General features: G+C 48.7%; 3 protein-coding genes across 6 annotated transcripts; 2 read left to right on the top strand and 1 right to left on the bottom strand.

The window, feature by feature from the left end:
- The first annotated feature begins 19539 nt into the window (after positions 1–19539).
- On the top strand, positions 19540–20755 carry LOC144941039 (uncharacterized). Its single transcript, XM_078867463.1, has 3 exons — positions 19540–19772; positions 20242–20439; positions 20678–20755. The coding sequence occupies exons 1-3, from the start codon at positions 19608–19610 to the stop codon at positions 20753–20755; spliced, it is 441 nt and encodes a 146-aa protein (XP_078723589.1). The 5' UTR covers positions 19540–19607.
- A 2143-nt stretch (positions 20756–22898) lies between these two features.
- LOC144941056 (dynein light chain Tctex-type 5-A-like) lies at positions 22899–28946 on the top strand (the record flags this gene model as incomplete). The annotated part of the gene is made up of 3 exons (XM_078867481.1): positions 22899–22946; positions 23160–23313; positions 24283–28946. Coding segments are annotated over 3 exons (396 nt in total), but the record flags the coding sequence as incomplete, so codon positions are not given.
- Positions 28947–37421: 8475 nt separating this feature from the next.
- LOC144941175 (single-stranded DNA-binding protein 2-like) lies at positions 37422–192217 on the bottom strand. Of its 4 annotated transcripts, XM_078867734.1 has the most exons (18): positions 192043–192217; positions 176236–176308; positions 168167–168228; positions 164574–164658; positions 61391–61495; positions 60797–60883; positions 54653–54712; positions 53813–53879; positions 51813–51883; positions 50998–51065; positions 49748–49784; positions 48976–49011; positions 48339–48390; positions 47054–47115; positions 45250–45337; positions 44181–44209; positions 43426–43518; positions 37422–42931 (listed from the first exon to the last, which is right to left on the bottom strand). In XM_078867734.1, the coding sequence occupies exons 1-18, from the start codon at positions 192096–192098 to the stop codon at positions 42821–42823; spliced, it is 1242 nt and encodes a 413-aa protein (XP_078723860.1). In that variant the 5' UTR covers positions 192099–192217; the 3' UTR covers positions 37422–42820. The 4 variants fall into 4 exon arrangements, with proteins under 4 accessions (XP_078723860.1, XP_078723861.1, XP_078723862.1 ...); XM_078867735.1 differs by lacking the exon at positions 60797–60883; XM_078867736.1 differs by lacking the exons at positions 60797–60883; positions 61391–61495.
- Between the last annotated feature and the right edge of the window lie 31320 nt (positions 192218–223537).

Here is a 223537-nt window from a genome sequence, read left to right as displayed (position 1 = left end):
TGTACCACTTTGTTGGAGACTTGAATGGATGTGAATGGTCAAGAGGTAGCGGTTTGCCTGTTGACAACGTTGTGGGGATTCTGCGGATGAGGAAGGGAAAGTAAAAAGCCATCATCATCATGATCATGATTATTATTAATAGATGAATAAAGTTGAGCGATGAGTAGATTCAGGAGAGGCAGAGAGACAGTCACTGCTCAGAACAACGAAGTCGATCGTGACGGCCACTGGTGTCAAAAGCAAACAGTTTGGTCCAGAAGAATGATCAGAGCGTGACAGCGAAGACAGGAGGTCACTGTCCCCGCAGACACACGGTGCAGAAGAGGGAAGGGTTGTAAGGTCGAGGAGTGGTGGGTGGTTAAAACATCCTGAATTGGGCCATGCTGGGCCGCGTTGCCACTGCGACCGTGACCCCACCCACCCAGAGCCCTCGTTGCTGGTGCCACAACATCACCGTTGAAGAGTAACGTGAACAAAGTTGCGAGTCACTCGACCCACGAGCAACTTTGTTTCTCGTCACGACAGCCCTCGATAAAAGCAGCGTGATCGTTACAGACGGCAATCGCGCCGGAGTCCTCAATCTCCGCGACCCTTTGACCTGCGACTCCACGGTCCTTGAAAACTCCCATTTTCCGCCTCCCTATTCTTCCAACTATCCACAATCGTTCACGGGGGTTTTTCCCCCATCCCCGCTTTGCGAGTTTTGCAGATAAGAGGAGCGCGTCGGCAAATTCATCCGATACATTCGCAAACAGCAAAAATAAATTCCGGCGGACGGCCGTGTCCGTGACGTTCGTCGTCCCGCATCGCCCGCAGACGAGGCGAGTTTCCCACTCTGCTTGTTTCACGCAACGGGATTATCAGAACGAGCGCTCCGGTCGGAACGCGACAAAACTCAGCGGCGTCGCTCGATCTCTCCCGTGCCGCCCCCCCCCCCACGGCGCGCAGTGAAATGCGGCGGCGTGCTGTCGTCACGCTCGGAGGCCACGTGCGCAGCCCACGCCACCCTGCGCCGTACCCGGCGCTCGCCGACTGCCTCTGGCTGCTGGTGGCCCCGGCGGGAGCGCGCCCTCACGCTCGCGTTCTCCGCCTTCTCGCTGGAGCCGCACCCGGCGTGCGCGTACGACGTGCTCACGCTCTGGGACGGGCAGCCCGGCACGGCGGGCGCGCTGCGGGGCCGCTTCTGCGGGGAACGCGGCCGCAACGGCAGCGAGGAGGCGCCACGGTCACCGGGGGTCATCCCGCCGGCCGTTCTCATCTCGTCCGGCCACGTCGTGGGCCTGCAGTTCCACTCGGACAAACACGTGTCGCGTCCGGGATTCCTCATCGTCTACGACACTGGTGCGTGGGGCTCAGCGGTGGTGGCACTAAGGCCAGTTGTGACCTCTGATCAAGAGATTCGGTTCTCAAGGAATATTCCCCGAGTTCCACAGACCTCACCGGACCCGACAGTGGAGGTTGGGCCCAGAAATATTTCCAGGAAGTCAGCCCTGGAAAGTTCCGGCTGCCATTTAAGCCCTTGATGATAATGTGAGCAAATTGATTAACTCGTTGAGTTTGTGGTCCAAAGTGAAGGCTGTGTGCACAAAACCTACGGAATGGTGATGTCACTTCACGACTCGTATTCCCGGCGCTACCCAGACTAAACTTTGCCACGTTTCCAAGATATGATGAGGTTTCAAACATTCATATTGATTTGGTTGTAGGCAGATTACAAAAGTATATGTAAAATATAAGTTTTAAATACCCTGTATATTCAGCATCAGTAAAGTGATTAGATATCATCTAAAGACTTGGGTCATCGTTCACAATATGCACTGACATTGGAAACTTTCTTCAAGCACATTGTGGTTTGATAAAACTCAAGTTTCCCAAATATTCCATCAGTTTCTTCCTGACCGCGCTATCGGCATCACGGCACGAGACGACCTGTCTATTCCGCCTCTCGTCCAGTAGAAAGGCCCGAGGAAGCGGACACCGTAGAGCTACATCTGAGAGCCATTGAATGCCACAGAGCTGAGGGCAGCACTTTCCCACCAGCCTGGATATGAGCGGAATGTTTGCCGCATGGGCAGCAATTCATTCTCAGTGCTGGAATTTATTCAATTTAACGTGGTACAAACATTTCTCAAACGGGGGGTGGCTGAGATCTCGTATTGTTTACTTTTTATTGCTGAAGACATTTCTAGCCTGTTCCGCCTCTAGAGGACTGCGGGGGGCCTCTCTCGGGACCTTCCGGAGCTTCGCGAGCCCTGCATACCCCAGCCACCTACCCCAACGGCGCCGACTGCGTCTGGGCGCTCGGCCACTCGGCGGCATCCTTCACCGGCGCGACGAACTGGACGGAGATCGGCGCCGCGCGCCCGGAGGTGGCGGCCTTCGCGGCCACGACCACCCTCGCGTTCCGTGACCTGCTGCTGGAGGGGGGCGAGGGCTGTGGCTTCGACTACGTGGCTGTGTACGCAGGCGGCGAGGAAGCCGGCGGTGACGGTAGCGAACGATATTTCAATGTTTGTGGGGGTTTTCGGGGGGGGGGGTGTTACCATTTTTATCTCACAACCGTGCCGTGGGCATCGTGTTGTGATGCCCACAGCACACTTGCGACTCGTGCAACTAGTTCCCCCCTGAAACCTGTTGGGCTCCCCAAACCAACGAATAATTGTATGCAATCCAGCCTAGCTTCTGGGACACGAAGTAACCGAATGGGCTCTTTACTGATCTATTTGGGAATGATTTTCAAAGGAATATCATCCGTGTCAAAATGAGCATCAAAGATCCGGAGTTAATCCGTTTGTTGTATTTTTGGAGGAGACCTCTGGCAGGCCGCCACTGCTCGTCCCACCGAGCTCCTGGGCCGATATTGTGGCGTCCTCAGCGGGACGGATCTCCCGACGTTCGTGTCTCCACCTGGGCGTCGCCTGCTCGTGGTGTTCCACTCCGACTACAACATCGGCGCTCGGGGCTTCTTGGCCGAGTACCCACACAGGTCGGCGAACACGCACTCAGGGGCAGAGCACAATTACAAGCTGACTAAGCAACGGAAACTTTCCAAGAACATTGCTCGAGCAGAGTTTGTATGGAGTCTGTCTGTTACGTTCTGACGCTTGGTCCGCATGTGCTTCCTCCAGGTTCTCCAGTTTCCTCCCGCAGATAAAATAAAGGAGCACAACGCAACCGCTATTGGCCAAACGTCCCAACGCTAAAAAAACATTTCCCGCAAAGTAACCAATCTGGGAATGGACACGGCAGAAACACCGCACGCCCCCAACTGCGAAGACCTGGCAGGACCCTCCTGAAAAAAGAGAGAGACGCGAGACTTCGGGGGCAGGGGGGGGCGGCAGGAGGGGGGGGGAGACTTTTTCTCGTATAAAAAAAATGGTCGTCTTACGCACTAACCCCCGTGACGCGGCCGCGTGCAGACGAGTGCCAGCGCACGCTGACGGCGCTGCAGGGCGCCGTGCACAGTCCGCGCTACCCGGGCCCCTACCCCGGCGGGGCGCGCTGCCGCTGGCTCCTCGCCGTGCCGCCGCCCCTCCGCCTCCGCCTCTCCTTCCGAGACTTCCAGCTCGAGGAGAGCGACGAGCGGGGCCACTGTGGGTGGGTAAGGCCCCGGCAGGATTTGTGGGGTTTTCTCCTGAAGTCACGTGAGGGTTAATCGCCCGTCAACACCTCTCTGTGTCGCGAGTGGTCGGGTGGATTTGTTTATTTTTTTCGTGGTTTTACGAGCACATTCCCAGCTCATTGTGGGGGGGGGGGGTTCCTCCAAGCAAGCACTTTGAGGAAGGAACTTGAATGTTTACTAAAATTCTATCACAATAGCTGAAGGTGGTACTGGATACTACTTCCCTGAACTAAATGCTTCAAATAGTTTTAAAAGCAGACCACTTTCCACAAGTTAACTCATCATTTAGGATCAACGCGACCACAGTGTCCGTAGTTTTGGAAAAGAAGATCGCAACGTGTGGCCCAAAACCCAGGTCTGAGTGATTGGTTTTTTTCTTTAATTTATCAATGAACTGTCGCAGTGCAGTGCAACCATTCGTGTTAGAGAACTGCCCGTGGAAGTGGGTTGCACAGAGTTACCTCCGCGACCCCTTCAGGTGACCTCTGGTGCACACGATTGAGTCAAAACGAAGTGCACAACCCAGTTTATCACGATGTGGGTTTACTTTTTATGCAGTCATTGATGGCATGGCTGGGACCATCAAATCTCTACATTGGAGAACTCGGTTTAATCGCAGCTACCTGCCTGTATAAACAATAAGAACAACAACAACAATGCATAACAGGTGCTCGGAAAGTAAGCAATGCTGTGGGCAAGTGCCCAATTGTTTTAGATGTCATCACCAAGATCCTTGAACACAACTGCCACCTGGCAGACCTATTCCACCGGAACTTTAGAACAGAAATCACGAACGTGCGGTGCACAGTCGAAACGCAGAGATGATGGCAACATGTATTTTGAGCATCTGTGACACGCAACACTACTGCAGAGTGTAGATATATTACTGAGCGACACAACACCAGGGACAACACCAGAGACAACACCAGAGACAACACCAGGGACAACACCAGAGACAACACCAGAGACAACACCAGAGACAACACCAGAGACAACACCAGGGCTCCCTTATCCGTTTGGCTGATGTGCATACCTAGAGACTCGAGTGTTAACAATTCATCCCTGTCAACCCCTTATCAGTGCCCGACCTTATTACAGACCAATCCAGACCTTATTGGTCACCCCGTGCCCCTGATAAAGCTCAACGTTCATCCTACAAAGTCCCATCGCGAGGGAGAAACACAACTACACAAAACATGTTTTGCCCGTATTGAACAACGGCTGTACGCCGTATGGACCTTCAAACTCAATTTCCCTGTACAGGAACACGGAGTGAAGCGTATGGGGTTGACAGCTGTGACATTTCCCAATTGAAGGTTCACATTTATTCATTACCCATTTCACTTGAGCTTTAAACTAATAAAGTCGATCAGAACTGTAAATTCGCAGAACGTTCACCTATAATTTGCACGTCCCTTTGACTCGCTCGAGATATACATTCTTAACTACTGCACAACGTATCGCAGCACAGTACACCCAACCCACTGTGAAGACCAACACCAATATACGTGAGGCATGGTTACAGACGCTTCCAGTGTTGATTAAACGAACTCGGTTAACTCAGTCGCTTTATATTCTAAGCCAGTCCGGTTCAATGCGGCACACACGCACACCGCTCGCTGCAAACTCTCAATGCGTGAAGTTACCATTGAGCACCTGCGTTCAAACTCACCCGCCACGCATTTGGCTAGCAGAAGGTTTTGTTTGTTTGTTTAGAACCTGTGTGGACTTAACTTAGGGAACACAAGTATGATGTCCCTTGCCTGCACAAGTCTAGACCGCCAAGCCCCATCAGTGGGCAGCAGTGGCACGGCACGCACGAGCAGAGCAGTGCCTGCAGTTGCCGCGTGACTGTGGTGCGGGCACCCAACCCACCACCAGCACCACCAGCAACCAGCAGGTCGCGACTCGACACAGCCACCTCCTGGCCAGATGCGATATTGACCGCCCCGTTGTTGAAGCCTCCTTTGCTAATCAGGGACCCAACAACCTCACCCAACTTTGCCTTGTAAACAAATCCAACTTAACAGTATTTGCTCCAAGATAATTAATTGTGGGAGATCGATTTCGAATGTGGCACGCGTGAATCTGAAAATATGTCCTGTCGCGCGTCTTGCGATGGTCACTAAAGTCGCATGTGCATTTTATTATCGCCCAATATTACGCCACTCAAGACAACGCGTTGCATGTACGTATGTTGAACTTCTTTCGCACCGTACGCAGCCAACCGTGCTCATCGGAGGTTAATGCAGTTCTCCCCTCTTCTGCTATTCTGAGTCGAGGTGGCAGCCGTATGCGGTGGACTGACTGTAGTTGAATATTCGTCTGGATTAATCTTCTTGGTTCTTTCGGTAAAGTGACATAGAATGGAAATAATAAAATAATAAAAATAAAACATAATAAAACATTTTTATTTTTAGAATGGAAATAAAAAATAATAAAAATAAAACATAATCAAATATGCTTTCTTTTTATTACTTTATTATTTCCATTCTACGTGACTTTACCGAAAGAACCAAGAAGATGAATCCCTGCAGTCACGAAAGCTTTAAATCGAAATGTATTCGTCTGGAGTCAGCTATGATCAGGTGGCGCTGTTGGTTGAATGTTCGTCTGGAGTCAGCTATGACCAGGTGACGCTGTTGGTTGAATGTTCGTCTGGAGTCAGCTATGACCAGGTGACGCTGTTGGTTGAATGTTCGTCTGGAGTCAGCTATGACCAGGTGGCGCTGTTGGTTGAATGTTCGTCTGGAGTCAGCTATGACCAGGTGACGCTGTTGGTTGAATGTTCGTCTGGAGTCAGCTATGACCAGGTGACGCTGTTGGTTGAATATTCGCCTGGAGTCAGCTATGACCAGGTGACGCTGTTGGTTGAATGTTCGCCTGGAGTCAGCTATGACCAGGTGACGCTGTTGGTTGAATGTTCGCCTGGAGTCAGCTATGACCAGGTGGCGCTGTTCGACGGTGAGACGGAGAACGAGAACTCGTCTCTCGGACGGTTCTGCGGCTCGAGGATGCCCCCGGCGACGACGTCGACCTCCAGCATGCTGCTCGTCACGATGCACACAGACTCCTCCGAGGCTCTGCGAGGGTTTTCACTCTCCTACACGGCTGGTGAGAGCGGCCGCTGGATGTGCACTTTGAGCGTTTTCTGGAAGAAGATTTTTTTTTTACTGCAAATGCCCCCTTCTCAAAGGAGACGGCGCAAAGCAACAGACCCGCAGCAACAGTCATTGTTGTTGATATTCACGCAGGAATTCCCCAACTCTGAAAAATGTGGACCGCGACACTGGCGTCCACCAGATAGGTAGCCACGTGTGGTCTGGGCCTCCCCTAGGTCGACTCAGCCTCAAATGAGTATCTGACGTATTGTGTAAACGGCAGCATGGGGAGACAAAGGCGGCCGGGCGGTGGTGCTGGCCACCCACCCACCCCCCTCGTGTGCCGTGCCGGCCTTCGCAGGTGCCGCTCGCTCACGGCACTTGCCCCAAACGTCTGTTGAGGCTACACGGTGGGGGTGGGGGGGGATCTTTGCCTTTGCCAGTGCTGCCCATGACGGTGGCCTGCGGCGAGAGCGGCTTCACGGCGACGCTGCCCACGGAGCTGCCGGCCGGGGTGCGCCTCCTGTCCGCCCGCCTCAGGGACCCCCGCCTGCTCGTCCGCTCCCTCGGGCGCCACGCTCACGATCGAGGCCAACTACAGCGACTGCCGCACGACGGTGCAGGTTGGTGCGCCCCGGGCCGCGTGGCTCACCCCGCGTTGAATTCGTGACTTGCATCGCTCTGTCGTCGCCTCTCGTCGTCTGTTGTTGCTGTTTGCTCAAAGTGTGAATGCTTACCCCGAGCTCTCAATACTCTGATAGTGCGCTGTCTTTGAGTTGTACGCCTTTGGCGTCATCTGTCCAACACCAATGGAGACTCGGCTCTAAGAAAAGCTGTCTCGGGTGTGGACCAATTCAACTTCAAGGGCAGTGCATATCATTATCATCATCAGAGTTGTTTCTTTTTGTTTGCATTTTGACTGCTTGTGTTGTGGTTATTGCAAACATGATGCCTTGTATAAAGGTGTCAGTTTTTTGTATCCAGTTGAAAGGGTAAAACCCTATCACTATGTTGTTTGTTTGTTGTTGTTGAGAAGTCAACGGTGTGGATAGAGGAGAAAGGTGTCAGCTGTGATGGCTCGTAGGGCTTCATCCAGATTCCTCGCCTCGCCGCTCTTGCGTTCGCTTGCATCCGTGCTCTTGTCTGGCTCGCGTGGTGTTGTTCGGCGCCGTGTCCGACGTTTCGCGCCGCAGTGCTGGGAGCTTCTTTGGGAACCTAAAAACGACATCACAAACTCATACGCAATTATTGTATAGTTTAGTGAAGTGTAAAAAAAAAAACACAATTATTTCACTACTTTAAATACATTGATGTACCGTCTGAATATTTGTGTTAAATTGTATTTGCTTTTGTGTAACAATGCATTCTATTGCTCATCCACTTGAAGTGTATTCCATTGTTCTAGGCTCCCTTTAATGATACCATCTCTATATTCGACCGAAGAACAATGGAGAGAGTGAATGCTTCATAGGCTTGCCGTAGGAACGATAATTATTATCCGAGGCCTTGGGTGCTTGACGCCAAGATCTTAACATCATCCCAGAAGAAGCCACCTTAAGAAACAAGCATTTTATTATCAGACCCATTTTCATTATTTGGTTTAATATTTAGGCTTTCGCGACCGATATTATTTATAATAAAGGTTTGTGGGTTAGATCGCATCAGTATAAATATTTCGGTATTACCTTTGAATCTCTGCCCCTTACCTAAAAACTCTTATAATGAATAATATTGGTCGCGAAAGCCTACTATAAAATTGGAGAAACTCCGGCATCAAGCGTGTAAATTGATGTCGTCACTGGCATTCCTCAAAAGGTGCAGAGATTCAAAGGTGATACCAACACATTTATACTCTAACCCAAAAACCTTCGTTATTAAATTTAATCATTTGAATTATGAGAACGCCATTTACTACTTGCAACATTTCCCCGCTCCGCTTTCGTTCTCGCCACCACCGACTTCCCTTCGCAGCACCCCTCCGTGCCGGCGGACAAACTGGGCGCCCAGCAAGCCGTGCAGCACAGCAACGTGGTGAGAGTGACCCTGAGCCTGGCGGGCTCCCAGCAGGAGCAGTCGCTTCCCGTACGCTGCCTCGCTCGGCTCCGCGCCCCCGTCGAGCAGCCCGAGACGGCGGCTCCCCGCGGGCCCCCAGCGCCCCCGGCCGCCCCCACGCTCGACGGCGTGAGGTCGGACGACACGAGCGGGGTGCTCTTCATCACCATCTGCGTGCTGGCGTGCGTGCTCATGTTCGCCGCTGCCATCGCCTTCTTTATCCTGTAGGCCCGCGGTGCGGCACGCGCTGTCTCAGCACACGCTAATTATAATTAGACAAATTAAGATTGCTGTCTATTAGTTTACAGTCAGTGGTGATGTTCGGGGCTGGTGACATCAGTGGTTGCACAAGGGCGGAAAATAGAGGGGAGGGGATGGGGGTAAAGATGCACTTGAGACGTCTCACCCCACCGCGTGGCTTTTCTGGAGACCGATACCCCGCCACCCTGGTGGGATTCCCAGAGGTTCGCCCTGCAACTGCGTTTGAACGATCAATAGGCCTCTTGGGATGAGACTGAGACGAATCAAAAGATTGGCCCGCTTCGGGTAGTACTGCTGGGAAAACAACAAAAGCACTTGTCTGTGAGACACGCAAAACGTTGGACATCGCGCCGAACTACTCGCGGGTTCGATCCGAAACCAGACAGGAGAGTTGTGCAGCACAGCCGCGAATAACCTCTAGGCCAGTGGTTCTTGACCTGGGAGATGCCCTTTCTGGGGGTGCGAGACGTGGCCAGGTTTTTATTTAGAAGGTAAATCACCAAAACACAAATTAAGCACGAGCACGTAAGTACACAACTACTTTGTTTCATCAAACTCTTATGCATTTACTCTTTGGTTCTTTCGGTAAAGTCACGTAGAAAGAAAAAGAAAATACATAATAGCAAGCGACGTTTCGATTGCAACACCTGATGATGATTGCTGATAAGGCTGCAGTGGAGGTTAAGAACCACTGACCTACCCAGTGCCGTTTTGTCTATTAAGCCCAGAGCCTGATTAGCTACAATATTGTATATTTGAAATAAAAATTACATCAAATTAATGAACATTAACGAAGTCTTAAACTCAATGTCGGTGCGGTTAGTCATAATGCGAAGTTTTTGTGTTGTTGTTCAGTCACCGCTGTGGCGTCTTCAACAAAAAATAAACATCGCCCGGCAGGTGGCAACGTCACGGAATAAAACAAAAGGAGTAGTCCGTGTGAAGTGGAAAAACTTTGTTTTGGTAGGAGAAATTAATAAAATAAAGCCGCAGTGTTTGCGTGCCGTGTGTGAGAAAAACATCGACACGCGGACAATGGAGAGAGAGAGAGAGCCCTGCCCGCTTCGTCACGAGCCGTGAGCTCCACGAGTGGCTGTCGCAAGGGAGATGTTTGTGTTGTCGTCGTTTTATTGATTTTCTTCAAAAGCACCGCATCGCCATGGGGTTCTCTTTCTCGTCGAAACTTGTTACTTCAAATGAGGACAGAAAAAGTGCGAGGGGACGACTTGAACCCCGGGGGTTTGTGTGTGCGGCTACCCGGGCGACCTACTGCGATCTTCTCTCCCATGTGATGTTTGTAATTGCCGGCGAAACGTCAGAGTACTCGAATAGTAAATGTTGTCGTGCCTTGACTCTCACAACACACAGCCGCTGTTCCAGTGACGAATTGGCCACGTTCTGTTCACGTGACAAACCTCACTAATTGGCTGTGTCGGGTGGTGGCGGGTTTTAACGACGCATTTATATTTACACGATCTATCCCAAACACGCCTGCTCTAGTGTGAATAATATTGGTGTGGAAAGGCTCCTGCGACTAATGCGCGTCCGACTGATCGTCGGCCTGTGATTGTGTGTGATGACGGTGGTGCCCCAGCACACACGACGACTACTCAACGTGTTTACTTTAAGGGCAGTGTTGACGAATGTGTTGAGTTTTTTGCGCAAACATTAAGTTACCGCAACTTAGCGGTCTGCCTTGTCAATATAATTGTACAAGGCAAGGTTTAGTAATATGACATAAGACAACTTGTGGTCCTAATCCGTCGATGAGTGTATGGCGTGTTTGGCAACAGCACGTTTAGTGAATATTTAAGAATTCATGGCCGTGCTGCTATTTCGTGGCCACCTTGCTGCCCAAGCCGACAACACCGTGGCACTCCCAGGCCGCCTCGCATCCAAACACGAACCGGCCTCAAGCCTTTTCATCTTTTAACAATAATATTAGTCCGTTTGGTAGTCGCATCATTATTATGATGCGAGGCTATCATGGACGCGCTCTGTTTCACAGACACGGTGCACAGTATTCCTAGTCGTGGGTGATGGTTGCTATGTGTCATTCCAACCGAGAAATTTGAATGTAATTTTTCGAATGTAGCCAATGTTTTACCATCATGCCAGCACAATGGCATATTAATTTCGAATGACTTCGGGGAATATTTTACGTCCACTGTTGGTTCTTCTTCTCCAGCACCTCCGATTAGCACAGTCGGCTACGTACGGTGGCAAAGAAGTTCAACATACATACGTACCGTGAAGCAGACGGCGCGTATTTTACAGTTAATACACTTGCAGTGTAATAACCAGGGCGGCCTGCTGTATTAGAACCGCGATCGTCTGTAACAAACGGCGCACGTGCTACGGGGCAGGGCCACATCGCCGCCCACACCTGACGATCTGATGAGATCGTGCACGACCCCAGGGTGATGTTGATCGTCGGCGATTGAATTATGAATCAACATCGATCGGCTACCGCCACGTGATACGTACTTGCAGCAAGAACTGTTCACGCAAAGGGGTTCTCAACTGCGGCTCCAAACGTGCGGAGTCGCCACCACTCACGACGCGTGGGGCGTGAGCGAGTGATCCGACCTACAACTATCCCTGGGCAGAATGTTTAAGTGGCCAAATGTTTACGGGTCTCCATCACGCTTCTGGAAAAAATCCAACCGCTGTCTCCATCCCGAACGATGTGGCAAGCAGATCGCCACCACTCCATCACGCTTCTGGAAAAAATCCAACCGCTGTCTCCATCCCGAACGATGTGGCAAGCAGATCGCCTACCGAGTGTTGCTGCCTAGGCCCTCGGGAAGACGCAGCTCTCTGATGCGTCTTCCCACCGTACCGTGCGTGGTTCGGCACGTCCGACGTTTCGCGCCAGGTGCTTGGGAGATTCTTTCGGGAAACTGATCGGAACCGAATTAAGCATATGAAGGATGCTGGCCAGTTCATGGAAGTACACGGTACGCAGCTCACAATAGAAGCATTGCAGGTGCACTCAGGCACAGGTCGTTGGGTGCGACTTCTGTGATGGGTAACTGCGTTGTAAGACCAGGATCCAGATGGTGGGAGACTGTAAGAGCAGACCTTGAAGGTCTATGGGATGTCAGAGCAAGAAAGACGCCTTGGCAAAATGTGGGGGCATCAGCGGCATTGACCATGATGACCCCTTGACCTTCGCTGCTGTACCTATGTGTTGAACTTCTTTCGCACGGCACGCAGCTAACCGTGCTAATCCTATTCCTGTTAGGGCCACGCATGATATCTGATGTCGTCGCCCGGCCGTTCTGAGATTCCCTGAAGTCAAGTTGAGTGTTGTCCTCTGTGGTGGTGACTTCAACATTTACTCTCTGCAGTGGGGGGTGGGTGTGTGCCCTCTGTGGAGAGTGTCACGTGCTAGGTGTGTGTGCGTGCCTATATATATCAAGAGAGGGCGGTGCTGGGATGCTGTGATTGTGAAAACGCGCCACATACTCAGCCAACCTGCTAGAGAGACTGTTTCATTTTTGGAAGAAGAAGAATAAGAAGATGCTACGTTGTTTTTAATTTGTCGCAAACTTACCGTTGTTATTGTTTTAACCCGCTAGTTGAGTGCAGAGCTGTTTGTGCGACAGGTAAGGTGAATGCTACCTCCTGACAAGTGGTGGGATAAAGTGTGGGGTTCTTACAGCTTGGGCAAGGAATCTCCTGTTGTAACATTCTACATTATTAAGCTTCATATTTTAATCCAGCACATGTTCACTTGTATCCAAGATAAGCATTTAATAATGTTGTGAACTAGTTTGTAATATATAATTATTCATTAAACTGTCCTTTTCGACTTAAACCGGGGTTCCAATTCACACATTTACTCAAGTAGATGATGTTCTTTGAATAAGTAGTTTGCGATATTTAATAGGAATAATAATAAACATGTACATGTCTTTCGTCTCCTGTTGATAAATGCGTTTTAAGATTGCGTCTGATGACCGCGTTGCGTCAAAGCACGCGACGCCATTGCTGACCGTTACGAAATGTCATTTAATTATAAAAAATGTTTTACTTATTATTATTAATGACAAACAGGGAATCTTTTTATATCCTCATTAATTATATATATTACTGAATTATTTCATTGCAGTGTTAAGACTATTGATTGAATGATAAAGGTTTAGAGCAAACATCCACGTGAAATGTGCTTGGGTCTTTCGGTAAAGTCACGTAGATAGGTTCAAAGAAAATAACAAAAAGCTACGACGTTTCGATCGAAACGTAGTTTTTTGTAATTTTCTAAACGTCGTAGTTTTTCGTTATTTTTTGTTATTTTTTTTGAACCTATCTACGTGACTTTACCGAAAGACCCAATAATATGAATTCCTGCAGTCACGAAAGCTTTAAGTCAAGATCCACGTGACATATGGCATATTGTGTCCTTTAACCAAGTAAGGGCACATTTTCTATTTCGCACGGGAGATATGGAACTGTGGGGTACACGCGGTTATATTTGTATTTGACTACATTTGGTCATTTTAGAAGTGTATTTTGAGCTATGACACTTGACCTACCTGAACGACCTTAGCGGTGCACGGTCTTTAACGTGCACTCTCAAGGCGAATGTTGCACTTTGGAAATGATGGAGAGAAATTATCACAGACATCCGTGGGAATTCATCGACCTACCTTGATACGACTAAAAAGCGTCAGGCTACCCAGAGACGCTGAATGCATTTGAACTCGTACATCGCACAATTTTATCACGGATTTAATAATATTTTTTGAGTATAGGATATTTTTTGTCACTTAAAGTTTTCATTTCGTTCGCTTTTGCTGTTACATCTGCACCTTCCCCTCTGTCAGCTCTTGTGTTTCTGTACGGTTGCGACTGGAACACAAACATGTGGTCTCAACTGGCTCTCACCTGGTGATTAAACACAACACTGTACTTTACAAATAACGCTCACTCTCAAATGTAAGCGGCGTAGCTCTCCCAGGTAATAATCTATAAAGGGGGCAAATTGTCATACAAAGTCACTACCTTCAGATAATCTGAATTGATTGCATTTTAATCAAGTTTTAAAGAGATACGATGAAATTATTCTATAAAATAAACATCAACAGATTCCTCTTGGCACATTTATTTATTGACACGTACTCGTGAAAAACAGTATCTTGGACTGACATTTTATTTAACTAAATAACATTCTCTCGAAGTGTTGTTAATCTGTATGCCGCGTTTATATTGCACGGCTGTAATTGCTGTTTGAACAGCAAGTGCGAATTGGTAAAATAAATACCAATGTGAAACCGATTTTCAGTGATTTCCGTTAACAGACCCATTAGTGTCACATGTACGTCCAACCGAAGCTGAACTGCCCCGCAAATTTCAATGCAGACCAACGCTGCTGCACATTTTACCGTGAAAGAATATGGACAAAGTGAAAGCATTCCTTGTATTAGGTAGTTTTCACAATGAATGGAAAACGCGCGTGGGGTACATGCAGTCAAGAGTCAAAACAATAAAGCATTCATAGATGCTGTCCAGTTACCACACAGTTAGTTTTAGCACGGGGGGGGGGGTACGGGCGATTCCCGATGACACTCAGAATCAGAATATTTAGTTCCGCTGTCAGTACGTAAGGGAGGTGGGATGCACGGGCTTGCGGAACCCGTTCAGATATCACTCGCCACTGATGATAGCCGTGGGCGGAAATTGAATCCAGGTGACGGGGTACGCGGTGCAGCGCTCGAATCGCCGTGCCACCTCAAGCCACCGATCTCCGATGTGTTCGGCTACCAAAACTTGCAATAATCCTTGAGCAGCCGCATCTCTGTTGGGCCCTGCAATTTCCGTCTATTCTTCAGGCAGATCCTCTCCTGGATTCCTCTCGGCAAACATATGATGCCCCCTCTAACTCTCTAAAACTCCCACACATCTCTCTCCCGCTTTGGCTAAGCGTCGCATATAGGAAGCAAAGATTCAGATTTCCAAACATGTCTTTGTGAGCCAGAATATCTCTTTTGGCTCCAACATAGGTGTCTCTAACTCTCTTGTCAACTGGATGTGAACCCAGACACACACGGCACAGACACGCACTGTGGATTTTTGTTTTCCATTTCAGACGTTGCCCGTGTGAGGTGCAGACCAAGCAGCCGCAGGCATTGCCCGTCGCTGGTTTAGTTTACAAAAGATAAAATCGATAACTTGCGACGAGACGCCAGTTTGCGGGTTGCCACGTAACGAGCTGGCAAACACGGGGAGTGTGAGCAGTGTGTGAGTGTGTGTGAGTGTGTGAGCAGTGTGTGTGAGTGTGTGTAAGTGATGTGAGAATGTGTGAGTGAGTGTGTGACTGAGTCTGTGTGTGAGTGAGTGTGTGAGAGTGTGTGAGTGAGTGTGAGTGAGTGTGAGAGTGTGTGAGTGAGTGTGTGAGTGTGAGTGAGTGTGAGTGAGAGTGTGAGTGAGAGTGTGTGTGAGTGAATGTGAGAGTGTGTGAGTGAGTGTGAGTGAGTGTGAGTGAGAGTGTGAGTGAGAGTGTGTGTGAGTGAATGTGTGAGTGAGTGAGTGTGTGAGTGAGAGTGTGAGTGAGAGTGTGTGTGAGTGTGTGTGTGAGTGAGTGTGTGAGTGTGTGTGTGTGAGTGAGTGTGTGAGTGAGTGTGAGAGTGTGTGAGTGAGTGTGAGAGTGTGTGAGTGAGTGTGTGAGTGTGAGTGAGTGTGAGTGAGAGTGTGAGTGAGAGTGTGTGTGAGTGAATGTGTGAGTGAGTGAGTGTGTGAGTGAGAGTGTGAGTGAGAGTGTGTGTGAGTGTGTGTGTGAGTGAGTGTGTGAGTGAGTGTGTGTGAGTGAGAGTGTGAGTGAGTGTGTGAGTGAGAGTGTGTGAGTGAGTGTGTGTGAGAGTGTGTGAGTGAGTGTGTGAGTGAGTGTGTGTGAGTGAGAGTGCGAGTGAGTGTGTGTGAGTGAGAGTGTGAGTGAGTGTGTGAGTGAGAGTGTGTGAGTGAGTGAGTGTGAGTGAGTTTGTGTGAGTGAGAGTGTGAGTGAGTGTGTGTGAGTGAGAGTGTGTGAGTGAGTGTGTGTGAGTGAGAGTGTGAGTGAGTGTGTGAGTGAGAGTGTGTGAGTGAGTGTGTGAGAGTGTGTGAGTGAGTGTGAAAGTGTGTGAGTGAGTGTGTGAGTGTGAGTGAGAGTGTGAGTGTGTGTGAGTGAGTGTGTGAGTGAGTGTGTGAGTGAGTGAGTGTGTGAGTGAGAGTGTGAGTGAGAGTGTGTGTGAGTGAGTGTGTGAGTGAGTGTGTGAGTGAGTGTGTGAGTGAGAGTGTGAGTGAGAGTGTGTGTGAGTGAGTGTGTGAGTGAGAGTGTGAGTGAGTGAGTGAGTGTGAGTGAGTGTGTGTGAGTGAGAGTGTGTGTGAGTGAGTGTGTGAGTGAGAGTGTGAGTGAGTGAGTGAGTGTGAGTGAGTGAGTGTGAGTTGTGTGAGTGTGTGTGAGTGAGTGTGTGAGAGTGTGTGAGTGAGTGTGTGAGAGTGTGTGAGTGAGTGTGAGAGTGTGTGAGTGAGTGTGTGAGTGTGAGTGAGAGTGTGAGTGTGTGTGAGTGTGTGAGTGAGTGAGTGTGTGAGTGAGAGTGTGAGTGAGAGTGTGTGTGAGTGAGTGTGTGAGTGAGTGTGTGAGTGAGTGTGTGAGTGAGAGTGTGAGTGAGAGTGTGTGTGAGTGAGTGTGTGAGTGAGAGTGTGAGTGAGTGTGAGTGAGTGTGTGTGAGTGAGAGTGTGAGTGAGTGTGTGTGCCCACCGGGGAGCGGTAGTGTAGCGGTTAGCGTGCCTCGCTATGAACCCGGCGACCCGAGTTCGACTCCGGCTCCCGACCAACACCAGTAAAGATTTTCTGAACCGGTCCTGGGTCTCCCCTAGTTCGACTCAACCTCAATTGAGTACCTGGTGCTATGTGTAATAACATCGCCACTGGAGAGACAAAGGCGGCCGGGCGTGGTGCTGACCACTCACCCCCTTGTGTGCCGTGCCGGCCTTCATAGGTGCTCACTAACAGCACTTGCCCCGACATTCTACCTCGGCTACACGGGGGATCTTTGTCTTTGTGTGCCCACCGCACAGATGTGTGTCACACTCGACACACAGAGTATAGACACAAGCTGCCACTTTCACGGAACGCGTGGGCAACAAAAGCACACCCGTGCAGTGTACACACATAGAGTATGTAATATATATTGTCTGCGTATTCAAATTGGGTATTCGTTGCATTGGCGACGCAGACATCGTTGTGAGATCATAAACCTCGTCAAAATAGCACGGGCTATATGGTTTAGTGGTTTTAATTATTTAGCTTTCTCCGTGGAGATATTAAATAGTTCCACAGCATTTTTGTAAAATGTTCACAACGCTAACACTGTAGTAACAATCATTATAATTCACAATCCTTTGTAAACCTACTGACGGATGAAATCCTCACCACGCCGTGACACGGATGGGGAGTCGGTCGACCATACTTCACCACGATGGTCGTCGATGCGGCTTGGTCAAGGCGAGGGTGGCCCAAGATTGGTTAAAATATCACTCAGCCACTGACGTTAACAGCCACAGAAAATCTAAGCCGGTTCACCAGCTTCAGCAGGGCCAAGTGGTCTGAGCACTTTACTCGTGACATACGGTCGGCTATCCCTAATAATCATCCTTCGTGAACTGCATCAGTGGGACAGACATTTCGGCAGATATTGGAATAGAGGAGTGAGTCTTCTGCATTTTAAGAATTCGGAATACCAAAGTCGACAACGTACGTGTTGGGAAAGCGTCAAGTGTCCTGACCGGGCGTCAGGGTCGTGACTGGGAGCGGTGTGGGAGAGGCCACGCCGGCTTCCTTCATTCCACGAGCCCCACGCGTTCTCAACAAAAGCAAAGTTTTGACTTGGAGTCGGCAGCTTTATGTGGCAGTGAAAGGGTGTAAACACTCGGCTCAGACCGTCGAATAATCTCGTTGCTTAGCAAACCCAGAGCAGGCGCGTTTAACTCTCCACACCGTAGGGCCATTGACATTGGAGTCAATGGCACCAACTTCCTAGAAGCTTTCCCTGGGATTGCGATTCTCGACGGCATTGGAATGGAATGGGGGGGGGGTACGAGGTGGATGGCTCCGTTCCGAATGAATGTTCTTGAAGCTGTTGTGGGCTTTTTCTTATTCTCATCGTCGCTGCGATGGGGGCGACAGCACACAGCTGGTTGGACATTTGCAGAAAGAGGCCGATGTTCAGCTCCCCCCAAACCCCACGTGATAAAAATCGCTGCAGCGTTAATTAGGCTGCATCACAGGCCCTGTACTTTCCCAAGTAATTGTTTTTGTCTGATTCGCAACATTATCCTGAAGCCATCGCCTGCGCCGTCCTCGTACGGCTCTCCCTGTTGTCTGCTCAGCTCCGAGTTGACGCCTTCTGTTACCCTCACCAATCTACAGATGAGGGAGATCATCCATGAGTAGCAGCGCATTCATCCTCTTATCCACGTTCAAGCTAGCCGTAGGGGTAACACGTCGGGGTAACATGTACGGGTACCACGAGTAGAATTGCCGAGATAAACGCGGATAATAGAGGGGGGGGGGGGTTTGGGTTAGATCGTGTAAATATAAATGTGTCGTTAAACCCGCCACCACCCGACACAGCCAACTAGTAAGGTTTGTCACGCAAACAGAACGTGCCAATTCGTCACTAGTACAGCACACCGGTGTATAGTGTAGTGTATAGTAGTGTAGTGTATAGTAGTGTAGTGTATAGTGTAGTGTATAGTGTAGTGTATAGTAATGTAGTGTATAGTGTAGTATATAGTAGTGTATAGTGTAGTGTATAGTATATAGTAGTGTATAGTGTAGTGTATAGTGTAGTGTATAGTGTAGTATATAGTAGTGTATAGTGTAGTGTATAGTATATAGTAGTGTACAGTGCAGTGTATAGTGTAGTATATAGTAGTGTATAGTGTAGTGTATAGTGTAATGTAGTGTAGTATACTAGTACAGCACACCGGTGTGTTGGAGAGCCAAGCCACAGCATTCACAATCTAAATACGACGTTTCGCCAGTGATTACAACTAGCTTCATCAGGCGACAGCCAGAATTGCGGAGAAGTCCTCCTGTTTCGTTCCTTAAATAGAAGGGGTAGCTGTGATGACATCACTTGTGAACCCAGCACGTGCGAAGTGGAGGGGGATTAATTATTACATCTAAATTACAATGCGTATCCATTGCTGGTTGGGTTATTCATATGGTAGTCAACGTACATTATGCATGCACATTATGCAACACGGATGTTTGGTCGTTAGCTCGTGTGTGCGTGTGTGTGCGTGTTCATGGGGAGCGGTGGTGGAGCGATTAGCCCATCGCGCTACGAACCCGGCGACCCGAGTTCGATTCCCGCTCACGGCTAACACAGGTGACGATTGTCTGAACCTGGAGCGGCGTTTAAATAAACATCGCCACTGGGAGACAAAGGCGGTGGGGCTTGGTGCTGTTCATCGACCCCCTCGTGTGCCGTGCCGGCCTTCGTAGGTGCTCGCTATCAGCACTTGCCCCAGCAGTCTGTCCAGGCTAAACGGGGGATCTTTGTTGTTTGTGTGCGCGGGGCATGCAGGCGGCGGGGAGCGGTGCGTGTGTTCTCATGGTGAAGGACGCTGGGAGCCCGGTTCCTCTTCCCCCGAGGGGGACGGCTCCTGCAGTGCACCCCAGTCCAGTCCCCACCAACAACCACAACCACAAGGCCAGGGAGCATGGCTCGCCCAAGCCTGCCCAGGTAGACGTCGTCGTCGCTCGCCATTCTCCGTTGAATTGGTCCGCGTCATGATCTGGTCAAATGTGTGTCGTTCAGACCCTCCACCACCCAGCGTGGCAAAATAAATGCACTTGTCACGTGGTGTTGAGGTACAGTTCTCACAGACAAATTTAGCAGCAATTGGATTTGTGACGTGTCATTTGAAACTACGTCGAGGATCTTCAGGACAAGATCCTTCTGACTCAACTCCACACATTCTGGCGATCCGCAACGTCGTCGCCCTTAACGCAGCGACGGACCGGGAGAGCGGGTGCCATAAACAACGTCGACCGCGTCGATTCATCCATATTTCGCTGCCACGGTCGAACAACTACTCCACTCGAGACACCGTGGTTGAGACTCCACTTGCAGATTACGCACGGCGCTCGCCCGCCCGCCCGCCCGCCCCCCAGCGCGCGAAGCAACACCTGCCGCCCCCCTCTCCACGCAGGCGTCGCCCGTAGCCGTGCCGGGCAACCGCAGGAAGGCACCGATGCCGCCCGCGCAGCGCGAATCCCCTCCTGGCCACGCCGCCTCCACCGCCGCCGCTGCCGCGATCCCCGGCCACGCCGTGCTCCCTCGCGGCTCCGTGGCGCCTTTCAGCCTGCGCGGCCTCATCACCGCACGCCGCTTCACCAGGAACCTCAAGGTGCTCGCGGATTTTAAACACACGCCATGTACGTGGATACGTCCATGCGTGCGTGCGTGCGTCTGTCAAAATGAAAATACAAAATGTCGTGCTGGACTTGGTTTCGCGTCCGTGAACAGCACGGCCCGCTCGCATTTTTTTCCCATGAAAGAAGTCGATGATAATTGTAGCCGATTAATCGACGTGTATGGCGTGTCGTCCCAACTCTTTATACACACGCACGCGCGCACTCCCTCAGCCGTCTCGCCCCTGCCGCCGTGCGCACCGCGAGCTGCGCATCGTCTGGCCTTCGGTCATTTCATTAAAAGCTGAATGAAGTACAAACATCGTTCGATGATCTCAACGCCGATGAAATGAAAGATCTGGCAATAAATAAATATCAGTTAAGAATTTGAATAATATATTTCACCTGCCCGTAAACAGATGTCTGGAGTGGGCATTCACAATCGCTCTCGAACGCTGCCGTGCAGGACAAATGACGCCACAGTCAATAAACACTCCCGCATTTCGAAAATGGAGATTTTTCTCTCGTGGATTCTTGGTGCGTTGCTCATCGTCGTGCAACGTTTGCTTTTCAAGAAATGAAGCGGAACAACTAAGCTCTTCTTGGTTCTTTCGGTAAAGTCACGTAGAATGGAAATAATAAAATAATAAAAATAAAACATAATAAAATAATTCTCACGACGTTTCGGCCAAAACGCAAGCAGCCGTCCTCAGGTGAAGAACAGGTCTGTCGAGAAGACAGATTCTTCCTGTTCTTCACCTGAGGACGGCTGCTTGCGTTTTAGCCGAAACGTCGTGAGAATTATTGTATTATGTTTTATTTTTATTATTTTATTATTTCCCTTCTACGTGACTTTACCGAAAGAACCAAGAAGATGAATCCCTGCAGTCACGAAAGCTTTAAATCGAAACAAAGCTCTTGCAATGAATCTATAACTCGCGGGGTAATTCCCCCGGCGAGGTATCAGTCGGCACTCACCCTGCACCTCTGGGTCCCCCCGGCAGGCGAAGACGGCGCAGAGGATCGCAGAGAGGAAGCAGATGGAGGGGCGAGCGGGCACGGGCGACCATGGGGCAGAGGTAAACTCCGCGAGGAGGCACGGAAGTGCAGGGTGGCAGTGGGGACGGCATGGGCCCTGGTGCGAGGTGAACGGTGGCCCAGATTGGGCTCAGCCCTGGCCGCGGATCGGACTAACTTTCATGTGAATGTTAGGACATTCAGAGTTGGAAGTTTTACAATGAATAATGCGGTCAATGTAATTTCCCATGTACTGGAAGATCGTGAGGGTTTGGTGGTTGAAAGTCCACCTGCACCCTAGTCCTACTGTTGAACATTATCAAAATATTAATTTACGTACAAATGGACATTATAGACAAGGGGTCGGCAACCTACGGCTCCGGAGCCGCATGCGGCTCTTTACGGGCTGCTTCTTGACGATATGTACGTATGTACAGTATGTACTCAGATGCATTGCGGCTCTTGAAATACTGAATTTTGTACCGAATTGGAAAGAAATGGCTCTTCTTGTTATTTTGGTTGCCGACCCCTGTTATAGACCAATCGACTTTGCAATAATTTTTGTATAAAAAGAAACCCAGAAACAACAACAGATATTTTTCTCTGCATGAGACACTTCGCTTGTTGATGTGTTCAAGGGCATAACCACAGACGTCAATTTGCAGACGTGAAGAACCCCGCGAGCTTAGCGCATTAAATTCTCGGCAAGGGTAATTACGCGCAGCGTAAAGTGTAAGTGGAGCCGAGAGCCCCTCACTCGAGTGGCGCGTGCACTGTTATTGTTTCAACGCTTTTCACGAAACCACCGATTGCAGATTGGGAATTGTGTTCTCTCTGCGGGCTCTCTTGTAATTGAAGCATATTAACTTGAAGGAGCTTGCGCACCTGCGCTGTGAACCTGGAGACTTAAAATGTATTTGAGGCCATGGCTACGAACATCGGTGTGGAGTGATATCAGAACCGGTCATGTGCACTGTTCAGCATGGCATCACGAAACTCCAATCTGGGTCTGAGCGATGCCCTCAGTCAAAATATGTCGTGAAGTTTCTTTTAGGTCAAACCTTAGACATTGTCCTGGTCTCGCGAGTTCTCATCTGGCTAAACGTACGATTCTAATATCCTGGGGGGGAAAAAAAATCTATTTTCTCTCTTTTGTGTGTGTAATTATTCCCATTCTCGCACCCCCGATTAGCACGGTTGCCTATGTACGGTGCGAAAGAAGTTCCACATACACACATATACCCACCGTGAGTCGCGCTAATCGAATTTCGGGGGTTGGGGTCTAGTTGCCTCGGTGTGCGTCGCTCCCATTGGCTGAGCGAACGATGGGGCCGGCTACGCCTCCCGGACCATCTCTCACTCGTAAGCACCATTTAGATATTCAGAGTTCATTTTTTGTTGTAAAATAATTCCCTGGGGCCAAAGAGCGCCATAACTGAATCCGCGTTGTACGGGGGTCGCGCTCAGCGAGGTCTGCCTGTACAAGGTCACTGGTAGTGGCCAAACATCCCAATTCTGAACATGTACCTGCACACTACTCAAATGGGATTATACGCAGCAGCAGCAGCATCGCCTCCTGCTACAAAAACTTAGCAGGACGCTCCCGCAAAGAGCCTTGAGACCGAGTGAGGCTTTCCCGGGGGTAAGCAAGCGTGATAATAAGCAAGTCAAATAATAACCTCCCGTCTCTTTTGTCCAGGGTGGCTCGGCTGGGGCCGGCCACGAGAGCTTTCCCGTGGAGCGCCTGGAGCGCCTGCTGGAGGAGACGCTGACTCGGCACCTGGGGGAGGGGGAGGCTCTCGACGCGGCCGCCTGCGCTCGCCTCGCGCCGCTGCTCAGCGAGGAGATCAAAGGTACAGCGCCCACGGGCGATGGCGAACGTTGCGTGTTATGTGCTGTATGTACGGTATGTGTGTGTGTGTGTTGAACTTCTTTGGCACCGTACGTAGCCAACCGTGCTCGTCGGAGGTGCGGGGGTAGGACAACAGACTGAACACGAAAAGCAGTTCTAGATTACTCTTTGGTTCTTTCGGTAAAGTTACGTAGTTAGAAATAAAATAAAACAAATCACGACGTTTCGATCGCAACACAAGCGGTCGTCGTAATTTGTTTATTTTATTTCTACCCACGTGACTTTACCGAAACAACCAAAGAGTATGGATTCCTGCAGGCACGAAAGCTTCAAATCAAGATTCAGTTCTAGATTATTTAAAAGTTCACAGCTCCAGTGGCTTCTGAATATCGGAAGGAAGAGCGTTCCAGACGGCCACAGAAGCGCATCTGAAAGCGCACGATGAAGTCACCGTCCTTGTTTAATGGCTATCCAAAAGCCGCTGCGAGGGTAACCGGAGTTCGCGTGGTGGTTTACGCTCCTTGACAAGATCAGCAAGGCGTTGTTGTTCATTTGTGGCAAGCGCTCGTGACACATCTTTCACTTTTGCATCCAACTGGTTCGGTGGATCAAAGGGGGACACCGGTGCCACGTCACTGTGTAGATGTGGCATTCAAACAAATTAACTCCAACAATTAACGCTGCCAGATATCCCGGTTGGGCCAAAACAGTCCCAGTTTCTCGAAGGAGGCCCCATTGCCACCCTCAAAAGCGTTTGTGACATTCAGGATCGTGTCGCCGAGTTAAACTTGTCTGGCCCTTGCTCGAGTCAACATACAGGGACAGCTGCCACCGGGGGTACCCTTGGTTGAACTGCAGCAGGGCATTGTGAATGGTCGAGACGAGATGCGCTCTCGCCACGCCGAGGCGTCCAAGCGTTCCAATCGGAGCTCCCCCTCTGCACGCCGCGTCTCCCCCTCCCCCCGCACAGCTCGCGCCAAGGAGCAGACCCCCACGCGCTACAAGCTGATCGTGAGCGTGACGTTGGGCAGCTGGGAGCGCGAGCAGGTGGTGGTGGCCAGCCGCTGCCTCTGGGACCCGGCCGCCGACGCCTTCGCCTCCCACCACTACCGCCGCGGGGCGCGCTTCTGCGTCGCGACCATCTTCGGCGTCTACTACGAGTGATGGCCGCCGGCGCCGTCTCCCTGCCACCCCGGGCTCGAAACGAAATCCCCGTCGCCGCGAACGTCACGTCCGTGGCGTGCGCCGGTGCGTGGGATTTACCGATCGGTGTCCCCCCCCAACCCCTCCCTACTTTGCGCGACATCATCGGCCGTGAATCGCGGTGCCGGCGTGGGAAGGAAGGAGCGCCGGGCGAGCGTCGTCCGGGTCGTTTTGCACGGTGGCAGCGATCGCGCACGGTCGTCCGTGTCTGCGCGTTAATAGGAAGGGTGCGGGGGTTGGCATCGGGGGTGCGCGGTCGAGGCTGACGATGCACTCGTCGCACGTGAGCGATCGGCGGCGTCGCGGACAACGCCGCGCGTGTCAGGGCGGTGAGCCCGCAACATTGTGGAGGGTCTGCGACCGGGTCTCGGGTATCTGTCATCAGACCGAGAGTCTGCTCTGTCATCTTGTTAAAAACACGCACACGCACGTACGTATAAACAAATATGCTCTTTTAGTCTGATCTAACTGCAGGGATAAATAGGAACCTGCAAAATCCAGCACAGGGCGTGAGGGGGTGGAGAGATCAAAATCGGCCACGGTCTCCCCACCGATGATCTCGACACGACGCTCAAGAGGCACTTTTTTAGGGTGGTTCAACTTGCTTAGGCTGAGTTATTAATTTCCGTTGTGAGCGTGGGCGGGAAGGCCAAAGCCTGGCTGCCTCGACTTGTTGGTCATCCCAATAACCACCAGGCCACCGCTCTTCACGCTGTGAAACCAGCACTTGCATCATGATGACAAGATCCATCGATTAAAATCTATCCCTGCGCTTATGTTGCATGGCATAGAAACATTCACAATTCATGAAATTTGCATTTGAATGCAAATGGTAGGTTGAGTTAAGATTGAGGCCAATGACACGAATGAAACAAAACAAACATGACATATCAAGAGAATTGCGTTCTCAAATCGTGACAATTCATCAGATCATGGTGGGGGCTAGGGGCGGGGGAACGGGGGACAGGGTGGAATTATTTACACCCCTGATGCCCACAATGCCAACTCTCCCTGGTGGCTCTGGTCCATTGGTAGCTCTCGGCCAGGGTCTCGTGAGCACTGCCTGACCCCGACTGTGAGCCCATACGGTGATATGCACCGTCCTGGACCCGCTGCTAGATGACGGTTACCTCCTGCACATCTGTGAAAAGAGCTTTATAGCTCATCGGATTCCTTCGGTATAAATGTTCTGATTCTGAAGGTTTTTCAGAGCTCTTGGCACTTGGCCTCTCGGTGGCCGTCAAGAGAATCGAATCGGGCAAAACGAAAGTGGCTTTATTTTCCGTCTGCTCCGCATTGACTTCAAACGTCACCCAACCGGGACATTGCGTGGGACTCCAGAGAGAGGGATGTGTGTTTGTTGAGCTTATTTCGCACCGAACGTAGGCAGCCGTGCTAATCAGAGGTTGGGGGATAGGGCCGAACAACGATGGGCCAAACCCACTCGTGAAAGTTTCCCCACCAGATTTGTGATGTCTACTCCAAAAATAATTCCAATGTACTCGAACCGTATCCAAGTAATTTTTTGTGTAACAAAGCTCAAAAAAATACATGTACCCTAACATGTGAACCCATGGGCTTGCTTTGAACATTTCCAAAAGTGCACAACCAGATCAACGTCACGACGGGCAACTTATACAAAGTGTCAATCAATTATGTTATTATTGAGAAATGTTGGGTTGAGATGGTGGCACAGGGGTTGGCACGCTTTGCCGTGGGTTCGGCTACCCGAGTTTGATTCCTGGTCACAGCTGACATCAGTAGTGGGAGATATTGGAACTGATCCCTGGTTTCCCCTTTCACACATTGGCCAGTGAGGAGAAGACAAACAACCTCCGTGACCGATACAGCATGGGGCGACCTTAGTCCAGCACTGGATTGACATAAGGCTGCGAATTATTCAACTATTCACTACAATTTAGAGCGTTATGACATCGTTTATAAACAGGTGGGACATCTGCCACCAGTGAAGCAGCAGCCAGAACCAACGCACCGCTGCTTAAGAGAGCAGGCTAGATATTCTTCATCATCATCAAAATTTACCGCCCGACACTATTGCGCGAATAACTGAGCTCAGAGGGTCTTGTACTCATCCAGGTATGTTTAAGAGGCTTCCACGAGCTGCACTTACAGGAAACCCACGAGGGTCAAGGCTTCGAGCAGGGGGCATCAAAGGGCGTCACGTGGAGTGTGAGAGTCACTTGAACAATGGGGGCTCTCTCACCCCTCGGCAGTCACCTGGACCCAACGGTCTGCGTCACTCCTGAGAGAGTGTGTAATCTGGTCGCTCAGCTGCCCGTTGCAGGTCGGCCTCACAACTCAACCCGAGCACGCGACGCCTCTTGATCATCTCCAGCGTCTCTCGAGAACAAATATTTTGCTCGCCTCGGACTTTGGCTCTCGGGCAGAGATTTTTTTTGTTCTTCTGAAGTGCCAAACAGGACCTTCAAATACCTTTCGTGGGCCACACATGTACACACACCTCAGACGTGACCGAGCGATTTAAATGAGAAGCAATGTTGTTGCCAGATAGAACATATTCCCCTCTAGTACCCGATTACTGCGCCCAAAGTTATTGCAGTGATGGGTGTCATTTGCAGGCCATTGTAAAGAGGTGCGTCTCATGTGGCTGCGAGCCAAATTCAATGTGCGCACGTTGAAATTATTTTCGCAACATACGCAGCCAACCGTGCTAATCGGAGGTGTGTTGGAAGGACAACAAACTAAACACAAAACGCAGTTCTAAAGAAATTAGTTTTCATTCTAGATTTCAAAGTGCAAAGCTCTAGTGGCTTCCTAATATCGGAAAGAAGAGCGTTCCAGACGGCTGCAAGAGCAGTGCATCTGAAAGGCGTGCGATGCGGTGACCACCGTCTGTGTTTGATGGCTATCTTGGGGCCTAATGTGGACGTGCTCTAAGGTGTGCACTGGCAGGTTTCAGTGCGTCTCGATTGAAGACCTCCGATGTATTTTGAAATATCCTCCACTTAACCCCATCCGACATGAATACAGAAGGTTCAATGTAGATGTCTTATTTATTGGATGTTTAAAGATTTAATGACAGTCGAGCAGTGCTAAGAATATTTTTGGAAATGTGTTCAATCCTCAAAGAGTTGCCACAATAATCATCTGTGGTCAAAGTTACATGAATTCAACCTTCGTCGGGTGCCAGCAATGATCTAGGTGTTCCCAGCAACGGTCTATACAGTTCTCTGTAAAGACGGTTGTTTGTAAGGTTATTCTGTTTTTGATCGAACAGTGCCTTGGGACATTTGTTTTTTTGTGAAAGGCACTGCACAAAATAAAACTAAATCATCGGCATGCAATGATTCACACCACAGAGATTCGACGAATTGCCACAATCCGGGATCATGATTTGATTTAATAATCGAAAATGGTTGTCTTCATTTTTACCATCGTATTTTTTCTTTTAGTATCGTTTGTACAATTTTGGCCACTGGATTCGAATTTTGAATGATTATAATCGCTGGGTGGGTGAATAGTTCCATGCGAGAGTGAACACCGATCACTCGAGTTTCGGCAGTCTTCGGCTAGATTGCGAAACACACAGTGGACTTTCCAACAATAACTCCGGCATTTGCAAGATTGAAAAACTGTCTACCGGTGGACGCTTTGGCTTCATTGAACGGCCTGTCACGTGAGCGCGTTTAAGTTTAACACTCTGGCTTGGCCAGGTAAGTGGCCCCAGTGCCATCACTCATGCGGCAAGCCACAGCTGTCGACCCCATACGGTTTACCCGGTTTCTTGTACAGGGAAATTGAGTTTTCAGGTCCATACGGCGTACAGCCGTTTCAATACGGGCACAAAAATTGTCTGTCTGTTTGTGTTTCTCTCTTGTGATGGGACTTTGTAGGATGAACGTTGAGATATATATGGGGCACGGGGTGACCAATACGGTCTGATGAGGGGTTGACAAGTATGGGCATGTTAACCATGTGTATTGTTTGCCCCATTGTTGTTCAAACATATTTACATGACGATAACTTTATGCAATAGAGTAAAATGCTTAAAATTAAATTATAGTTTCCATTTCGTACCGACACGTGTTTTGCTCGAAGAGGTATTGGAAATGTGTCGGCAGTCATATGCCATCAATGTGAAGACTCCTGTGGATGGTGGCAGTGTTGTAGAGAAATAATAATTTATCCATACTATTTACTAAACAAGTCCAAAAAAATGATTTTGTTTGTATAAAAAAGGATTCGCCTAATGTCAGCGAGTTTGTTTTTTCCCTGTAAAGTTCATATCGTCACGTGCTTTTATAAACTGTATATGTAAGTATATAACCCTGTTTTCACATAATTGTTTGCAATGCAGATAACTACCGTAATTCTGAGCCACACATATAGTCAAACATTACTGACATACATTGATGTATTTTTTAAGAACTTAAACTGGATTGTATATCATATCTGAGTCTTAAAGTATTTTTTCAAGCTCATTCGCAAATACAAATTTAAAAATATTGCATCGACTGTGTTAATCATATTTTAATAAATTCTCAATAATTCTAACTTAATTTTTCTTTTTTTTCTTTTTTACTTGGGTATGCAGCCTCACATTTGTATGAACAATTCTATCCATATTAAATTCGATTTTTTTTTCCTAATTACTAAATTCAACATATTTGATCTCTCACAGCCATATCACCATTTGGTTTGACTGCCGAGTCATGTACAACTCAACACTCGGGCATTAGAGGCGAGATAAGAAGCCATCAATGGGATCCAGAGAAGCGGTTCGTCATGTCAAACGTCCAGAAGCTGTTCCCTTAACACGGGATAATTATGCCTGATGAGATTCCACCCAAAAGGAGCAATCTAAGAGGATAAAGCAAAACAAAACGATGACAATTAGAACCGGAGTTGTGCCACTGAGTGGCGGCTTGCGACAGCCGGGGTGGCAGTGAGGAGGTGTCCAAGGTTGTCTCGTTGCCGCCACGTGTCCTGATGTTGTTGTTGTTGTTGCTGCTGTACCCTGCTGGTGTGGCTGCGTGGCCGTCTTGGGAGTGACGCACGAAGGGACTTGCATGATGCCAGACCGCTGTCTTAAGTAAACTGCCAAGATGCATACCACGGAATGTCGCTCACATTTAAACCGTAGATGTACATGGGGCTTGCTGCAGCGATGTGGGGAGGGGGGTCTTGGGGGGAACACGCGGGGTGGGTAATTACTATAATGTTGACGTGTCCGTTTGGCATTCGGGCAAATAATGCGATTAATTGGAGTTGGCAGAGGTTACAAGAATGGGCAAGTGGAAACTTACGGGAAAAGTCTGATAATAATAGTAATATGTAAATAAATAAGACTGCGAGACCTATAAAGATGATATCATTTTTGTCAAGAGGGCGTGCTCTCTAAGTAGCGGCAATACCAGACAAATTGAAAGAGCATGTGATGGGCAAAAATAAATCAAGGTTAAACGAATGTGAACTCTGCTATGGCTTGTTGACAAGCTCTGAGAAAGTACAAAGCCAGCCAAAGTCGATCGTGCTGCGTCACTGCCCATGTACAATATTGACCTTGAAAACTTGCTGGCTGAAAGCTGGGGTTGTTTTCTCAGGCAACAAATAGCAGCAGTGTTTATAGTGACTGTCACATTTAAAGTAATCATTTAAAGCCCTCGTCGGTCTACTGCTGGATGAAAACCTCCCGACAGCGTGTCGGTCACGGAGGTCGCGAGACCATACTTCACTAAACTGGTCAGTCGTGTGGTGGTATGGTGACCCCAGAACTTTCCACTGATGCTGCCCGTGACGAGGAACTAAACTCAGGTCACGGGGTTTACATCACTCCACCGCCGTAAAGTTTACAACTTAGAGACGTGAAAATATTTATTTTTGGTCCACCAAAAATATAACCAAAGAATGATTGCAACTCGATATGCATACAAAAAAACACACTTTTGCATCGGCCGTGTGCATACGCAGGGCAAATGCGCACGAGGTGAGAAACGAAGGAATCACAGCGACAGGAAACACGACGAGAGCAAACGCGCACACGGTGCGGGGAGCGCTGTTGTCACTCCGCTGCTGGATGAGTCTGCTCGCTGTGCGGGCCGTCTGTGGTTGCTGGAGGCGGCGGAGGGCGCAGATTTTGGATGTTTGCTGCTCTCTCTCTCTCTGCCGCTCTGCACAACAGGAGAGAGAGAATGAGACGAGAGGGCCAGAGAGGGATGCGCGCTGCCGATGTTGGGAATCATCTGAGAAAGGAAAAAACAGAAAAGCACAACAAAGAAACCAGATGGGCCGATTGTGTTTTTGTTTTGGATTCGAGAGGCCGTCAGTGGCACCACGTGCCACCTTCGCCTGTCAAAAGTGACCCCACGTTGCCATCTGGCGACTTCACGTCGATGGCACGAAGACGCGTTCATCGAATTTGGCCGTGTAAAAAAAAAATCTTTAAAAGTGAAGATTCTAAACGTTTTCATCCAAGACTCCCCGCGTCAGCCAATGCTCCAACTCGACCGTTCACTGACCCCCCTTTGTTTTTGTTTAGCAACCGGCACTAAAGACCGTGGCAGCAGCAGCAGCACAAGGAAAGGGAGCAGATTTGAGAACGCGCGCGACCGACCGCCTTATGAACATAGCGAGTCTCGCTTGCGAGAGCTTCGTGTTTGCAATGTCATCAACAGCGGCAGGGGGTTAAATCAACTTTGGCGGCTATAATGTGTTGCCGGGGCTGTGTTGCAAAGCAGCACCTCTCTCTCTCTCTCGAGGAGGAGGAGGTTGCTTGTTTTCGCAAAACTATTTTGTGTGTTTTCGTCGAGGTGTGTGCCAGGATGGGTCAAGGAGCACGATGTACCCAAGGCGCTGATGGCTGTCGAGCACTCAGCCGTCACGAGCGGTATTTTAAGATGGAAGATTCGTGCGTGTCTCAGTCCGCTTGTCCTGGTAAGGGTCGTGGTGGCAGACTCACTCACTACTACACTATACACTACACTATACACTACACTATACACTACTATACACTACACTATACACTACTATACACTATACTACTATACACTACACTATACACTACACTATACTCTACTACGCTACACTATACACTACTATACACTACACTATACACTACGCTATACTCTACACTATACACTACTATACACTATACTACTATACACTACTATACACTACACTATACACTACACTATACTCTACTACGCTACACTATACACTACTATACACTACACTATACACTACGCTATACTCTACACTATACACTACACTATACTCTACTATGCTACACTATACACTACTATACACCACTATACACTACTATACACAGACTGTCGGTCTTCCTAGATAATTCCCAGGCGGCGTTCCCAGGCCAGCCGAGCGACGTCTTCCCGCCAGCAGCAGCAGCAGTATACACTACTATGCACTATACACTACACTATACTCTACACTACACACTATACAGCAGCAGCAGCCCTGGTCCGACCCCACGGGTCTTCTCCCGGTTGTCGTGAACCCACCCACCCACCCCATGTCCGCCCAGCAGCCATGATGATGTTTGTAGAACGAGTTGTAACAGCGTGGGTGTTCGTCGCCTCATTCCGAGACGTCTGATCAGCGTGGAAGAGAAGGCGACGTGTCCTCTACAGCTCCCTCTGGTGCAGGCTCATCTGTCGGCAGTGACCTGAGCAAGGACATGCAGGACTGCACCTTTACTTTGTGTTATGCAGTCGATGCTGAATTCCAATAGGTTTTTTTTATTCAGAGAGTGTTTGTATCAAGAGGTTTATGTTCGTAATAGCTACCACGAGGGAACTGCATTTTTGCAATGTAACTGACATGTATACCAAGAACAAGAATGTTCCCATATTGAAAAAAACCCAAAATCGAATCGTTTGTGTGTGTGCAGTCATTGGTGACCGGGTTGACACGATCCACTCACTCCACTTGAGAACCCGGTCAAATGAGTCGCTTGCCTGGATACGAACTCAGCAACGCAGCGGTGCCAGTTTCAAAGGCCCACACTCTCATCAGCATGTCTGTAGGGTGAACTTCTTTAGCACCGTACGTAGTGTAGCCAACCGTGGCAATGGGAGGTGCGGAATGCACGTGTACGTCATCAATGCTGGCCTTAAGTGGCATTGCGAGTGGTCTCCACGCTGCTGCCGTGTGGTATAAACACGTTAAACGTGGTGTGATCAGTATATGTATACTGCTTTCTAATGGTCGCAATGAAATACTGTTGCACAACGGTGAATCCTACAGGAATCGTAACCATAGCAGCACACAATGTGTTTATTTAACCAGGTCACGTGCTAAAATGAAAATATTTGTAATTTTTTTTGCACTTTGATTTCGCTTTACAATTAATTTATCACATTTAAAACCCATGAATGAAAACAGCAAGGTGTATAACAATGCAAGGTGTATAACAATGCAAGGTGTATAACAATGCAAGGTGTATAACAATGCAAGGTGTATAACAATGCAAGGTGCATAACAATGCAAGGTGTATAACAATGCAAGGTGTGTAACAATGCAAGGGTGTTGGCATGAGCTGTGGTGAACTCGTAAAGGGAAGGAATTAAATACTGCAAACAGAGATGGACAAAAAACGATAACAGGATCGGATATTAGTCTGAAGAAGAGTTGGTGGCATGAATATCTTGCCCATTCCCATTTGGTATGTGCAGGTTTATGCACCAAAATCATACATACACACACATGTACCTACGTCACACACACATGTACCTACTTCACACACACACACACACATGTACCTACATCACCCACACACATGTACCTACATCACACACACACATGTACCTACATCACACACACACGTGTACCTACATCATACACACACATGTACCTACATCACACACACGTGTACCTACATCATACACACATGTACCTACATCATACACACACACACATGTACCTACATCATACACACACACACATGTACCTACATCACACACACATGTACCTACACCACACACACATGTACCTACATCAAACACACACATGTACCTACATCATACACACACACACATGTACCTACATCATACACACACACACATGTACCTACATCACACACACATGTACCTACATCACACACACATGTACCTACATCAAACACACACATGTACCTACATCATACACACACACACATGTACCTACATCTCACACAATCACCCACACACGTACCCACGTACAGAAGCTCTCACAATTACCGCAAATAAAAAGATCAGTGCTGGAGAAGACGTCAGCAAACAGGATTCTCACGCCTGCACTGATTTTATATTTACAAACGATGAATGCTATTTTTCACTTGGTCTTTAAAACAGGGGACATCAGAAGACTTGGACATGGCAAATACATTTTTCTTTTCTCATTCTTTATACCTTATGCTTTATGCTTACCCTTTCTTTATATAAAAACAAGCCACTGAAACTTCGTACTTTTAAAACACAGTCACCATGTTATCACGCGACATTTCCAAACCTTTACACTATAACCCTTCAAATATCGTAGTGTTTTTTTTTCATTTTCGTTTTATCTTAAGAAATGGCTTCATCTTTAGAACATAAAAAAGCATGCTAGGGTTATTAGTTTAATTAATGGCTATTATTTAATTATAATATCAAATGTTCAGTGTCATTAACCGTCTGATACAGTAACTCATGTCTACACATTTATTCAAAATACAGGACGCTTAAAGAATCTTGAAACACCGATGGAAGCTAGACAGCTTGTTTTTCATCAACAGTTCATGGTATTGTTCCACTCCAGAGTAAATAATCCCAGGGTCATCATGGAGAGGCCATTGTGGTGAAGTACAAAGTAGCAATGTCCAGGGTGCTCGACGTACAGACACCCCACTGACGTAGAACGAGCATCACAACTCTCCTCTCGACAAGCGACTGAATGCCGTGAGAGAAGTGACTTTTACAGGAGAGGGTGGGGGGGCGAAAACAGCCGATAATTGTGTTGTTATTGGTGGAATACATTGTCGAGACTTGGAAATTAAAGAGTTGTTCCTTCATGATTTCTCACTTTATTTTTAGTGGGATATCTATAAATGGTATCGCCCAAAATATTCGTGTGGGCTTGATGAAGCGGTGAGAATTTGCAACGGAAGAGCCAATTGAATGACTGTGGTTTAACGTTACGGGGCCGTTCGTTTGATTTTTGTTTTAAACACCGAGCCACGTTCATCACGGACGCGAGGCTTCCATGAAGTTGTCTGCCGAAGCCCACAAGGCTAAGCCCGCGGTTCTACGTTCGAGCAACACTGACCAAAGAACTGTGAATACCAACCGATAGAATCTGTCCACAGTACAAATGTCTCCATTTACAATCATGCCTTTCAAGGAGTGGCACCTGCAGGTGCAGCTTAATGTCTTCATTTGCAATGGTGGGGGAAGGCGAGAAGAGTTTGAATGCATAATAATTGAGACAAATAAAAAGCATTTTAAGAAACAACAGTGACTTGGCTGCAGGTACCACATCGTACACTCATCACCTGCCGTAGGAATGCTTGGGTGTGTTACATCACTACACAAGTTTTTTTTTTGTAAAATTAAATCCTGCATTATACTAGAAACAGTTCAATACAGTGACGACATATCAATCGGCCTTAAAGTTAAATGTCACCATGACCGATGCTGAAACGTGGCCCAAATTCAAGAGCACTGCAATATTGGCAAGCAGATTACGATGAAAGTTACACTGGGGTTGTAGAGCCTCATTTCCATGCGCACACAATTGCGTTATGAAACTCACGATGAATGTGGGCTAAGAGTGCGTGGCATTTTAAAGCATTTACTGTAGTTACCCAACACAAGACGTGTCCTACACATGCCAACAGAAGGAGTCCAGGCAACAGAAAATGTGGACTGTTGCATAAAGCACACGTTAACATTTGTGTAACTCATTGTGTCTTGTTTTGGAGGATAATTATAGATGCCGGTATATATTGACAGAACTTTATTCTGTCTCCACGTTAAAATAAAAGTACATTTTAGTCCACCAGTCTTTTGGCTTCCCAGACCTATATTATCTTGTGGCATTTGCATACCTGTCAACCCCTTATTAGCGCCTATCCTATTACAGACAAATTCAGACTCGATTGGTCACCCCGTGCCCTTATTCATCTATGGACCTGAAAACTCAATTTCCCTGTACAAGAAAACGAGTAAATCGTTTGGGTTGACAGCTTTGCATTTGTACTTGCGTGCCGATGACGAAACCACTACACATCTGGGATGAGAGTCATTCTCTCCACTGTTCACATAGAACCAAAAGCCACTGGCCGATTAGTTCACGAGAACACTGCCCATGCGAGGATGGTAACCTTGGCAAGCCAGCCTCGCCGAGTGCCTGGATCCAGATCCACGGTGGCCACACACAATGGAGAGAAACTAAAAGTTACTCAAGACTCCAACTTCTTTCAGCATTATCACCAACTAAGTTACTCAAGACTCCACCTTCTTTCAGCATTATCACCAACTAAGTTACCCAAGACTCCACCTTCTTTCAGCATTATCACCAACTAAGTTACCCAAGACTCCACCTTCTTTCAGCATTATCACCAACTAAGTTAGCCAAGACTCCACCTTCTTTCAGCATTATCACCAACTAAGTTACCCAAGACTCCACCTTCTTTCAGCATTATCACCAACTAAGTTACCCAAGACTCCACCTTCTTTCAGCATTATCACCAACTAAGTTACCCAAGACTCCACCTTCTTTCAGCATTATCACCAACTAAGTTACCCAAGACTCCACCTTCTTTCAGCATTATCACCAACTAAGTTACCCAAGACTCCACCTTCTTTCAGCATTATCACCAACTAAGTTACCCAAGACTCCACCTTCTTTCAGCATTATCACCAACTAAGTTACCCAAGACTCCACCTTCTTTCAGCATTATCACCAACTAAGTTACCCAAGACTCCACCTTCTTTCAGCATTATCACCAACTATGTTACCCAAGACTCCACCTTCTTTCAGCATTATCACCAACTAAGTTACCCAAGACTCCACCTTCTTTCAGCATTATCACCAACTATGTTACCCAAGACTCCACCTTCTTTCAGCATTATCACCAACTAAGTTACTCAAGACTCCACCTTCTTTCAGCATTATCACCAACTATGTTACCCAAGACTCCACCTTCTTTCAGCATTATCACCAACTATGTTACCCAAGACTCCACCTTCTTTCAGCATTATCACCAACTATGTTACCCAAGACTCCACCTTCTTTCAGCATTATCACCAACTAAGTTACCCAAGACTCCACCTTCTTTCAGCATTATCACCAACTAAGTTACCCAAGACTCCACCTTCTTTCAGCATTATCACCAACTATGTTACCCAAGACTCCACCTTCTTTCAGCATTATCACCAACTATGTTACCCAAGACTCCACCTTCTTTCAGCATTATCACCAACTAAGTTACCCAAGACTCCACCTTCTTTCAGCATTATCACCAACGCGTTTAGGAATTGCGCCTTAGACCGTTGGATGTGCAATGACAGAGGTGGCCTCATCCTGCTCTGAGGGACTTTTAGGAGAATACAACTGAAATAATGTTGTGGTTCTTTGCGATATCTACCCGTGCCTTATCCCCACAGGCATGGACCATGCTGGCAAGAAAGTCATTCTTCGGTATACTCTATTTACCGGATTCCAATGTTCAGATGCTGTAATGAAACGTGATCTTCAGTTTACAAAGGTTTCCATCTGAACATGAGGAAACGGATTTTTTTTCACGATGGTCCAAAGTGCTGTTTAAGAGTTAATTCGGGATCATTGCAATTTATCTTTCAATGTGATGGTGTGTGCGTGGAAATGAGGCTTTTACATTTCCATTTGGGGCAAAAAAAATTGAATAATAAAACGACAGTGCCCAAAAGGGATACTCCGACGGCAAAAACACTTTGTTTATTTTACACTGATCTAACCGGAACCAATAAATAAAACACTCCTTTTGATTAGAATATTAATTTTATATAACATCACATTCACTCCACCCCTTTGTTAAAAAAACCCCACAAATCTTGAGTGCCAATTCAAAACTAATTCTGAAGAGGCTGTGAGACAATTCAATGTAGAGCTGCAACAACGTGCTGAATCACCGTCACATTACAAACACTAGATGTCAGCACTCACGTTGTAGAAAAAAAAACACATCTGGGTTTTCATAGCTCCGTCTCAAATACAACCCAGTTGTAAATCAATGGCCAGGCCACTTTGATTGGATGGCTGCTGCGGCGACGTTATGCGGAGCTCACGACGACGCAATGCGAAACACTGCAGCCCCACGCGGAGGTGCGTGCCGCATGCAGCCATCCGTTAGAATAAAATTGGGAGCCTTTGGCCCATCAAATTTTCGTCACTCACTTTTAAGGTACTCGCCAAAACGTTGACCCAAATCGTGCTCGCCAGAAGAATGATAACCCTCGGGAGCGTTTTTAAATACTGTGCATTAGTACGGTTTGGTGGTGGGGGGGTCCCTATACAAACTTGACGAACGCCTTTCAAAGAGAAGACCCGCAACTCTGACTCCATAGACTCATGTGACAAGCAGATTTGATTGCATTGTCATCATAGGTGGCTCAACCATGAATGTAACACTTTACTCACTTCACTCATTCCAACTGCGCTCGACAAGCCTGTGCTTCTCATGGCCACCAATGACCTTTTGTGAGTTATTAAGTGTTTGGTTTGCAAGATGCGTACTCACACATGACGGAAACACAAAGTGTAAATGTCTCTCCTATGTCGCAGCTCAACATTGCTGTGTTGGGATTCCCACGAACGAATCCACGATTTTGTTTGTCTCCACGTTGCGGTCGAATGCATAGCGCCTCTGGTGGCTGCAGAGGCCACATTAACCCACTGCACAAACCGAATAAAATCTATTCATTACCACGCACAGTGAGAGTGGATCACGGGGATGAGGATCAATTTTCATTGACGAATCTTGCCATCGTTACACCCTCGACTCTGCGGCGAAAGCGCGGTGAGCATACACAAATGAATAAGAAGGCTGTCACCCCCCCATGCACACCAGAGGGCATTGCCCCTCAGCGCTCGTGCCACTGAATGCAATTGCCCTTTGCCCTCCGTGGCTTCTGGGCGCACTGCTGCTGCTGCTGCAGCTGCTGCAGGTCGCCGCCACGAGGTGGCGCTAAGCGCAGTTCGGACAGCCCTGCTCATGTCTTGGTTTCATGCGACGTGTTAAAGACGTGAGCTCGATTAGACAATAACTTAATAAATTACAATTTTGGCAAGCACAATTAAATATAACTACAAACTCAAGTGTGCTGGTGTAATAAAATTATATTAGAAAAATAACGCGTTGTGCTTTTGCCATTGGAGTAAACGACTTTTTCGTAATATTGCTGTGGTTAATCACCATTACCTCATCGATTATTGACAGCGCATAGCAACCAACCTAAAGGCAAGTGGACTGATACCGTTGGTCAGAACAGATGACTGTATTACGAATTATATATTCATAACTGCCATGGAAATTCAATCAGCAAATTAATAAAAATATATATATACCAAGAATTAAACAGACACTAAACAAAACAATTCTAACAATTACAGCATCGTATAACAGCAAATTAATTAATACGTTAAATAACTGAAGTGATTTTATGACTTATCAATGGTAGAAACTATCTTAAATTAGTGATCGTAACTTTAATTTGCATGAAATTCATAGTTTGGTTCGAACCGCTTTCATCGTTTATATTAACCGAGCCGATAATTTATCACCGAAATCAACCGTCAAAAATCTGTCTTTAATACTTTTGAATAAAATGCATATCAGAAATGTTACTATTCCTGAAATCATCATTATCTAGAGTGAGGATATCAGCAAAACGATTCAATGAGAGCGACAAATCAACATCATATGTACACTTTACAAACCACGAACGGACAAAACATTTTGGGGAGAGGATATTGAAGTTGCCGTCGGCGTGACAGCGAGAATTCGACAACCCAGGCTAACGTACTGGCCCGTACAGTGATCGTTGTATAGCGTTCCCATCTTAACTGGGCTTCGATTAACGGCTTGGCATTGTGTTGGTGTGACCTTTTCTTGAAATCTAAGTACCGTAACTGGTTATCGAAACATTTTAACCGCCCCTCACACTCACTTACACAATGCGTGTATACCGTGGAATACCGATGTATGTGTCTACCGTGTAATACCGTGGTATACAGCAGTGCTCCAACTAATCCGTGACCCTATCACACGCGACTACAATTATCCCCGGCAGCTGTAGGGTCCACTAAAACTCTTACTAACCGCGTGTCTATTCATCCTGTTATCCGTGATTTTTTTTTCTCTCCACAAATAAGTGCAGCAAATTCGCGGATAACCTCGCGGATAATAATAGTAGTAGTAGTTGGGGCTTGCGATGTGTGTCTCCCACATCACGGCGGATAAGAGCAGTGCTAATAATGCATTGTTCTAGGGTGGTCAAAACTAGCTATTGTACAATACCGCAAAGAACCGTACAACAGAATATCTGTAATGCTACTCAAGTCACTTCCTACAATACTATGGTAATGTAAAACGTGTGAATCGATGGGGATGGTTAATACCATTCTTTTACAATGTTTTGACAGCTTCAAATATTCAAATATGGTATGCAGTACTGCATATACAGTATACTGCGAATGTCATTAAATTAAAAATAGGCCCTCATAGTTTTCCCTTTGATAAGAGTTGCGGTATCTGAAGTTAGCTCGGCCGCTGTTACAAATATTATTAAAATGCCAGTCGTATACTCGTAAATTCCGGGTGAAATGACCGCGTAATACCACGGCCTGCGTTTCTGGATTTGGTTTGTGGAACCTGCTGTCGGAGAAAAAGTGGCTTCTTCTTAAGTGTGAACAAACTTGCGATATCGACTATTCAATTATCGATCAAAACTATACAACAAAAACATTCAGCAAAGCTCAATTACATAAGTCGACAATGACGCACAATCAACAACTTAGTAACATTTTAAGTGAACTTCCTAAAGCAAGCTATTGCCTATTATCAACAAAAATAAATGATAAGTCCTTCTGCTGTACACAGCTTGGCAGATTTTTGGAACCTTTCACTTGGAACTTAAAACTGTCGCCACATTTCACGGCGCAGCAGCTCAAGGTGCCTACCGACCCACCGCAGAATAACGCAAAGCAGCACCTCGCCCGTGTTTATACCCCCACGTTCCGATGACACTCTCCAGCACTTGCAACAACGTGGACGCAGTATTGCGGTCCACCTTGCCGAAGGTGAACGTACCACAGCAATGTTGTCGTATTTATTTCAAAACCTGGCGTATTGGCCAACCAAAACGTCCTCTCTGCTGCTGGTGAAAATCCCCACCAACTCGAAATTAAATCATGCACACACCGGGACCAGAGTTATTACGGTCGCACCGCTCAACGGCACAAACAACCGGCGACACCTTCTTGGCCAAATTGTGGGCACGAGCAGCACAACACCGGCCTCATCTCGCCAGTGGCCCTACGAGGCGGCCACCTCGGTGGTATGTAAGTCATGGTGGCCGGCCTGGGTGGTGCAGAGGTCAGGGCACTGTGCCTGCACCACCAAGGGCCTGGGTTCGAATCCAAGCCAGATTCTCAACTGTTGTTGCGAGTGGATGGTCTCAGCCCCCTAACTTCAATGACTGCACACAAAATAAACAATATATGAAATGTGTATTTTCACTTGATTTGCCAAAAACAATAAAAATGTCTGGTTGACTATCGTGCAATGAGGGTGGAGGGGGGAGTGCTGCGTCCCTGGTGCTGATCAGAGGTCACTTGACGGGCCCTCTGAAGTCGTTCAGTGATATCACATTCCACGGGACATTCAATGGCTCTGCATGAGTTCCGAACGGACACTAAATCTCATGAAAGGACGCCAAAAGTGAAAATGGAATGAAATAACAAAAACAGATGCCCTATATATATTTATCGCTAAAAATAAATAATATAAACATTATTCTGGATCAAAATCTGCTTGGAAGGTGCGGTCATTTGTCTTGTGGCCAAATTAGGCCGCTGTGCAAGCACATGCCCTCTGCTGCGTGGGGAAATTCCACGTTTACGATGTGCAACCCGATGTACATCTCTTGTCCAGAGTGTGCAGTATTCGATGAGTAACACAACAGAGACTAAGACCTTTAACATCACTGTAGAAATACTGGTCAAATTCAACGTTCGCACTCACACAAAAAAGGCCTCGTGGATTAGACACCATGAGCCATCACGCTCGAGGTAGAGAGGCAATGAAACCTCTCGGAATCAATTGTTGTGATCACAGATTCAGCCCAATGTTCATAAGCACATTTAAAACATGATTAATAAATTAAAAAACTACACAACCCACGTGTTTCGTAATCAAATGCAGGGGTATTTTAAAGGGAAGGGAGCTGCTAATAAAGCTTTGGGATAAACTGCGTGGAAATGGAAACATGTTTTGAGATAGATATAAATTCTTAGCCTCATACATGCACACACACGTATACACACAGAGGTACACGCGCGCACACACACAAATACACACGCACAAATCCACATGTACGTACCAAATGTACACAAAGTACATCTTACGTTCTCCGATACCACAAAGGGAAGAAATTGACGATAACAACATCACACAGTTGTTTACAAACGTTTGGTGAACGTAAAACAACCCGTCGATAGCCGTCCCATCGTTCTTTTTTTTTCCCACGTAAAAAAATGTACAGTGCCAACTACACAGCGTCCCTTGCGCATGAAGGATAACGGAGGACAACAACAGCGCCTGGGTTTGGCTCCCCTCCGTCAAAACCATCTCCGTTACGATTCTGTCCCTTCCCACGTCGGACGATAACGTACACTGCACCCACTTTCTCCCCACGAAAACAACAACAAAAATATATATGTATTTCCTGTTATATACTCCATCGAAGACACGAAGCTGCAAGGCAAATCGTTACTGAAACACTCACGAAAAATAAAAAAACATTTACTCGGATTAAGAACGTTGCGTTAAATGCAGCGAACGAGTTCAGGGTGTTTTTTATTTTGTGTGGTAAAAGTCCCTTCGTTAATCGGGAACGTTTACCCACCTCAAGACTAGAGAGACAAATGCTGCCCACAGAGATGACACGAACACACGCGCTCACTTGAGCGCCTCGCGCACACAGGCCTGTGAACGCCTTGGTCCATAAATTTGTTATCTTCTGCGTGTTGTGTTTTTTTCTCTTTTTCCCGTTTGTGTGTGTATGTATATATATGTAAATCTGTTTTGTTTATTGCATGAAGGTGAAGTCTGCGTGGTCTCCGGGCTCCTTTTCAAATCTCTTCGCCTCCTCCTGCATGCTCTCCTTGATTTTCAAAATAGCAGCCGACTCATTCTGGTCCTGGGCGTTCACAGCAAGGACAGGGGGAGGTGCGGGTCGGCAGAGGGAGCGGACATTTGGACAAAATGTTTTTAATGCCACCGACGAAGTTTGCACCCCGGTATGAACATTCCAATGTTGCCTTTGAAGCGACACGTCAGCCATGATAAGGTACAGGAGGCGTGCGACTCTTCAGCCCCTCATATCTCGATGAATTGTCATGATTCGGGTTTAACATTGTGCTGAATGTAGCACCCCTAGTGGCTGTAGGGTCATGTGACCCCAGAGCATACAACAAAAACACAATTCGAAAAATGATAGATTCTCACACACACACACACGATTCTATGCACGTATCGCGAGCATTAACAAACGATTTTAATCGATGAATCAATGCATTGTCACATAGCTAGCAATTGTTATAGTCGGTGGACTGATTACTGGGACACCGTACGGATTGCCCACGCCCACTGTACCGAGTGTTCGCACGAAGAGGATTACGGTGGGACACTCACTCCGTCGTTCTGAAAGGCGTTGAGGAATCCCGCAGGGATCTCACCCTCTTCCCGTGGCGTCCCGGGCTGGTTGCTGAGGTTGTTTGGCGAGTTCTTTAAAAACAAAGGAAATATGAAAAAAAAACAAGAGATAATTGACAGATGCATCATCTGTTTTCAAGACTAAGATGGCAGAGCCCCACATCGCGCTGTCGAATAACCCGCATGCGTTTAGGTGAAAGGTCAAAGGGGCAGCCCTGCAATTGCTCGCTCATGCCACCGCTGGCAGAAAAGCCTCCGCTACAGTGAACTCTCAAGGGCATTCGTTCTATTCTTTCACATTGACCAAACGTGTTGGAAGAAGTGGGCGTACCCACACTTTACACCATCAAACATGAGCTGCCGATCAGCTAACTGCGGCTTCTTCAGGACCCGGTTCAGGAACTGGGTTCCTGAAGAAGCTCCCAGCACGTGGAGCGAAACGTCGGACATCGTGCCGAACAACGCACGGTAGGACCCATTGGCTCCTGTGTCCAGGTGGTTTGTTTGGCTGTGTCGGGTGGCTGAGGGTGCATTGACGCAACGTGCTGACGTGCTGGTGTAGTGCACGTTCAGTCACTTCAGTCAGGCCTCCCGTCATTACACTGCGCCACGTCGCATGGTTTCGTGTGATTCTTCTGCAGCACCTCCTCCTGCACTTTGAGTGCGTCACACAAGTCCCTACATCACTTTGTGAGAAACCAATAAAAAGAAATGAACGTGTGCACTCGGCCCACCTTGGGAATTCCATCCATTTCACCAGAACCTAACAGCACAAGCAAACAAATAAAATTAGCAGGAACCCTACTGTCAATGTAACAATGCATCGTTTCATCCGTTTATATCGATGTCTCAGGGTCTCTTGATACACACATGTTGTCCTTCCCCCGCACCTCCGATTAGTACGGTTGGCTACGTACGGTGCAGAAGAAGTTCAACATACACACATCGAGCAATGCAGGAACCGATAGAACTGATTTTTTTAAATTGTTTTTCGATTCGTGTTTGTTTGTGACGCACGCAGCCACCAGTGGCTGCTAAATTCTTCACAATAAAAAAACTGTAGATTATTTAAATAAAATCACAGCCCTGAATCGTGACAATTCATCACATCGCTGGCGGGAACAGGGGAAGAATCGTCGTAACCTGAATCGTTAAAATAGCTAAATTATATATATAAAAAGATGTCATCACCAAATACATACAAATTGTACAATACTTGTTTATCTAAAATAGAAAATACGGTACAAGCACATCATGGGGCAGTCAGTACGCACACGTGGTCAGATTTTTCTATTCGTTGTGAGTGTTGACAAGTTTGGCAAAAATAACAATTTATGCTGAATTTACATCCATACTCTTTGGTTCTTTCGGTAAAGTAACGTAGGTATAAAATAAAATAAATTAAATCACGACGTTTCGATCGCAACACAAGCAATCATCATCAGGTGGGAAAACCACAGCAAGAAATGTTTTGCTGAAGTGATGGCTTTTCTTGCTGTGGTTTTCCCACCTGATGATGATTGCTTGTGTTGCGATCGAAACGTCGTGATTTAATTTAATTTATACCCACGTGACTTTACCGAAAGAACCAAAGAGTATGGATCCCTGCAGTCACGAAAACTTCAAATTTAGATTGAATTTACATCACAGCACGCAATTTCCCATCCCCGCCCTCCTATCCCTGCTCTCCTATCCCCAATCTCCCATCGTCCCTCTCCCATCCCCACTCTCCCATCGCCGCTCTCCCATCCCCACTCTCCAATCTCCACCTTTCCAATCCCCAATCTCTTGTGCGCGACCCACCTATGGAGCCGTTCATGTGATGGGGTTCCATGGGGCCCATTCCAGGCATGGAGCCCATCGGCCCCTCCGGGCCGGGACCAATGGGGAACTGTGGGCAGACACGCGGCATGGAGAGACGCGGCGTGGAGACACACGCAGCGACCTGTCAGGTGACGCTAACCCATCCAGACCATACAATGGAGTTCTATTCGGAAGTAAGAAAACAAATACTGATTCCAATCAAAATTACTCTGTTTTTACTCGTAAAGTAACCGACCATTTTCCTAAATATAAAATTATTTCACTTTAAGAGCCACTGGTACCATCATGCTCTCTGAGTAATGCATTCTTGTTCGTGGCATCCTGGTTATAATTTAAAATAATTGGATTTAATTTATCGTCGGTATCTTATATGGAATGAACACTTATTCGCTGTGTCCTAATTGCATTTATTTGACGGGTTTGTATGTAGGGTACGGTTATTGGAAGGACATGTACACTTTTCACCACTCAGTAGGTTTTACAAACGTTCATAATACAGTTTTTTGTTGGGTTAGATCGCATAAATGTATAAATGTGTCGTTAAACCCGCCACCACCCGACACAGCCAACTAGTAAGGGTTGTCACGTAAACAGAACGAGGCCAATTCGTCACTAGTACAGCACTAACCGGTGTGTTGGAGAGCCAAGCCACAACATTTACAATCTGAGTACGACGTTTCGCCAGTAATTACAACTAGCTTCATCAGGCGACAGCCAGATTTGCTTACAAACTATATTTGAACGAACTGGCACTTTTTAAAGTAAAAATGTGAATTGGAAATTCAATCAACAGAAAATTCACATGCGCTTCACGCGTGCTAACAACATATGCCGCACTTCAATTTCTGTGAGTCAGGCCCACGGCATGTCCTGGAAAGAATCATCATTGTACGTTTCTACCTCCAATGCCCCATCCATTCAAAGCCCTTCCCCTCCTGCCTCCCCCAACGCACACTGCACTGGAATTCACCATCTGCGCGGTAGCTATAGTTTTCTCAGTCATTCAAGCTCTTACGAACCGAGACCTAAATAAAACATAGAAGAAATATAATTTTTTACAAATATGGAAAGCTAGCTCCACTCAGATGGCACGATGAAAGGAACTAAATATTGAGTGAGAGGGGAGTCACATAAGGAGATGTGCCTTCACCAGAGTTAATCACACCTGCGGTGACATCTGAATCAGAAACATCGACATTCACGAAGAATACGAAACACAGGCCGGAATATGCACTAAGAAGCAGGGAGAGGTGCCCGTTTGGGGAGACACGGGAGAGGCGGGAAGAGGAACACGTCCATTGCAGAACGTACGCCAGTTGGAGACATGATTTTCACCGCTCGAAAAAGTGAGTGGGCTTGGGCAGGACATGTCGCTGGAAGCGACGATGGTCGCTGGTCGAGACTAACGGCGGAGGGAGTGTCCAAGAGTACGTCCAGCACGGAGACGGAGTGATGAAGTCAGCTCGTATGCTGCAGCTGAATGGATAGTTGTATCACGAGAGTGAGGGACAGCCATGGCTTGGGGAGGCCTTCATCCAGCAGTGGATTGATCATGTCTGATGATGATGATGATGTCAGTTAGCACCTAATTGCTCTCAATCCTTTGTGACTGCCCAGGTGACTGCCCAGGTGACTGCCCAGGTGACTGCCCAGGTGACTGCCCAGGTGACTGCCCAGGTGACTGCCCGGGTGACTGCCCAGGTGACTGCCCAGGTGACTGCCCGGGTGACTGCCCAGGTGACTGCCCAGCTTCCGTTGGAAAGCTCCAAGGCACGAGACTCACGTTTGGCCGGTTCCCTGGCTGCACGGGGTTCATCATGGTGTACATGTCGCTCGAGTTAGAATCTGTGAACAAAAACACACACGTTCATCAACACGCACGCTGAGACGACAAACTGTGTTGCATTGCGTTGTATCAGGAGGTTGGTAAGTAGCTCAGGTGTCTTTCCCTTAGGAAACATGAAATTGCTTTTCGCAAATCGAGATCAAACGTCCTATCTCAGCACATCCACTGGACTGGACTCTCATCGGTTGTGCATGAGACAGATTTGCTCTCTGCCTGCCTGCCTGTCTGCCAGCTTCGCTTATCGAGCTTCTCTTCTTACTCTCTGGCACAGCTGATCGTGAGTGCCCTCTCGGGGTGAAGAAGAGAAACTTTTAAAAATAGAAAACCGACATCAACGCGACAAAGAGCAGGCGGGCCACAGGCATGGGCACGGCACGGGCCCCCTGCACAAACACGAACACCCCCCGCACGGCTGCGGGAACTATTCCACAAGCGATCATCGTGACCCTCTGCTTTCGACTCTCGGGCGCCAACCTCATACGTCGCTCCTCCGCGAGACTCCCGCACGTGCGAAGCGTCACGCCTGGAAAGCTGGGGCTCTGAACGAATACCGTGTGTCGTGGACATCATCACAGCTGGCGAGGTGTTAACTGCCTCTCCGGGTCCTCCGGTGTTTCCCTCCACGTGCATTTAGAGTATTTGGCTGCTTTAAATGTCCACGTGATAAGCCACTTCGTTGAACCATCATTTGTGACCAGGTCGCTCCTGAAAAAGAGCTATAGAGCTCAGTGGGCCTTACCTTGTAAAATAAAAATATTTAAGTTTTTAGTTTTATCTCCGTGGGCTAAGACCGCCGTGCCACTGAAGGTACGGCCCCGCAGCCACACGAGGCCTGCCGCTGTGGAGCGGTCGGCAAAAGCGATTTGTACATTATTGCAAGTATCTCAGCTGGTACGAATTGGGTACTAGAGGGAAATGTTCACATCCAGGTGTTGGTGCGAGGAAAGCGGACGCAAGCACCACATCAGTGAGGTCAAGGTGAGCCCTCATAGTTTTTGACGTTATCACTGAACGACGCTGAGGTTTGTGTCGACGTGTGGGCCCGCCAAAGGTTACGTGCAAGTCTCCTCTTCGCCGATGGGTAAGGAACAGACTCCACACCGCTGAGCTACACCGTTCGCTGCCCTGGACGCGCAGATTTAAAATCTCCGCGTGGCATCGTGCGTCATGATCCACACACGTGCGCGCTCAACTCCGGGGTGACGGACACGCTCGGCCGTACCTCCTGGGCTGGGCATGATGGGAGTTCCTGGTGGGCCGCTGCCAGGGGGACCCTGATGGAAATGCATTCAACGGGAGGGAAGGAAAAAAAACGAGACACCTCGGTGAGTGACAAAGCGGCTACGCGAACACAGAGAGGTAGGCGAGTGGATGACGAAGCGGGTGTACGAAGGCGATGGGCCTTGTAAGGTAAACGCAAACACCTTGTTGATAACACGATGAACCAAACGGCACTGCAAAGATGTGAATTCACACGGCCCTAGCCAATGTGCCACCACACCTCCCTCCCAACCGTGTCAAATAATCGTACAAATAAATACGTGAATACATGACACGATTTAAGCAGCTAAAGAGTGGGGGGTTGAAGGCGGAACCCGATGGTGAAACTCCCCTTGTTCACCCCTGCACTCGGATCGCGTTGTGTATCTGAAGTTGACCCCAATGAACACGACACGGACCCCTTTATAGATGACACACGTAAATAATCTGAGAATGTTGATGAAGAAATTCGTTTACATCTGCAATCAACGGCCAAGATTGATCTGTTAAATGAACGTTCTCTTGATTATACAGTGGTATTTTTCAAATCACGGTTATATATGCATCTGGAAATTATGACATAAAATAAGAACACCTACCCCGTAGTTTCCAGGTGAGGGAACAGAGTAAGGAATCTGCAGATATAGAAACATGTTATGATTCAAATTGCATGACAACGGATCTCATCATGTGTGCGTTTGACAAGCCGTCTCATCAACAAGGTAATTCATCAATAACCACAGACAACACAACTCACAGGAAGTGTGGACTGTTTTGCATAACACCACTCCGAAATAGAATTGACCAAATGGCGCAGATCTTTAGACTCACTGAGGCTCTGTGAAATAGATCATTGGCTTTTTTGTTATTATTATATTATTATAACCCTTTGGTATAATGTGATAGTAGAGAAACCAAACATCTCAGCGTTAATAAGCAGTGGCAGGTTTGTCTGCTTACGCTGTAATATGTAAGAGGTCATACTTTAGATGTTTAACCTTGTGGCTAAGCCAGAATGCTCTGGGGATTTCTCATGATGCTGCATTTCCAAAAAAGTTGTTTTTACCTACGCGCCCATTATTCATCAAAATTAATCTCTCATTATTCCATACAATGTACCGACAAGCACATCAGACTCTTTGATTATTGTGCTGTGGACACCCATCTGCACGCACGCCATCAACCACGCGTTAATTTATTTTAAACAGTGTTTGGCAGGAGAAGTAAATGTCAGTGTCAGGTCATGTGATGAGACAGCTCTGGGGTCTGTGGGGAGGTTCTCGAATGCAAAAGTGATTTGTCCTTTGCCTGGATGCCAATATCACAATCGGGACATGTGGTTAAATGCATCAAGAGTAAAACAGGACTTACTGAGTTTGGGTTGGGCCACGGTCGACCACCTGGGACTCTGCATGGAACAGAATAATTCATGTCACTTCCACGGTGTAAATTCCCTCCCAGCTCCCAATGGGCAGCAGCGTCAACACGTTAGTCCCCGTGCACGAGGAGTGTCATAATTCATCTCGCGGAAGGTCGAGGAATTGTCGCAAATCGTGGGTCACAATTCTATTCAATGATCAATCCTTTCACCTTGTGTGTCCCGTTTGGATTCTCTTCTTATCTCATACGTAGAGTTTGTGCTTGCTCCAGTTGCCTCGCGTGACATTTGCATGTCACTTGCATACAATTTGCACGAAATTAAACAAAAGTTCGATTCTTAAATAGGCCGCCGGACGCATGAATTATGAGCATTGAGCATTGGCATTAACGATGAACTGACTGACGCATCGATTCTCCCGTGCGACGCGGCTCAACGTTACGCAGTGCACTCACGGTGCTCACCTCCATAGGACACCAGCAGAGCCAATGGTGACCACATGGACAATACAATGCCGCTGTGCACTTTTTTGAGAGCATTTTCTTAAACACAGTTTTTGAGCACAGGTCCAAAGGTTCAGCAACAAACAGTATCATCAAAGTTTTAAGAGGGAAGGGTGTAACACGTGTCTTGAATTCAGCAAGGTTATAAGAGCCTGGATCAAAGAGATGATGGCAGAGGAAATCCAAAGTGGAGCAGTGTGCGAGGTAGTAAAGAAGCAGAGAGAGAAGTGTGGTGACCTGCAGTGTGGTGAGTGTGTGGGTGATTTACAGCCATAGTAAGATTGGATATTGAGGGGCATGTCAGAAGTTGCTATAGATTGCGTCATCCCTCCCACTGCAGCAGCCAATCAAAGTCCATACAACATGGCCACCACAAATTCACTCACGCAACATGGCGCCTCTGACATCATCACTGTGCGCGGAAGCCGGTCAGTAGCTGGGGTGATTAATGTTTATTTATGCTATTACGAGTAATAGTGCCAATAATTATATTATTTCACTATTAGTTTACTTTGCTTTTGGACCATCGATGTAAGAATGACGGGTCCTGACCGCCCATTGATTCTCTCCTCACTTTACAAAGCTTAACTCTCTTGACTCGCTTATGGGATCAGGAGTTACGGCAAGCATCAGCTTACGCAATTTTTTTAATTGCTTAATTCGGTCTGTACTCGGGCCCTCTAACCACCTGTCAGGACACGAAACGAAAGGTCTGTTAATTGAAATTGGGTGTTGCTCACAAGGGAAGTCCTGGCATCCCAGGGCCTCCCAAGGAATTGTGAGGAGGCCTCATTCCTGGTCCGTAACCCTGCAAAAAAATACATCATGGTTATTTTTGTATGCAGAGTGTACATTTTGTATCTATATATATATAAAAAAATGAAAGTCTGTCTGTATATTCCAACTACAAATCCACACCTTGAAGCTACCGTCACCATACTTGGCAGCGCTACCTTTTAAAACCACGCAGAAAACCTTAGCTACAGGGCTCGGAGCCCCCCAAACGGCTCCCCACACGCTCCCCGTGACATCACCATCCCTAACTCAGCACACAATAACCTGGCCCTGCACATCTAACAGTTAAATAACGACCCCTCCTCCTCATAAAGTTAATCTAACTATTGCCATTGATTGATCACCAAACAAACACCGTTGGTGATTCCCATTAGTGGTCAGCCACCGTGAGCTTGCCCACCGTCTCTCCGTGCGAGACAATCAAACGGCATTGACGCTTCAAAAAAAATTCGCTATGTAATTTCGTACCCCATTACGGCACGTTACATAACATTTATTACAGGCCCCATGGTACAGCAAAATCTTAACAGTTGCTGTAACGCCATTGACCCCTTCTGAATACAGTGATTGAGCCACTCTACATTCAGAAAAGATAGCCGCAAGTACCCGGGCAACGCCGGGTATTTCCTGCTAGTACATTATACAAACGCTCACTGTGGACCTCAAAATGGGAATGTATTTGTCTCATTGCATGATGCCAAGAGCACAATTACAATGTAATAGGGACACAAAGTCAAACAAAACTTGTCATGTCCCATACCTGAGGCCCCATCGGTCCCATCCCACGTGGCCCTCCAATCCTTTGCAGGGGGCCTCCCATCACAGGGTGACCTGCGGACAGCGGCGGTCCACACGGAGACACACGCAGAGTACAAACACCACCTTTGTGTTCATTTCAATACACTCACCCGCTACCACCAGATATACATTCTAAAGTGCACCCCCCCAGCGGAGTTTGAGGCCAGGTTTAGATACCAAATGTCACGGCGCGCATGCAGGAATAGAACCCAGGTCACTGAGAATATAGGGCCCTGTGTGATAGCTATCTCTTTAGTCCTCTGCCCAACAGCAGGTGCTTGGCTTAAACTCCCTCCATCCTATCTGATCTTCAGCTACCGTCTTCATTCCCATGTACAGCTCCTGCTTCCTTCAAGTTTCCAAGCAGTACATTTCTTTTTCTGCCTCTCATGCCAGAATCCTTCCGTCCAGAACTTCCTTCAAAATTCATTCCACACCGTTTGCCTTTATAATGTCTCTCTACCCAAACCTGCTTTAGAACGTCCCCATTACTTTCCCTTCCCATGATCGTCGTCAGCTACGATCAATCCACTGCTGGATGAATGCCGCCGCCATCTCTCACGATCCTGCGGTGCAACGCTCGACCTGATGCCTCCACCGCGAGCCGATTCCATCGCTCCATCTTCCCGGGTGACGCGCGTCCGAGTGGACACATTCCGTCCCCTTCCACTAACGTACACAAATGCGCGTGCGCTAATTAAATGAGCGCGAGCCGGTGTGTACACACGCCTCTGTGCACATTGGCAGACTCAAAGTGTGCACTCGCACACCGTTGGCAAAACACCCGGCGCCAGTTGCCAAGTTTGTAATTGACGTCAGCATGGCTTTGTGACAAAACAAATAGACGCGCAGACACCTCCCTTTAGCCTTACACATCATAGGGCCTTGTGCTGTTCGTGAACACCTCTTAAAAGACCAGCACAGCACACACGAGGGGTGGTGTGGGCAGCACCATGCCTGGCCACGTTCGTCTCATCAGTCCTGATGTTTGCACGTCGCATCGAGTACTCATTTAATGCCGAGTAGACCTAGGAGAGGCTCACAACTGGTTCACATAATTGCTACTGTTAGCAGTGGCTGGGAATTGCACTCAGTTTGCCAGCTTCGTAGCAGTGTCCTAACCACAGCGTCACCCAAAATACAAAGATCCCTCGTATAGCCTCCATAGACTGTAGGGGCAAGTGCTATTCGTGACCACCTATGAAGGCCGGCACGGCACATGAGAGGGGGTGGGCGACCAGTACCAAGACCAGGCGCCTTTGTCTTCCCAGTGGCAATGTTTACACACTGCACCAAGTACTAATTTGAGGCTGAGTCAACCTAGGGAAGGCCCAGGACCGGTTCAGTCAATCGTCACTGGTGGTGGCCGTGAGTGGATATTGAACCAGGGTCGCCGGGTTCGTAGGGCAGTGCGCTAACCACTACACTACTGCCCACACGTGGCCACACGTGGCCACCAATGGACGAATATCCAGTGAAGAATTGTATTTTCATGGTAAAATGGACTCGTAAACTCAGAATACCACTCCAGAGAGGACACGCAATACCTGCCACGGATGCATCCAATAATACGGCACGGAGTGTCTGTATCTCTCTCCTACAACCTTTCCACCCTCTTCCCTCACCAACTTCTCCCTCTTCCTATAATTTCCTTCCCCTCTGTTCTCAACTTTATCTTCATTGCCCTCCCTGCATGGTTTTCTGTCCAGTGTCCCCTCTCCCCTCCGTCCGTGTACACAGACTTCCCGTCTCTCTCCCCTGCGCAGAGGTCGCAACCGGGTACCCGATACCAGTACCCTACCCGATACCCGGCTACCCGTACCCGGCCAGGTACGGGTACGGGTACCCATTTGCGACCCTGGTGCGGCCGGGTACGGGTACGGGTAAGGAATCAAAACCCGTTTGCGACCTCTGCCCCTGCATTTCCATCTGTCACTCTCTCGTCTGTGCCCAGCCGCTCACCTGGGTTCCTGATGGGGTCCATGTTGTTGGGAAGGAGAGTCTGCGGGCCTGTGACAGCACCTGGAGGCTGTGACAGAAATAAACGTGATGCACTTCTTGTTGGTGACTGCTTTTAACGCAATTCTTGTAAAAAAAAAAATCGCGAATTCTCCAGTAACAACGATGGTGAAATCTGCCAACACTATGTGTTTCAGTCGAGCTATCCACCTGACTTTCCGCTAATCTAAATAAATGTGACCAAAGGCGTGGAGGCAAAGGTGCCGTTGAATTTTTTTGGCCGGATTGATTTGTGCCATGTTTGTCCCTCTGGCCCCCGGTCTCATACGTCCACAAGCCACGGTATCTACAGCTGCAAAACTCAAGATAATTCATCTAACCCACGACGATGAATTGTATAAGGGGATTGTGGCATTCATAATTGCTATGCTGGTACTTGTTTAACCCAGGTCTCCCTTGGTCTAGACATTTTAGTCAATGTGGTCTATAATTATTATCATTATAATACAGATTATTATTTATTATTATACTGAGAAAAAAAACAACTCCTATGGTTATGCACGACCTACAGACGTGTTCACGAATGGCTAGCTGTGGCTCAGACTCAGCTCATGGAAATCCTGTTTGAGCCAGCTCCCTTGAGCCAGAGCCTGGTCTGAGCCGAGCCATGACAAAGAATACGGGCCGCCTAAGACTTGACTAGCACGTCACATGTTGTCGTCGGCTAGACTAATACTACGACTAAATTAATTAAATGTGACACCTCAATTAACACTACTTTCTAGCAGCCTCTAGCCAGGACAAGTCCAGACAGAGCATGTCGTGAGAAGCAGCCTCTCTTACTTGACCAGGCATCCTGTGGTGTGCTCTGGGTCCTCCTGGGTACCGAGGAGACATGAACGGCTGGAACACACGAGAACACACACACACACAGCAGCACGATGAATTATAACAAGAGTACGTATTTTCCCACAAGACTCTCGCCAATGCTTCCTGGAGAGCCTTGAATGAAGGGGTCTTAATGGAGTGCAACGTGAATTCCGCTTTCATCGTTTCTTCACGCAGGAAGAACTCGGAGTGCCAGGAGAAAACCAGCGCACGCAAGATCCACCACCCTCCAATGAAAACAGTTGCTGTAACGCCAATACAGTAAAGATGAATGTTGCAGCCCTGAAATTGCTTGTCCGTGCTACTAGTGGTGGAAAGGCCTCCACTGGAGGGAGCTCGATAAACCCCCTAGAGAGGCTCGAACTGATGCTTGAGGAATCAACTGATCAATCGGTCTAAGAGTGTGCATTGCCACCACAGAGGGAAATACGGAGTCACTTTCAGGCCTTGACCTCAATTTGCCACCACAGAGGGAAATACGGAGTCACTAGTTCAGGTTATGAGATATGTACACAAGGTAAGATTTTGTGTCTTCACACATATTTGCGTATAAATACAAAATAATATAATTTACAGCCCATTGTCAACCCACCGCTGGATGAAGGGCTCCCCACGCGGTGATACGGTGATGGCTTGGGGAGTTTTTCATTCGGCAACGGCGGATTGAACGTGACTGATGATAATGACGATGAAGAGTGGCTTAACATCCAGAAACTCTGAATCAATATTAAACACACAGATCCAGGTGAAACGCTTTCTATCTCTCAGGGTTGCAGGATTCAGAACACCTGGCAACACAATTCACTGAACAACGCATTTCCCTTGAAGCCAGGGAAGCGTTTCCCACTGACCTGTAAAATGTGAAAATGTTGCTGGTGTGCACTTGGCTATCATGGGACCTGAGAACCAGGCGTAGAACGCCCCCTTTGAAATGGATCTCATTTAGAAACATTTGACACGAAAACTAAAGCAACACAAACCCATAATTTGCTTCCTAAAGCGGCTCAAGTTTTTTTTTTGTCTAAAACGGCCATGTTCGTCTAGTGGTTATGACACTTACCAACAAGTAAGCATGGGGTAAGTGATGTGATTCCCGCCTGCGCGTGGCAACGGCGGTTTAGCACCGCATCGCCCTCGTGGAGGTGGTACCTGAGGCGTGGGCACTGGAGTCAAAGAATCGTAGGGGGTGCCAAGAGCGGCGAGAGGGTGGAAGTGGGCGACGTGAGGCGAGGTCGCCACAGCCCAGGCTTCCCCACACCCCAAGCCTCGCGACCCGCCACCGGCACGCTACGTCTCTCCGAGTTCACCAATTTACCACTCCCATTCAAAATAACAAATTCGACGTGGAACAAGTCCGATGGTAAGGCCATGGTTTGAAATCAAACTCGCACACCTCCGGATTCACAGTGCGATGCGCAAGCACCCCCACACGCACATTGATAACATGCATACACAAATGTATATACACACACACCATTTCACCTTGTGGAAAGGTTCAATGCATGAATCATCTTACTTGGAGGAAAGTTGTCAGTGTTAATGTTATATGTTATATCTCCTGTAACTTTTTTGTCAAAACATGAGTCGTTCTCATTCCTTTCATGAGCTTCCCCAGACGTTAATTACGCGAACTGATTATCACTACGTCTGATTAACGCGTCTTTCCTTGTTCATGTGTCACGGTGTGAAGCCTCTTTGCCAGGCCGTGACAGTTTGCCTTGGGCACACAGCTATGAAAAAATGTTTGACACTCGGAGGGGAGAATTAACTATTCGTAGATATAAAAATTCACAATTCTGGGAATTAATTTTGGACTGCCACAGTGGTGTAGTGGGTAGCACACTGGACTTGCAATCCACAGGCCACGAATTCAATGCCGTGGCAGTTAACCCAATTAGTCCATGGGCCAGAGCAGAAATTATCATCAGCATCTTTAGCAGTACCCATATATTTATACGATAAATAAGAGTGAATTACTTGTCAAACCCACTAATTTCAAATAGTTTTCACATACTTCACTGTTATTGGCCACACAAGGAATTTGCAACCACTCGGGTGGCACCGACAAGTGACACGTCTGGCCTGGGCTCACAAACTCAATGCTCAGGTTCATTGAAGCTCCCATGTCCTCTCCAGCATAAATGGGCCAACCAGAGACAGTCGATCTGCAGGCCGGGTGCGGTGGGTAACACGTGTCTATGACCCCACTGCAGAGGTGTGGACTCGAGTCATGTGACTTGGACTCGAGTCAGACTCGAGTCATGAATTTGATGACTTGCGACTCGACTTGGACTTGCATAACAATGACTTTGTCCCACCTCTGCCCCACTGATTCCAAGGCAACCTTGCCGGAGTGGAAGAGCGGGCAAAATCCCCTCCGAGTGGGAGAGGCCTCTTCTGCCAGCAGTAGCGCCAGCGAGCAAATGAAAGGTGGGTGGGTGGTGGGGACTGCACCCTCCACCTTGAATCCAACAGAGGGGGCCACACGCCTACAGCTGGGATTGCTTGGCCATCACCCAGCAAGCGAGGGCTTGCAAGCCAAGTGAAACGTCACTCCCAGAAGCATATGCAGCAACAAAGGCATGCAGTATAGTTAAGGGTCTCGCCATCTGACAGTGATAAAATGTACGTGTTTTAATTGCCTAATCCATACGCAGGAGACGGAATAATATATACTATAATTTATGTGACGTGAATGTTGCTGTTTTAATGCATAGGTCTGCAACAGACCTGCACGTTCTATATATAGAGTACATGAGCATACAGTACGAGCTTACATACTGCATATATTATATAGAGTACATGGCTATACAGTACAAGCTTACATACTGCGTATATTAAGCATGTAACCAAACACATCTCTGTGCTATTGGTCATTGCCTGAAACGTCGCCTAATATATATAAAAAATAATTTTTTAGGGCCACAGTGTTATTGACAAATGTGTTGCGTTTGCGTTGTCTGTCCGAATGAACCGCTACCAAATGCCGTATCGCGAAACATATTTGAAGCACTACAGCCATTTATCAATGAAAGTACAATGTAGTCTTACGCTCCCGATATACGCATAAAAAACGAATATTTACAATGTATGCTGAACGGAACGTGGATGCCAGTGAGAACAGCACAACAGTAGGCCAGCAGGTGCCGCTTGAACTGAACCGTAGTCCTGAATCAGGATCGTTGACCAAACCGCCGAGTGGGTGAAACATTACCACGGCCAACGCCCCAGCGCACGTGGGAGCACTGCCGATCACTGCGCTATCATTGCAGTGACCCGGCACCAGAGTTCAATTCCCGAACCTGGCTTGCGCCTCCCCCCGTATCTGGTGCGATGCATCTGAACCAGCAGCTGGGGGCAATGGAGGCAGCCAGGAGAATGCTGTGGCCATAACGCAAAGTAACGGGATAGAATTTGCATTAAACAGAGCAGCGGCATCGTCGAAATAAACTAAAACGATTTCATTTTTTAAATAGTACAAATATTTTTTTTTTAAACAGGGAGGGCCCACTGAGCTATATATCTCTTTTTCAGAAGCGACCTGGCCACAACTGATAGCTGAACAAAGTGGCTTATCATCATGTGGACATTTATAGCAGTGAAATACTCTCAACGCGGAGGACCTGAAGAAAAATCCACGTGACCACAGGGAGAACACGCAAACTCCAAATATAGAGCAGCAGGTGTCAGGATCGAACCGACGACCTCCTGTATACCAGGTGAGGTAGTTAACATCTCCTAGCCACCGTGGCGGTAGCGAGATGATCCGACCACACCTCAAGGCGCTGTACAGAAACAGTGGCCGTCACATTTCTTCATGGGGCAGGGTGCATTACAAATATTCTCGCTAACAGCGCGTGCGTCAATCGGGTTGTGAGTGGGGTTGGGGGGGTTGCAGTGTTTCCTCTTTAACGATTTCCAACGAAGGTTTAAAGCATTAGCTCTGTTTGTCCGTCCGTATGTGTGGAAGCGGGGGGGGGGGGGACAATAGCTAAAGGTGATGCAAGATGAACGAACCTGCAACGTTGTGTTGCTGTTAGGAACTTAGGTTTTAAAAAAGCCGGCCAAATTGACCAAGTGTTGCCCAAAACTTTGGAGACAAAACTCGGGCAACATTTGACTTCCGTATAAACAAATATGCAAACATGTTTCGGACTGGAACCGGCTGTCTTCCCTATTGCTGATTTTAATCCGCGCACGGACGAACGCGCATTGGGAAGCGTTACGTAATCCACAAGCCACAAAGTCGCGCACTTGTAACAGATACCAGCCAAACGTTCCAACGCTCAAAGCACGGCTTGCAAATGACTCTATTGGGATGATTAAACGCAATAGCAGCAACGTCGACCCCCAATGCAGGCAGCACACCAGCCCACGCGGGCGAGCGCGTACGTTTTGTTTACACGGCAAAGGGGCAGCAGTGAAAACCGCAGCATCAAGCAGCTCAATCGCATCAAGCAGAGCAAGCGGAGGGCTCATTTTGGTACAAACGCACCAGCCAATTTATTAAAAGTTAATGCCCTTTATTTAACCGCTGCGTAGGTCAGAGTTCACGAATTTTCAGGGAGTGGGGGGGTGGGAGGCACTTTCGCGGATAAGACATCATTGGTTTGAGGGCTGCCACACATTTAAAATCCATTGGGGGTTTGACAGCAGCACGACGATGATAATGGGCGGTGTGTTCACTCGTTGTGTACTGTGGGAGGCCGCACCTCAGGGGCCGCACTAAAGGCCGTCAGGGGCCGCCAGTGGCCCGCGGGCCTTGCAATGAGGAACGCTGGCCTAGGTGTTCGCGGTTGTGCTGCACCGCTCTCCGATGCGTGCTCGGGTCGTGCCGCGTGCTGTTCGGCGCGATGTCCAACGTTTCGCTCGACAAGCTCCGTGGGAGCTTCCTCGGGAACTCAATTTATTTTTATTCTGACCAGCTGAGGCCCTGCCGAGATGCAGGTGTGTTTCTGCTTTTACCAAGAACATTTACTGTACACTGTATTTCACCATTCGCCATTGGGTAAGTGTGAAGTTTAGGACGCTATTCAGGATATTACATGGCTTACAATGGGGCACACTTGCGCACTAATGCGCTGGGAAAAACCAGTTGGTGACTGCGGGAAATTAACAACTTGTTTCCAAGCAACGTGAATCAAACGCAAGTTTTTTGATCACTCGAATACCCAGCGGCCTAATTTGAGTTCACCATGTTTTGCTTTACTGTCTACGAGTTTCTGCTTTTAAAAATTAATATCAATTGTATTATTTGTAGTTATTATTATATTTATGCTCGTGTTATAACTTTTTCGAATTAAATATTCATGCAGCTTGAAAGTAATGTCGTGGTGAAACATTTGGCGGTGGCCATGAGGACACTGTGTGGTCGGCTGGTTCAGGGCATCGGAGCAAATGAGATGATCGACGCTGGGTTCACATCTGGAATTCAGCTGCCCACAATCAACCTGGGTTCTGAAGTGTCGTGAATTGATGATCTAAGGTCAGTCACCAATGGCTGCACGAACACATTTAAGCCAAATTGTCTCTCTGCTCAAACAAGCACTGGCACAGCACTCACCACCACCGGGAGCCCGAGCCAGTGGTGGAAATTCCACGTTCCTATGACAGGCGCCAGCCTATACAAAGGACTTTTCCACAAGGTAGTACTCATTTTATCGCCATGAATAAATCCCCTCTGCCTCTGTCCACCCTGCAATCTAAATGGACGCAGCACAGTATTTGATCGGGGGGTCGTGTGTGGTGGGGTAAATTGTGGGTATTCCCACCTGTTCCAAGATGCCTGGCCTGCACGGAAGAGAAGGCCAAAACAGATCTGGAGGCCCTTCTGCCAGTAGTGTCGTAAGCAAGACATTTCCGGGGCTGCACAGTTACCCCCTCTGCCTTCACCATCGTTGTGACAGTGATATGGGAATGCCTGTAGGTGCTGTTGGGTGTGGGATCACTCCCACACGGAGTTGGGATGCGTTGCGATCGACGATGAATTTTTGTTTTAATACCGTGCGACAATGAGCCGCCGCAAGAGCGAGATCAACACGAGCGGTCGGGTCGCGACGTGCGCTAGAGCTGGGTGTGCGGGTTCATTAGGAGCCTCACTTGTCCGTGCGGTCCCATTATGGGGTTGTTTGGAGTGTGGGGAGGAGCCGGGTGCCCGTGTGGAGACATCTGTGAGCCTGGGGGGCCCTGTAAACACACGATTACCATCGGTATTATTATTTCGTAAAAAAAGAAACGCACGCTCGCACGCACGCAAGCCGCAATTTTCACGTCTAAAAAAAGCCTCCATTTTAGTCAAATAAACTAATGGTGCATGCTACTTGCTAGGGCACGACGCACGATGCAGAAACATGGGCGTTGACTTACAAAAGTAAATAAACAAAAACTGAAAAGTGCGCCAAGAAGCCCGCAGAGATGCATGCTTGGAATTACGCTGGGACGGAAAGAGGAACGCGTGGATTTCAGACGTCACAGACCACGTAATCGCACTCCCCCCCACCCCCCCAAATCGAGACCCAACCAAAAAAAACCCCCTTTATTACGGATATTGGTCGCGAAAGCCTACTATGCGTTCAACCAAATTGGGACGTTTAGTAGCTTTCCCACAGGTGGTCACGCCGACACCGCGGCCACCCGAGCAGGCGTAGACCACGCGACCCGCGTCCCCGGGGGTGCCGTGTGTGGGGTGCGTACCGGGAAGAAGCCGGGCGGGAGCGGTCCGCTGGGCATGCCGTCATTTGGGGGAAGATTTCCCAGCACTGGGCTCTGGGCCGCTGCCGCGGCTGCCGCCGCTGCACTCTGTGGTCAGACACAAAACGGAGGTCTCCACGTCAGCTCGGTCCGACTGCGGCGCTGGTTGTTGCGAGCGCTCGCTGCGATTTGGGAGCGCAAGCCGGCGGGAGGAATAAGAGCGCACCGGGCTTGCCTCTATGCTACAAATTTGATAGATTACTTGCAAATTTGATGAATTGGAAAAACCACGAAGCAACTTCGCTCCCCACCGGCAAAAAAATGCCCACTTGTAGGCCGAAGCGCGTTCACTTTGTGCCGTACAGGGAGAGCTGCAACCGAGAGTCGCCTTTGCGAGCCTGCAGCAGGATTATGGCTGAGTGTACCTAGCGGAGGTCCAAAACAGGATCGGACACCGTTTGGCACCGATTATGTTTAGAGCCAGGAACTGAAGTCAGCTTGCCGAGTTCATACTGCAGTGTGCACTGCACCACCGTTCTCACGCACATATACTGTACATGTGCGCACAGAACAAACACAAAGACGAACAGACTGCTGGGGCAAGTGCTCGAGCACCTATAAAGGCCGGGCACCACACACGAGGGGGTGGGTGGCCAGCACCACGCCAGACCGCTCTGTCTCCCCGGTGGAGATGTTTACACACCGCACCAGGTACTCATTTGAGGCTGAATCGACCTAGGGGAGGCCCAGGACCGGTTCAGATAATCGTCACTGGTGGTGGCCGCGAGGGGTAATCGAACTCGGGTCGCCAAGTTCATAGCGCAGCGTAGCGCTAACCGCTACACTACCGTCCCAACAACAACCGCCACTTGCCACCAAGTGGCGGTGACATCACCACGGCGCTTGTGCCAGGCTAAGTGCACGTAAGGCCACGTGAAGTGTCGAACGCCCACTGACAGGAGGTCACGGGGCAAACCCAGGTACCATGGGTCGACTGACTGAGATGACTGTCAGATGCACCACCTGTGCCCTCTACTGTGCCAACTTGCTGTGTTTTAGACACCCGGTGCTCCGCTCATTGTTGTGAGCAACGCTCCTCTGCCCTCCGTGGTTGCTGGAGGGCGACTGCCCCCAACTGCCCAGTAGCGTCCTTCACGAGCCTCCTCCACAGAGGCCGATCTTGACACCACTGGTACCAGTCATCGGCAAGTCCACTCAGCTCCACATCCTCCTGTACCACATCACTCCATCTCTTCTCTAGCCCGTGCGACGCCCGTTTAGCCTCTATCCGGCCGAACAAAAGCTGTTTAGGCATGCGGTGGCTGGGCATGCGGGCTACATGACCCAGCCACTGATCCCCACACACACACGCATATCCACGTCTTTTTTGGATGCGTGCCACAAGTTTTAACTTCTTTAGTTAAGCATGACGATTAGTTTGAGTTGTTTCAGGTGAACTACAGCAGGTGCGGAGTACAATTAACACACACACACACACATATATATATAAATATGTATTGCCTCATGATCTGAACGGTTTGTTATAGGCCTTAACAAAATTTCCTTCGGGCTATATCTTAACTACCAAATTATCACGGTCTATCCTTGCTGAGTTTAAACACAAAAGTAAGTTTTAAGAAAAGTTATTGTTATCCTAATTAATGGTGTGCAGGCCAAGACTATCCAACTCAGCCCACATGAAAATCTGGTTTCATCTCTTGTGGGAGTTTATTTATCTGTGTGATGCTGGCATGGAGCCACCCAGCCACTCTTGATTTTGGAACACCTTTCAAATTGCTCATTTGACTTTGTTTCATAACTTTGGGCCACGTTTCTTGACAGCAGCCAGCGATTCAAAAGAATGCGTCACCATTAATCCGAGGGGAAGGTTGAACGCTGTACTGCGATGCTTCAAACCCGAGGTTCAAGGGGGTCGGTGACGCGTCCGCTTGCTTGTTGCAGATACGGTCAGAGCATGCGTTATACATATATATTGTCCGGTCCGGCGCAATTGTAAACAATATTGGAGAAAATGAATATATCGACGTTTGATAATGTACCAGGATATTTAATATATTTGTGGACCGTTTCTGTATCCAATAATTAAATTACAGTGCTGGAGACATTATTCTTAGAGGCGGTATATTATAGTTAACCTAACAGTACAATTCATGGAATTCATTTAGCTAGTTATTATAATTGTTTATTTATCTGTGTAATTTAAGTTGTTTAACATAGTGCTTTCATTTTACAGCGTTGGTGTGCTTATTTTAATGCCGCTTCAATCTTGATTTGAAGCTTTCGTGACTGCAGGAATCATACTCTTTGATTCTTTCGGTAAAGTCACGTAGGTAGACAAAATAAAATAAAATATAACACATCACGACGTTTCGATCGCAACACAAGCGGTCGACCTCAGGTGGGAAAAAATAATCCAGCAGTGGAGCTGTTGGCTGGTTTTTTTGTCCACTCCGGCGATTTGTTTTTTCCGCCTGAGGACGACCGCTTGTGTTGCGATCGAAACGTCGTGATATGTTATTTTTTATTTTATTTTATTTTTCTACCTACGTGACTTTACCGAAAGAACCAAAGAATATTATTAATACCACTTATGTAACTAACTACGCGAGTCAACAGCTGTGTTTTATAACTTCATTTTGGAACTAAATTATAAAAAGTTTTTACATTACTGCACATTACAGGGCATGACCTCTCCGTGCGGCCGGAAGGGCTTATTTGACCATACTTCACCACGCTGATCCGTGTGGGTTGGTCAGGTATAAACGTGGGAGCATAGAAGTACTGTGCACAAATGCATTGTGATGCACTGCCCTTTGCTGCCCACCGCAGTCTCTCCAGTCTATGGCCGATGACAGCCGTCAGCCACGAGCGGTCGCCTACTCAACGCTAGCCAGGCTCGTTCCTGCTTAGCTCGCGAGATCGGATGAGTTCCGGTCCGGGTTAGACTCGACCCCAAGAGGCATTAACGAACAGAGGGCCCAAGTAAACACAACAGTTCTGTGTCTCAAGCGACAAACCACCTCAGTTACAAGTCACTTCTCCACGGCTTCTCATATCGAGTCACGTCCATGTCTTCCTGCTGAAGCGCTCAGGCAATACTCACACCCTACTGGCGGCCTTCAGCCAGTGGTGGATACAAGAGGGGGGGGGGGTGGTACCTTATTGATATTTATCAGGGGGAAATACATTTAATGTTTTTTTTTATATTCGTGTTAGGGCTCAACTAAAAGTTTGAAATTTCAGGACCATCCTGCAGTGGAAAGTGCACATCGCGTTTCTAACGAGGAGAATTGTTTCCCCAAGAGTACGGTCAGTGACGGCTTCCGATAACGTAGTACATATTTTATCTACCCAACACGGATGATGAGCCGAGTCAACCCCCGACTGTGATATGAACCTTTCCCGATTGCGAGCCGATGCTGCAAGCAACGAACAACATCGTCGTCATCATCATCGCTCGCCCCATACCGGCTGGAGAGAGCTGTCGACGATCACACACAGGCACCCTTAGAGGGGGCTCCGTACAACACGAGCAACGATGCTCTCCTCGAACTGACGGCGCGTTACCAAAACGCGCACCGCGCGCGCGGCTGTGACCCGGAGTCAACACAACGTGCCGAGGCGGAGGGGAGGACACTAAGTACAGGGGGGAGAGACGCAGAGCACAAACAAGGAATTTGCCAAACACGTCAAGTCAACGATGGTTATAATAATAATTTCATTACCCGAGAGACCGATGTCTTTATTTAACCACGTGATATCCCACCGCAACGTCTACTTTTCACGGAAGACTTGAGGAAATGTAACGCGAAGTGCGCGTCGAGGGGCGAGAGGAGGAAATTCACGGAGCGAAATGGAGCGTGACATCACATTATGTCAGAGGGTCTTAATTCCAACCTGAAAGCAGATGGTCCACTTTACATTCGTCATTAAGTGACTACACTGCTCCACACTAATCTACGCGGTGACATTGCACGCGGTCGCCGTGACAACCAGGCTACTAAGGAGATGATGCACACGTTGCTCGTGTACTTGAAGCTGCTCCGAGACACGATGTGCGCACACGCTGGCCAGGTACACGCTGGGTACGGACACCCACAGTCAATGCACGCGCACATAAACTGAAAACACATCGATGCAGGGCGAGGCAAACTTTGCAGCAGTGAGCATTGGTGACTATACTGCGCTGATAGGTCCTAATAAGGGTGAAACCGGTCCACAGTTGTTAACCACTGCTGCTGCCGCTCGCAGTCGGTCACGTTTGCTCCACATCGCGATGGTGGTCTAAGACAAGAGGACCACAATGCACTTGTTCGGGAAATGCCGATGGATTTTGCGTGATGCACAAAGGCTGCGCGCTGACAGCGGAGCAAGTTAACCACATCGGCGAAGAGGCCGCGGCTGGGTTGAGACACCACGCGGTTAACGTAATGCATTGGGATAAATTTAGGCCAACGCTGGAACAACATTGACCCCACGGTCAGTGCCGTATAATATCTGGGCAATTGCTGCAGGTCGCATGACCAGGAATGAACGCTGGGTCACGGGGATCACGGTACAAACACAAACAGCAGGGACACTTGTAAAAGCGGAGACGCGCACGCACACTCCTGATGTAATGGACTGCACAGGGGGCGTTATCGCGCCCGCATTTTGTGACCCCATGCATCACTGGGACTTCGCCGAGAGCGTAAACCTGCATCGGCACTCCTCACGACGGCTAAAAAAACAAAGCCTGATCCAACTTGTTCACGGCACGATTCACACGCGCAGCAATTTTTTTTATAAATTGTCGCGATTCAGGCCGACGGTTCGATACAAGAATCAGTTTTTTTTCTTCAGTCTCGTTTTAATTGCCGTTTCTTTGTAGAATTCTGCATTAGCAATATACCACTGCGCCGGTGTCTCCGGTTGTATCCAGGCGGTGGTAGCGCACGCCAGCGCGTGCGAGGGTTGGCGGATGACACAAATGTCGCGAAACTCCCTTCTCGTCGGCACTGACTCAGAGGTCAGAGCCCTCAGACCTGGGGCTCCGATCCAGGCAAGGGGAGTGAGCTAATGGTCTCAGCCTGACCACCAACGACTTGCGCAGAAAGCCACCGCCGACTTTGAGCTGTGGCTGCCGGGTTTGCAGCAACAGTTCGTTAACCTCCGCACGACCGCGCCGCCTTCAATACTCGCATGCACGCGCATGCGGGCATTGTGATGTTCGTTGAATGATATTACGTGAGAAATACTCATGCAAATGATGAACTTCACATTTTGCTGTGTGCCCGTCTCAGATAACTCTGTATTTATGGAGGCTGTGTGATATAATTACGTGTCTGCTCCATCACGCCTGCAGTGGTTTAATTAGGGACATGCTATGTTATTCTTTTTGCATTATTACCCAATAAGGAATTAAGATGATGCATTTGTGATAATGCACCAAGCATGAATTCCTGAACCCGATACTGTATTATGCATAGATCCACAAGTACAAGCTAAATATTTGTTATCATATCCTGTATTACTTAATTGCACTCTATCATGCATGACCTATTAAGCAGGTCCTCCTTGTTGTAGCGGGTTGAGTAAAAAAAATCCACTGGAAAATTTCTCCAATTATTGTAGAAACTGGTGCAAGACGGCATTTAATTTGTATTTTACATTGCGGTTTAGATTGTGGCATTGGTTGGCTGTGTTCCATGGGATGGCCTGTCAATGATGTCTCTCTGCATAGGATGAGCTGAAATCCGTGTTTCATCAGATGCGTAAGGCCAATCGAAAGCTGCCTGGGCTGTGGCTCTCTACACAGAACAATGTTAAAATATAAAGTCCAAGACAATACACTATGATTTGAATGTACACAGCGTCTATATGTGACCGCATCTGAAGTCACATTGCCATCGCTTCCCTGTGGCTGTGAGGCATGGGGTCTCTTGAGAGGGCATCTCAGCTGGCTTGAAAACCTTCAGGCCGACCTACTACTACTATCATGAGCCTATTCAGATTAAATAAAAAATAATGAATCGTAATTTTGTCCGTTTAGGTATTCACGCCATTCTAATAAGGCAAGGCTATCCTGGGAGGAAGGAGCTGCTTTTCACGGACATATTCTGCAGTATTTTCACAGTGGGTGGCGATGATTACTATGTGTGCAATTCCAATTGAGTACATTTGCCAAATTTGATCACATCTGGCAAATTTGGGCCACGACGCCAAGTTCAAATTGGGCAGAAAAGGCAAGAGACAATAGCAATGACATGGTATAAATAAATAACGTTAACTATACAATCAAATGTGACCGGGGTCTTTGATTCAAGATGGGGGAGATTGAATAATTCATTACGTGCCTAAAACCAAAACACACTGTCAGCACGAAGATTTGCACTCACAAGTGCAGCACGTGAGTTGAAACCTCGGCTGGGGCTCACTAAGCCCATCATCCCTCTGGGGTCAATAAAATGGGTACCAAATCATCAGCGGTTGTCCTGTGAAAAGACTTGACCGCTGGTGAAGGATTTAGTACGAAACAATGTCACAAGGAAGACGTGGTGCCACAGGGCCAACCTCAAGTTCCAAAAAAATTTCTGCAAATAGAGTTCTGAAAATTGAGAAATAAAACCGAAGGAATGGCCGTGTTGAAGCAACGGCCCACGCGCCATGGTCTGCCACGCGTTGCAACAACCGAAAACAAATCTCCACAGGCTGCAACTGGCACGAATAAAGGACGCTGAACTGAATTTCTACAGTCGCACACACACGCACACACACGTGTACATGCGCATTAAAAGATCCCCTGTATAGCCTGTAACAGACTGTTAGGGCAAGTGCTGTTAGCGAGCACCTACGAAGGCCGGAACGGCACAAGAGGGGGTGGGTGGCCAGCACCGTGCCCGGCCGCATACAAACACACGTGTACATACACACACACACTCAGTCGTGTACATACGTACAGGCTTAACCACGACTCGTGCACAACAGCGGACATGTGCAATATGGCACACACATGCTTGTGCATGCACCGACACACACATACATACATGTGGGTGCGTGTGCACGCACGCGCAAGATCATTAGCATTTCTAAGAAAAGCTGCTCCACATCAGACTGTCATTTACTCGCTGGCAGATGAGAGCAGCTTCCTCTCCTTCTGCTGCAGCAGCAGCCACCTCTCCACAACCCCAGCCAAAGGAAGAATCAGCACGAGGGGACCTCTAAGGGGGCATTCCGACAAGCGCACCGTGCCGACGTGCTCACAAAAACCCACCGACAACTCGGACACCGTGCCGATAATATCCAACGAATTATCTGGTGGTGATGTTGCTGCGTTGGTTGGCAGCGGCGCTGAAGCACAATTCAAACAAAACTCAACGCATTCGTCAGTAACAACGTCGCGCGCGTGTGTGTATGGCCTTAAAAGGATATAATAGGCGACGTTACAGGCAACGGCCCTTCCTCATAGCACATGGGCCAGAGATAATAGGAGCTGGAGACTTCACTTCACATCATGGGGCCTGATAATATTTTTTTTATATTTTCTGATGGACAGTCTTTTTAATTGGCCCTTGATCAACAGTTTGTGCTCTGAAGAAGGGCCATTGCTCAGAACGTCGTCCATATTTTATTTAAAGGCAGTATTAGTTCTGAAGGTGTTAAGTGTTTTTTTGCGATTAATATCGGTATTGCATGAGAGTATACGGATTAAAATCCGTATGGGAGTCGAGGGCAAATGTGGGTGAACAGAGGTAAACCATTTCGATTTAAAGCTTTCGTGCCTGCAGGGATTCATATTCTTGGTTCTTTCGGTAAAGTCAAGTAGAAGGGAAATAATAAAATAATACAAATAAAACCACTTCTCTAACCGTAGGTTAGTTGACGTCGACTCGCTGGTTCTTGTTCCGATGACGTTTGACGTGACTTTCAAATGAAACTCAGGATGTAATCATTACATTTGGTTGTGGTGGAGTGTATTACCGACGCAACTTTGATTGGCGCGTGCAAGATGCATTCACTCGCGGCAACATCACGACATAGATTGAAAACTAATTTCTTTAGAACTTATTTTTGTGTGTTTAGTTTGTTGTCCTTCCCCCACACCCTAGATTAGCACGGCTGGCTACGTACGGTGCGAAAGAAGTTCAACGTGCATACGTACATCAATGAACATGTCTACCATACATTATCTCATGGTCTATCCCAGCACAATCTCTTGGCTGCTCCGAAGACGTGAGGATGAGTGAATCTTTCAAAAAAACGGGCATCACGGCTGCGTGCAGCCCAATGAAGAACAAAAGTTAATTCAACTGATGGGACGATGTTGAGAGTAACTTCAACACACCTCTGAAACGAGGAGATGTCATTCCCCCTCTGGGTCGCCCTCCTTGCTGCATGTCAGCGTGGAAAATATCATCCCTCAGAACTGCGCTCAGCTAAATATTTGCTATTGCTATTTACAATTTTGTTATTTTACCAGATAAAGTCCACTGAACTATGTAGCTTATTTTCAGAAGCGACCTCGCCACAAGTGACAGCTCAACGAGGTGGCTCGTCGTCATCATCATCACGTGGAAATTCACGGCAGCCAAATACTCGAAACGCGTGACGTTGATTTATAAATGTGGAGGAAAACACTGGAGGACTCGGAGAAAAATCCACACCACCATGGGGAGAACATGCAAACTCCATGTATACAGCAGGCGTCAGGGTCGGGATTGAACCCCCCGTGACTTCCTGCAGACCAGGGGAGGCAGTTACCATCTCGCCATCGCGGCGCCCCAAATATATACGGGTTGGACACACGGATTGGACACAGTCTGTGCATAAAATGCTTTCGGCACGAGCTGAAACATTTGACGGGATTCGTTGGCCGTCCAAAAAGTTAATCCTTTATAAAAGCCCGGCGTTCCGTTTGTCCGTCAACTAAATTATAAGAGAGCCTTTCAGAAGGTCCTGAATCAAAAAGTTATAGAAAGTGGACGATCCAACAGGTTTACAACAATTTTTGACCCCCCCAACGAGTTTAACTCCCCCCCCCCGCCACGAAAAGAAAATAAATATAGATAAATATACCTACTACACACCCTACTAGATACAATAGTCAGTAGTATCTACTACATACTCTATATGCAATAGTCAGTAGTATTTGATTCACACCCTACATACAATAGAATCAGTAGTATCTACTACACACCCTACATACTATAGAATCAGTAGTATCTACTACACACCCTACATACAATAGAGTCAGTAGTATCTACTAGACACCCTACATACTATAGAGTCCATATTTATTTTGTAGGCAGGAGCGAGAATAAGGAGGCCACAGGCTGCTGAAATCCTAGTGTTTTTAAAATACCTCGCAGGTAAAACAATGGCGTGGATGAGACTACGTTCTAAAACACGGTTCTGGAGATTGTAATTGCTTATTTGATGATAGCTCCTTCAACCAAGAGGCATCACCTGCTTGAAACGTGCATCACAAAACATCCAGACATCCACAACTGCTGAGTAGGAATATGAATGTGAACACTACTGCTTATGGGACAGTTTTAAAAATATAGTTTTGAAGATAAATACAGTAATTAGTTCCACAAGTTTGTTTGAACATAATTTTGTTTAATTGGTAAGATAAGTAGGAAAAAATTACGAGATTAGTGGCAATGTGTCTCTGTGTCCACGTGTGTCTTTGTGTGTGTCCGTGTCTGTCTGCATCACTGTGTCTCTGTGTCTGCCTGCATGTCTGTGTGTGTGCGTGTCTCCATGTCTCTCTCTGTCTGCATGCCTGTGTGTGTGCGTGTCTCCGCGTGTCTCCGTGTGTCCCCGTGTCTGTCTCTGTCTGCATGTCTGTGTGTGTGCGTGTCTCCGTGTGTCCCCGTGTCTCTCTCTGTCTGCATGTCTGTGTGTGTCTCCAAGGTTGTCTCTATCTCTACAGCAGTAGTGTAGCGGTTAGCGCTACGAACCTGGCAACGCGAGTTCGATTCCCGCTCATGGCCAACACCAGTGATGATTAATTATTTTAACCGGTCCGGGGCCTCCCCTAGGTCGACTCAACCTCAAATGAGTATCTGGTGCGGTGTCTAAACATCACCACTAGGGAGACAAAGGCAGTCAGGTGTGGTGCTAGCCACCCACCCCCTCGTGTACCGTTCCGGCGTTTATAGGTGCTCGCTAACAGCACTTGCCCCAAAAGTCTGTAAGGCTACACGGGGGGTCTTTGTCTTTTTTGTGTCTCTATCTCCGTGCATGAATCTCCATTTCTGGGGCTCCTCCTTGTGTCTCTCAGACGGAAACAAGTAGGAGACAGACAGACGCGGAGACACAGAAAGATAAAGCTGTAAGTGCTCTTGATGGTCACACTAATTTAATGGCCGGTTACTTTATTTGCATTTATTGTAAATAAGTGACAATATACAACCTGGAGAGAAAACAAGTAAATTGCTCCAAATTAAAGTTATGCAAAAACATAAAACGAAAAAATTGACAACCATTTTTCGTGTGGTGAGTGCTGTGTGCAAATTACAATGTTTTTATTCTGTATTCCTCCTCTGTTATCATGTTTCCCTGGCCGAGATGCATTTACATTCACGGCAAACCTGAACAAACCTTAGCCAAACAAAGAAGACGATAACAAAAATGTAGAATTTCAGCCACATTCTCGCTCAGGTAAAAAAACTAGCCTCTCAGACAAGTACACAAATAGGTGTTTGTTATTTGCATACGGGATTGAGAATGCATTTCAGTGTGGAGATAAATTACATTCAACCTTGTCTACAAATAATTACCTGTGTATGAATAAGTGAAACACTTTAGCTTTTTTCAACAAACAGCATGACATTCAAATTTAATTGAGAAATCACAAAATTGGGAACTTTAAGTCTGAATAAATCTGCTAAGATCCTGAGTTGGATTCCAGGCAGCCACCCGCGATCAAACCGAGGTCTCAAGTGCTGCGAGTTCCTCTTAGCCCAGCCACCAACGACTGCATAAATAACCCGGAACATGAAATGTGGTTCTGCATTCAATTTTGGATAAACTCCAGCTTTGAGAGTAAAACATTTATATCGGTTTGACTGTCCTACGATAAACATTCCTCTCAGTGGCCAGACTAGTGAGGGAGGTGTTGCCCTCTACTGCGTATGGACCAGGGGTCGCTTGAAGGGGTCTCAAGAAGTAACTTTGTGATATCCACTTCTGTGGGTCATTCTCTAAAACAAGAAATGGTTGCGCTGCGAGCGATCCGATTGGACACTTCGACTCGTGACGCGATGCCGTCGCCCAATAGTGATGAAAACTGGGAAAGATAACAAAATATTAACTGAAATATCGTAATTGATAAATGTGATGGCAAATTGAGATGCCAAACAAACCGTTTCTGTACCACACGGTGTCATGTGCTCCTTAAGAGTGGGATCTGCTTTCTTATCTGGATGCTGACACAAATGTCATTTATACTATGTTAAAATATATATTTTTTACTAATGTTCAATATTTTAAAAGCCTAACCGGATTTCCATGACTCTTTGAGGATGATCCAGTTTTTCAGGTTAAACCAGAATATATTTGTGAATATATACTGAATATAAGTATATGTTATACAAGCACAGTTCTAATAAAAGCAACACGTCTTCACATTATGCTGGTAGGCAGCTGGTGGAAGACAAACGGCAGCTTCTCATACAATCACATTGGATGTACGCACACCCGGTCTGTCTCCAAAGCGGTGTGCTTCTAACCATGCTCTACTGCAGAGTGGTTCTTAACCTGGGGCGCGAGATGCCCTGAGCACCAAAGGGATGCAAGCTGCAGTGAATGTTAAGAACCACTGCTCTACTGCATTGTGTACAAAACAACTAAACTGCTAAGCGGACGCCTGTGCACGATGTCCACTGACTTGGGACAGTCGGCAGCGAGCCGGTCGTCTCTAACTGCCCCGAGTCAGCAAAGCAAGCAGCACACCTTGCCCCCAGCAGGTGGGTGTCTCACTCCAATCGTGGCCCAGACGCAAAACCAACACATCCACGATGTGCGATTCGCCAACTCCACTTGTACACTGCACACCCCCAGAAAGTCAGTTTAAATATTGCTGTCTCTTATTGGAGTAGTTGAAGAGACTGATGTCGTGCGTATGCTCTTCTACACAGAGGCTCTGGATGCCCAACGGAGGTAGCTGCCACCACGATTGACTTGCGTGGGTTTTTTCGCGGCTGCGCTACGAAGCGCCTCCGTTGTGTTTTCGGGGTCGCGTCGTTGGGCGCGACGTCCGACGTTTCGCTCCGCGTGCCGGGAGCTTCTTCGGCACACGGTGCGCAATAACATCGGACACCATGGCGGACTGCACGCACTACAACCCGGAAAGACACTGGACAGCCATATTGATCTTTTGTAATTCAACCGCTGTTGCTGCAGAGGCGCAGAAGGCATGGCTCTGGACAGCACGGCAACGGTTCAGATCGGTTAAATTAAAACATGGAAATAAGAAAACAAAATGTACACTAAAGCCACGCTTTCTTTAACCTTCCAGGGCTAGGCGCTTGGTTGGTACTGCTCTGCAAAAACCCTGTGGTCTTTATTTCCATAACGCTGCACTGCCTTTTTTATTTGAAAATGTGAACCTCAGTTTGCCATTTTAATAAAATGGAATTGCAATTCAAATCCATCGTGTAATTCATTAAACAAAAACAACAAATCAACTGCCACAGAACTAAACGATAATACAATATAAATATAATTTGCAGCTTGAAATTAGTTTAACAATTAGAATAACGATGCTATAGACCTGGCTTCTCTCCACTCTAGCGAATTCACAGCCATTCCCGGCGCTAAAAGGGTTAATGATAATCTGGGTTTCCCGACAGTCATATGGCGGCTAATATTGGCGTGAAATTTAATGTGGCCATTTTGCCTATTCTAACAAAGATGTCCATATTTTTCTTCCACCACTAATTACCATCCACCGCCGCAGTCGAATTGTGGGGGGGAGGGCGAGAGTGCGAGGCGATAGCCACTGTTTGGACAGCGGCTATAGGAGCTGGGACCACCACAGTCACGACCTTTATGGCTCCATGCGCCATATTGTGTGGGACTGTAACTGCATTTATAATTCACAGACAGAATCACTGTACGCACGGCAGGATGGTGGTGCATTGATTTTCACATTATATGTACTGTATTATAGTACTCTTAAATACAGCACAGCACCGCATGAGTAATATTTGGAGAGAGGAAAAAAAATACTATATTCAGGGGCAGTGGTGGCGTAGCTATTAAGGCACCGTGCTAATGAACCCGGCGGCCTGAGTTCGCCCCACTGGTGAATGCACACGTGTGTATGTACACTACTACTATAGGGTGTAATGGGTTCAGTGGGCTTCTGGTAATTAGCGCACTCGCCATTAGGCCAGCTTGCACTAAGTGCACGGTTGAACTCCCTCATTTCCCTGGAAAGTGTTACGGCACAGAATTCGCAACGAGCCGAGGACCCGTGACACCATTAGCAAGAGTAATTTGTGCTGTTGGTCTGACAGCCCCCACAGTTCTTATAAAAATGTGAAATATGCCTACAGCTAAACAGATTCCAGGAGATTGTACAGCCGACACACAGCGTCAAGAACCGGCAACACCAACAGGGCCCAGGCAACGTGAGCTGGTTGCCGGAGAAGCTCCCGGTATGTGGAGCGAAACGTGGGCCACGGGGTCCAAGCCAAGAAGCCACCGGAGAGAGCCCTCTGTCTCTGAGGCGGTCACTTTCAGTCATTGCTGGCCCAGCAGAGAAGCCCCCCCCCCGTACACCCCCTCGGGTGTAAGCCCTCGATACTGTGGACACGAGAGCTGTGACACTGGCCTATTATCGGACTTGTAATCAGAACAGCAACCGCTTCATTTTGCACGCTATTTCGAGTGCCACTGTAATTTGTGTTACATCACCGCAGCTTTACGGGAAGCCAGTTGGTGACACCGCGCGCGTGTTCGACGGGACAGCAATGGGGGGGGGGGGGGCAGCAGTTCTGTGGGGGGGGCAGCAGTTTTGTGGGCGTGGCTGCGCCGTGTGCTGGTGGTGCCGATTCCCGAGATCAAATCTCTGCTGTTTACACAAGCGGCAGATGGCAAAACTACCTGGGGCCAATTTTAGGTCGGCGCACGAGCGGGCTGGTGCAGGGCAAGGGGTGGTGGGTGAAGTGGTGAAGGGGTGCGGCGGTGGTCGAGGAAAGGAGGCTTTTCCGAACGAGGTGATGCAGAGGAGGGTAGGAGGGCAGGCTTAGGAAGGCGGACGGCGGGGATGGGGCGCTGACGTCGCCCGGACGAAACGCGTTCTCTGCTTGTTGCAGAAGTTTGCAGTTCGAATCCGACAGGCCACCCTGGTTATTACTGCAGGAGTATTAACCGCAATAAGTGGACGTTAAAGATCCCGTCACTTGAAATGAGTAGGCCATTGCGTGCCGGTGCCATGCACCAAATTTGACGAATATGCATTGCCTGCAAATTACTCAATTGGGATTACACGTCGCAATGATTGCTCCCGACTGGCAGACTTACATCCATCTGTGAAACATCACGCCGTCGGGACAGCCCTGCGCTGTATAAAAATGCCACGAATACCATATGTACGTTTTTGTTTCATATTGCGTCGTTCAAACTGCATCTCACAATCAACGAGGAACCACAGGCAGGCAGGCAGGTGGTGAGCCAACAATTTCCCAAGCTGCAGTTCTCTATATATATTAAGATGTTTTCAGCCAATGTGCTTATACATGAAGGAAGAACCCGGAGAAAAGTCACGCGCGCAAGGAGGCAACATCCCACGCACGCAGACGACTTCGCGTTTTGCACTTTGCCGTATCGCATTCTCCACGCAGGCCTGGGTATGGCACCTGGATAAAAACGGGAAGAGAGCTGCCACCGCATTTGGGCAATCCACCAACCCTGGCATCCACAGTGCCGGATTACAAGCGTGCGTGTTGTTGTTATTATTCATTAGTATCCGCTGAAACCAGGCCACCTTGCGAACAACGGCTAGGACTCGACGATGCCACCCGCGTGTGGCCTCGTGTTTAGAATTCAATCGCAGCGGCCATCAGTGGACACGTCAGGCACACGGCTGGCGGGAGGCGTCTCAAAGTCCGGGGTTGAACGCTGCCACGAGCGGGCACGGAGGGGGGTGGAAAACAATGCATATTGAAGTCAATGACAGAGAGAATTACGTAACTGCCAACCAAAACGGGTTGTTGTAGTGCTGTACCACGAGGATCGAACGCGCGCGCTTCACATGCGGTGCTCGAGTGCGATACGGATTCGTGAAGTCACGACTACTTTGAATGATGATTATGATGAAAGTCACCATCGTTACGATAAATAAATTCGGTATTACGCAATGTTGTGGCTGCTCTACATTACGTGAATTTTAGCTGTAAGGCAACCAATGTTTATTGAATTTAAATACGTGACGTGAATGTGATGCGTTTCATTGTATCATAATACGCATTTATACATAATCATAATAATACATTACGTCAATTAGTATTAACACAATATTTATCGAATGACAGACGAAGGCAGAGATGGCACCGCGAGATTCTCGGGGCTGTGGGTGGAGCGGCTGCGTGAAGTGGGGGCGGTGTCTGGGGGTTTGAGGTGGAGAAAGAGGGTGGGACACGTGCCAAGGCCCCCTTCTCTCTCACCATCTGTCCACCCCTCGTGGCAGTGAATGTCTGCTGCTGCTACTGCTCAGTCGGCCCGCGGTTTGGGCTTTGTGTGTTTGTAACACGTGCGGCGCGTCAACGCGGAGCTTAGCTCTCGGCTCCATGCCCTGCCTCTAGGGCCCTGCCCCGTCTCTAGGGCCCTGCCCCTCCTCTAGGGCCCTGCCCCTCCTGGAGGGCCCTCCCTGCCTGGCGGTCTGCGCACTCTCGGCAGAGCCGCCAATGTTGCACGGCGGTGGTGACGATTCCATCTCCCCCGTCTGCTGCCCCGCGACCCACGTGGTTGCCCTCGGCCCCTCCTCAACCGCACAGTGCGGAATGTTCGGGCCGAAATCCCCCGCTGCGTCGGCAGTGAGAGGCCTGGGATGGATAGTTTTGTTATTTCAATAGGAAAAAATTGCGATGCCAACAGCGGCAGTGTACTCGAGAAGGCCTCACCGAGTCCTCAAGAATAGTTTCAGGATGGAGTAATTTGCAGGTGTTCTTTGAGCATTAGGATGTCTAGGCCACCGCCAGCTACAATGCATGGAGTTTTTTTTAGCTATGGGAAGAAACCAGAGAACCCAGAGGAAAGCCGTGCAGAAAAGGGGGAGAAATACTGTCCAGGCAGACTTCGCCGAGCGCGAGGGTTACCTTCTTGGAAAATGCCGTGTTGGGGAGAACCGGGATCAACAAATAATTGACCTTGTGGGAAACATCGGGTTGGGTTCCTGGGTCCGAAATGATCACCCCCTCATTTAACTAATTCTACAAGCAAAACAACACAAATGAGACGGTACAAACGATCCAAGAGGAATCCGTTTTTGATATTAACGGACACCTCAAATTATGACGATCGAAATGTTGAAGAGCGAAACATCATAGGCCGGCCAACGGGCCTGCGACGAGACGCAAGAGAGTTCCCGCCAGCCATGTATCGGTGTCGCTGGCCAAACGGAAAATGAAATATCATTGGGTGGCAGCGGCGCACAAACAACAACAACAACAACCACACGACAACATCCGTCAATAAGGCTGTGGCCTTAACAGGAACTATATAAAAGGCAACGTTTCAGGCTTGGTGGCCCTTCAAATGGCACTTTAGAAAGTACGTAAACAAATAACTGTTCCCCCTGCATGTAGGCATCTCTGGGCACAGTTTTTTGCTGATGCCACTCAAAGCTCTGATCACACTCGTGCATCGCCATACAAGGGGCTATCTTGCTCGTGTGAGAAATCTCTTCGTTGCGGTCTGACAGGTCTCCATCCTAAGCTCGCTCGCTCTCTCCTCCCACTCACAAAATTCATCTCCAGCTTTAACACGGACCAACAATTCTATCAGGGGTAAAACAATGATTCACAAACATCGATTAATATGAATAATTTAGTACGGTGCTGTTGACTCATCTGTATGTTATAACTTTTTTCGCGCCGTACGCAGCCAACCGTGCTAATCGGACTGAGGCATTAGTCCCCTGAGCCATGAAGACACCGGTTTACAAAATACTGCAGTCTTAAAGTTACCGTCGTTCCTATTTTACTTACTCGCAGAGAGGTCTGCATGCATTTCATTGATTTCCTTTTCCATTCACACAAATGTTAACACCTCGATGCACTGCATCCTTCCCCGCGCCCAACGCCTCTCATTTCCCAGGCTTCCCGAGCAAAAGGTACACGCCCCGGTGGGCTCCCGCCTTGTCCCGAGGAAACCTATCCATCCAAAAAAATACAGGAGCAAAAGGCAAAGGAGCAGCCTCGCAATTGCCGGTAGATGCCACAGCTGGCGACAGGGCAGCTCCATAGAACGTTCCGTCGAGAGTATTTTGGTTTACTCCTCCAAGCCGGTCGGACGTCTTCAAGGAGGTGGGGAGTAGCTACGTGTTACTCCGCCAAACAGGCCCTGTTGTTACAGCAGCCCTTTTGCCCACTTCAGCAATTGTTTCTTGCTGTGGTTGTCCCACCTGATGACGGACGCTTGCGTTGCGCCCGAAACGTCGTGATTTAATTTATTTTGTTTTATACCCACGTGACTTTACCGAAAGAAGCAAAGAGTATGGATCCCTGCAGTCACGAAAACTTCAAATCTAGATTAGGCCCTGCTGATTGAGGAACTGCGGTGTATTTGTTAATACTGCTGGGTGCCACAGAGGCGGGAGAGATTTAAGTAATTGTTTCAGCTGCCGTGCCGGGAGATCGAATCGGCGGCCTCTGCATTGCAAGTCCAGCGTGCTGACCGTTCGTTACACCGCGGTCGCGTCGAAAAACAGTCGAAGGTACTGAATTTAATATTTTTGAATAGAGGCACAAACTCCTCTTTGAGTCAACTGAACTCCTTTAATAATTCATGTTACAGCTGTATTAAAATTTAACAATTTTTCTAAATTTAGCATTCGAAAAAAATACATTTCTTTTTTTTCTGCAATGGAAAAATCAAGCGGATGTAAATGTTTAAAAACTCTAACCATTTTTGTGGGAAAATAAAAAAAACTGCTTCTTGCAGGAATTGATTCCATCTGAGGAAAATGAGGCTATGGTAAAAAAAAATGTTTTAGCCACAATTCGAGATTTCCTTTTATAATTCTAGGCAGCCCAAATGAGCGAACATTGGAAAATTCTGGGAATTCAAGGTGACTTGGGTAGGGACACGTGGAATAAATTGAGCCTGGAATTCCCGACGGCAGAAATTTTCCCAGTGCCTCCACAAATTCTCCCGTGGCCATGGAGACAGACTGTAAATGAAGAGGCTGCCTCGTTAAAATACTCGCCACGGCTGCAGTCGCAGTAAATCTCGCTCGAAATGGCAGAGGAAGCGGGAGGGAGTGAGACGGTGAACATTTTTTTCTCCGCTCCATAAAGACAGCCAGAGGAGTGGCTGCATTATAGATATACATTACATCGACAAAGAGTCCGCCAACACCGCCGCCACAGAATGCTAATGCCGTAAGCCCCACGTTTAAACAACACCTCAGCTTTTGTGGATCTTCGTGCACATACCAATGTGTATAAACACAGCACTACATCCATACATACACACACCGTACAGTTTATACAAGGTGGTACAAGAGCAGCCCTGCAATTACGCTGTTCATGCCACTGCTGTCAAAAGGACCTCCACTCCGGGTGGCGCCTCGAGAGGGAGGACTTGGCCTACTCTTTCACGCTGGCCTCATGTTTTGGAGCTGCCCACACTTGACCTCACCACACGCGACCTGCACTTACGATGCTGGGTGCTGCACAGAGGCAGCAGAATTTAATAATTGCCCCCCCCCCCCCCCCAGTGTTTCAGCTGCCACGCCGGGAGATAGAAGTGCAGCGTGATATCCTCGGCAGCAGAATCCCACACCCCTTTATGTTGAAAGTATATTTGGCGGAGGTTCCGTCAGTGAACACGCGCCTTCAAGAGAGGCAATCTGCTGCGCTGCAAACTCGAATGCACTTGATCGTCACAGGGATTCGTGCCATGTGAACGCTGTCTCGTGTCCACGCACTGTATAATAGCAGGCGGTTACTGTCAATTATGGCTTTGCTCAACACAGGGGGCTTCTAACCCCAAGCACTGTACCCTTGGAGCACAATTACACATTTCCCCTAATTTAATAAGTTTGGCAACATTTCAAAACTTCAATACAAAACATCTCAAAATGGCCCCGACTTGCTTTTAACATCCAGGGTCTCTGACACGAGGGGCCACTCTTCCCAATCCTCCGTAGAAATGACTGCGCGCGGCCGTGAGAGTTCAACATTGAAACCTTTGTAAAACTGACTTCACGGTAATCCATGTGGCCAGGTTTAACTCAATCTGTATAATTTGGGTGGGGGGGGGCTGGTGCTGCTGCAGAGGAGGTCGCCGGTGCGATTCCATCTCCCGTGCGCACGGCAGTTAAGACAAATGGGCAAGGTTCTTAAATCCCCCCGTGCCTCTGTCTCCTCGACAGTACAAAGGGGAACACCGCAGTGAGTCGATGGGCAGGTCGCGTGTCGTGGACCCAAGAGTGAGGTACTGCACTCCCACCTCTTCCAGGACATCTGGCCAGCAGGACGGGTAGGTCAAATACAATCATAGATGGGCTTGGAAGAACTCACTCGAGTGAAGGCTCTTCTGGCAGCAGTTGTACGAGCAGGCAATTGCAGGTCTGCGCCTTTATCTTACAGGGATAACTTTACTCGCAATTACGCCTCGAGAACGCTGAGAGATATTTGCAGCTCAAGGGAACTTTCCTGTTGTGAATCTGGGCCACAACATTAACAAGCCGCCTACAGCGCGGGGTCATCATCATCCCACTTTACACAGGACGGAACACTTGGGCTCGCTAACACGAGTGGGCCCTAGCAGCAGCGGCAGCAGGAGCAGGAATCGAACCGTCGCTTCTGCCACACCCAGCATCCGAGCGGCAGACTCAAGTGACCCACAGTCTAGCGGGCTACAATTGTTTTCAAATATATTTTTTTAAAGTATTTTTTTTTTAAGTAAAAAAAATATATGAAAATACAAAACTGGGACATTTGAAAACGCCGGCATGCACAGGGGACACATTGACCAGTAACAACGTGCAAAATTGGGAAGGCTACTGCGGGACTGGATGGCTATTTTCAAATGAAATTCGGTAAGGCCAGCAAATATACGCAGTGTATTGTATATATATGTCACTGTCTTAGAAACACAACACCATGGTGTAAAAACGATGTATTTGTGCACTTTATAGGCAATTCCCATCTCCTCACGGTCATGGCAGGAAGGCCCTTTTGGCCCCAGATTTGCATACAGGCCAGGCACATGACACATTTTTACTAAAATATAAAAAAAACGGAATAGTCAAACTTGTGAACAGTTACAGTGCGAATCTATGCCGTTTGCGTATACGTATATTCCGTCGTCGTTTAGAAACCAGCCCCATAGCGGAGGAATGACGCTAGTTTTATTTGTCTCAGGTCGGGGCCGATGAACACCTCCGATTAGCGTGGTCGGCTAGGTACGGTGCGAAAGAGGTTCAACATTCACACGTACAGACCAAGTCACCCGTCACGCGCTGACCGCAATGGACCTGGGAAGCTAAGCGGGGGTTCAAGCCTGGACCGCGCTCGGATGGGCAACCGCCATGCCCGGGACACGGGCGGCAGAGGGCAGTGCAGAAAATTCCCACCGCTGTTCCACCCCCACCCCTTTACCAACCCGCACTGACCGGCGTGGTGAAGCACGGTTAAATATCCCTCAGGGCCAGCAAGGCGTGACCTCGGCCCTCATCTCACAGCGGACTGACAAAGCGGGCTGTGAGGGTTGCCACACTATACCGTAAGGGTCTTTCCTCCCCATTCCGCCTGGCCTCAGCGGCCTGTACGGGAGGCTCGGTGGAAGCGGGTGGGCCCCAGGGTGGGGATGAAGATGATCAGAGTTTCACCGGAAATTTACGAGCCGTGGCCAGTGATGTGAGTGTGCTCGGCGGCTGTGGAGACCCCGACCCATTCTTAGGTATCATCGCGAGCCCAAATCGTGAGCCCGAATCGCGACGATTCATTGACTTGACAGGCGCAGGGAATGCAATTGTTGTTGACCTGTATGTCGACGATATTTTTCGTTAAGTTTTCATTTCCTGCTCTTGCTAATTATGTCACTTAGACTTGAATGTTCACTTTGTGCTCTGGTAATGCACCACAACATTGCAGCGACACTTAAAAGAGATTAAGCATTAATCACACGGCTTTCCTCTTAAATGCACGCGTTTTTGCAATTATTATTCTCTCAAAACGTTCCACAAACAAACCCATCGGGGAATTGCACGAATGGGACGTGATGCCGGGGAAGCCGTTAGGTCTCCAAAAGGTCTCCCTCCATAATCCCGTCGTAACATTCAGCCTCCAACAAAGCATCCGGGGAGCCTGCCGACCAGCGCCGTATCGGCTCTGGGTCCACGCCTCACCGCATCCACAAAGTTTAGTTCCCGCAGCCACAGCTACATAAACCCACTGGCCCCAAAAATAGCTTAGTGGATACCATCCAGACTGTCAGATGCTAACGGTGATTTTCTTGAAGCATTTTGACCTCTAGATCACCAACGTGTACGATAGCAAGGTCACGATGGTAGCGGTTTATCGTGGTGGGGGGGCGGGGGCAAAAGGCTGTTATGGAAAATTACCGCGTTACGTTTGACAAGAGAATACCGTTCTGGGAACAGAAAATGGAATATGAAAATAAAAAGCAGGTCCTTATATAAAGCAGAGTTTACATTCACGGGACTTTCTGTAAATGGTGTATACTCGATTTAAAGCTTTCGTGACTGCAGGGATTCATCTTCTTGGTTCTTTCGGTAAAGTCACGTAGAAGGTAAATAATAAAATAATAAAAATAAAACATAATAAAATACAATTCTCACGATGTTTCGGCCACAACGCAAGCAGCCGTCCTAAGGTGAAGAACAGGTTTGTCGGAAAGACAGCGTCTGAGGACGGCTGCTTGCGTTGTGGCCGAAACGTCATGAGAATTGTATTTTATTATGTTTTATTTTTTATTATTTTATTATTTCCCTTCTACGTGACTTTACCAAAAGAACCAAGAAGTTGGTGTATACTCGTAGCATTTGCCACCCCAGGTAGTCCCGGTGGCTGCCACTGTGTAACAAATGGTAAACAGCCCACGATGTCCGTGACTTGAAAATGAAGCCACGTTGTGCAGGCGTCACCGCCCAGAGGTCACAACTGCCAATGCCGTTGCTGCTCCGACAGCTCACAATCACTTTCTGCCATCCGTCAGATCAGCCACAAAGCGTTTGATGGGATACGAGCTTTACTACCCGGCTTCGCCTGGGACTTGGATTCACCACGCCCGGCCGCCTTTGTCTCCCCAGTGGCGATGTTCACACACCACACCAGTTACTCGTTTGAGGCTGAGTCGACCGAGGGGAGGCCCAGGACCGGTTCAAATAATCGTCACCGGTGGTGGCTGTGAGCGGGAATCAAACTCGGGTCGCCGGGTTCGTAGCGCAGCGCGCCAAGCACAACGCATGCGCGGGTCACATGACAGATGTGACGTCACAGCTCACTTGCCGTGCAAAAAATATGCATTATTGCGCCCCCGCCCCCCCCCCAAAAATATAAAAGTCTATTTGAATAATGTGTGCATGGTGTACAGTCTGGAAAGTACCCACATGGCAAATTTCAAGTTTGTTGCATGTCGGGAAGTACGCTAAACATTTTGAACAGACACACATAATCACAAATTTCCCTTTTATATATAGATAGTAAATAATGCAATTATAATAACAATGTACGGCCCTTTATCAATCCCATGCTGGATCGAGGCGTCCCCACGCCGAGCGGAATCGTCACCCCGAGTTGCAACGGTTCGTCGAGTCGCGAGTGGGGGGAGGACAATCGTTACTGGCAGGCCGCATGCAGCATCGTCAGGTTGTAGAGTGGCGGTGGCGGTGGTGACACTGGATATGGCCTGCAATCCAGCACTGTGCATCGCCACACAAACGCCCTGAAACTCCTTTCCCGTGGGCGTCGAGGTGCCGTACCCTGGCTCGCCGGAAGCAGGCAGGACAGCAAAGTGGACTAATCGCCATCTGTTTCTATCTGTACAGGGAGAGTGGTGACAACCTCGGGAAATGCGTGGGGTTTTCTCCGGTTGCCCCGACTGTAGCCGGGTGTTTATGGTGTCACCAGGCCCCCATAGAAAATGTACGTCTATTGCCCAATGGGTTTTACTTGAGCCAAAATAAAACCTAAAATAACCTATATTATTCAAAAAAATGAAATGTATACATTATTTAGTATTAATGCAAAAAAACATTTACAGTCCATAATAAATTAATTCAATTATATGTGTATGTGCTCTTTCATAATGCTTTATTCATTTGTAAAATACAATATTTATCCATATTTTTTTATAGCATTCTGTAAGGATTATTCCGGTCTAGTTGAGTTTTAATAATCCATTGGGTGTCTTGCATGCCACCAGGCAGGGAGCCCCATTACATGCTAATGCTTCCGGGCCTTCGGAAATAAAGTTGTGGGAAGGTTTGGAGTGAGGGGTTTTGAGTGGGTGGTGGTGAGCGACGTGGAAATAAGGAGGGGAGACGGAGGAACGAGGTAGGGGGGGGGTTCATAAGATCTGCGCACAAGAAGTGTGTGTGGCGTTGTACGAGGGGATGCCAACCCTACGGGAATACCGGATTCTCGTCGATTAAACATCAATGTATCGACTGTGATGTTTAATTGAGCACTATCTCGTGCTCGGTTCCTCGAGACCCTACGAGCCACACCCGGCACGACGATGACGTCATGAAGCTCAGCCCATCACCTCCCGTCCAGCAGCACGTGTGGGAACGAAGGGATGACATCATTTTTTACGACTATTTTCGTACAATCCGATAAATCGGGTCATCGGACCAATAATCTAGAGAGTCATCGATTACTAGAAAGTAACACAACTCTATTGACCAGTGCTGACGGTGTTCCTGGGCCAAGCCCCGTCTGGTGCCCAGCAAGAGGACTGAAATCCAGAATCCTTTCTCAGAGATTCTCCAAAGGCAAAGGGTAAGAGCTGTGGCTGGCCACATTGAAAGCCGCAATGTTTGCTGGGCATGAGATGTCGCCTCTCCTCTGTTGGGAGCTGGACCGGTGGCGCCTGGACCTTGGATGAACACAGGGAGGACCGCCTCTGATATCTGGCATAGAGAGGGATCGGCAGTTATCCACTCGGGCAGGATAAAAAAAACTCTACACATTTCCCTGAAGGAAAAAAAATATGTAACAAGCGACGCTTCGGGCAATGTCCCTTCTTTGTAGCACACAAGACAACACGGAGTGGCTCTCTTATTTCAAACAAAAATGGAAGAGGCCATGGGAGCATGACAGTGAAGGTGTGTGAGGATTTGAGTATCCACCTGCTCTGCAAGGTGATGGTTTTTATTCCGTGCAGTCATTGGTGCCTGCGCTGAGATCGCAAACTCATTGCACTTGTGAGGCGGGTTGGATCACTCGTGGCTGGTTCCATTCTCATAAACTACAACATCTATTGCCAGCGAAAGAGGAAGCGTTGTGACCTTTGCCCTAAGATGAAAAGAGCCACTCAGGGCTGCAAGGGTGAGTGGTGATCTTGGGTTGTGGACGATATGGAAAGTGCTTAAGCGGCCCATGACCACAAAACACTTTTACACCATCAACAAGTCGCTTACAGCACTAACCCTATTGCCTACATGAAGGAGAAGAATTGTGATACAATCTCCGATCCCTCGGGTCAGGTTTGCAGATTTGCGAGGTATGTCTGAGGTCCCTGGGGGAGGGGGGATCACACCCTGCCAAAACAACATCGCGGGGCAACAGGGAGGTGACCTTTTCGAAGGTTGTGGAGCCTGAAAGGTTGGAAAAAGCAGCCACATCCTGTACACCGCTGACTGATGCTTCCTCTGCCAGCGTGGTACAGAGGGAGGTTATTGCCCCGAGATCAGGAAAGTAGCAGGGCAAGGATGATCTCTCCAGTGAGATGCTGAGGAAGGGTGGAGATTCTGTGCCGAGTGCGTTCAACGGAATGAAATCGCAACTGCTTGGACCACAGGTTACGTTCCATAGCACTGGAGAGGATTACCCTGAACGGCACAGATTGCTACAAGTAGCAGGGCACCCCCCTCCTCAACGTGCTTTTAAATGCCCTGGGAAAGATTAACATAATTTTGCCAAGCATGGTGAACCTCTTCTTGGTTCTTTCGGTAAAGTCACGTAGAAGGGAAATAATAAAATAATACAAATAAAACATAATAAAATACAATTCTCATGACGTTTCGGCCACAACGCAAGCAGCCGTCCTCAGGTGAAGAACATGGCTGTCGGAAAGACAGCGTCATTCGGACTCTGTCTTTCCGACAGCCCTGTTCTTCACCTGAGGACGGCTGCTTGCGTTGTGGCCGAAACGTCATGAGAATTGTATTTTATTATGTTTAATTTGTATTATTTTATTATTTCCCTTCTACGTGACTTTACCGAAAGAACCAAGAAGATGAATCCCTGCAGTCACGAAAGCTTTAAATCGAAATGGTGAACCTCATTGTGAGTTTAGGCAAAGTTGTTCTTGGATGGAGACATCATATTCTCTGTTGTTCTACTTCAGTAGATGTTAAGATATACTATCAATGGGAAGCACACCTCTGCTCCATAGACCAAGTAAACACCTGTAACACCATCAAGAGGCCAGGGATTCGGATCACTCCTCATGCCTTTGGGGTCCCTGACTCCCCGCTCAGTAGCCCTGTCTGGAATGTGAACTCACAACTTTCAAAATAAGCCTCAAATAGGGCAGCAGGTTGGCTCAGGTGACCAATGCCCATGTCGGTGCGCCGTGTCAGAACGACTTGAGACCACAGATCATATCTCGGGCGGATCATGTCTCAGATTATGGCCTCCGTTCGGTCACCGATGACTGCACGCGAGAGAGCATTTTTAAAACTTGTCTGTTTTTGTTTCTTCTCTCACTCACAGTTGCAAAGTGCAGCCGAGGGCGCTGCCAGGCTGAGGGCGGCGGTTGGCAAGACAACGCCCTGGCAAAGAGGTGAAAGGGAACTCTGGTCTGTGTGGAGGATGGGGACGAGAGAGCCGCTCGGAACGATCAGAAGGTGCCTTGCGATGCTTCCCTGGTAAAGCTGATTCTCTGCTGCCATCGATCATGATTGATCCGCTGCTGGATGAAGGCATCCGCAAGATATCGCCGTCTCTCATGATAACGTCGCAACCCACCAAGAAGCTGCACGCGAGATGGTTTCATCGCTCCGTCTCCTCGGTGGACGTTCTCTTAGACGCCCTCCGTATCTTGGATGTCACTCCACCGTCCCTTCTCGCGACGATTCTTGCCCAAGTCCGCTTAGTTTTTGTAAACAAAAATATTTACGTCTTAACTTGCTTATGTCATGTTCCTTTTTCTGTCTCCCAGCGTAATCCACTTTATATTCCATTATATTGTTAAGGAATACATTTCTGAACCATGTGTCACAGCACCTATTACGCACCGATTAAAAAAAAAACTTTCTTCTTGAGGCACATTGCTGCATTCCGTTTCATTGCCAAGTCGAGTTTTACAAATGCAATCCAACCTCTTCATCTCATCGTTTTGATTCCGGCCGCCCACTAGCACACTCGTCTGCGCTATCCAGGTGTGTCACTCTGACAGATATCTAAAAAAATTTGTTGCAGATTTATAATTCGTGACCTTTGTTTTGCCCACATTTATCGTTGCAGCTTTCTTTACATGAGGTTCTCCTAACATATCCTGCAGTTCATTTCAAATTGGACGTGATAATGACTGTGCCATCAGCACCAGTCATTATACCATCCGCTGCCAGTCGGGGGTCCGAAATGGACACTTTTTTCCACGTGACCTCACAACCGACAGGGAACAATTGAGAAATAATTGGTGGTTAAAAGAAAAGCCGGTCTGGAAGGCCCAGGGGATAGTGCCTTTGTCGCACCACCGAAGCATCTCTGCTGAGACCCCCGCATAATGCAACTGCAGGCGACCACCTGAGGGACGAGGCCACTCACTCGCAAGCACAGCCGATGATGCTTTGAGCCTGGTTACCAATGGCAACACGACTGCCCCGTCACACGCATCACCTATCATGTTCACTTAGCGAATGCAGAGCAGCACGCACGCCAGCCGACAGAGGGAAAGCCCCGAGGAGGAGAAGTCCGCCGGGGGGAGATGGAGCGGTGAGATCGGATCCGTGTGCAGCTGCTCGGCGAATCGTTGCGCTGCGGGGCGGTGAAGGATGGCCGTGGATTGGGGAGGATTTCAACCAGCAGTGGAATGATGGTGGCTGATGATGATAATGGTGAATTCAAAGTATCTCTATTCTGGGGGATACATTCACATTTTTTTTAAACACGCATATGGTCCTATCGTTTTTAACGAAAAAAAGAACGCATACTACACTGTAACATCATAACAAATGTGATGTTAATAGCTTCAAAAAGTCAAAAAGTCTCCACTTGTTCACCATCGTTGTCAACACATTGCCTGGAATCTTCTCCAGGTGGTCTCCAGAGCCCGGAGGCACATTGCTTGTGGTATCGTTGCAAATTCTCAGAAGTGTTCACATTTTTTTTTAAAGCACCCTGTATTGACTGATTCGCATGCAGAAAGCGACGTTTTACACAGCACGAAAGAAGATTATCTCGTGAGTGATAAGATTGGCCTACCAAAGCAGTTTAGACTCAGACTTGACTTCATCTGGTTAAGGCCTGTTGAGCTAAAGTCTCCCAAGTGCAGTGTCGCTATCAGGGCCACCTCCTGAAGTGGTGTGATTGTTGACCACGAGTTTGAGGGGGATGTTTCTTCACCTCACAGTTTGACAACCACGTGACCACTACATGGCACGTACAATGCTCGAAGCCTTGTCTAGAATACCAGCTCACAATAGACGTATGTACAGTACGTGTGTATGTATTATTGTTTTAAACCACCAAACTCAAAAGCAGTTTAAAACGTGGCCATCCCATCAGGCAGCAGTGCAACAAAGCAATGTGTTGTTCACATGACATGCTGCAAGGCATGATGGGAGTCTTGCCTTCCTGCTGTTTGTGACCAGCACACCTATGCGTGTTCTTATGTCTATAAATACAAAGTCCACCTCCTTCAGCGGAGATTGAATGTCAGGGCAAGTGCTGGTAACGAGAACCCATAAATGTGGGTACAATGCAGGGAAGTGACGAAGCTAGCACCACGCATTCCCACCTGCCTTTGCCTCCCCACTGCTGACGTGCGCAATGCCACACCAAATACTCGCTCGAGCCGACCAAGGGGTGGCCCCGGTCAAATTCAGTTGACACGAATTTGCACGAGCAGGAAGTGAGCCCAGGTCACCGAGATAATAACAGAGTGCACTAACCAGAGCCCGTCGCTTGCACGCACAGTAACAGCGTATCCTATATTATTCATCCGTGTCCATATAGAGCCGCATGTCCACACATCAGGTTTCAGCAAGCACCCACCCATGGGCCCGTGGCTTCCGTGCGGATTACGATGTCCCTGCGAGACTCAACGGCTCCATTAGCACCTTCGGGATGTGGGGCGAGCGAGAGTGTGCACGCTGGTGGATTGACCGAGTATCGAACGGAGAGGGGAGCGGCCGTTAGAGAGGGAGAGAACGGGGACTGTGCGAAGGAGGCCGTTGCGATTGTGGGTGATGGGGTCAGTGAGCAGCGGTGGGAGCGAGTAACGTGCTGGGTGTGGGGTTGGTGTTCATTTTGCTGCAGTGAAAGCGAGAAAGGGTGGGATGCGGGGCGGAATGTCGGGCAGCCGCGTGTCCGGCTTTGACCCGGACACAGTCCGAGAATCGGCATATGTGCTCTGGTGGCATGGACTGATTTGTGCCAAGATATGGTACCAGTATCGTGTTGAACTCTGTTAAAAATGTACTGGCCAGTTTTGATGCCCGAGTTTGTTGTGGAAAAGGTGGCAAGCCGAATGGAATGAGAGTCCAAGACTGCATGGAGTTTGTATTGTTAGGTGGTTGTATGAAGTAGGATTGGACGGTACAATGTTACATATCTGACTCGCTGGGAACCGAGGGTATGAGTGTGGTCGGATACGTGAATATCGATAGAAAAGTTTACGCCATCATGCACATATACTACTACACTGGGTATGGGCGGTAAATGGATCACGGCAGATATGTCATGGTTAGATATGCGACATTGTCCTGTATATATGCGAGTTTAACACGTAGGCTTTCGCGACTGATATTATGTATATACGTGTGTAGGGAGCAGTGGCGCACAAGTTAGCACATTCCACTACGATCTTAGGAACTCACACCAACAACAGGTAGCATCTGAACCAGGCCCGTGTCTCCATTGGAGTGCATATGTTTTGGATAGTTATCGAATGGAGGCTGGGATCAACCATATGATAATGCATTTGTATTGATATAGATTTCCAGGGAGGAGAAGCCAACCACTTAAGGTATTGTATGATGAGGCGCGTGCTTATGCGCAACTAAAAGGAAAGAAGCAAGAGTGGTTTAAAACAAGGCCTGCCTCCCACCTGAAGACGATTGCTTGTGTGGCGATCGAAACGTCGTGATCGGTTATTATTTTTTCTTCTACCTACGTGACTTTTCCAAAAGAACCAAAGAGTATGAGTAAGGCCCGGTATTGACGTAAATATTTTATAACCCATTCTGTTCAATGTCAGGCTCAACTTTCGCTCAGCCCACAGCTACGTGATACCACCCTGAGGTGGCAGGTCTGCCGCTTGCTGCAGAGGTTCAGGGTTCGAATCCAGCGGCCGCTCTGATGTACACCACCACTTTCAATAATCCCACTCTTTATTTTAACCACTATCATCTTAGTGTACAATTTAATGATTGTAAATCGCCATGGGCTAAGGCGCTGTTTTAATCTATACAAGATGAGATATTAACCAAAAACGCGCGTGCCGTCTGTTTCGCAAAAGTAGGGCACTGTGTGCCAGAGTCATGGTCCAAATGTTCCGTATTTGAAAAATTACCTGCAAATGATGTACTCAATTTGGATTATGAAATCACAAGCATTCCCCCACTGGCAGCCCACAGGGTTTCAGCAATCGTTGGTGGCCCCGGTGACTGGGTGCCTTCCAGCTTGTCCGTGGTGTCCTGCCCAAACGAGCAAGTAGGCCTCAATGGCAGCCTCTCCTTCGTCAACTTTCAGATGTTCTGCTAAGTCACGATGTGAGTCTCCTATACCTTTATCACGGGGATCCGTAGGAAGTGATCATGTGGAAATAATAAATAAATACATAAATGTTTAATGCCCGCACAGATGTTTGCCCAACTCCAAACGGCAGAGGACATGTTGTAGTGGCAGCAATGTGTATAATGCGGGCAGCTTGAGAAGAGGTTAAAATAACTAATGTGTTTTCAGGGTGAATTATTTTACGGATCCCATAAACCACTTTGGAAAAGTAGAGACGTCAGTGTCCGTGTTAAAAGATGGATACTTGCGGCAGGAGCTGTGTCTGTGTTGCTGTGTGCATCAGACAAATAGACCCGAACAAAGTAACTCGAAAAAAGCACCTTCTGGCATTCAATACAGGAGCAGCACAAAGCACATGGCAACTTGAAAGTAGTGCAGAACGGAGCCTGGCAATGAAGTGCTGCAGATGCATTCCAGAAGATGAGGATGCAATGGTTGGGCACGTCGGCAGGATGGAGCAGGTTAAGTGAACTCAGGCTGGCACTGGAGAGGTACCCAGAGCTTGGAAGCCAAAAGCAGGCTTAAATCCAGATAGTGCGATAGTGTAAAAGCACATCTTGGAGGCTGAGTATCAACTGTGCAACATCAACCAGACAACAGTTAATGGTTCTGAAGCAAAAGAAAGCAATGTTGAGGTTGTGACGGAATTGACAACATCAAGATTGAAGCAATATGTACACGCAAACCCTCTGTTGGGCTTTCAAAGCACAGTATTTAATTATTTTGGTGGCCTGGATCATTCCTGCGAATGAGAATATCCTGGTCTCTTGACTTCTCAACTGGGTTAAACAAAATAGAATGACAGTTGTGCTTGCGTTGTGGCCGAAACGTCGTGAGAATTGTTTAATGTTATTATGTTTTATTTTTATTATTTTATTACTTCCCTTCTACGTGACTTTACCGAAAAAACCAAGAAGATAGAATGACAGTATTTGTGTCTCTCCCAGAACATTGTTTTGTCTCGCTTTCAGTTCAGCGTTTGTTACTCGACTTGGCTTGCTCACGTATGTATTGCTTTGCTTCGTGAGAGATCCTAACCGCTTGGAGGATGATACGGTGCCTCCTTGTACCACAAGCAGTGCCCCCCCCGCCCCCCACTTTAATCGGCCCGGCAACACGGAACCAGGCAGAGATTGGTGAAGCAATTGATCTGAAAAACAGGGGGCTTCCTTCTGTGTGCACAAAGATTTAACCCCATAACCCAGGCTACCCTCATTTACCCAATTAAAGTGTTAAATACACAATTCAATACGCAAACAGTTAAACAATCTTCCCACCATTTTAACCACTGCTAAAATAATTTCGCTTAATATTTAAATTACTACAGGCTCGCCTTCTAGCTATATTGCAGCCATTTCATAAAAAGACTATATATTGCCGTAATAATGCTATTATTGTTTTTTTTTGCTAAACTCAATGCCAATCGTGATATTGAGGCACAGAGTAGGAGAATTAGAAAATGCTAAGAATTACTTTTCAGGCACTGGCTACTAAGTTTCACATTTTCCGATCAGCCTGGAAGTAACATCACAGGTGTCTACTTGACAAGGATTAAAGTTCCACGATTCCACATAAATCACTGTAGACATTCTGATGGATTCAGCCAAGTCCACAAATGACTGCATAAAAAAACCCCAATGTATAAATTTAGTTTCACAGTTTAATTTGGCCCGGGCCAGCAAAAAGTCACACAGTTAACCACTTGGCCATATGCGCAACTGAAGATAGCGGCAGGCTTAAGAGGCTGTAGCAAGGCCGGACGGAGCCTTAAACGATGACAGACGAAGGTCAAAGGCGCTCTCTCTTCACGAAGCCCACACAGTTGCTCCCAGAACAAAGGGAAAAGTCACCCTTACTTCCGTACCCCGCGTGCCGAATGAGATTTTATTGTTGGGATTGTTAGAATGTAAAAAAGCGTGGCGCAATTAGACCCCCATTGAACAAGTCATGGGCTTCACGCACGGACTTTCCACACTGTGGGGATGAAGGGGTTAACGCCTTCAATGAGCCACTCTGCAGTCCAAGCAGCCACCTAATTCCATCCGTAATTGCTGTTTGCACACTCCCCACCACCACCACCCTTAAGCCGCTGCATTCACTGCCACTTGGCATACACTTAACGCCACGTGTTTACAAAATAAGCGTGTCCTTAGGACCGGCCACAAGCGAGGGTGGCCAGGGCTTTTGACCACGCACCGAGCGGGCTGAGAAACACACACACACACGGCAACGTGCAACATATGGTCCTCTCTTTACATGGGTGCGAGTGGCGGGGGCCGTCGGTTGGCATCTTGCCGTGGTCTCGCGCAAGCCACGTCTTGCCAGCGAGGATCCCAGCGAGTGCGGAAGGACAACGCGCGTTGATCAATGCAACACATCAAGCATCACAACACTCTACCTAGGGTCATTGATAATCTGCATAGCGACGTGGAAACCCAATAATACTTTGCAATAGCCACCCCTCGAGAGCTTAAGTATCAGCAACAAAACGGTGCACTTATTCTTTCATATTTATTCCGATCCGAGTAACGAAACGTGCGTGGAGGATTTGATGTTTTCCCCCCATCCCTAGATTCGTATGCAGTAAGTTTTTTGTCATGGGTGCACATCACCTCAGCAGGCAGCTACGACAGACGCCAACCATTCACCACAATGTTCTTCCAAAAGGCGACAGATTCTCGAATCGAATCGCGACCAACAAATATTCCAGGGAGAGCGGGGAGGGGAGCAGAGGGTTGTGAATCATTCCACCCATCATGTGTATGCAGAGCAGCCTTATTCAGCTCCTGTGGCAACATTGGTTGGAGTTGGTGTGTTTGAAACCTCGTCCTGAACATTTTACCCGAAGACTTTTCTGCCGCTTTAAAAGAGCGCTGGGTGGGAGAGGGCTGCAGTGCCGGTGGAGAAGGCCGTGAGGGGCGGGGGGTGCATCAGCAGGAGCGGCAGGAGCAGGAGGAGGAGGTTCTTGCAATGGAGCTGGGCTACGCAAACAGGCGGACTTTGAGGAGTAGTGGGGAGAGCGGTGGGAGAGGGTGGGGAGAGCGGTGGGAGAGGGTGGGGAGAGGGGTGGGAGAGGGTGGGGAGAGGGGTGGGGAGAGCGGTGGGAGAGGGTGGGGAGTGGGTGGGGTGGGGTGGGGAGAGCGGTGGGAGAGGGTGGGGAGAGGGGTGGGTGGGGTGGGGAGAGGGGTGGGAGAGGGTGGGGAGAAGGGTGGGAGAGGGGTGGGGAGAGGGGTGGGAGGGGGGTGGGAGACGGTGGGGAGAGCGGTGGGGAGAGGGGTGGGTGGGGTGGGGAGAGGGGTGGGGAGAGGGTGGAGAGAGCGGTGGGAGAGGGTGGGAGAGGGGTGGGGAGAGGGGTGGGAGGGGGGTTGGAGAGGGGTGGGAGAGGGTGGGGAGAGGGTGGGGAGTGGGGTGGGGAGAGGGGTGGGGAGGGGGTGGGGAGAGGGTGGGGAGAGGGGTGGGAGAGGGTGGGGAGAGCGGTGGGAGAGGGTGGGGAGAGCGGTGGGAGAGGGTGGGGAGACGGTGGGGAGAGGGGTGGGAGAGGGTGGGGAGAACGGTGGGAGAGGGTGGGGAGAAGGGTGGGGAGAAGGGTGGGAGAGGGTGGGAGAGGGGTGGGAGAGGGTGGGGAGGGGGGTGGGGAGAGGGTGGGGAGGGGGGTGGGGAGAGGGTGGGGAGGGGGGTGGGAGAGGGTGGGGAGAGGGGTGGGAGAGGGGTGGGAGAGGGTGGTAGAGGGTGGGGAGGGGGGTGGGAGAGGGTGGGGAGGGGGGTGGGAGAGGGGTGGGAGAGGGTGGGGAGAGGGGTGGGAGAGGGTGGGGAGAGGGGTGGGAGAGGGTGGGGAGAGGGGTGGGGAAGGGGGTGGGAGGGGGGTGGGTGGAAGAGACGTGGGAGAGGGGTGGGGAGAGGAGTGGGGAGAGGGGTGGGGAGAGGGGTGGGAGGGGGGTGGGCGAGGGGTGGGAGACTGGGGTGGGGAGAGGGGTGGGAGAGGGTGGGGAGAGGGGTGGGAGGGGGTGGGAGAGGGGTGGGAGGGGGGTGGGAGAGGGGTGGGAGGGGGGTGGGAGGGGGGTGGGGAGAGGGGTGGGAGAGGGTGGGGAGAGGGGTGGGTGGGGTGGGGAGAGGGGTGGGAGAGGGGTGGGAGAGGGGTGGGGAAGGGGGTGGGAGGGGGGTTGGAGAGGGGTGGGAGAGGGGTGGGAGGGGGGTGGGAGAAGGTGGGGAGAGAGTGGGAGGAGGTGTGGGAGGGAGAAGGGTGGGAGGGGGGTGGGTGAGGGTGGGGAGAGGGGTGGGAGGGGGGTGGGGGGAGGCAGGGTTGACGCCCCCCCCACCTCTCGCAAATCGTCTGGGAGGAGACGCCACGTGCCTGACTGCCGCACTGTACGCCCAGGGGGCATCAGCAGTGTTGGGGGGTGAGGGTGGTGGGAGGAACAAACTGGGTTGGGGTGAGTGCACAGAGGTGGGGGGGGGAGATGCAGGTTGTGTGGGTGGGGGTCGCACAGACACACACACAGACACACACACAAACACACATAGTCCCCCTCCCCCGGGGGGTTAGGCGCTCTTTGCGCTAAGGATGCGAGTGTGTGGTGGGTGTGAGAGGTGAAGGACCAATGGTGAGGAGGAGGTGGTGGTGGCTGCCGGCGTGTGCCCTGCTGGAGGAGCGCAGCGGCTCGGAACCGCGGTTAACGCGGCCGCCGCGTTAACCGGGTTAACGGGTTAACGCGTTCACCGGGTAACGCGGACACAACGCGGGACCAGGCAGCGGATTCTCTCGGCAGCCCGCGGAGCTGCAGGGCCTCCTCTCCCAACCCCCCAATCCACCCACCCTCATCTCACCCCGGCAAACACAAACAACAACAACCGCGGCGATTCGTGACGCCCACCACGGCGCTTGTGCCAGGCTCGGTGCACCTTGAGTCAGACGCGTGCGCATTACGCAAGCCCAGGGAAATTACGCACGTGCGTGTGCGTGTGTGTGTCATCACGCGAATGTGACGTTTCGCGAGTGAGAAGTTCCCGTGTCCGCACGTCGCGCGGTGCCATGGCGAGGCAGGGAAATAATTATCATTGTCTGGAGAGGACAAGAAATAGCCTCGTGAGGATGGAGAGGATGGAAGTTTAGAAAAATAATTGCCACGTTGATTTACCGTCACGACGTAAAAAAATAAAGGCATCACTACTACAGCTCACGATTCTGCGCGGACAACATTTTTCACTTTCCCTTCGAGAGAGAGGAGTTTGTTGTTGTTGTTTAGAAATGTGCAGATTTAAATATATTTGGGTCGAATGGGTGGGATGCGTCCAGGGGGAGGGGAAGGTGTGGGGGCAGTCTGGCGGGTGTGAGTCAGGAGGAAGAGGGGGGCACACAGGTGGTCTAATCGGAGGGGGGGGGGCACAGGCGGTCTAATCAGGGGGGGGGGGCACGTAGTGTCGTGAGCGAGGGTCTATCCGCGGCACGGCTGCCGTGGCCACGGCGGTGTCGGGGCCGAGACGATGTTCAAGCAGCGCATATCGCTGCAGGAACGGCACTTGCCTCGCTCCCTCCATCTCTCTCTCCTCCCCTTCCCCACAAACCCACCCACCCACCCTGGGGGATCTGTGTAGGAGGGGCAGAAGGGAAGCTGAGAAGAGAGGCGAGCCAGGCTGGTGAGTGGAGGTGCGCGCTGGGATGTGAAGACGCCCCGTGTGTGTGGAGGATGGTGCTGGTGGTGGGGGGCTAGGGGAGGGTTTGGTTGGTGGGGGGCTAGGGGAGGGTTTGGTTGGTGGGGGGCTAGGGGAGGGTTTGGTTGGTGGGGGGGGGGCTGGGCCAGATCTACCGTATTCTCCGCATTAGACGATGCTATGCAAAGCAAGACGAACACCCTCCCCCCCCCAAACTTATGCCCGCTGTCAATAAAGTAGCGGCTATCCATTTAGCACGTACGCATGGAGGGGGGAGGGGGGGTTAAACCAAACGCGTGCGCTTGTGTATGGGGGGGTCTACTGACAATGTGCGCATAGGAAACGGGGGGGGGGGGGTGAAGCCTCGACAATAATGTGTCTACATTGGCCTTCAAATGAGTCAGATAGTCCGGCGGTGGACTATCGGTGTGCTTAAACACGTTAATATTATTAATCCTTGATCGTTTCTGCGTGGATTAAATACCGACCGTTCTATAGGATTCGGGGGGGGGGGTGTAAAAAGTCCGCATGCGTACAGGGAGGAGGGGAGGGGTCAAGTTTTGACAGATTTCTGCGTGCCTACTAAATGGATGACCCCCTACACACATCGACACACACGCACGCACACACACACGTTTCATACACTGCTCCAAGATGCCCCCCCCCCCGTTAGCTTTAAAATACGGGAGGGGTGGCAGTGCGTCTGATGATCTTTAGAATACGGTACCACGTTGTGCTTGGGGAGGCTATAACAATTACATTCCAACCAATGCAAGCATCTCCCCTACCCACCAACCTGCCCCCCCACCCACCCACCATCCCACACCCCCCCACCCTGCACCACCGCCCCCTCCATCCGACCACCGACACCGCCACCCCCCCCACCACTACGCGTGATTTATGACCACTGTGCCTCTCGCCTTCCAGAGTCCCAGAGTAAAGCTGCTCTGGTAATCTCTGGCTGGAGTGAAGACCCGGATCTGGATCCGAGGACGTGTGTCTGCGACGGGAATGCATTTATTTATTCACGTTCAATTAAATTACTTTTCTCCCCTCTGTCTCTCTCTCTCTCTCCCCCTGATGGGTGACAGGGATTTAAAAATAGATGATCTCTTGGATCAAGAGTTTCCTTTGGGTAAACGCACGCGTGCACACGTGTGTGCACGCGTGTACAAGACAAAGATCCCCCGTGTAGCCGACGCAGACTGTTGGGGCAAAGTGCTGCTGGCGAGCAGCACCTACGAAGGCCGGCACTTTGGAACAAAGAGGGGGTGGGTGGCTAGCACGAGGCTCGGCCGCCTTTGTCTCCCCAGTGGCGATGTTTACACACCGCACCAGGTACTCGTTTGAGGCTGAGTCGACCTAGGGGAGGCCCAGGATCGATTCAGATATGCGCTAACCACAGCATATGCAGGCAAGGATACTGGTTTTTTTTACATTTTACGTAAACAGATGACTACAACGATTACGTGCGCCATTTGCGCACACTTGTGTATGAAACGCATGCACAAAAAAGACGACTCGTTATAAAAGAGCTGGAGAACAAATAATGTTTACATTTTAAACACTGCAGATATGAATAAATCATGCACATTAAGAGTCATGTAAATCAGTAATTCATTGAGACCGAGTAAGAGCTCGCCGGCTCGTCTCTACCACAAAGGATGGGGAGCGGTGGCGCAATGGTTAACGCACTTCACTGTGAACGCGGGTTCCCGAGTTTGATTTCTGGCCACGGCTAACATCAGTGGCAAGTGACCTCTAACCCGGTGCTGTGTCGTCTTCGTCCCCCACATCCATTTGTCTTAATTAACCTGCACTAATCACCATGGTGACATCTAATTGAGCTGATCTGGCCCACGCCTTCCCATCACTTCGGCCTGCATCATGACCCACTCGGGCAATGACGTCACCCAAAAGGATGACGAGCGGCCACTTTAGCCAGCATGTGGGACAGGTCACAGATGGCATCTCACTCATCAGCCTTGTCTGCATCTCTCCAATTATGTCTATTAAACCATTATATTGAACCCTAGTTTAAGTGTTAATTCCGCAAGCCGAAGGTTTAAGGCAGCGCATAGGGATGTCGTTGTGTGACAAGTTTACGTAGGAAGGGGTGAGTGTCCACTTTGGAAGAATATAAAGTTATCAACTCGGATGCTAAGAAATGCAAGTTTGAAGTCAGACCCGTGTCTGTGTTACTGCGTGGGTTACGGTGACACTCTCACAAGGAGATTTTAAATTAAGCTTACAGTGTTTGCGTACATGTAAATGTGGATGACTGCTGAGATATGTTGCCAGAATATTTGTTGTGAGCAAATAAGTTTATGAAACAATAGACGAGAATTGTCTCATTTACGAGCGTGACCTGGGTCACAGAAAAGACAAAAGAAAAACAAAAACCAGAAATCAGAACACAAACAATTGTAACACGCGAGGAATTGAAAATATTGATATTGCAAACACAATTCCCTGCAGTGCAAATCAGTTTGGGCAGATTGCCTCCAATAGACGGTGCAAATCAATCGTCATTGTTAACGTAATCAGAAAGAGTGGGTTGTGCTGTGCGTCGTATGAGAATGTTGGTCAGGGTAGGTTACCGAGACGTGCATATTTATTTCCTGAAGAAGCTTCCAGCGCGTGGGGCAAAAGATCGGGCAACGTGCCGAACAGCACGCGGAGAGCCGAACAAGTCCAATGGTTGGCGACCAAAGCAAACACAACCTGGAGCCAGACGGCGGCTGATTGTTAAGAGCAGGCCGTGGGAGCCAGGTGCTGACCGTGCAACCGTTTAAGGCCCCATGCGCGAGGAAAGAAGTGCGGTGGTGTCAATAGCAGTGGCCTTGGTGACCTCTTAACCCCGGCTGGCATACACGGCGTATGCAAACATGTTTGTGTTTTTAGGCGCGAGGAGGACCGAGCCAACTCGCCGCTGGGGTTTGTTCGGTCGAGCCCCCCTCTGCTGGTTCAGGAGGGTTTGGCAATGTGCGGGGGGGGGGGTCGTCATTCCCCCCCCCTGGGGCTTGGGATTCTCCAACTTCGCAGAATGAAAGACGCCACAGTTTTCCCAGTAGCCCCGCAACTTTATGGAACAGTTGCGCATTTGCGTAACGCGGCCTTCACACGCGGCAGAGCACCTGAAGCCTGACTCTTCTGCTCCTTCCGTGGGCAGGGATTACACAGCGATGAACTCTGTGGCAGAATGATTTGTTCTGCCCTGCCCATAACTTGGGATTGGTTGGCAATTGCAGAGTGCCCGCTCAGCAGAAAACAGACGGTAATTGTTAAAATCTAACTGTGGAAAGGTTAAGCCGAGCGGAGCATAATTTTACTCTGTTCACGAATCATGCCAGTAATCCCACAATTAGGAAGACTGTCAAACGACTAAATGAGATATAGGCGAGCCAATAGGCCTTGTGCACGCTGAAAGGTGTCCACAATTGCAGCGATGGTGTCATGATTACAAGGAAAATACGTGCGCAGCCCTTTTGATAATCCACTGCTTGATGAGGACCTTCTCACAACGCAGGAATTATTCGACCATACTTCACCACGCTGGTCAACGCGGGTTGGCGAAGATGGGTAGCAAGGACATTGGAGCGTAGTCCTGTACATCGATGGATTTTGCTGCAACGCCCTGTACTGACATTGACGCTGACACCAGTTTTATGCATGGTGGTCGCCCATCCAAGTGATAGCCAGGCTCAAGCCTGCTTAGCTTCTGAGATCTGATGAGATCTGGGTGATCTGGTCACAGAAATCACGATTGTATACGATCCAGAAGTCAGCAGGATGTTTTCGTTCACACGCAGAAGTCTGTTCCACTGGTTTCAGATTCAGTGCAACAAAGACAAATATACCCCTATAGCCTGCAACAGACTGTAGGGGCAAGTGCTGTTAGCGAGCACCTATGAAGGCCGGCACAGTACACGAGGGGGTGGGTAGCCAACACCACGCCCGGCCGCCTTTGTCCCCCCAGTGGCGATGTTTACACATCGCACAGGTACTCATTTGAGGCTGAGTCGACCTAGGGGAGGCCCAGGACCTGTTCCGATAATCGTCACCGGTGTTGGCCGTGAGCGGGAATCGAACCCAGGTCACCAGGTTCGTAGCGCAGCGTAGCACTAACCACTACAACACCGTTCCCCAGTACAACGAGCACACTCACCGGCACTAAAGTGAATATTGCATAACTACACGGGTCCGCTGAGGAACACACTGCGCCGTTTTGCTAGTCCCTTGTTCTCACCAGTATTAAACGCGTGATGTTTACACGCAGACATCGCTAAACTGCACGGCAAAGACGAGCACGTGCGCGTGCTAACATCATTATAAACACTACGCGTCGGTACATTCAATTGTGAGCAATGAAAACATTGCCAAGCACATATACTATGCAATAAAGGCCTAATACACGCGGGGTACATGTGCAATATAAATTTCGGAGTGGCAGAGAAATTGGCACAAAGTATCGCTATTTTATTAAACAATGCCACTGCAAAACGTGTAATGACAATGAGATACGGTTAACTGCTTGTTCCACTTAAGTGGCGCCGAGGCCACGCAGATGTATCGAGTGGGCTACATGTAATAATCATCAGTAATCATACAATACACTCGGCAGGGGTTTCACGGTTGTGCTGTGCAGCTGTGCAAAGTGTGTGTTGGGTTGTGCCGCCGGGTTTCTCGGCACGATGTCCGACGGTTCGCTCCTTTCGCTCCATGTGCTCGGAACTAACTCGTGCGGCTTCTCAAGAAGCTCTCCAGGCACGTGATGCGCAACGTTGGACGTCACGCTGACCAACGTTCGGTGCGACGCAACAATGCATCGGGGAGCTAACAATATAATTCATTGTCAGCTGGTGCTCACGGACCGTTGCGCTCGAATCGGACCGTGCCTGTCCAGGCGGCCTGGCTCGGGGCGACGGATCGCGGACACGTGGAGGAACAATTTTGAAACGGCCGCCTGTCGATGGCTTAGCGACTACGACTGCTACTTTTGTCAGTCCACGGGCGACCTGGCGGTGCCTGAACCACCTCCGTACGGGCGTCGGCTGCCGCAGAGTGAACCTCGAGAAGTGGGGGGCCACCTCCACCGGGCCAAGACCGAGGTCCACGGCCATCGGAAGACGAAGCCTCGCTCGTCGGCCCGTTGTGTCGGCGGAGCGCGCCCACCGCAGATCGTCACCGTTGGGTCCACGTTGCTATGATGGGACACACACTGATGACACGACGGATCTACGGCTCGCCGAAGCCCTCCCCGTGGTTCACCGCGGCTCGGATGTTACCGGCGGCCGCCGGCATTGGACGCGGCCGTGAATGACATTCTGACGCTGCGGGGCTCGTGGTGCGTTGGGCTCACGAGCGCGATGCCGCTCCGCTCCGAATTTTACAGACAGCCAAAGTCTAAACTGGGTGTGCGGTGGTTAATTGGTTCCTCAATTAAAATCTGTCGTTGTGCTCGTAATAAATGCATCAAATTGCGTGTCTAAGAATCAATTAACTACCATTTGTGAAAATGCTAAGCGAATTACAGACTAATACTCCTCTAGGCCAATGGAATGAACCAGGCAGAGCGAGACAGAACGACAGTAGAGAGACGGTGCAAACGAGACGCGTAACAATCGTTTTTGAACGTTTGAGTCGAATCGCAACCCTGAATCAACGAATTGGATTTGCTGGGGGTTGTCGGGGGTGTCGGTAGGGGGTCGGGTCGGCAGGAGGAGGTGGCACGTGACTGGAAGTAGCCACCACAGCCATTAACCAAATGTATACAGGACGTGGTGTGCCGGGCGCGTCCATATTGTCCGGGTCACCGAATTGGACAGAGCGAGCTGAATAATAAGCACCGAGTCTCAACCGGGGATTGAAATGGACACGGATCCAGATCCAGAGCTCGACATCCACCAACTCCAGTTCCATTCGCGTGTTGTGCAGGGCTGCCGGGCGCCGGTGCGAACACGGGGAGGGAGGGAGGGGAGGGAGGGAGGGGGGCCAAGAGGGAAGGATATGGGGGGGGGGGCGGTGCTGGTGGGGGGGGAGAGAAGCGAGGGGGGTTGTGGGGGAGGGAGGAGAGGCCGGGGTCTCAGGGGAGGGGCACATTTTACACTGTGTTGTGGATGTGACACATACGTGTGTGTGCAACAGTGTGTGTGCTTATCGTATGTGTATGTATGGATGTTACGCACGCCTCTATTATTTACTGGTAACAGTTGCGGGCGATCCCAGCTTGTCTCGGGCTGTAGTGCAATGTTCCTGGCGGAGGCAAATCACTTGGTTCGCTGATGATGGGAATTTTTGATGTTTCGTGCTAAGCATGCCCCTACCGCATGAGTAAAAAAAAGAATTCACGTGTGTTGTAGAGTCCATCGTTTTTGAAGGCTCACGTTGGAAAACGTAGGGTTTCGGATTGTTCGCGTTAAGAGCATAGACGTCCTGATTATTTTTGCCAATTTCAGCTTTGCAGCCCTTTCAGAATACAACCAAAATCTCCACGAGTCAGCCAGCCACCACCGTCACACCCTGTCATTGCACCCAACGTGTGCGTCTCGAAGAAAATCGTTTCGCGCACGGCAAGATTCGATTCATTTACCGTGAGCAGCTATTCAAATCGATGCCGCTCTCGATCGCGATCAATCACAGCGATTCACACTCAACCACGGCACTCGCTCCACACGCACGTGGGTCTAGTCACGTGGGTCTAGTCACACTCGTCTAGTCACGTGGGTCTAGGCACGTGCAACACCTGCAGCTCCGTACAAAACACCAATTAGCAACGTGAGGTTTTATTGATTTGATCTCTCATCTCTGCTGCCATCAAGCATGTCACTGCTGGGATCTTTTCACGGAGGGCTTACAAATCAGTCTCTCAATAACATTCGCTTTTAAAAAAAGAGACGGGATCGTTGCCTCCTGCCATCAACGTCACAGCTTCTCAAACGTAAATTTTTGCCGCTCCTGTGTGGCCACGGCAGTGTCACCCCCCCCCCCCCCCAAATAAAAAAAACGCATTCTGCGACTCGATGCGAGTTCGTGAACGCCTCCCTCCACCGTCACGTGCGAGCGACTGACCGCGGCGGGACACGTTCATCGCTGCTGGATTTGGCAGAGGCGTTGGGGGTTTAAGAAACTTCCAGTCGTTTCGCCTGCCGCGCCTGGAGATCAAAACAGGCGACTTCTTGATTGAAAGTAAATTTTGCGAAGCATCATTCCCTCCCCACAAGCGACATTCTATTATCCGCGTGCCAGATAATCGCATCAAGAATACATGGCGCTTGATTTATTTGGAGATGATTGACCAGCCCCGTTGGAAGGGAGAGTTGGGCCCAGCCAGCCGCCCTAAAAAGTAACGTCGCATGTGAGACGTCTCAGAATGTGGACAGAACACGACTTAAGAAGACCTTTAACTTATTAGTCACGTGACAAAGCGTCGTGAGATCGAACACAGCCACCGGAGGGCCGCCACAACCACCGGCAACGAAAAAAACGAAGAATCGATCTCTCGGATCAAATCCCCGCGGCGATTCATTGCGAGGCGTCGAATATACACGCGCACCGTAACGGTGACATCAAAGCGCACGTCTGCCCATGGGTCCGATGCGTCCAGCAGTGCCCCTTGCGTTGCCACGGAGACCTGGGGCCTGCCCTTCACAGCGACACTCCTCGCCACATTGCCATCACGGGCACAATTGCAAGTGGGGCCTCGAGTATGAATTAAGATCAGTACGCTAAGCTACACGGTTAAAACATTCGGTTGATCTTTGCTGCTAAATCTTTGTCACACTTCATCAAGGTGCTCAGGAGATTAGCTCATCTGTAACATGTAACTAATGTAATATACTTTAAGAAGCCAGGTTGGTAAATAAAAGAAATGAACAAATACCAAGCGAACGCATAAACCTCCCTAATCCTATAATTCTGGGTCCACGTCAAAAGTGCCACAGAGAGGCGCAGATTAGCGAGGCTGATATTTAATTTGATTAAATTGAAATTCACTTACACTTATTTTGACAACACGGGGAGGTGGCAGAGCTCCTCGCATCATGCCGAGCGCGGCTCTCCGTGGCTCTGTGTGCAGTCGGCTCCAGATGGGGTAGGGGGGGGGGGCAAGGGTGAAAATAAACTACCAGACCGAGAAGCAAAACATCCTTCACCTACCCAGGAACGTAAACTCCGAGTCATTCTCTCTCACCTCAGTGGCCATGACCACGCAAGGACAAACACCGCATCCTCTGGATTATACGATGCACTTTTGCCCCGTGTAATTTAAAGCAAACAGTTGTGGGTGCATCTTATAATCGGATGTGTGACTGAAATTGCGTAACTTTGTTGACGCCCGGCACGAGCTTCGGGCGAGTTTTATTCTCCGGAAGACCTCACGCTCCGGAGAATACGGGGATGAATATGATTTATGACCAGCCTCTAAGTCAATGCACTGCTGGATGAAGGCATCCCCCAATGTCGTGTCGATCATTGTGGTTGGTTAACCATACCTCACCACGATGGTCAATGCCGTGTTGATGAAGGGGGCACACCCAGGACGAGTTAGGATTTCACTCACCACCGATGTTAGCCGTAGCCGGGAACTGAACCACGGTTGCTGGCTTCATAGAGCAGAGGATTTGGGATTCAGGCTATGGCAATCACAAGCTTTTTAGACATCGCAGCATTTAGCATTCCATTTTTTTGCTTTTAAAATCTTAATTATGGCAGAAAAAAGTTTTCGAGCATTTGTTGTTGACAAGTCGAGACCATCACGTTGATACACCTGAGGAGCTGGTTTGAATATCTGGTGGGAGCCCAGGAGTTAAACCCAGGAGTTAAACCCAGGAGTTAAACCCAGGAGTTAAACCCGGGGTCTCTGTGGTTTTCGATTAAAGTTCTGACGCAGACCTTTGGCCCTTGAGCCAAGAGCCAGAGTTCTAATGCCACTGTAAAGACCTTTCCCACTGAGCTACTTAGTTGAAAGTTTGGGTTGAGAAGATCAACTCCCAGGTTACTGCATGGACTCTGCAGTGGCTACATCCCAGACAATATCAACAAAATGCAGTACAATGTCATATATCCGACTGTCACATATCCGCCCTGACCAATTAATCAGTGCACCGTAATTGTGTACGATGTAACTATAATTTCCTACAAATGTCCACATAAACCAACCTTTGCACATATCCACCTCAGTCCTCAGCGAGTCAAATATGCGACATATATTTCCATATTCGGAGTTGATTAACATCCTGATGGGAAAAAATGCAAATGTAAACTCATGAGATAGTTTTACACAGATGCGATCTAAACGATCTCCACCTCGCGGAAAGCACCTTCAACCCTGGCTGCAGAAGCGGGCAGGGCTAATGCCCAGTTAAGTCAGTGGTGGGGAGAATTAAGCATTCGTCCAATTCAGTTGCCACATTTCCACTCTGCGCAAATGCCGAGTTTCCAACCGTGGTGGCATGTGCGGTGGCGTGCTGTGCGCGTCTTAACGCTCGCGCTCAGGATTTCAGCACGAATAATGCGAACTGGCAAAATGGGATTCCTGCCGGTCAGCGGGAGAAAAACTTCGTGAACTGCTCCAAACAGAGGCTGACCCAAACCTGCCAATCAACGGCAACCCCAACGGCATCCCGCGTCGACGGCCGACATCCAGGACTCAGGCCGCTTTGAGCGCACGCGCCACAAACTCCACGGGATGCGAATTTCAGCATCGGAACGGCGCGGACCAAATCATTGGCTTCATGCAACTTGCGAAACAAACAGCTGATCAGGAAACCCACCACCACGTTATCCGTCTTCCACAACACACAGCTCATCAGTGAGCCAACCACCACACTGCCCAGCTTCCTCTACACACAGCTCATCAGCGAGCCCACCACCACACTGCCCAGCTTCCTCTACACACAGCTCATCAGCGAGCCCACCACCACCATGATGCCCAGTTTCCATCTTCCCTGCAAACAATTTGCAGCATTTTATTTGAGCGGCACAAACCAGGGAAGATGCCCAAGTGGAAAATCCGAGACTCTTCCTGTGTGCTGCTGCGGCTAGGAACTCAAAACCACGGACCACGTAACTTCGCACTGCCACAAACATACCATGCATGTGAAGGTGGTGGGTGTGCGTATCTGAATTTCACCAAACTATCAGACGAAGCAACTGCTTGGCTAAATCACATACAAATTAACCATATGAAAGTAGTGGAAAAAAGCTGGGGGGGAATAAAACCTGTTCAGGCCCCTTAAGTCAATTAACTTTGCCTCATGGGTGACAGTCTATTCGTTTGAAATTTGGCCCAAAACAAAGTCGTTTCCATGGTTTTAATGAGAACAATCTTAAAATCACATATTAGATTTTGGGTTGCCAAATGCAACATGGCATCCGATTTTAAAATCTCGAAGTAAATTTTAAACCCATATAAAACAGGCCCATGATTAATTGTATTTGGAGATTTTCAAAGAAAAAAAACGTGAGGAAGAAATGTGCTGAAGAATGTAGGTCTTAATACCATAAAAGGAAAGTTCATCGCCAGACAAGTCAAGATTTACACAAAGCAGCGTTTATTGAAAGATGCCACATCTGGTCAACCCTGACAAACATGGACCCCGCTCCCGCTGCAGCTAACTCCCTCTGGTTGTTATCATCCTTCTTTGTATGTAAATGTATTGGCAGAGCGTGTACACGTACACACCTGTGCGCTGCCACAATTGCCTGTCAACACGTAAACACGCACACATAGGCCTTGGCAAGGTAAGGTAAATTACCTTTATTACCGGGTAAAAGGGTAAAGGTAAAGGGTAAAGGTTTCGACATGCCAAGGGGTAAGGTAAAGAGTAGGGTAAAGGTAGCTCAGAAGAATTACCCGGTAGGGTAAGGGTCGGGCGAATAATTACCCAGTAAATACAGTACCTTGTTTACCGCTAAAAGTTCCGTGGCGCAGTGACGCAGTCCGTGGCCTCCATTTTAAAGTGATGGCGGAGCACATGGAGACGGTCCACGTTCTTGAGGTCGAGGTGCTAGAGGACGAGGATGCCAGCAACGGCTTTTTTGGGGTTGCTGCGAACAGCAATCGAAAGAGGCAGCGGTATGCGTTCCCGTGGGAGCACACACACGATTGGATGGAGGGTGATCCGCATGCACAGCAAGGGAAGCGGCAGTGCACTGCCGCTAGTGGTTTTCCACCCACACGAACGCGTCGGGGTGGAAAGCCCACCTCAAGAAACACAACGTGCTCGCCCCAGGCAGCGAGGTCGGGACGTCGGCGAGCCGCCTAATACAGCAAACGCTGAGCCGGCCAGCAATCCCGGATCGCCTCCTGGTAAAGTTTGAGAACGCGGTGGTGGATTTTGTTATCCAAGGTGCAATCTCTTTGCGAGCCGCCGGCAGCGACAAGTTCAAGATCTTGGTCAACACATTGACGCAGGGATACGAGGGCCCATCGACCCGCACCATCATTCGCAGGATTGTCGAGCATCACGCCATCATCCTGCCCATCGTCGGGGCGTTCTTCTCCAACCTGGACGTCGCCATCTCGCTCACCATCGACGGGTGGTCGAACCGCAACCTGAAGAAATTTTGGATGGTCACGGTGCACTGGATCGACAGCAAATCTGGTGCGTCAAAATCCATGCTGCTGACAATCCTCGATGTGCAGTCCGGAAGGCGTGTCGGCAAGCGCATTGAGGCCGCTCTGTTTGAGCACCTCCAAAGCCTCGGGCACAATATCTCGACCAAGCTGCTCGCTGTCACCAGCGACAATGGCTCCGATGCGAACAGTGCTGTCAAGACGTTGTTCGCCCTGGTCAACGTGGACGCTGGATATGAGCAGTTGCGGGCTTGCCACCATATTCGATGTGCGGATCATTCCGTCCAGATCGGTGTCGTCCAAGTTCTAAAACTGATCAAGTCAACAAATGCCGAACTGCGCAAGGCGCTCGTCAATATCAGGTGCAGCAAGGTCGTCCGGCAGTCGTACCGCCGCGAGGCTGAGATCGCCAAGCTCGCCAGCAAGGAGCCGACGCACCAGGACTCGCCGACCAGGTGGCATTCGACGTTTGACATGGGCAACGACGCCATCAAGAAGCGTGTCCCATTGGACATTATCATGGCGCGCTTCCAGGATGTGATCGGTGTCGGTGCTTTATCTGAACTGCAGTGGACAAACATCGAGGGCGTGACAGCATTCCTGCGAATGCCGCACCAGGTCATGGCCTCGTTGTCGGCGGACCACAATTCGACATTGGATCTCGTGCCGGTGATGATGGAGCACCTCGTCCGTCATTGCGATCACGGTGAAGCCGCCCTTAGAGCGATCGATGAGCCCTTGCCTGCGACGGGGATGAAGACCGAACTAGTGCGGTACCGCCACCTACTGGTTCAGGAACCCGCCATTGTGGCATCCTACTTGAATCCACAGCTGCCGAAAACGACAGACCAAGACGAGCTGGCTACACTGAAGGCCACGATCTGCTCTGTCCTGCAGCATCGCTACTCGGACGTGCTCACGATCTCGCCGACAGCAGTTGCTGCCCATATGGAGGAGCGGTCGCTGTTCAGCACCCTGTTCAGCAACGTCGGCAACTCCATAGACGACGGCGATGAAGTCGATAGTTTTCTGAGCATGGGCGTCACGACCGCCAGCGCCTTCATTGACGTAATGCAGTGGTGGTTTCTCCGCAAAGAGCTGCTCCCCGCCCACTACAAGATGGCCTGCGACTACTTGGGAGCGCCGGCGACGTCAACTCCCTGTGAACGTGCGAATAGCGGAGCCGGGCGGGAGTTCACATGCGTTCGCCAGTCGCTGTCAACGACGCTCTTCATAAAGTCCATGTGCTTGCGCTCATGGATCACAGCCGGCTGCCTGAAGGTTCCGTCTAACTGGGCGGGAGCGGCGCAGGATCTTATTGCCTGTCGTCCGTCCAAGGATGATGGCAATGACGAACTTGATCAGGTTGTTGATGAGATCGCCATCGACCAAGACGACTGGGACGAGGAGGTTATGGAGGACGGTGTCGTCGACAGCCTAAATGCCCGATTTGAGAGTATTCTATATGAATAAAGTGTCTTCTTGGTTCTTTCGGTAAAGTCACGTAGAATGGAAATAATAAAATAATAAAAATAAAACATTCTAAAATAATTCTCACGACGTTTCGGCCACAACGCAAGCAGCCGTCCTCAGGTGAAGACTAGGTCTGTCGGGGAGACAGCGTCTGAATGAAACAGCACCATGCTTGGAGCGTATATTTAATCTGGGTTGGAAGGGGGGGAAAGGGCGCCTTGACAAAATAATTTGCATATCAAGAGGAATTTAGCATATTTATGGGAAATGCAGGTATGTGATTAGTACTACTTATGCCCATGCATTAGGCAGGATTAGCAGCATCAAAGGGAGGGGATATGGGAAATGCAGGTATGTGATTAGTACTACTTATGCCCATGCATTATGCAGGATTAGCAGCATCAGAGGGAGGGGATATGGGAAATGCAGGTATGTGATTAGTACTACTTATGCCCGTGCATTAGGCAGGATTAGCAGCATCAAAGGGAGGGGATATGGGAAATGCAGGTATGTGATTAGTACTACTTATGCCCGTGCATTATGCAGGATTAGCAGCATCAAAGGGAGTGGATATGGGAAATGCAGGTGTGTGATTAGTGCTACTCATGCCCGTGCATTATGCAGAATTAGCAGCATCAAAGGGAGGGGACATGGGGAATGCAGGTATGTGATTAGTACTACTTATGCCCATGCATTATGCAGGATTAGCTTCATCAAAAGGAGGGGATATGGGAAATGCAGGTATGTGATTAGTACTACTTATGCCCGTGCATTATGCAGGACTAGCAGCATCAAAAGGAGGGGATAGGGGTAGCATTAATAAAGGGAAGGAGTGTTAATAGTATGTAGCTGCAGTAACTAAAACCACCACGTAAACAACTAAAGTATAAACTACATAGTATCATCAGTATACTAAATATACTCTACAATAAGCTGAGTTACTAACAGTAAGTAATACATTACAATTCTACGTCGTAAAATATAATATGCTTCCATCTAAACTACACCGTACTATATACTTCCATTGACAAACCCAACATTAAATTATATACTGTATTGCTATAAACCACACAAACTCCACTCTACATCCTGGCACCAGACAAACTCCACTCTACATCCTGGCACCAGACAAACTCCACTCTACATCCTGGCACCAGACAAACTCCACTCTACATCCTGGCACCAGACAAACTCCACTCTACATCCTGGCACCAGACAAACTCCACTCTACATCCTGGCACCAGACAAACTCCACACTACATCCTGGCACCAGACAAACTCCACTCTACATCCTGGCACCATACAAACTCCACTCTCCATCCTGGCACCAGACAAACTCCACTCAACATCCTGGCACCAGACAAACTCCACTCTACATCCTGGCACCAGACAAACTCCACACTACATCCTGGCACCAGACAAACTCCACTCTACATCCTGGCACCAGACAAACTCCACTCTACATCCTGGCACCAGACAAACTCCACTCTACATCCTGGCACCAGACAAACTCCACTCTACATCCTGGCACCCGACAAACTCCACTCTACATCCTGGCACCAGACAAACTCCACTCTACATCCTGGCACCAGACAAACTCCACTCTACATCCTGGCACCAGACAAACTCCACACTACATCCTGGCACCAGACAAACTCCACTCTACATCCTGGCACCAGACAAACTCCACTTAACATCCTGGCACCAGACAAAATCCACTCTACATCCTGGCACCAGACAAACTCCACTCTACATCCTGGCACCAGACAAACTCCACACTACATCCTGGCACCAGACAAACTCCACTCAACATCCTGGCACCATACAAACTCCACTCTACATCCTGGCACCAGACAAACTCCACACTACATCCTGGCACCAGACAAACTCCACTCAACATCCTGGCACCAGACAAACTCCACTCTACATTCTGGCACCAGACAAACTCCACTCTCCATCCTGGCACCAGACAAACTCCACTCAACATCCTGGCACCAGACAAACTCCACTCTACATCCTGGCACCAGACAAACTCCACACTACATCCTGGCACCAGACAAACTCCACTCTACATCCTGGCACCATACAAACTCCACTCTACATCCTGGCACCAGACAAACTCCACTCTACATCCTGGCACCAGACAAACTCCACTCTACATCCTGGCACCCGACAAACTCCACTCTACATCCTGGCACCAGACAAACTCCACTCTACATCCTGGCACCAGACAAACTCCACTCTACATCCTGGCACCAGACAAACTCCACTCTACATCCTGGCACCAGACAAACTCCACTCTACATCCTGGCACCAGACAAACTCCACTTAACATCCTGGCACCAGACAAACTCCACTCTACATCCTGGCACCAGACAAACTCCACTCTACATCCTGGCACCAGACAAACTCCACACTACATCCTGGCACCAGACAAACTCCACTCTACATCCTGGCACCATACAAACTCCACTCTACATCCTGGGCCAGGATGTAGAGTGGAGTTTGTATGGTGCCAGGATTCCTGGCACCAGACAAACTCCACTCTACATCCTGGCACCAGACAAACTCCACTCAACATCCTGGCACCAGACAAACTCCACTCTACATCCTGGCACCAGACAAACTCCACTCAACATCCTGGCACCAGACAAACTCCACTCTACATCCTGGCACCAGACAAACTCCACTCTACATCCTGGCACCAGACAAACTCCACACTACATCCTGGCACCAGACAAACTCCACTCTACATCCTGGCACCATACAAACTCCACTCTACATCCTGGCACCAGACAAACTCCACTCTACATCCTGGCACCAGACAAACTCCACTCTACATCCTGGCACCAGACAAACTCCACACTACATCCTGGCACCAGACAAACTCCACTCTACATCCTGGCACCAGACAAACTGCACTCAACATCCTGGCACCAGACAAACTCCACACTACATCCTGGCACCAGACAAACTCCACTCTACATCCTGGCACCAGACAAACTCCACTCTACATCCTGGCACCAGACAAACTCCACACTACATCCTGGCACCAGACAAACTGCACTCAACATCCTGGCACCAGACAAACTCCACTCTACATCCTGGCACCAGACAAACTCCACTCTACATCCTGGCACCAGACAAACTCCACACTACATCCTGGCACCAGACAAACTCCACTCAACATCCTGGCACCAGACAAACTCCACTCTACATCCTGGCACCAGACAAACTCCACACTACATCCTGGCACCAGACAAACTCCACTCTACATCCTGGCACCAGACAAACTCCACTCTACATCCTGGCACCAGACAAACTCCACTCTCCATCCTGGCACCAGACAAACTCCACTCAACATCCTGGCACTAGACAAACTCCACACTACATCCTGGCACCAGACAAACTCCACTCTACATCCTGGCACCAGACAAACTCCACTCTCCATCCTGGCACCAGACAAAATCCACTCTACATCCTGGCACCAGACAAACTCCACTCTACATCCTGGCACCAGACAAACTCCACACTACATCCTGGCACCAGACAAACTCCACTCAACATCCTGGCACCAGACAAACTCCACTCTACATCCTGGCACCAGACAAACTCCACACTACATCCTGGCACCAGACAAACTCCACTCTACATCCTGGCACCAGACAAACTCCACTCTACATTCTGGCACCAGACAAACTCCACTCTCCATCCTGGCACCAGACAAACTCCACTCAACATCCTGGCACCAGACAAACTCCACTCTACATCCTGGCACCAGACAAACTCCACACTACATCCTGGCACCAGACAAACTCCACTCTACATCCTGGCACCATACAAACTCCACTCTACATCCTGGCACCAGACAAACTCCACTCTACATCCTGGCACCAGACAAACTCCACTCTACATCCTGGCACCCGACAAACTCCACTCTACATCCTGGCACCAGACAAACTCCACTCTACATCCTGGCACCAGACAAACTCCACTCTACATCCTGGCACCAGACAAACTCCACTCTACATCCTGGCACCAGACAAACTCCACTCTACATCCTGGCACCAGACAAACTCCACTTAACATCCTGGCACCAGACAAACTCCACTCTACATCCTGGCACCAGACAAACTCCACTCTACATCCTGGCACCAGACAAACTCCACACTACATCCTGGCACCAGACAAACTCCACTCTACATCCTGGCACCATACAAACTCCACTCTACATCCTGGCACCAGACAAACTCCACTCTACATCCTGGCACCAGACAAACTCCACTCAACATCCTGGCACCAGACAAACTCCACTCTACATCCTGGCACCAGACAAACTCCACTCAACATCCTGGCACCAGACAAACTCCACTCTACATCCTGGCACCAGACAAACTCCACTCTACATCCTGGCACCAGACAAACTCCACACTACATCCTGGCACCAGACAAACTCCACTCTACATCCTGGCACCATACAAACTCCACTCTACATCCTGGCACCAGACAAACTCCACTCTACATCCTGGCACCAGACAAACTCCACTCTACATCCTGGCACCAGACAAACTCCACACTACATCCTGGCACCAGACAAACTCCACTCTACATCCTGGCACCAGACAAACTGCACTCAACATCCTGGCACCAGACAAACTCCACACTACATCCTGGCACCAGACAAACTCCACTCTACATCCTGGCACCAGACAAACTCCACTCTACATCCTGGCACCAGACAAACTCCACACTACATCCTGGCACCAGACAAACTGCACTCAACATCCTGGCACCAGACAAACTCCACTCTACATCCTGGCACCAGACAAACTCCACTCTACATCCTGGCACCAGACAAACTCCACTCTACATCCTGGCACCAGACAAACTCCACTCAACATCCTGGCACCAGACAAACTGCACTCAACATCCTGACACCAGACAAACTCCACACTACATCCTGGCACCAGACAAACTCCACTCTACATCCTGGCACCAGACAAACTCCACTCTACATCCTGGCACCAGACAAACTCCACTCTATATCCTGGCACCAGACAAACTCCACTCTACATCCTGGCACCAGACAAACTCCACACTACATCCTGGCACCAGACAAACTCCACTCTACATCCTGGCACCAGACAAACTCCACACTACATCCTGGCACCAGACAAACTCCACACTACATCCTGGCACCAGACAAACTCCACTCAACATCCTGGCACCAGACAAACTGCACTCAACATCCTGGCACCAGACAAACTCCACACTACATCCTGGCACCAAACAAACTCCACTCTACATCCTGGCACCAGACAAACTCCACTCTACATCCTGGCACAATCTTCTTGGTTCTTTCGGTAAAGTCACGTAGAAGGGAAGTAATAAAATAATAAAAATAAAACATAATAACATAATAAAATGAAATAATTCTCACGACGTTTCGGCTACAACGCAAGCAGCCGTCTTCAGGTGAAGACCTGAAGACGGCTGCTTGCGTTGTAGCCGAAACGTCGTGAGAATTATTTCATTTTATTATGTTTTATTTTTATTATTTTATTACTTCCCTTCTACGTGACTTTACCGAAAGAACCAAGAAGATGAATCCCTGCAGTCACGAAAGCTTTAAATCGAAATAAAATCCTGGCACAAGACAAACTCCACACTACATCCTGGCACCAGACATACTCCACTCTACATCCTGGCACCAGACAAACTCCACTCTACATCCTGGCACCAGACAAACTCCACTCTACATCCTGGCACAAGACAAACTCCACTCTACATCCTGGCACCAGACAAACTGCACTCAACATCCTGGCACCAGACAAACTGCACTCTACATCCTGGCACCAGACAAACTCCACTCTACATCCTGGCACAAGACAAACTCCACTCTACATCCTGGCACCAGACAAACTGCACTCAACATCCTGGCACCAGACAAACTGCACTCTACATCCTGGCACCAGACAAACTCCACTCTACATCCTGGCACAAGACAAACTCCACACTACATCCTGGCACCAGACAAACTCCACTCAACATCCTGGCACCAGACAAACTCCACAATACATCCTGGCACAAGACAAACTCCACTCTACATCCTGGCACCAGACAAACTCCACTCTACATCCTGGCACCAGACAAACTCCACTCTACATCCTGGCACCAGACAAACTCCACTCTACATCCTGGCACAAGACAAACTCCACTCTACATCCTGGCACCAGACAAACTGCACTCAACATCCTGGCACCAGACAAACTCCACTCTACATCCTGGCACCAGACAAACTCCACTCTACATCCTGGCACCAGACAAACTGCACTCAACATCCTGGCACCAGACAAACTGCACTCTACATCCTGGCACCAGACAAACTCCACTCTACATCCTGGCACAAGACAAACTCCACACTACATCCTGGCACCAGACAAACTCCACTCAACATCCTGGCACCAGACAAACTCCACACTACATCCTGGCACAAGACAAACTCCACTCTACATCCTGGCACCAGACAAACTCCACTCTACATCCTGGCACCAGACAAACTCCACTCTACATCCTGGCACCAGACAAACTCCACTCTACATCCTGGCACCAGACAAACTCCACTCTACATCCTGGCACAAGACAAACTCCACTCTACATCCTGGCACCAGACAAACTGCACTCAACATCCTGGCACCAGACAAACTCCACTCTACATCCTGGCACCAGACAAACTCCACTCTACATCCTGGCACCAGACAAACTGCACTCAACATCCTGGCACCAGACAAACTGCACTCTACATCCTGGCACCAGACAAACTCCACTCTACATCCTGGCACAAGACAAACTCCACACTACATCCTGGCACCAGACAAACCCCACTCAACATCCTGGCACCAGACAAACTCCACACTACATCCTGGCACAAGACAAACTCCACTCTACATCCTGGCACCAGACAAACTCCACTCTACATCCTGGCACCAGACAAACTCCACTCTACATCCTGGCACCAGACAAACTCCACTCTACATCCTGGCACAAGACAAACTCCACTCTACATCCTGGCACCAGACAAACTGCACTCAACATCCTGGCACCAGACAAACTCCACTCTACATCCTGGCACCAGACAAACTCCACTCTACATCCTGGCACAAGACAAACTCCACTCTACATCCTGGCACCAGACAAACTGCACTCAACATCTTGGCACCAGACAAACTGCACTCTACATCCTGGCACCAGACAAACTCCACTCTACATCCTGGCACAAGACAAACTCCACACTACATCCTGGCACCAGACAAACTCCACTCAACATCCTGGCACCAGACAAACTCCACACTACATCCTGGCACCAAACATACTCCACTCTACATCCTGGCACAAGACAAACTCCACACTACATCCTGGCACCAGACAAACTCCACACTACATCCTGGCACCAAACATACTCCACTCTACATCCTGGCACCATACAAACTCCACTCAACATCCTGGCACCAGACAAACTCCACACTACATCCTGGCACCAAACATACTCCACTCTACATCCTGGCACAAGACAAACTCCACACTACATCCTGGCACAAGACAAACTCCACACTACATCCTGGCACCAGACAACCTCCACTCTACATCCTGGCACCAGACAACCTCCACTCTACATCCTTCACTATACAATTACGATACTATATATTACGTTGTACATTGTATTAAGCATATAAATTTTATACTATTTGTTATTATACACTGTACCATATACAGCAGTGTGATATACATTAGGGTGTGGAGAATAATACATATTGTAATATTACAATGTATAAGATATAGGGTGGTTTATAGCAATACAGTATGTAATTTAATGTTGGGTTTGTCTATGGCAGTATATAGTACGGTGTAGACTCGTGTGATGTAAGAGAATAAAGTTTAGATGGAAGCATATAATATTTTTTACGACGTAGAATTGTAATGCATTACTTACTGTTAGTAACTCAGCTTATTGTAGAGTATATTTAGTATATTGATGATACTATCTAGTTTATACTTTAGTTGTTTACGTGGTGGTTTTAGTTACTGCAGCTACATACTATTAACACGCCTTCCCTTAATTAATGCTACCCCTATCCCCTCCTTTTGATGCTGCTAATCCTGCATAATGCACGGGCATAAGTAGTACTAATCACATACCTGCATTTCTCAATAATATGCTAAATTCCTCTTGATATGCAAATTATTTTGTCAAGGCGCCCTTTCCCCCCCTTCCAACCCAGATTAAATATACGCTCCAAGCATGGTGCTGTTTCATTCAGACGCTGTCTCCCCGACAGACCTGGTCTTCACCTGAGGACGGCTGCTTGCGTTGTGGCCGAAACGTCGTGAGAATTATTTTATTATGTTTTCTTTTTATTATTTTATTATTTCCATTCTACGTGACTTTACCGAAAGAACCAAGAAAATGAATCCCTGCAGTCACGAAAGCTTTAAATCGAAAAATGAATAAAGCGCTCTAACTTGCATTTATCGTTTAAAAAAATTCCATGTTTTTTACCCCAGTAATTACCCTGTAATCGCGAAATTTGTATGGGATAAGGGTAAAAGGTAAGGTAAAGGTAGGCTCGTTCTTTTTTTACCTTTTACCTTACCTGCTAAAGGGTAAAAGGTAGGGTAGCGCGATTGTATTGTGGTAAGGTAAAAGGTAGGGTAAAGTTTATCTTGTTTTTTTTACCGTTTAACTTTTACCTTACCTTGCCGAGGCCTACGCACACACACGACAAAGCGTCAGCGATGGTTTGGTGAAGTTATGGATCAGGGCCTGATGGAAGGCAGGTTTTACACGACGATGCCATCATGCCCCATGAAAACAACACGTGGTGTTGCAATTATTTGCAAATATTTTCAACAAGGTGATTATGGACAGATACGAGCTCGGATGTACACCGAGATACAAGGGGAGACAGACGCTCATTAAGAAACAAATGCAAATCATAAACATCACATTGGCTGTTAACAAAGATAAGTGGCCTTGGGCAGACATTTTCGCTTAGATGGGATTATAATAATCGATGTTGGACGAGACTTGTTGCAGAATGGCAGCCCAAGGAGAGAATGTGCCCAAGAGGATGACCACCGTGGAAAAATGGGGGTCATGGGCCAATGAAATACGTGGAAGTGCAGGAATAAGACATTGTGTGATATTGCAGGACCACGAGGGATTGCAAAGGCATGGGGAGGCCTTCATCTAGCAGTGGATAGAATATGCGTGATGACATTAGGTTTACAAATACGGTCATTAATAACTATATCTGGCCAACACGCGGTGTTAGTCAAGAGTGCACAGCTGGTCGATATTTTTTTTTTATATTAAATTGGCATTCAATACCCACTTCTTTGCGGGCCTGTTATGATTTTTAACAGAATTTGGCCAACACCGTGAGCCAAATCAGACGACTTCGCGTTCGTGGACGCGGTCGTTACGGCCACGTGCTCCGCGCATTGTTCGGTCACAAATATTGACGGGAAGGCCGCACACCCCACCCCCCAACCCCCGCATTGCTCCCAACGTAAATATGATTTGACTAATCTATTCCAGTCGACTTTAACCAAGTCATCAATGCACCATCGCGCCTTTAACATATTAGTACAGTGTAATACGCGGCGAGGGTGTGCGAAGAGATAATGGGGAGGGTGATGGAGGTGGGGGAGAGAGGGGGGGGTGCAAGAGATGTGGAAGGGGGAGAGAGAGATGGGAGAGGGAGAGAGAATTGCGTGTCCTTGGAGATTGTTTCTTAAACTGCATCGCTCTTCCCCACCCCCACAATAGCTGCCTGCCCCTTCTTACAATACACAACATATTAATATATATACAGGGGGAGGAGGAGGGGGAGGATCGGGAGGAGGAGGGGGGGAGCACGACTTCCCTCGGGCAATTATTGCACCCCCCAACTCCCCGCCACACCCCCCCCCCCCCTGTTGAGAGTGGCACACTCACGACGTCTGACATGCACAAGACAAAGATCCCCCGGATAGGCTTCATAGACGTTGGGGGCAAGTGCAGAGACAAAGATCCAACCTATTCGCCCTAACAGACGATTGCGTGCTGGTCACACACCCCCCGTCGGCAGACGACGGGGGAGATGTGGCCAGCACCACGCCCGGCCGCCTTTGTCTCCCCAGTGGCTCTGTTGTACACAGAGCACCAGCTACTCATTTGAGGCTGAGTCGGCAAACACACACACACACACGTGCACGCGTTCAGCACTAACACGTCGATATGTGCACACACGAACACACACACACACCCTTCCACGAGTGATCTGCAGTCGTGTGTGGTGAGTCGGTGCACACAATCATGTGTGTGCGTTAGTCCTGTACGGATGCACACGCACGCACGCTATGGCGCACAGAGCGCGTTCCCCATTCGCTGCAGGTGTTCACGGTTCGATTTTCAGCGGCCGCCCCGATTAATACTGCGGGCGTGGTAACCGCGCGAATGCGCTACGTCTGCTGCACAGTGAGTGACCTTAAGGGTTCCCGTGGCTACATTTGCAAGAATAGGCCATATTGCCACGGTCCAAATGAGAAACATTACCAGAAAATTACTCGCTTGGGAGTATACATTGCGACCCTCGCAGCCCATACTGAGAAATAGACTTGGCAGGACCCTCCAGACAAAGAATCATGCGACTCCGAGTGAGGATTCCCGGGTAAACAAGAGAAGTAATAACATTTGATGCGGCAAATATAACAGCAGCAACGCATTGGCCACGAATTGGTGGTGATGTCACCTTGGCGTTCGCGGCATGCTTAGAAGCCCTGTGAAGTTACATGGAATGACAGAGGCTCATGGGTACAAGGTTATGGGAGAGATCCAAATACGCATGCTCCTACCACTACACTGTATGACGCGCGCACACACACATAGGTGTGCATGTTGCAGTAGAGAAAGATTTGAGGCAGGTGGACGCCAAAAGGGCTGTTAGCGAGTACACGTGACGATAAACACAGCATGGGATGGGGATGCTGTGTGCAGACAACACACACGATGTCAACTGTGTCTGTCTACCCCGATTGACAGCCACGCGAGTAGATTAGCTCCTAAGTTTTGGCTGAACTGACCTAAGCGAGGTCAGGTTCTGATATGAACTGAACTTAAGATTGACACGCAGACTTTCGCGACCAATATCATCCATAATATAGGTTGTTTTTTTTTTTGGGGGGGGGGGGTTAAATCGCGTAAATATAAACGTGTCACTAAACCTGCCCAGGACCAGGACCGGTTCAGAGAATCGTCAACCGGTGTTGGCCGTGAGCGGGAATCGAACTCGGGTGGACCGTGGTTCACAGCGCGGCGCGCTAACCACTGCGCCACCGCTCCCCAGCCCCACTCACACCCCCCACACAGGATCTACACCCCCCCCCCCCGAACATAAAAGCAGACATTCCCCTCCCCCCCAGCGAGCTTGTGAATCTTGCCACGTACGCAGCGCGTCAGACAGATGGGCACCCCCAGCCCACTCCACGTGGGAGCTTGCCCAGAGTGGGCACTGGGAGCGAGGCTTGAGTGGGCTGCAGAGCCCACAAAGACAAAGATCACCCGTATGGCCCGGACAGACTCTTGGGGCAAGTGCTGTTAGCGAGTAGCACCTATGAAGGCTACCGGCACTGTGGCACACGAGGGGGTGGTTGGCCAGCACCACGCCCGGCCGCCTTTGTCTCCCCCAGTGGGGATGTTTACGCACCGCACCGGATACTCATTCGAGGCCGAGTCGACCTAGGGGAGGCCCAGGACCGGTTCAGGTAATCGTCACTGATGGTGTTGGCTGTGAGCGGGAATCAAACTCGGGTGGCCGGGTTCGTAACGTAGCGTAGCGCTGACCGCTACACTCCCGACACACGCACATGTCACACACACGACACACACGCACATGTTACACACACACGCACATGTTACACACACGACACACACGCACATGTTACACACACGACACACACACAATACACACGGCAACGCACGTGATAAACCGCACACACGAAGAGAGACGCACGCTTACAAGTGCGCACACATCGTCACGCACACACCAATGTACACACACACACATTTAGATATGCAAAGCATCCAGCATACATAATGCACACCCACACATGATAACACTCCGACGGGAAGGCACACAGCATACACGCTGATCTAACATTGTACTCTACACATGCACCGTTCAAGGCATGTGCGCACACACACACTCGAATGCACGATCAACCACAGGTAGCCGTCATTCGTGGCGGTGACGACGCTTGTGCCAGGCTAGGTGCACGCACGAGGCCACGTTGGTGCACTCACACACACGCAGACGAAGCAATGCGCACACACACACCGTGTAGTGATGCAAACAGACATTGCACAGTAGTAGTACTGTATGCGCAAATACAGCTGACAAGCAAATATTGAAAAAAAGACAAAGATCCCCCGTGTAGCCATAACAGACTGTTGGGGCAAGTGCTGTTAGCGAGCACCTATGAAGGCCGGCACGGCAACACGTGGGGGTGGGTGGTCAGCACCACGGCCAGCCGCCTTTGTCTCCCCAGTAGCCACCCTTACACACCGCACCCAGGTGCTCGTTTGAGGCTGAGTCGACCTAGGGGAGGCCCGTGACCGGTTCAGATAATCGCTGTCACCGGTGTTGGCCGTGAGCGGGAATCGAACTCTGGGGTGCTGATCCGCAACACCACCGCTCCCCACAGCAGTGCACAGACTCGCGCAGACACACACAGACACAGACAGGCACTCTCACTCCACACGGAGCCACGCACACAGACACGTGCAGACAGGCACTCTCACTCAACACGGAGCCACACACACGCACACAGACACACACGCACACAGACACGTGCACACGCACCGAGACAACGTTACATTCGCCAGCATACGCACTCACGTCCGCACATCTGGACTCAATGCGAAAACTTAGGCTGCTTGCTGCGGGAGAGGGGCAACCATTCACATTCCCGACGATTCCGTGAATTGCTTCACCATCTCGGATCAATGCTGTTAACGCTCTGGGTGGCCGTAGAGGGCACTAGTGGCTGGAGGGAGTCGTTCACGTAAACCCATGACAATCCGCACACATGACCAAGTGGAGTTGCGACCTGTGACACCTGGAGGCCGGAGTTTGAGTCACAGCCACGGGAGACATCGGTGGTGAGTGCTCCCTGAGCTGGCCTCCTGAGCCACCCACCAATCAACCAATCAGCACCGACCAGCGTGAAGTATGGTCAACCAACACTCTTGACCCACGTGGCATGAGGAGTCCTTCATCTCGAAGTGGATTAACAAACAGGCTGATATATGCAACAATTATGGATCATGTATGTAGGTCTGTTGAACTTCTTTTGTACCGTATGTAGCCAACCGTGCTGATCAAAGGTGTGGGAAATGGGATAAATTTACCAAGAGGTAGCGTCGCGTCTTTTGCCCAACTTTGAGGCCTTCTATATTAATTTCTCAAAACATATCCTGCAGTTAATTTCCTCGGTCCTTATGAGAACTATTACATTAGTCAATGGGAGAGGCACAGTTGGGCTAGAGGTAACTAAGCAAAACAAACTTCACGTACTTAGAAGTGAAACTTATTTATCGAAGGGAAGCGGCCGCAAGGTTCCGCACGAATTGCGTACCTGGGATAGCGATTGACATTGTGGAAAATAATCGGCGGATGAGAGCAGGTCGGAGTGGTATCTACAATCTGAAGTGAATGGAAATGAAAAGCACCACACCAATGTGCTTAATAAGGGGGGCGCCACGGTGGCGAGATGTTAACTCTCTCGCCTGGTCTACAGGAGGACGTGGGTTCGATCCCAACTCTGACGCCTGTATATCTGAAGTTTGCATGTTCTCCCCGTGGTTGCGTGGATTTTCTCCGGGTTCTCCGGTTTTCCCCTCCACATTTAGAAATATGTACTCAAGATTATTTGACTGTAATAGCCAGGTCGCCTCTGAAAAAGGGTTATACAGCTCAGTGGGACTTACCTGGTAATATAACAAAATTTTTTATAGTTTTTAAAGTTTCGACTGTTTTCAATAATTGCTTTTTTATTGCTATAACATTCATCACAAACGTGGACACGAACAGAGAACGGAAGAAGAACATTTTATGAGATACATTCATCTCACCGAATATATCTCTTGTCGAAACAAGATCTCCTCTGGCTGGCTTTCTCCACCACTGTGTACGGAGTCAAACCCAGGGCCTCAGCGGTGATGGCTCAGGGCTGCACCACACAGGAATTACCCTCCGCACTTCCTCTGCAATAGATTTGAAGAAGCCGTCCACATTCCACATTTGGGGCGCACGGCTGCGCTGTTCCGTATATGGGGTTGTGGAAGGGGAATATTTTTTTTACTCCTTGTCGAGATTGGGTATACGTGCACGGCCCATCTGCTCATCCGCTGCTCAGACCATCAATTTTATTATTAAAATTGTTTGTATCTTTTACTCATTAAGTCGTTTTATTGCTTTGTAATAACCTTGTTTTCACCAAGGCCTCCCTGATAATAGCGGAATGCTGTCTTGAACGGGCTTTTGCCTGGGTCTGAACAATGAATCTCTGCCCTGTCGCTGCACTTAATTGCACGTCGACCGTCCTTTGTTTTGACGAAGCTTTTCACGGCTCCGATGTAGAGAAACGCTCTTAAGACGCTGCTCTTTTGGGGCAGCCGCGGCGAGCGCTGCTGCTCATTTCTCCTCCACGACGTTTCGCGTCGCACGCTGGAGGCATCTTCACGACGTCCGGTCCAGCGGAGGTTTCTGCTCCCTGCTCGCTGTGTTTTGTCAACCGTCCGCTGGACGAGGGCCTCCCCACGTCGTGCCAGTTGCCAAGGGGGGAATTTGTGCATACTTCACCGCGCTGGTCAGTTCTTATCTCACTTTCATTCATAAAGTGCCTTAAACCAAGGCGTTGAGCAGAGAATTAGTAGCATAGACATGTACCGTACAAGAACGGGTCTTGATCTGACTTTTGCTTATACACGGTAATGTAATTCGGAAAATCCATACCAATGCTATATATTATGGTTTATAAATTGTTCACGACATTGAACACCAAACGCGCAGGTTGTACGCGATTATGCTGCTGAGTAGCTCTCCGATGTGTTTTCGGGTGGTACGGAAAGTTGCTCGGCACGACATCTGATGTTCTTCCTGAAGAAGCTCTCGGCCCGTGGAGTGAAACATCGGACAACGTGGCGAACGAGACACGTGGTACGGCTCGGAAACGCATGGAAATGAGCGCTGCAGGATTGCAGTTTAATTTCAGTGGAAGCTGTTCAGGTGTCACCGATCCTGAATAAGCTAAAAGTGAATTATGCTCAAGGGTGGTTATACAATCTTCACAGATATACCGAATACAAAGACCATTAGGTATAATTAAAAATATTATTAAAACTGTAAAATATTTATGACCACATATTAAGATGCTAGTTTGCTTTGTGTGTGATGCGAATGAAAGGAGTGCTCCATGAAAGTTTGAATCATGAAGTAATTAAAAATCATAACAGAATTTTTCCGAGCATGGAATGTGCTTTTTTAAAATAGATTTTTTTTTGGTCTTTACCCAAAATGTGTTACAATTGTAGTCCCGGCGTCATCTCACTGGACAGTAGTGCCCGTTCAGAACTACCGGAGTGTGCCGGGCATCATCACCCTGTGTTACAGAACGGCCTGCAGAAGGAGATATCACAGAAATACTTTCGAGATCGCTTCAAGTGAGCTCTTCATTCACACGAGGGGACTGCTGCACCTTCCCACAAACCCTGCGATGGAGAAATGTTCGTCACATCGCAATCGAAGCAGTATTTTACATTTCAAGAGCTGGAATGTTGTTACATTAATTGAAACACGGTGTCGTTGCTGTGAAGTCATTGGTGACCGAGTAGAGACCAGCAACTCCCTACACTTGAGAACCCAGTTTAATAATGGCCGTTTCCAAATTGGGAACAGTTTCCATTTCAAATCCTTACAGAGTCGTAGATCGCCCCATGTTAGAGAACAGCCCACTGAAGGTGATTTTACAGAATTACTTGTGAGATTCCTTCATGTGACTTCCTAGTTCTTTACATGACCTCAAGTGACCTCGTATTCCACATGCTTTTCTGTAAAGATATTCCTCTTACAGCAATACAACCTGGATTTATTTCCAACTTCAAGTGAAAAACATAACTTAACATGATCCGGGTTTGTGCAGTCATTGCTGACCAGATGCATCCAACCATCAGCTCGTGACACCTGAGAGCCTGGTTTAGCCATGGCTGGTTGCCTGGTCTCAAACCCAGCCTCTTAGCTGGGCTGGTTCAGGGGTGTGTGGCCACCTGCCGGGAAGATCCCGGATGTAAGGCCACTACCTCTCCATCAATCCTTGAAATTAAATCCTTTTCTTCCCCCCTTCCCGCTCCCCTCCACTCTGTCCCACCATCTCATTCCCTCCCTTCTCCCTCGCTCCTGTCTCCTCTGCTCGTAACCTCGGAGTTATCTTTAGCGCCTCCCTATCCAAACCAAATATCTGCCACTACCTGCTCGTGTGCCACTTCCACCTGTCCAATGTCCACAACACCCATCCCCTGATCGCACTCTCTGCCGCTAAACTCCTGGTTCACTCCCTTGGTTTCACTCGCCTTGACTATTGCAGTTCTCTTCTTCTCGGCCTTCCTGCCCGCGCCTTCACTCCTCTCCAACAACAGATACAAAATGCCTCGGCCTGGATAAATGTTAACCTCCCCCCACAATTCCCACACTTTTGCTCTACTTTCCCAACTCCACTGGCTCCCCGTCTACCATCGCCGTCTTTTTAACATTTCTCACTCTATCCTACAAATCCCTCCATTGTCTTGCCCCACCGTATCTTGCTTCTCTCATACACATCCCATCCTCTATTCTCCCAATCGCCACTCTCCCTCTCGGTGCCTCCCTCGCCCTGCGCTCATTCTCGCTCTCGTCCATTTTCCCTTATCACTCCCCTTCACTGGAACAAACTCCCACTGCACATAAACCAATCATCTTTAATGACCTGCTTCTGTTCCTCCCTTAAAACAACTCCAATCTCTTCTCCCGTGGCTATCCTACTCCTACTCGCTGCCCCGGCCCCCCAGCTATGACCAGGCCTACCCCATCCCTGTCACTACCCCTATCCCAACCGCTCTTTAACCACTGCCACCTGTCCTCCTTACTGTCACCATAGCTACACCACCACTTTTAATAACCCCCACAAAGAGCAAGTGAGGGAGGGTCCGGCTGCAATGAAGAAAGGCAAGGCTGCCGGGAGAGATGGTATCCCCCCAGAATCCCTCCGTCACTTAGGCCCTAGGGGACTCCAATGGCTGGCAAACCTGTGCACCGAAACTATGAAAACCGGAAGCATCCCAAAAGCATGGCGGGAGGCGACCGTCATTGCAATAGCCAAACCGGGCAAACCAACCGATCAACCCGGGAAGTCATAGGCCAATAATATCACTCCTGTGCACAACCCATAAACTCCTGAAACGCATCATCATCCTCGTCGAGCCTGGACACAGCTGCTGCTGTCACCAAGTTTTGGCCCTTATGACGTACATTGAGGCCGGATTCCAGAAGAAATTGTCAGCCATACGAAATGAGAAGAAGAGGAAGATAACCCCACTCTTTATTTTAACCACTATCATCTGATGTACAGTTTTAACATTGTTGTAGAGCACCTTGGAGGAAGGTGGGATATATATAGATATGATCTTTAAGCTCGAGGAAATGTTGTTCTCGCTTCAGGGAAAATAGCAACTAAAGATGATGGACTGGATGCAGCGAACACCGTGTGGCTTAAACCACACGCACCGTGAGGGTCCCACGCTGGCTCGGCTCGGATGTGGCAGTGGAAAAGGGGTACTGGAGGCAGGACCGAGGAAGAGGTGGACAGATGGTTCCGTGGAGGCCTTGAGAGAGGCCAGGACTGCAGAATGATGGCATCAGATAGAAGGCAGGAAGTTACGAAGAGATGCTGTTTACCAACCATCTGAGCCAAGAACGGCTTGGACACATAGACCAATGATGGTGATGTTGGTGATGACATGGAAGGTCTGAACCATGACCCTCGCTAGAACCAATTATTTATAATTCCTGTGAGTCCCACCAATCCACCCTCTTAAGTTGCTGTAATAAAGGTGCGTGTCACCACACCCAGCATCCATATCAGACTCATTTCACAGCGCGCACGACAGTCGTGATATTTGAAAGAAAAAAAACGCCACGCATATTCTCTCTGACGTCAAAGAGAAGCAGGGGCGGGGAGGCAGGGGGGGCGCGAGTGAAACGGGAAACTGCCGGGTAGGTGTAGGGTTGCTGGTGGTAGACACGACATGCAATTTCAAAACAAAACACAGCGGGCATGAGTCACATGTGGCTGCCAAAAAGGGTTAAAGGTTGAAATTAGGACACTCCATCATGTTTGCCGAGATTCTTCTCCGTACGGAATTCACACTTCTGCTTCGAGCCCACTGAAGGCCTCATTCCGGCAGGCAGCTGAGTACAGTCGCTGTTTTCTGTTTTTCTTATAAAAAATAAATACAAGGTGAGCGTTAAAGGTGCTGCCCTGGGATTGTTTGCCCGCAGAATGGCTTCCACTGGAGGGTATTTGGCCTACTCCTCCTCGCTGGCCAGGCATCTCGGAAGAAGTGGCAGTACCCACCGATTTCAAAATGAAATTTCACATTTAACAGATCCCACATCCGAGTTGTACAAAATATTTTCCACTTGGTATAGAATTAGGGCAACTCTCGTGGCAAAAAAGACCGAGCTCATCATCGGCCACTTCATGAGCTCAAGCTCAGACTCTTCACTCTCGCGAAGAGCCCACTTTGATTCCGTGATTGCATTTACATGAACGATCTCCTCGCGTTAATGGGGGTGCCTGCCCCCGTGCTTGTAGCGTTCTGCAACTCCCGACGCTTGCGAGCGCGTGCCATGCGAACATGATTTTGCCCACATATGCAGCCGCTTGGTGGTGTCTCAATGTTGTGGGGGAGGCGGGGGCGGGCTTGAAGGCCCTCAAATGCTCAGCGAGGGCTCGCGCAGAGAGCGTGGCCCAGCTGTCGCTGTGTTTGTTTGCGAAACGTGATAACGGCTATCGCATCGCCGATCGATGTTTGGAGGGGGGCGGAGGGAGGCTGCGGGGTGGATATAATCCGATGACTGTGCAGTGTTCGTGTCATCATCACTGAGTCACTGCATACATTGTGCCAAAAATCTGCATCGATACAGAACATTGAGTTCATTACGAGAATGAGTGAAACATTACTTAACCTTTGAGATGGATATTTTATTCTACCCAAGTCGGTTCACGCTAAAAAATTGCAATAAAATTCTGAAGGTGCACTTCATAAACATGGCTGGAAAACCACGCCTATCTGCAGATTCCATTTCTTTGAATCTTAAATTAGTCAACCAAATGCCTGCTATTATGAAGGCATGGTTGTCTCTGATGCTGCGTTCCCACAAACACTGAACATCAGGTCGGCCCAGTTTAGAAAAACCGGGCATATGGGTTGAGCTTGGATTCTCATAGCTACCTTCTCGGGTTAGGCGAGATGCACGCCCAGGCTTTGTGGCACACCGTTTGCTGGGCCCAGTATCTCTGTTCCGGAAGGCAACTCCGCACTTTCAGCGGGTACAGGTGTCGTGTCGCAGGGTCAACGCAGAAAAGAGATACGCGCTCAATTTGACCTGTCTTTCGCAGGTCAAATTCAGGGCCAGGTTTTTATTTTGAGGGCTTTTATTTAAAAAAAACAGGTAAAACATTTTACAAAAATAACATATGTTAAACTGTGATGGCGTAAGCTTACCAAAGTATCCATTAAACCTTGTTGAAAATCATTTAGTTGCTTCCCTTCAGCCGTGCAGGGGAGGAGGGTGAGGATGAGGAGAAGAGGGCAGGAAATACGGAGAGGATGGGAGGGGGGCTGATGGGAGGGGGGCTGATTCCACCGCCGTGAAGCTATGCGACAAGAAATGAGCCATGCCAGGCCGAAACAAGAATGGCTCGGCGTGGCGCGGATCTGGTTTCTAATGGCCGTGGAACCGCAACGTGGAATCACTTTGCCTGGGGGCAGAAATGGTTTGATTCCTGCAGTTTTCTGGTGACAATTTGGTCACTCACCACGACCCACCCCATCCGGTGTGAAGTGCACAGTGCGATCTTCCCCACCTGTCGGCGAAGAAAATGTCACTGAGGAGGGTCTGGTTTGTTAATTTGCAGTTCTCAGACTCATAATTTCGAAGTACAATAATAAAACCCCATGCATGCAAGATATTCCATGTTTTTAAAGTGCAATAAAAAAATGTTGAGCAAGGCCCTCCTATCATCGAATACTTAAATAATATTTAATTAAGTATTCGATTACTCCACCAGTTATCGGTTCAATTTCTCGACTGAAAATAGTCGGAAAGAAAAGTTTCACCTCCATACGCGGGAGGCGATGGGCGGGTCTCAGCGATGTCATCGGCGGCATCATCATCAGCCGTGTCACGCTGGGCGTGGCGTGCAGGGGGTTTCCTGCCTTCGAATGTCGGGTGGCTGCCGTTATTACAGAGACCCGACTGATTGACCACAAACGAGCACTGTAATCGATGACCATTATTAGTCGCTCGGTCGACTTCGTTGACTTATCGTGCCAGCTCCATACCAAGCCGCCACGCAGTGTGCAGCAGTGGAGGGGGTGTCTTGAGTGTGCTCAAGCTTTGCCTCGAGGGCATAAGTCTCCCTCGTATGAAAAGAGCAGTGACCATCAGAGCATTGCAGTAGAGTACGAAGTGCACGAGACGGGTCTGTCAATGTTGAGTGGACTGCGGTGAGGCGGGTAGCGCCCCATTATTGTACTAATACGCTGCTCGTGTGCAGAATCCGGTCAAGCTGCATAATATGTTTTGGTGCCACCAAAGACTCGGCAACAATTTGTTCTCATCTGGGTTGGACTTGCATCTGGGTTGGACTTGCATCTGGGTTGGACTTGCATCTGGGTTGGACTTGCATCTGGGTTGGACTTGCATCTGGGTTGGACTTGTATCTGGGTTGGACTTGCATCTGGGTTGGACTTGCATCTAGGTTGGACTTGCATCTGGGTCGAGCTGATGCTGCGCTGGTTGCAGGCTCAAGGAGTTGGACCTCTAGCGATGCTCGGATAACTTAACAGAATACATCGATGGGTCTTCCTTATTCAGGCGCCATCGGCTAAATTACGAGCATTGGAACTAACGAACTAAAATCTAACATTTAAATGTAGGGCTATTTCCTGTAAAATCGTCGAGGCGCCTCTTGTAAATGCAAGTATGGTAATGGACTGTGAACTGGTTGAAGTGAGCACACTGCGATTGACTGAAACTAAACGAACTTAGAATTTGTCTAAAAACGGGTACAATGTTCCTGTGGTTGAAAGGTCAAGTTGTAAGTACAGTACCCACTGTGGCATCCCTTAACATAACCATGCCGTTCTAATAATGAGATATTAAAGAAAAATATTTATCCTACTCCCAGATCCTGTTTACTCTGTAACCAATTATTCACTGCCCCAGTCCCACATTGCACTTATTAAACGTATGCACGCACACGTGTAGACTGACTCATATGCAAGTGTGTGTGTGTGTGTTATGGGAAACGGTGGCACTGTGGTTAGGATGGTGCCCTAGGAATCCGGTGACCTGAGGTCGATTACTGGGCAGATGATGACGCCAAAAATTCATGGGGACTGATGTCTAAGGCAGTCTTGGGCTGAGGCCGATTCGACCATAAATGAGTGCCTGTTATCGTGTGTCAACATTAGCAGAAAGGCAGAAAGCACTATGAATGTAACGATCAGAGTTCGATTCTCGGGCATGTTTAACGTAGTAGGTGATATCTGAGCCGCTATTGGGGCCCCTCCTATGTCAACTCAGCCTTAAACGAGCGCGTGGGTGTTGTTTAAACATCGGCAGTGGAAAGGAAAAAAGTGACCAGGCGTAGTTCCCCACTCGTGCGCATTGCCAGCCTGAATAGGTGCCCAATAAAAGCACTTGTCCCAATAGTCTGTAAGAGGGCTTTGCAGGGATCTTTATCTTTGTTATAAATACGAGGAGTTGTGGGATAATGTTCAGCAAATTCCATATACGGTAGGTCCCATTACGTTTAATTTGACTCCCGGTCATGCACGAGATGAGCAGCGATTGGTATCGGAACCTCTCTTGTAAATTCCCTGGGTTAGTTAAGGTCAAGAGGTCATCATGACCAATGTGGCCAACGTCACCTCGCCGTCACTTCCCTCCTTCTGCTAGATCCCCTTGGCTGTTGTAAAGTCTCCCACCATCTGACTCGAGGTCATCTCTTTGGCTGCTGACCGCTGGGTGCCACTCCAGTGCAGGGTGTGCGAACCGTCCCTCTGCCGTTCCGCAAACGTGTCCCACCCATCACAACCTCCTCTCTTTAATTCCATCTTCAGTGCTTTCTGTAGAGGTCCCAGCATAAACTTGCGCGTTGCTTACTCTACCCTTCAATGAAATTCTGAGCAGGCTCCACGTGCGCACCCCAGCTTTGACTCAGCCTGAAATGAGTGGCGTAACGATACATCGATTAAATGTGATTCCTCTGATCACAAAGCATGCATCAAGTTTGTCGTTTAAGAATCGGCAATATTTACTGCAGCGAACCCATGACCGCTGGATTGCAAGTTCAGCGTTCGCCGTTACACCGCCACGTTACTGCACACAACTCTGACTAAGTTGTCAAAAGAAAACACATTTCGCATGGTCATGAGCATACACAAACCTTTAAGTGTCACGGTGAGGTTTTACAACCCTTTGTGGAAAATAAATACCAACACGAAAGTTAAAACCCAAGATAAATGTAGTGGGAAGTGTGCCGAGGTAAAGTGGTTTACACGCCGCAGTTGGCCGCCAGAATTCGCCGGTTCAGATCTCCCGGCACGGCGATTGAAACTACGGCGCAAGTTTCTAAAATCCCCTCCGTGCCTCCGTCCACCCGGGGGTATAAACGGGTTCACCACAGAGAACCAATAAGGCAGGTCGCCTGTGGTGGAACCAAGTGTGGGTTCCTCCGCCTCTTTCAAGATGTCTGGTCAGCGTGGACGACGAGGCTGGAAATAGCCTGCCGAGGGCCTCTCTAGAACTCCCTTTAGTAGAGGCCCTTCAGCAATCTTGTGAGCAAGAGATTGCAGGCTCGGGTATTGCGCCAAATCAGAAGCTCTCCGCACAGCTGACCCCCCCCCCCCCCCTTCAGACACAAAACTCAACACGTTCGTCAATAACGGTGCGTGGCCTTAAAAGGAAATGCGTACAACAGACGACGTTTCGGGCAAATGGCTCTCTGCACGGCACTCTCTTCAGACAGCTAACCAATTAGCCGCAACAGACCATCAGCTATTCTAACAGGTGAAGCACATATCCGGTTAGCAAATGTACGGGACGATTATTTACCTAGTCAGGTGCACGAGCCAGCTGGCCACCCATCTGGGCATACAACCACCATCCATAGCTCCATCACACCACACAACTGGCCGTATACCCACCGATACAAGCAGCCATTGACGTCGAACAGCGAAGTACAGTCAGGCACAGAGCCCAAGAAATGATAATTGTCTTATGTTCGAGCAATAAAACCCATTGAAGGGTGTGCATGTGTGTGTATGCCCATGTGTACGGCCAACACCAGTGACGATTATCTGAACCGGTCATGGGCCTCCCCTAGGTCAACTCGGCCTCAAATAAGTACCTGGTGCGGTGTGTAATCATCACCACTGGGGAGACAAAGGCGGCCAGGCGTGGTACTGGCCACCCACCCCCTCGTGTGTTGTGCCGGCCTTTATTAGGTGCTCACTAACAGCACTTGCCCCAACAGTCTGTTCAGGCTATATGGGGGATCTTTGTCTTTTGTATGTGTGTGGGGAGTGATAGTGTAGAGGTGAGTGCAGCAGCACACTGTGCTATGAACTCGCTGACCCGAGTTTGTTTCCCGAGCCGTGCATAACATCAGCGGCAATTGCACGAACCGGTCGTGGACCTCCACTAGGTCAACTCAGCCGTACACGAGCACCTCGTGTGGCGTGTGGGAAACATTAGCGGTGGCGAGAAAAAACCGCGGTCGGGATCGGAGCTGGCCACACCACCCCCCTCGTGGGCCGTGCTGACCTTAATAGGCGCTCTCTAACAACGCCCGTTCCGACAGGCGGCGTGTCTATCGGGGATCTTTGTCTTGGACGAGCGAGGTGAGCATAGGCATCAATTCATTGGCTGGCAACAGATCCGTGGAACGAGCCTCGTATGGGTTCACACTCTCTCCAGTGTGGAATCGGATTCAACCGAAATGATCTTCAACGAACATTGGATAGGATCAGATTAACCGACTGATAAGCACAGCATCAAGTCTACCCCGACTAAGGTCGGGTCGTGTCCCCATCAGCCAAAATATAAAATATTTTTAGCTAATTTTAGCAATGAACAAGAAAGAACGTCTTTTTAGACGCTTAAGAATAAATTCATAATGTACCACCATCGTGTACTGTGTTTCCGTAATTACCGCGTTCTAAAAATTGTCCCCAAGAACACAAAATGCCGTTACCGTCGGGGTCAGCAGGCCCCTGTAGACTTACAAAAGGTCCCCGGTTCAATTCCCCAAATGGAAAGTGTTTTATTTATTAATTATTAACAATGAAGACAACATGGTGTTTTTTTGCCTCCGAATGAATGCATATTAATCCGAAGTATTAATTACCGCACTGTACAGTAATTAATTCAGGGAAGGGCATGACAACGGAAGAGTGCGCAGAAAAGCGTGGAGAGACGCTTCCTTGCAATTACGCGGAGAGACAGAAATAGGAACACGTGGATAAGAAAACCTATGCTTATTGAAAACGCAATTCAAACTGTTGAGAAAATGAAGTGGTCTTGGCCAGGACACATCATGAGAAGAGACAAAGGCCGATGGTCAAGAATAATTCACTAAACTATTTTAATTTTACCAGCTAAGATCCACGGAGCGCTTTTTCAGCAGCGACCAGGCCACAAATGATAGCTCAACAAAGTGGCTTATCATGTCGAAATGTGTCGCAGTGAAATACTCTAAATGCATGTCTCTAAATGTGGAGGGAAAAACCGGAGGACCCGGAGATAAATCCACACAACCACGGGGAGAACATGCAAACTCCAGATATACAGGCGCCAGGGTCGGGATAAAACTCACAACCTCCTGTATACCTGGTGAGGGCGGTAACATCTCCTAGCCACCATGGCACCCCAAAAAAAAAAATCTTATTTTAGTTTTAGATTTTTCGGTTGACAACGGAGTGCCAGCCAGGGGATGACATTACGTCCACCGTGAGGACGGAGCAATCAGCTCGTACGCGGGCGCTGGCTGGATTATCACGTGGCGTGATCTCCCTCTCGCACTTCCGCTCGCTCCTTCTTCCTCGCACCTGTCAACGTAGTTGCCGACCCATGGAGGGGGCACCTTGACCGGGTAGGTGCCTCGGTGACACCTGGAAGGGGTGGAGCTGGGGTCGTGCTGACCGAGAAAACTGTCGAAGAGATGTTCCATCTGTGACATCGTGGACGACCCTACCTGCTCAACACTGCCAGTGTCACCGCACCAACCAACCCGCTGTTCTACACAGCACATGTTCATCGAAAGCACAAGACGCCAAGGCCAGGTGCAGATACACATTGCCACCGGGGTTGTGCATGGCCAGATATTAAGCGCATGTCATTAGGATCATCATCATCAGCAGCAGCAGCAGCAGCAGCAGCAGCCATGGTCAATCTACTGCTGGGTGAAGGCCTCCCCAAGCAGCTGCCATGCTTCTTCTTGGTTCTTTCGGTAAAGTCACGTAGGCTGCCATGCTGTGCGATCCCCCGGTGTAGCAATCCACCCAGCACCCGCTGCTCAGAGCCGATAATTTAATCGCGACGTCTTCTCAGGGAACATCCACTCAGACGCGTGCCCTTCCTGGGGTGGCATTTCCATCGTTCTACTTGACCGTCGGTCATCAACCCATCGAGCGATGTGTCCTGTCCAAGCCCACTTAATCTTCTGAACTGTCTTTGACCTGAGTATGCTCCGTAATCCACGTGTTCCTCCTTTCCACCTCCCCGTGTAATTCTAAGTGTCCATCTATCCACGCATCTTTGCATTGATTTGTGTTCATTTACTTTGTAACGATATGAAATTGCACCTCCGATTAGCACGGTTGGCTACGTACGGTGCAAATGAAGTTCAATATTCATACAAAAACCAATGGGCCACTGCTTCTCAATCATGAACATAATCCACAAGACAATTCCCATATAGCTTTACCAGGCTGTTGAGGCAAGTTGCTGTTAGCAAGCACCTATGAAGGCCGAGGGGGGGAGACGTGGTCAGCACCACGCCCGGCCGCCTTTGTCTCGCCAGAACTGACGTTTACCCACCCGCAGCCACATACTCGTTTAAAACACAAACACCCAAAGCGAGGCCCGGGACCGGTTCGGATAATCACCGGAATCGAATTTGGGCCGTTGGGGTTCGTAGCGCGGGGGGGAGGGGGGGGCTGACCACCACGATGCCCCCTCCCCCCCCCACAAACACACGACTCCACGCGCGCGCACGGTGCACGGAGCAGCAGAGTGCACGCGAACAACCGGCGCCATCGTAAATGTCCATAAGGAACCCTTCCCAAGGCCACGCGCACGGCAACCGTCATTCACACAACAGCTCACGGAATGATACGCACACCGATACTGTGCGGTGCATTGAAGTTGCGTGCGCGTGTGTGTACGTATGACGAGTAAAAATAAACGGAGAAGGTTTGTAAAGAGAGAGAGAAAAAAGACTCTCACTGGTTGCAAGGTTTCAACAATCGAGATTCCGCCGTGGTGTTGGGTCGGCGCAATGGACCGGTCGGTCGCCAGTTCAATCTCCCGGCGCGGCAGTTGAAACGTGGGACAAGTTTCTTAAATTCAGCCCTCTCTGTCCAAGCAGCAGTCCACCGGCAGTTCGCGTGTGGTGGGGTAAAGTGTGGGTACTCGCAACCTCCGATTGGCACGGCTGGCTACGTAGGGTGCGAATGAAGTCCAACATACGTACGTAAGACAACTGGCCAGCATGGAAGAGTAGGCCGATGTAGGAGCTCTCTCTAGAGCTCCCTCTAGTGGAGGCCCTTCCCTCAGCGGTGGCATGAGCAAGGAATTTCAGGACTGCACCTTTACCTGCATAGCCAAGGAAACAGGCCTCTTGCCTATTTAGCATTGTCCTTTGTCGAACTAAAAATATATGAACTAGTTTTGTGATCTTAATACTCATCAGCGAGCCATAGTTTTAGTCAACAATTGCCTGACTGTTACAGGCAAAGCCAATAAGACCACCCTCTTGGGCTTGCTTCGGAAAACAAATCATCAGGATGACACGTAATGGAGCCTCACAAAAACGACATCTTCATGTTCATTCCCCGATCGCTACCTGCACGGCCACTGTGGCCACGATCTTCGCTACGATTCCTCCACCCGTGTCGAGGACTGGGTCTACCGGACACCGTTTCATTCACCACGCGGGGTGTGTTCACCACCACGTGGTGTTCACCACCACACTGCAGGTCACGGCACCTCTCTCTTTCTGCTGCTTCCCTCGCACCACTCCACTTTGGAATTCCCTCGTCCCATCGTCTCAAAGTCTCGCCCAAATTCTGATAACCTTGCGCAATTCAAGTAACGTAGACTCTACACCCTTATCTATTACAACTTTTAAAGTGCTGTTTGTTACTAGCCCCTGGGGCCTGTGCCGAACCGCCGCTATCTAAGCAAACGGCTCTTGCCCGTGACATCCGTGCGTCACACAGGCAAGTGGCAACATCAGGCTGAGCGCTTGAAAGCACTCCAAATCGTTTTGTTGCATTGCGCAACCCGCTGATGTAAAATATAGGTGCGCTCACCTTGAAGATCTGTCCGTCAAACGGCGGATTACTTTTCACCTCTCGGCAGATACAGGAATACCGTGCATCTATTATTTGTGCACTGCATACTAAGTAATCTATTCAATTTGCCTATTTGATCAATGTCAATTAAATATGGTAATGTAATGCAAGATAATTCCTCTGACCCGTTAACCGATTACTCCTGACTCCTCTATTATCCGTGGGAACTGTAGGGTCCATGAAAATGTCCATTTCCCTCGGCCATAATATTCCTATTATCCGCCATCAACAATGCAATTCTCAAGGTTCATTGCGGAACAGCGTCCAATTACCCACACATATTTTGAGAAACAGTTAATAAAAAAATCGTGAACAACTCCGATCATATTATACTGACGCCCCATATCATAACGTGTAAAGGGACGTTCTATCGTATTTTGCATTTGTTCAAACACGGTATGTGTGAGTACAAGCGTGTGTTTGCATCGGTGTGCATGTCAGTGCAGACGTGTGCTCATGATATTGTTAGATATGCTACTGTTCCATTACTAAGTGATATTGTTACATCCCATCAGTAAATAAGGCATGGGAAATGAATGGCCATCTGCTGCTACAACTCTGCAATACCCCACAGGTTTTTAAGGAAGCTCCTTCTTGTATCGCTCCCAGCGGTGCAAGAGTTAATTATATAATTATATGTAACTGGAGTCACTTTGGCATTGTCCGGACGCCCACGTGGTCAGTCACTGATTAGGGCGAGGACCGGACAAGGGGATGGTCGTCGTGACGTCCGTCCACCAAATCCAGTCGGCGTGCGCGTCCACGATGCCCCACACCGGCTCGCCTGCCCGTGGAGCGCCATCCCGAGTCACATCGCAAACGCTGGCACACTCGAATCTTTCAAGTCGAATCAGAGAGCAAATTATGTTAGCAGCCGGTGTTTAAGCTGCACTGAATGGCGACTGGTTTATTATTGTTGCTGTTAGTGTTGTTGTTGTCAGAGTATTTAGTGTAAAGCACCCTGGGATTGTGCAGCTGCTTGAAGAGTGCTAAATGAAAGCGAACCGGTGCTGGACTTTCAAGCGATCGCGATGCCCGGCTCGTCTGACGCTCTCTTGGCTTTTTCTTTTAAATTGAGGACCCACGGAAGCCACACGCGTAGGGGCGGCTTCGCCACTCACGTTGGGTCAACGGCTCAGCTCCGCAGCGTGCCCATTACGCTCTCAAGTGTAAATCATGCGGCTATCAAGCTCACGGGGAATCTCGTTGGCAGGAGAGAATGCTAGCACCTGGCCGCGCAAATTCCTCTTTTTACAGGGCCCCGCGGTTTTTGTTGGGGAGAGGAGTGAACGTCATAGTCGCCGATTCAATTGTGGCGTTTACGGTGAATAGAATGACGCCGTCACGATGATCCAGAGTAGCGATGAAACTCACACCCCAACCAACGTCAGATCACTTTATAACCACAGAGGGGCTTGAAAGGCTGCGCAGGAATCCTTCCTAGTCTGGTGGTCGTATTAAGTTGCCATGCGTATTGTACTTGTAAACAATAGTGTAAAAAAATACTCAGGAATTGTGGGTATTTCCCATGATGCCATGGCGCCTAAAAGTCTGTCAACTGCGCATGTTATTGCGTAATAAAAAACAAGTGTTAAGTCACCTACTAGTTGAGAGTGGTGGTGGCTTGGGGGAGGCCTTCATCCAGCAGTGGATTGAACACGGTTGATGCTGATGAGTTAGATTCAAGTGAAAGCTCAGCATCACGTCTTGCTCGTGAGAGAGATCAAGATGAAATACATTTTTGTTTGGAGGAAATTAATGAGAATCTGAACTCACCGTGTACACACACGCTGCCTAAACGGAGCGCGCGGCTTGACGTTGATTCGTTTTAAGATTCAGCAATGCTCAACTCAGCCACGGTTAAGCCCTTCAGCTCAAACAGAAAAACGACAATTTTGCTTACGATCAAAGATAATGTCGTGAGGTCATCACGGCCAACAAGCCTGCTACCAAGTTCATAATCTGTCGGTTTATTGCACCTGGAATGACAGAACTATAAGCTACCGGAGCTCTTTTTATCCAAATAGCTTCACGTGCGTGCCTGAAAGTCTCACAGGCGTCTGCATGATGGAGGCTAAGCTCCGTGTGTAAGTGAAAGGAGAGGAACTGAACGGCTTGACCTGAGGACCAGATTTTCGCAGCCGTATGTTTTGTCACCCACGTTCAATGCCCCGCACGACTATTGTGCATTCACTAAAACCATCACAGTCCGTGATGCCCGGACCGAGTATTTCTCTGGTCAGTATGTACGTTGAACTTCATTCGCACCGTACGTAGCCAACCGTGCTAATCGTTGGTCCGAGGAAGGGCATAACTGCACGAGTTCCAAATTCTCCACGTGGCCAATCGCAGCAGATTACGTGATAGGCATTTGAAATTAGTGGGTTACCAAATAATTCAACCTTACTGGCCGCGTAGGTTCAGTGTCACTACTAAAATTTGGCCTCCTTAGGTGGTAACAATTTATGCTCCGGCCTAAGAGGCAGGGGTGGAGGCAGCGAAGCAGCCAGGGGCAACGTGCCCCGGAGGGAACCGGAGATGGCAGCTGTTTATTCACAGGGGCCCTAGCGGCGGCTCTTTGTGGCGGTTGTAGGCACCGGGGCCAACTGTGGGCCACTCGAGCGAGCTATTTAAAGCTGGGTGAATGGGCAGTGTTCGAGATGAACTTCCTGTACCTTTATTACAGGTGTCGGGAGGAAGTGAGACTGTGTGCGAGCCATTGACGACTTTGTGCGTTTAGTCAGTTGTGGAAAGGTCAAGAGACAAACTGCATTGGGCAGGGTTGGTTTTTACATGCTGCAAAAACCCCTTTTAAGGGAGTAGAGAGGTCATCTTTAGTGTTGAGAGGTGAGAGTTTGAGGCAACGGTAAACCTGTTATTGCATGGGGCGGAGAGCTGGGATTTATAAAGCAACCGTAAAATAAGTGTCTGACCTTTGCATGCAGCGGCTGCTGGGAACTTCATGCCAGGAGAGGGCTAATGAACTTGGGCACGTGTGTTATAGATGCGATTCGGAGCGGCCGGTTTGGGTTGGCCCAATGGTATCCATGCGCCTTACAAATGCAAATTCGTTTTTATTGGGATAGAGGAAGGCAGATAATTATTGACACAATGAGACACCGAGTCAAGCAACAGAAAATACCTGACGTCAGATAACAGAAGTGATGATAATAATCTGTGTTTATCTTATAGAGCACCCCAGACGCCGGAGATGTCTCGGAGTGCTTGTGGCCGCAAGGCGCCTCGGCACCCGTCCCGCAAGCGGACGTCGGTCTGCCAGTAGGGGGCGATGGTTGCTTTGCATACTGTAATCGCCATCGAATACATCGCGGGTCATTTTCGCATTTGGAAAAATGTAGGTAGGGTAGAGCAGGGCTTAATTTGAGCCGAGTCTGCCTGGCTCGTAAAATATAACCACACCGTGGGCACACCACATCGAGTATGCCTCTCACTATGGTTGTGGCTTCTACTCACATGCCCACTGCAGTCTACCAGTGACCTAGACAATATCCCGTGAAAAATTGGGTTCTGGGGTAGAGACAGCATCAGACATAGGAATCATAATTTATATGTTGTACATGGGAGGCTTGGCGTATGTGGACGGTATAGGTCGAGTTTGTTAGCCAGGACCATGGCTGGGCCAATGAAGCTGGACACTGAGGCCTCAATATCAGCTTCCCAAAAACAAAAGTTGGTGGTAGCAGTGAGGGATGGATCTCCTGCATCAGTGTGCCAGGAAATATCCTGGTGCTGATTCTAATCCGGCAGTCTTGTCCGTCACGATGAATGGAAGATTGTGGAACGGCAGTGTGGGTTCACGTAGGAGTTGTCCCTGACGAATCCTCGACAGTATTTTGTGTCCGTCTGCTCGAGTCAAGTTATGCAGAATTTTAATGGAACCTACGCATCTGCTCTTTATGCCTGGTCAAGACCTCTGACACCCATTAAGAGGCCACGGCTTTGGATCATTCTTCATGCCTTTAGGGTCCTGGCCCCTTTGCTCATGATCATTAAGGCCCTTCATGATGCTGCGCAGACCCTGAAAAAAGCCACTAGGCTCGGAGCCATTTCACAATATTTTGACCGCATCGTTCAGGAGGCCATGGCTATGCCAAAATGACGCTGATCAATTCCTCGTTGATGCTGCTACATCTCTCTCTGGTCCTCAATTTCCCAACCCCGTTTTGATGCTGAAACTCCAATTCAAGCTTTTGTCACTTTGCGTGGCCACTGCAACTCTCTCCTCTACAGCCTCCCTAAATCCCTTGCACCAAAACTTTAGATGATCCAATTACAGCCACTAGACTTCTGAATTCACCTGTAAACGATATCGTATCTAGTTCTCAAATCGCTGGCTCCAAACTTCGAACTGGAATCGGTTTCAAGATCATTCTTACTGTTTTTAAAATCCTAAATGGTACTGCTCTGGGCTATCAGTCTCCCCTCGTCTCACTCGACTCCCCTCTTAGTGCACTTCCCCCTGGCAGGCTTGGCCTCTTAGTGGAACCCAAATCAACCTCCAAGCTACGGGAGGTCGCTCCTCTCCCTCTGCCATCTCAGCTGTGTACAATTCTCTCCCCTTGGTCATGTGCACCGCTGATTCCCTTCCCTCTTTAGGTCCAGACTTAAGATCTTGCAACTCTCCTCTACCATTGGCTACTTACAGCCTAATAACACTCTCCCACACGTCCCCCCACCAATTTAGACCCTGCCATCTCAATCATCAACCTCTCCCATTCTTTCTCTGGTTGCAGAAAAATTAAAGATATGTCGTTGTGCGACAGGGTGGCTCAGATGCAACACTTGTACCTCACAGCGAGACGACCTGGGTTCGATTCCCGGCTCGGCGTTGGATTACACACGGCAACATCGCCCCTCCTGAGAAAACTCGGAGACTTCTGTGAGGCTTTCCTTGGATAAACAAGCGGAAATTTTTAAATAAATTATAATTTACGAATCATCGTGCATCCCGGAACAATTGACGCGGGGTGACGGTGGTTGGGAACGGTTGTGCGGGGTAATGCCGCTGCTCAAACTGCCAAACTTGTGCTTTGCTTTGCAGTTGTTTTATTATGAGCATTTAGGGCTGCTTGCACTATTTATACAATCAATACATTAACATCATTATTATTATGATGTATATTGATGGCCTGGTGGTTCCTGCCAATCTGAGAATGGTACTAATGTCCCCAACATTGATCCGAGAGATTTTGCTTAAAAAAACACATAGGGGCCTTGCCATCGCTCACACCAAAACAAAACAGCTGCGTGGGTACTTAGTGTAGTCGAACACTGAACGGTCAATCGACATGAAACCCCGGGTCTTCTGCACCACGATCATGCCCTCTGTTCTTGCTTGTCAATTGTGGACCACTTACCAGGGACATGGGTAGCAACTTAGAAATATTAAGGCTGGCCTGACCCTGGTCCCTTGTGAGGCTACCAACGTTGGATTATCTGGGATCACTGATACTGGAAATAAAAAGACAAAATCCCAACAGCAAGCATGTGTTGGTTGAGTCATGCAGACCACATCCCCAGCCATGGCATGCCCAATTAGCTTTTGTTTGGCTGTATGGAGGGGGCTAAACGGGCATGACTTGAGCTAGAGAACAGATGGGCAGATGTGGTTCAGGATGACCAGGAGGGGAGTGGATTTGCAAGTGACTGGTACCAGCAGCGTCAGAATCGGCCTCTCTGTAGGAGGCTCATGAAAGATACTTCTGTGCGGCTGGAGACATCTGCCCTCCAGCAACAACAGGAGACAGATGAGCGTTGCTCACAACAAGGAGCAGGAGGTCGGGTGGCGAAACAGCAAGCTAGCACAGTGGGGAGCACAAGTCATGCATCTGCCAATTACTGTGGTCAGTTAACCCATATTACCTAGGTCTGTCCTGTGACCCCCTGGTTGTGAGCCTTTGTGGTTTCAAAGTGCACGCAGCCTATTGTTGGTGCAGTCCCATCGCGTGGCTGCCTTCCCGCTCGTCCGTGGTTCCCTACCCCTAGCCGAGTCATGTTTCTGCCTCTACGAGTGAGCAAATACTGTAGTGTGCAGCACGTTACACGTTTCAATTATTAGAATAATTTCCATGGTGAAATCATGACAAAAGACATTTTCATTGAATATGCGTGCACACGTGCACTTTTGTACGCGTAACTGTGCGTACGCTTGAGTCGCCCGTACGTACTGATCAGCGTGGCGAAGTATGGTAGAAAATAACCCCCACAACCCATACAACATGGAGAGGACTTCATCTAGCAATGGACTGACCATGGCTGATGATGATTTGAGCCACCTTTTCAGCATTTCCAGATGGCTTCTGATTGAAAGTAGCGAGGGACAAGGCCACACCACTTGGCTACCTTCGCATAAATGTGCCCATTTATGAGCGTGCATTTGCACGCGCGTGTTGGCATGAAGCATGGCACGCGTGTTGTGTGTACGTACCTGCGTGTGAAACGCACAGGTGCGCGTGTGGCGTGTATTGTGTGGCGTGTATGTGGAAGAGGGCATTGCAGTAATTAGCACACTGCACTCCAAAATCCGGCCACCCCCCCCCCGTTCCATTTCCAGCCACAGACAAAATCAATGGCGAAAAAAGGAGCCAGTCCTGTGCCTTCCCTAGGTCAACTCGGCATTAAATGAGTACGTACCTGATGCAGTATGCAAACATCATCCGCGGAGACGGAAAGGCGACCGGGCGTGGTGCTGGTCACACCACCCCTTTAGTGTGCCGTCCTGACCTTAATAGGTGCTCACAAACAGCCTTCGCCCAACCGCGTGCTCAGGGCGACATTGGGGGTGTTTTCTATTCACGTGTGCACGCGAGCGTTCGACGTGTCTGTGCGCAAGTGTCTGTGCGCAAGTGTCTGTGCGCACGTGTCTGCTTAGATGTGTGTGTGCGTGTGTGCGTGCACACAAGCGAGCGAATCCACACGCTTGCCATTTTGGCAGCAGCCCCATGAAGACACCAAGACCCATCCAACCACATCCTGTCAATCATCCCCAAGCTGATGATGGTCGCTACGAAAACGAGGCCCGGATGCATAGCACTGGATCAGGATTCGTCATTGAAACGGCCTCGATTAACCCTTTGGAACGCAAGCAATTACGCAGACTTTTCACATCCGTTGCCACCAAAAGTGGAATTGATGAAATGGAATTCTGTTTATTTGTTCGTAATGTCTGCATTCGTGCTTTTAAAATGTAAAAAAAACAGGCTCTGTGAAATAATGCGCGTATATTTTTTAACGCTCGATTTCCACACTCAGAGAGGTTGCGCTCACTGCATGGTGCTCTCTCGCTGGGGTTATATTCAGCAGAAGGAGCTCTCTCTCTCTCGGTGCACACGGAGTCATTCTCCTCTACCCCAGCCGTGTAACGTTTCTGTCTTTGCCAGCCGTATTCTGACCTCACCTCGTCGATTTTCACCCTCGTTGATGATGCAAAAATTAAATGAGCCTACAGCACATCGTGTCTCAACCATTCCAATGCCCTGCTGCGGTCTAGCCTTGGGAACCCCAAGTGGCAGCTGTCCCTGTGCAGCACGAATAATACGCAGCACTGGCCTACCAATGGCCATTGGTCCACCGGTAGGTGGCGATGTTGCCTACGTGGATTTTTTTCCCCAAGTAAATCATTTGCGAGGAATTTATCGAATTTGGACCACGACACCGGCACACATGGCTCACACTTTTTCGGATCATGTCACGGAATCTTTTATCATTCCACTGTAAAGTGGACAGTGCTCAGTATTTGTGATTGTTAAAGCCGCGGTATTGGCCAGGGGCGGTGACCAGGGCTTGAACCACGAACTACAGCAAAGAGCGGCCAACACGCTACTGTCCCTACCCCTCTGCCGTGTCACCGCTGCGTTGCCTCCGGTTCACCGAGGTTAAAGGAGTTTGGGGCTGCGTGGGGCAGGAGGGGGTGAGAATGGTTGGGATGAGGCCTCTGGGTTTGTGGGGGGACAGGGCACGTTTTGTGCGGGGGAGAGGTGGGGGGGTTTGCACGGTGTGTGTGCACTTCACCAATAGTTCGGGCACCAGCGAAACTCCGCTCGTGGAAGCAGATCTAGAGCTCCTTTCAGGACGATCAGATGCCCCCCCTAGCTTCTAATACAGTCAAGGTCCGGTGACTGCAATCTCTGCCTGCTATCGGCCCATGCCAGGCTTTCCTTAAGTTCGCTATTATATGCTTGTTTGTCGAATTTGGCAAAACTATAGTGAACAAGAACCCTGGGATGGGCAATGAGCTTATTCCTATTGGGACCTCATTCTTCTCGACCCTCTCTATGCAATGCTAAAATAACCGACTGCTTAAGTTGTGTGGCAACTGTTTTCCCATTGCACTCGCCACTAAATATATGATACAATTCCATCGGGGTCTGCCGGCCACTTATTTCACCATTTCGGTGGTGACACCACCCACTCCTGCTGCCCACGCAGGATACGGAGATCTCACTGCTGCTGCTGCTTCGGCCTGTGGTAGGCTAACCCCTACGTCCAGCTCGTTAGTTCTTAGTCACTGATCTCCGCAAAGCTGCAAATCACTCTTCCCCCCCGTTGATCGATGCTTCTCAATGAATCTGAAGGACTGTGCGGTTCTGGATGAATCGGATCTTGTGAAAACCTTAAGGACGTGCCATCTCTCCCGAGTGTTCCCGGCTGCGGACATCCACCACAAATTCGAATGCGATATTCGTGGAAGGCCGCTTGCTATCGAGTCTCTTTACTCTATGGAATCACTTGTTGCCGTCCTTATTTATGTTAAGTTTACACTACGGGAACCTCATTTGCCAGTAAAAATATGATAATTGGTTTTTTACCCTTCTATCTGCCTTTTGGCGTCATCTGGTCCAACCCATGTGAGACTAGGCTCTAAGGAAAGCTGTCTCGGGTGTGGACCAATCAACTTCAAGGACAGTGCACATTATCAGAGTTGTGTTTTTTGTTTGCATTATGACTGCAGGTATTGTGGTCTATGCAAACATGACTCCTTGTAAAAAGGTGTCAGTTTTGTTGCCAGATAGAAGGGTAAAAAACCAATTATGTTAAGTTTCTCCATTTCCCCTGCCTGCTTCATGCTAATAACAGTCCCATGATGAGGCTGTCCCTCTTACGTCTCGCTTTCTCCCCTGTCAACGTAAACCAATGTGGTCTCCGGCAGGTTTTCAGCGGTCACAATCGAAACAATCAGACGGTAAGTAAAAGCACAGGCCCTGCTTGACCACGCCGCTGCTGACGGAAAGGCCTCCACTCGAGGCAGCTCTAGAAGGTATATTTGGCCTCATCTTCCACTGGCCAAATGTATTGGACATGGGGGAAGCACCCACATTTTGCCCCACAAAGCGTGATTTTCCGACAGACTGTGGAGTGCACATTCCCGCTGCTGGGTGGACAGGCGGAGTCGGGGTTGGGGATTTAAAACATTTGCCGCATCGGGAAATTGACTCGTACCGGGGACCTCTGGATTGTAAGTCCAGTGCGCTGACCGTAATACTCCCCTAGCATCACACTCTCTAGCTCGTCTACTCAAAGAGCCAGCCTACTACTCGTCCGTGTATATACACACACATCTATTCTGTTACATGACAGATTCCTAGACTCAATCTGTAACTTGTTACAGACAGCACAAGTGGGAATCTTTGCCAAGGCAGAACGATGCTGCAGAGGATGACTTGAGGGAACGATGCCCAACGGTGCATCTACTGGTCATCTCAGCCAACCCATGGCACCTGGGTCTGTCCCGTGACCTGTCAGCGAGCCATCGACAATTCACGTGGCCTCAAAGTGCATCTGGCCTGGCACAGGCGCCGTGGTGTGGCGAATGGCAGATATTGGTATTGGTATCGGTTAACGCGAAACGTTACGAACCCGGCGACCCGAGTTCGATTCCCGCTCACGGCCAACAACAGTGACGATTATTTGAACAGGTCCTGGGCCTCCCCTAGGTCGACTCAACCTCAAATGAGTACCCGGTGCAGTGGGTAAAAACTAGGGAGACAAAGGCGGCTGGGCGAGGTGCTGGCCACCAACCCCCTTGTGTGGCGTGCCGGCCTTCATAGGTGCGACTAGCTAACAGCACTTGCCCCAACAGTCTGTTAAGGCTATACGGGGTATCTTTGTCTTTTGGTGTCCGCAGTGTGGTTCTGTGAAGCGCCCATGAGGTGGGGCTCTGCCTCACCACGTTGAGCACAACGGAGACCTGTGGCCCAGGCGTTCCATAAACATGAACTTACGAAAAATTGTGATAAAACCACATTTGGTGAGGCGGGGTGGGGGGGGTTGCACCGTGTGTGTACTCTACCAAAATTTACGGACGTTTTAAATTACCTGACATTGCCTAACGGTGCACAATTAACATCGCGGTAACAAAAGCGACTCGCAATGAAAACGTTCCCAATTATTCACAACCGCTGTAACTCAGGTTTCCACTCCGCAGATATATAAACTCTCTAATCCATTGCAGAGGTTTTCACCTGGTTAAATAAAGACACTGATTAGGAGCAGAGGGTCAAATAACCTCATATTTTATGTATATCTCAATTAAAATTAAAGTATTTTTTTACATTAATTATTTTCATCAATCCCGAGGAAGTGCTGTGGAATCGCAGTTAACGCAGTTGACAATAATTGTACATTCAATCATGTGCACAATTTTCGAATGTGGCTCTTGAAATGTGTGGCATTGCACAGAGGCGCGCTACTCTTGGCACCCACTTACAGCGGCCGGTAAGCTGCGGCAATTCCGCACAGACGGACACAACAACGTGACTGGGCAGCGTGGAGAATCAAAACTCTTCCGACTCGTCAAATGTGGCCGGCTACCCGCGGTATCACCCGGGAACCAACAAACATCTTACAGGTACACGGGTACAGCAGCAATGGCAGTGGGAAGGCGAGCGTCTTGTATTTCACGCCGCCCACCTTTGTGCATTGACCAACAACGCTTAAACGACAAGTAACGAAGTGCCAAGCTGCCAAAACGCATCTTCTGTCCCCGCCACACGCGCACACAAGTAAAGTTAACGATAAGGCGGCTGGGAGAAACAAACAAATAAGACAGAGTTCCGGGTTTTTTCGGCCGGCGCACAAAATTTGTGGAGGCGAAATCCGCCCCCCCAAAAAAAAAAATCCACCTCTTCACCGTTTCAACATTGAGCCCTGTTGCCATGACAACCGGGATCCAAGTCGCTTTCCTCCCCTCCCCCCAGTGACCGCTCCCCCCCCCACCACCAACATCACCACGGGGGCACGTGGGATGAATGCACAAGGAGGGACGGAAGAGTTGTGGGGGGGTGAGGAGGAGGAGGAGGTGGTGGTGGTGGGGGCGAGAATCCGGAGACCCGAGTTCCATTCCCGCTCACGGCCACCACCACCGACGCTGCCGCCGACGGTTATCTGAACCGGTGCCGGGCCTCCCCTAGGTCGACTCAGCCTCAAATTATATACCCGGTGCTATGTGTGTACGTTGCCACGGGGGAGACAAAGGCGGCCGGGCCCTGGCGCTGGTCACCCACCTCCTCGTGTGCCGTGCTCGCCCTTCATCATAGGTGTTACTCGCGAACAGCACTTGCCCCAAAAGTCTGCTGAGGCTACACGGGGGATCTTTGGCGTTGGTTGGTGGCGGGGAGTGTGTGGGGGGGGGGAAGATGGAGAGGGCTGAGGGGGGAGGCTGGCGGAATTGACAAACCCGGCGGACCAGTCCACAAAGTGAGCATCTCTCGGCTCAATTCTCTTAACCTGGCAGATGGCCACGTCACGGAGAGGCAAAATCCCCGTCTATATTACGTTTTGCTTTGAACATCCTCGAGAAACTGAAAGAGCCGTGCATAAATGCAACGCTCATTCTTTATCTCGCTGCTGCTGTTTTTTTCCAGCGGGGTCCCCCCCCCAACGACTTGACTGAACCCCTTTCCTTCCTGCACTTACACACTCTCAAGGTGTCACGTTCGGACCCTGACAGTGGTGATCATTCATCGAGGATGCTAACGATTCTTCGATCGAGATCGATTCTTACGCTCAGGACACGTGCATTACCGCATATGTTTTAAGACTCGGTTACAGCATCTAGGATGTATGTATATGATATGCTAATGCCACTTTTGGCAAATAGCCCAAACAAGACAGGACCAACAATTGATGATCGTCAACCGTGACAATTGCCAGGGGCTGAGGGGAGGGGTGCAACACCAGATGCCCGTTATTTCATTATTTGTACGGACTATCCCGCAGCCTCTGAATCATGAGAGGGTTCAGGCAGCCCATCACAATTCTCGGGTAGGTGAAGTGAGCACCACGTGGCTTGAAGTGCCACTCTTTGGCAATTCAGCAGCAGTTGCTAAATACAGAACCTGGTCCCGGCGACAGGATAACGGAATCGTCACTGCCCCAGTGCTGGAATGCAGCGTGGGCCACTCCGAACATCGGTGGGATTCGTTCTCCGCTGGCGCGCGTTAGGGTCGTGCCGCGGAGATGTTCGGTACGACGTTCCGCTCCACGTGGCCGGGCGATTCTTGCGGAATCGAACTGGGCAGATCGCGAGCCCCGTTCCCTCCGTGACAAAAAGTTTGGCGGCCTCGGCTCAAACATCGGCCGGCCTGCATCAGACACCGCAACGCGATATAATCGAGGGAGCATTGACCTGCTCCATTCAGTTCCTTAAAGAAGCTCCCGGCGCGTGGAGTGAAACGTCAGACATCGTGCTGAACAACATCTGGTTCAACCCGAAAACACTTTGGAGAACTTTGCAGCACAACCGTGACAAGCTACAGAGACATGTCGGTAGAACTTGTGCTCTCAGCCTGGCCTTACTTAGCAAGGGTTGATGCCAGGTGGGTTGACACAGCTGAGGTACAAAATAAAACCACAGAGTATTTCATGGGAAAAATTGTATCTCACAATACCAGAGGAGGAGGGTCAAACTGCGTGTAAGCGTAGGTGAATGTATGTTGTTGAACTTATTTCGCACCGTACGTAGCCAACCGTGCTAATAGGAGGTGTGGTGAAAGAACAACAAACTAAACACAATGTTTTCGATGTCTCGAGTTCACGTATTTTCGCAACTGCAAAAAACCAGGACCGTGAATGTCCCAGAAAGACTTAAGACAATGCCAATCAAAAATTAAATGTAGTTTTGATTGGCATTGTGAAGTTTCCTAGATGTGAGGTCACTTAAAAGGTGCTGCCTAAAAGTGCCCTAATGAGATACTACTTTGGTGTTCCGAAGTTATTAAAATATCTCCAAACCACGGACGTCCAGGCTACGTAACCCAAGAGGACCTCCACTGGCCTTGTTCAGTGGCCTCTACAATCGCCAACCAACACCGTCCCCTTTCTTTGTGTCCCAACTAACACCGTTCCCTTCGTGTGTTGCAAGCCTCGTTGAAACTTTCCTGTATCCATGCCACAAGCCACCTCACCCTTCTTTTGAACACCGTCAAAAAGAAAAGAAAAAACTGAATTTGACACAATAAAAAAATTACAGCCTGACGAATAAAAGTTTTCTCATCGTGCTCGTTATCTGCTGTGAAAATGGATCAAAAACTTTTCACACAATGACCAGAAAGTCGAACAAAAGCTACAAAAAAAAGCGTGCAAAGAAGCTTACAGAGACAAGGCTTGCTTGGAATTATCCTCGATCAAGGGACGCAAATCGGAAATTGTGGTGACAGTTAAGGAAAGGAATGTTCCACTTATTTTATTTACAAATGCCCACGAATAACAGGAGGCACCCACAACAGCACTTACACCGTGGTCTAAAAACACGAACACTCAGAGGCAGCTGGCAACTTCATAATCATAAATACAAAATCATCCGTAACAATCCATCATGGATAATCCTACCGCACCTGCAGCGATCACTTCTAGGTCTCTCCTGATGTCCTCCTGGGGCAAGCGGACCTCAACATTAGCATTTAGCTCCTGGACATAATGCCACACACGTGGGAAATTACTCCGGGTATCCGTGAGCAAAAACTCCTCATAACTACGGACACACGCGAATTATAAGAAGAGAATTTGACCCACTGACAATAGGAGTTTTTCGCAGGTAGATTCAGGCCCTGGAACAACACGGGAAATACAGGTAAGAAACCCTTTGGACAATGATGATCTGCGCCATTATTGAAACGTGGAACTGTGCTGTATTCGATGCAGAACCATTGTCTAATTTGGACATCTTAACTAGGAAAGTACATATGTATGCATGTTTGTTGCACAGCCAACCGTGCTAATAGGAGGTGCGGGGAGGGTACCACAAACTGAACAACTAAACTATACATACATTCAATACAATGTGAATAGCTGTGCATGCCACTTTTAACAGCTCATTGATTATTTGCTATCGACGACTGAGCTTTAGCTGATTACACAGACGTTAGTTGCAGCTCTACTGAAAATTCAATCACATCACACGGAGGCTTGCTTCACATTTTCCAAAACACCATTTGCAAAAGGTGTTTTTCTAAAGTGCACTGCAGTTACAGTTGCCATCGCTGAGGTGCAAAAGACCAGGATAAATAATCGGAGTACGAATATCCCACGACACAGGACTGAAGACTTTTCTGAAAAAATCAGAGTGACTTACTCTTTACAGCGGAAGGCAAGAACAAGCTACACAGAGTGTAAGACGGACCCTTGAAGGAGACTGGGGAAGATCCTTAACTTCCCTTTGGGAATGTTTGGGAATGGAACAACAGTCATTCCGCAATTCGAGTATACGTCGTGGTGATTTCCACGAGACCAACTCATTGATGATCAATTCACCTTCGCGGGACCGTGCGTAGTTGGCAGCACGTCGAGCGAGCGTTGCGTGCAAACGTGAAAAACACATCGCAGCGCCTGTAAAGTGCATCGACGATGCATCACCGGCTCGCATGGATTTTCTTTGTGCTCATTCACTTATTTGTTTATTTACTGCAAACTCATCCACTTAAAAGCTTGATTATTCGTGTTAATGGGATGGCGGCGAAAGGGCGGGCTCAACTGGCCTCGTCTTGCATCGACTGGCTTCTAAGATCTCGACAAATCCAAGCGCTCGTTTGCACACACAGGACGAGCTGGGAGGAGACCAGCTGGGCTTTGGCCACTTCGCCGCCACTTTCACTGCAGCCAGTTACGATCGAGTTCCTCGATGGATCAACTCAGCTTCACAGGATTCACATCGACACGGACCGTTGCTGAGGGCCCGTCGACAAAGTCGAACGTTCCACGCCGATTTAACAAAACCGCTTGCCCGCGTGTTGTTTTCCGGGTCGCATCGTGTTGTTCGGCCCGATGTCCGACGTTTCACTCCACGCCGTTGGGGAGCTTATTCAGGAACTAGCACTTTGAACGCCGTGCCGACCAGGATGAGGCACGACCGGAAAACACACCGGAGAGCCATGCAGCACAACCGCTTCTAGATGAACACAAATCTCAACGAAGGCTTCCCACACGAGGTCGGTCGTGAGGGGGTTGTTTGACCATACCTCCCCACTCCGGTTAGTACAGGTGGGTCAAGGAAGTGAGGCTCAGGATGAGTTCAAATGTCACTCTCCACTACGGACGGGTGACCGTGGATGGGAATCGAACTCGGGCGGCCGGGTTCACGGTGCAACGGCTTCCCCACCGTGTCACCAAATCCACACCCTGACTGGGTAACATGACAGGTGGCCGTGTGCCCCGACTTTCGACACGCTCGGCTACGTCGTTCTCTTCGCCAAGAGGCAGTGCTCACCATGACGGAGAGTGCACTGTTTTAATAGTCGTGTTTTAATAGTATGAATAACAGGCACGATTTATTGTTGAAACCTACAACAAAGCCTTCTCCCAATGGGCAGGCCGAGTGTCCGACCGGTCAAGCTGGATGTAACCGGACCCCATTGGACGAACGCTCCAAATGATTCACGGGCAGGCCACATCAGCAGATCCGAACTGATTGAATTTATTTCGTTATCTGACAGAACAAAAAAAATCAGCTTGGATCGAACCATTCAGCCGAAGCAGCACTGTACCCGTGTTAAACACTGTACAACATGGTTGCTATAAATCTCAGTGCGACGTACATTACTCGGCGCATGCGGTAGAGGCGACCCACGGCTCGCAAACATCTCTGGCGAACACTCTCATCTGCATTGCCACCCTGCCCCAACCAACCCCACCACCTTCCATTCCTCCTGCCCTCTCCTCCTCATCCTCCTCTCTCCCCACCCCCTTCTCACCCACGCACCCCCTTCTTGCCCTCGACGGACGAGCATCCATCAATAATTCACGGAGAGCACATCCCACAGCAGGTTTCGTCAGCACGCGGCCATCCAGTCTGCATCCAAACAAATCGAGCGCAGGTGCGATCTGCAATCCAGAATGGCGCAACGCATCCGCTGAGGAGGAAGAGGACGCAGAGTCATCGTCGTTGCGTGAAGACGGCGCTCCCTTCTCCCCTCGTTTGAGAGCAAATCATTCCGCTGCTCTCCCACCGTGCGCGCTTGCTCTGGCTGAAACGCGCTCCCCTATGCATATACATGCCCTCTATTGGGCTCACACAGTAGTGTGGGTCTTCCCACAATGCTGTGTGGAATGCGTAATAGGTTGTATAACGCTTGTTGACCAGCGAGGTGAAGTATGGTCAAATCAACCCCCCTCCCACCAACACCAATGTGGCATGGAGAGGTCCTCGTCAAAGCAGTGGACTGGCAAAGCGCTGACCTGATGGTGGGAATTCTAATCAGCTGTCAAGGATGTTTGCTGGCTTTCATCCCTTTCAATCATCATCGGCCATGGTCAATCCGCTGCTGGATAGAGAACTCCCCAAGCCGCAACCACCGCATGTTTTTCACGATCCTGCGATGCAATGTAGCACCTCCACGCGAACTGATTTCATCACTCCATCTCCTCGGGGAGACATTCTCCCGGATGCGTTCCTTTCCTAGGCTGCCACTCCATCACTCTGCTAGACAAACCCCTCTGGGCTGTTGCGATTCCTCTTTTTAAGGCGGACCCCACAGTTTGCGAGGAGTTCTCTCCCACAACCTTAGCCGCAGTCGGGTAGCAGGGCTATAATGCGATAATGATCCCCACTTAAGGTAAATGTGACCCGCTGTAGAGATGTACAGCCATGGAAATGCCCTCTCCCATTTAATTCCACCGCGGTTGGTGACATTTCCTTCGACGGCGGCCGATAAGAGATGGTCGCTGTCTCTGGGCTCCACTTCCTTTGTGCCACCCGAGCCACAATTGGCTGCCGCTTCACGTGTCCATCCCTGAAAAGTCGCCCGTGCGAACCTTACGGCGCGTTGAACGTGAGCGTGACATCCCCGCGACGCCGCTTGCTTGAGTCTCAAGGTGCCAAATGTGTTCCGTCGCACGCGTTGATTGGTGCCGTGCGAAGGCACCGCGAGTGGCAGCACGACGGAGGCCAAACCGTGACTCACGAGCCGCATGAGAACTCCCGGGCAGTTCCACTGCGGTTCGACAGAGAGACGCAGCTAACATTTTTCACCTTTCCTTACAACTTTTATTTCAAAACGTAAAAAAAACGCTGGAAGTGGAGCCAAAATTGATTACCCCGGGGGCATTTCCACAGACCTCCAAATTCAGAACTGACCACAGCCAATCAGCGCGAGCGAGCCGGCCACGTGTGACCACCCTATGTAACCACCCTGCATGTGCCTTTTGACTCCCGGCCACGTGAAGGTTTTGCTTTGCGGCTTGTACGGTCAGGAAGTTTGGCCATCCCTGGTATCATGGCATCACCTCCTCATTCGTAGGAAACCTGCACTGCTGACCTTGCGACGCGCCGTGAGTGCCGCCCCACAACCACGCTGCTCGTACAGCCGTGTCAATAACCAATCTCAAGTGGAGGATAAGGCCACGCGGTGCCTATCGCTTGTGCTACGCGGCCCCCCTCTAGAGTTGTGGCTGTTGGGGCATGCTTCGTGCACGGTGGGATTTTAAACTGGAAATCATGAAAATGGTCATTCACGTGGATAAAACACGTGGCTATACCCATCTGGTGTAGTGGCAGCTGGATTGCACGGAAGAAAAGCCAGTGTGAGAGATTACGAAAGATCTACGCGGATTCACGTTCACGCTGTCGCGCGTGCAGTTACGCTCGTTTACATCCCTTGCTCAATCCGATGCCTCCAGACGCCACGTCGACCAGTGGGATTTCTGAGCGTGCTTTACCCCGCAGGTCAGTTAGCGTACAATATGCACACGAAAAGTCACGCACAGAACGGCAGTTGTAATGGAGTGAATGGGTGAATAAATGGCGCGAATAATGTCTATGGCTCCAGTGGGCTCGCTCTACCCAGTGTTTTGAGGTCATCGACTTCAATTAACTGACTTTTTTTATATCCTGACCTCATCTTCATGGTCAAAAACAGAAGAATGCTACGCTCATTGACTACATTTCAAAACTCACAAGGTATTGAAAAACCGACGGTCTGATGTTGTTGTGAGGTCATCTGCAAGACGAACGTCCGATAGATGGTGCTGTGGTGTGTGACTGCAGGGTTTCTGTCACGCAACTGCGCGGGTTTTTCACGGCCGTGCCGTACGGCTCTCCGGTGTGTGTCTAGGTCGCACCACGCGTTATTTGGCATGATGTCCGACGTTTCGCTCTATGGCCCGAAGAGCGTGCGATTAACGCCTCGCGTGCTGGAGGCTTCTTCAGTTCTGATCCCAAAGCAAGCCCCCACCCCCCCCCGTCGCAGAACGAAACGTCTGAACATCAAGCGGAACGCAACTCTTCGTGACGCGGAAGCGCGCCACGGAGGCGCGATCTCACACAACGCACCGCACGGCATCGCGGCGCATCTTGCGTGGACCGTGCGCTTGCACGTTTCACGTAAGGGCTGTTCAGGAATACTTCAACACGTTTTATTTTTAACATATAAATTAGCACGTGGCATGCTGAAACAAGCCTACGCCGCCACACTTGCCCCGCTGTCGAGCGCACCGAGTGTGTTCGGCTGCTTTTGCACAGAACGGACTCCGAGAGATGACCTCAAGAACAACGAAGAAAGTGTGCGTGCAGAAGACGCCGCAACATAAAAACTATGATGATGAAGATGATGATGATGATGATCACATTTTTAAACCGTGAGGGACTGGGGGTGTCGTAAAATTGTTTACGATTGCGCAAATGGCGAACCAGGTGTTCTCTGCTTACGTTTCAAAAACGTTAGCATGACCCACTTTGCTGGCATTGCGAAAAGGGGTGCAGCTACGCTTTGCAAGTCGGGGAGTGTATCATTAGTGAACGGTTCCCAGTGCTTTGTGGGTAGATTACTGATGGGATCTACTAAGTTTTCTCCCTACTTTGTCACGGATAAGAGGAGTTATGTCCTACTCAACTACAATATACTACATCCAATGACTCAGTGTTTAAAGGTTAATCATCAGTACAACGCTTCATAAATGCAAAACTTAGAGACATAGCACAGTGCGACTGTGGACATGCAACCCAAAGAATGGACCACTGTGAAGTGTCGAACACTCGCTGGCAGGAGATCACGGAACAGACCCAGGTATCGTGAGTTCACCGACTGACTGGCTGACCGAGAACATACCGTCAGAAATGTTACTACTTCCAACAGCACGTTTACACGCAGACACGCAGACACGCGGAATCACTGGCTACACGCGTAGGGCCTGACATGAGGCCGCAGTCGCAGCCCCCAGCCAGCAGCCGTTCGGAGCCTGGCGACGGAACATTAACGGAGGCTGGCGACCAAACATTAATGGAGGCTGGCCAGTGTGGCGTGACGTGACGCTGTCAGCCCAATGGCCAACGACAGCACACAAACGTGGGTCGCAAACTGTTCGTCTCCAGGTGGCGAATGCTGTAATGTACACACCTTTGTCCGAGTTGGGCTTGATTCCAATAAGATCGACTTGGATCAATTTTGGGTGGAAACGGGAAACCTATCCAAAGGGTTAGTGATAGTAAAAATAACACGTTTTGTTTAATTCTCCCTCTCTCTCCCTCTCTCTCGTTATGAGAGGAATAACATAGTTCTAGTTGGGCCAACTGGCCTTGCGTCACAGAGTTACGAGTAGATAACGAGGGGAGATATGTTTTTGTTTTACCAAAAAAGGCTGACTGGAGAGAATTAAACGAGCGGAAAGCATTTCTTGTCTTCATGAGGAGCAGCTAAGTGGTTTTGAGAATGTAAACATCTCGAAACAAATGTTGTTGGGCTTAAAAGGCTAAAAATAAAGCGGGCTGTGTTCAGGGCAAGGGTCATTGTCTGAAACGTCGCCAATTGTGATTTGTTTTCCTTTCAAAGCCACATTGTTGTTATTGATGAATGTGTCGAGTTTGCCTTTGCTTGCGCACCACTGCCAACGCAGCTATCGCCAAATAGTTTGTTCACTTCCGGGCTTACGCTGTGCATGCGATGCGGATAGTTTACAAAAATATATATCCATAAATAAATGTCTATGTAAATACATTCAAACGGGATGCTGCCGTGGCGTGATGGTCAGCACACTGAACTCGGTCGCCGGTTCAAATTGATCTCCTGGCGTAGCAGGTAAGACACGAACGGTGCGGGTTTGTTAAAGGACCCCACACCTCTGTTCAGCCAGCAATATATATATTATTTGACCCCCCACTCCCTTAATTAACATCTGTGAAATAAAAGCTTCATAGCTCAACAGATTCCTCCTGTCTAAATAAATAGTCCGATTTTTTTACATAAAAAATTCTGATTATAAATGTATGCACCACCGGTAGCCGATTGGTAGGTAGCAAGTCGTGGGCTACAGTGTAGGCATGGAAGAGTAGGCCAAAACACCCTCTAGGGTAGCTCTATAGAGCTCCGCCGAGTGGAGGTCTTTATTGGCGTGAACAGCCACTTTTCACGACGGACACATTTCTAATTCACGGAGGCAACCATTTGTATTTAAACAACTACAATGTGCCTACACAAATTGCCGCATCGGCATTAATTGGTCACTTAGGTGCACGTGTTGGATTCCGCCGATGACATCATTACTTGCCTGTCTTGTGAGAGTGCTGAGAGCGCAGGTCTGGTCTGTGTACGCATTTCCCGGTGCAGAACTGCCACTCAAAACACGCCTCTTTATTGCCACTGAGGGGCCATGTCATGTCATCTGGGAGATGTCTTTTCCCACACAGGCACAAAAATGCGCACCATGTTACGCCAATTTAATTTCCCCGGCACAACGGTTTATATTACGTGATGCGAAAAAATTACTTCTTTTCAGATAACGGTTCTTCTGCTCAACTTGAGTCGGACATTGTTCACGTTGTCAACAAACGTTCACTTAATGTTGACATTCCCCGACCATCCCTTGCACAGTGCAACTCCATACCTACAGCGGAGAGATGCTGCCGGGGTTGTAATGGTGAGCAAACTGGACTTCTGATCCAGAGGTCACCGGTTCAACTTATCCTGTAGCGGCAGTTAAAACAATGTGATTTTTTTTCCTTCACTGTCCATCTAGCGGTATAAATGCAGCGAGTCAATGGGCAGGTCACATGAGGTGGAGGGTAAAGTGTGGTTATCCCAACCCCTTCCAAGACGTCAGAGCTAGCGTGGATGAGCACGGTTGGCTACGTACGGTGCGAAAGAAGTTCAACACACACACGTACATGAGCAGGCCAAAATTCCCTCAAAAGGGGCTCTCTAGTAGTGGAGGACCTTCTGCCAACATGGGTATGAGCAAGGAATTGCATGGTTGCACCTTTACCTCCTACTAGAGTATATACGGTATTCAGTGGGAGGAGGAGCTGTAGCCCAGAGGTTATAGAACTGCGGTGAAGGAAGTTCAACTGCGAGCCAAGGCAAACATCGGTAGCGAGTGATCTCTGAAGTGGTCCCTGGCCCTTCCCCGTTCACTCCCCTGTACTAGGGAAGTATGGTCAATCAACCCCGATGGTCAACATGAGATGAGGAGGCCTTCATCCAGCAGTGGATTGGTAAATGGCTATAAAATTATTATTACTCCACAGGTACATTCATAACCCCAAATCGGAATAATTCCATCCATACTGGGACAAGCGTCAGCCTCCGTTATAAAGACCTATCAATCAAACCCATTAAATAAAACCTCCTCTTTGTTAAGCTCCAATCAGTAGATCTTGTTATCTACAAGGGCTTGCGGATTCATTATTCCTGTTACACTGTTGCCATACAGATAGGATGAGTGGTGAAATACTTAATTGTGGCAGTGATATACAGGCCGCCACGCTACAGCCTGCGACTCTTCATGCGGCGTCTGTGCTACGCTACGCGTCAAGTGTATCACACAGGGCACCACCACGCTTTTTTGTATTACTATTTAGCACTATTTTTATTTTTACCAGGTAAGGCCCACTGAGCTACGTAGCTATTTTTAAGAAGCCACCTGGTCACAAATGATAGCTCAACGAAGTGGCTTATCAGGTGAAAATGTATTGCAGTCAAATACTCTAAACGTGTTTCTAATTGTGGAGAGAAAAACTGGAGGACCTGGAGAAAAATCCACGCAACCACGGGGAGATACAACACGCAAACTCAAAATATACAGCAGGCATCAGGGTAGTGATCTGACCCACGGCTTCCCATATACCAGGCGAAGTAGTTAACATCTCGTATTATTCTTTTGTTAAACCAGGAAAGCCTCAAACAATTATCAAGACAATTTTTTAGGAGGCTCCTGCCAAGTTTTCATGGTAGAGAAAGGATGTTAGTGTGCGTTGGCACAATGTCCGACGTTTCTCTCCCAGGAGGGGAACACGTGGATGAGAGAACAAATGAAAAACATTGGCAGATTGCATCGAAAACAAATTGATTATGGGTGTAATGATGCATCAATTCCTCGATTAAAATTAATTCTTACACTCAAGGCAAGTTCCTCAAATAGTGTGCTTGAGAATTAATTATTTACAGCTGATGCAAATTGTACACAAATTCTAATGTTGCTTTTGAGGTCAGTGCAGCAACTAACAATTGAAAAACAATACAAATGAGATCGCAAAAATGAAGCAAACCGATTTTTGAACGGAACCGCAACCTCGAATCGTGACAAATCGCCAAGCCACTGGGAGAGGTGATCGTTACGTTTCTACACCTCTTCTTTCTGACGGCACGGAGTTGATCGGCGATGTTTCTGTGTTTTTATCGAGGTTGGCGAGTGAGCGGGTGGACGCCTTCAGGAATCAGCCTCACGGTGAACGTTTTGAAATGCTGCCGGCGAATGATCGCAGCGGGCCGTGGCGTCACCGCGTGCTCCGTGGTTTGAGATTGGTGACGCCAGTCGCGCTGTGGACTATTCTCGATTGTCCATCGGTGAAGGGGCACTCGTTCCCATACTTTATTTCGCTTTCACACTCGGTGTTTCCACACAGATAATAAGCTAAGCGCTAAGAACTTCCCCAGGTCCACAATAACGCGGAACGGAGGAAGTTCCAGCATGTCCCTGCGTGATCGCATGTCAACGACGCCTGGATGTGAAGTGAACCCACAGTTGAAATAGTAAAAAAAAAAAATCTGAAAATCTCCACCCCTTTTGGCAGAACGATGCAGTTCACACAGCTGACACTGCTCATCTTCTCCTCGCAAGATAATTAATCGGGGCGGTGACGCGGCCTAGCGAAAGCTCGTTCGCCTCTTGCTGCAGAGGTCCGCGGTTCGAATCTGCGAGGCCGCCTGCTTAATAGCGCGGCTGCACTAACCACGCAACATGCGCCGCCGACTTCACGGTGGACGCTGGAATAAGATCTCCTGACGTCATTCGCAACGAGTCGGGTATTGCGTGCCGACATCATGGTCCAGATTTGCCCCAATCGAAATGTTACACAACACATTACTCAACGGGTGCATGTCGCGTTGCAACATCACCACCCTACTGTGAAACTACTGCAGGCGATGCCTGTGAAACACAACGGCACCTTCGCGATAGCCTTGCACGATAAGAACGATAGCGTCAATACCAACTCTAGTCAACTATAATGAATAATTATTATCTCACACGTCTCCTATGCATCTCTGAAACAGAGATGATGAGAAGGAATCCCTCTTCTTTCTTGTGTGTGTCCCTCACCTCCACCCTCCCATTTCACAATCTTCCCCGATGTCACCATCCCCCATGTAAAGCGTGTGGAGATGTGGTAGCATTAGTACGCTGTACAGATTGGCGTTGTTGTTGTTGCTCTTCCTTGTGTATAGTATCACGCGTGCCATGCTTCACACCTCAAACATGCCGTGTGTGTGTGTGTAAGACACAACGAGGACATCAAGTCTGAAAGCTCGTGGAGCGCGCGCCAAAGTTAAACACCACTCAGGAATCATCTCTTAAACACAGAAGTAGCTCTGCACACACCGATTACAGCTACTCCACAGCGTTCGAGCCACAGCCAATTAAAGTGGAAATTGTGTGAAGGGCCTTTTAGTCTCAAGTATTCGTTCTGAAATCTCAAATCCTGAGAAGGATGCTTTTTCCCCTCCATGTGAAGCTGAGTCACTAGTGGATACTAAGAAATGTGAAAGCATCATTTGCCCGTTTGAACCTACAATCCTGGGGCTTAATTTTTCGACGTAGCCGTCCATGGTTGAGCAGCACCAGAATATATTTCCCCACCTATCCACGCACCCCCCAATGCTGGTGATGTGGGGTGGGGGGGGCGACAACTTGGAGGTGTCCAGGGGGTTGGTTTTGAAGGTACTCCAGAACATATTCCGCGGGCAATGAAACCCTGCTGAGCCCTAGCAAGGCCATACTTTGGCATTAACACTGAATCCGATATGCGAGCGAGCACACACACACATACAAATACACGCATACATCAACAACCACAACCGCCATTCGCCACTAAGTGGTGGTGACGTCACCACGACGCTTGTGCCAGGCCATGTGCACCTTGAGGCCACGTGAAGTGTCGAACGCCCGCATACACACACACACGTACCCATACTGCACACCACTCGCAATGCTGGATGGATTCACCACGTATAGGGAGGACATGTTCATCTTATAACACAGGTAAGCCACCTTTATGTCTGGAAAGCGTCAATTAAAAATGTTCCGCTGTTGCGTACACGTTTATCGGGTCACGGGAGATTACACCAGGTAGAGCAGTCCCCTGATTTCAACATAAACCGGGAAGTCCTATCCACAACCCTATTATCCGTGACTCCAATGCAGGTGTTCAAGTCAAAGGTCCAGACACAGGATGCTTCCGCCAAACACAAGTGTGTGAAGATGAATGCTTACGGACTTTGCTATTTTTATAACAAATACCCTTTCTTTATTTTGGTTGAATACATGTATTGCCAATTTTTTATTGTTTACATATATTGAACTCTGGGCTCTGTCAGTTGTGTAAAGCCAATGGACAATTGCACTTTGTTATCCACTTTTATGAAACAGCCATGAATTATCAATGACAATGGGAGACGAAAACTTATGCAAAAGCAAATAATCAAAAGTAATGATGTTGCATTAACCGGGAAACACAAAGCAGCCTTTACCGTAGCCGTTTCTCAGGTGGATATTTATGTGTTCATTGTAATGCGAGTTGAGGAAAATATTTAATTTGACAAAGTATTTTCCAAAAGAGGCCTACAGAGGTCACAGAGTTAAGGCAGCGGAAATAATTACCCAGTTCAACAAAACAATCTTAAGCTATAAATGCACACGTATGAAGCAGCTGCTGGTAAAACATGAGCATGTTTGTAAAAAAAAAAAGCACAGAGAGTGATGGACAGTGTAACAATTCGGATCCAGTGATGGGAATCGCTCCCTGTGAGCCGCAAATCGCACGATTGGAGATGGATCTCAGTGACGTTTCCTGTCCCAAGTCGAAGAATACCATTTGGTGGTCCAGGTCTCCAGTGAAGAGGTATGAGTCATGATGAGGCACCGTCAGTTTATCCAAATCGGTTTATTAAGGAAAACACCAAACTAAATCGCCCACCTACTGTGCAACTGCGGCACAAAGCGCCTTCATGATAGCTAGCCTTGCACGATAAGAATGATGCCAATGCTAAATGTAATAATGATTAGATTCGGTTTTTTATCTTTGACTGGTTATATAGCCCCAGGACACAAACAAAACCATTTCTGGGAAGAGGAGTGGTTTCGGTTACTCACGTAATCGTGAAAGGCCTTGGCTTCACTCGAGTGGTCACACGTTTCGCGTCTCTCCGGGGCAGCGCAGTACAGGTCCCAGAAAACACTGGGGAAGAGGGTGCCATGGTGGGGAGCACACAAACACACACGAGTCCGAATGGTAAAGGTGCAGTCCTGAAAAATTACTTTCTTGAATAAAGCTTGTGGAATTATACAGCTTTGATCAATGATAACAAAATAAATTTTATTTCTGAGAACTGCAATATGCAACCGGAAGATCGTATCTCTGAGATCTAGATTTTCTCTCGCCAGCTCGTGACCTGTCCCGCTAAGATGGGTCACTATCTCGACGTTTAGAACTATACTATGAGACCTCCTTTACCAGTGGCAAAATATAGTGATAGGTTTTTACCCTTTCAACTGGTACAAAAACTGACACCTTTATACAAGGCATCATGTTTGCAATAACCACAACACAAGCAGTCAAAATGCAAACAAAAAGAAACAACTCTGATAATGATAATAATATGCACTGTCCTTGAAGTTGATTGGTCCACACCCAAGACAGCTTTTGGCGTCACCTGGTCCAACACCAATGGAGACTAGGCTCTAAGAAAAGCTGTCTCGGGTGTGGACCAATCAACTTCAAGGACAGTGCATATTATTATCAGAGTTGTTTCTTTTTGTTTGCATTTTGAGTGCTTGTGTTGTGGTTATTGCAAACATGATGCCTTGTATAAAGGTGTCAGTTTTTGTACCAGTTGAAAGGGTAAAAACCTATCACTATGTTTGGAACTATGTTTGGGGCCTCGGATGCTTTCATTTTTTTCAAATGTTGACCCAGCTTGGTTTGCTAAATCACCGTGTACTGAAGGTGTTTTTGCTTCGTACACAATGGCTCCAACTCTTTTTTTTTCGAGTTCAGGTTGGCATCGAGCTCTCGTGTCATGGGCTCCTACCGCAATACCTCTGCCCCTAAAGTGTAAACACTGGAAGAATTGTCCGATAACACCTTAATATATGGAGAACTGCAGAGCTTGGGCAATTGTTGGCACCGGTTCACCGCGTGGCCACTGCCGTCTTCACCGCTTCGCTGCGGTTCCTTCTCACGCCTCAGCGTCATTCTCTCACTCAAAAGCGAGTGAATCCCGCGCAGCGGCGTGTTACACATTTAAATTATTATATTATCAGCGTTGTGTCTGAGGACCACTTCCCGTGAGTCAAAGTTTCAGGGTCAGGAACAAATTGAAAAAAAAAGGCGATATCAGAGCGTGACCAAAATGTTGGACATCATGAATCCGTGTTCTAAACACCTGAGGGACTAACATCGGCTGAAATAAGGAAGGATTCAATTTGTGAGCTCGCCTTACGGGCTTCCGAGATGTGTGTGAAATCTACCTCTGAGGGAAACACAGTTTACCGTGCGTCAACCGGGTGCTGCTCTGAGGTAAACAACTTGAGTTGACCTCTGAGGTCCATGAGGGAGGTTAGATACCGTGAACGCCCATCCACGGACGAGGACTGACTTACGTTCCATTCTCCCAAAGTATTTCATCGTCATTTTGAATCACAGTCGCTGAGCACAGGGTCCAAAGGCCCAAGTGTCAAGCGGGCAGCAAAATAGAATCATAATCTTTTATTCATCCTCGAGGAGGAATCCGAAGAGCCATGAAGCTCTTTTTCACAGATGTCCAGTCGGGGTGGGTCATGAAGCTACAACAACAAAGACTAGGAAAACCAATACGAGAGCAAAGTAGAGGAAAAGTTAGCAAATTACTAAAATAAATAACACACAGAAATACCAATTGCACAATTACACCAATTCCTGCCGATTTTTCAACACTCTTATCAAAGTTGTCATAGAAAAGAGTGAAGACGTTGATTAGGTTGAAACAGCTGATAGGAGGTTGGGAAAAAGGGCAACGAGACGGAGCTTCAAAGTGAGGCGGTGTGTGGGAAGTAGCAGGCAGAGAAAAGTCGCAGTGTGGTGTGTGGGTGAGTGTGGGTGAGTGTAGTGAGTGATTGTGGTGAGCGGGTGAGTGTAGTGAGTGAGTGTGGTGTGTGCGTGAGTGTGGGTGAGTGTGGGTGAGTGTAGTGAGTGAGTGTGGTGAGTGGATGAGTGTAGTGAGTGAGTGAGCGGGTGAGCGGGTGAGTACGGTGAGTCTGTTGTTGTGACCTGCAGTGTAGTGTGTAGGTGAGTGTGGTGAGTGAGTGTGGTGAGTGGGTGAGTGGTTGAGTGTGGTAAGTGGGTGAGTGTGTGAATGAGTGAGTGCGCGTGGCGAGTGTGGCGAGTGTGGTGGGTGGGTGAGTGTGTGATTGAGCGTGGTGAGTGGGTGAGTGTGTGAATGAGTGAGTGTGGGGAGTGTGTGAATGAGTGAGTGTGGGGAGCGGTAGTGTAGCGGTCAGCGCGCTGCGCTATGAACCTGGCGACCCGGGTTCGATTCCCGCTCACGGCCAACACCAGTGACGATTATCTGAACCGGTTGTGGGCCTCCCCTAGGTCGACTCAGCCTGAAATGAGTACCTGGTGCGGTGTGTAAACATCGCCACTGGGGAGACAAAGGCGGTCGGGCGTGGTGCTGGCCACCCACCCCCTCGTGTACCGTTCCGGCCTTCATAGGTGCTCGCTAACAGCACTTGCCCCTACAGTCTGTTAAGGCTATACGGGGATCTTTATCTTTATCTTCGTGGTGAGTGTGGCGAGTATGGTGAGTGTGTTGAGTGTGTTGAGTGTAGTGAGTGAGTGTGGATGAGTGTGGAGAGTGTGGTGAGTGTGTGAGATGAGATGAAACGAGTGAGTGTGACAGAGAGCGTGTGCATCATCACCACGTGTGGAAGTCTGGGCTAAGACACCGCCCAGAGGGCGCTCTCCAGAACTGCCTCTCATCTCATAGTGGACGCGCTTCCGAAGGCAGTGGCGTGATCCAGCTATTGCAGGGCTGCACCTTTACCAAGCAAACTTTACATCTAATGTGGCAAATCCACCTCACGGGGTCCATGATTATTGAAAAAAGAGTTTGGAAGTGTCATTAATCTCCACACTGCACTACGAACTCGGCGTCCTGAGTTCAATTCCCGGCCGCGGCTAACATCAGTGTTAATTGAACCGATCTTGGGCACCCAGCTTCGCAAACCCGCACTGGCCGGCGTGACGACGCGTGGAGAGTTTTATTATATATTTTTGAAGGAGGCATACATTGTTAGCCATGCTCTCGATTTTCCAAACAACTTCGAACAAACCGCACTTTATTCGAACAAAGGAGCCGAATGTGAAACCTGGTAATAGACAGCAAGACTTTCAGATAAGCGGATTACAGCTAAGAGCTGGACTGCATGTTACATTGTGTCCCTGCCTACACACTTTGGTCAGTTGATGGAGATTCTCATAAGCTGGAAACGATGTTAGCTTTGAAAAAAATCTCCACTTCAGCAAAGCAAATACTATTTTAGGCCCGATCTATCTTCCAGCAGCATCATTCCAGTTATTGTATTTTGCCTGTCTGCAGCCGTGCGAGCCCGCAAGGTGGTGTCGAGCTTAATACGAGAAGCCTCCCCATCGGCAATAAATCAAGAACTTCTTATGACGCTGTCCGGTAACAGCGGTGGTCACTTACCACCACCATGAGTGCAGGAAGCCAGGAGGCTCCCCCAGAGTTATATTTTTTTCCCACCGTATCTGCACACACACACACAAATAAGCACAGACACGCACACAGCGTTACAGTAAATCAGAGTTCATAACAGCGTCCGGCTGTAGGGCACACCCAGGCTCTGCGCGTATCAACTAGGAATGAGTCTTGGACGCAAACGTTTCGGATTTTGGATTTGTTTTGATTTTCAGATAGTTTACGTTGCCGTATTTTGGCGAGTGCACGCGCATAAATGTATTAACGTCTCCGCCGACCCCATGTTGACACCATTATTGGCAGGAACGTGCGGACGCGGTGTCACTTTAACGGCAGTTTGCGTAGAACAATAAAAATAATTAAATGGAACCATCCTGAAATTTCATGTCTAAGGCATCAGAATTTTCGGATTCATCTGAAAATCGGCAGCTCATCCCTAAGTATCGACATTGCAGAACGTCAGCAAACAGACGGGCGCATAGCAACGTGGAACATCGGGGTATGTAATATCATCTGGGTATATAATGCCATTAGGGAATGAAGCAGTGAATCACCGAAAATGAACACACACAACAGTACATAATTGGACATCGGGGTACAAAACAGCACATTTTTGAATTGCTAGTTCATAAAACGATATCAGGGAACGTATAGGCACATCACGTAATGGGGAGCATAACAGTGCATCGTTAAACGCCGGAGTACTTAATAGTGGATACTGGAACAACAGGCTGCAAAATAACAATGGTTTAAATGTACGTAACAGCATAAAGGGCCAGATAAGATACCGGTACCCGAATACACAGACACAAGGATTTATATTATCACAATCGTAAGGGTGCATAATAGCGCAGCACATGCAGTGTATACATAATATTGAGGATTTTAATAAATAAATAAAACACATCCGGGCTGCCAATGTGCATATAATGGTGCATATAATGGCAGATGCGAATAAAACACGATGACCAATTATTTCAAGAAGACTTATTTAGTTTCTTCTGACGTCTCCTATGACACCACGTGCCACCACAGCGAAGGCCACAGCACACCCTCTCACACCGGGGCCCGTGGCCATGCTCTCGCCTTAGCGTGGTTGCAATGCGCTGGAGCAATCCACGGTTCAAACCCAAAGGGCCGCCCTGGTTAACACTGCAGGTGTATTAACTCTAAATGCGCGCCGTTGTCTGCTTTAAAATTCTACAGGCTAATGTTTACAAATTTGGGGAACCAAAAATTTGGTGCCAATTTTTTTTCACACTTTAAAATGTTTTAACACAGGCCTACGAAGATTTGTATCTGAAGGTTCTGAGTGGTGCTGAATACATACATATGACATATTTTCGACAAATCAGGCCCTTTTTGGGAAGAGATGCAAATGTAGATATGTGAGTGGGGCGCAGTTCAGCTATGAAGGGATCCAATCATGACGGCTCGTGTCGTGACCCGAATAAGATTCCAAACTGATTGGATCAGACACAGAATTCCCAAAATCCCATCACTTGGCAGGCAGTAAAATCCAATCCGAATCGGGTTATTGGTATCCAATTTTACAAACTGTGCAATGACATATTATACCACTGTACTAAGTAATTAACAAAAGAACAAAAACATAATTTGTTATTCTATTCAACTCGTAAAAAGTTCAGTTTAGGTGTAAACATACATTATCACGTTAATTTGTACAGGAAAACCTTGTCAAATGTGTGTTTCGGCTCTTCACGGTTTACCGAATGAGGCATGCTTTCCGGAACACGGCGGTGATTTTTGAGCTATACGTGGTTCGACGTTGCTAACATTGTTGCTAAGATTGTTGTTCGAGAGGGTTGCAAGAAGTGAGAGCGCTGCATCCGTTGGAAGGTACCCTGCGCGTGAATGAACCGTGTGGATTTGAATCGATTGCGAGAACCATTTATTTACCAAGTGCAGGTTTTTTTTTGCGTGACAATGTAACACGTACAGTACCCCACTATACACGCTCACAGGTTCACATACATCGCTGCGTGCATCTTAGCCGCCTGCCCGGTGAGGACGTCAGTCAGACGGCGCCTCATTAACGTTCAAGTGACAGCGCTATGGGCGAGCATGAGGCTGCCAATGTGTGCAATAAAGAATATCCCAAAAAGACGAACTGCAGTACAGCATAGCCCCGGTGAGATGCCTGCTGCTGCTGCTGCTGAGTACAAAGGTCGTGAGTTGAACTATCCCACACACTACACCGACTGCACACACGAGAGGTACTGGAGGCTATTTTTAACATATACAGTGCTGCTAATACTGAGGAACGGACGATGTTTCTCAATGTTTTGTTAGGTCTATAGTAACCACTGCCATCATCATTATCATCATCAGACAAGATCTATTCCTAGCTGGAGGAAGCCATAATCCATTCCAGACCCCATTTACAGTAATACCGTAACCATAACTTGAGTACTTTATGGATTTATTTAAATTAAAATAAAAAATATATGATTATCCATACTCTTAGGTTTTTTCGTAGGTAAAAAATATAAAAACATTTTTACTAAAAGTAATAATAGAAATAAAATAAAATTATAAATCACGACGTTTCGGAGGCAACACAAGTCTCCGTCATCAGGTGGGACCGTCACAGCTAGATTTGCTGATACAGCAAATCTAGCTGTGACGGTCCCACCTGACGTGACTTTACCGAAAAAACCTAAGAGTATGAATCCTTGCAGTCACGAAAGCTTCAAATCTAGAAATAAGAATATCCAATTGGCTGATCAAGACTCTGTCCAATCAGCTGATTAGGAACATGACGGGATGTTGACCAAATCTCATTCCAATCTATGCACGACATTTGCGATTAGCTGACATCCTATATTTTTGTTCACGCAAAACTCACGATCCAATTCCAGTTGCAGCTGATGGTGCCCGCAAGGTGACAGAGAGAGAAGAGAACCGTGGCCAGCAGTGGTGAGGTCACAAATACCACAAGTGGGGGTGAAGAACCGTTCTTGAATTGCGAAAAACAGAATCAGCCACAGTTTTTACGTTAAAAAAAAGAATTAATTCCACTGAATTACTCTGAAAAACTTGTATTAATTGGTACCGGGTGTTGTTTTTGTGCTGTCGTGAGTGAGTTTGACAAATGGCAAAAAAACTCTTAAAAGGGAAAAAAAGTGAAAACTCAAGATGTGTGCCCAGACTTTCAGAAGTCACTTTTCTCTGTCCACCAGCAGCACCGTAAGCTGCACGGACTCATCCTGCACAGAAGTTAACCAGCCAATGAGATCCGCTCCTGGGTAAGAACGCTGTGCAGGCCTGCACGCCATTTTGAGAATCACCTCTAAATCACTGCTAAACAGCGCACGTTGCCTAGCAACAACATTCCCAGGAGCCTTTGGCCAGCGTGCAAAAAATTGAGTTAGGCTAATGTTGTTAGCTGTCCATCATTTTTCTCAGAATCCATCGCAAAAAGATAATCAGCATTTGGCAAGATGCTTTATTACGTTTGTGTCAATTTTCTATGCCGGTTAAGCTGTTGGTATTCTCGGGCCTATTTTCCACAGTGACATTTGGTGGAAGCAATGCAGAGAGACCCTTTTTTTTACTCACCGTCACCTTGAAACACTTTCAATGTGCCGCTGCCTAGTGGCTGCTTGTTACGATCCAGATTTTTCAACTTTTCTCTCAGAAAGAAAAATACGTCACCAAGTGGAAAGTGATCAAAATGTAAATCTCAAACATATCGTTTGTGAGAAGAACGGGGGGCAACCTATGACATCCCGTTATTTTAACTACAAAATTCTGACATTAACCCGACGATGCATAGCCCAAAGCGTTGACCGGTATTTGACCGAGGCAGAGCTGAAGGAGATTCAGCGTCCGAGTTTGATTGAAAAACCACTATATTTTAAAGTTGCGGGTAGTTTTTTTCCAACGCGTCGTTGAAAACTTGACACTGCCACGTGCGCAGAGACACTGGCTTGGAATTGCACTGAGAGACAGAAAAATGATCGAGCGTGGGTCAGGGACCAACCACGAGTGAGAAACACCGTATTGAACTTGAAGAAACGTGAGAGTTGGCGTTGGGCAGGACACGTCGCCCAATGGGACTGGAGAGAATGAGTCTCAAGAGGACAACCGCCACGGATGGACCAAGCAGTGATCGGGTTGAGTTCAAGTGCAGGAGTGGGATGAGCGGGAGCAGCGAAGGACCACAAGGGATTGCGATGGTGTGGAGGGGCCTTCATCCAGCGGTAAATAGCTGATGGCCATGATTCTGATGATAGAGACACAATGGCCTGCTGTTGAGAGCAAATGTCTGGATTTTAATTCCCATTTTAAAACAAACATTGTACCCTACAGAAGTCTCTGGGTAGCAGTGAACTCAGCGTGGCTGGGAAACTGCCTACCAAGCCATCACGCTATCACACTCCCACTGAGGCATGCACAAAGGGGAAGGTAAAGGTGCAGCCTGCAATTGCTTGCTCACACCACTGCCGGTGGAAGGGTCTCCACCCGACGGAGCTCTAGAGAGAGAGAGAGAGCCTGTCTCGAGGAAATCTTGACCTTGTCTTCCATGCCGTCTCGATGTCTTGGAAGATGGGGGGGTGGGGGGGTACCCACACTTTAGCCCATCACACACGACCTGCCGACGAACTGCGCTGTATCCATTTGTACTTCCGGGTGGACATAAGCGCTGAGTGGGTCGGCGGGGAGATTTAACAAAAAGGTCCAATTGTTTCAACAGCCGTCAGTCGTGATGAGGACACTTTCTGCGGGCGTTTGTGTGCGCACCTGTTCACAACCTACAGCGCGGGTGACTGCACTGCAGCGTGAGCCGCACACGTCGCTTGCTTCGCTCCGAAGCTCACGCGCTCGCTTGCGCGTGGCGTGTTCCCTCGCACCCTTGGAATAAAACGTGGATTTACGTGGCTCTCTGAACGCAGCCGCATCTCGCGATGCCCAACAGCGTGAACTGGATATTCGTCGCGTACCTAAGCCATTTAACTGCGTCGCAAACGCGTACACGTGTGCTATTTAACGCCATTATAGACACTGCAGAGTAGGTGGATGTTATTCTGCCCGTAAGTATAATTTACAATAACAGCGCTGAACGGCGATTGCGGTTGCAACACTGCAAAGCACGAATCTAAAGATGTTAGTTGTGTCTGGCCATTTGCAACCCTTCCGAGCATAGCATAGGATTCTTCCAGCTGTCCTGCATGCTGTAGTATTATTTTATCGACATATAAGCATCACGTACTGGCCAGTTGAGTCAAGTATGGTCAAACAACCCCAACAACTGATAAGGGGAGGCCCTCTGCTGTGAGCTAAGAATCACGTGCACCATGAACACTGGCCAGGCTTTAGCGGTTGTGTTGCGTAGTTCTCCGATTAGTTTTTCGTGTTGTTCGACGTGATGTCTGACGTTTCACTCCGTCTGATGGGAGCTTCTGCAGGAACCCGAGTGGGTTCCTGCATCAGCTCCTGAGCATTGAAGTCTCCCGAGCGCGGGGTGCGAAAAAAACGTCCCACACCGCGCCATACAACACAAAAAACAAATCGGAGGGCTGTACCACACAACTGCAACGACGACAACAACAGCCGCCATTCATCACCAAGTGACGGTGACATCACCACGGCGCTCGTGCCAGGCCAGGTGCACTTTGAGGCCACGTGAAGTGTCGAAGGCTCGCTGCTGGCAGGAGGTCACGGCGGGACAGACCCAGGTGGTGCCGTGGGTTGACCGAGATGACTGGCAGATGCATCACCCGTGCTGCCTACCGCGCCGTACACAACCGCCACTCGCCAGAGGTCGCAAGCGGGTTTTGATTCCTTACCCGTACCCGTACCTGGCCGCACCAAGGTCGCAAACGGGTACCCGTACCCGGCTGGGTACGGGTAGCCGGGTATTGGGTAGGGTACGGGTATCGGGTACCCGGTTGCGACCTCTGCCACTCGCTCCTCTGGCCGGCGGCACCTCTGGAGGAAGGAAGGGTCTCTGTGACCAGGCTACTCCGTGTCCAGTCGCTCTGCCCACTAGAGGCAGCTGCTTAGATTTCCACTCATAGTCGTGTACAGGGACATGAGTGTGCAGGTCCACAAGGCGTACAGCCGTTTCAATGCGAGCAACAGAAACATCAGAAGTGGAAAATAAAAAAAGTCGTGGGACATATTTTATTTTTATTCTGCAGAGTAGCAGATTGGGATGTACATGGATGATAGTATATTATTTAACCCTTCATAATTTTTCGTGTTTATTGTTGTATATTTACAACGTGAGTGTGTGCATCCACATATCAAGCAAGCAGCAGTATCAGCATGCAAGATCACAGACGATAGCATAAGTAGCATCATTGACAGCAACTATCAAAATTAATACGTAAAACAGTTTTTGTTTAGTAACAGAATTTTGTGTCTATTTGTTTGTGTTTCTCCCTCGCGATGGGACTTTGTAGGATGAACGTTGAGATTTATAAGGGGCACGGGGTGACCAATAAGGTCTGAATTGTCTTCTTGGTTCTTTCGGTAAAGTCACGTAGGAGGGAAGTAATAAAATAATAAAAATAAAACATAATAAAATAATTCTCACGACGTTTCGGCCACAACGCAAGCAGCCGTCCTCAGGTGAAGACCAGGTCTGTCGGGGAGACGCTTATTACTTCCCTTCTACGTGACTTTACTGAAAGAACCAAGAAGATGAATCCCTGCAGTCACGAAAGCTTTAAATCGAAGGTCTGAATTGGTCTGTAATAAGGTAGGGCACTGATTAGGGGTTGAGAGGTATGCATCTGCCACGATGACTCTTGAGCCCGACTGCCCGCTCGGCTCTCGCGGCCGCCCTTAATCCACGCCCCACGACCGTGGCCACACTTGGCCCAAGCTGCGGCACACGGCTAGTGCTTGAGAGAGCGCCAGCTTCCGCTCGAGCTAAGCGTGCCAACGAGACGCTTGTGGGTCTCCCACGGGCCAGCTTGCGCCCGAGAGCTTACTTAGAGTCGCGTAACATACAGAAGCAGTTTTCAACGCAATCGCAGCCTTTTCCCATTACAATTAGGCTTCTAATTGAGAATGCAAATGTTTCCAATCAACAAAAGGCAATTGGCTCCATTGGAATAGCATGAGAATCTGGCTCTTCATCTCGCCTGCTCTATCTCTGTTCCCAACTCCGAGTTCGCTGCACGATGGTGTCTTGTGTCCAGAAAAAAAAACATTCTGTGACAACAACAAAACACTTCTTTACATTTGAAGCAGTTTAAATCCTACAAATGAATCAACATCACTTGCTACTTTTCACCAACTTATTTAAACTCCTATCACCGAATTTTCCGTATTATGACGCACTTTTCCCCCAGTACTGTAATGCGAAAGATGGGAATGCATCTCACAATCCGGTAGGTACGCGCGCGCGTGTGTGTGCAAGACCAGATTTGTGCAGCATTATTGAAACCGGGCACATGTCTGGGGTGCGTCTTTCACTTTAGAGCTTTTTTTTTTTATAACCCAGAGGATACGGTGTACTGTTATTAAGAGTTACCTCAACTCAGAAATCTGGAATGGACCACGATATGAAATATGAAAAAAAATCAAACAACTCCAACAGCCAGAGCAGGATTTTCAAGATTCGGCTCATGGAGTTGCTCTTGCCCATTTCATTCGTGTTCTGCATCGTGACTGTGCCTCCCTTCCTGGGTGATTCTAGGTCTGTTTGGCTTCTCTTTGAACCATCGAGCCCCGCATTGTTGCTGCTCCCATCTACAGCGGTGACACGGCCCAGCCCACTGTGCTCGCCCCGCCTGCTCCACCCAGACAACATGCCCCAGTGTGCCCGTGCCGTCTGCTCCACCCCGTCACGCCGCTTGTACACATCATATGTATTCTGGCCATAATAGTGACCCAAAATGGCCTGCTCCTTGCAATTATGTCTTGGGGTCTTAAATGTTCACTTTGCGATAAACAAAATGTCTTGGTAATTCTCTGAAGAATTTACCAGGCAGCTGCAGGAGAAGAAAAGCCATCAGAAATCTACGCAAGCCGTCCCAACGGAGAGTTTGCCGACGCAAGGCGTTTCTCGTGTGACTCACCTCCGACAGAAACGTTTGTGCCGACTTCTGAGCGCCAACGTGAAGCAAGTACTCGTACACGTACAGAGCAAGCCTGCACACGTGCGCACACACAAACATGTACAGAGGTCAAGCAGAAATCAAAGACAAAGATCCCCCATAAAGCGTTAACACACTGCTCGGGAAACTGCTGCTAGTGGTCTCCATGGGGATTTTGCTATATTTTCCAGAAGGTTAGACGTACACCTGATGTGAATGGAGTTGAACAAATCTGGTCTCTCGCTCACACACACACACAAAATTACAAGATGTGCCTGTAAAATATGGTATTTGACCATACTTCACCACGCTGTTCAGTGTAGGTTGATGATGGCGATCATTACAAAGTTGGATTTTGTGTCGCACTGCCCTCCTGGTGTACACCGCGCGCTTGTGCCTGCTGATCGCCATCGCTACCTGAATTGGTCATGGGATATTTTTATTCATGGCTTTGTACATCACGTAAATTTGATGGATGCCTCTACACCTGCACGTTTATCCAACTGTTCCATTTTTACACGGAGTGCCACATCAGCCAAAAGTGACAACCCATCACGAATTTTAATATGTATATTTTATGTAAAGAAAGCATGGGCAAACAAACAGCACAACGTTTAAAAGAAGCACGTTCAATTATCAGTGCGAAAACATAGTCCTGACAGGAAGCCACAAAGCACTGTGATGATCTTCTTGGTTCTTTCGGTAAAGTCACGTAGAAGGGAAATAATAAAATAATACAAATAAAACATAATAAAATAATGATAGTGATGATAAATAGTGATGGTAAATAGTGATGATGCTCTGAATAATGTGGGAGAAAAGGAACATCTTACTTTTACCTCACTTGCAGAGAATTGCGAGTGAGATTAAGGCCGCCACTAAACACATCCTATATTATCTGTAACATCCACGACAGAATGTCCGTGGAGCCGCAGTTCCAGCCACCGCTGAAAGTTTTCTACCGCACGGTGAAAGACGGTGGAAATCGATGCGCGTCAATTCACAATCGCGACCAGAGATGAAGGGCGCCGGCGTGGTCCCGTCCCTCGAGTCCTTTAAGGGACCGTGGCCTCGTGGTACTGGGGTGTGACATACAAGGAGGGGCTGGCTGGCTGGCTGCCTAGCCTTGCAAAGCAGTAGTTGTGGAGAGGATTTATTGAAAAAAAACTTGTTTTTGGCTCACATCCCTTGCGGACAAACACAAGGGAGATGAGGTGAGGGGCCATCCGATGCCTAAGCACAACAGCTACGCAGGCATAGGTTAGCTATTCATCACACGGCGCAGCTGAAAACACAGGGCGCGTAAGGCTCCTCCGTTCTAGATCCTGTGGAACGATTGCCCCTCCAATTCCCCCTCTCTCTCAGTGGAAGAGACGAGAGCCAGAGGCATACGCTGGCAGCAATTAAAATATAAGCGCGCTTTACGAGCAGCTTTCTGCTGACATCTGAACCGGTCCTCGACCCCCCACGATCCCCCGCCTCGTCGCCAGTCAGCATTGACAAGCACGGTCAAGCAACCCGCGTGACCAACACGCTGTGGGAAGGAAGCCTTCACGCAGCAGTGGAGTGACAAAGGGCTGTCAACACAATGCAGGGAACGCTTTGGTATTGAGAGAACGTGGCTGGGTCGCCACCTCGAAGGTACACAAAACTGGGACAGAGGAAGAAGAGTATCTCATAATTCTAGATTTGAAGCTTTCGTGACTGCAAGGATTTATATTCTTAGGTTTTTTCGGTAAAGTCACGTAGGTAAAAAATTAAAATTAAGAAAAGTAAAATAAAATAAAAATCACGACGTTTCGGAGGCAACACAAACTTCCGTCTTCAGGTGGAACCGTCACAGCACGCTTGCTGTACTTGATACTTTAATCAATTTTAATTTTAATTTTTTACCTACGTGACTTTACCGAAAAAACCTAAGAATAAGTATCTCATAATACTGGGAGAGTGGAGAACCTAATGTGTATGCTTCGTCTCGAGTGGCGGCTTATTATCATTATCCAAATGGCAAAAAGCAGGACTTAATATTAACCGGGGAGACTTACGGATTCCCCAGCACAAGTACGTAAAAACGAGGACGTCCTGGGAAGACCAGGTCAGGTGGTAACCCTAACTTCACCATGGGCCCTGAAACCATCAGGGCAGTGTAAGTTGTGGAACACATTGGGCACTTCGTTCACGGCTGGGGTTGTGCTGCCACTAATTAAACGTCTCTTCTCCATCATCATCATCATCCAATTTTCGGATTTAGTTTGGACAATTCAATGGTAGGTAAATAATTTCTACTCAGGGCCACGGATGGGCTAGTGCCACCACCGCGAATTCCTTTCGACGCGCCACTTCGTGTGACCAACTCCCTTCGCTCGTCAAAGATGTTCCTCTGAAAAAAAAATTACATCCACAATGCAATTTTTACTGTGCTGCCATCTGCTGAGAGTTTTAATAATGTCCACCCATGTTTGCATCGTTTATAGTTGACTCATATCAGAATGCTGTACCCCACTCGTTAGACTGAAACTCATTTATTGCACCGGCTTGCAATGTTGTTAGGAAAATTAAGTTCTGCAGGTCAATGCTTAAACAGCTCCTTCCAGGCTACAGAAATGATTTTGTGACAAGACCATGGTGACAATACATCTATGGAGGTTTGCTTTTAATAAATGTAAGAGGCGGATGGGTGGCTCGGAAATCAGCGTGTTGTGCTGCACCGTTGAGATTCTGGGTTTACATCAGAGCAGCTGCCCGTAATTAAATCGGCTTCTCAAGTGTAGTGAGTTGATGGTCTTAGCATGGTCACCAATGACTGCACCAAAAAAAAAACATCGCAATTAATTTGAATCTGTACTTAAGTTGGCTAAAGCCCAGGGCTGAGAATTAAAATCTCGGTTCGAATGTCACGAGACACAAATTATTCCCATGTGCGGAACAGGTGAGAAGGTGCTGATCTCTACTTTGTGGACCGGAGATCACTCGAAGGCATCTGAGAGGTAGCTCTGTAATATCCGCTTCCACGGGTTGTTCTCTAACAAGGGGTACACTACTTGACGATTAGCTCCAAATGGATTCTCCATCTCATGACGCGACGCCGATAGCACAATCGGGATATAATTACGGGGAAATTACAAGGAAAGATTAAATACATATTTAATGTGAGCTATACTTCGATACAAAATGGTGATTTAACAATTCAGTAGAGAACTGTACTTCACAACAATTGTGAAACAATTGCTGAGATCAGGTTCCAGTTCATCTGAATACAATTTGCGTGATGGACTCGTGTTAAAGTGGACAAAAAGAATCCGCATGGTATCTCATTTCCTCATTTTTTGCCCCCAAAGATATTTATGTCTTCCACGTTTCATGTTTTCACATTCCTCGTTTCCCATTGTGTGCTGCGAATACCCTTATACAGTAAACACGGTACCGCGTAAGGCCATCACATCTTGTGGTCCACTCCCCGTTCCTTCTGAATCACCAGTATCGTTTAACGGGTTCGAGAGCCCACGACAGGTTTGGAGAGCTACTGTGTTGTCTTCCTTTGTACGGAGAACATAGGAAACTGGTATGAATATTATACTAGAGTACGATACATATTTGGGATGCTGCCATGATATAATGGTTGGCACACTGGACTCCCAGAGGTTCATGGTTCAATCTCTCAGCTCGGCAGCTGAGACGGTGCAAGATTCTTGAAATCTCTCCCCACCTGTTCACCCAGCAGTATAAATGAGTACACGGCATTTAATCCATCGGCAGGTTGTGTGCGGTGGGCTAAAGTGCGGGAACTCCAAACCGCCTCCAAGACGTCTAGGCAAGCGTGGAATAGTAGGCCAAACACCTTCTACAGGGGCTCCCTCTATTGGAGGCCTTTCCACAAGTGGTGTGGTGTAGCGGTGTAGTGTAGCGGTGTAGTGTGGAGGTGCGTCATCATAAATCATCGTCATAAATCACCTTCATCTTTTAAAACAGCTGTAAAAAAATCTTAGGTTAAAAGTAGGGGTGATGGTTGAACGACCGCTGAGATTTTAATCCGATTGAAGCTGCAAGCACATTCGTTGGTCGTTGGTCTCAAGATCTGACGGAATTAATGCTCCACATAAACGTGTCCATCATCGTCGTCATCGTGATCTCTATCAGCTGCTGCCGATCCACCACTACTGGATGAAGGCCCTCCTCACACCGCCAACACCCCTCACTGCCCTGTGATGCCAAAAACCACTTCTCGTCCCTGCGCTCGGACTCATCTCATCGCGCCACGCTCAGCAACGGTTGTCGTCCACTCAGGCGCATGAGAATAATAATTAAAATGTATAAAGCGCCCCTAACCAATCGTTCTCAGGGCACCATGCGTGGAAATGCAGAAGTAGTCTAACATCAATCAAGGAAAGAAGAAGTGAGAAAGACGTTTGAAAATAACTAGAGAGAGAAAGCCATTTTAAACAGAGACGTTTTTAGTCCCTCCTTTTGCTGCCATTCCATTGCCAGTCTCATGCACGCGCTTGCACCGCAGCAGCGGGCCATCGAGCGCCACATAGCAAGCGAGGTTTGGGGGACGATCGCGACAAAGGGCTCTGAACCCTCCCAAACCCAAGGTCGAGCGGACAGCAGTTCGGGAAGTAGTTCCACAGGCAGTTCTGTTTGCGGACTTTTCACTGTTATTGCCTCGTTATGCGTGGGCCTTTATGGGGTAGTTTCGTTTCCTTTCGCATTTAAAACACTCCTTGAAATGAATGGGCAAAACAAATCCAATTCAGGAGCCTCTTGAAAAGGCATCTTAAGACTCGGATCAGCTCTCCTGACTAAATATGTCACATCACCATCATCATAATTATCAGCACAAGCAGCATGGTGTCGTCATTAGCAGCAATAGCATAATGAACATGTTGCCATCATCATCCTGTTACCTGCAGGGGAACTCACAAATACTACTCAGACAACACACAAACATTTGCAAAAGGCACAGAGCCGTTGTGCAAATGCAGAACAATCAGCATTTCCCGAAGAAGTGCATTATGGTTCTCTAGTCTTAAGATCACCATCAACATAAAGACCACAATGCACCTCAAGAAATATATCTCTATATTCGTGCACAAACTACAGTAAGCGCACATGTGTAGTTTGCTGTATTTCTCTCACACGCACTCTTAAGTTCAGTTTATAAAAGCAATGAAGTGCACGCAGCAATAGACTGGGCTTAAGCCATTTATCCCTAACGACACGCGAGACCTGCAGACGGTCATATTTAACACGCGACAAAACCCACGCAGACACTCGCACACAGAAGTGCAATCCTGAACAGTTCAGGACACAGTACAGCACATCACCCATGACGAATCCACTGATGGATGAAAGCCTCCATAAGCCGTCGCATTCTCTCACAACTTGTAATATAAAAAGCCATCTAGCTTCTGTACAATGAGAAGCTTTAATTACTCTATCTCCGTGATCAACGTCCTTTCGATTGTGTTTGCTCCATCGCAGGTCCTCCCCAATATTTTCTTAACAGTCAATATGCATTTGGTATGTTCTATAACCTGTGTTCTACTTCCTGTCTCTCGGTGTCACCCCAAGAATGTCACCCCCATTCTCCTTGGTCAATGTCCACGTTTCTGATCCATTGTCACAGCAGGTAATATGAACCGATTTGAAACTTTCTTAAGTACTGAATGAACAGTCTACGATACAGCATGCAAAAAAGTTTAAAGTATCATCTAAAACAGTGTTCTTCACAAACTTTCAAAGGGGGGTCACTTTTGCCGTCAAGACGACATCGGTGCGAGGGCCATTGGGGGTTTTGACAGCAGCACGATGATGATGATGCTGGGGGGGGAGCGCACGTCAGGGGCCGCACCAAAGGCCACCAGGGGCCGCCAGCGGCCGGCGGGCCTTGCAGCGAAGAACGCCGCTCTGGAGGGCCTCTCTAGAGCTTCCTCTGGAAGCATCTAAATCCAGCGCGACACACAAGGCCATTTCCACATAAACGCCCTCCTGTCTCTTCACCTTCTCGCCGCTCAGGCCAACCACGCCACTGTCCCAAAGGACTGACGCCACATTGAGGGGTCGACTTTCCCACCCCGCCCCCGCAGTGGAGGACCAGGAAAAGTCTCCATTCTCAGTCAATGAAATGAGCAGGAATTCAACGGGGGGGAGGAGGAGTGGGAACGGAACTCGTACAACCGGAATGACAGCTTGGCGACGATGTTGGATTCGCGTCACTCTCGAGTCGCCTGCTGGAGGAATAAATGGCCATTGTCCCACTGCGAAGCTCAACAAGTACGCCGACTCAAGATTGTGTGCTGGCAGGCATTGTTCTATTGCCATATCCTTGCCCCGCAGGTTTGTGTCCGTTGATTTTAGGTGCGCGCGTGGTGATAAACACAAAAAAATGCAGTTTAATTTTGGAATAAGAAAGTTAATGCACTAAATTAAAATGTATTATATATATGGTTCGCGGTTAACCTGCACTTTTTGTTCGATATAATGCGAAAAAAACCATAGATGGTAGACAATACTGTAAGTCCCCTTCATGTAACTGCCTTTCCTCATTAGAAATAAAAGTTTTTTTTCTTACAACGAATCGGTTCCAGAATTAATTCAGTCGAGTACAACCAATCAATCGCTACAGTTGGCTTTGACACACGGTCTCTCATCAGCAAGGCAAGTACCGCCCGAAACGATGCTGACCAACCCACCAGATGTTTTTGGCCAGGACCTTCTCTTTAAATTCATACAATGACATGTTTCTGCGGAAAGTTTGCAGAGCGGTAGTGCCAACATCTGGTATCTCCTGTGTGAAGTGATGCCACAGTTGCTTGGGGCAGTCTGGGTATTCCCGGGATGACAGCGAACTCTGCTTCAAGTGCTGCGGGAAACAGCAGCACGTGATGGAAGTTTACGGTGAATGAAAATGTTAGAGCAGTTGAACTTTTGCAGGTGACCTGTACGTCCGCGTGATGTGTGCGCGTCTGTCTGTCACACAGAAGCGCGTTCGGATCGTGCGAAAAAGTTTAAAGTGGATGACAGACGGTAAAAGGTGACGACAATGCGACATTAGAATTTCCTAAAATGGGTGCGTAACATATCCTGAAGAAGGATTTGCTTCCGACACTGAAGCGGTCTCGTACAACACGAATGGGACAAAAGTGTTAAGCGTAGCAGGGGGGGGGGTATCTTGAGCGACGGGGTCAGTTTGAACTACTTCACTTCACTCTCAAGTGTAACCTTGAATCACCCGTGGACTGCATGTCCTACACTCATGTTGACCAACAATTCTTAGGGGTGGCACAGATGCTGATGGAGCAGCCAATCCCGGGGCTTGAGACTTGGGGTTTGTTCTATCCGTATAATGAAACGTATTTGATTGAGAAACCGAGACTTATAAAGGAGTCGCTGACAGATCGATGAGGCTGAACTTGGTAATGTCTCTCAAATATTCAATCTCATTTGGGGAGTTGCATTTTTGGTCAGTGCCACACTTTCCTAAGCCGCTTCGGGTATACAGTACAGCCAACATGCTCACATGCACATTTAGGCACCTAACACACCTGTACACAACACACATTCACCCGTGTGCATCTCTCGATCACGTGAACCCACACCTGTGACCACACGCATTTCACCACTAGTACACAATACACACAGATGAAAGGCAATACTGCACTGGGCACGTCTGTGACATACATACCCAGTGAGTGGATACCCGGTCAGACACACACACACATACCCTGCCGCTCACACACACACCCAGTCACAGAGATTCCCCGTTTGGCCTGAACAGAGAGTGCTGTGCACCTTTGAAGGCCGGCACGGCACAAGAGGGGGTGGGTGGCCAGCAACACGCCCGGCCGCCTTTGTGTCCCGAGTGGTGATGTTTACACACCACACCAGATACTCATTTGAGGTTGAGTCGACCTAGGAGAGGCCCAGGACCGGTTCTTAAAATCACCACTGGTGTTGCCTGAGTGGCAATGGAGCCCGGGTCGCCAGGTTCATAGCGCAGCGTGCTAACCACTGCGCCACCAACCCCCAGCCACACGTACATGTACCCAGTCAGTAACACACACACACATACCTAGGTCACACACACACACATACCCAGGTCACACACACACACATACCCAGGTCACACACACACATACCACAGTTCCTTTAATTGCCGCACTAAAGCCACATGCGTCACCAGCATCACGCACACAAGTGTAAAGAAGACATCCACACAATTCGGACCTGCGAGTAAACGATGTGTCAAAGGTAAAGGTGCAACCCTGCAATTGCTTGCTCAAGCCACTGCTGGCATTCCCAGTGTATTGTGTGCCAATGCAGGACGACAGATACCACAACGGAACTACAGGACTACTTAGTGAACACTAACAATGACCAGTGGATACAAGACGCACATTCATTGGTGAGCGTGTAACCAGAGCTTTATAGAATTGTTTTGTCGGTGTTTGGAGTGTTGCAGTGGCCCAGTGATTGCTGTGCCCTGCGCCACGGTGGAGAGACGTCAACTATCGTCAACTATCTCCCCTGGTAGACGGGAGTTCGAGGGTTCTATCCCGACCCTGACCCCTGTATATTTGAAGTTTGCGTGTCTCTCTCCCTGTGGTCTCGTGGATGTTTCTCCGAGTCCAGATTTCCCCTCCACATTTAGAAACAAGCGTTTAGAGTATTTGGTTGCTATAAATTTCCACACGATAAGCCACTTCATTGAGCTATCAATTGTGACCAGATCGCTTCTGAAAAAGAGCTAGAGAGCTCAATGGGCCTTACATGGTTTAAAAAAGTTTTTTTGTAGTTTTATGAACCTTGTGGCCTCAGTTGTATTCCACGTGCTTGGCTAACATCTGTGGCAAGTGAAATCCCCTTCCCACTAAGCCAACCTCCACTTACTAGCACGGTGAAGTATGGTTAAACAATCCCCACAATGATGACACAGCATGGGGAAGGCTGTGGATTGACATGGCCATAAGTTGTTACAACAGAAGTTCTGTAGTCTTGTTTGCTGCTAAAGTCACCAAGCACAAGCATTATTAATGCCACGTACTTACAGTGACACCACACAGGCAATTATTAACAGCACATGCACAGTTCTGTACGTAAATAAACAGCAGTGTTACTGTGACCATACATACAAATAAACACGAATTCAGTGCCCATTACTTATTTTGCTGCAATTGAGCAGTCGCACAAGTTTGGACGTATATGTCAAGACACTTTTAAAACGTGAGCAATCATTCGTATCATTATGAAGTGGCGTTTTTACTTGGGCAGCGAGGAAATCATTTAGGGCTGTTAATTCACGTCGAAATAAGATGTCCCCCTTTCTTTATAAGGGGAAAAACACTTAAAACATTCCACGGCGTCAGACATACTCGGACGAACTGACTTTTTCATCCACGCTGGGATGGTTGAGGTGCACTCAGTTGTGTGCTAACCATATTGTCTAAAACTGCAGCTACATACACTATTGTATCGACAGCTCATGTCGCATTGGGATTTCGTGTTTACTGTAGAGTGAATGCAAGTTGTCACATCTGAGATTTGAGCCGACTCCAGGACAGTGGTCTACTTATGCAAGTGATTTCACGGCTGTGTGTTTAAGTTCAGCACACTTTGGCAATATGCTTATTATTACACCTTGGTAATAGCATAGTCTTGTGTCATTCGTGTGTATGGCGAAACGAATGGCACCTCCTAAGTCTATGTCCCAGTTAGTTGTCCAGGAATTAGTTTAAGTAAATGTAAAAAGTAAAGCTTTAGCCCTGCAAGTACTGTACATAACTTGCTCATGCCACTGCTGGTGGAAGGATCTCCACTCGATAGAGCTCAACAGAGCCGACCCCTATAGGTACAGAGATGGGAGTACTCACACTTTACCCCACCACTCAAAACATGCACTGCTCGGTGGACAGGGGTAGGCAATTTGAGAAAGCTGCCCCGTTGTTTCAACTGCCACGCTTGAAAGATTGAACTTAACAGGAGGATTGCAAGTCCAATGCCCTGACCATTCCACCACGGGCAACATCCCTTCTGTAAAATATATTCCGCGTAAATAGCCAAGCAGCAGTGTTGACTGTACAGACTGGCTTATAAAAAAAATATGCACTGACCACTTTAAGCCAGTACCTTAAATCACATGGTGATATTATCATAACACGGAAAATACAACCAATGATACAACTGAATAGAGGAAACATCAATTTGGGACTTTTGAACATGCACTTCAACGCATACCTGTGAACGAAAACTCGCAACACACTGGCATGCCCTCTGTTGGCAATTGTACGCACAGCAGCCTGATTATTGGATACCAACTATTTAAAGTAGTAATTTGACCACTCACGAATCCTCAACCCGATGAAATTCCATTCAGGAATCACTTCTTCTTATTTCTACAGTATCATCTACCCTGCCTTGGTTGTTGGGTATCGTTTGTTGTGTTGTTTGTACGGTCTTGTTGGTACCCTCTTGCCTCACCTATCCTGAAACGTCTCACCTGTGCTGTTTGTTCACAATGCGTCTTCCTTCTAATCAGCCGAAGGGAAACGTGCACAAGCATGCACGGATGTACATAAACGGATTCTTAGACAAACGATGTGATTATGTATGCATTGCGAGAGAAATAATAGAAATGTTTTCCCTATATGCCTATGGTAAAAGGTGAAACTGAAATTTAAAATAAGAAAAATGCTTCATCAACCAACAGGGGGCGTTTATGTTGTTGTGACGATAGCTCCAAATTAAGATTTGGGGCAAACTTATTTTTATTAGTATTTCACGCTTTTTTATTTAATCACTGTTGATGTTGTTGTCGTATCCTCAAATCTTGTAACTCAATTTTAACCCACTTCCCAATGTGGTATCGACTGCAAACTTGGTATACTTATGTCATACTGATGACAATACTATATTCTAACATAAAAAAAATTAAACCATCTTTTTATATGTTATGTTTCGCCTTGGGTCTAATTGTCCACGCTCAACTCACGTTGGCTGTAAATCACCACGGGCCCTGATGTTATGGGCAAGCCTCGGGGCCACTTCCTGGAGTCGTGGAGTTCTGCCATTACTCGTACGGTACATTTCATTAAAGCGTATTTAAAAAAAGGTATTTTTAAATATTACTTATTTTATCTCAGTACTAGCTTTCTTGCCCGACCAAGGACAGGTGTATACTGCAGTAAATCTGAAATATTACAGGTAGGAACAATGTTCCACACTGCCCACCAGGGATTATTTAGCTGTCTGTCTGACTGTCTGTCGTGCATAAATAAATATATAATACACACAGCTCTTTGATTGGTGGAGACCTTACAAACAGCTCTTTGATTGGTGGAGACCTACTGCCGGGTACGGAGGGGGGAGGTGCCTAAGGGAGGAGGGTCAGAGGAGGGGCCTAAGGAAGGGGGGAGTCAGGAGAGGGGCCTGAGGGGGGGGGGGGATCAGAGGAGGGGCCTAAGGGAGGGGGGGTCAGGGGAGGGGCCTAAGGATATGGGGGGTGGTCAGGGGAGGGGCCTAAGGGAAGGGGGGTCAGGGGAGGGGCCTGAGGATATGGGGGGGTGGCCAGGGGAGGGGCCTAAGGGAGGGGGGGGGAGGTGCTTAAGCAAGGGGGAGGGGCCGATAGTTAAGGGGGCTGGCTACCTGGCTGTCTGCCTGGCTACCTCAAGTCAAGTTACTGTGTCTTGTACACAGGTAGGAACAACAGGTTCCACACTCCCCACCAGGGATCATTTGTCTGTCTGTTGTGCACGAATGCGCTGTCCAACCAAGTTCCTACTTGCCCACTCCGAAGGAACGTGTTCAATAGAAAATTTGTTCAGCTCATGATTATTAATGAGGGGGGTTGCCCCATGTGGAGTGACGTCACCCGTTAATGGTTATTGTGGAGGGGTGCAGCATGTGGAGTGCGCAAACTTCTTGTGCGTTCGTGTAAATTTCCACGCGTGCATGAATATTAATGAAGGGGGGGGGGAGCTCTTTTGCAGTGACGTCACGCACGGATTTAGCACTGTGCTGCGAAAATGTGTTTTTCACCGTCACTTTCTGTAAAGAAGCGACTTTGCGTAATAAATTATTTAATTCAGCTCGACCTTCCTCTGCGTTAGTGTAATAATCCACCCACTCATGAATATTAATGAGGGGGGTGGGCCTCATGTGGAGTGACGTCACGCGCGGGACACATTCTTGGCTCATATTAGTAATGTGTTGATTCATCTCGGCCAGGAGAAATGTTGCGGTCAAAAGAAGCGAGGATTATCATTCACTCGAAGATGTTATCTTCATAATACGGTAGATTACCGCACTCTGCTGCACACATCAAAACTCACTGCCACGGTCTATGCACAGCTCGTTTTGTCAAACCACTCCTGGATGAGGGCCTCACCACGTGTCTTGTGGCCATGTTAGCGAAAGTTCACCACACTGGTGCGTGCGGATTGGTGGTGGTGGGGGTTGGGGAGACAACTATTTAGTTTCTGTGACTGCCCTCTACTGCCCACACAGCCTATTGCAACTGTATCTCCTACATGGTGGTCATCCTTACAGGCAACTATCCAGGCTGAATTCACTCTGCGTAACTTATATTCTGGTCACCAATCCGGGCACTATCCAGGCTGAATTCAATCTGCGTAACTTCTAAACTCTGATGACGAGATGGGAGTGAATACCGTATTTTATTTGCTCACAGGTAACTGTTACAGTACAGTAAATGTATGTACACGAATCATCATCCAATTGACTACACTTCGTGTTTTCTTCAACTTGCAGGAATGCGTCTTCCTGTTGATACACAGGAATTGCCATCAGCCGAGATTACATTGCAGTGCCACAAATATCAAAGAGTGGATTCATTATTGTACTTTCTGCACAAGGGTAAATTTGAACAACTTGCACGGTCACTAGTTTGTTATCAAAAACTTCTTGTAGGCAGACGTAAACATCGCAGTTACTTGTACACACAACAATCCCCAGACCATATCAATCTCATTGTGCAGACAAAAACAAGCCACCAACACACAAGTGCACCACCACCACACGTCCACTGAACATTTGTAGCAACAACTAAACTGAGTTAGACAAAGTGTAAATGCTGCACTTTGGTGTGCACGGTTAATTGACCAGAATGGATGGATACACGCCACGGTTCGGATACGTGACGTGTATGTTACTCCAAATTAACACTTACGGCGGGTGCCGCCGGTCCACGCACGCTCTAACACTTGGGATAAAAGTCCACAACAGGGCACACACACACACTTCTCACGGTTCCACGTGCACGGCTCACAAAGGACACCCCAAACACGCGGTGTGCCACTCGCTCGCCCCGAGCTACGCACACCGCTCGCCTCGAGTTACGCACACCGTGCTGGCCCCGAGTTACGCACAACCGTGCTGGCCCCGGGTTACGCACACCGTGCTGGCCCCGAGTTACGCACAACCGTGCTGGCCCCGGGTTACACACACTGTGCTGGCCCCCGAGTTACGGGCACCGTGCTGGCCCCGAGTTACGCACACCGCCCGCGCGGTGCAAAGTGCACAACAGTGGAGTCGTGGTGGTTAACAAACAACAATAAATGTTGGGGGGCAGTAAAGGGCAACCCCTAGTGGCTAGGCAGAGTTCAAGGGGGGCAACCCACTCCGGGGGTGGTATTGTCCCTGCAGACAGCTGCAGCAACAGGACGAACCACCCATCCAGTGTAGGTGGTGCAACGCTTGCAAATAGGTGCAACGTGGTGCACGTGACACACGCTAACACGTGCACGCGTCTTACACTCAATGTTCAACAGCAACAACTCATTGTGCAACGTGTTACAGTGCTGTGTTGGCAGTGGTGCACACGCACGAACTACAACACGAAATGTCAACGCGTTTGTCGAGAACGATGTCCCTGTTTTGAAGAAGGGCAGTTGCCTGAAACGTCGGGTTATTTCATATTTTAATCCTCTTCGGAGGCGGTGTTATTCGCAAGCGGTGACTTTTTTGGTGACACACAATGTGACAAGCACATCGCACACAGCTCAGAACATAAGAGTTTACTGTACATTACAGTTTAACACATTTAACATAAAGCAGAGCCTACAGTGTTGTAGTGTACTGTACCTCTAATCACAATTGCATACTGATTCAGCTGTGCTTTACACACCAATACAGTACTGTGCTGTACATAAACTCGCAGTACAGACATTACACAATGCGTACTGTCAAGCAATTAAAATGCCGACAGAAAACACAAGCAGTTGGTACTTGCCAACATCAGAACTCCTATACACAAACAGTACTGGAGTGTGCAGACTGAATTAACTACATCATTGCCCTTTTACACAATCATTCACTTATAACGCACTGATGTATACACGACTGGAGACATCCTGCAACACACCAATGCAACGCACGCGTACACAGCACTGTAATGTATACAGGAGGTGGAGAAAGTAATTACTGTTAACTCGAGAAGATGCCCACATTTTAAACTGTTTCACACAAGTAACTAAAATCTGTCTATTCGACACACACACACCTTCAACCGAACACACTAAAGTGTACAGAATGAGTTTTACAGTGCATTATGCTCACTTTAGATACAGTACTTGTTACCCAGGCAATTAAGGCTTCTCTTCCCAGCTGTATTAACACGGCATATGTAACATGTAAACACAAAGACACACACGTGTGCACATACACTTAACACAGTCGTACACCGACACAGCAAATTCACATAATGTGCGTACAATTTAAGCTTTTAAGTGTACAGGTTATACTGTATGTTCATTGACAACACAGGAACCCATCACGTTCAGTGAGTACAATACACAGATTCACAACTATAGTACTGTAGCTGTATGCATTACACATACATGAGTACACATACATACAGCTACGATATACTGTCATGTACTGTCATGTACCTACATTGTATCATATGCATAATTCAATTGAGTTACATATATCGTACAATACGAATGTACATTCAAACAGTACACCACACACATCTCATATCCACACACACTGCAACTACATTCAAACTACTAGCATGCCGCACATGCTGTACAAATACATTTACCAACAGGGCTAACATATACTGCATAGTATATAGTATACTCACAACGCGGATTTCAGATGACAGGTCCATGCATGTAACAACACCTGCATTTAAATGCCCTGACAATTCACATATATACACATTCACTTAGGGAGTACACACGGAAATCTACAATCACTGCATGGCCAATGTACACAGTCACACAACATCATTAACAACGTGGGCTTCGATTTACAGGCAAGTGCATAATGCTACACCTACACACATCTCTACATACACACACACACACACTAAGTGAGTGTTACACACCTACACACACAACACGTACAATGCTACATCCACACACATCTCTACATACACACACACTAAGTGACTACTACATACACAACACGTACAATGCTACATCCACACACATCTCTACATACACACACACACTAAGTGAGTGTTACACACCTACACACACAACACGTACAATGCTACATCCACACACATCTCTACATACACACACACTAAGTGACTACTACACACACAACACGTACAATGCTACATCCACACACATCTCTACATACACACAATCACAAAGTGAGTGCTACACACACAACACGTACAATGCTACAGCTACACACATCCCTACATACACACACAACTAAGTGAGTACTACATACACAACACGTACAATGCTACACCTACACACATCTCTAACCACACACACAACTACGGCAGACGAGTGAAAGAGACGTAGCTAAACTTACTTTTCCCTCGCTTGAGTGTCTGACGGCACCACGGCCGACTTCCCCTTGGCGTACATCGCGGAGGGAAGCCGGCGAGAGACGTCGTGGTGGAGGAGGAGGAGGTCTCCCTGCCGTGCCCTGCCGTGGTCGCGGGCACCTGTCAGCCCATGAAGAGCCAAAGCCACGGAGGCTAAAACCCCCCGCACCCCCCCCCCCCCCCAAAAGAACCCCCCCCCCCTCTAACCCCCCCTCCCCCCCACTTTTACAACACTTAGCCAAGCCCCCCCCCCACTACCAGCAGCCTGGCCCCCCACCAGCAGCACCAGCAGCAGCAGCACCCCCCTCGTGCCCACCACTACCACCACCACTACCACCACCACGTGTCCACTACCACTACCTCGTGCCCACTACCACCACCACTACCACCTCGTTACCACCACCACTACTACCACCACCACGTGCCCACCACTACCACCACTACTTCGTGCCCACCACCACGTGCCCACTACCACCACCACGTGCCCACTACCACCACCACGTGTCCACTACCACCACTACCTCGTGCCCTCCTCCTTCACTCTGCTACTGCTACCGCTGCTGCTGTTGTTGTTTCTCTTTTAAAGATGTTCTTCTTGCCCGCCGCGCGTTGCAATGCGCTGCTAAACAAAGACGGCACACTACTCGGAGGTAGCTGCTGTTGCCTCCTCTCGGGTTTGTGATAGTTGGTGGTGGTGGGGGGGAAGGTTTTGTTGTTGGTTGTGGTGGTGGTTGTTAAATTGTCTTGCCAAGATTTTTTTTGTTGCTGCTACTGCCGTGGCTGCTGCTGCTCCCTTGCGTGTCTCTTTTTTTGTCTCTATTTTATTTTCTTGGCTGTGCACAGATATCAGTACCCACCACCACTCAGCCGCCCGCCCTCCCCCCCTCTCTCTCGGACATGCCCAGCCTTCCCTACCCCTCACCACACAAAACGCACACACACACAGTGCACACACACTACACACACACAGTGCACACACAGTGCACACACACACAGTTCACACACACAATGCACACACACAATTCACACAGTGCACACACACAGTGCACATACACAATGCACACAGTGCACACACACACAGTGCACACACACACACTGCACACACACACACAGTGCACACACTGCACACAGTGCACACACACACAGTGCACACACAGTGCACACACACAGTTCACACACACAGTGCACACACACGCACACAATGCACACACACACACAGTGCACACACAGTGCACACACACAATGCACACACACTGCACACACACACACAAAGCACACACACACAGTGCACACACACTGCACACACACTGCACACACAGTGCACACACACTGCACACACACCCAATACACACACAATGCACACACTGCACACAAACACGCACACAGTGCACATGCACACACAGTTCACACACAGTGCACACACACAGTGCACACTCACACAGTGCACACACACACTGCACACATACACACAGTGCACACACACTGCACACACGCAGTGCACATACACTGCACACACACACAGTGCACACACACTTCACACACACTGCACACACACACAGTGCACACACAATGCACACACACACAGTGCACACACAGTACACACACAGTGCACACACACAGTGCACACACACACTGCACACACACAGTGCACACACACACACAGTGCACACACACACACACAGTGCACACACACACACACAGTGCACACACACTGCACATACACACACTGCACACACACAGTGCACACACATACTGCACACACACAGTGCACACACACACTGCACACACACAGTGCACACACACACTGCACACACACAGTGCATACACACTGCACACACACAGTGCACACACACACACTGCACACACACACACAATGCACACACACTGCACACACACGTAAAACACGCGCACCCATATAAACACACGCGTACATTTAATGCACACACACACGCACAATGCACACACACACGCACATACACAATGCAAACACACGTAAAACACTCGCGCACCCATAAAAACACACACAACACACTAGATATGCACAATGAACACGTGTGTGTACACTCGCTGCGTTATACTCCCGCAGCTACTTAGATCAGCACGGGTTTGCTACGTGCGGTGCGAAAGAAGTTCAACGGACATACATTGCACACACAAACACACATACACATATACACAATGTACTCATACATAATGCACACACACATATAGTACAAATCAGGACACCACACTAAATACAATGCACACCTACAATCATAACGCACATACACATAATGCACACAACACACGTAAAACACTCTCACTAAATGAGCAATAAACAGCCAATCAATACACTCACAATGCACAAGATACACACCATATGTACATTTCACAATACACAATTCCCCAACACAAAAAGACCACATTTACACTCACCGCAACACATAATTGCACACACGACGATGTGCAACAACGCCTTGTCACTGCGTGTTAAGCCCCCTTAACCCCCAACACCCTCCAAGCAGTACTCGACATACACACATATGACAACAACAACAACACACGATTGACACACGACTACACCATAACAACAGTGTCCAACAATCACAAGCGGCACAAACTCCACACAAAACCAAAGTCGCTGCGGTATTGCGCTCGGTCCAGCATGGGGCGGTGCTCGTCTGCTATTTATAGCCTTATAACTTATGTGGAAATTCCCTGTTCCTATGACGGGGTCACGTCTCCCCGTAGGACAACCACGAAATTGCACGACTCGATTGTTGTTGTTGTTGTTGATCCGTGAAGACCATGGATTGAGTTGACTCCCTGACCAGGAATTGAAATCTTGACACACTCAAGATACACACACACACGTTGTAATAATGCATAGACTCCACAAGAGTCTTTACACACACACCAAGGATACGATGTATGTGTAAATACAGGCTCATCCTACACAATCACGCAAAACACACAAACACTTTACACAAGCACACTGCTTAGTCACTACACAAACACTCCATACACACACGATATACTCTGTGATCCACAGTTCATAATCTTTCTCATCAAACTTCAACAACGCGGACAGTATTGTGTACACACACACTCAACACACATTCAATTTCTGGTCACGAAACACAAATTATCCCTGTACATGTTACACAATCACTACTGTACACACACATACTCATGTACACACAACACATACACGCTCATGTACACACAACACACACTCATGTATACACAATACAAACACACTCATGTACACACAACACACTCATGTACACACAACACACACTCATGTACACACAATACATACACACTCATCTATACACAACACATACACACTCATCTACACACAACACACACACGTGAACACACAGCCCAAGCACATAGGCTCCACACACACACACCATCTCCACACATAACACACACTTGACACACGGTGCATGTGTGTAAAGTAGCATCACATGTGCCCCATAATGAAGGCACATTCAATATTCTCTTTAGACACACACACATATTTGAACACTCATGTACACGGGACATGGATACACTAAACACACACTCATACATTTAACACTCACACACACACCTTCCAAGTCTAAATTTATAGATTCCATATAACAGTGTTACAAACACTGCAATATACACACACATTCCATGTACTGTATTGTATATACACACACTGCATACACAATGCACTTTCGACACCCACTCATTCGCACCAATTGCAAGCACACTCCAGATACAGTATAAATAGGCAAACTCTACACATTTAATAATGTACTTTATATATTGTCCACAAAACATCATGCAGGTATTGCTTTACACAAAACATTACACAAAATTCCTTTACTATTAAATATCACACTACACACACCAAATGATACACAATACATATTCTCACGCACATTAAATACAGCTGACACATACATACACAGTACGACCCATACACAAACTATACACACAGCACACATACACATCTCCCACACACGTCACACACACTACATCTTTCAAACACACACACACACCCCACACACACTACACACACTACATACACACACTACATACACACACTACACACACACTACACACACGCCCCACACTACACACACACTACACACACACACGCCCCACACTACACACACGCCACTACACACACTACACACACACACTACACACACACTACACACACACACGCCCCACACTACACACACACACGCCCCACACTACACACACACACTACATACACGCTACACACACACTACACACACGCCCCACACTACACACACGCCCCACACTACACACACACGACACACGCCCCACACTACACACACTACACACACTACACTACACACACTACACACGCCCCCCACATACACTACACACACACTACACACACACTACACACACACATTACACACACCACACACACTACACACACACACTACACACACAAACTACACACGCCCCACACATACACTACACACACTACACAAACACTACACACACACTACACACACACTACACACACACACGCCCCACACTACACACACACACTACACACACCACACACACACACGCCCCACCCTACACACACACCACACACACTACACACACACACGAAGACAAAGATCCCCCGTATATGAACTGCGCGGCACTTGAAAGGGTGGGTGGTGGCTAAACACTATCCCTGACCACCTTTGTCTCCCCAATGCTGTTTATACACCGAACCAGGTACTCATTAAAGGCTGAGTCAACCTAAGGGAGGCCTAGGACTGGTTAAGACAAATACACATCTCCCACATCACACACGACAGTGACCACACATATCTCACACTAAACATCTATTTCACACATACACACATCATAAACTACACACACCTATCACACACACATCACACAGGACAGTGTCAACACACATCTCAAACACTAAACATCTATCTCACACATCATAAACTACACACAGTACACAGTACACATCACACAGGACAGCTACTACACACATCTCAAACACTAAACATCTGTCTGGCACACATCACACAGTACACACACACATATATCCCACACGCATACATCATACACTACACACATCTATCTCACACACACATTCACATCACACACAGTCACTCAAATTCACATCACACACGTCACACACATTCACACATACACACAGTCACACACATACACACACATTCACATCACACACAGTCACGAAGAACAACCCACAGCCCAGGCCTACTGATGGTATCATAGGCCTTAACCAGGTCAATAAAGCAGAGATGTAGGTCTTGTTGGAATTCCCTATACCTCTGCTGTAGCATACGGACAGAAAATATGGCATCTGTGCAGGACCGCCCTTTCCTGAAACCGCATTGGGGCTCCGCAAGCCTCTCCTCAGTGTGCCTAGCAAGGCGATGTTGAATAATCCTTGCCAGGACCTTTCCCGGCACACTGAGGAGTGAGATGCCCCTGTAGTTGTTACAGTCTGTGCGGTCCCCCTTCTTAAAGAGGGGGGCCACCAGGGCATCCTTCCAATCCTGCGGAACCCGTCCAGTGGTCCAGACTGTTATGATGTCATATAAGGCAGTCTGTGCACAAACGCCAACCTCCCTGAGCATTTCGCTTGGAAGATTATCTCTGCCAGGTACCTTTCCTGGTCTCAGACTCTGGATCACCTTCAGTACTTCCTCAACAGCTGGCACCTCAGCCAGCCACTCACAGGGGGTGACCTCTTCCAATATTTGAGGCACCGCAGCCTCAGCAGGGTTATTCCCACTTTGTGCCATGATGTTTTCCTGGCTGAGGGATTTCCCCTCCCCCAGGACCTCACAGAAATGCTCAGAAAATTTGCAAACCTGTTCCTGGGGGTCGGAGATTGGATCACCGTTCTTTCCCCTAATGATGGTAATAGGTATGGCGCTGCAGGTAACTTTTTTGATGGAGTTAAATAGGGATTTGTGATCGCGGGCCACTGAGGCAGACTCCATCTCCTCAACAACCCGCGACCACCACCCATCCTTGCAGCGCCTTACGGCTCTCCGAACCTCCGAGCGAACGCTGCGGTAAACCTCATTCTCTGACGTGGGATGCTGTAGCCGATGAGAGTGAGCCTGTGGCTTTTTCTCAACTAACCTGAACACCTCCTCTGTCAGCCAGGGTTTCTGGGGAGGTCTGGGCCGCGTACCCAAAGCAGCCATTGCAGCTGCATGAGTCACAGTCCTAAACCTCGCCCATTTACCCTCGACATCAGGAGGAGTGGGGGACGATGCCAACCCCAACTGCAAGCGATGATGAAATTCTCGCTTGCAACTTTCATCAGCTAACTGAGACCAGGCCACTTTAGGTTGGAATGGGGTCCTGTGTGTAAACCTACCACCGGAGTGGAAGAATGGCAGGCGCATCTTACAGATGACTAGTCGATGGTCAGAGGGCAGATCAGCTCCACGGTAGGTCCTGGTGTCAAGGACATGGGCTCGCATCCGCTGGTCCATCACTATGTAGTCCAGCAGATGTTCTTGCTTGGACCCGGCATGCATCCATGATGTTGTGTGGATGCGCTGATGCCGGAACAGCGTGTTGGTAATTACAAGCCCATGGGCTGCACAGAAATCTAGCAGCCTCCTACCATTGTTATTGAGCTGATCTGGCCCATGCCTTCCAATAACTCCAGACCAGGTGCCAGCATCATGGCCAACTCGAGCATTGAAGTCACCCAACAAGATGACTCTGTCCCAAGTGGCCACTTTAGCCAGCACCTGTGACAGGAGGTCATAGAAGGCATCTGACTCATCGGCTTTGCCTGCATCCCTCCACGGATGTTCGTCTTCGGTGGGAGCATAAGTAACCACGACCACCACTCCTCGCCTCCGGTTGATGGGAATTCTAGATTTGAAGCTTTCGTGACTGCAAGGAATCATCTTCTTAGGTTTTTTCGGTAAAGTCACGTAGAAAGTAAAATAAAATAAAAACAAAAATCACGACGTTTCGGAGGCAACACAAGTCTCCGTCATCAGGTGGGACCGTCACAGCCAGATTAGCTGTATCAAGTGAGGCAATGATTCAAGATGTAATCCCTTAAAAGCGAGTTGAGGGGGGAGGGAGAGGGAGGGGGGAGCTCATCAGACTATGGTAGCCAATGAAAGGAACGTATCGGGAGGGAGGGGGGGCGAGGCCAAAAGGGTGGGCGATGGACGTGGAAGCGCTTGTGCGCAAGCGGCCAATTGTGTTGGCGTGTGCAGTAATTGGCCGCTTGCGCACAAGCGCTTCCACGTCCATCGCCCACCCTTTTGGCCTCGCCCCCCCTCCCTCCCGATACGTTCCTTTCATTGGCTACCATAGTCTGATGAGCTCCCCCCTCCCTCTCCCTCCCCCCTCAACTCGCTTTTAAGGGATTACATCTTGAATCATTGCCTCACTTGATACAGCTAATCTGGCTGTGACGGTCCCACCTGATGACGGAGACTTGTGTTGCCTCCGAAACGTCGTGATTTTTGTTTTTATTTTATTTTACTTTCTACGTAACTTTACCGAAAAAACCTAAGAAGGTTGATGGGAAGGCGAGGCCAAAGTATCCTGAGGCTTATAGCTTCCCACACCTCACCTCCACGCTCCCACGCCCCCTTCATTATTTTGTTCAGAATAAGAGCCACACCCTGTTGTTTGGCAGTCTCCTGCCCCGAGTGGAGGACTGTCCACCCCTCATGGTGGCAGGAGCCAGAATCGGCCCACTGGACCTCCTGAATGCCACAGAGATCCAGGCGGTACCGGTCCAGCTCCCGACAAAGGAGTGGCAGCCTCTCCTCCTGGCCAAACCCCAATTGGCGGAGCCAGGAGATTGACACATACACACACATTCACACACATTAACATCACACACACACATACACACACATTCACATCACACATACATACACACACATTCACATCACACACATACACACACATCACACACACATCACACATTCACATCACACACATACACACACATCACACACACTGTATACACATGCTCTGGACCCCCCTCCTCCTCTGTGCACCCTCCCCTCCTCGGGCGATCGCCGACTCCACGGCCACGGAATCGACTCCACTCCGCACGGACTCCACTCCGCACAGACCCCACGGCCACGGACTCCGCTCCGCACCTTGCGGGCCACCCTCGCCGCCGCCGCGCTCACGGGAGACGGGCGGAGAGGGGGGAGCTCAAGGGGGCTGGGCACGAGTTTTGTGGATGTGCGTGCGCGTATATGGTGTGCGTGCGTGTGTGGTGTGTGTGGTGTATGCGGTGTGTGTGGTGCGTGTGTGTGCGTGCGTGTGTGCGGTGAGTGTGTGTGTGTGGTGCGTGTGTGTGGTGTGTGTGTGCGGTGTGTGTGGTGCGTGTGTGCGGTGCGTGTGTGTGGGTGCGTTTGTGTGGGTGTGTGTGTGTGGGTGTGTGTGGTTCGTGTGTGTGGTGTGTGTGCGGTGTGTGGTGTGTGTGCGTGCGTGTTTGTGTGTGCGTGTGGTGTATGTGTGTGGCGTGTGTTGTGATTTGCGTGTGTGTGATGTGCGTGTGTGTTTGATGTGCGCGTGTGTGTGTTTGATGTGCGTGTGTGTGTGTAATGTTTGTGCGCGAGTATCTCCCGTCATGGGCATCCCCTAGGTCGACTCAGCCTCAAATGAGTAGCTGGGTGCGGTGTGTAAAAACATCGCCACTGGGGAGACAAAGGCGGCCGGGCGTGGCGCTGGCCACCCACCCTCTCGTGTGCCGTTCCGGCCTTCATAGGTGCTCGCTAACAGCACTTGCCCCTACAGTCTGTTAAAGGCTACACCGGGGCGTCTTAGTGTGAGTGTGTGTGTGATTGCGCGTGTACGAGTGGGTTGTGTGTGCTTTGAGTGGCTGTGTGTGTAGGGAGCGGTGGTGCCGTGGTTAGCGCACTGCGCGACGAACCCGGCGACCCGAGTTCGATTCCCGCTCACGACCAATAACAGTTCAGTGACCAACGCATATCTGAACCTCAATGTTAACTCGACTCATTCATAAATTAGGACCTGGTGCGGTGTTTTAACGACACCGGGGAGACAAAGGCGGCCGGGCGTGGTGTTCGCTAGAGCACCAGCCTCGTGTGTCGTGTCGGCCTTAATAGGGGTTCGCCAACAGCACTTGCCCCATCAGTCTACAAGGCTACATAGGGGATCTTTACCTTTGTCACTGCCTGCGTCTGCAAGCTCAGACACGCACCGTAGCTGCAATTCGTCGTGGTAAGGAAGTGGGCATTGTGACGTATGTGTACACGTGGGATATGTAGATTTGAGTGTCCACAAATGTGTGTGCACGTGTATGTACACTTTTATCTCGTGTCTACAAGTTCTGACATACACCACCACGTTTGTAAGTGACAATTGTGTCGTTTGATGTGCAGTTTCGAGTGTTCTCTTTGGTTTATTCGGTAAAGTCACGTAGGTAAAAAATAAAATAAATGAAAAGAACTAAATTAAATCACGACGTTTCGGGCGCAACACAAGCGTCCGTCATCAGGTGGGAAAGCATGGCCTACTGCTGATGCAGACTGCTTTGAGTGTGTACACGTAAATTTGTTCCCACAAGTTCACAATTGCACCAGATATTTATTTTAAAAATATTTAGAACGTGTTCACATTTTACATACACGTGATTGAGTACGCGTGTATGTGTGTACACGTAAGTATAACCATGTACTGGAAGCAATTGTAATAGTGATTTGAAGCTTTCGTGACTCGGTAAAGTCACTTAGGTATAAAATAAAATAAATCACGACGTTTCGATCGCAACACAAGCGGTCGTCCTCAGGTAGAAAAAATTAAAATATATAATCCAGCAGTGGAACTGCTTATTTTATTTTACACCTACGTGACTTTACCGAAATAATTAAAGGGTATACTATGATTGTAATAGTGAACTACTGTCAGCCGCGGATCACGAAAATCCACGATTCCATTCCTGGTCTTGCCCATCAGTGAAATTTAATTGGAACCTGGAACTTGGTTTTGAACTAATCCTCAGAAGGTTTACCTGCGGTTGTGTGAACTTAAACACGGGGAGGGGGGGGGATACAAATGCGGTTGGCTCTACGTGGCAATGACCACCCACAGACCTAGCGATAGCATTAATACGTGCTCGCGATAATTAATTAAATCTGTGTTTGGTGTATATGGGCCCGTATTTGACCAATATGTACGTGGTGTGCACACAAGGTGTGTTCTATATTGTCTAAAAGTCTCACCCAGTGTGTGAATGCTCGTACACGTGCGCATGTGTAGTGACACAGCGCCGACTGCTGTCCAGCAGCGGCAACTGCAGGTGGACACTTAGCGCACACGCCGTGAGCATGATGTACACGGTGTGTGTGTGTGCCGGCAGGGCGGAGAAGGGAGGCGCGGCCAGGGCGGGGCCAGGGCGGGGCCAGGCCGCGCCGAGGGGAATAAAAGCAGCGGAGAGCGAGGGCTCCGGGCTGCCGGTGCTGGGAGTGGAGTCGTCGTCTTCGCTGTCGTCTTTGCCCGATCATTGCGCGGCCGGACAGCGGCTGGCTGTCTCGGTCGACGCCGTCGGTGCAACGCGGACGGGGTCGTGTCTCGGCCGGGTCGTACGGCAGCATGGTCGTGAGAGAGAGGGGGCCTGAGTTGGTGGTGTGAACGAGATGATAAAGAGCGAGATGGTGTCTCCTGCGACTACCTCGTCTCCGACTGAGTGTGTGTGCGCCGCACACCACACGCACACACGCCGCGAGGGTGAACACTACACATGTACTACTCAACACGGGTGTCCATGTGCAGGACGTGAAAATTCACTGACACATGTACAGAGACAAAGATCCTCCATATAGCCTGTTACACTTGGGGGCAAGTGCTACTGGTGAGTAGCTGATGTATACACACTGGTACTGTACTCGTTTAAGGCTGAGTCGACCTAGGGGATACCCACTTAACACACATTGCCCCATCTATTCCGAAACAGAGTGCACACGTGTCGTTCGTCTCTTCCCATAGGCACGTTCGTGAACTTTATTTATATGTACAGGCCGTTCTTTCAATCCACTGCTGGATGAGGGGGTTATCTGACCATACTTCACCAACACGTGGAAGACGTTACGTGGTCTACAGTATTGTGTGTGCGTGTAACAGTGTGCTTGATAACAGCACTTGCCCCAACAGTCCGTCGAGGCTAGACGGGGGATCTTTGTCTTTTTGTGTCACTGTGTGTGCACGTGTTTATATTGGGGAGCGGTGGCGTAGGTCGACTCAGCCTCAAATGAGTACCTGTTGCGGTGTGTAGTAAACATCGTCACTGGAGATACAAAGGCGGCCGGGCGTGGTGCTGGACACCCACCCCCCTCTCGTGTGCCGTTGCCGGTCTTCATAGCCCCAACAGTCTGTTGCAGGCTACACGAGGGATCTTTGTGTGTGTTTGTGTAACATCGTGTGTGTGTAACAGTGTGTGAGTGTGTGTAAGAGTGTGTGAATGTGTGTAACAGTGTGTGTGTAACACTGTGAGTCTGTAATGGTGTGAATGTGTAACAGTGTGAGTGTGTGTAACGGTGTGTGAGTGTGTAAGAGTGTGAGTGTGTGTAACCGTGTGTGTGTGTAACAGTGACGATGTTGCTTCTATGCGCACGCGCGGGCCGCCTTGAAACCGCGAGCTGCTGCTGCTGCCGGAGCGAGCGTCATTCCACCCAACCAGCACAACCAAACCCCCACCCACCACCAGCCAGCACAACCAAACCCCCACCCACCACCAGCCAGCACAACCAAACCCCCACCCACCACCAGCCAGCACAACCAAACCCCCACCCACCACCAGCCAGCACAACCAAACCCCCACCCACCACCACCAACCAGCACCACCACCCACCACAACCAGCACCACCACCCGCCGGCAGCCCTCTCCTCCCTCTACAGTAGTTGCACACCCCCCCCATCTGCAAGCCACCCCCCAAGCTCACTCCTTGGAGTAGGGGGGGGAGCTGCTTGGAGGGGGCACGAGGCCCCCCACCCCGACCAGAAGGCGCAGTCGTTGTCAGCCTCGAACTTCTCACTGCTGAGCAAAATGCCCACGAATTATTTTTTTATGTCTATTATTCGTTGTTCACGTCCAGTAGAGGTGGTGGCCTACGAACTATTTGATTTCATCTCTCACATTTCGTTTTGTCCTTTTACCACGATGGCTGAGCACAGATCCAAAGGCACCAAAATCGCCAAGCGGCCAGCAAGAAACAGCACTGTACACATTTGCTATCGATGAGGGTCGCAACAATTTGCTTTAATTGAGCGAGGTTAAGAGCTAGGCAAGTGACACCTTCATGAGCTGCAAAGTGTGAGCAGTGCGATGTCGTGGATGAAACCGTGTGGATGAGACGAAATTGTCTCGGATAAAGTCATCGGATGAAGTTGATATGAACGTAAGCCACAGTAGTGATAAGAGAGTGAGTAAGGAAGGAGGTGATCACTGGTGTGTGAGTGAGTAGAGCCAATCGGAGAGTTGAAATAATAAAATAATAAAAATTGTGAGAATTATTTTATTATGTTTTATTTTTATTATTTTATTATTTCCATTCTACGTGACTTTACCGAAAGAACCAAGAAGATGAATCCCTACAGTCACGAAAGCTTTAAATCGAAATTTTATCGGAGAGTTGTCAGCCAGGAACTTCCCACTGTCCCATTCTCTTCCATTCCTTTCCATAGTTGTTCTTGTCCAGGAGCGGCCTCTCCATTGTTCGGTTCCATCTCACACATTGCACGATGGACAGAATTTGAGAACATTTTATACTGGTAGGAACCTCCTGGTTACACCAGCCTACAGGGGATTATTGTGTCCGTTGTGCAGGGAGGGGCTGGGTAGGGAGGGGAGGGTGGTGGCGGCTGGGTGGCGAGGGTGGGGAGGGGCTGGGTGGGGAGGGGCTGGGTGGGGGGAGGCTGGGGCTGGGTGGGGGGTGGGAGGGGTGGGGCTGGGTGGGGAGGGGTTGGTCATCCCGTGGTGCCCTTATAAAACTCAACGTTTAACCTACTCACGCCGGCTTGTGCCCGCCCTCACAGTCGGGCATATTTGCGGAATACACCACGCCGCCGTTGACCCTGGCCATTGACCGAGCAACCCAACGTTCCTACCAGCTCCCTCCGCAGGAGGAATGTGTTTTATTAGCTACGTGACTTTACCGAAAGAACCTAAGAGTATGAGAACATTGTTATTCCTGTAATTCTGTTTAATGGCTTCAAAAATATGTCGTGCCATCTTGCCAACTTGTCTTGTCTTCGCTTCTCTCTCTCTCCCTCTCTACTCCACAGCTGAGTGTATCTCTCATGCCTCCTCAGCTCTCCAGATGTGTCCTTTCCACTTTCACGTGATTTATTTTTGCTTTAATAAAACCAACGGTGACCCCTTGTTCATTTCCTTGGTGTATTCCTCTCTGTTCCTTAACCCAGGTCCTTCAATTACTCCGCCAACACCTCCTTCCATCTAACTTTCGTAAATGTGTCAATCCCTTTCTAAGTTCTAACTCAACCCCTAACATGTGCTCAGAGTTGTATCTTGTGAACATGTATGTGCTGACCAAATCACCTGGATTGCTCCTGGTCCTATCACAATTCGGAAGCTAAGTAGTATTTAAACCTTGATAGTGCTTGAACAGGTGACCATCGTGCACACAAGACACACGTTTTACCCGCTCTGAGCAGTAGAGATCAGCTGAAAAATATTTCTGTCCCCACCCCCTTCACCAACCAGCACTAACCAGCGTGGTGAAGAATGGTCGAATGTCTCTCAAGTCCGTAACGCGTGGGGAGGTCCGCATTCAGCAATGGTTTACAAAAACGGGACGTGAATTTACTCGTCATCGGCAGACATAATCTTTCATCTCACACTGTCCAGTAATATAAACAAAACCGAGTATATTACACGGTTATGATTCCTAATATGGTATCTTAAAAGGTTATTTCTGTGACGGTATGAGTGCTGAGCTGGTACTGCTAAATTCTTGGATTTGAATCCTGGTTAGATGAAGTTTGAAAATATAACACCAACGACTACAGAATGACCCATCACACCATCAACACGTGGTTAAGCACTCAAGATTATTTCCATTTTCCCACCTCGGAGGGTTTGTACAGCGGATGACCAAAAATGCACAAATGTGTAATGGCCCACCTGTTGTAGCGATTTGAGGAGTGCAGTGCGAGATGGTTGTGAGTGGCGGAGTGTGTGTGTGCGAATAATACAACAGCGCAGAATAGATTTGTGAATAGTAGTAAGTGCACGGTGTGAGATTTATAACAGATCCTTGTTGAAATAACGAATGTTGTAACTGACCGTAATTGTATAAAATACAGGACAAGGGAATTTAAGGGAAAGCTGTTCCCATTTATGGCGGCCACATTGTTCATCGAGGTGAGGCAAAGGTGCCACAGGTTGCCATGTCCCCTGCCTGTGGTACCACTTCCCAAATGATTGTGCGATTGTCTCCAATTTTTGGTAGATGCCACACGACTAGCCACCCTGGTAAGTGACTCGATCGCAACCAAAATGTGTTCCATTGCCCCTGAGATCGGTGCCAGTGTGGGTAGTTAGACCAGGTAAGTGGAGGACTTTGTGTATTGATATAGCCGAGTGATAACACAACGGATTGTGAGGAGACCAACATGGTTTGAATGTGGAGTATGTTTGAGGTATCCAGAAGATATTGGTGTGTTAATAGGGTTGTTCCAAACTAAAAATATATATTTTAAACTGCAGAGTGTATCTGCTTTCTCATATATAAAGGTGGGTGATCACATACTCTTTGGGTCTTTCGGTAAAATCACATAGATAGAAAAATAATAACAATAATAATAACAGTACGTATATATATGACTAGAATAAGAGTGGGAGATTAAACACAAAATAACGGTTTATTTCTAAACCTTTATCTACATTCTCCGAACCAGTCGCAGTGTATTTATTACATCTTTTAACTTGCCCCTCTATAAGCTATGGAGCCATCCCTTGCACAATATTCAGTCACCTGTTGAAAATAAAGTAAGAGGTCATTCAAAAACCGAGATGTTTTTTTTCCATAAATGGGTTCTCCTGTATATATAAGCCAAGGGTTGCATAAATGCTTAAAAACTTTACACAACTGTAATATGTACCGTATATATATACACATAGTATACTCAGTCATTACATCGTGGGCATGATTCATAAATGGAGTGAAAGGAAGCTTCACACAAAGGTGTGTAAAAGCCATTTTTGCTCAAAATCAAACGCGACCGCTATTCTCCCGGCTGGAAAGTGGACAACTCTTCCCACTAGATTAACACCGACCAATCCCGAGTGATCGGTTGTGTAAGAGGATTCTGACCACTGGATCATGATGCCATGGGGTGATTCACTGCCACGGAAGAAGCCAACCAATCAGACTTCGAGCCATCTGATTTTGTGGAATAGTTCAATCAGCAGAGTACAGAGTTGGGTAATGCATGCATGTACTGTATGTTGAACTTCTTTTGCACCGTACGTAGCCAACCCTGCTAATCGGAGGTGCGCGGAAGGACAACAAACTAGTGGACCTGTGTCATGCCGACCCAAGGACTTGCAGATCTCGCACGCCGCACGTGTGACACGAGTATTCGGCCTATTCTCACGCTCGCCCACAAACACACACACACGCATTTCAGGCGATACTGCTTCACACCCCCCCCCCAACCCTCTATTATTTGGGCTGACACACAAACACACGTGAATCAAATGTAAACACGCATCACTCACTCGTAAACAGGCCCATAAATCTCATCATCACCCTGCTCTCCCCCAGGTAGTGCAACAATTTGTGTGAAACCGAAGACTTGCCTCTCAGTGACCCCAGTACCGGGGTTGAAGAACCTACGGCTCGCGGGCCAGATACGACCCCGCGACTTAATTTCACAATTAAGTCGCGGGGTCTACCACTTCCATACGGTCTGCGAGCAATATTTATATGTCACTGCAATCATCCTGGCCACGTGACGTCGGAACTTTGAGCCAACATCAACCACGTGTCAGTGAGAGTGGGCGCAGGGGTCACGCTTTTGCGTAGTAAAGGCGATCGACGATTTTGTTTTGAGTCATTTGATGAAAGACGCGAGGGTAGTGTGTTCGTTGCGTAGTTGCCCGCCAAACGTATTTGAAGTTCCGATGTGGCTCTCGGCAAGGAAACATTTTCTCCCCATGCCTGTTCTAGTGAAACCACCTGGTGAGTTTGACGGACTCCCCAAACCCGATAGCCTGGGGGTCGAGGCTACTGTGAGGTCACCTTCATCACAGCCAGGGTCACCGAGGGCTTGGCCATGACCTCCTGGAGAGGAAACACTGACACAGGGCAAGAGTCAGCCATATCAACACCAATGTATTTCCATGCAGTCGAGTTTATTTTGAGATTTAACGAAGCAGTGATACTGGCTAAAACAAAGAGAGCCGTGGCAGAAATGGTGTTTTGTCTTATGTGTTGCTAATGAGCTGACGGAAGGGACAGATGATTATGAGAGTTTAGTGGCTGCAGTGGGAGAGGTCTGAGCGGTCGCTGGCTGTTTTGACAGCTTGTTGGCACGGTAGCTAATTGACTTGGGGGATGTTTCAACAGTTTTCATCCCAGAGATAGTTCCAACGCCGTAGAAACCGTATACCGACTGGAGACACGTGCAGTATCCCTATGCGGCAAACGGGAGTTCACTGGGCCTTCAATGGGAGTTTGGTGTCACTGGGAGTTTGGTGTCACTGTTACACGACGTGTCCTCCCCTCTCGGGGTCCACGCTATCCTGCCTTTTAAAATCGATACACCGCACGGCGTCTTTCGCTTTCCGTCTGCACCAGCGCCTGCAACGCGGCATCCACGCTGGTCCGCTCGGTGTGAAGCAGCGACGCCGCGAACTCGACGACTACGATACCTCCATATGAGCTGCACGATAATCGTGTCGCCCGTCACGTCGTATCAGAACTGATCAGCTTCAGAATAGCCGTGGGTCAAATTAGACCTGATGTGATTGGATCCCAGCAGACCCAAACCGTACACCTCTACTCGATATACTTTGACTGCTCACTAAACGAGGTCTATTTGTGGGGGGGGGGGGCACTATTGTCCCATGTGACCAACGCACACGCATGTACAAATTGGGGGGGGGGTGGCGTTAGTATCTCGACAAATATCCACGGATAGCCTTAAACAGACTTGGGGGGGACGTTCTGTTCGCGAGCACCTAGTAAGGCCGACACGGCACACAAGGGGGTGGGTGGCCAAAACCTGATGTTCACACGTAGCACCATTTAAGGCTGAGTCGGCCTAGGGGAGGCCCTGTACCGGATCAAATATTCTCCTCAGTGTTGTTTGTCGTGAGCGGGAATCGAACCCGGGTAGCCGGGTTCGTAGCACGGCGCGCTAACCGCTGCGCCACCGCTCCCCTACAAGTCACAGTAGCACCCAGCAGCAGGGGTCTCACTGCTGCCACGTTGTCACCGCTGCATCACACTCGTGGGTGCAATCCACATTCTCACTTTGATGGTAGCACATCCACGAACTACTCAGCTGGTGGATAGCAAAAGCTCTTTTGATTGGCAAGATTCTTTATATTCCGCATCGTAAGCTATTGCAAATTTATGTTGGGATTTTTATTACTTAGTGGCTGGGTTGTGGGGCGAGTGGTGGCACACTGGTTGACGCACCGCGCTATGAAATCGGTGACCTGAGTTTCATTTCTGGCCACCGCTGACACGAGTGGCGAGTGAGATCTGAACCAACTCACACTGACCAGCTGGTCAAAATGATACTCAAACAACTCCCAAGATTGACACAGCATGAGGCCTTCATCCAGAAGTGGATTGACAAAGCACTGTTAATTATTACTTCACTGTATGAATTTGTATGAATCATAGTCGTGACACATGCCACACGGACCTTATCTGGCAGGTTATTGGCATTGGCATGTTAAAATCCCATCACCAGACTCTGCATAGAGCAAGTCAGTCAGGGATACGTTTTGTTATAGATGAAATTACATTTTCAGATGTCAAAATACCATCCAACAAGTTCTGGGGATGGAGCAGTACAGTGGTTGTGCTCGATGCGTTAAGAAACAAAAATTACGGGAGCGATGCAAATCCTTCAGTTTGCAGTGGACGGTGACTCGGACGAGCGGTGGCGCTTCGGCCGCTGGTCGCGCCGAGACAGACACAGACAGAGAGCGCACGCAAGTTTGCATGTATGTATGTTGAACTTCTTTCGCACCCTACTTAGTCAACCGTGCTAAGTTAGGAACACCATGTGGTCTGCGAAGGATGTGGCGTGCCACATATGATGTTGACACCTTCCGATCCTCCTTTTTGCTGCTCGCCGCCAACCAACAGCGACTCCTCGAGCCTCGTGTTGCCACCTCCGTGGGTGGCAAGGTGGCGCAGTGGTAACGCTTGTCTCTCACATAAAGAAAGACCTGGGTGCCATTCCTCACTCGGTCGTTTTTCGGGGTGGAGTTTGTATGTTCTTCCCTTGTTCTGCATGGGTTTCATCCGGATATCTCCGGTTTCCTCCCGTTGCTAAAAATATACAATGTCGATAGCGTTTTCCCCCTTTTTTCTGGTAACAAAACAGGTGTTGAGATGTTAAAACACCAAACTGAAACCTTTTACAAGGAATCATGTCTGCATTAACCACAATGGTTGTGGTCAGAATGCAAACAAAAAACATACTCTGATAATATATGAATTTACTTTGAAACTGATTGGTCCACACCAGAGGACGCCAAAAGGCCTTTTGGCAAAGGAGATCCCATGATATACCATGCCATCGATGTTGGCCAAACATGCCAATGCTGGACCTTCCTGAAAAATAGTCTGTGGACTTCGTGTAGCGTTCCTGGGTAAAAAAAGGAAATTATGATTTACCTGTATAGGCACAAAACACTGGGACACATCACGGGAGCAATGCACGTACATGGATTATATTAAGTACTGTATTATTTAACAACCGCCAAAAAGAGTTTAATGTCCTGGCAAAACTAACAGATTTTCCAGGACAGCTACCTCACAACAAAGAGAACCGTTCTGGGAAAAACCAGGACGGGTGGCAACCCAATTCCAGCCCAGCCCATACCAGTGAGTGCTCAGAAATGTGCAGTGTCCTTCACTAACCCCGCTCATGAATCACGGCCATGTGACAGATGTAGACGTGCAGTAGAATTTGGATTTATGGCTTCGGCATGTGTGCAGAACCCTGAGAAACACAACTCTCCACATCCACTGCTCATTTACACAATTTTATGTTCCCTCGCTGGGTGGACGGTGGTGAGCGCGCTGCGCTATGGACCCGCGTTCGATATTCAGAACCAGTCTTGCCCTCCTCCACACCTCGTCCGCCGATGTGCACTGACCAACGTGAAGTGTGACTGACACGGCGTGGTAAGGCCTCAAGCTCACTGGTGGATTGAGAACGGCTGTGGGGGGGGGGGTTATTTATTTATTTATCACGTTGGCAGTTTCAGACGAGGATGGAACTGTGGGATGGAGCACGAATGCAGAATGAAGAGCTCCCATTTCCCAATAGTTGATGATGCGCTCTGTGTCTCTGCATCCTTGCTCTGGTGAATCTTGAAATTGACGTGCTCTGGAGAACGGCCTTTGCCCGAAACGTTGCCTCGTCAAAAACACATTTTCTTTTTAAGGCCACAGTTTTATTGACAAATGTGTTGTACAGTTTTCATTTTTACATCTCTAATGAGTTTTCCATTTTTTCTTTTGGTGCCAGGTCATGAGTTGAATCAATCTCCATTTGGTAATCCCAGCGAGCGGTGCACCACCCTGTCGTTTTTCGATAGGCCTCTTCATTCGTACTTTTTTTTTGCCCTGAAAAGAGTGTGATATATTGATCTGAAAGTGTTCGTTCTCCCAGCTGGGTGTAAGCTATCCACGACCCTATTTTATCCACAACTGCTGTTATCCAATCCATAGGAGCTGTAAGATCCTTCAAGACTCCTATTATCTGTCACACTTTTCTTCCTATAATCCGCGAGAATATCTCTCGTGGGTAATTGGCATGAATTTGCAGACAACCCCATGGATAATAGTGTCCACGACGTCCACATCTGTGCGAATAAGAAGAGGTATTTGTAAGTGAAACACCAAATTAAGGTGATAAGTTTTCCGTGTGGAGTCACTGGTGACCAGGTTGACACCATGAAGCGACCAATATCCTTGAGAACCAGAGGCGGTTGCCTGGTGTCGAACTCGGCGACGTTGTCACTGGACACCTCACTGGACACCACACTTCAGGACAGTGACAGCGGTGACTCCCAGTGGCTTTCGTCTGCCTCTTAAAGGGTCAACAAAGGTAAAGGTGCAGCCCTGCAGTTTTTTTTGTTCACACCACTGCCCTCTAGGCTGGTGGTCTTCACTGCAAGGCCCGCGGGCCAATGGCGGCTCCTGGTGGCCTTCAGTTCGGCCCCTGACGTGAGGCCCCCGACAGTACACAGCATGTGCTGCTGTCAAACCTCAAAATGGTTTCAAATGTGTGGCGGCCCTCACACCGATTATGTCTTATCGGCGAAAGTGGCCTCCCCCCCCCCCTCCTCTGAAAATAAGTGCAGGACACACTGCTCTAGAGGGTACTTGGCCTACTCTTCTACGCAAGCCAGTGGCCCTGTACCCACACTTTATCCAACCACAAGAGACCTGCTCGCCGGTCGACTAACTGCCGGTGTGCTCATTTATACAGCTGGGTGGACAGAGGCGGGGGGGACTTCAGATGCTTATTTCACGGTGTCAACTGCTGCGCCAGGACAGTAAAATTCGAATAGGAGGCCTCTGGATTACAAGTCCAGGGTGCTAACCACCATTACACAACGGCATCATCACAAAGAAGAGAATAAATCTCAGTAAATGGGATTAAATCAAATTTATAGTTGGCGTAAATGCATTTGCCTTCATTTATCCATTGATTTTCATTAAATCTGTTGTGAGATGGTCATTAGAATTTTTTTTCTTCCGTGAGAGACGTAAAAACTATTGTTCAAAGAAAGGCAGTAATTATTACAAGCTCATAGAGCCACACTCACAAACATGGGAGAATCGTAATGCGAGACTAAAGATTGTTGTAATGGGAATTAAGTTCGAGTGAAAGGGGCACATTTCAATTGAGCATCTGACCAGCAGAAAGCCATAGCAGCAGCGTGTTTATAGCAGTTAGTTAATGATTAATTGCAATGCATTGTTGTGTCAGTGTGGCATGTTGGGATCACTCCATGGGGGATGGTAAAAGCTCTTGTGAGAAACCCCGAACCCATCGCCTCCCCTCTCTCGCTCCCTCTCACTCGACCTCCCCCCAACCCTTGATCCTCCACCCCCCCACATTCATTCCATTCCCCCAGCCACCTCCCAAACATTATCCACACCCTCCCACCTCCCGGTTCATTTAACAGGACACATCGGACTCTACCATTGAGAAGAAAGTGTGTAAAATACAGTGGATGCTGCACAAAACATGACACTATTTAGGTGCAGCGCTCGTGTGTGTATGTATGTCTGTGATATGTTCAATATGCTTCACCTTTTACGTATAATGACATTTTCAACTTGTTAGGGCATAGTATTCGCTCACTCTCGGACAAGAGAGAACGACTCGGATGCGCGAGGAACCACAGATGAGTGGGAAGCCAGCAGCCACACGGTGAGCCGGTGCCAACAATTTCCCAAGCTCTGCAGTCCTCTATATACGAAGCTGTAAACAGCCAATTGGTGACTGTTGACATGTGGGAGGAAACCGGAGCACACGGAGAAAAACCAATGCGTGCGAGGGAGCAACACTCTATCCCATACAGATGGAAGAGGTGGAGTCCACATGTTGCTGCCTTCTGTCGAGCCAGGGCACGGCTCCTCCCCGGTGCCCACAGCAAGCGAGTTCCACGACGTTCCTGTGATCCACCAACCCTCGCAGCCTCCGCGGTGCTGGATGAGAGGGCGTGCGTCACCATCTACACGAAGAGCCCTTCTGCCAATCCACGAGGGGTGGGTGTGGGGACATACCCGCGGGGAGATTTGACCATATTTCACGACGCTGATGAGCGTCGGCTGGTGAAGGCAGGCTAGCGTAGACGTGGGAGGTTATAAGAAAAGGTGAAACTTGGCAACGACCAAAAAAATCCGCCACGCACGCTCCTTTCGTTTCAGGAATCCTAAAATGTGGGGCATCCCCCAAGGTCCGTGACAATTCGTAAGTTCCGCAGAAGTCGCGCTAACAAATAACTCCTCTCGTTCGTCACGTACAGTACAGGGTGGTCCAGATGTCGGGTGACCCCGTTTATTTAAAACGTCATATTTGTGTATGCCAATGGGTGTGGAAACAGAAATGATCAAGCAAAAGAAAGAAACCGTTTAGGGGTCAATTAATTGGGGGTCACAAGACATCTGGAGCACCCTGAACACCGAAATGTCACGATGAGCACGCCATCTGGGACATGGCAGTACAGAACACAAACTAAACTAATGTTTTTATTTCACCAGGTCAAGCTTACTGAGCTATATTGCTGTGTTTTTTTTTCCAAAAGCCCCCTGTCCACAAATGATATCTCCACGAAGTGGCTCATCGCGGGGAAATGTACATCAGCCAAATTCTTCTAAACGCGCGATTCTAAATGTGGAGGGGAAACCCCCGGAGGACCTGGAGAAATATCCACGCCACCACGGGGAGAGAGACACGCAAACTACAAATACACAGCAGGGGTCAGGGTCGGGATCGAAAACCACACGACCTCCCGTATACCAGGGGAGGTAGTTAACATCTAGCCACCGTGGTGCATCTATATTGTATACAAATGTATGTAGTACACGTATATAGAGCAGAAAGGAAATTTAAAACTCAACAACCTTATAAGCGCGTGGGAAAGTGCGACCCCTTCTGTGCAAATGCCGCAAACGCCACTTGGTTTTATTGTTTAAAAAAGCCCCGCGAAAGATTTCCAAATGAATTCTTCGCCCTGTGCCCCCGATGACGAAAGCGCAATTGACATCAACAATGAGGACATTAAACACGAGCAGTAACAGGCCACAATCGAAAGTTAATTAGCACGTGCGTGTGCCCTGCACGCGTTTGTCTTTGTTAGCATATATGACACCGCAACTCATTTCAATTGCAACGGAGAGCTGACCCACCTGCGGTATTTGGACATTCATTCATTTGTATCGTGCGGTATTAGAGCCTCAACAGACTGTTGGGGCAAGTGCTGTTAGCGAGCACCGATGAAGACCGGCACGGCACACGATGGGGTGGGTGACCAGCATCACGCCCGACCGCCTTTGTCTCCCAAGCCGCGATGTTTACACACCAGCTATTAATTTGAGGCTGAGTCGACCTCGGGGAGGCCCAGGAGTGGTTCAGATAATCGTCACCGGTGTTGGCCGTGAGCGGGAATCGAACTCGGGTCCCTGGGTTCGTAGCGCAGTGTGCTAATCCGCTCCACTACTGCTCATCCAATATATATGTATACACAGGCAGCTACACAGACATATATATAATCTGTCATGGAAATGCAAGCTGCATCCCAGTCATACCTAGGGGGTTGCCACCTCTTGAGGCACACAAAAAACTGGGACCCATTATTGGATGATGGATGAACGTCTCACAATACCGGAACAGGTGTAGGAGTGTAGGAGCTGCATGTAAATGCATTGTCTTGAGTCACGAGTTATGAACGTTATTACTCAACTGATAACAAAAAAAAACTGGGACATTTAATGTCCTGGGAAGACTGACAGATTTTTCCCAGGACAGCAGCGACCTCCTCAACAAGAGCACGATCCTGGGAAAACCAGGACGGGTGGGAACGCGATGGTAACACACACGTCCCAACAGCGCCAGTTTCACAGCCGGAGTGAGTGTTGCACACTTCTCACGTCCACGTGAGTGGTGCCAGTGCACCGAGCACGAACCTGGTGCACACTATTATAATTATTATAATAATTATTACCACGACGCTTGTTTATCCAGCGAAGCCTCAACGAGTCTCACGACTCGCAGGAGGGTCCTGCCAAGTATTTTTTTGGCAGTCGGAGGCAACGCTGCTACGTGGAATTCCAATCGAGCATTTTTGAAGGTGAATTGTCAGCATTTGCGGTTGTTTCGTCCAAAACCAATTACATTGCGAGTATTTTGTAGATTTGCTTTGGCAGTAAACTGGAAAAAACCCGGAGACACCCCATGCAGAACAGGAGGGAGGGACATACAATTGCACACTGAAAGGCGCCCAAGTCGGGAACTGAACCCAGGCGCTTGTTGCTGTGAGGCACGATCGTTACCACTGCCGATATTCACGTGCACAGGGCACACGCGTGTGCTCTGTGCAGATGCACGGCGCACGCCCCCACCATCACTTTCCCTGCCGCGTGTCACGCGTGCCGCTACAGTCCGTCACGCTTGCAGCACAGGTGATGTAACTGCATCCATGACCATCCGTGATCCTCGTCGTCATCATCATCACCCTCATCGTCGTCGCATTGCCCAGGAGTTGATTGGTCATCCGTGATCGTAGGTGACGCGGTGTAAATCCACGCAGGCAACTGTCAGGCGGTGTCTGAAATGAGCGAGGCAAGTGGCGAATCCGCGATTTCTCGCGGATCCCGGGGGCGAGGCCTGGGATTCGAAGACTTTAGCGTGAATAATTACTCCTCGTGGTGTACACAAGTGTGCAGCAGCAGCAGCAGCACCACCAACACAATTCGGACACCGCCCATTTTTTTTAAACAAGGGTGGTTACATGGCCCAGCCGTGCAGTGGTTTGGTTATAATCGGTGACCATTTTGATCCGTTGTTGGGTGACCATTAATGGCAGCCCAAATCCACAAAGCGAACCGTGGATGAGCCGAAATGGAAAATGTAGAAATTGACTTAAATTCTCACCGCAGAATCCCACATCGCTGGTGATGTCTCCGTCCTCACCAAATTCAACACGGAAGATGATCAGAGGCCGGCGGAGATGCGAGTTACATTTCAAAATTGCCAGACAAATGATGAAGGTAATCACGGTTCAAAACTACAGTTACCATTAAAACATCTATGGCTGATGGATTATAATCGTCATCGTCGTTCAAGGATCAATGAGTATCTCAATGCGTGCTAGTGGTTGTCCTCACGAACAGCTCACGGACCTCGTAACCAACACAAATCAAAGTGGGCTTGGGCAGGAGACGTCTCGATGCAGTGGAAGCCAAGTGACAGGGATGATGAGACTGGGTGGCACCACTGCCGTCGAGATGGGACCGATGAGATTAGTTCGCGTGCATTGAGTGAGACGGATTGCAGGAGCAGCAAGCAGCGCAACTGTGAGGATTGCCTCGGCCTGGAGAGGACTTCATCCAGTCGTGTGGAAACAATGGCTGATGGTGGTGATGGTGGTGGTTTATTTTTAGCCGAATGCTGTAAATTCGCCTCGTCACGCTCCCTCCCTCCCCTCCCTCTTTGCGTTTTCCCGAGTGCGGGGCTTGGCATGGATCGGATCGGCGATTGAATCGATACTTGATTATAATACTTAATATTCACGGCATAAAAAAACACCACCCACTACACCATCACCGTTTTATGATCTCTGCAGGAGGTTCTTCGCGTTTCTCTGCTCTATTGCTCTTTGCACACTTTCTCATTTTCCTCCAGCACTCTGTACCGCCGCATTCACTTGCCGTATGTTAATTTAACTTATCCATCTGCGGCACTCATTTCTCTCGAACCCGTAAGAAAAGGAACCGTTATCTCCTATCTCTCTCGTACCTCTCCATTTCCCTCCATGTCTGTTCGTTCGCTCCTCAGTCTCTTTCTCCCATCTCCTCTCTTGATGATGCTCTCCCTGCCATACATATCTCTTATTCTCTCATGCTCTCACCACACTCTCTCCCTCCCTCCCTCCCCCCTTCTCTTCCCAACACTTACACCCCCTCCGCCGCCCTCTCCCATCCTCCTCTCCCATCCTTTCTCTCTAATCCCCTCCCCAAAACGCCAGTGCTGCTGCTGCTGCCGTGCAGTTTCAAGGCGGCCCATGGACTCTACCAACAGCCACGCACAAGCACGCGGGGACGGGGGGGGGGTGATGCAGACATCTCTTAAACTTTACAACACAGACTTAAAAAAACAGTGCTAAAAAAACCCACCCCAGCCGCACACCAAACCAGATCCTACTCAAACATGCGGGGGGGCTGCCACTGTCACTACACTGGATGATGGCGTAGTACGGATCTTCAACATCCGCACACATTTGGTCCGGCGTATGGACGGGGTTTTAGCCACATGTGTGTGTGTCCATTCTCATTAAGATGGACAGCCTAGGGTCAAGCCACGCTGCTAAAACCATCAGTCCACCTCCTCCACCCTGCCAAGCCAGAAGGGCTGGGAGGAACGGAAGGCGGCTCAATGCACATTACTTAAACTATCAGGCTAGAGAGTGGTGGGCGGGGGGGTATTGCTAAAATTCTGGCCGTCTTTAATCGTCATTCTTCTATCTGCAATTATAACTGCATCTACGTTTTATTTCAACGAACTTACACACGCACATATACCGCCAGAGAATATGTTATAATCTACATTGTGTACACTAGTTATACTCTTACTTACACGTTAATCACTGCAGTATGGATAATCGTATATCGAATATGCAATGTGTATTGTATACGTTATACAATATTAATTCAATGCGCGGTACACGAATTGCATTTATTCTATATATATGTGTATACTGCGGTACACGTGTAGAATATATGGAATACGTATACCATATACTGTGTAGTTGCGTGCAAGATGTATGCTGCGTATGAGCAGTGCCGAACAGTGCTTGATATTCATATTCACAAACAACAGTACAGTTGGTACATGCGGAATATCAGCTTGCTATTTGTAAATGGTGTTTTGCTCGGCCAAATCTGGCACGCGCACACACACCCACACACGGAATAAGAAGCAACATCAACGTGCACCACACGTGGACACGAACATCACATTGGGGCGAGGTGCATTGTGGGGGACACGTGCGCGCACACGCACACCTCGCACACACGCACACCTCGCACACACGCACACCTTGCACACACGCACACCTCGCACACACGCACACCACACCTCGCACACACGCACACCTCGCACACACGCACACCTCGCACACACGACCTGCCTTCCCCGCAAAGACAAAGATCCCCCGTGTAGGACTTTACAGACTGTCGGAAGCAGAGTGTAGGAGCAAGTGCGCTTGCTGTTAACCGGTTAGCCGCCTATGAAAGCGAACACGGCACGCCAGGGGCCGTGGTGTAGCCAGAACCACGCCCGGCCGCCTTTGTCTCTCCAAAAGGGGATGTTTACTCGGGAGTTATTTACAGCTGAGTCCACCTAGGGGAGGGAGCCCCTGGGACCGGCTCTGATAATCGTCACTGATGTTAGCCGTGAGCGGGAATCGAATGCGGGTCGCCCGGGATTCGTAGCGCAGTGTCGCTAACCACTGCGCCACCGCTCCCCATACACACACACACTCCACGTCAGGAGCTTCCACACGCGACACACACGCGACACACAGGACTCCCTCTGTCACCCCCACACACAGGGTGACAGCTCTCCGTCACAACCCCCACCCCCCACCGTACATCCCTCTCAAGTCACCATCAACATACTGACTGCACACACAACACACCCTCATCTCTCCCCTCCTCCTCCTCACCCACCCACCACCACCACGCGCCTCCGATGCGCACGGTTGGCTACGTGCGGTGCGAAAGAAGTTCAACATATACTGTATCCACATGGGCGGGAAGTCCCTATACCCATTTAACCACTGAATGCATGCACCTCTCCGAGGCAAGGGGTATAGGGACTTCTCGCCCACACGTGTACAGTGATTTTTGTGTGTGTTTTGGCCACAGCTTCCACGCAGCACGACCACGGCTCACAAGCTGGTGGGAGGGGGGCTGGGAATGGGTGAGAGGGTCCACGCGAACCGACGGGGAGGGAGGGAGGGCATTGGAGTTGATTGAACAGATGCCAGAGATGTTGGGGGGGGGGGCAGAGTTTGCTACTGGGGAAGGGAGTTCTGTGCCAACCAAAGTTTGCAATGCTGTTGTTTTTTTTTACACCCGGGAACGTTTCAGATTGTTACATGTTGTTATTCGTAAAATAGGAGTTGTGTTCAAATTGGGTCCATTAAAAAAAAAATGCTGTACCGCTAACCACAAAAAAAAACAACAACCGGTAAACGGTTTTGTCACACGGATAAAGTCGACGCAAACGCGAGACATTTTTTTTTATTTCTTCTCTTTCGTAAACCCACCCAGCAATCACACCGGCAGGTCGCCGCGTGGCGGGGGGTAAAGTGTGGGCACGCCGATCTCTTCCGACGAAAGAATCCACCGCAATCGGTTACCGGTTCCCGACGTTAAGAACCGGTTTCGACACCGTTGTTACGGTTCAAACAAGCCCTGTTCACAAAGTAGCCTAGAAACGCGTGAGACGTAATCAATGATTCCACGTGAAAGCTGCAGTAGGCTCCATACACACATCTCGTCACTTTGTCCGGAAAATAAGACGCACCGAACATTGCGCCCGGTTTCAATACATATTTGGTCACACGCACACCTGATTATGAGACGCATCCAAAACGTTCCCTTTATAATCCAGATAATATGCCAACGCATGAGAAACATTTCAGCACCTCGCACACATCTCATCCTGTATACCACATCTCTATCTGGCTACGGCTGCTACTACTCTCCACCTACTACTCAGTCTCCACCTACCACTCACTCTCCACCTACCACCCACTCTCCACCACCTACCCACTCTTCCCAAGTCCACCAGATACCACGGGAAGAACAACAAATATTCGGTGACAGATGAAGCCCCGGGTCACAACCACCGCTCGCCCTGGTCGATCTCACCCGCTTGAGACGGGCGTGATATTCCTCTCCAGGTTTCATTGATTAGTCGTGAATGCTATAGTTCCTCCTCCTCCCCATCCCTCTCTCCCTTCACAGCATAGACGTCTCCCACAGCATAAATGTCTCCCACTCTCCCGCCAGCTCCCCCTGCTGGTCTCACAAAAATAAAACTCAACATTCTCCAGTAACACTCGTGTGGCCTTAAAAGGAGCACACAAAAAGATAAGAGAGATACTGCATATAATAGGCGACGTTTCGGGGGATGGCCCTTCTTCACAGCACGTGAAGGGTAATTTCAATTTTTAAGGCCACGAAGTGGTATTGACGATTGCATTGTTTGTGCTTCGTGCACCACTGACAACGCAGAATCGCCGAGTAATGGGTCTCGGAGAGTGTTGCCAAACTCCTTCAACTGGCCCAGCAGCATTGGATTGAACCAATGAACCAATGCTGCTGATGAAGATGGACTTCCAGAGGGCCCGGCTGCCCATGAGTTGCGTAAAAACAACGTTTTTTAAAAATAATTGTATGCCGAGGCAAGTATGGGAAGAAGATGTTAATTCATAGTCTTTGGTTCTTTCGGTAAAGTCACGTAGATAGAAAAAAATAATAAAAGTAAATTAAATAAAAACTACGACGTTTCGATCACAACACAAGCGGTCGTCATCAGGAGGATCGCTTGTGTCGTGATCGAAACGTCGTAGTTTTTTTTTTCTACCTACGTGCCTTTACCGAAATAACCACAGAATATTAATTCCTGCAGTCACGAAAGTTTTAAGTCAAGATGTTAATTCAATTAACATTGTGCACAATGATTCATGATTTTCCTTAATACGATGCTTTGTATGGCTACTAAACTGGGGGCAGGATGCAGATTAGACTGAAGGAAATGATTAAAATCGGGTAATCAAGGCCATTTGCAAAGCATAGTTACTTATAATTGGCCTAAGCAGCCAAAGCAATCGACACTAACAAAAATAAGGGCACTGAAAATAAATATTCGCGATCCGTAGTGAACACTCCCATCTAGTGGAATAGTCTCGGTAGTGTAAATGTAAATGTGTTAGAATATATTCTTTGAGTCTTTCGGTAAAGTCACGTAGATAAGAAAAACTACGACGTTTCGATCGCAACACAAGCGGTCTTCATCAGGAAAGATCTAATAGTGAGTGTGGAAACCCTCCCCGTAGAGGCTGTTCAATCTTGACTTAAAGATTTCGTATCTGCAGGAATTCATATTCTTTGGGTCTTTTGGTAAAGTCACGTAGGTAGAAAAAAAGAATACTATTTTATTTTTTATTATTCTTCTACCTACGTGACTTTACCGAAAGAACCAAAAAGTATGGATTCCTGCAGTCACGAAAACTTCAAATCAAGATTGACGTTTCGATCGCTTGTGTTTACACTCGATAAGCGACTTACATATCTAAAAATGTTTTTAAAGGGCACACCCGTTGGCAGCTGCCCCTGTGCGGTATAGGTCGACTCAGCACCTGGCCTGCAAATGGGCATTAGTCTGCCAGTATGGGGCGATGATTACTGTGTATAATCCCAATTGAGTAATTTTGGGTGTAATTCTTTTTTTATATTTAGCGATCTTTAACGTCCGAAGAGAAACAGACGGCCGGTGTTTCATGGCTAATATACCCCCAGTAATGACCAGGGCGGCCTGCCGGATAAGAACCGCGTACCTCGTGAGCAAGCGGCGAACGCGCTTCCGCTGTCAATGTTCACGTATTATCATGCGACGTCCATTGTCAGCCTGAAGGTGGCAGCCAAAATCTGTACTGAATCCAACAACAACCACAACCACCACAACAGGTATTCGGGCAAAAAAACAACTACTGCAGCAAATCAGATGCCACTGGGGGTGTCCTTTGAAATGTGTTAAGATGAGGTGTAAGTCGCTTATCGCGTCTAAAGTGTTCTGACACGCCACTGTGTGAAGCAGCGCTTCTCAACCGGGGGTACGCGGATCCCGGGGGGGTCAGTGGCAATGTACCGAGGGGGTAGGCGAGGTGATTTATAAATGTGTGAAATTCTATCGTGTATGAGAGTCATTGGTGGCTCGTCATGTACGAATCTGCCAACATAAAATAACTCGGATAGCATTTCAATCCGTATGGTAGCCGAGAACGATGTCAATGACCTTTCTAAACTCATAGACCGCTAACAATGCGCGGGTTTCCAAGAGGCACCAGCGAGCGCTACAAACTTAGGTGATGCGTGCGGAGCGCCCTGTTGATTTTTATTTAATTCACTTGCAGTTACCAGGTAGCTGGGATAACTAAAAAATATGGACAACTGGTTAAAATATTGATGTTCATTATTGATATATTAATTTCTCAGAACCATGTTGTGTCAATCTTGATTTGAAGCTTTCGTGACTGCAGGAATCCATCCTCGTTGGTTCTATCGGTAAAGTCACGTAGGTAGACAAAATAAAAATAAAATAAAAAAGTGAAAAACAAATAAATTGTGATTTAATTTAGTTTTTCACTTTTTTTTATTTAAAAAAGTGAAAAACAACTCAATTGTGATTTAATTGAGTTTTTCACTTTTTTTATTTTATTTTATCATTATTTTCACCTAC

This window comes from Lampetra fluviatilis, chromosome 24, assembly GCF_964198595.1.
Source record: "Lampetra fluviatilis chromosome 24, kcLamFluv1.1, whole genome shotgun sequence".
Classification (NCBI taxonomy): domain Eukaryota; kingdom Metazoa; phylum Chordata; class Hyperoartia; order Petromyzontiformes; family Petromyzontidae; genus Lampetra; species Lampetra fluviatilis.
The sequence above is the reverse complement of the archived record's forward strand: the minus strand, read 5'-3'. Positions and strand labels throughout refer to the sequence as shown.

Coding starts and splice junctions, on each gene's coding strand:
- LOC144941039 (XM_078867463.1), top strand. CDS start 19,608: ATGCAGGCGGCGGGGAGCGGTGCGTGTGTTCTCATGGTGAAGGACGCT. Junction 19,773..20,241: donor GCTCGCCCAAGCCTGCCCAG/GTAGACGTCGTC, acceptor CTCTCCACGCAG/GCGTCGCCCGTAGCCGTGCC. Junction 20,440..20,677: donor GCTTCACCAGGAACCTCAAG/GTGCTCGCGGAT, acceptor GCACTCCCTCAG/CCGTCTCGCCCCTGCCGCCG.
- LOC144941175 (XM_078867734.1), bottom strand. CDS start 192,098: ATGTACGCCAAGGGGAAGTCGGCCGTGGTGCCGTCAGACACTCAAGCG. Junction 51,066..51,812: donor TGGGACCGATGGGGCCTCAG/GTATGGGACATG, acceptor ATTTTTTTGCAG/GGTTACGGACCAGGAATGAG. Junction 49,785..50,997: donor GGGATGCCAGGACTTCCCTT/GTGAGCAACACC, acceptor TGTTCCATGCAG/AGTCCCAGGTGGTCGACCGT.